This window comes from Rhineura floridana, chromosome 10 (genome assembly GCF_030035675.1).
Source record: "Rhineura floridana isolate rRhiFlo1 chromosome 10, rRhiFlo1.hap2, whole genome shotgun sequence".
NCBI lineage: Eukaryota > Metazoa > Chordata > Lepidosauria > Squamata > Rhineuridae > Rhineura > Rhineura floridana.
The window spans coordinates 90,032,825-90,306,439 of record NC_084489.1 but is presented as its reverse complement, the minus strand read 5'-3'; the positions used below and the strand labels follow the sequence as shown (position 1 = coordinate 90,306,439).

General features: G+C 50.2%; 9 protein-coding genes across 32 annotated transcripts in view; 2 read left to right on the top strand and 7 right to left on the bottom strand.

Annotated features, from left to right (window-relative positions):
- Positions 1-10,368: 10,368 nt before the first annotated feature.
- On the bottom strand, positions 10,369-29,910 carry LOC133364970 (zinc finger protein 135-like). 8 transcript variants are annotated; one of them, XM_061586107.1, is made up of 6 exons: positions 29,873-29,910; positions 24,308-24,468; positions 23,069-23,181; positions 22,327-22,437; positions 19,701-19,814; positions 10,369-19,260 (listed from the first exon to the last, which is right to left on the bottom strand). In XM_061586107.1, the coding sequence occupies exons 3-6, from the start codon at positions 23,097-23,099 to the stop codon at positions 17,714-17,716; spliced, it is 1,803 nt and encodes a 600-aa protein (XP_061442091.1). In that variant the 5' UTR covers positions 23,100-23,181; positions 24,308-24,468; positions 29,873-29,910; the 3' UTR covers positions 10,369-17,713. The 8 variants fall into 8 exon arrangements, with proteins under 8 accessions (XP_061442091.1, XP_061442087.1, XP_061442094.1 ...); XM_061586103.1 differs by lacking the exon at positions 29,873-29,910 and adding an exon at positions 29,560-29,832; XM_061586110.1 differs by lacking the exon at positions 29,873-29,910 and adding an exon at positions 29,560-29,832 and having other exon boundaries at positions 23,069-23,178.
- A 3,590-nt stretch (positions 29,911-33,500) lies between these two features.
- Positions 33,501-41,987, top strand: RARRES2 (retinoic acid receptor responder 2). 2 transcript variants are annotated; one of them, XM_061587290.1, is made up of 6 exons: positions 33,501-33,710; positions 36,073-36,177; positions 38,361-38,465; positions 39,497-39,627; positions 40,640-40,758; positions 41,822-41,987. In XM_061587290.1, the coding sequence occupies exons 1-6, from the start codon at positions 33,546-33,548 to the stop codon at positions 41,854-41,856; spliced, it is 660 nt and encodes a 219-aa protein (XP_061443274.1). In that variant the 5' UTR covers positions 33,501-33,545; the 3' UTR covers positions 41,857-41,987. The 2 variants fall into 2 exon arrangements, with proteins under 2 accessions (XP_061443274.1, XP_061443275.1); XM_061587291.1 differs by lacking the exon at positions 39,497-39,627 and having other exon boundaries at positions 33,508-33,710.
- Positions 41,988-43,986: 1,999 nt separating this feature from the next.
- Positions 43,987-49,921, bottom strand: LRRC61 (leucine rich repeat containing 61). Of its 2 annotated transcripts, none has more exons than XM_061587538.1 (2): positions 49,613-49,921; positions 43,987-46,398 (listed from the first exon to the last, which is right to left on the bottom strand). In XM_061587538.1, exon 2 carries the CDS (start codon positions 46,154-46,156, stop codon positions 45,371-45,373), a length of 786 nt encoding a protein of 261 aa, XP_061443522.1. In that variant the 5' UTR covers positions 46,157-46,398; positions 49,613-49,921; the 3' UTR covers positions 43,987-45,370. The 2 variants fall into 2 exon arrangements, with proteins under 2 accessions (XP_061443522.1, XP_061443523.1); XM_061587539.1 differs by lacking the exon at positions 49,613-49,921 and adding an exon at positions 49,334-49,354.
- Positions 49,922-54,592: 4,671 nt separating this feature from the next.
- LOC133365523 (zinc finger protein 467-like) lies at positions 54,593-71,228 on the bottom strand. Of its 6 annotated transcripts, none has more exons than XM_061587521.1 (5): positions 70,795-71,228; positions 63,112-63,223; positions 60,573-60,674; positions 59,073-59,174; positions 54,593-57,311 (listed from the first exon to the last, which is right to left on the bottom strand). In XM_061587521.1, exons 2-5 carry the CDS (start codon positions 63,143-63,145, stop codon positions 55,396-55,398), a joined length of 2,154 nt encoding a protein of 717 aa, XP_061443505.1. In that variant the 5' UTR covers positions 63,146-63,223; positions 70,795-71,228; the 3' UTR covers positions 54,593-55,395. The 6 variants fall into 6 exon arrangements, with proteins under 6 accessions (XP_061443505.1, XP_061443501.1, XP_061443503.1 ...); XM_061587517.1 differs by having other exon boundaries at positions 70,820-71,228; XM_061587519.1 differs by having other exon boundaries at positions 59,085-59,174; positions 70,820-71,228.
- On the top strand, positions 70,940-229,981 carry LOC133364840 (SCO-spondin-like). The gene is made up of 113 exons (XM_061585702.1): positions 70,940-71,165; positions 80,329-80,450; positions 82,972-83,120; positions 83,502-83,714; positions 85,081-85,163; positions 85,618-85,788; positions 87,530-87,783; positions 88,925-89,027; positions 90,185-90,343; positions 91,171-91,253; positions 94,460-94,643; positions 94,790-95,008; positions 96,537-96,780; positions 98,063-98,201; positions 99,185-99,311; positions 102,009-102,181; positions 104,705-104,926; positions 106,336-106,501; positions 107,266-107,518; positions 108,182-108,362; positions 110,807-110,901; positions 111,013-111,269; positions 111,377-111,511; positions 114,202-114,404; positions 114,602-114,729; positions 115,875-115,984; positions 116,560-116,712; positions 118,502-118,595; positions 119,692-120,092; positions 122,301-122,531; positions 124,270-124,434; positions 125,420-125,674; positions 127,009-127,131; positions 127,711-127,805; positions 129,375-129,612; positions 131,826-131,978; positions 132,233-132,373; positions 133,627-133,809; positions 133,987-134,137; positions 136,165-136,324; positions 136,416-136,470; positions 137,478-137,594; positions 139,142-139,360; positions 141,405-141,502; positions 142,314-142,455; positions 143,505-143,669; positions 144,106-144,289; positions 145,682-145,787; positions 146,562-146,613; positions 147,078-147,198; positions 148,007-148,229; positions 149,082-149,223; positions 151,501-151,824; positions 155,298-155,450; positions 156,067-156,225; positions 156,869-157,033; positions 158,202-158,381; positions 158,964-159,086; positions 160,172-160,301; positions 160,958-161,083; positions 162,417-162,508; positions 162,795-162,974; positions 164,411-164,575; positions 165,571-165,823; positions 168,448-168,494; positions 169,989-170,159; positions 171,004-171,138; positions 171,525-171,670; positions 172,658-172,752; positions 172,865-172,917; positions 174,312-174,482; positions 177,777-177,856; positions 178,830-178,999; positions 179,116-179,162; positions 180,644-180,844; positions 183,204-183,374; positions 184,233-184,430; positions 185,514-185,610; positions 186,459-186,682; positions 188,498-188,647; positions 189,853-190,019; positions 190,704-190,864; positions 192,522-192,742; positions 194,452-194,493; positions 194,625-194,795; positions 199,547-199,756; positions 200,291-200,458; positions 200,596-200,727; positions 200,835-201,075; positions 201,874-202,026; positions 202,800-202,846; positions 208,753-208,923; positions 210,274-210,450; positions 210,952-211,107; positions 212,058-212,188; positions 213,075-213,199; positions 213,460-213,506; positions 215,073-215,330; positions 215,524-215,685; positions 216,656-216,772; positions 217,663-217,801; positions 218,390-218,592; positions 219,510-219,674; positions 219,793-219,920; positions 220,699-220,850; positions 221,425-221,471; positions 222,277-222,441; positions 223,469-223,677; positions 223,999-224,094; positions 225,384-225,444; positions 226,465-226,595; positions 227,576-227,726; positions 229,948-229,981. The coding sequence occupies exons 1-113, from the start codon at positions 70,940-70,942 to the stop codon at positions 229,968-229,970; spliced, it is 17,499 nt and encodes a 5,832-aa protein (XP_061441686.1). The 3' UTR covers positions 229,971-229,981.
- Positions 229,982-231,337: 1,356 nt separating this feature from the next.
- On the bottom strand, positions 231,338-243,062 carry LOC133364839 (zinc finger protein 154-like). The gene is made up of 5 exons (XM_061585701.1): positions 243,054-243,062; positions 242,036-242,054; positions 239,547-239,989; positions 236,242-236,371; positions 231,338-234,619 (listed from the first exon to the last, which is right to left on the bottom strand). Exons 1-5 carry the CDS (start codon positions 243,060-243,062, stop codon positions 233,322-233,324), a joined length of 1,899 nt encoding a protein of 632 aa, XP_061441685.1. The 3' UTR covers positions 231,338-233,321.
- On the bottom strand, positions 241,825-249,642 carry LOC133365525 (gastrula zinc finger protein XlCGF57.1-like). 3 transcript variants are annotated; one of them, XM_061587526.1, is made up of 4 exons: positions 249,264-249,642; positions 247,474-247,594; positions 246,278-246,394; positions 241,825-245,015 (listed from the first exon to the last, which is right to left on the bottom strand). In XM_061587526.1, exons 1-4 carry the CDS (start codon positions 249,282-249,284, stop codon positions 243,709-243,711), a joined length of 1,566 nt encoding a protein of 521 aa, XP_061443510.1. In that variant the 5' UTR covers positions 249,285-249,642; the 3' UTR covers positions 241,825-243,708. The 3 variants fall into 3 exon arrangements, with proteins under 3 accessions (XP_061443510.1, XP_061443511.1, XP_061443512.1); XM_061587527.1 differs by having other exon boundaries at positions 241,825-245,012; XM_061587528.1 differs by lacking the exons at positions 246,278-246,394; positions 247,474-247,594; positions 249,264-249,642 and adding an exon at positions 246,182-246,268 and having other exon boundaries at positions 241,825-245,012.
- A 2,205-nt stretch (positions 249,643-251,847) lies between these two features.
- On the bottom strand, positions 251,848-267,465 carry LOC133365527 (gastrula zinc finger protein XlCGF26.1-like). Of its 6 annotated transcripts, none has more exons than XM_061587535.1 (6): positions 267,356-267,465; positions 266,757-266,854; positions 263,810-263,912; positions 259,370-259,531; positions 255,474-255,600; positions 251,848-253,636 (listed from the first exon to the last, which is right to left on the bottom strand). In XM_061587535.1, exons 4-6 carry the CDS (start codon positions 259,391-259,393, stop codon positions 252,327-252,329), a joined length of 1,461 nt encoding a protein of 486 aa, XP_061443519.1. In that variant the 5' UTR covers positions 259,394-259,531; positions 263,810-263,912; positions 266,757-266,854; positions 267,356-267,465; the 3' UTR covers positions 251,848-252,326. The 6 variants fall into 6 exon arrangements, with proteins under 6 accessions (XP_061443519.1, XP_061443518.1, XP_061443516.1 ...); XM_061587534.1 differs by lacking the exon at positions 266,757-266,854 and adding an exon at positions 263,277-263,534; XM_061587532.1 differs by lacking the exon at positions 266,757-266,854 and having other exon boundaries at positions 263,277-263,912.
- A 1,880-nt stretch (positions 267,466-269,345) lies between these two features.
- The window catches only part of LOC133365530 (uncharacterized), a 6,280-nt gene continuing 2,010 nt past the window's right edge, over positions 269,346-273,615 (bottom strand). Inside the window, exons 2-5 of one of the 3 annotated variants that reach the window (XM_061587543.1) lie at positions 272,822-272,950; positions 271,103-271,219; positions 270,497-270,649; positions 269,346-270,243 (exon numbers count right to left, since the gene is read on the bottom strand). In XM_061587543.1, coding sequence (XP_061443527.1) covers positions 270,100-270,243; positions 270,497-270,649; positions 271,103-271,219; positions 272,822-272,950 — 543 coding nt within the window. In that variant the 3' untranslated portion in view covers positions 269,346-270,099. The remainder of the gene's footprint in view (positions 270,244-270,496; positions 270,650-271,102; positions 271,220-272,821; positions 272,951-273,615) is intronic. The other 2 variants (XM_061587545.1, XM_061587544.1) reach the window with 2 other exon arrangements.

Sequence of the window (273,615 nt, the reverse complement as noted above, 5' to 3'; positions counted from 1 at the left end):
CCCTATGCTGTCATCAATGTACACACAGTTAAGTCGTACCTCTTCAGTAGTGAACAGAAACCTACATCTCTGCTCATCCAGTAATGGTCTCCCAATCCTGTTTAAACACAAACACACACGTACACGGTGAGGGAGTTGCTGGAAACTCACAGGTAGGCACTACAAAAGGCTTTAGGCCTGTGCCTGCTGTCATGGGTAAGCCTCACAGAACACAGTGGGATTTACTTACTTCTAAATAAGACGAAGAGGATTGTGTTAGTAACCAGCAGTGCTTGGAAAGTTCATTTTAAAAAGGAACAGAATAGTTCAGTTCAAGTTCATCCAAACGCACTTTTAGTTCATCATAATTTCTGCCTGCCACACAGATGTTAAAAGGCACAAGAGTGTCACTTTCCCCCAGTGCCAACCCTAAACCGTGCCAAGAACTCAAGTGAAGAGTAAAAACAGAAAACACACATTTGGGCAACTTGATAACTTTTTAAAAAATTAAAACATATTTAAAATGAGCATCTCTAATTGTATAAATGTGAGCTGGTCAATGACCAAAATAAATAAATCTGTCTATGTATTGTATAAATGTGATGGTTAGAGTGTTGGACTAGGACCAGGAAGACCAGGGTTCAAATCTCCATAAATGAATACAGTGGGGCTTACTCCTAAGTAAAATGAACAAGATCATGTTAATTGCTACCGCTGAATCATACCTCCTCCTTGGTACAGTTAATCATTACATATGTGTGGCTATATCACTTCTATGGAGAACACAGCAAACTTTATATTCAGGAATGTTATACTTTTTTTTTAAGCTATGCCTGGCTGATTCCTTGGTACGCAGAAAGAACCTCCCTGACCTGGAGCAGTGTATCTAAGTATCATGGATTATAGTCATTGGCTAAAGTCTCCAGAGTTTCTTTTTTTAAAAACAAAACTCATCCTGTAAACTGTAAGCTCCTATTGCTCAGGGAAAAAGATATGGCAGGTGGGGAAAACAAGAAGCGAGAACATTAGAAAAAGGAGTCTTTCATACCATATGATCGGTTCTAAACACTGTAGCAGGAAGTTCCACAAGATCCTCCAGTATTCCACTGGTGCAGGGATTCAGACATTTACGTTTCTTTGTTTTTATAAAAGCAGGGATTTGCTTAATTCAAAATTCCTTCTCCTTTCGATCAACCACATCTGCAGAGATTCATTCCTTCATTCACCTCCCCACTGAGTGAACTTGAGGTTGAAAGTGTGCAACAATCCCACGCATGCCCTGCTGATTGGATGACCAATGCCAGGATGCCTGTGTTATCAACTACTGTTCTGCTTTCTTCTCCCCCGGTCATGAAAAACAGAGCTCTGGACTCAGAAATAAAATAAATATCTGATCCTTTTTAAAATGGAAATGAGCTATAAAGTGTACTGGGTGACCATGAGCTACTCACCATCTCTCAGCCTGTCTGCCCTTCAGGATGAAAACAACGGAGAACCATGACCACCCCCAGGAAGAAGGGCGCACTTAAAATGTAGAGGGAAAAATCATCTACAGCCATAGTGTGAAATCAAATACTTATTGGGACACAGTATGAAGAAATATTTATATAAACATGATTCTCAAATATGTTTGTGAATTACACAATCTGTAAAGATATTTATAGTGCAATCCGATGTTTGTTTACTCAGAAGCAAGTCCCAATGTATTCAAGGGGGTTTACTCAAACTGGGAAGTGTGCAGAGAACTACAGCCTCAAATGATAAGGAACTTGTTCTTTCAACTTCTTCTTTAAGTTGAGACCTTATCCAAGTCTGAGTCTGTGTTGGAATTGCTTTTTAATGTTTTTAAACCTTTTCTTTTTTTAAAAAAGATGTTTTTAAAGCTCTTTAAAAATGTTTTTAAAGATGTTTTAATATATTTTAAAGTCTGTTTTATGATGTTTTAAAGTGTTTTTAGTGCTTTTATTTGCCACCCTGGGCTCCTACTGGGAGGAAGGGCAGGATATAAATCAAATAATAAATAAATAAACTTCATTCACCCAACCCAAAATTCAAAATCATGCCACTTTTTTGCAACTGTTTTGCAGCTGTTTTGCAACTGTTTATTCTTGCTTTATGGTTATTGGATTTTAAAGGGATTTAATTCTTATTGTGAGCTGCCTTGGCTTCCAATCACCAGCCCTACCTCACAGGGTTGTTGGAAAGACTCCATACACACACTGCAGATGTAAAAATACATACACCCCATAAAATAGTTTATTGTCAAACCAGTTGGACATTGCCTGAGGATGTGGACAGGATCCTTGGAGAGGTGAGAGCCACCACATGTCTGCTGGACCCTTGCCCTTCCTGGCTTATAAAAAAGGCCAGAGAGGGACTGGCTGAGTGCGTGAAAGGAGTGGTCAATGCCTCCTTACAACAAGGCAGAATTCCAATGCGCCTAAAGGAGGCAGTTGTGAGACCTTTGTTGAAAAAGCCCTCCCTGGACCCCTTAAACATGGATAACTACCGGCCAGTGTCCAATATCCCATTCTTGGGTAAGGTAATAGAGCGTGTGGTGGCCTCCCAGCTCCAGGGATTCCTGGATGAAATGGAGTATCTAGATCCATTTCAATCTGGTTTCAGGCCTGGGTATGGGACGGAGACGGCTTTGGTTGCCTTGGTGGACGACCTATGCAGAGAACTGGACAGGGGGAGTGCGTCCCTGTTGGTTCTGCTGGACCTCTCAGCGGCTTTCGATACCATTGACCATGGTATCCTCCTGGACCGCCTAGCTGGGATGGGACTTGGGGGCATTGTTTTGCAGTGGCTCTGATCCTTCCTGGAGGGGCAAACCCAGAAGGTGGTATTGGGGGACTCCTGTTCGACTCCTTGGCCGCTGGCCTGTGGAGTCCCTCAGGGCTCAGTTTTGTCCCCTATGTTATTTAACATCTACATGAAACCACTGGGAGAGGTTGTTTGGGTGTTTGGAGTTCGGTGCCACCAGTATGCTGATGACACCCAACTCTATTTCTCCTTTCCACCTTCTTCCAAGGAAGCTGTCTTGGTTTTAAACCGGTGTCTGGCATCAGTGGTGGACTGGATGAGGGTGAACAAATTGAGGCTTAATCCAGACAAGACAGAGGTGCTCCTGGTCAGTCGCAAGGCAAATCAGGGAATAGGGATACAGCCTGTGCTGGATGGGGTTATACTCCCCCTGAAGACACAGGTTCGCAGTTTGGGTGTCCTCCTGGACTCAGCTTTAAATTTGGATTCTCAGGTTTCTGCAGTGGCCAGGAGGGCTTTTGCACATTTGAGATTAGTGCGCCAACTGCGCCCATTCCTTGACCCGTCCGATCTGGCCATGGTGACACATGCCTTAGTCACATCCCGTTTAGATTACTGTAACGTGCTCTACGTGGGACTGCCTCTGAAGACTGCTCGGAAACTTCAGTGGTATAACATGCTGCAGCCAGAATGTTAACTGGGGCTGATTACAGGGACCATACAACTCCCCTGTTAAAAAAGCTCCACTGGCTGCCACTCTGTTTCCAGACACAATTCAAAGTGCTGGTGCTGACCTATAAAGCCCTATACAGCTTGGGTCCAGGCTATTTGTCAGATCGCATTGCCCTCTATGTGCCTGCCCGGTCCCCGAGATCTTCAGGAGAGGCCCTTCTTTCAATACCTACATCCGCACAAGTACAACTATTGGGAATACGAGATAGGGCCTTCTCGGTGGTGGCCCCTAGGCTTTGGAATTCCCTCCTGAGGGAGATAAGAATGACCCCTTCCCTGCAGTCTTTTCACCGACAGTTAAAAACATTCTTATTTCAGCAAGCCTTTGATTCCGAAGGAGGCCAAGGATAGGCCCAAAAGCATGTTATATTGTTTTTGCCAGTTTGTTTTTTAATTATTCTGGTTTTATGATTATGTTTTTTAATTATTAGAAACAGTTTAACGCTATTTTAAACTAGAGTTCATTTTTTAATTATATCTGTTTATACTTATTCATTTATGTATTATATGCTTTTATTTTTGATATTTATTTTTAGATATTTTTGATTATATGCTTTTATTTTTGAAGATGCCAGCATGGTTAACGAGCAAAGTCAAGGAAGCTCTTAGAGGCAAAAAGTCTTCCTTCAGAAAATGGAAGTCTTGTCCGAATGAAGAAAATAAAAAAGAACATAAACTCTGGCAAAAGAAATGCAAGAAGACAATAAGGGATGCTAAAAAAGATTTTGAGGAGCACATTGCTAAGAACATAAAAACCAACAACAAAAAATTCTATAAATACTTTCAAAGCAGGAGACCATCTAGGGAGACAATTGGACCCTTGGATGATAAGGGAGTCAAAGGTGTACTAAAGAACGATAAGGAGATTGCAGAGAAGCTAAATGAATTATTTGCATCTGTCTTCACAGTGGAAGATATAGGGCAGATCCCTGAACCTGAACTAACATTTGCAGGAAGGGATTCTGAGGAACTGAGACAAATAGTGGTAACGAGAGAGGAAGTTCTAAGCTTAATGGACAATATAAAAAATGACAAATCACCGGGCCCGGATGGCATCCACCCGAGAGTTCTCAAAGAACTCAAAGGTGAAATTGCTGATCTGCTAACTAAAATATGTAACTTGTCCCTTGGGTCCTCCTCCGTGCTTGAGGACTGGAAAGTGGCAAATGTAACGCCAATCTTCAAAAAGGGATCCAGAGGGGATCCCGGAAATTACAGGCCAGTTAGCTTAACTTCTGTCCCTGGAAAACTGGTAGAAAGTATAATTAAAGCTAGATTAACTAAGCACATAGAAGAACAAGCCTTGCTGAAGCAGAGCCAGCATGGCTTCTGCAAGGGAAAGTCCTGTCTCAGTAACCTATTAGAATTCTTTGAGAGTGTCAACAAGCATATAGATAGAGGTGATCCAGTGGACATAGTGTACTTAGACTTTCAAAAAGCGTTTGACAAGGTACCTCACCAAAGCCTTCTGAGGAAGCTTAGCAGTCATGGAATAAGAGGAGAGGTCCTCTTGTGGATAAGGAATTGGTTAAGAAGCAGAAAGCAGAGAGTAGGAATAAACGGACAGTTCTCCCAATGGAGGGCTGTAGAAAGTGGAGTCCCTCAAGGATCGGTATTGGGACCTGTACTTTTCAACTTGTTCATTAATGACCTAGAGTTAGGAGTGAGCAGTGAAGTGGCCAAGTTTGCTGACGACACTAAATTGTTCAGGGTTGTTAAAACAAAAAGGGATTGTGAAGAGCTCCAAAAAGACCTCTCCAAACTGAGTGAATGGGCGGAAAAATGGCAAATGCAATTCAATATAAACAAGTGTAAAATTATGCATATTGGAGCAAGAAATCTGAATTTCACATATACGCTCATGGGGTCTGAACTGGCGGTGACCGACCAGGAGAGAGACCTCGGTGTTGTAGTGGACAGCACGATGAAAATGTCGACCCAGTGTGCGGCAGCTGTGAAAAAGGCAAATTCCATGCTAGCGATAATTAGGAAAGGTATTGAAAATAAAACAGCCGATATCATAATGCCGTTGTATAAATCTATGGTGTGGCCGCATTTGGAATACTGTGTACAGTTCTGGTCGCCTCATCTCAAAAAGGATATTCTAGAGTTGGAAAAGGTTCAGAAGAGGGCAACCAGAATGATCAAGGGGATGGAGCGACTCCCTTACGAGGAAAGGTTGCAGCATTTGGGGCTTTTTAGTTTAGAGAAAAGGCGGGTCAGAGGAGACATGATAGAAGTGTATAAAATTATGCATGGCATTGAGAAAGTGGATAGAGAAAAGTTCTTCTCCCTCTCTCATAATACTAGAACTCGTGGACATTCAAAGAAGCTGAATGTTGGAAGATTCAGGACAGACAAAAGGAAGTACTTCTTTACTCAGCGCATAGTTAAACTATGGAATTTGCTCCCACAAGATGCAGTAATGGCCACCAGCTTGGATGGCTTTAAAAGAAGATTAGACAAATTCATGGAGGACAGGGCTATCAATGGCTACTAGCCATGATGGCTGTGCTCTGCCACCCTAGTCAGAGGCAGCATGCTTCTGAAAACCAGTTGCCGGAAGCCTCAGGAGGGGACAGTGTTCTTGCACTCGGGTCCTGCTTGTGGGCTTCCCCCAGGCACCTGGTTGGCCACTGTGAGAACAGGATGCTGGACTAGATGGGCCACTGGCCTGATCCAGCAGGCTCTTCTTATGTTCTTATGTATGTGTCTTTTATCTGGAAGCCGGCGTGAGTTCCAATTTGGAAAAACGGCGGGGTATAAATAAAGTTAATAATAACAAGTTAATAATTGCAGAACATTTTTTTAAAAATCATTATTAGTTTCCTACATAATAAAAATGGTGATACCTAATTTAAGCCCTGCCTAAATACTTTTAAAAATAGGATTAGAGAGGGACAGAAAGATTTACAACACAAACACAATTCTTTGTTATGTTCACTCAAAAGTCCCATTAATTTACAGCACATTCATAACCGTGTCTACTCAAAAGTAAGTCCTGTTGAATTCAGTGGGGTTTACTCTGGGTATATGGGATTAGCATTGCTTTTACTCCCAGAAAAGCAAGTATTGGGAAGGTTTTCAAAATGCTGCCCTCTTCAACAGCCCAGTATTTGACTCATGCACACAAGAGAAAAAAATCCCTGAAATCTATATACTTACCCAATTTATGAGATTTTCAGATAAAGAGGAGAAAAAGATGCCATTTTCTGGCATTGCAATGAGGTCTTCTAAGCACTGCCTGAAGGTCAACTAATCGCAACCCTGTCTTCACTTACTGGCTGCAATCCTGGAAAGGCGGGGTTAGAGCTATGAGCTGCTATAACAGAAGTGTTAAAAAGATTTAACAGTCTTGGGGTGGTGGTTGATGTTTTGATGTATATCTCAAGAACCAGACCATCTAGAAACTTAATGTTTGTTTTAAATTAAAGCTGCAAATGTGGGCCACCTAGTGGGCTAAGCGGGCACCCGGTTGCATGGATAGAATCTGGGTAAAACCCACCTAACCAGGCAATGTGGCAACCCTAGCTAAGATACCAAGGTCAAAAATTCTAAGAGACAAAAGAGTTCAAGATGGAAGAAGTGGTTTTGAAAACTGAAATACTGAAGCCACAACAACAAACAATTCCAATGAGAACGAAAAATGGGAGAGACCTAAAGAAGCCAGTGTAGTTGCACGCAGGCTTCTCTCATGGGCAAAACCTTCCAACAGGAGGATATTCGCTTATATAGTTCGGTCGGTTATAGTGGCAACAAGTTCATGACTTTATTGTGTGACCTGAAAACATTGAACAGGGCACCAGACGAGGGTCTCCATTCAAATCATTAATCATGGCTACACAATATGGAGCAAGGAGCAAGTTGTGAACTTTATGTCATGTGCAGCAAAGCTAGCAAGTCCAAAGAAGTATTCTTGCCTCTCCTTTAATGTACTAACATTTTACATACGATTCCTGCATTGAGCAGCGGGCTGGACTTGATGGCCTTATAGGCCCAACTCTACTATTCTATGATTCTATGACACTCTTCAAAGTACCGCTAAGCTTTTTGTTTTAATTAAAATAATGATAATATGTTTCTGTTCTTATTCCTAGTGGGAGTTTATCTTGCATAAGCTCATAGAAAATTTGCATATACTTCAAATAAAAATAAAGGTCCAGCCCAGGCCCTGAAGAAATGAGATTCTCCCCAAACAACACATCTTGTGATGCCAGCCAAACATTATTTGGAGGCAATTTGCAACCAAGAATCTCCTCGTCCCCCCACCCTAACAGGAAACAGGCCCAGACCAGACCATGAAGAAACCAAATTCTCCACTGCATTCCCTATGATGCCAGTGAAACATTTTTAGGAGCTGCTTGCCACAAAGGCTTTTTTTCCTCTTCCCTCCCCTGCACAATAACTAGGGCCCAGTGCAGCCTATGAAGAAATCAGGGTCCGCCCTCACCCCCACAGCAGCCAAACATGATTTTGGGGTAGCAGCACTGGTGACACTGAAAAGCCTAAATATGAATAGCTGTAACGAATTCAGAAGTTTAACAAGAAACTCACAGAGACGTGTTGCTGATTTCAAAGACTAGTAGGCTGGCTAGCTACAGGAAAAAAATGTGCTTGCTGCTGCTTTAACCTGCTGCTTGCAAAACAAAAGTAACTCAGCCGCAGAGCAACAAGCAGTTGCAAATACATGTATATGATTTGAATTGAAATGCATGCCACCGAGGGGTTGGGGAGGCTCTTCATTGTCCTGCCCTAAAGCTACGGAACTTCCAATGAGTTTCTGAGGGACTCCTGATTGGCTAGAGCTTATGGGGAAGTCAAAATGGAGTGTCAGAGAGATCCCCTGCCCCCCCTAAACCACTTCAACTAGAATCTATCAGTTCTTTTTTTAAAAAAGTAACCCTGGAGACAGGGGCGGGACCATGGGAATGATTGTGATTGGCTGTGCTGTCAAGACATGATTGGCCAGCACAGGAAACGTGCAGAAACAAGTCCAGAACATCTCCAAATGTGAGGTAATGCATTGACTATGACATGCAAGGACCAGAGAAGGGACTGGGTTCCAGCTTTGGGGGGACTGGAGGTTTAGTGTGGACAATGCCCCACCTGGCCTCAGTGAGGGGCCTCCACTGTACATGTCCATCATCTCTAGTAGCCATCAATAGCTTTATCGTCCTCCATAAATTGGGCGAATTCTCTTTTAAAGCCATCACTACGTCTTGTAGCAGCATTTTCCATAATCTAATAACTATGCCTATCCTTTAATCGCCCAATATTCAGCTTCATTGGATGACCCCCATGGGGGACTAACATTGTGAAAGGGAGAACAATTACCCGCTTTCTCAACGCCATGCAGAACCTGTATACACCTCCAGCTTGATTCATCCCACACTCACTCACTTTTTTCCCCAAGCCCTGTATGTCTAGGGAAGTTGCTCCAGCCCTCTGATCATTTCGGCTGCCCTTTTTCAGCACCAAGTTGACCATGTGCTCAGAAGAGGGTGAGACTCCCAGCAACAAGCACAGGACATCTACCCAATCACCTGTCCAGGGGGACTGAAGGATGGCTTTGGATACAGAAGCATCTTAGTCCACCATGAAGGAAGACCCCAGAAAAATAAGCAAGAGCAAGATCTCTTGCCCTGGTAAATGTTCACTACTCATCTGTGCCTGGTCCATCCAACTCAGTATGGCCTACAGTGACTGCCAGCAGCTCTGCAGGGTTTCAGGCAAGGGACAGTCCTAGTCCTATCTGGAGATACCATCTGGGACTGAACCTGGGACCTTTTGGACGCAAGGAAAATGTGCTCTGCCACTGAGCCACGGTCTTGCTGTAGCCGCTCCATTTTGTTTCTTTCCATTAGTGGATGAGCATGTGCCAAACTGCATGTCTCTGATAAGAGATGATCTCGAGATCAGGAGCTGGCATTTTTATGCTGTCTTATAATACCACTCTCACAGCATCTCACAACATGAAACTTGATAAAACTCACTGGTTTTGCTGCCCGGGACTGTTAAAAAAAAGGGGGGGGAGAGATAAGTTGCTGAGAAGTACACATAACTGATGGTTTAGACTGAACTTGGAATTAGACCAAGACTCAAATCACGTACATCAGAGAGGGGGAACCTGCAGCCCTCCAGATGTGTTTGGACTCCATCTCCTATCAGCTCCAGCCAACATGACAACAGGCACAATGGGCTGCCCTACATGATCAGCTTCCAGTTCCTGTTCAAGCTCTTGTGTGGCAGTGGAAGATCCTAACCCATCTCCTACCACAATTGGCTCACCCTTTAGGAACATAGCAAGCTGCCTTATACCAAGTCAGACCATTGGTCCACCTAGCTCAGAGCTGTCCCACACTGACTGGCAGCAGTTGTCCAGGATTTCAGATGCTAGTTCTCTCCCTGGAGATGCCAGGGACTGAGCCTGGGAGCTTCTTGAATATCATAGAATCATAGAAGAGTTTGAAGGGGTCTTTAAGGCCATTGAGTCCAACCCCCTGCGCAATGCAGGAATCCAAATCAAAGCATTCCCGACAGATGGCTGTCCAGCTGCCTCTTGAAGGCCTCCTGGGTTGGAGAGACCACCACCTCCCTTGGTCATGGGTTCCATTGTCATGCGGCTCTAACAGTTAGGACGCTTTTCCTGATGTCCAGTCGAAATCTGGCTTCCTGCAACTTGAGCCCACTATTCCATGTCCTGCACTCTGGGACAATCGAGACGAGATCCCGGCCCTCCTCTAAGTGACAACCTTTCATGTACTTGAAGAGTGCCGTCATATCTCCCCTCAGTCTTCTTTAAGGATGCCTTCTTTTCCAGACCACCACCAGCTCCCCACCCGCCCTGAGCCCATGCAAGCATCTCCCACACAAGCAGAATGCTCGCTCCACCAACTGTAAGAAAGCCTTTATTGCAAACAAACATAGCTCAGAAAATAACAATAAAACATAATAATTATTATAATAATACATCTGGAATAGCCCTAAGGGGCCAGTCTGGGTTAATGGGGATGAAATTACCAACATGTCTTAAAGGAGGCAGCTCATGAAAGAGGCAGAGGAAAGAGGGGTGCAGGCACAGGGCAGTGCTTGGAGGTCTCCTGGCAACACCACAGAAGAGCTTTCCACTCGCTGACACTGGTGGGTCCAATAATCTCTCCAATCTGGCTGCCCAGCCTGCAACCTCGTTCCATCAGCAGCTGCCTGCCTGGGACTGTCCTTGAAGACACCAAACCTTGACAGATACAAACCTTCTCTCTCTCCAGGCTACAAAGCATCATGATGGGGGGCAGGGATCTCCCAACCCCCCAGTTGTCCAGCTCATATCCTGATGGATCAAAGCAACTCCAATGGAACTAGCTGGCAGTAGGTCCAGGATGAACAAAAATATCTCAGCACACAATGGATTATTCACTCATGTGTTTCATTGCAATAGCATAGGATGCTGCGATGGCCACTAACATAGATGTCTTTTTATCAAAAGGCTTAGACAAATTAATGGAGGACAGATTCGACTAAATGGACAGTCCAAGTGCAGAGGCGGGAACAGATGCTGGCGGAGGTGGGTGGGTTGCAGTGCACAACAGAGGCGGGTGGGTTGCAGTGCACAACAGAGGCTGGCCATTCACCATCATGCCCAGATGGCCAGCGAAAACCACTGATTAGCCTCTACCCAAGACAGAGTGTTGGGACTCGGTCTGATCCAGCAAAGCAATTATATTCTTCAGTCCTACTCAACTTTGTGGCTTCACCTGCTGCGGACCCCTGCACTCAACTGTAAACTTTCAGGGCAAGAGGACGTGAGGCATGAGGCTCTAACTCCAAGCTCCAGAGTGGAAAGAAGAGACTGAGACCTTTCCCCCGTGCTTAGACCATAGCTCAGGGAGACACACCTTCTTCCTCTCAGCATCTCAGCCCTTTTGTTTCTGCCTAGCCCCCATCCAGTTCACAGAAAATGAAGGGCAAGCTCACCACCTACAGGGAGCTACAAATGAGCTATGCATTTTAAGCCTGTTTGAAACTGGTTTAACCACTGTTGAGTTCTTGCACACGGGAATCCTCAAGAACTGAATTTTTTGTGGAGGTGCTGAGAGCTCAGTTTCAGAAGCCTCGTCCCTTCACAGAACCAACAATCTGGATCCAGCTAAAGTTAGCCATGATTAAGTCCCAATGAGCTGGGGAAAAAACTGAGTTACAATAAAGTATAAAGAAATAGATTTTTTCATTTTAATTAAATGTGTATCACATATAAGCACACTGCTGTTAATCCTTAAAAGGCCAAATACATTTCAACAAAGTCTTCCTCAATGGTTTTGTTAAAAATCTAACATCTTAGTTCAATAGGCTTTGATTTCTGGTTTGCAATTACATAAAGGGAACAGAACGATCTTCAAAGAGTCCTGAATAAACACTTGACAGTACCACAAATTAGACTTCCCTTAGTCAAATATTTCCAGAATCCTTCATCTGAGAAGTTTTGAAATGTCAAAGGCCTCCACTGAGCCACACTGGGGTACTATCAAGTGTTTATTTGGGACCCCTTTGCATATGAAAGTGTTTTGTTCACCTTCTTGAAGTACCTGCAAATCAGACATCAAAGTATATGGAATTGCAATGTTATGTTTTTTAATAAGGCCACCACTTAGGAAGCTTTTGTCAAAACATGTTTGACCTGATAAGGATTTATATTCCTGTGATTGTGTACCTATATATGAGACATTAATTTCATAGTAATACAAGCTTTGTATTTTTTTTATACATTTTTACCTTAACTCAACTTTCCCGTTACCTAGCTTTTGTTACGGGCAATTTCAGCCTTAGTTGTTAAGTCCCAATAAAAACAATGGAGCAGATTGGTCACAGCTAAACTTCCTTCAATGGGTCTTTGTTATACGTAATCAGATGGGGGCCACGGTGTATCATTCCCAGGGGTTCATACTTGGGTGCAATGGCAGTTAAACAGGTTCCAAGCTGGTTTAAATGTGTGACGGAGGCATGTGCCAAATGGGAGCTTCTAATCTAAACCTTTAGAGGCTGGATTTAGAACTGGGTGGCTCATACCATCCAATGGCCTTACGCTCTTCCTCCCAGGGATTCCACCTGACCAACCGTCACCTCAAGTCCATCTTGTCAGTCAAACTACAGGACAGATTGAAGGGAGCACCAGTTTGACCTAACAAAGACCGTCCTTATCTTCCAATAACACTATTGAAGAATGGGTGCATTTTCTGTATACCGAATCCTCAGATCTTCCGGCTCAGTGAGGGACGTAGGTGGATGCTGAGCGCTGAGTAACCAAGGAATGGCACACTTGCCCATGCCAGATGCCACCTTTACTCCTGACAAAAGCTCAGTTAACAGGCCCACGACAGGCAGTTTAGCAGGTGTAGCTTTTTCCAGCATGTGATGATAAAAGTTTCGTCTATTACCTTTCTGCCTATAACACAGCTATCGGGGGGGGGGAGTGGCACCTTCACAGCCAACCCTTCAACAGACAACAGCCAAGAAGTTGCCACAGAAGGACCAAGGTGTACAGCGCCACGGTCACTCCTAGGCTGATTCCTGGTGCTCCAAGTTCAACTCCCATTTCTTGTAAGAGGGCAAAGAGGCCACTGGCAGTTGCTTGGACCAGCAGACTTCACTGAGAGAAGGGAAGAGACATAAAGGGACATCACTCCAGTAACTAACCATTTTGCCCCCTCCCTCCCTCCCTCCCTCCCTCTCTCACTCACACACACACACACTCTTTCACCATCAACTAGCTATTGCTGAGGGGGAGAACAGAAAAGCTAGGAAGGGCCAGAAACTCAGCAAAGTCCAAACAACCAGCCATCAAGGCAAGATTGTTCCACCCGTCAGGGCCCTAAGTATCACCTACCTAATCTGGACTACAAGCAGAGAACAAGTGCATTTCAGAAAGCTTTATCTGTAGGACAGAGCACTCCTCCAGAGGTGACTCAAGCAAGGGGGGGGGAGTAAGCAAAAATGCATGGCAAGAAGGGTGGGGAGAAGACTCCTTCCTGCAAAGCAAGACACATGCAGGTCCCCCGACAACAGCATTTCACTGGGGCACAAGAGTCTGGCCCATCCCACCTCCCATCTGGGGTTCCGATAGCCACAGCTGTCTCCAAAGGAAGATGAATGGGACGCCAAGTTCTTAAGTGGTCCACTCCAAGGTCCAAGGAGGGGAGGGGGTCACTATCACAATCAAGCACCCTCTCCTCTGCTTCTAAACAGGCCTCAAGTCTGACACCGGGGGAGGCACCAAACAGCGACGCAGAGGACTCGGCAGGGCCTTCCCGAATGTCTGCAGGCTCCCCAAGCTGAACAGCTTTGCTCTGTGCACACACAGACACAGAGTATAAATCAAAGGCCTGTTCCGAGCACTCATCGAAGCAGCTTGAGCGAGCAGAAGCTGGGGAAGACTCAAGGGAGGCTGCCAGCGGTTAGGCAGGGAGAGCCGGCCTCAGCCTGTTCCTCCTGTCTCTGCCGAGTCCTGGCTCCCTGGCAGCGCACGTCCCGCCCTTCTCCAAACAACCCCTTGGTGGTGTTTTAGCATGCAACCAGGACAATGCAAAGTAAGCACGTCTGTGCAAATCTGCTTTATATGCTCCGTTCCCACCCACCCACCCCCACCCTAAATTTGGGTTTCCATGCTGTGGAGCACACTAAGCTGAAGTCATGACAACAACTGGACAATACAGGACCAAAAACAGTCTCGGCCACCACTCCTCCCCCTCCCTCACACAATCCCAATTGCTCTTTCCTTCCCTCCCCAAGCGGGGAGCCGCAGCCCCAGGACCCAAAGCTGCCTGGCTTCCTGGAGAGGCCCCACAGAGCAGCAGCAGTTCCAGCATAGCTGGCAAACTCACTTGGCATTTAAAGGCAATGGTTCCAGAGGCTCATCAGGCGCAAGCAGAGCCTCTCTCTCTCTCTCTCTCTCTACCTGCAACCTGCCACGGGGTTGCCCTACACCTAGGCCTGCCACAAACAGCTGCTCTAAAAACCTCAAGAGTTTGACAGTGCATTGCCAATGTGTTTACTCAGGAGAAAGAACCACTTTCTCCCAATGGAGCTTATTCCATGCTTGCTCTGGGGGGTTCAGTTCACAAGTGTCATCTGGTGCAAAAGCCTAGAGAAGTGACCCTCAGGAGGAGGAGCTGACCTTTCCATTGCCGGAGTTGACCCAAGGTCCTCGCCAGCCTCTGGGGCAGGCTGGGGGGTGGACAGGTATCCCTTACTCAGGCCAGGACGCAGACCGATACAGAGGCCAGTTTTCCTCTTGTCGATTGGGGAAGGGTTGCATCCCCAGACTGCCAAAAAAACCCTCCCAGACACATCTTGGCATCCAGGGTACATTTCCCCCCAAACACACTTAAGCATCTAAGCTGAAGACAGGACACTGACCACACAGCAGAGTCTTGAGATGGAAGCAAACCACCCCCAAATGTTGAATGAACTTACAGAGGCCCACCCCGCTGCTCTGTGCCAGGCTCGGCCTAACACTGGATGAGGGACATCCACCAATCAGGTCCCCTGGGGTTCCCTTTTTCACTCAAACGCAGCCGCAGAAGTGTTTGCGTATGATCACTCTTTCCCTTCACACTGCTCCCCTACCTAACCCCTGGCCAAAGAAAAGGCACCGACAGCAGACACAGACACACAAGGTGCCCCAATCGCATCTTTGGGCTCCCAGGTGGCCTCGTGGCCCCATCTCTCCCTCCATCCGTCACTGGGCACAGAGCCCCCCCTTGCCTTGCCCCCTCCAGACACACAGAGCTTCTCTTCCTTTTGGCACATCAGAATCAAGTCCAGCCTTCACCAACCTGGTGCCCTCCACGTGTTGCTGGGACCAGTGGCCGGGACTGATGGGAGTTGTAGGCCAACATCTGAAGGGCAGCAGGTTGGCACCAGCTGGTCTAGTTGATCTCAGGCTTGGCCAGACCCACAGTGGCTGAAGGCAAAGAGCCAGTCTCAGCAGAGGAGCCCTTGCAGGGCAGGCTGGCGGCTTTCATGCCTTTCCTCCGCAATGGCAGTCTGGAACAGACAGGTGCCCTTGGAGCCCCCACTGCTTCTGGGCTCACCAGCGTCCTCCACTCCCTTCTTCAACCCGACTGTGCCATACCCTAACCCTGAAGCCCCTGGCCAGTTTATGTGCAGTCAACCATGCCCCCCACCAACACCACTTCCAACCAGGGCCGGTTAACAAAGCAGCGATCTGAGGGCGTAAGGCACAGACTCCTCCCTCACCAGTGGGGCTCCTTCTCCAAGCAGAGTAAGTTGCAGAGTCCTGAGTGGCTCCTCCACTGAGCAGGTGCCGCCCAGAGGTGCTCCTGAAGGCCTACGCCCAGGGGCTGGAGACCCCAAGCCGGCCCCGGCGCACGCAGGCTAATTCGACAGACAGGGAGCACAACAGCCATACGACATCCAAGGTAGAACAGGGGACGGGAAAGCAGACCTCCCATTGCTTTGGGGGAGGGGTGTCGTTTGTAAAGTGCTTCTGCTGCTTCTCCTGTCCCCCAACCCAGCCCCCCTTCCCGAGGGACCGCCGGAGAGCAATCCCCCCCACCGCTCAGCAGTCCCAGCGACAACCCCGCCTCTTTGGTCGATGCGCTTCCATACCTCATCAGCTCACGTCCTACAGAACGGCCTTCCCCCAGCTGGTGCCCTGCAGCGTGACGCTTGGGCTGACGGGAGTTGTAGCCCTCCGGAGAGCACAAGGCTGGGAGGAGGCTCTTTCAGCCACTTCTAGGCCACCCGCTGCAGTGATGCTTTGGCAATGAAGGGGAAACCCTGCACTGCAGTACGGAGCAGGCACACCCGTGTCCCTCCCTTCCTGGGCGGTCCCCCACTTCACATCTGCACAGAGCTAGCTAGATGGCCATGTGGAGGGGGTTACCTCTCCCCCCCCCAGCTAAAATGAAGGAACAGAGCTCTCCACATCTCGCAGAGCCAGCTTCGCTTCTTACGTCCACATCAACTCTTGGGAAGTTCTTGGTCCAACCCAGCCCACGGCAGGATCCGGACCGTTCCACAGCAACACACTGCTTCTGAACCATCTGTTCAAGTCCTCCCTTCCACCACTCTTTGGAGAAGCAGTGGCTCTTGCCACCAACCCCGTCCACACAGAGGCAAAGCATGCCAACTCTGATAGGCAGGAGGACCTTCCCAACTCCTCCCCCCCAGGCCACACACACACAGAGTCTGCTCTGCCCTTTAGAGGACTCAAGGAGTGCACAGCAGGGTGGTCTTAAAGAGTTTGGTTGCCATTTGTAGCTTGGCACAAATTCACACATTTCCCTCCCCTGCCCCTCCAGGCAACGTCAGCCGTCCATTTGCTTCTGCAAAAGCCCGGACTCAGTCCCAGCCTCCCTTGCCTCCTCTCTTGCATGGAGGCACAGGGGGAAAAGGCCGAGGATGTGGGGGAAAGCGCTATCTTGAGTCAACCAAGCGCCTGCAGAGCACACAGGCTGACGCCAACGTCGTCGTTCCTGCGTGCTAGAAAACTCCCACCAGCCCTGTGGGGCACTGCAACTAAGGCATCTCCCACTTATTTGTACAGGATGTTTTTCTCTCCTGCACCCGCTGCCTCTACACCCCCAAAGAGAAGCTCCTGGCTGTCGTTTGCTAGGTTCACAACAGGGCCATGCTGAAGGAAGGCAGTCCCACAGAGTCATCTTCTCCAGGAAACCTGGAACAGGCACACCGGCAACACTGCTGACCACCAGCCCAGGAACTGGAGACAGTGCCTCCTTCTGGGTCCCTCTTTCTCTCACTGGGGAGACAGATTTCCACTGCAAAGATGCTGAGATTCTGGGTGGAAGGGTTCCATCTAGTTCTTCCCTCTGCTGGTTCCGGGGGGGGGGGGGAACGATGATGCGGTACATGAAGGGGGTTGTTGGGATGCAGGAATACACTTGGCACAATACACCCCACGAGCTGCAGGCTCCCCCGCATGTGAAAGCTTCGCGAGGAGAGTGTCCACTCTATGCTGGGTGTCCCTGCAAAACATTGATCTTTTCTGGTGGGTCGTATGCCAGGAGGCGCAGGAACAAAGAGAGGATTCTCGCAGGTGTCTCGAGAGTTGGGGGTCAGTGCAGGCCAAGGGCTCTCCTGTCCACGATACATGCATGAGCCCCACTGCCTGCCCCAAAGGGCTACAAGTGGGGAGTCAAGAAATCATGCCCAGGCCCCACACAGTCTGTGCTCGCACAGCGCCCATCCTCGGGGAGGAAAGCTATCGCAGGGAGTCCGGGATCGAACAGAGTCTCGGGTTGGGAGCTCCTGGATGGCTCTGCGCCCCCTGCTGGAGTTGAAGGGTACGCGTCGGGCAAGGGATTCCCAGCCAGGCTCGGCCAGGGGCATCTCTGCTCCCTGGCTGGAGCTGCCCCAGGTGCGGTGGGTGGGGAATGACCAAGGAGGCCCTGCTGGCGTGGCACAGGCAGTGAAGCATCTCGCTCGGGCCAGCAACGCTCTTCGGCTTGGAGGTGATTGGCTGGGGCTGCCCCATGGGAACCACGGAATGCGCACTGGAGACGGGAAGCGCGGGCAGGCTGAGACGGCGCTGGCAATGAAGCATCTCGGCATGGGGATCCATCACTGCTGGGGGGGCGCTGAGTTTCGGCCCTTGGTCCGAGCCGGGGGCCACTCCCTGGAGGTGCCCAGTTGGAACAGCGGCTGTGTGTGGACCAGGTGGAGGGTCTGCAGGAAGACTCTGCCCATGAGGAGCCCCGTGCGGCGGCGGCTGCTGCTGCTGCCCGGCTCGGTGTACACCCGGAGCAGGATCCCCTGGCAGATCCTGGCGGGTGGCTGGCGTTGCCCTCTGTGCAGCTGAGGCTGGATCACCAGGGAGAGCCTGCTGGAGGCTGGGAGCTGCCAAGAGGGTGCTGGTCAACGCATCCGCACCCAGGACTTGCCGGTGGGTCCTCTGGTGGGCGCGGAGGGCTGACTCGCCCTTGAAGCGTTTGGGGCAGCAGCTGCAGGCATGGGGGCGCTGCTGTGAGTGGGTGCGCTGGTGTGCCGCTAGGTTGCCCTTCTGGCTGAAGCGCCTGCCGCAGGTGGCGCAGGGGAACGGCCGCTCGCCAGAATGAATGCGCCGGTGGGTGATGAGGTTGGCCCGCTGGTTGAAGCGCTTGCCGCACTCGGTGCAGGGGAAGGGCTTCTCGCCCGTGTGGATCCGCTGGTGGGTGATGAGGTTGGGTCGCTGGCTGAAGCTTTTCCCGCAGACGTTGCAAGGGAAGGGCTTCTCCGTCTGGCGGCTCCCCCGCGGCACCGGCGTCTTGGGCTCCGGGGTGATGAGCCCCTCCTGGACGGCGTGGGTGCGCTGGTGAGCCGCCAGGTTGGCCTTCTGGCTGAAGCGCTTTCCACAGCGCAGGCAGGGGAAGGGGCGCTCACCTGTGTGCACCCGCTGGTGCGTCAGGAGGTTGGGGCGCTGGCGAAAGCGCTTGCCGCACTCCAGGCAAGGGTAGGGCTTTTCGCCGGTGTGGATGCGCCCATGCGTGATGAGGCCCTGCTTCTGCCGGAAGCACTTCCCACACACAACACAGGCAAACGGCCCTGAGCCCAGGCCCGGGGAGGGGCGCCCGGGACCACAGAGGCCCGGCTCGCACGAGGCCGCTTCTTCCTTCTTGACGCGGGGCTGGGCTCTCAGCTGTGCAGCGTTGGGGGCCAGGAAGAGCCCTGCTCTAGAGCTGTCGGGGAAGAGCTGGTAGCGCTCCAAGCTGGCCACAAAGCCCTTCTGACCACCTTCCTCCTCTTTGATGGCCTTGCCACGTCCAGCCACTCCTGCACAGGAAGGAGAGAGAGACAGGAGAATGAGAAAGAGGCCGACCGGCCATGTATGGCAGCAGCCGGTTCCCTACTGCGGCCAGCCAGAAGCCTCTGGGGGAAGCCCACGGCCGGGCTGAAAGACAACACCCTCCCCCGTAGCAAACATTCAGGAAGGGTCCAATGCGGAGGCCAAGTTGGTGGCCATTACTGCCTCTTGTGGGAGTGGACGCCACAGTTTAACGATGTGCTGTGTGAAGAAGTCCTTCCTTCGCACTGTCACCTCTGACCCCCAGCCAGCATAGTCACTGGGCAGGGATGCTGGGTACTGTAGTCCAGCAATACCTGGAGGGCCACAGGCTCCCCAGCCCTCTTACAGACATTACTGTTAGAATAAAACCAATGCTAAGGAACACTCTCGGCCTCACTCGATGGCTCCACAGCCGTGCCTTCCTCACCTTGGCAGGAGCCTGTGCACAGCTTGCCTTCCTCCAGCTTCTGACGGTCCGTTACACCAAGCTCCTCCCACCGTTCAATCCACGATAAACTCTCGGGTTTGAAAAACCGGTAGCCTGGCACAGGGGACACAGAACAAGGGGTGAGTTTGCTGCACTTTCCATGAGCATCAGCAGTTGGCTAACAGAGACTCTTGGGAAAATATGAAGCAGCCATCTCTGTGGAAGGGAAAGAGCAATTAAACCCCACAGCGGCATCATGCTCCAAGACTCTCTGAAGCTCTCAACGCGGCCTGCGTGACTTTTATCTCTAGTTGGGGGAGAGAGAGAGGAAGGTAGGCAGGCAGGCAGGCATACTGAAGTTGATGGCATGGTGACAGCGAGGCAGAATTGCAGTAAGACAAGGGAACTTGGGGAGAGAGCAACAATAAGAATAGAACTTGCGAGCGGTCCCTTCTTTTCAGAGCTAAGCATATAATATCATAATATTTCATAACAAAGGCCAGCCATCTCCAAACTGGTGCCTTTTAGATAGTTTGGAGTACAATCCCTATCATCAACCCTGACCATTGGCTGATGGGAGTTGGGATCCAAAGCAATAACTGGAAAGCAAAGTTAGGGAAGACTGATATTGGCCTTTATACCTGACTTAACAGATCTGTTGTTCTCAAAGCTTAAGCACATAACTGGTACTTAACAGCCCACCCTCCTCAACACAGAATCAGGAAACTGATTGTGACCATGTTGGCTCATGATAGCCTAACCAAAGTCAGGCATCACCAGCCTTTAGCGGAAGCAGACTCCCAGCTTTTCAAAATATAAGAGACAACTGTGCTGTCTCTGTGGCTGGAGAAAGATAAGCAGAACACAAACCCAGGCAGTTCCAGCAGAAGGCTAAGACACAAGCATGGAAGTCATAAGGTGGTGGGACTTCTGAACCCTGCACAGCTCCTGCCAATTAAAGCCCCCAGGCCAAACTCCTCCCCATTTCAGTGCAAACATGATTGCGTTTTCTACAGCCTGCTGTTTTGATGCTACCGAAAACATAAATGTGTAATATAAGTTTGCAATTAAATGTCACTGTTAATTTGATTTGCATCTAAAGTAAAAAAAAATCTGCACGCTTTCTATATGAAATATGCCATTTCCCCCTAAGTACACAATGGGGATTCTCTGAATGCCTATACTTACACTGCCAACAGAGAGAACAAGTCAAGGATGCATGGGGGGGGGGCAAGTGCAGCAGCAGCACAAGTATGGGAGAGGCAGAAACTGCAGTAGAACCACCACCAGGGAGCGGGAGGGGGGGCTTACAAATCCCTATCCTTACTAAAATTAAGCTCAACTGCAATCAGTGAGAGGTACAGTACTGCTTAGAGGTCTCAACATCAGTTCCCAGCAGAGATACAGTATTTATTTCAGCTCCCAGTAAGCTGGGACAGTGGAGGGGGGGGCACACCATGCATGCACTGTCCAAAACTGACACAACAGTCTCCGGACGGAGGTTCTGGGAAAATGCAGCCTGCTCCTTCAAGCAGCCTCCCACCCGGCTGTGCCAAAGGACAAGCCAGGCTCACTGGAGGAGCTGCTAAACCCCACAAAATCAGAGAATGCATGAGGGGGAACCGTCTCTTTCAGCCTCCCAGCTGAGCTCTCTAAATGTTGCCCAAGCCCCTCGGCTCGAGGAGGAGAAGGGGTCTGGCAAAGACACCAGAAAGAGCCGCAAAAATATTTCAGTTATTTATTTATTTATTGTTTGATTTATATCTCTCCCTTCCTCCCAGCAGGAGCCCAGGGCAGCAAACAAAAGCACTAAAAACACTTTAAAACATCATAAACACATACTTTAAAATATATTAAAACAAAACATATTTTAAAAAAGCTTTAAAAACATCTTAAAAAACCATTCCAGCACAGACGCAGACTGGGATAAGGTCTCTACTTAAAAGGCTTGTTGAAAGAGGAAAGTCTTCAGTAGGTGCTGAAACAATAACAGAGATGGCGCCTGTCTAATATTTAAAGGGAGGAAATTCCATAGAATGGGTGCCACGACACTGCTGTTGTGCAGAACAGACCTCCTGATACGATGGTATCTGCAGAAGGCCCTCACTTGCAGAGCGCAGTAATCGACTGGGTATATAAGGGGTAAGATGGTCTTTCAGGTATCCTGGTCCCAAGCTGTATAGGGCTTTGTACACCAAGACTAGAACCTTGAACTTGGCCCGGTAGCAAATGGGCAGCCAGTGCAATTCTTTCAGCAGTGGGGGTGACATGTTGGCGATATCCTGCCCCAGTGAGAGTCTCACCGCCTCATTTTGCACCAGCTGCAGCTTCCGGACCAACCCCAAGGGTAGCCCCAAATAGAACGCATTACAGTAATCCAGCCTGGAGGTTACCAGTGCATGGACAACAGTGAGTTTTTCCCCCTCCCAATGGAGTGAAAAGCAATATAAACAAGTATGGAATCTAGCCCTCTGTTCTCCAACTTTGGGTCCCCAGATGTGGTTGAACTAAAACTCCCATCATCCTTGACCACTGGCTAAGCTGGCTGGGGTTGATGGGAGTTGTAGTCCAGAAACATCTGGGGGCCCAAGGTTGAAGAACAGTGATTTCTAACCCAACTGCTTACCTGGGCAGGGATCTGTTGGAATCCCCCTGCTAGAGTCCAGCTGATCACCAAGACACTGCTCTCCAGCACGCTCAATCCGAGACAGGAGGTCAGGTTTGAGAACCGGGTAGCCTGGAGGGAAGTAAGAAAAACAAAAAGGCACCACCAAGGTTCATGGAGATGGCTTTTCAAGCGCCAACCCAGAAAGAGGCACACTCCAGCTGCTGCCTCAGGAGGCCAACATCCGGCACAGGAAGGAAACACTCCTGGGGTACAGACACATTGGAAAGGCCCCTTCGCATCGCCCGCTCCCCAGGTTGGACTCTTAAAAGGCAGGGGGCTCCTTCTTGGTAGATAACCTACCCCAGAATCACATCTTCGCACTGAAGCCCCCCCCCAAGCAGATCCAGCCAGCCATGACTAATCATGCCTTTGAAACCTCACAGCTATGCTGCAACAGCAGACACTAAGTGGGCGCTTCACCCCTTGCAGAACAGGTGGGCCTCAGCTATCCAGAGCGGAGACAAGATGCAGCACACAGTATTTGGCAGGGAAGAGGCTTCTTGACACTTTGGCCCCGAATGCCAATATAACTACATGCAGCCTGCCAGGGACAGCCTCCATGCCTCATTCCGCATTCCCACCCTGAGCGCAGCCGGAGTGAACAACGAACCAGGCTTTTCTCAGATTCACAACAAGCAGCCTCTCCCTCTGGTTTCTGGCCAGCAATTGCCTTCCCCACACAAACCCAGGGGCGGCTTACCCAGTGACGTGACCAGCTCGTAGTTCTCCATCACCACATCCACCGGCTCCTTGCGGATTCTCCGTGAGCTCCTCCAGGGAGACGCAGACCAGGGGAGGCTCAAACGTCACCTGCTATGACAGAGAAGCCAGACTGCTCAGCATTGCCCTGCTCAAGAGTAAGCCACCTCAGAAACCAGGAAGCCCAACACAGGCACAGTGGAAGATGCAGAGTGACAGCCTTGGCCCATCGGGGACAGCCAGCGAGGCAGCCCAACAGCCAATGGTCAGGAATGATGGGCGCTGTAGCCCGCAACATCTGGAGGGCGTATATCACTGGCTATCCCTGACCTTGTCCCCCAACTAGCAGAGGCTCTTCAGTCCCAGGCAGGGGCCTTTCCCAGCCCTACTTGAAGATGCCACTGGGGAACGAACCAGGGACCTTCTGCATGCAAAGCAGGGGTCGGACACTGAGCCTCAGCTATGACTATTACATGTTAAGACGTGGACAGCCCAGCCCAAATCCAGAACTCCACAGATTTGTAATGGGAACAAAGATCAGATGCAGCATCTCTCGCAAAGCAAAATAAGGTAAGAGTGGCGCTCACTTCGCCTACGGGGGCCCAGAAGTGGCTACAGACAGATGGAGACTCGTTACCTGCCTCCCCCCACCCTACACCCTATCTCTATGGGGCAAACCCTACTTGCCTAGCACCAGTCACCCACCATCAAACGGCTGCATCCAACTGGACACAAGCACTGTCAATCAAAGTGCATGGGACAGGGGCAGCCATCGTGGTGCCCCCCAGATATTGTTGGACTCCATCAGGCACAGCCAATGTTCAGGGACGATGGGAGTTTATTTATTTATTTATTGTACTTATATACCGCCCCATAGCCAAAGCTCTCTGGGCAGTTTACCGTAACTAAAAACATTAAAAACAAATATACAAATTTAAAACACATATTTTAAAAACAATTTAAAACACAATTTAAAAATTTAAAACAATTTAACAACACATGCTAAAATGCCTGGGAGAAGAGGAAAGTCTTGACCTGGCGCCGAAAAGATAACAGTGCTGGCGCCAGGCCCCCCTTGTCAAGAAGCCCAACAACATCTGGGTGGGGAACCATGCTGGGTACCCCTAGCAGTAGACCTCGGGGCGGGGCCCTCCCCACGCAGGAAGCAAGCAAGGTGTTGAAATTCAGGAAGCAGAAGAAACCAGAGGATGCTCCAACACATGGCTCAGCCTTCCCCTACCTGGGCAGCCTCCCTTGCAGGCATTTCCTAGGACAATTCTCCAGGGAGGGGAGACCATGTTTCTCCTCAGCAACTGAAAGGCAAATGGGATTCGTCTTCTGAGTCTGACCGTTTGGACCATTCTTCCACTAGTTTATTTTTGCTGCACCTTCCAAAAGCCCCTGCATCAATGGGGGGGGGGGCGACACAGAAAAAACGTTAAGCAAATAGGGTACTGGGAACCAGTGTAACCTGACCCCTCATCTAGGTTTGCTCAGTCCCTGCATAAACTTAACTGCCTTTTTTGTTCTAAAAGCACTAGATTCAGCCACGCTGAGAACTGCCTGGGTAAGCTATTCATCTTTCATTTCTGTATACTGAACCGTGAAACTCAAGAAATATACACGTCATAACCTCATCTCCAGTCTTCAGGAGACAAACTGGTCCAATTAAAGGTATCCTTTCACTCACAAATGTGTGTGTGGGGGGAATACAACCACCAGGCAGGCAGGCCTTTTTGCACACACACACACACCACTTGGAATGCGGAGGGTGGGGGGAGAGGGACACGCGAATTGCAAGATCTGTAGAGAACAAGAGAGGAAAGAGCAGCAGGTCCCAAGAACCAGGGTGAACATTGTGGTCATCTCCACAGAAAGATATTGGGCTGCAGCTGCTGCATTTGGAATACTAGGTAGCTTTGATTAACCCAACTCAAAAATAAGTAATGTTGTACAGCTAGAAAAGATGCAGAAAGACAGCAACAGAGGCTAAAACTCCTTCCCTAAGAGTTATTTAAAAAAAAATTTAGTGGTTAAGGAGTTGGATTACGACCTGGGAGAGCAGGGTTCGAATCCCCACACAGCCATGAAGCTCCCTGGGTGACCTTGGGCCAGTCGCTGCCTCTCAGCCTCATGAAAACCCTCTTCAGAGGGTCACCATACGTTGGAATTGACTTGAAGGCAGTACATTTACATTTTAGTAAAGGGGACACAAATTATTTATATAATTAGGCATGGAAAGAAAAAAGTAGAGGGAAAGAAGATTTTCTCCCTCCCTCCTCATACTGTGAGCTCATGCAACAAGAGGGAGTGGGGAAAGGCAGGCCAAGGTCGCCCCAGAGATCTTCTCCTGTTCTAGCCAGACCCCTCCCCTGCTCCAGAGGGACATCAGCCTCCAACTGCTCTGCAACAAGGAACTTAACGAGTTTTTAATGTTTTGACATTACCTTATTGGGACTGTGCTGTTGTATCTATATTTCACTTGTATGCTTTGAAAGGATCTGTAACCCTAACAGCAGGATATAAATGGGAGTATAATAAATAACAGAACTCGGGATCATTCAGTGAAATTCATGGGCAGCAGGTTTAGGACAGGAAACTGAAAGTATTTCCTACTACAGCGCACAACTCACTTATGGAATCTGCTGCCACAAGACACGGCAATGGCCACTAACTTAAAACAGCCTTCAAAAAGGATTAGAAGAAACCAAATGGCTACTAGTCAGGATGGCTTTTTGCAGCCTCATGTATGCCATGGAAAACCATTTGCTAGGGGAGCGCTAGCACGTGAGAGCCATTTCATTCATACCCTGTATGAGAATTTCCTGTAAATGTCTGGCTGGTCACAGCGGGAAAACAGAATGATAGAATAATTGACTCGTCATCTAATACTGCAAGACTTTTCTTATGTTCCTATGAGGTGGGTCATTCTCAGCCTCTGCAGACCCTTCTTTCCCGTGACTGACTATGCCCTGAAATGAAGGCTCCTTCAGGTATTCCATCCACTGCCTTTCTATCCTTTTTTAGCCTGCCGGATCCCAAGATCTCAGGGAAAGTTACAAGTTATCCAGGGCAGTGATGGGTCTGATTCTGCAAACACAGACTTGAGATCCTGGACACAGAATCCAGCATCCTGAACGTTGAGATTCGTGATTTCTTTTATAATACTAAAGTTCCTACTCCTTCCCATCCAAGAGGTGGGTTAGGCTGAGAGGTGTGCAAAGCCCAAGGTGATCCAACAAACTCTACAGCTGAACCGGGAACTGAACCTAGATTTCCAAACAGAAAGTCAACTGTCTACCCACTGAACTGCAGGCATACAGTATCACACTGAAGAGAAGAGCACTTACAAAGTTCTCTGGGCCCTGATCTGCCTTATCCAACCAGAGCAATCAAAACACATCCCCATAGCAATTATAGCTCTCTTGAAGCTTTGAGAGAAGTTGATTTGGGACTATCCCAAGAGCAAGCTCCACCTGATGAACACAGGGGCACAACCTGCTCCAACAATGGGCAAACCCAAACACTCTAGGAGAACAAGGCACTCGAGGGAATATGACTCCACTCCCAGCCTCCAGCAGTTTATAGCCAAACAGTCAAACCCATGAAAACTCAAGGCCTCCAAAAAAAGCCTTCAACTGTTCATGTGTCACAGGGTGAATTCTGGCAGGTTTGGCAAGCCACTTGTGAGGAGACAATTAATATTTGCCCAGGAAAGTAGCCACCTGCAAGACTCCTTTAGTATTATATATTTATTTACTGAATTTGTAAACAAATGTGCAGCTCACAGAACAAATGTCTTAGAAGGAACACCCTGACCAGATATCTAGGATCACTGCTATCAATACTCATTTCCTCTTATTTATATTATTTCAGTATTTTCTTTTTTTAAAGTCATCTATCAACTGGTACTTCCAGCAATCCTGGCAGACGAACAGCTCTGACTTTTCTCCCCTCACAGCCACTAGAATGTCAGAGCTGGCAGGCCCCCTTTCGTCCTTCACAGCAGCCTGGAAGCTTCAGCATTACTCCTACTTAAGGGGTATTTAGTTCAAAATCACAGATATGCTCCCACTTTGAAGGCTCACCGTCTGTATCAGGCAGTCAAAGAATGTTTATGCTGGGGCAAGATGCCAGGAACTGAGACCTCAACAGGATGAAGTCATAGCAGAGGTGCAGAGAAAGTGAACAAGTGTTGACTGAGAGAGCTTTTGCAAAAGAAGTTGGTCTTGAGGAAAAACTTGAAGGATGGTGAAGCAGTTTCACCATTAGTGAGGGAACAGTTGTTCCAAGGACTGGAATCAGCATAAAAGAAAAAGACAGGCCTGGGGCCTCCAGCAATACCCCCCCCCAAGTCCCTGCTGTCTCTCTCTCTCTCTCTCTCTCTGGCTACAGCCAAGCCCGGCCGAGAGCCCAACCTGTCCCATCCAAGGCTGTTTTCTCTGGAAAACAGGTGGGAGAGGGTGTTGCTGCCATTCCAGAGTCCTCCTCCCATGTTCAGTGCAAAGCCACAGACCCATTCCGCAGCCAGAGAAAGAGGTAACCCTTAAGCACTCCTGGGCCAAGATAGTTTTGGACAGTTGTTGGCCATAATCAAGTTACAAGAATTTTCACATAAGCTATGTACTCCACTTGGGAAAAGCACTTCTCTTTTTCAGACAAAAGCTTTGAAATCTGAACTGATTTTTTCTTCTTCTTTTTATTTAAACCTTCTTAGTATAAAGTGTTTATGGAATTGAAAGTTGTGATGCAAGTTAACCTTAACAGGCTTAGGTTAATCACTTCCTGCCGTCAAGATGGGAAGTCCAAACCACTGCCAGAAGCACTCAAGGAAAATCTAGAAGCCAGTTACAGATCCAGGAAAGAAACGGGAGAACTGGCCAGATAGCAAATAAAGGTTCCACTTCTGAGAGCACAAGCCCCTTCGATGCAGGACCAAAGCCACACCCGCCAGGCAGCCACAGAACCTTCCCAGCACAAGCCACAAAGGAGGAAACAAGCCATTTTTAGTAGCAACCCCAGAAATATAACAGCAGTTCCCTCAATTTTCCTCAGAGGCTACAAATCTCTTTTTGATCTTCGCCATCCAGCTGGATCCAAGTCCACACTCTTTCCAGCTCAATCGCAAGGGCAACATTTTGCCATGGCTCAAGGACTTGTGATATCTTTGTTCCTTGCCACTCTGGCCAACTATCTACTACTTTTTTCACAGCCACTAATTCAGCCTTGCCATGTTGGAAGAAACCCAGATGTTTTGGTCACCAACATCACATTTTAAAAGGCATCTATGCGACTCAATTTTGAAATAATTTTCAACCCCCCTCCCCCCAATATGACTCTGGTTTTGGTTTGAAGAGTCATTTAAATGGCCACTGAAGGCTGCAATCCTGTACACACTTTAGCTAGGAAGTTTGAAACAATAGCTTTGCACTCAACAGCTACAATTCCATATTCACTTACCCAGGAGAAAGCCCCATTAAATTCAATGAACCTTCCTCCTCATTAGAAATTCAAAGGATTGTCCTGTAATCATATCACTACTGCCCAGATCTCAGGAAGAATTGCCAGATGATACATCCATCTATGGAAAATATATGAACCGGCACCTAATAATCCCCATTTTATGGGTACTGAACAGCCACAGTTCAGAGGAATATGAAAAAAGACTGAGATCCGCTCCTTCCGATTGCAGGCCACATGTCCAGGGTTTCCCACTAGAATCAAAAGACATGACTGCCTCCCACTTACCGATTACATCAAGCACATTTACAACTTCAGAAGCCAAAAAAGCTCTCCTACACAATTCAGAATATAAATGGAGCCAATCTTGCTTTACAACTGCTCGGGACAATCAGTCCTGGACTCCGATGGCCCCAGAGGAGAACTTGGAAGTCCAAGCGTGTGGGGTGCCTCGCAGCCAGAGGAGACATTTGCGCACAAGCAGACGGGTGACACCAGCCCAAGGGTGACCCATTCCGCTGGAGGAACATGCTCCGCAAGTGACCCGCTCCGGAGCGACGCTTTGTGTGCAGGCGACTTCTGGCATTTGGGAGGGAGCCCGCAGAGCTGGGATGCAGCTGAGGCGAAAGCACCCCCCACCCACCGAGCAGGCCACGCGATCCCTGCAGGGGCGCCCGGGGGGAAGCCACTCCTTGGGCAGCCAGGCTGCCACGGCCCTGACAGGAGGGAGGGAGGGGCCCCTGTGAGCCCAGCAGGCAGGATGGGCCCCAACGGGCTCGTACTAAAGGGTCGAGGCTCTTTGGGGGGGGTGTTAGTGGCATCTGACTCAATGGGGAGGGGGCTCAGTCCCAGATTTCAGCCCCCTCCCTCCGCAGCCCTGGCTTCCCCACCCCCCGCTGCCGCCTCGGGCGCCACCGCCCCACCTGAGGACCCCCCAATTCCTCCCTCAGGAGCCCCCCGCCAACCCCAGCGCCCCGCGGTGGCCTCCCCGGGCCCCAGAGCGGCCCTCAGCTCTGCCCCCGCCCCGCTCACCAGGCCGCGCGGTGACCCCCTGACCCGGGAGGCGGTGTTGCCATAGCAACACCGTGACGGTCCCGGCCGTGGCGGACGCGAGGCCCGCGTCACCGTCGCATCATCGCCGAGCTCGGTGACCTCACGCGGTGACGTCACGCGGCCGCCGCACGGCGGAGGGGCGAGGCCACTGGAGTTTTTTTCCCTTCTCCCCTCTCCTTACACGCTTTTTTTTTTTTTAATGAACAGAAGGACCCGGATGAAGGAACCGGAAAGTACTGCTCTCTCAATCCCCGCCCCCTGCCTGGTGAGCGGGGCGGGGGCAAATACGTACTTCCACCTCCCCTCCTTGCTTTTCTTCATGGTCTTCTCTGCTGTCCCAGCCTAACAGGGATTGGTTAGCACCGACGTGCCGCACGGCATTATGGGAAACTGAGTTTCCGTTGAGCTCAGAGCCGGGAGCCCTAGCACCCTTCCTTTTGCCCGAGAGAGAAGAAATTTCGCGATGCTTTGCTAAGTCTCGCGGCCTCCCTCTCGCGGAAGGCTCTCCCTCGCAATGCTCCACGGGAGACGTAGTTCTGCGCGGAGCGCCCGAGGCCTATAACGACTTTATGTGGAAAGCACAAGAAGGATGGAGAGGAGACAATCTTGTGTGCGTAGCCGTAGAGCGTCTTCCGGGCCTCCCGCTGTGGAGGGGCCCAGCATAGTCGTCCTGGAGGGCAGTTTTGCTAGCCGGGGGGCTGCAGGTGACAGCTGCCCCCCCCCCGGGCCGGTGCTGGGCTGTCCTGGAGAACAACGCCCGCTGTGCCCATCCTTATGGCCTTCCGGCGCATACCTTCCCAGCACAGCTGCCCCACTCCCTTTCTCCCTCCCATGGGCCAGGTGGTGGCTCTTTGTAGGCCTGTCAGGGGGAAGCTCCAGCTTGGAGAACTTCCTTTTATTTGCATCCTTTATAAGCCGCCTTTCAGGGCAAGCCCTCCCGAGACAGACAGTGCAAAATCTAAAAGAACCCAGTGAAGCCAAATGACAACAATGGCTAGATTCCAGCTACTGTGTATGCAGAAGGTGCCAGCTGCCATCCCTGAGATATCCAGCTGAAAGGATCTGGGTAGCAAGGCTAGGAACCAGCTTAGCCTGAGGCCCTGGAGAGCTCCTGCCAGTCAGTTGCTCAGACAGTAGTTTACATAACCTTTCTCTTCTTGGCCCTTTGGGTATTTTAGGGCAGTGGCCTGTGCAGTGATATGGGTACAAATGCATTAGGGCTTTACTGTATTCCTCTGAATTCTTTTTTTAATTTTATATGGTCTGGTTTATGTATTTTTTAATGCCTGTCCTGATACTTAAGGGTAGGGCATACATTTTATATATTTAGAGAGAGGGTGCATTAGGATTGAGGAGTGATGGACTAGGTTTGGGGAAATCTAGGTTCCAATTCCCACTTGGCCCATGAAGCTCACATGTGTTCTTGGACCATTTGGCAGCTCTCAACCTAACCTACTTTGCAAGGCAGTCATGATGATAAAATGGGCGAAAGGGTCATAAACGTCACCTTGAGATAGAGAAGAATGCTCTCTCTCTCTCTCATACGCACACACACAAGAAGTAAAAAAGCTTCCTGGACTGACTTACAGAACAGTTAACACAATAAAGCACTAACAATTTGCCTCAGCAACTTTCCAGGTTCATATTAATTTATTTAGTAAATAAATGAATGCAATCAAGGTGATATACAATTAACATTTTTTTAAACACACCTGGAAGAGTATGTTTCAATACCTCCAGGTCCCCTTTCACATGGTAGAGGAACTCATATGCATATAAGTCGATACGTACATAGGACTTTGTCTCACTTTCACCAAACCAATGTTGCCATCAGCCAGTAGTAGTCTACACACCTCTGGGATCCCCTTACACATTTGATTTAACACAAAAGAATGGTTCATCTGAACACCCCCTCCAATGTCACACTGGTCCGTTTACCTCACTAGTGTCTCACTGGTAGCAGCTCTCCAGGATATCAGAGGGAGGAGACCAGTTTTCCAGCCGCACTACCTGATCCATGAGTTTAACTGGAGATGCTTCAGACTAAACCTGCTACCTGAGACAGACTGTTGGTCCATCTAGCCCTGTACTGTCTACCCCAGCCTTTCCCAACCAGTGTGCCTCCAGATGTTGTTGGACCACAACCCCCATAAGCCTCAGCCAGCATTGCAAATGGTCAGGAAAGATGGGAGCTGTGGTCCAACAACATCTGAAGGCACACTGGTTGGGAAAGGCTAACAGCTGCTCTTCAGGGTCTCAGGCAGAGAATGATCTTTCTGATCGCCTGCTACCTGATTGCCTGCTACCTGGCCCTTTTGACTGGTAGTGCAATCAATATGGACATCTTTAAAGAGGGTTTGGCAAATTGAGGATAACACATCAAATGGCATCTAGCTATGATGGCTATGTTCTCCCTACCGCAGAAGGGGAGATGCACTTGTGCTCAGGTCCTGATTGTGGGCTTCACTTTGGGACATCTGGTTGGCCACTGTGAGAACAGGATGCTGGACTAGACGGGCCACTGGCCTGACCCAGCCGGGTTTTCCTTTCTCATTGAACCAGGGACATTTTGCCTGCCATTCACATGTTCTGCCACTGAGATATGGCTCCTCCTCAAAACTTTATTTGCTTGTAGTACTTAAATGAAATGTACTGATCTTTAATGTTTTTCACACAAAAAATAATTTAACATAAGAAACCAAACATGCAGATTCCAACTAACAGCATGCACGGGTATATAAAAAACAAGTCTGAATCGTTTGTGGAAATTCTCTGCTTTATTTTTAATGAAAGATAATGTTGGCCTAGTCATCCTTCTTTACTTCTCTATATATAAAGGGGCTGAACTGCCCATCAGCAACTTGACCTCCAAATAGCCATCACATTCATGAAAGCAGCAGCAGTATTCGGACACATGAAGCTCTGGCCATTTAGGTTTGCTTGTGTAGTTTTGGAATGAATGCTGCTTACTTTGTAGATCAAACACAGCATGGTGGGGGGGGAAGTGGCAGGTGGAATGGGGAAGGTGGAACCTCTAATGTCAATACCGCCAAACAGGCCCTGCACTCCGCTCGGAAGCGCTGCAGAAAAAACAAGCTGGATGTCTTCCTTGAGCAATGAGCTTGTGGAAGGCTTTCATGAGCTTTCATTTAGCAGGGTTATCTCTGGTCACCCTGGAGCCAATTAATCAGTTTCTGTTCCTTCCCCTTGTAGGGTGGGCTGTAAAATTCCTCTTCATTTTTTTCTTTTTAATTGCAAAATGTTATTTCGCTATAAAATAAAGACAGAGAAAATATGCAAGGAAACCAGTCCTTAAAGCCACTATGGGGAACAGAAGCTGTCTAATGAAGTGGGAAGGCATCACTAATCTTCCCCAGCGACGCTAAACAGGAAGAAATAAAAGCAGAAGCTGCAAGTAAGAAGCTGTTAATTAAAGGCACAATAACTCAGTCTCCCCTCTTCAAGAAAAACACTCTATCTACAAGTACAGACTCTCAGAAGCTGCCCAATCAGCTCTGAGCTTAAGGGACAGGCAGTCTTTCCTCCTCGGGAAAAGGTGAGGCTGACATCTGCCTCCCTTCCCCCCCACCTAGAAATGCACAAACATACAGATTTTCATTCAGACATCCTAAATCTCCTGTCTCAGCCCCAAAGGAAACCAGACCTGAAATGCTGCCTTGAACTTCCTGTGTCTTTAGCAGGAGTTTTGGAGGATGGAAGTAAAAAATCCCCCCCCCCTTCTCCTTCTCAGCAAGCAGCACTGGGTGCCCTTTGCTCGTCCCTCTCTTTCATCTCCTGGTCCTAAATCAATAAACAGCCACCGGAGAGGGCAGAGGGCAGGGGAGGGAGCTGTGTCTGGGACAACTCTTGTGGGAACAAGTTAATGACCGACCAAAATCAACAGACTCAGAGGGGAGTTCACAAGTGCAGAGTCTGGGAAGCAGATCCACTGGGGACCCAAGAGGATGAAGGGGCTGATTGCGCTATGCTTGGGCCTCCTGGCCCTGGCTGATGCTAGCCGGTCACCCATCCAGCAAAAGGCTCTGGACCTAGTGCTGGAGTTCTTCCACAGCAGAGACCTTGTACAGTCAACTTTCAAGGAACAAGCTGTGACCCAAGTTGCAGAAATGGTGAGTGTGCCACATGAGAGGGGAAATGTGTGTAGAGGGGAAGGCAGGGTATCATCCCAAATAACTAAACATAATGAAATCCCACCCACCTATCCCCAACGAAACCAGCCACGGGTGAGCAATCGTGCGTCAGTGTATCTGCCAATTTGTTTAGGATAAGCTTATGATGACATAGCCTATCTGTTAGTCTTAGAGGTGTCCCAAGACTCTTTGGGTCTGCCTTAACAGAAGAACGTGGCTCGTTTGAATCCCAGATTAGCTATTTTACTGACCAGAATCCCCTCCTTGCTGAGCATGAACACCAGGAATGAAACCCAAGTTCAAATCTCTCATCCATGCCGCACATTTATTATCTTGCATGCTGTTCCAGAAGCTGCTTCCACCCCAGCCATTTTCTTTGGAACTGGTATCCTTCATTCTCTTGGTTTTTACAGAGAATCTTGGCAATGGCTTTGCATTCCAGTCTGTTTCCATTTTGTCCCTAGTTTACTTTTAAAAAACGGTTTGTGGTCGTTTTTCTGACTTTGAACGGAATGGCGGCGCCAGCCTGATTAGTGAGGGCTAGCAGAGTAGCACTGATGCACCTGATGGCAGTCAGTTCATCATCATCATTGCTGTTTTGAATATTGCTTTTCCATGGTGAACCAAGCTCAAAGTAGCTCACAACATCAGAAAAGCTTACATAAAATAATTTACTAACAACTGCCGTCCTGGGCTCCTGCTGGGAGGAAGGATGGGATATAAATCAAATAATAAATAAATAACAATCACAAAGTGTAACAACATGTAAATAGTTGTATAAACATTAATGAAAACCTCATATTAATAAATATAGATAAAATTTAAACAATCCACTGATAATTCATAATAAGGCTTAACAAAAGAAGTTATAAACAATGGAATTCGTGGCAATGGGATGCAGCACTGGCCAGCAAATTGGATGGCTTTAAAAGAGGGTTAGATAAATTTGTGGAAGAGGACAAGGCTATCAATGGCTACTAGCCACAATGGCTATCTTCTGCATCCACTGTTGGAGGTAGTAGGTCTCTGAATGACAGGCCCTACTTGCAGATTTCCCCTATAACAGGCATCGGGTTGGCCACTGTGAGCACTGGATGCTAGAGCAGGTGGGCCCTTGGCTTGATCCAACAGCCAGGCTCTTCTTACGTTCTCATGCTATTTATCCTGCACGACCAAGGATGGGGAACATCTGTGGCCCTCCAGATGTTGCTGGACTACAATTTCAGTGTAATCTATTGGGGAAGAACCATTGCTCACTGGCACAGCAGGTTCGGTCCTTGGTGGCATCTCCAGATAGGCCTGTGAGATTCCTGCTTGAAACCCTTGAGAGCTACTGCCAGTCAGTGTAGACAATACTAAGCTAGATGGACCAATGCTCTGGCTCAGTATAAGGCGGCTTCTTGTGTTCCTTCTGCCTGCAGCGCTGATGCTCTGCTACTGAGGTATGGCCCTTCCCCCAAAGACTACAGGATCTGAGTCGAGTGACAAAGAGGATATAAAGGTCCGTACCTACAGTGAGAGAGCCAGTGTGGCGTAGTGGTTAAGGTGTTGGACTGCAACCTGGGAGACCAGGGTTCGAGTCCCCCCACAGCCACAAAGCTCACTGGGTGACCTCAGGCCAGTCACTGCCTCTCAGCCTCAGAGGAAGGCAATGGTAAACCACCTCTGAATACCGCTTGCCATGAAAACCCTGTTCATAGGGTCGCCATAAGTCGGGATCGAATTGAAGGCAGTCCAATTCATTTTCAAGCATGATTGCACGGAAGTAAATCCCACTAAACTCAATAAACATGCAAACGATCAAACTTGCCCTCCCCTCCTCCTCCCTCCTTTCCCCTCCCTCTTGGCCCTTCCCTTCCCCTTCCTTCACTTCTCCCTTCCCCTCCGTCATCCCCTTCCAATCCCCTCCTTTCTTCCCCTCCCCTCAGTCAGTTTTACCTATCCTAGGACTACAACCTGAGAGACCCCGGTTCGAATCCCCAGCCATGAAGCTCACTGGGTGACCTTGGGCCAGTCACTGCCTCTCAGCCTCAAAGGAAGGCAATGGTAAACCACCTCTGAATACCACTTACCATGAAAACCCTATTCATAAGTTGGGATCAACTTGAAGGCAGTCCATCCATCACCTGCAGTGATTGCTTTCTTCATTGAAAAGATTTGGGTCCATAGGACACCAGTTGAGCCCAAGTGAAGGGCATCATCAACTGAATGCTTTTATAGGAAAAGACTTTTGTGGATTCATTGCTTGGAAATCCTCAGTGACTCTCCAGTGGGACACTCTTCTTGTTGAGTTTGGCAGGGAGTTATTTTCCACAATGACCTTGGCTTTGCTTGCTTGCAGGGACTCCCAATGGGAACCTATGTCCAACTGGAGGTTGACCTTGTGCAGACTCTCTGCAGGAAACAGCAATGGAGGACGCAAAGTTGCCGGATCAAACTAGGCGGGGTGAGCCAGCAGGACCCATCCTATCAAAATCTGCCCATTAGAATGTTATCTTCATCCCCAACAGGGCCAGAATATTTTTTTTAAGTATTTGACTTTTCATTTTTTGGAAGTGCAAACTATCATAAACTAAAAAGCAGTAAGCCTACAGAAAAGGAATCCACAAGCACTATGAGGCTTATCCCGCACAGCAGTTGTGCTCACTAAAATCGTGGGGTCGCATGAGCAGCATCACTGTTGGAGACTGCCAGCGCAGCCCAGAGCTGGCCACCAGGTTTCCTGATGGCATCACTCATCCAATAGCCACAACCACGACATTCAAGATACTTCAGCCCAGGCTGGTCCTCTCCTTTGCCAGCCCACACAGCTGCCATGCACAAGGGCAGGCAGGCTGGCCTTTCCACCTAGCTGGCTTTCGCACTGAGTGAGTCTCGGGTGCCCTGGGGGAATAGGTACTCTACTACTGCCTCTAGCCCAACATCTGCCAACCTGGTGCCTTCCAGGGATTTTGGACTACAACTCCCATCAGCCCCAGCCAGCATGGAGAGTACCAGGTTCACAAAGGCTGCTTTAGTCCTTGTAGAACAAGGGTTACAAAGCAATATGTGCAGGGGTTTAGGGAGAAATGAGCCCCCTCTCACCTTCCAACGTTTTTAGTATGGGTGTGCACTGACCACAAGATTCGTTTTGGATCCTGACTTGGCACTTCAGAAAACATCCCAATTCAGCTTAGACAGATTCAGATGCTGCCCAATTCGCCTTTGGTCTGAATCTGAATCCTGATTCGGGGGGAAACAAAATGTTGTGCCTCCCAATTTACTATTGTGGGGAATTGTTTTTACAAGCTATAACGCTTTGTCTTTTTGACAGAAGTGGATGGAATTTGCTGGCATGCTAGCCCCTTCTGAGGAGAAGAGTACTCCCAAATTTCAGGAGGGCAGTTGCAGTGGTTTTCCTGCAAAAGTAATTTTTAAAGTTGTGGGTGTGGTTTAAAAAGGATTGACTTAGGGTTGTATCCACCCACAGAAGACCCATACAGAGAGGTGCCCCTAGGTAAGAAACCTGCCAAATTTCAGGATAGGTACAGGAGGGGTTGTGCTAGGCTTCTTTACAGTTGATTGGGCGGGGGGAGAGAAAACTAAAAGCAATTTGTTTCCTGCTGTATGGTTTTGTGGGCAACAATTTACTTTAGCATGAAAATGGCATTCATCCTAGAGGTGCCACTAGGAAATTAACCTGCAATGTTTGTGAAGTATAGGTGCAGGGGCTAGGGAGTTACACAGCTTCGGGCTTGGATTCACTTCAATTAGCACCCAAAGTCACAGAAACTATGTGCAAAGCTAATTTGACCAGAGTGAATGGGTGGGCATGTGGTTCAGAAGTGGAAAAACCTGAATGTCCAATATTTTCCTAGCAAGCCGTGCTAGGACTGATTAGAAGCTAGACCTGTCAGTCACAAAAGAGTTCCCCCTCTCCCTACCCTGATGTTTTTCCATAAAAGGTTTGGGAGAAAGGTTTCAATCTTTGGAGACATCCTCTCTGTGAATTTTTTTTAAATTCCCTATTTCTGAATAGCTTTGGGAGGTCCCTGTTTCAGTTTGGGGTGTTTCAGAAGGATACTGCTACAGCTCAAACAAGCTCCCAAATCTTTCTGAATTGTCCTGATTGGGCTTGGCATTTGGGATTTGTCCAACTCCAACACACACGTCTAGTTTTTAGCCAGTGTGTAGAGACACAGCTGTGATTGACAGTGCTATAGAGAAAACATTATCAGGAACATTTCTATAGACAATTACTTCCCGGACCTTTTTGAAGCCCCTTTTTGGTCTTTCCTTAATCTCTTGCAGGAGAATATGCTTAGCTAGCTTAATGGTTGGTAACAGATGCCAGCAAGGAAGACTGAGGACAGTGAGATGCCAAACTCCTTCTCTCCAAACTGTGGTCCCCAGAGGGAAGTCATGACAGCTGTGACTGTCAAGGCGTGCTAAGCCATTTTCAAAAGTGCTTCGTCAGTCTTCTTAACGTGGTGTAGCAGATGGAAGAGAAGAGCCATTTTCAAACTGAATTTAGTTTAACCAACTTTGTTTTGTTCATGTTAGAAATTTGGGGAAACCCAAAATCTTATTTTGGCCTTTCTTGTGAAATCTGCCACATTTTCTCTCTCTCCCTCTCTCTTCTCCATCCAGAGGAAACAGAAGTGCCTCGCTTGCTTCAAGTTTGGCTCCAGTAACTCTGAGAACATTTTGGACCAATCACTGCGGTGCCTGTCAGAGCAGAACCCAATCTTCCAGGTGGGATGGTTGCTTCTACCACCTGCACCTCAGTCCTTCCTTGGCAGAGACCCACCTCCGTCCTGCCTCCTCTCCCCTCCCACTCCCAAGGTCTGGGCTAGTGAGAGGAGGCTAGGCAGCTGGAATATTTTGGGACGATTGTCCTAGCATCTTTGAGATCTTATAAAGTACATGGCCATGGCTTATTGGACACTTTAGTTCATCCAGAGCAGATCCACATTCATGCTTTGAAAAAGATATACCATCAGAGATATGAATCTGAGGCTCAGATGCTCTTCCACAAAGTCAGTTTTTCATGATGGCCCTGCAGGCCCTCATCTAGAAATTCAGAACAACACTCCTGCAGGCACTCCTTGGCCCCATGGGCCAAGCTTGCTAGAGAAAGCCATGCCCTCAGATGAGCAGCCAACCTAATCCTCTCAACTTACTGCTTTTGTGCTGGGGAGCTGGCTGTGCTTACTCAGTGGTGACAGAACTGCACACTGTTCGCACTCAGAGGAAGGATGGATGAATCCATCACAGCTGGCTTCTCTCAGTTCGTCATTTTTCCAATCTTAGGTTCAGCTTGCCACATTTCTGCCTCTATTTGCAAAAAAAAAAAAAATTCATAGAAAGGTAGAGTTGGAAGGGGCCTATAAGGCCATCCAGCCCAACCTCCTGCACAATGCAGGAATCCAAATCAAAGCATTTCCGACAGATGGCTGTCCAGCTGCCTCTTGAATGCCTCCAGTGTTGGAGAGCCCACTACCTCTCTAGGTCATTGGTTCCATTGTCATATGGCTCTAACAGTTAGGAAGTTTTTTCTGATGTCCAGTCGAAATCTGGCTTCCTGCAACTTGAGCCCATTATTCTGTGTCCTGCATGGAATTAACAGCCTTCACAAACATTTGTCAGCGTTTTAGTGTGCAGTTGACCTAACAGATACATTTTTGCAAGCAATTTTCACTAATATAACACATTTATGTGTTATTTGCACCAATATATGTATTTATATGCTCATTTTCACCTAATATGTGCATTTTTGTACACAGGAAGCAGATTTTTTTAAAGTAATATTTTTCATATTTGTAATCATAAAAACTCCAGAGGACAAGGACCAGCTTCAAAGAGGGATTCACCTATTCTTTCACATATATATAGAAGAGTGGCTGCCTCAGCTAAGGTAATACCTGAAATATACAAGGGCATCGTCTTAAGAACAAAGGTCACTTCCAGATGACCTTTTTATTGAGCATTCATCCTGATTTTTTTGCAGGGAGGTTAGACAATGTTGGGCATCAAGCAAATCTTATTCATACTTTCCAGTGCATTTTCCCATCACTTCCGTTATCATAAACGTTCAATTTTTAAGGGAAGTGGGTTTGGTACACATGAACTCAAAATCAACTTTAATGTCACAGCCTGAATTTGCCAGATTCAATAACTGAATCTCACCTGAAAATAGCAACATGAAATTGCTCAAATAATTTTGATACCCCCCCCCGAATTCTTGTTTTACTCAGATGCAAAATTATGCAGTGGTAATAGATTGAGAAAAACAGAAGGGAGTAGAAAAAGAAGAAGGCCAAACAAGAGATGGATTGATTCCATAAAGGAAGCCACAGACCTGAACTTACAAGATCTGAACAGGGTGGTTCATGACAGATGCTCTTGGAGGTCGCTGATTCATAGGGTCGCCATAAGTCGTAGTCGACTTGAAGGCACATACCAACAACAATAATAGATTGATTAATTAATTGATTAATCGATTGATTGAAACTTATACAATGAATATACCAAGATTTTTGAATTGGGCTGCAGCCTTAATAGCAAGGTAGTTGAGGCAGCTACCACCATTAGATTCATATCAAAAGTATGTTTTCCATCATTCCTCTGGTTTCTTTGATTTATTTCTTCAAGCTTGTATTTTCAATGACCGCAAGTCCTTCAACAAAACATGGAAGCATTTTTATTTCCAAGTGCACTTGCGAAGCTTAAGAAGGGGAGTTCTGTCTTGAAAGAAATAAATGAAGTCTCTGCTGTGTGACAGTCGTAGACACTCTGTGGAGAAAATGGGGTGATACTGCACAAGTTACCTTTCCTAGGGGGCTTCAGATGACACAGTGGTTGCATGTCTCTCCTCCTTTAGATTTGGAGCTCATAGCACCCCTTTGCCCTTCTGATTGCCCCCATAGGAGGCAAAGAGGAAGCAAAATCAGGACTGTGAGGCTGTCAAAGAGGCAAATGAGGAGCACTACCAGCCTGGCCAGTTCGCCTTTTCCAAGGCACTCCCGCTTTCTTGAGGATCTCCATGGTAAGTGTTCTGCTACTCAGCTATGCCCATATTTATTTCCTGTTAGCTGCATTTATTAGTTGCCTAATCACCAATATATTCTTGAGGCAGAACACAATGATAGTATAAAACATAACTGAAAAACACAACCAGCGCAACAACTGAACAATAAAGCAAATAAAACCAACCTGGCATTGGAAACAAACACCTCAACCACCAGGAAACAGTTAATCTAAGATACCAACCAGCCCCCCCCCCAAAAGCTAAAAACAGACTGACTGCCATCAGTCTGTTGAGACTAAAATAAATGAGGTTAAATAATGATAAAATAGTATCAAAGGATGATCAAAGCTGTTCAAAGGCCTGGGAGATTTAAAAAAAACCTCATTGGCTGGTGCCAAAATTATTATTATTATTATTATTATTATTATTATTATTATTATTATTATTATTATTATTATTATTATTATTATTAACTAGTCGCTTTCCTTGCAAAGCAACCCAAAGTGACTTACAAACATTATAAACATTAAAACCAACAATAACAAGCAAACCCATTAAAAGCAACAATATAAAAACACATCAGTACAGATAAAGACAGGTCTTGCATATTAGAAGCCACTGGTAACCTGAAGCCTTCAAGTGAAGAGTCAAAAGCCTGGGTAAAAAGGACATTTTTTACATGGCGCCTAAAAACAGATAACGATGGCACCAGGCGTACCTCCCTGGGGAGAGCATTCCAAAGGGGGAGCAGCACTGAAAAGGCCCATGCTTGTGTTGCCACCCTCCACACCTCCCTCGAAGGGGGCACGCAGAAAAGGGCAGAATAGGCATTATATGTTCTGATCATCCTGTCCCTTTCAACAGTCTGGCTCCTGGCAATCACTTTTCCTGCTGTGGCACCTGGTGCTTTCATCTGACTCCACTCTGGGTGGACCTATGTTGCAAGGTCCACAGAGAGGCTCCAAAAACACGACCCACCAGGTCAAAATCCCTCCAGAGTCCTCCTCCTCCTCTTCCGTCCCAATAACCATCTTTCCTCTCCTTCTCCCCACATTGAACGGGCTATTCTCTGACAATCAAGAAAAATGCCATCTTCCTCCTTCTGGAGACACATAGAACACCCACCAGTTTGGGTCTCGGTGCCAAGGGAGTGGAACCGGTGGTGGTGGTCCAAGGGCAGCCTTCTCTCTGCTAAGCTTGACTTTTGTTCCTTCTCTTTTTATTCCCATAATAAAAGTGGAAATGGAGTCTCTGCAGTGTATGCTTATTTCAGAGAGGAGTTGTTGGGGTGAGGGGGCTCATCCACCCACACTTGAGCACAGGTCCCCATTGCCATGGCATTCTGGCCCCTGAGCTGTGGGCAGCCATGCCCTGGTGTGTTCCAGATCTGGTCGAGCCCTTGAGATCAAATCCCAGGGGCACTTGCCTCAACTATGGCAATGTGGAGGAGGCACCCAGAGGCAGCCTAGCAGCTCAAGGGCTGAGTGGATGTCTTCTGTAGTCCCTCTAGGGTGAGGGAGCCAATCACAAGCCTTTTGTTCTTCACCAGGCTATGGAGACAGTTGCAAAAGGGAATTAAAAAGTGACAGGCGTTAAAAAAATGAAAATGGGACAACAGGATCCTGGTCATATAACGTGTTGATGCTATGCTGCTGAGCATACAATAACAGGCAGCAAAATATGAATTTGCTGAGGATAGCAAACTACTGGGCTGACCATAGGCTGTCCTGTTGAGCATCCTAAGAACTTCTGCTTTCAGTTTTAAAGCTCTGTATATGTGTAGATTTATTTCATGTTAGACAAATTTGCAGAGCTTGGAAAAGTTACTTTTTTGAACTATAACTACCATCAGCCCAATCCAGTGGCCATGCTGGCTGGGGCTGATGGGAGTTGTAGTTCAAAAAAAGTAACTTTTCCAAGCTCTGCAATTTAATGCAAAGCTAAATAAATATATGCAATTATATTGGTTTGTGTAATCTATTCTGGTTGCAGAACTTCTAGATCAGTTTAAAGGTGTGCGTGTAATGCCTGGTGGAAGCTCAAAACCTGGGGGTGCAAGGTGGGGAAAGGCAAAGGGTTGAACAGACTTTCTTTTTTCGGAGGGGGGGCTTATGGCTTCATGGCTATTCATAGCTCCTTCTCCCTCTTCATAATTGACAGAAGTAGATATGCCAAAGAAAGACAGATGGAAATTTGCTTAAATTGCAGGCTACCATTGCTTATTAGAATATGGGGATTGCCTTGGTGAAGAAATGATCAGGAAGAAAGGCCTTTGCAGATTGGGCTTGGCAGGCATCAACCTCCCAAAGGGGCTCAGCTGGCAAGGAAGGGCATCCCTCTGTGGGGCATCCCTGAATCTGGAGTGGCAGCGCATGAGCTGTGGGAGAATGCAGGCGGTACACAACAAAGGCAGCCCTACACCCAACGAAGAGGCAGGAAGGCAAGGGAGGCAATCAAGGTTTATTTCATAGGCAACACTTGCACAGAGTTCCCGTGCCACTTGACAGAACATGCAATCCCAGGAATAACATATGGAGCACCAAACCCCAAGCACTGGCTCAACTCCTGCCTCCAGATACCGCCAGTCTTTCTGTGCCCCCTCTTCAAAGTCGTGGGCTGCAACCCTCTTCCCCTTGGATAGCCTGTGGTTAAGGCATTACCTTTCTTCTTCTAGGACCTTTTCAGCCCATCTCCTCTGGCCGTATCTAGTACCCCACACATGCACAGACATTAACACTCAGGGCCTTCTCAAATCAACTCCCCTCTTTACGATCAAACCACTTTCCCTGAAGCCACAGAACCACGTGATATGTCCATTCTTACAATTACAAAGCTACCATATTGATGGGAAGGAGGGCAGTGTGACCCAGGCATCATAGCCGAGGTCTGGAGGGGCTTTGGTGAAGTGCATGAGCTGGAGAAGTTGGCTGAAGCCAAAGCCTGTGGACACAGTGAGGAGATGGTGATGCTCCTTCACAGGACATTGATTAATGCAAAATAGGGTTGCCAGGTTCATGGCCTGAGACTGATCCTATATCTTTAGGAGAAGAGAAAGTCAGCCAAGTGCAGGTGTTCTTGCAATGCTGTAATGGGAAAAACCACAAGGTGGAATTCTCCCTTCCCCCTACACAACTTTTAAAGATAAAGAAGACCTCTTGGTTGCCAGGCCCAGTCTCCCAGAGGTCTTCTGTATCTTTAAAAGTTGTACAGGGGGAAGGGAGAATTCCACCTTGTGGTTTTTCCCATTACAATGTTGCAAGAACACCTGCCCTTGGCCAACTTTCTCGTCTCCTAAAGATACAGGATCAGTCTCAGGCCCTGAACCTGGCACCCCTAATGCAAAATGAAGAGGATTATCTGTCTGAGCAGTGTCATTGTAATACAATGAGAAACAACAGAGTGAACAGGAATACATCTGGCTCAGTCCTATTGCTATCTGACAGGCAGCCACAGGGGAAATTCCTTGAGTGATCTCTGGTCAGTTCAGCCCCTTGGGTGGACCAGTCAGACAGTATGGAAGCTGCCAATCAGAATAAAGTCTGCAGAGCAAACTGGCGTCACTGCACAGACGAACATGGGTGCTGCTTCACTTGTGGTTCATCCTCCCGGCCAATCCAAATGGTTCTCAACCAGCCCCGTAGTTTTCACATTTTGGTGTGGTTTACACAAACGTCACTGTGTTGACAACTACAGTACGGTGAAGGAAGCACTCTTGTGAGTATTCTGACATATCAACACCAAAATATCCACACATGCTGGAAAATTGTCAGCAATGAGGTTTAGTCAGGAGGATGGAGGGACTTGGTGGTCTAAAAAACATGGCAGAGAATCAAGGAAGTTGCTTCCCTGTGCTGAAACCGCTTCAATTTGCCTGGATAAGTCAAGTCACAATGGTTTCACCATGTGAAAAAAAATGACCGTGAGAATCTCCTCAGGATAAGGTCTGAGAGGTACTGTACTGTGGCCCAAAAAGCCAGAGAGAATCAAAGCATCCTTGAGGGGAAATGAAAAGTGATCCAAGATCTCACCCACCACAGCCATTAGCTGGCCCAATAGTTGATTCCCAGCAGCCTTGGCCAACCTGATGGCCTTCAGATATTTTGGACCACAGCTCCCATCAGCCCTAGCCAGCCAGCCAAAAACATCAAGGCTGCTACCCAGGGACCTAAATAAATAGGTGGGCAGCACCACAACTGTTAGTCCCATTTTAAAACCTAGCATACACGTCGTACAGAAGTAGCCCGAAAGCTCCAGATGCTAGTTCAGCTATCATTTGATGCTCTGAATTTGCTAATCCTGCCTAGGAACCCCTTTGCCTGAAAGCTACCTTCTGATTCTCTTTGACTTTAAGCTCAGGTCTCTGAGCTCCTACAAGCTTTCACAGGGGGTGGAGCATAGTAAGACTGTCTGGGTACTCTGGACTCCCAGAGGGGAAGTGCTGTGTTGGAAAAAAGGGGGAAAGGGGGTCAGCAAAGGCTGTGGACCCACCTTGTACTAACACACATTGCTTTTGGAGAGCTGAGGCCAGGGTGAAACAAAGGAATGACAGGCCCAGGAGGAAGACAATGATATCAAAGGACAGGACCCAATTGGACAACATTAAGGGAAGGGCATCTATGTGTAGGGCTGCTCAAAACACGTAAGAGCTTGAGTCCGGACGGATGTTTAGGGCCCGCTCCACCTGGGAAATGGTGTCATCAGCTCGCTTGCTCAGATCCCGGCACTCCTGGAGAACCTCATTGAACTGCTTGTAGGCTTCTTCCACGATGGAGCTCCTCCTGACTGGCCGGACATCCCAGTATCCCTCCTCTACCCAGGGTTTGCTCAAGCCACTGAGCTCACTGACCCCAGTGATGTGGAAGCGTTTGAGGGAGTTGTCAAGGTCCTTGCAGAGCTGGTAGAGCTCGCTGCCGCACCCGGAGACCCTCTCACCATCAATCACTTTCACTCCAGGGAACATCTCTGCCATGGCGACGCGGTACCCTGGGGTGGCACAGAAGGGGTTGCTGAGGCGCCCCATGGGGTTGCTGAAGCGCAGGTTCTCCAGGTGCCGCAGGCCCATCAAGCACTGCAACTGCTGCAGGCTGCTCAGCAAGTTGCCAGCAGCATTGAGGCTTTGCAGGTTTTCACAGCCGCTGAGAGGCTCCAGGCTGACAATACGGTTGGAGGAGATATTGAGGACGGCCAAAGCCTTGAGGGAGGAGAGGGGGCCTAGGTGGGTGATGGTGTTGCCTGACAGGTCCAGCCACTCTAGGCTAGTGCACTCCCCGAGGCAGCCAAGGTCCACAATGCCCAGACCTCTAAGCTTCAGCAGTAAGATGGACTCCAGGTCAAACTCGCCTGTCTTGGCTTTCAGAAGCTGGGAAGTAATCTTCACACTCTCAGCCTCCTCACCCTTCTCCATCCTGGGTTCCATTTTCGGCGAGGCAAACTGCACCACCAAGAAGGTAGCACCCCCCCTCCCCCCAGTAAAAAGGTCTTCACTCACTTAGCCCCCTAGCACCCTTGCTCATCTCACAACCGATGTAACTGTTGCCGCTGGGAGTGAAAGCAAGGCAGGTAAGATCCTCTGTAGAGTGAATCTGAGGGGTGCCCACAGCTTCTTCCACTCCAGATGGGTACCGTTATGGGGAATGTGGGCACTGGTCATCAGAGCTCCTGGAAGGGGAGGAAAAGGATGCAGAATCAAGATGGGATCAAAGCTTAGTAACCACCCAGCCCTCAGCTCAGCCCTGCCCAAGATGAGCAGCTGATCACCCCATGCATGGAATGAGGAACACATTATTTGCCGGGTCGAGAAAGTGCTGACATGCTTGTGGCTTGGGATAGGGGGTGTATGATGGAAAGAATGACAAGAAGAGAAGGCTGGGATGCATTTAAAACACAGCATTCGGCACTTTAAAGGAGACCTAAAATTCCAGCGTCTTTTGACAAGGGAAACCAACAGTAATAATAAATAAATAGTCTTTTCTCTCTCAAGGCATGGACCTAGATATCTGGGATAGGGGCCGATGCTCGCACCCTTAATCCAGGGCAAGTCTCCAGCTCTACATTGGATCATGCATAGTGTCTAGATTGGGAGCTCCTGCACAACAAACCCACTTCCCCAAAATATCTGACTTTTTTGTGATAAGGAAAGTGGTGTGAAAATGCACTGGAACGCCTGTGATAGCATTTGCTTTGATAAAATGTTGGGCCTTTCCTGATGGCCTGTTTATTGAGCATTCATCCTGATTTGTTTGAGGGGAGGCTAGACAATGCTGCATTAAAGCAAGTGCTATCCCACACTTTCCTGTATGTTTCCTTATCGCAAAATGTCAGATCTCTGCCCAGCTCCACAGCCGAGCCAGCACAGATGAAAATATGTTTTTATTGGCAAATAATTCTTTCTTTCTTTCTTTCTTTCTTTCTTTCTTTTTGGTAGCAGGTTTATAATCAAAACCTTTGCAGTCGTCACTAGGTTTGCCCTCACAAGCAAGGTCAGCTCAGTGCCTGTTTTGAATCCACTGTGCTTCCATTAAGTGCTACAGGGGCAAATCCCTACCATCAAACTGACACGTTAAGAATGTGGATTCAGTTGGATCAGTGCAGTACACAGGAGAAAGATGGTGCAATTTTTCAGCTGAGAATTCAATCCACCTCTACTGTGTCAACACAAACTTGATATAAGTGGTGGTAAATATGGGTTCTGGTTGCTGCTGCATATACCGTGTGCAATACAGATTGTGTGGTTACTTCAACCTGTGCTCGGTTTGGCTGGTAATCCAAGCACAAGCTGAAGTACCCACACCAGTGAGTCTACCAGGTGACTAGTCTACCAGGTGAACAGGGTACTGGGGTGCAACCATGGATCACACACAACTTCATCCATGCCCCAAAACACATTTCTGTTCCAAACAATTCCTTATTATATGCAATTCTGCAAACTACATGCAGCGCTGCACTGAATGCATCTTCTCAGCATGTCATCTGATGTGTGGAAATTGACCTCAAAAGAAACACCACCATGTGGAACACACATGCACACTCACTGCCAAAAGCACTCGCTTCATCTGGATCCAAAATTCCTGGCAGGTTTACCATTAGCCACTACCAAATAAGATTTCCCTCCAAACCAGACCACCTAAGCAAGCATATGTGGGAAAATGGAGCACACAATAGCTCAGTAACACAGAGAGACTTCCTCGCACTCAGTCTGTGCGATTGTCTCACATGAAAACAGACCGGGTTAGTTATGTGCTTCTTCCACAGAATGAGAAAGAGAGAAGGCGATATTTTCTTGTGGGCCAACTACAGCTGTTCTCAACAATTTTCACAAATAAAAGCAGCTATAGTAACAACAGCAATAACACTTGCACAACACTCTCCCTCTCCTACACAATCTGTTGCCACTCACTGCTGAATGGGTGCAATCCTATCCACGTCTACCTGGGGGAAAGCCCCACTGAACATAGCAAGACTTACTTGCGGTGCTTGCGGGCTTCCCCCAGGCACCTGGTTGGCCACTGTGAGAACAGGATGCTGGACTAGATGGGCCACTGGCCTGATCCAGCAGGCTCTTCTTATGTTCTTATGTTCTTACTTCTGAGTAAATGTAATGCTGGGAAAAACAGAAAGGAGTAGAAAAAGAGGAAGGCCAAGCAAGAGATGGATCGATTCCATAAAGGAAGCCACAGACCTGAACTTACAAGATCTGAACAGGGTGGTCCGGGACAGATGCTGTTGGAGGTCACTGATTCATAGGGTCACCATAAGTCATAATTGACTTGAAGGCACATAACAACAAAAAGTTGACAATGAGGACATTGAACTTGTCAAGGATTATCAATACCTCGGCATAGTAATAAACCAAAATGGAGACAATTGTCATGAAATCAGAAGAAGGCTAGGACTGGGGAGGGCTGCTATGAGAGAACTAGAAAAGGTCCTCAAATGCAAAGATGTGTCACTGAACACTAAAGTCAGGATCATTCAGACCATGGTATTCTCGATCTCTATGTATGGATGTGGAAGTTGGACAGTGAAAAAGGCGGATAAGAGAAAAATCAACTCATTTGAAATGTGGTTTTGGAAGAGAGCTTTGCGCATACCATGGACTACGAAAAAGACCAATAATTGGGTGTCTGAACAAATTAAACTAGAACTATCACTAGAAGCTAAAATGATGAAACTGAAGTTATCATACTTTGGACACATCATGAGAAGACACGATTCACTAGAAAAGACAACAATGCTGGGGAAAACAGAAGGGAGTAGAAAAAGAGGAAGGCCAAACAAGAGATGGATTGATTCCATAAAGGAAGCCGCAGACCTGAACTTACAAGGTTTGAACAGGGTGGTTCAGGACAGATGCTATTGGAGGTCGCTGATCCATAGGGTCACCATAAGTCGTAGTCGATTTGCAGGCACATAACAACAACAACAAATGTATCTGGGATTGGGCTGCAACTGTCGCCCTTTCCTTCAACGTCCACAACCACACATATTATTTTGCAAAGATCCTTGGATGCTGTTAGGGTCCTCATGCACACACCCCACATCACATTTATGTCCATATACACTCTCAAATGCACACCTATTCACTCACACACACCAGGGTCTTCTCCCACTAGGATGGCCAATGCAAAAGGGAAGGGCCCAGCAACCGCAAGTGCAGGAGGAGACGCGTCTCCTTTTGCATCTGACCCACCCCATCTCCCAATTTCAGTCGCCGGCCTGCCCAGGGCCCTGCACGTATCCATGGCAACATGGACCAGAGCTGCATCCTGAGGATTCCCCCACCATGCAGGGCCTGGCTTTGGTATCTGGGGGGGCGATGAGTCCCCCCATTCCTTCCTTCCCCCCTCCCCTTTCTCCAGCATGGTCCCCTCACCCCTGCAAGGCCAGGGCTGCCTCCTCCTCCTCCTCCTCCTCGCCTTCTGCTCTTCCCGCGCCCTCCCTGCTTCGGAACCAAGCAGGCCGCGTTGCCATGGCGACAGGCCCGGGTAGCGGCTGCCGAGGCCCGGCCTGGACGCCCTTCAAGGAGCGGCGCGAGTTGGCAACGGGGGGGGGGAGGGAGGAGGAGGAGGAGGAGGGAGGAGGTGGAGGTCCTTCCCAGGAGAAGCCGCCTCGAGTCGGAACTGTGACGCACGTGCTCTGCTGCACGCGGGCGGCTGATTTGCAGCACCCCCCCCAAAAAAAAACTGTGGCCTTTTTGTGGATCTCTCTGTATTAAACTGGTTTTTTTTTAGGGGGGGTTGCTTCTTTTCTCTCTGATCTTGCATTTTATTGTATCACAGCAGCTGGAATTCTAGGGAGCGCACATTGCAATACAGCAAAACAGGAGAGAAGAAATAAAAGAGCCATGGAAATTCATGCAGCACAATGCAATGGCTACAAGGGGCGGAAAAGCCTTCAAGTGGGCCTGCGAGGGCGCCTCCGCAATTCCCAAGAGGGGGGGGGAAGAGATTGGGAGCCCCTGGTTCAGAGGCTTGGGTCTTTGCAATGTAGGCAGGTGGGAGCTCAAGACTTCTGCAAGCAGAGAGAAGCTGTTCAAAGTTCAGGGGTGCACTTATTTATTTATTGCACTTGCGTATTAGGCAGGCACCTAATATATTTATTTAATTATTGTACTTAAATATTAGGCAGGCACCATCTCTGTTATCTTTTCGGGGCCTATTGAAGACTTTCCTCTTTCAACAAGCCTCTTAAGTTGAGACCTTATCCCAGTCTCCTTCTGTGTTGGAATTGCTTTTTAATATGCTTTTAAACATTTTTTTAAACTATGTTTTTTAGCCTTTTTTAAGACGTCTTCAAAGCTTTTTTTAAAAAAATGTTTTTAAAGTTGCTTTTTAAGATGTTTTTATGATGTTTTAAAGTGTTTTTAGTGCTTTTGTTTGCCTCCCTGGGCTCTTGCTGGGAGGGAGGGATATAAATCAAATAATAAATAAATAAATAATATCCCACTTTTCCTCCAAAGAGCTCAAAGTGGCGTACAACGTCGTCGTCCTCCTCCTAATGTAATCCCCACAACAACCCTGTGAGGTAGGTTAGGCTGAGAGGCAGTGACTGGCCCAAGGTCACCCAAGTGTGCATCATGGATGAATGGGGATTTGAACCCTGGTCTCCCAGGTCGTAGTCCAACATTCTAACCACTACAGCATATCGGCTTAATTTGCACTGAAGCATCATAACCTGACTTCAAAAGATAAATCTCATGGCTCCTCTACAGTGAGTCAGACCATGTTGATCCATCGAAGCTTGGTATTGTCTACACTGACTGGCAGTGGTTGCCCAAGATTTCAGGCAGGAACCTCAGTCCTACCCGAAGATGCCAAGGAGTGACCTTGAGACCTCTGCATGCAGAACAGATTATTTATCCGTGAGCCAAAGCCCTTCGCTTTTCCCACCCCTATTCATTGTCACACCCTCCAAACATATCAGATGAAATTAGGTGTAGTGACTGCACATTATTAAACAATGGCATAGTTTCTCATAGTACAATAACAAAGAGTGAAAAGAAGTCATAAAGTTGGAGTCTAACATACCTCACTAGTTTTTACAAATAGTGGGCATCTCTCTCTGTCATCACCACCAACACCACTTGCCTATGCATCTAGAATATACATGCCATGAATCTGTGAGCCCCAGTACCACGGTAGAGCTATCAACTGACAAAGACTTCGGTTTGAGACCCCTGCCCCTATACATATGGCATAACCACTGGGAAAATGTCCTGCACAGTTGCCTTGGTAGATATGCAAGAGAGAAAAGGCAGTTATGTGTTAGTTGAGCTCCAGATGTGCTTGGGATGTTGCTTTTTGGAATTGATGTTGCTGTGACTCTGGCACTGCCTGCTGTGCGCTTGTTTCTGTAGCCTGATAAAATCTGCTAAGCTGTGCATATGCAAATGGGTACAGCATTACAAGAGAGACAAGAGAAAGTCTCCAGTATTCTCTCCTCCAAAAAGAAAGCTGACCTGGAAATTCTTGGGGAAGTGAAATCTTATCATTTGCACAAACATGCTAAAACAAAACCACAAATATTGTGTAGGCAGATAAATGGGACATAAAATTCCCTGGGGTCTTGCGTATGTCCTTAGGACAAGACTTCACTCCTATGCTGAGAGGTTTGATTGCAAGGAAGGGAAAGTTTTGTTTGCCCAGTTCTGCCCTATTGCTAAAGGGCTCAAAAATTATCTTCACCTACACTGCTGTGTGTGTGTAAGAGAGAGAGAAGGGGGGTATCCATGCTGTCTTCCTTAGCTTACCATAGCATTAAAACCTTGCAAGCTAATTTATTATTATTATTATAGAACACCCAAGAAAAAAGTGTGTCCCAATTTGTTTATTTTTCTGCCAGTTTTGAAGAGAAATTCTTATCTCTGTTCTCCTTCTGGAAACATCCAGGGGGTAAATGAACAGCTGGGGAACTTACGATAAGAGTAACTTTGATGTCTGAAGGGAGAGGACACTTCTATCCCCAAAACCTTTAATGTAACATACAATTATATATTTTCTAGTGTTTACAGACAGCAAACATACTATTTTGCTGAACGGAAGCCAATCAGATGCTTTCCATTCAGTAGCAGTAGTAGCAGTACTTACAGGGCCAGCGCCAGATGATGGCCAAGTTGGGCCCTGGGCAAGGGCACCTGCAGCCCAGAAGGGCCGTTCCTTAGTGTGGGAGGGTGGTGCTCCCATTCCATGAACTGCAACAGCGTCGGGTCCTGCAACCCAACCCTGCCATACATCACAGAGAGGGAGCTTCCGCCCCCCCCAATACAGACAGTGTGGGCTTCAATGAGTCCACATGAACGCCCCACCCACCTCTCCTGTCAGTGTGAATGCCATGTGTGCTGTGCCCAAGATGGCGGTGGGGGCTTCCCTAATGGGCTGATGTCCTTGTTGCCATCTTAGTTGATGGCAGGCATGTGCACTAAGCACTCATGTAATTCACACAACACAAGAGGTAGGTGGGGCACATGGGCGGGCTTATTAGCCCCATGCTGCCTGTATGGGGGGGCTGGGCTGCGGCCCGCGGCAGGCTGATGCCCAAGGGCCCAGTCATACCTGGCACCAGCCCTGAGTACTTCAATACATTTGTAACCTGACCTTCATCAAAAGATCTCAGGGCAGGTTACCATGCAAATTACAAGTCTCAAAATATATAAAGCACTAAAACAATCACACCATAAATCAGTTTTCAAAAAAGACCAGGAAAAAAATATTTTGTAAGCTTTAATTCATTACCACCACCACTATGACCCCAGACTGAATTTTGGCTTGTGTCAAAAACCTTTGTGGGGAAAAGTAACAGTATGGTTCGAAGAAAAGTGAAAAAATATGGCTGCCTAAGTTGGCCCAGAAGGTGTATTTATTAAATTTATATCCTGCCCTTCCTCCCAGAAGGAGCCCAGAGTGGCAAACAAAAACACTAAAAGTACTCTAAAACATCTTAAAAATAAAAGACTTTAAAACATATTATAACAAAACATCTTTTGGCTGGCCAAGCTTGTGTCAGGGTCGGACCTTTCTCTCTTCTTAATGGTTTCTAAGAGTGTTTGAAAGCATTTCTTTTTCATTTTACAGCAGGGAATAGTGACACAGTATCATTGAGATATGAGAGCCAGTGTGGTGTAGTGGTTATGGTGTTGGACTACAACCTGGGAGGCCAGGGTTCGAATCCCCACACAGCCATGAAGCTCACTGGGTGACCTTGGGCCAGTTACTGCCTCTCAGCTTCAGAGGGAGGCAATGGTAAACCCCCTCTGAATACCGCTTGCCATGAAATGCCTATTTATAGGGTCGCCATAAGTCAAAAACGACTTGAAGGCAGTCCATTTCCATTTTCAAGCATGATTGCACAGTGCGTAGTCTGGGGGTGCTCCTGGATCTATCTTTGTCACTGGAGGCCCAGATGACCTCAGTGACTAGGAGTGCCTTTTACCAGCTTCGCCTGATAAGACAATTGTGGCTGTTACTGGACCAGGAGGACCTGACCACTGTTGTCCATGCACTGGTAACCTCCAGGCTGGATTACTGTAATGCGCTCTATGTGGGGCTACCCTTGAAGTTGGTCTGGAAGCTGCAGCTGGTGAAAAATGCAGTGGCAAAACTGCTCACTGGGGCAGGGTATCATTAACATGTCACCCTGCTGCTGAAAGAATTGCACTGGCTACTTATTAGCTACCAGGCTAGTTCAAGGCAGAGCTTGCAAAAGTTACTTTTTTGAACTATAACTCCCATCAGCCCAATCCATGCTGGCTGGGGCTGATCAGAGTTGCAGTTCAAAAAAGTAACTTTTCCAAGCTCTGGTTCAAGGTTATGGTTTTGGTGTACAAAGCCCTATATAGCTTGGGACCAGGATACCTGAAAGACTGTTTTATCCCTTATATTCCCAGTTGATCACTGTGCCCTGCAGGTGAGGGCCTCCTGCAGATACCATCTTATCAGGAGGTCCGTTCTGCACAAAATAGGAAGCGGACCTTCAGTGTTGTGGCACCTACCCTTGGGAGGGAATTCCCTCTCCTTAAATATTAGACAGGCTCCATCTCTGTTATCTTTTCGGCACCTATTGAAGACCTTCCTTTTTCAACAAGCCTTTTAAGTTGAGACCTTATCCTAGTCTGCGTCTGTGTTGGAATTACTTTTTAATATGTTTTTAAACCTTTTTTTTAAAAAAGATGTTTTTAAATCATCATCATCATCATCATATGAAAGGTTATGTGCTTTATCATTTGTTTGCTGCCCTGAGCTCCCTTTAGGAGGGAGGGTTATAAATTAAAATAACAACAACAACATTAATCTTTATTCTAAGCCTAGCTTCAAACCTGAAATAATCAGGACCAGAGACAGAATTTAATTACTTTATTTTTGTTTACATCAAAGAAGGTATTACAAAACACAATTTACATTTGCTTTATGATGCTATTAAAATGATTTGTTCACTTTCAAAAAAATCCATTACTTTTTAAAACTGAAAATATTGGGATATTGAGATGTTTTGTCTAATCTAAGCCAGTTGCCTTGATTTCATAAAGGAAGCCACAGACCTGAACTTACAAGATCTGAACAGGGTGGTTCATGACAGATGCAGTTGGAGGTCGCTGATTCATAGGGTCGCCATAAGTCGTGGTTGACTTGGAGGCACATAACAACAACAAGCCAGTTGCCAGCTAAGTATACTCAGGCCTGTGTGTATTCAATGATCCCCTGCAAAGCACGTGATTTACTTTGGTCGGCATTCTTCTGGACCTCAACTCTCATTCACAACACACACACACACCAAGCCTAGCCAAGCCAAACCGCTAGCCCTTATGGAGGTGAAGATAGACTTGGATGTTGTAGACAGTCTGGAGAAACCTCAGAAGCCACGCAAGCGGCTGAGAACAAGATTCCAGCCACCATGAGGGAAAGTTTCAGTGCCACAGAGAGTTTCTTGCCTGTATAGATGATCAGCGAGAATAAAATAAATTATGCAAAGTTTGGTTCATTTTATTCTTAGCCAAAGGCTGTAACTTTCAGAATTATGAAAAATAAGCAAGTGCTTAATTTGCAGTTTTTTCAGACTGCTAAAATTGGGTTCCTTGGTGTAGAATCTATTTTCTGTAGGGCAGAAGAACAGAGTACACACAGAGCTGACTCTAGCTGAAAGCCAAGTGAGATGGCCACTTTGTCACTGCCACGTGGATCCAAAAGCCATGGGGAAGATAAGGGGTTGCTCTTGCTGCTGGGGAAGGGAGCCCTGTGGCATGGCAGCTGGCCAACTGGTGGCACTGGGCAGGGGGGTGCTGGTGTGGGTACGCTCATGGCGCAAGAGGTGAGTCTTGCGGCTGAAGCTCCGGGCACAGTGAGTACAGATGTAAGGGCGTAGGCCGGTGTGCACCGCTTGGTGCCGCACCAAATTGGTCTTTGAGCTGAAGCGCCGTGGGCACTGGGTGCAGGCATGAGGGCGCAGGCCCGTGTGCACCGCTTCATGCCGTGCCAGGTGCGACTTCCGGCTGAACGCCCGGCCACAAAGCGGACAGGCAAAGGGGCGCTGGCCGGTGTGAGATTTGACATGTGCCAACAAGCTGGCTCGGGTGCTGAACATGCGGCCACACTGGGCACATGAAAAAGGCCGCTCTGCTGAATGCTGGTTGCGCCGGTGTCTCTGCAGGTGCCTCTTATGAGCAAAGCAGCGGCCACATTCACCACAAGCAAAGGGGCGCTGCCCGGCGTGACCGCCACACTGGTGGGCAGCAAGGCCGGCCCGGTGTGCAAAGCTCCTTTCACAGTGGGGGCAAGCGTACGGCAGTAACCCCATGTGCCCGCGCAGGTGAGCCGTCAGGTGGCGCTTATCGCTGAAGCCCCTCCCGCACTCAGCACAGGAAAATGGGCGGCCGCCCTCGGCATGCAGCCGCTGGTGTGAGGCCAAGTTCTTTCTCCAGGCAAACGCCTTCCCGCAGTCGGAGCAGAGAAACGGCTTCTCTTCAGGCCGCTGGCACCCACTGGTGTCCTCCCCCTCTTCCTCCAGTTCAATCTTGCTGACTTGGTCCAGGCAGGGAGTACTGCCCTCCGCTCCACCCTGCGCCCCGCAGAGGGATCCACAGTGCCCTTGTTCAGCATAGACAACACCAGGTGTCACAACGTCTCTCTGCCTGGTATGGTCCAAGCAAGGGACCCCTCCTAGTTCTTGTTCGGCCCGAGTCTTAAAAAGGACAGAGCTCTGATATGGCTCCGGGTGTCCCATGCAGGAGGTGGGAAATTGCCCCAGTTCAGCCTCATCCCTGTATGAAACAGTCGCTGGCCCCAGCTCACTCTGTTCTCTACAGGGGGTTGTGGTCTGCCCTATTTCAACAGAGATGGCCGGGACTTGCCCTGGCTCACTATGGTCCGGGCAGAGACCTGTGTCCAGTCTGGGTTCGGGGCCACCTCCATAGGACCCTGTCAATTGCCCTGGTTCCAAAAGGTCCCCGTGCGGCACACTTCCTTCCTCGTGGAGACGTTGGTGCCGGAGGAGGTGCCGTCGATGTACGAAGCTCCGGGTACAGAGTGGGCAGGCGTGGGGGCGCTCCCCAGTGTGGGTGAGTTGGTGGCGCACCAGGTGTGTCTTCTTGCGGAAGCTCTTGGGGCAGCGGTCACAAGGAAAGGGCCGCTCCCCTGTGTGCACCCGCTCGTGTGAGCCCAGGTGGATCTTCTGTGAGAAGCGGCGGCCACAGTGGTTGCAGGCAAATGGGCGCTCTCCGGTGTGCACGCGGGCGTGCCGGGTCAGGTGGGCTTTCTTGCCAAAGGCCTTGCCACACTGGGAGCAAGCAAAGGGCCGTGGCCGGGGGTCCCCGTGGCTGCTCGATAGTGGGGGTCCAGGATGCTCACACTTGGGGCAGCCCAGCGGCTTCTCCTCGCTCAGCATTTGCCACTGTTGCAGTGCCACGCCCGACAGCTCGCTGAGGGCTCCATTGGCATTGTACTCTTCCCCAGGATTCTGGCCTTCAGACTTGCATACTCCGCTGACAGGCAGTCCTGAGAGCAGCACCTCTGCACTCAATCCGGCTGGCCACTCAGAGTAGTCCTCCGCTTCCACTTTTACTGTCCGGATCAGCCACTCGCCTGCTGGGATCATGATCATAAAGAGAGAAGTTAGCGGAGGCGAATAGGATTGGATGGGGCTGTGACAATAGCTCAAAGTTCCCCAAGCCAGTGCCCTCCAGATGTTTTGGATTAGAACTCCCATCAGTTTTGGACTACAGAAGTGGCCTGGGCTTCTTTGGACCTCTAAGAGGGCCTGGTTGTGGTACAAAACATCTCGAGGGTACCAGGTTGGCAAAAGCTGCAATAACTGAATAACATGAATGGCATCTTATGAGCCCACCACCTGCAAAAATATCTATTTGCTTTGAAATCATTTGCTCTGCCTATTTTCTGGAAAATTCAAGGTAGCTAAAAAGGCAAAATACCAAAATAATGCGTCAGTCATAAAACAATCCCCGAGTTAAATCTGAAGCTAAAAGTAAAACAACTCGCAGTGATAAGTCTGAAGAAAAAACAAACACCAGGCAGAATAAAATTAGTCAGTGGCATTTTCAGACGGCCACATTTTTACCAGTCGCCTAAAATCTTACAGTGGTGAGGAGTCATAGCCAGTCCTCAAGATGGGCGCCACAACAAAGGCCGTCCTAGCCATGATTGCCATCACCTATGACTCAGGAGTAGGGTTGCCAGGCTCAGGGCCCGATCCTGAGCCTGTATATTTAGGAGAAGATAAAGTCAGCTAAGTGCAAGTGTTCTTGCAACACTGTAATGGGAAAAACCACAAGGTGGAATTCTCCCTTCCCCCTGCGCAACTTTTAAAGATATGGAAGACCTCTTGGGGGCTGGGGCTGGCAACTGAGAGGTCTTCTTTATCTTTAAAAGTTGTGTAGGGGGAACGGAGAATTCCACCTTGTGGTTTTTCCCATTACAATGTTGCAAGAACACCTGCACTTGGCTGACTTTCTCTTCTCCTAAAGATACAGGATCAGTCTCGGGCCATGAACCTGGCAACCCTACACAGGAGGCCAAAGGATCTGGAGAGGGGCTCAGATGATTATTGGGACCTCTGGTGGGGGAAGGACTCCTCTGGACCCTGCCGGAATAGAGTGGGTGCCATCTCTCTCCAACAGTTGTGGCTTGGTTAGGAAGCAATCTTGACAAACACAGGAAGCCGCCTAATACTGAGACAGACCATTGGTCCATCTAGCTCAATACTGTCTACACGGAATGGCAGCAGCTCTCCAGGGTTTCAGGCAGGAGTACATCTGAGCCCTACCTGGGGATTGAACCCAGGACCTTCCGCATGCAAAGCAGGTACTCCACCACTGAGCTATGCCTTCCCCCAAAGACAAACATCCGGGTTCAAGAACCATATGTGGGCAAACCTTGAATCGAGCATGGTAGCAAACTGGCAGTCAGTGCAACACTTCCAACAAGGTATCACATGTTGTCCATCAGTCACCCTGAAGAGCAACTGTGTAGCAACTTTTTGCAGGAACTGCCGCTTTCAGACCAGTTCAAAGGCAGCCCCACATAAAGCGCACTTTTATTTATTTATTTATTGCATTTGTATACTGCCCCATAGCCAAAGCTCTCTGGGCAGTTTACAACAATTAAAGACATTAAAAACAAATATACAAATTTAAAAACACATTTTAAATTTCAGTTCTGCCCCAACTGCAGGGTTGGCCTTCACTGAAAGGTGCCTCTACAGCTAAAGGGGCCCAGTCCGCTCCAGCTGCCTTTTACTCCAACATAGTTACTTAATACCCCATCCTTCCTCCCAGAAGGAACCTAGGGCTGCATACATGCAACAAAACACAAAAAGATTATAAAGGCAACCTCTCTCAGGACCTTTCGGATCTTCTCTCCCTCTCCGCTCCTCCCTAGCCTGCTGCTGATCGCTCTTCCCAGCACTCTCACTTTCTGGAGGCACAGATCCTACTAAGGGAAGCAAAAAGAGAGAGGAAAAGGATAAGAGCCACATTTCTGTCTGGCAATGTCAGGTCATGGTGCTACATACTAAGCCAAGTTCTTAGGGGCCTTGAAAATCCTGCTCATAAAAAAAATCAGAACTCTAATTTAGCAACGAGGAAATCAGCTGAGCTTTATCAAGCCAGTTACGGCTTCTCCTGCCACCTGAGAAACTGGACCAATGGGTCCCCCAAGATACTAGTCCCTATTGCAAAGCCTCTTGGTCATTATTTACCTGTGTCGTGTCATTTCAGTGGTAGGCCCCATGATTTCTCGCCCTGCCATGGAGGATCCTGGGGCACAACTCGCAGATCATACAATTATGGCAAGAGATACAACTCTCGGACTCTGCCCTCTACAGATATTGATGCTCCAAGCTGGTTTCTCACCTACCATTATAACCTTTTCTCCCATCAGTAACCTCTCTGGATTCTGGCCCCAGGGTCCAGTGCATTAGCCTTTTACTAATATCATAATGCAGTTATACAAATCTATAATAAGTATTAAAGATGTTTTGTTTTAATATATTTTAATGTCTGTTTTTATGATGTTTTATAGTGTTTTTAGTGTTTTTCTGTGCCACCCTGGGCTCCTAGTGGGAGGAAGGGTGAGATATTATTATTATTAATAATAATAATAATTATTATTATTATTATTATTAGTAGTAGTAGTAGTAGTAGTAGTAGTAATAGTAATAGTAATAGTAGCAGTAGTAAGACCACATTTGGAATACTATGTATGTTCTGGTCACCTCACCTGAAAAAGGATATTGTAGAGCTAGAAAAGGTTCAGAAAAGGGCAACCAAAATGATCAAGGGGATGGAGCGACTCCCTTACGAGGAATGGTTGCAGCCTTTGGGGCTTTTTAGTTTAGACAAAAGGCGAGTAAGAGGTGACATGATAGAAGTGCATAAAATTTTACGGCATGGAGAAAGGAGATAGAGAAAAGTTTTTCTCCCTCTCTCATAACACTAGAGCTCGTGGACATCCAACAGAGCTGAATGTTGGTTGGAAGTACTTCTTCACACACTGCATAGTGAAACTGTGGAACTCGCTTCCACAAGAGGCAGTGATGGCCACCAACTTGGATGCCTTTAAAAGAGAATTAGACATTCATAGAGGAAAAGAAGGCTATCCATGGCTACTAGCCATGATGGCTGTGCTCTGCCTTCTGAATCGGACGGAGCATGATTCTGAATACCCAGTTGCTGGAAACAGCCAGAGGGGAGAGTGCTCTTGCACTCTGGTCGTGCTCACGGGCTTCCCATGTGCATCTGGTTGGCCACAGTAAGAGCAGGATGCTGGCCTGATCCTGAATGACTCTGCTTATGTTTTTATGCCATTATAAATGTGACAGTCCTCTCTGACCTGCATTGGCACCGCTGGGCTCGGCTTCCCCCTGACCCTTGGCTGGCACTGGCCCACCTTCCTCAATCTGGGCAACAATCTCAGGTTTGGCGACTGGGGATCCTGCAAAAACAGAAAGGATGCCATTTGCAGAATGCAATTCCATTCTAGTTGTGACATGCTGGATAAAGGTGGGGTGTTGTTAGTGGAAACAGGGAAACCTGAGCCTCCCCAGAGCCAACTCACACATGCATATACAAATCACTCAGAACTGTCTCCGCTGAAAGGCACTGAGACCACAAAGTGTTTCTGACAACACAAAAGCACCGTCTGCTCCATGCCGGCATTGAGAGAGCATGGTTGTGCGGACAGCTGCTCAGCTGCGTTCCCTGAAAAAAATAAAAACTACAAGGATACAGTTTACTGTATTAACAGACTCTTCCATCTTTCCCTTTTAAAATGGACATTTTAATGAAGTTTTTAATGGGCATTTTATTTCTGGAACCTGATATTTGTGGGTTCGCTTTGCCGCTTTAATCGTAAGCCACTGAGGATCACTTTATGAAAGCAAAGGTGGTGAATTTGGAAAGCGCAGTCAGTTTAACTGTGGCTTTTTTGGTAATTTTACAATTATATAATTCAGCCTTGCCCAGCCTGGTTACCTGCAGCTGTTTTAGACTATGACTCCCAGGTTGGGGAAAGCTGAAAGAACTTTATAGTATTTGCTTACAGTGTACCTCCCTGGGATAGATTGGCACAAAGGGTAGCATACAAATAACACAGACAGACAGACAGACAGACAGATAGATAGATAGATAGATAGATAGATAGATAGATAGATAGATAGATAGATAGATAGATAGATAGATAGATAGATAGATAGATAGATAGATAGATAGATAGATAGATAGATAGATAGATAGATAGATAGATAGATAGGGCTGTGGAGTCGGGGTCGTGGAGTCGGAGTTGTGAGCAATTTTGGGTGGAGTCGGGAGTCGGTAGAAATGTACCGACTCCGGCTCCAATTCCGACTCCTTCATAAATGGCAAATGTATATTAACTAGTAATAACAAATTTACTGTAGTAAAATGGTAGCACAAGGCATTTCATCACCACCACGCGAATCCAGAGCTTGGAAAAGTTACTTTTTTGAACTACAACTCCCACGAGCCCAATCCCTGAAGATCTTGTTGTGAATAGGCCATTAGAATCAAACAGGACCTTCAGGGAACAGCAGCAGCCAAGATGAAGATTTTTGTTTTATTTTATTTGCAGGAAATAATCCAGACTGCGTGTGTGATTCTGACTGGGGATCTGCACAGCAACCTTCCCTTCAGAACTGAAGTGAAAATCTGAAGCACATGTTTACAGAAATGTATTTAATGTGATTAGGGGTGTAGTCGTGGGGAATTGTAGACCCCTTGCTTTTTTGGGAGCAAAGTCCAGCCAGGTCCCTACGTATGAGCCAATCAGCACAAGTGTGTCAGCCACTAAGAAGAGTCCTTGTCCCTTCATGCTGATTGGAGCCAACTGTAGTGAAAGGAGATGAGTCAGCTGCTGAGAAGACTCTTCTCAGTAGCTAACACACAGCCTCCCCTTTCATGCTGATTGGCTGGAGTGTGGACTTGGGAGACAACACAAGAGAGCAAGGGTGCCGAGGGAAAGTGGAAAGGTGTGGCTGTGAAGGAGTGTGGCATGACTATCATGAAAGGACCCTGCACTTCTGAATTTGCCACTACACTACTGAATGTAATGTGCAGTTGGGTCCTCCCAACGTGTTACTGAAGGCAACTCAAGAGGATCTGTGGGCTATCTAACAGGAAGGTTGCCATTTTAGACACCCTGGTAGGAGGTTTAGGGCTTTTGTGGCACACTTGCACCTTGGCCACACAGCACCAAATATTTTTCAAACTTTTGTCTACAAGTTTCCTTCCAGTTCATGCACAAGACTTGCTTCTGCCAGCTACTGAGTCTCAAGTTAATTCTCTCTAGATTCTAGACTCTCGAACAGGGATGAGGAACTATCTGCTCAAGGGCCGCATTCCCTTCTGGGCAGCTTTCTGGGGGCCATGACATGTCAGTGGTGGGAGGGGCCAGAGGCAAAAGTGGGTGGAGAAATGAATGTAAATTCTACTTTTGCACAGCAGGGAAGTTTCTACACACACTCACACACACACCTCTCTCTCCCCTCCATCCAGGAAAGCATTAACAGAGTTCAATGGCACATCCCAGACACACAAAAGCACTCTACCGGGGTGCAAAGCCAGGCCAGTGAGGGGTGTGGCCTGGGAAAATGGGCATGGCTGTGAAGGTGTCGTGGCCAGTGCAGAGTCCCATGAGCTGGATAGAAGGGCCTGGTGGGCAGCATTTGGCCCCCAGGCCTTAGGTACCCCATCTCTCCTCTAGAAAGAAGCTTCATATATCCACTCCATGGGGATCAGATTGTTGGCAATGGGAATGCCCAGGGATTGCCCAGAGGTCCTTCCCAGCCCAGCCCAGCCCAGCCCAGCCCTCGTCTTTGAGACCTAGTCGGTCAGAAAAAGTGGTCTTGTTTTACCCAGAGCAATTGTGGCGCCATAATTCTCCCGCATGGTGATCTCGTGCGCTGCCCACTCTTTCCAGTGCTCGGGCGCGAGATAAAGAGCTGAGTCCTCACACCGCACTGGCACCTGCAAGAACCAAGGACCACAGGCAAGTTAGGACCACGTGGCACATTCTGCGCTGGTGCGGGTCTCTTCCTTAACTTGAGTTGGGGTACCGAGCCTGACTCTGCTGAGGGAGCCCCTCCAGTCTTGGCAGGGGTCCTGAATACCATACATACAACCATCCTTTAGGGCTGGCATGGGGAACCTTTGTCCCTCCAGATGTTGCTGAACTACAACTCCCATCGTCCCAGGCCATTGGCCATGTATGCTGCAGGGGCTGATGGGAGATGTCGTTTATCTGCATCCAGAGGGCTAAAGGGTCCCCACCCCTGCTCAGCTCAGTGGAACAACATCTGCTTTGCACACCCACTGGTTCAATCCCTGGCCTTTCCCAAGAGGCCCCTGACTGAAATCCTTGAGAGATGCTGCCAATCAGAGTAAACAGTACTGGGCCAGATAGACCAATGGTCTTGCTTGGTATGACACAGCTTCCTATGTGCACCCCCTGCCTCCAAAGGACATGAGCTCTGGAGAAAGGCAGACGGTGAAATCCTTCACTGTTGTCAGAGTCTGTGAACCCAGGAAGAAGACCACCCCTTTAAACTGTTCTTGAGGAGTGGGGCTCTTGCCATCATCCCATTGCATAAGGCCTCCGCTGAGGATTGGGTTTTTCAATACAGCAGCATCTGCTTTTGTTAGGATTTACGAGCAGATGAAGCCACTTTCCACCGAATCAGACTATTGGTGCACTTACGGGTGGGGAACCTTTTAGGCCAGCCTGGTTGGTGGGGCCACTCACCTGTCAATCATCTGACATCATAACAAAATGCTGCGCAGCGCAGGCACTGCCCCACTGGGCAACTTGTGTCATATGACATCAGGTGTAGGGCAGGTCAGCGTGGCTTGACTGAAACAGCCTCACAGGCCACATGGGGAGACCTGGTGGGTCAAATGTGCCTTCAAGGACAGAGGTCCCCCACCGCTGATCTCATCCATCTAGCACTGCCTGGTCCAACTGGCAGCAGCTCTCTACATGCTCTCTCCAGCCTGCAGCCTGTCCTCTTTTAAACTGGGCAGGCCAGGGGTTGCGGCTGGGGCCTTCTGGATGCGTATCGCATGCTCTGCACCGGAGCGATGGGACCACATGCAGCCCTGAGCTCACAGACGTGCAGCGTTTATACGCGAGGATTCTGGTGGCTGGCGGCAGCTCTGCCACTTCGCAAAGCTGTCAGGAGCACCGTTAGGGAGAGGCCCAGGCCAGCGGGGGGGAGGGGCAGAGCCCCTGGTGTTATGGGGCCAGCCCCAGATCTCCTACCTATTTCTCTCCCCTCTTTTTTTTTGTTTAGGTTTGTTCATAGCCGCACCCACCCACCCTCCCCCTGTCTGAAGTTTCCAGATGCACCTATACATATACTGTAAATTTGCACATTTGTGTCATGGGCTTCTGCCCCAAGTCTTTTATTATTGTTGTTGTTGTTAGCATTTCTTCATTGCTTACTGCAAAAATGTCTCAAAATTATAAAAACATATATGATACATACTTGAAAATACACTGAAAAAATAAAGGAACTTTAACGCCTGGGTGAACAGGAACATCTTTGCCTGGTGCCTAAACGGTGATCAAGATAGTGCCAGGAGCATCTTTCTTGGCAGAGCATTCCACAACCAGGGGGCCACCACTGAAAAGTCTTAAGCATCTCTACCTTGGAGTCTTTGTTTTCACAGATTTTAATGTTGTCTTTTTAGATTGTTGTAACCTGTCCTGGGACCTCATAGTGAACGGGAAGCAAGAAAACTAATAAAACAAATTAATATGATCATGATTATGATAAAAACTAAAATAAACATGTCACCTACAGCAATCAGGCCCACACAGTGCATGTGGTGCAGCCTTGCCCACAAATTGTAAGTTCTAAGAAATAAGGAATATGTCTTATACTGAGTGTCAGGCCCTCGGTCCATCTAGCTCAGTATTGTCAACACTGACTGGCAGCGGCTCTTGAGGGTTTCAGGCCAGGGGGCTTTCGCAGCCCCAGCTGGAGACGTCATTGGCACCTCTTGTTTGCAGAGCAGATCCTCTACCACTGAGCTACATGCGCCCTTCTCTATTCAAAGATGGGATGTAAAGGAAGCTCTTTGGAAGCAAGTTGTTCAAAAGACTAAAGGGGAGACATTTTCAGAGGGATTTCTGGGGCCGGATTTCCACAGGTTGCACCTTCTGCAGTGAAAGTGGGCAGACATGGTCAGACAAGGGAAGATCACCGAGAACGTATTATGGAGTTCCAGCCAAACGCCTCTGGCACAACAGCGGCGGCACCTTTACGCATCTCCTCTTTATTTCAAAGGGGCTTGCACGGGATCCATTGCATTTATTCCACTACTATTCCACTGTAATCGGTCATGTCTTCTCCCAAAGGATCCTGGGAACTGTGGTTTTTGAAGGGTGCTGAGAGTTGTGAGGAGTCCCCTGTTCCCCGCACGGAGCTACAATTCCCAGAGTTCCCTGAGAAGATGTTAAACCTCTCTGGCAACTGTGGCTCTGTGAGGGTCTCCTAACAACTCTCAGCACCCTTCACCAGCTACCCTTCCCAGCATTCTTTAGGGGGAAGAAGCCATGACCGTTTCAAGTGGAACAATAGTGGAATAAATGTACAGTGTGAATGTGGCTTGAGAGTCCATCAATCCGCCTTCGCTGGTGCAAAGTGCCTTGTTCTCTGAGCCACCCAGCCCTTTGCTGGCTTTCGGTTTCTTTCTAAAAGCTTCCGGCTCCTCCTCTGGTTTAGTAGATTTTTTTTAAAGGCATTTCCTTCCCTTACTCTCTTCTCTTCCTTCCTTCCTAACAATACTCTGCTTTGTTTCCGAGTAACGTTTCCAGGCTGGGTGAAAGAAAAAGACAGACAGAAAGAAAATAAATCGGTTTGGGAATGTTCAGCCAGGGGCCTTCTCTCTGAATCCGACTGGCGTGCCCTGGTTCTTGGTCTGACCGTTTGCAGGAGGAGGGGGCTCAGAGGGAGAAAGACAGAGCCAGCCTGCCTGCCTGCCTCCCTCTCCCTCCAGCACTACCCCAAAGGTCCTCTTCTGCTCCCACCTCCCTGCCCAGAGACCACCCATTGCTTCCTGGCCAGCCTCCAGCCTCCCCCCCACCGCTCTCCTCCAGAGTTGTTGCTTTATCTATCCCCACCCCTTCCTGCAAGGCCTTGTCTCCCCCATTTCCCGGAAGCTCCTTGCCCCCCCTTTCCCTCCCCCCACATACAAGTCACCTCCCTTTCCGTTCTGCAAGCTGGCCTGACTTTCTCTGCTCCCCCCCCACATCTGTCTTGCAGCTTCACAGCTGGGAATGGCCCTCAGAAGCGATCCACAGCACACGGGCAAGCCTTGTCCCTCTCTCGAAACCCCATGTGGCCTTACGAACAGAGGGGAGCTGCCTTAGGTCTATCTAGCCAGTATTGTCCACTGACTGGCAGCTCTCCAGGGCTTCAAGCAGAGGTTTCTCCCAGCCCTGCCCGGGGATGTCACCATGGATCGAGCCTGGGACCTTCTGCATTCAAAGCAGGTGCTCTGCCGCTCAGCTTCAGGCACCTCTGAAGCAGTGCAGTGGGCTTCAGCCACAGGTCCCGATTTCAAAGCCAGGGCTCTTAAATAAGATAATGTCTCTGAGGATTTGTCTCTGAGCGCATGTAAAGTGCATTTTCCTTGCAATGATGGCTGTAGATGCATCATACTTTTAAAGTACTTTTAAAGCACCTTCTCTTCCCCCCCAAAAAATAATCTGTAGTTTAAGGGAATTATAGATCTGAGGGGTAAACTACAGTTCCCAAGATTATTTGGGACGGGGGAAGTGTTTAAATGTATGGTGTGTACGCAGCCTAAATTGACCTCCACTTAAGCCCCACTCCACAAAATGTGAGATTAAGGGTGAGGGCTTCTAGGCCAGAGCATGCTATGAACACACTTTTGGAATAAATAATCATTCTACCTCCTGGCTTTCAACTCACAACCACTAATGTGGTGTTTAATCCCTCCTTAAGCATGCACTGAAGGGGGGGGAATTCTCCCTTTGTGATCATCCTAACCAGAGTTACTGAAGCGTGTGAAGGAAACAATTGGCACAGTCTCTCTTAGAAGTGAAGGGGCAGTGTGAGGGGGCCTAAAAGCCAAGTGACCCCCACTTCTAGCCCTGGGAAGGGGTCTCCACAATCTCTCCGGCTGCTGAAGTGGCCCTTGATGCCTGTTCATGAGGAATTGGTCAGACCTTTCACAGACGTAAAGGCCACATGCACACCAGACATTTAAAGCACTGTTATTCCACTTTATACAGTCATGGCTGCTTCCCCACAAAGACTCCTGGGAAATGTAGTTTGGGAAGGGTGCCGAGAGTCATTTGGAGACGCCCTACTCTCCTCACAGAGCTACAATGTCCAGAAAGGTTTAACAATCAGGCCCTTTTCCCAGAGAACTCTGGGAACTATAGCTTTGTGAGAGGAGTTACAACTCTGTGCATCTTTAACAAGCTCACTGCCACTGGCGAAATAAGTGCCTTGAAAAAAAAATTAGGAATGTTTGTGGAGGTTAGGTACATAGTGAGCCTCCATGTTCAAGGGCAGTCTTCCTCTAATAGCCAGATAATGAAGAGGGCAACCAGAATGATCAAGGGGATGGAGCGACTCCCTTACGAGGAAAGGTTGCAGCATTTGGGGCTTTTTAGTTTAGAGAAAAGGCGGGTCAGAGGAGACATGATAGAAGTGTATAAAATTATGCATGGCATTGAGAAAGTGGAGAGAGAAAAGTTCTTCTCCCTCTCTCATAATGCTAGAACTCGTGGACATTCAAAGAAGCTGAATGTTGGAAGATTCAGGACAGACAAAAGGAAGTACTTCTTTACTCAGCGCATAGTTAAACTATGGAATTTGCTCCCACAAGATGCAGTAATGGCCACCAGCTTGGACGGCTTTAAAAGAAGATTAGACAAATTCATGGAGGACAGGGCTATCAATGGCTACTAGCCGAGATGGCTGTGCTGTGCCACCCTAGTCAGAGGCAGCATGCTTCTGAAAACCAGTTGCCGGAAGCCTCAGGAGGGGAGAGTGTTCTTGCACTCGGGTCCTGCTTGTGGGCTTCCCCCAGGCACCTGGTTGGCCACTGTGAGAACAGGATGCTGGACTAGATGGGCCACTGGCCTGATCCAGCAGGCTCTTCTTATGTTCTTAAGGGGTGGTTTGCTCCACCCTGTCTTGCTTGTGAGCTTGCCCACAGCACTGGACTAGATGGCCTAATCCAGTGCAGCATTTCTCCAGTAGCACAGTGGCAAATTCTGAAATGCAGGGTCCTTCATAATAGTCACAACCGCACACAATCCTTTTTTGCTGCTGGAATGATAATGAGGTCCTTGTTAATGCTTTGTCCCACAACAACAGACATCCCTAGGAGTCAATAAGCATGAGAGAGGAGAGTGTTAGCTACTTAGAAGAGTCTTCTCAGTTGCTGACTCACCTCCTTTCACTCTGATTAGCTCCAATCAGGACGAAAGGCCAAGGAAGCATGTTAGAAGACTCTTTCTTTCATGCTGATTGGCACACAGGATGCTGGAGACATAGGGACCATGCTCCCCCCCCAAAAAAAAGGTGTAATACCTCCCAAGGCCCTGGGCAACTACACCCCTGCATTTCTTGTATTCCTGGTCTTACACAGAGGCTGGGAGGGGAAATGTACCTGGAACACTGAGATTTGTTTGTACACAGGAAAGCAGCCAGCAAAATTTCGCTGGTGCAGACACACATTCTGATCATCTGTTAGGGGAGGGCGAAATCCTTCTGCCCCGGGGCCACCAATAGCCACTCAACAGCCAATGTTGCCATATGCCTGTCACCAGCACAGCACTCTGTCTCAGAGATGGAGAATCTGTGGGCCTCCAGAGGTCATTGGACACCCAGCTCCCATCAGCTGTAGCCAGCATGGCCAATGGTCAGGGATGATGGGAATTGTACAAGGCAGGGTGTAACCTGTGGCCTTCCAGACGTTTGTTTATTCATTTGTTACACTGACATCCCACCTTTCCTACAAACAGCTTAAGATGCTCTGCACAGTTCTCTCCCTCTTCCCCCATTTTATCTCACAACAACCCTGTGAGGTAGGTTAGGCTGAAAGACTGACTGGCCAAAGGCCACCCATGGCTCAGCCGGCATTTTAACCCAGGTCCTAGTCCAGGACTGTTAACCATGACATCACACGGTCATTGAACTCCAGCTGCCAGCTGTCGGGTGGCAGAGTCCAGCAACATCTGGAGGGCCAGAGATGCTCCCCACACCTGTGCTAAGCTCTGCCTGAGGGCACAGCGCCTTCCTGATTGCCCCGCTTGTGCCCATCAGCGAACCAAGTCCAGCGGTGCAGCGTCAGGTGCAGTCCCTGACATCGCCACGCAGGACTGCAGATGTCTGCTGTTTGAAATCCTGGAGAGGGGCTGCCAGTCAGTGTGGACAGCACTGAACCAGAAGAACCAGCTCTGTATATGGCTGTTTCCTACGTTTGTATTCCTATCCCCAAAGCCTCATTCCCCTTATCCATCACTAGCAATGGCTGGATTCATAGAATCATAAAATCGTAGAGTTGGAAGGGGCCTATAAGGCCATCAAGTCCAACCCCCTGCTCACTGCAGGAATCCAAATCAAAGCATTCCCGACAGATGGCTGTCCAGCTGCCTCTTGAAGGCCTCCAGGGTGAGAGAGCCATAAGACCTCCCTAGGTCATTCGTTCCATTGTCGTATGGCTCTAACTGTTAGGAAGTTCGCACAAACATGCACTAATGGTGTCTACTTAAAGCTCACTAGTCTTTTGAGCAGTTGCAGAAATGTTGCAACCAACACACGCACGCACACACAGAGCTCAGGTACAACTTTTTCATAGGAGCAGCAACAGCCCCGGTGAATTAGCAGGCAGGGTCAACAGTCACATGTGACCCATGCACTTTGCCACACTTTGGGGCCTACCAGGGAACAGCCCGGGAGCCTGTTACCGCCATCTCTAAAGCATGTAAAATACCAAAAGCTTCTCCGAGCATGAAAGAGCCTTTCCCTTAATGTGCCTGGAATGAAAGGTTTTGGAGGGCAGAGGGCAAGAAATTTAGAGCTTCCAGCTTTGACTGGCCTGTTTTGATTTTTTTTTTTAATTTCAAACAAGTTTGATTTTTAATACTAAAAAAGAAAACCCGTCAGGTCCCAGACCAGTGGGCCACTCTCCTGGGCCAGCCTCATTGAAACCCCATTTCTTTCACCATGGCTGGGCGAGGAGAACGTCCCAGTGGATCGTGGCCGTCGTTGCGCCCTTGTAGCAAAAAGAGTTGCGATGTACCTCGGACCCTCCCGCTGGCAACCCACGAGGCTGGGCGCTGCCTCGGAGTTCCCCTCTGCTCTTCGCTGCCTGTGCCCATCCCCGCCGCCTCAGGCCTGCAGTCTCGAGACTGCCCCAGAGCCGATCCCCCTCCTCCTCTCCTCCTCCCCCCCTCGCTCGCCTTTTGGGCCCAGCAGACATGCAAATGAAGACTAATGGTCTCTCCGCCGCATCAAGGCGGTGGCCGCCCGGGGGCCAAGCGCTCAGCTTACGTTGCCTCCGCCGCCGCCTCCTTACCTGCGAGGCGGCCCCCACGGCCATTCGTGGGCTCGGCTCCTCGCGGGAGTGGCAGGATCCGCGCCGCCGCCGCCCCCAGTCCGATATTGGGGTGCGCAAGAAGACAAAGAGAGACCCCCAATGCGGGTCGGTGGGGGAAACGTGGGGAAGCAAGGGGCGCGTACGGAGACAGGAAGGGGGATCCGGCCCACAAGCCAAGGGGGTCCTGCGCAGCCGGATCGGGCCCGGGCCCTTGGGTTAAAGCTGCTGCTGCGCCGCCGGCCCCCCGTTTCCTCCCTGATCTTGCCAGCCCAGCCCCGGGAGAGAGGCGGGCGGGTTTGGCACGGCGGGGCTGGCTCCGGCTGCCGTACGCGCCGCCAGATAGCCCTGCTCGGGAGAGGAAGGCAGGAACTACATCTCCCAGCAGGCACCGGGGCCGCTCTGGGCGGAGCCGAGGTTTGGGCGCGGGGGTAGTCTTGCAATTAGCATTAAACGTTTCCGGCGATTTGCAGGGGCGAAGGTAGAGGGTGAGGCAGACGGCTCAGTAAATGAATCAATAATATCTGGTGGGCTCTTAAGGACTAGGAGATTGATGATTATAATGATGAAAGCCAAAGTGGGCTAGAGAACTCTAGCAAGAAGGCGCGGTAGATACGAGGGGTGCAGTTAGTTGATTTTGGACGGCGGGCTTCAGTTGTCTTGGGAGGGGGCGCTTTCGGTGGCGACGTGTGCATTGCATCACTGAATGCAAAACCGGGCGAGCCAGCCGTCCTGTTTGCCTCCCCCGGGACATAAGAATGCCGCCCTGGGCTCCTGCGGGGAGGAAGGGCGGGATATAAATCAAATAATAAATAAATAAAATAAGAAGGGCTGCTCCGCTGCATCAGGCCAATGGCCCGTCCAGACCAGCATCCTGTTCTCACAGTGGGCAGCCGATGCCCCAAAGGGAAGCCTGCACGCTTTCCCCATGTGCAGTTCCCAGGAGCTGGTATCCAGAGGCGCGCTGCCCCCGACAGGGGAGGCGGAACACAGCCAGCACGGCCAGTAGCCTCCGAGAGCCTTATCTCCGCCATGGATTTGTCTAGTCCTCTTTTAAAGCCATCCCAGTTGGTGGCCATCACTGCCTCCTATGGCAGCGAGTTCCATAGCTTAACTATGTGCTGTGTGAAGAGTCCTTTCTTTGAAGAACATCAAAAGAGCCTTGTAACTGGATCAGGCCAGTGACCCACCTAGTCCAGCATATCCTGTTCTCACAGTGGCCAACCAGATGCCCGTTATGGGAAGCCCACAAGCAGGACCTGAGCGCAACAGCAACTCCTCTCCCATGGTTTCCAGCAACTGGTGTTTAGAAGCATTTATTGCCTCTGACCGAGGAGGCAGAACGGAGCCATCCTGGCTAGTATATGTCCTGAATCTTCCCTCCTGTGCATTCTGCTGAGTGGAGGCCTGGAACGCTGCCCCAAATCCCTGCCCTGGGGGCACCACTGCGCCCAGTGGACCCACAAGAGAGAGGAGAAAGGCCATAAAATGTTGCAAAAGATTCCATGCAAAGCTCGGACATATAAAGGACAAGCAGTCAGTTATTAACTACACTTATACTCCACCTTTCCTCAAAGTTTCCCCAAGTTTTATTCTCACAACAACCCTGTGAGGTAGATAAGGTTGATAGAGAGAAGTAGCGACTGGCCCAAGGGTACTCAGTGAACTTTGTGGCTACATGGAGACTTGGTTTTCCCATGCATAACCATTCCTGTAGTGGTGGGGTATAGTAGTTAGTGCTGACTTTAACCACTATAGCACACCACCACTGGCAATGACTCTGTCTATCTATCTTTGCCTTGCTGGGACTGGACAGGCAGATCAACCAGAGAGAGGCGCTGATGCCGTTTTACAGATCTAGTTTTTAACCATTGTTTTTCCACTGGCCTTGCATCGTGTGCCTTTTTAAAAAAAATGTTTTTTCTTATGTTTTCCCCACAAAACAGTAGGAAAAAACCAAAATGTTTAGTGCTCAGGAAAGAAAGACCGTCAAGGCAGGTCTTTATTCTTTACTATCACTCTGTTCAGTACTAGCTCTATGCCTTTCACACAACAGCTTGATAGGCAGGCAGATTTAATAGGTGAAGCTTTTTGTGGCATGGAGACAGAAACAGTGGGGACAGCTTTACCAGTTGAATTACTGCATGTCAGGATGCTCTGCTGTTAAAGGCACGAGAGGGGGGAAGGGAAAAGGAGGCAATCCAACCGGTGCCCTTCTCCCTCCGCAGATTCTCTCGCCCACCTGGCTGTAGCTGGCATAGTTTACAACCTTTTTGCTTATTTATTTATTATTACATATATATCCCTCCTTTTCCCTCAAGGTGGCTTCTGAAGTTCTGCCCTCCACATTTTATCCTCACAACAACCCTGTGAGGTAGGTTAAGCTGAGAGACTGAGTGGCCCAAACTCATCTTCTTGGCTGAGTTGGGATTTGAACCCTGGTCTCCCAAGTCCTAGTCCAACACTCTTAGCCACTATACCACATGGGCTCTTTGGCAGTAGATGCAGCCTGACAAGTCAGAAATTCAATGGGGAAGCCTTCCTGACCACCGCTTGGATTCCCATGTCAGGAAAAGCTTCATAGGTGTGCCATCTAGTGTCTGGTAGCCTTCGATGGCCCAGCCCAGATGTGGGGCATCGGAAGGTGCCTTCAACTAAGTCAGACCATTGGGGCCCATCTAGCTCTCAGTACTGGCTCCACTGACTGGCAGCAGTGGCTCTCCAGGGTTTCAGGCATCAGGAGATGCTGCCAGGGGTTGAACCTGGGACCTGCACATCACACACGTGCTCTACCACCGAGCAACGGCTGTGCCAGATTGCCTTGCTCTGCCAGCTGTGGACATTTAATTAAACAGAAAACGAAGAAGCAACATCAAGAGAGGTGGGGAGATGTCAGGGATATCTAACTCCCCCCATCCCACTGCCCCACATTGCTGCCATCGTCGTGTACAGTTATATATCCCACCTTTCATACCAAGAGCTCAAGGTGGCATACATGGTTCCCCCTGCCTTTTCTGTCCTCACAACAACCCTGTAAGGTAGGTTCGGCTGTGACACCATGATTGGCCCAAGGTCACCCAGTGAGCTTCATGGCTGAGTGGGGATCTGAACCTTGGCCTCCCAAGTCCCTGCCTTGCGCATCTTTGAAATGGAAATGGACTGCCTTCGATCCCGACTTGTGGCGACCCTATGAATAGGGTCTTCATGGTAAGTGGTATTCAGAGGGGGTTTACTATTGCCTCCCTCTGAGGCTGAGAGGCAGGGACTGGCCCAAGGTCACCCAGTGAGCTTCATGGCTGTGTGGGGATTCGAACCCTGGCCTTCCAGGACGTAGTCCAGCACCTTAACACTACACCACACTGGCTCTCTGTGCATCTTTAGTGAGGCACTAAAAACCACCTTTGCAACTCTCCTGCTATCAGCACATTTTGTCAGCATAGAATGGAAAGCTGAATCAAATGGATATTCTAGCTGATACAGGCAAACATCATTTTCGTTAATAAACCTATTAATAAATGTATTCATGAATATACTTACTGACATGTTACATAGCTGTCTTTCTAAAAAGCACCACAAGTCACAGCATAATCCATTGCACACTTCCTTGGGAGTAAATTCCGCTGAAATTAGTGGAAGTTCCTCCTGAGTAAACATGCATAGGATGGGGCTGTTGGATTTTAAGTCAAATGGTCAAAACACTGTGCACTCTGCGTTTACACAGAAGTCGGACCCGCTGATTCCAGTGGGACTTCTTTCCCAGTAAATGCACATAAGATGGTGGCCTGCCATGTGTCTAAATGCCCTTGCACAAAGAATCCCAGCCTGGTGCTGGTGACAAGGTGGGGATGTTGGGAATGTCCCAGCCTTTCCCAACCAGTGCGCCTCCAGATGTTGTTGGACCACAACTCCCATCAGCCTCCCATTGACAATGCTGGCTGAGGCTGATGGGAGTTGTGGTCCAACAACATCTGGAGGCGCACTGGTTGGGAAAGGCTGGCTCTAACCTCTCTGTCCGTCCCCCCCCCATACTTCCCAAAATGCACAGCACAGCAGCAGCACATCCTCAGAGAGGGAAGGATGGTGCTCTGGTTGAATGGCTGGGTAGGAGAGTGTGGGTGCAAGGGGGAAGAGGGGGAGGCGTGACCCCCTTGGGGTTGGGTTGCCATCTCTGGCCAGGCTCAGGAGGGGACCCCGCTCACCGCTTTCTCCTTGGCGGCAGCTTCCCCTCGGATGCTCCCTCCCCCTGCAGGTCCCTTTGTCTGTCTGTTGGCAGGATGGTCCCTGCAGGTGGGACAGGAGGCCCTCACACCTAGGGCACAGAGACTCTGCAGGCACACCCTGCGGCCCAGGTGCTGGGACGACTTTCCAAGGACCTGTTTCCCTTCTCACATGGCCCCAAAAAATGCAGAGAGAGGAAACCCAAAGCAGGGAGATCCTCCAGGTTTTCTAGGACAGTCTTCGCCAATCTGGTGCCCTCCAGATGTTTCGGGCTGCAACTCCCACCAGCCCCAGCCAGCATGGGAGTGGCAGTCAAAAGGCGGAAGTAAAAGGGTGAAGCAAACTCCAGTAGGAAAGACCAGGAAGTCTTGGGCATGGCTAAGTGGAGTGCAGAATCCACAACTTTGTCTACCCCTCTTGCCGTATTCCCCAAAAGAAGCTGCCGTTCCTGTTGGTTCCCAGCAAATCACTGAAATGGGATTCTGGAGACATTTGTCTGCTTACAAGCCCTTCTAATGAGGGGCACCTTGATGGCCTTCCCTCGTAACAGCAAATAAGAACAAAGAAACATTAGAAGAGCCTGGCTGATGGGTCAGGCCAAAGGGGGCTCCTCTAGTCCAGCGTCCTGTCCTCACAGTGGCCAACCAGATGCCTCCTCTGGGAAGCCCGCAAGCAAGCAGGACCTGAGCGCAACAGCAGCTCTCCCCTCCTGGGGTTTCCAGCAACTGGTATTTGGGCCCATGCTCCCTCCAACTGTCGGGGCAGAGCCTTTATGACTAGTAGCCACTGATAGCTTCATCCTCCGTTAATTTGTCTAATCCTCTTTTAAAGCCATCCAAGCTGGTGGCCATCGCTGCCTCTTGTGGGAGGGAATCCCATAGTTTAACTATGCACTGCGAGAAGTCCTTTCTTTTGTCTGTCCCGAATCGTCCAACAGCCAGCTTCATTGGATGTCCTAGTGTTATAAGAGAGGGAGAAAAACTTTTATCTGTCCACTTTCTCTATGCCATGCATAATTTTATACACTTCTATCATGTCACCTCCAACTCACCTTTTCTTTAAACTGACGAGCCCAAATGCTCCATCCCCTTCATCATTCTGGTTGCCCTTTTCTGAACTTTTCCCAGTTACATGGAGATTAAGAACTGGAGAGCTTGCTGGGATAGTTATACGGATGTCACTTGCCTGTTTAGAGTGAGTCCTTTAGGGTAAGTCTTGGAGGAGTCTTCCCACCTCTGTGATGGATTATGCCTGCAGTGCTCTTAATCCTCTTTTCTGAACCTGTTCCCTGCATCCTTCTTGAAGTGCGGAGACCAGAACTGGATGCAGTACTCAAGATGAGGGGAACCAATACTTCACGCAATTTGGAAACTATACTTCTGTTAATGCAGCATAAAATAGCATTTGCCTTTTTTTGCAGCCACATTGCACTATTGGCTCATGTTCAACTTGTGATCAACAACAATCCCAAGATCCTTCTCACACATAGTATTGCTGAGCCACATGCAGCCCAGTTGTTCATCACATAGAATCAGGATGGTGGAGCAACCATTGTTGGACCATGACCTTGACCTTTGCTTGACCTTTGACCACCACCATTTGGGCCAACTGTCAGCTCCATACAGGTTACGCAAACTTAGTGCTAACGAGGCATGATGTTTTTGGAACTGGCAGGGAATACTTAATACAGTGCTAATCCAACAGTGCTCTTCCCCATGGCCAAAATCCTTTAAGGTTTACTCAGAAAGTAATTTCGGCAATGGTCCCCTGCAATGTTAATAAGGAGCTTCTTCCTTGCAGTGTCTGTCTCTTTTCTTGCTCCCTGTTCAGCACTGCCACAGTATTAATGAGGAAATTGCACTTTGCTTACGTGCACAAGTTTCTGATATGCCCAAAGTTATGATATGGCACCACAAGTGCAATTCAGTGGTCCAGAGGCTAAAAAATTCTACCTGAATCTTTGTTATTTGAGTTCACATTCCGCTGCTGACCTGGATTTGACCTAAATCAAATTACTCTCTCCCACTGTCCCTTCTTCCCACAGAAAACAAAGGTGCTTCTAGACGGTTGCTATTTGGGGGCGCAGTCAACCATGAAGCTCAGTGGGCGACCTTGGGCCAGTTACATCTCTCAGCCTAACCTACCTCACAGGGTTGTTGTGAGGATAAAATGGGGAAGGGAGAACCATGTATACACAGCCTTGAGCGCCTTGGAGGAAAAGATGGGATGAAAATGTAAGGAATAAAAAGTCAGGAAAGTGAGGGGGGAATGCAATGGATAGTGTGAAATAACGCTCATTTGATTCAGTGCCGTCCAACCTTCCTGCAGACAAATCAGAGTGATTGCTCACATGTCATCAGATCTCCCCAGAAACAAATCAGGAGGAATGCTCAATAAACAAGTTGCCTGGAAGCACCTTTAGAAAAAGACGGCACTTTTTCTTTGTGTAGATAAGCAGCACAATGAAACACTTTGCAATCTTGTTATGGAACTGAAACCAGTGTGTTCTAGATCTCGACTGAGGAGCGCCCATAGTTGGAGAACTGTGAGCTTTGGGGCTGAGCCAACGTGGGGCAGACTTGTTTGGGGTCTCCATAGCCCCCAAACTAATGAAACCTCATGGCAGTAGAGTTGTGGGGGAGATAACAGCATTTGATCCCTTCTGAGCCAGATGAGCCCAGCATTACGCAAATCAGGCTTTTTGGGGGGGGGGATGTGAATAGGTGTGTTTGTGTGTGAATGGCAATCTGGAGCAGAGCAGCAGGGACCCCGCTGGGGGCTTTGAATTCTTTGCAGAAATGAGCCGGAGGCCAGGAACTGGGGATTAACACAGATCCGCATGTGGGGCAGGAGCGTGTGATGAGAAAATCAACGGGGCCCACCGAGCACAAAGGAGAAGGCTGGGCTCAGCGGCTCAGGGACCCTCAGAGACACATCCTAGTTATGCAGAAACAGCTCCAGGCCACTGAGCAAGCAGAGCGGGCCCCTCTAGCCCTTCCCTCCCTGCTTTAAGGACCAGAGATGCCCATGGGAATGGGTGTGTGTCCATCCATTGCAAGGCACTTGAGCAGCCCCTCTTCCAACAGACAGGCTTGTGGATAGAGAAGAAAACAAGGAATCCCAACTGCCTCTTTTAATAAATGGAAAAGAGTGAGGATTATTGACAAAGGGCAGGAGCCACAGTGAAAGAACATCTGCCTTGCATGCAGAAGGTCCCAGGCTCAATCCCCAGCATCTCCAGATAGGGCTGAGAGAGAGCCTTCTTCGTCTGAAACCCTGGAAAGCTGCTGCCAGTCAGTGTAGACAATATTGAGCTACATGGACCAATGGTATCAGGCAATTTCCTGTGTTCCTATGACTGGGTCAGGAATCAGCCTATTGCAGCAAGCTGCCAGTTCAATCCTTGGCACCTCCAGTTATAGCTGGGAGAGAACCATGTCTGAAACCCTGGAAAACAACTGCCAGTCAGTGTAGACAATACTGAGCTAGATGGACCAATGGTCTGACTCAGTATAAAGCAGCTTTCTATTTTCTTAAGGGAAAAATAGCTCAGTTGCCCCGAGATTGCCTGTTCGTGGCAAGGGAACCAGGTGGCCGCTGTCTTTGTTCTGCCCGCAGTATGTCTAGATGGTCAAGAACACAAAGCAAGACCCTCTTCTTCCCACCCAGTGCAATAAATATGCTCCCCTCTCTGCTGCACCCATTATTATTATTATTATTACTATTATTATTATTTATAAACCCACCGTTTTTCCAAATTGGAACTCACGGCGGCTTCCAGATAAAAGACACATACAATTAAAAACCTATCAAAAATAAAAGCATATAATGAATAAGTATAAACAGATATAATTTAAAAATGGACTCTAGTTTAAAATAGCATTAAACTGTTTCTAATAATTAAAAAACATAATCATAAAATCAGAATAATTAAAAAATAAACTGGCAAGAACAATATCCCTTGCAACGTCACAGAGATTAGTGGGGCGTAACTCTTGGGTCAAGCTCAGCTCAGTTGGTGTTCCTTGTGCAAGCAGATGAGCACTGGGTGCTAATCACTAGTGCAACTCTCTCACTCATGCCTGCCTCCAGCCTCAGAGGCAAAGAAGCTTTGAGAGGGTGCAGCACGCAGGGTTCAGTCCATCTCCCTGCTGTAGTTTCAAACCCATTTCTCTGGGGGCGCTGTCAGTGTGTGAATGGGCTAGGGCACGTGTGGGGAACCTGCCGCCCTCCAGGTGTTGCTGGATGATGACTCCCACCCTCATCCCTGACCACTGGCCATGTTGGCCACTGGGACTGCTGGGAGTTTGGAGTGCAACAACATCTGGAAGACCACAAATGTTCCCCATCCTTGGGCTAGCCTAGGGCTTCCTAACAACCAGTGGTGCAGTGGCAAATTCAGAAGTGCAAGGGTCCCTTCATGATAGTCAAAGCCACCCATACCTTTTTTTTTTTTGCTCCTGGGTTGAGAATGAGATCCTTGTTAATGGCTTCTCCCACAACAACAGAAGTCCCTAGCACCCAATAAGCATAAAAGGGGAGAGTGTTAGCTACTGAGAAGAGTCTTCTCAGCGGATGACTCACCTCCTTTCACTGTGATTGGCTCCAATCAGCAGGAAGGGACAAGACTGAGAAGACTGTTCTCCGTGGCTAACATTCTCCTTTTTCATGCTGATAGGCTCGTAGGATGCTGAAGACATAGGGACCCTGTTGGGACCCTGTTCCCAAACAAGTAAAGGGTCGAACCCCCCCCCCCAAGTCCCTGGATGACAAATTATCAGCACCCCTAGGATGAAAAAAAAAGGGCTTTGAGGGAGAAGACAGAATAATCATGGTGATTTCAAACCTGGCACAAAGCACTGCAGTTGGGAGACATTGGGTGGGCAAGAGATCAGTTTGTACAGAACCAAAAGGTTTTGTGGGGAGGAGAAAACAAGCCCCCCCTGCCGCCGCCCAATATGAAAACTCTGAACAAGCCTGCTCTCTCCATGCCTCCACAGGCTGCGGTCAAAGCCATGGTCCACACTGAACCCTGCCCATTTTGTGGCTGGCTGCAAGACTGCCCCCCCCCCGTCTCCTCCACCTGGCTGAGTGTGTGGCCAGGCTCTTTCCTGGATGCAGCCTCTGGATCCTGTGGGGTGAGGAGGAGGAGGAGGAGGGAGGGGGCCAGTGTGGGTTTCCACCTGAGTGGGCAGAGCGAATTGACACTTCTGCGTCTTACGTGGGCAGGAGTGCTCCAATCCCAGCGGCCCCAGGTGCTCCCCACTGGGCAGATCCTGGAGACCATAAATGCCCCCATCCCAAGGAGTCCGGCTGCTTCTCCCCTCAGGCTTTGGCCCTGGTGCAGAGCTCATCCTCGCCCCTGGCCTGGCTGGAGCACCCCCGACCCTGTCAGGTAAGCAGGGGGCCGAGAGAGTGGGCTGGAAAGGCTGAGACCCCCAGTCTGGATGTTGCCGTGGGAGAAGAGTGGGGTCCCACTTCTGTCCCCTTCCAAAATAATGGGATTTGGAGCTGTTGCCTCCCTTTGGGCTATCCGGCAAGTCGCTATAAGACCAGTTTGGAGCCAGGCTCATTTAACCCACCAGGAGCCAAGGCAGGGTTAGACTTGGGCAGAGTCCAACCCGCTGCAGAAGAGTGTGTGCAGTTTTGCAACAACTGATAACCATATTTGGGTCTAGCAGGATTGGTCGCTCAGGACAGTTGAGGTGATTGTTCTAGGGAGCTTTTCCACCATCCCCTGTTGCACGTAAGAAGATGTTTAAGATAGGGCCTCATAAGGTCTGTTGCATTGTTCTATGGTCCTATTCTTAATGTTTTAAATTGCTTTAGTATCTTAAGTGTCTGTTTCATGATTTTAATGTTATGAATAGTTTAATTCTATTTTAATTGTATATTTTTGTATGTTTTTTACCTATGAGTAGTTTTTATTTGTAAGCCTCCCTGAGTTCCAGTTTTGGAAAAAGGGCGGGGTAAAAATAAAGATTCATTCATTAATTCATTCAAGGAACTGGCCTTGTCTTGGCAGACTCACTGTACAATTCTTGGTCTGTTGACTTCAGTGGGGCTTTTTACCCAGGTAAGGGTGTAGGATGACAACCTTAAGGTGGTTGCTTACAGAACCCTCTAGAAGAGGACTTTTTTGCAATCATTCGGTGGTGAGGAAAAAGCACTCTGTCCATGCTCAGTGAAGCTTTTTCCCTATATAGTTCTTCAACTGTTCCAGGCTGGCTGGGATGAAACTCTGCCTCTTTAGCTCCTTCAACCTCCACCCTGTCTTTCTGTGGGTGGATGACTATGTGGGGAGTGGCCGTGACTCAGTGGCAGAGCATCTGCCTTGCATGCAGAAGGTCCCAGGTTCAATCCCTGGCATCGCCAGGTAGAGCTGCGAGAGGGATTCCTGTCTGAAGGTCAGGAAAGCTTCTAGTGAGTGTCAACGATGTTAAGCTAAATGGACTGATACGGTGTGACTCAGTGTAAAGCAACTTCCATCTATGCAGCAGGCCACAAGTCAAGATTGCATTGGCATGTGGACATGTTTGAGCAGACCTTGCCTTGGGATAGAGGTTGAACTAGATGACCTTTAGAACTCCCCCAAGCCACTAATTTCTCTGACTGCACCCAACTGAAAGATTATATCATTGTGCTTCTAGTGGGCCACAGTCTACTTTCTTACATTTTCCAGCCACATACAGCAAATGCACCAGAGCATTGCAAAATCTCTTCATTACAAAGAGGGCTAAATCTGCATAATCATTCTGCCATTCTACAGGTTGTGCGGAATTATAAGAAGGGAATAATTATGTATTAAGTGGGCACCTGAAATAAGTCACCTGCATTTGATTGCATTGTGTTAAGAGCGGGTGGTCTTCTTCAGTCAGGTTTCTGGAAATGGATGCTTCCTGACTCACTCTGTGATGCTGGCACTAGGAGTCAACAAGGCTCTGGATTTTCCCTGAGGTTGCTTGAACTCCAGATGTGTGCCGTTCTGCTAGAGCTGAAATGAATTTCCACAAGAATTTGGGATTTGTGCAGATTGCATTCAGATTTTGAATGTTGAATTTGACCTCAACATTTAAAAAAAATGCTGCCCTGGGCTCCTTCTGGAAGGAAGGGCAGGATATAAATGTAATATAAATACATAAATAAATAAATCAAGAAACTTAAAGAAATGGGTTTGGATCCTTCTTTGATTTTAGGACATACCAAATGTGAAATGGCCAGCTGTCAAATACGAAATTTCGCACGGCTACCCCTCTGCAAAATTCACTGTCTATCCTCCTATATCAAAAGCAGTCAGTGACAACTGCATGCCAGCTGTCAAATACTGAAATCAAATCTAACTGGATCCCAGACAAACAGCATTATAAACAATTCAGAGACAATCCAGTGACAACTTTCACACTGAAATTTGCAGAGGAAAATTTCTGGGAGTAAACTCATTTCAACTTCATTTGTACAATGTAGACAGGTGCACTGAACATTGTGATCAGAGCCGGTCCTACCATTAGGCAAAATAAGGCAATTGCCTCAGGCAGCAGATACTGCTGGTGGTCGCGTTCCCCTAGACTAGCCTGCTGCCCTCAGGTGCCATGGGAGATGCTATCCCATTGCTAGTGTTGAAGTAACATTGGACAGCAGTTGTCAGCTACTATATGTGAAATTGAGGGGGAGGGAGGGAGGGAGAGAGAGATGCCATCTTGCACTTTTCCTCAGGCAGCAAAATGTCTTGGACGAGCCCTGATTGTGATAGTTATGCCACCTTGGTGTCAGCAGTGGGTTTTGACGCCCAGTTAATTTTTGCCATATCACTTTTTATCAAAACGTGGGAAACAACCCCTTGGCCGTTGCTCTCGCTTCTTGTCATATCCGAGTCGCTCCTGATTTCTCAGTCCTTCTGAACTCTCTGCTTCTTTCAGGGACAGGGTGGCCTGCCCTTGCTCAGCAGGTTGCGCCATCCCTCGAAGGAGATGCGGAAGGCAGGGCATCGCCGAGGGCCTTGCCCCAGGGAGCTGCTGGGCATCCTGGCATGGCTCTGCCTCTGGGAGACTCTGGCACTGGATGATGGGTAAGGAATGGATCCCATGCCCCTCCTTCATGCTGGGGTACTCCATGTCAACTTAAGCAATATTATTATTTATTACATTGATTCGTTGCTTTCTACAAAGAATATGTCTCAAAGTGACTGGCAAATCCACAAAATGCAAATAGCATTAAAATCAGTTAAAGCCCAGTAATGATGCAGTAAAGAGAATTGCTTGAGCTTATCCAATACTCTGCGGGTGATCTCAGAGTAAACCCATTGAAATCAATGGACTTAAGTTACCACCAGCGAAGGCAGGAAAGGGCCGGCTGGATACCCTCATTGCCAGTTCCCAGAAGGCAGGAAACGTGGCGTGAGTGCCTGACTCCCGGTGTTCCTCAGGGGCTGCCTTTTTGCCTCCTGCAGGCGTTGGTGCGAGAGGATGGTCCAGGTGATGGAAGAGGAAGTTGTGAGCCCACGGCAGGAAGAGGTGGTGCCCTGTTCTGATGTCTACCAGTACAACATGGCAGGCTGGCGCCTTGACCAGGAGCGGATGCGCCAGACCTATGGCAGAACAGGAGGCCTCCTCCACCACCACAAAGGCCAGGCTGGTGCCATTGGCATGTGCTACATCTACAAGTGAGCAGGGCAAGGGGGGCGTTGGGGGGGAGAGAAGGTACCCCGGGGCTACCTGAGGGTAGGAGAATCAGGGAGAGGCGCCATGTCTGATGCCAGAGGGCTGCTGTTGCTGGACCCACGGAGGCAGGAGGATCCCATTCAAAGTGGCAGAGAGAAAAAAGGGAAGCCGACCCCTTCTGAAGCAGCAAGGATAGGCAAGGGCACACGGATAGCCTTTTGCCCAGGCACCAACAAAAATCTGGACCCAGCTCCCAGAGAGGTGGGATCGCAGCAATCAGTTTATTTTATTTTATTTATAAAAGTAGTTGTACACTGCCCTCTTGCAAAACATCAGGTGTGTGTGTACAGCAACATAAAAACATTTAAAAACAATACCAAGGTATGCAAAAGCATTTTAAATAGCTGCATAGGCCTGCCAGCAGCACCCAAAACTTTGTGACTTTTGCAGACACTGCTTGATCTGGGGGGTGGGGAGACTGAAAGAGAGACAAGAAACTAGCAAATGGAACTGGGTGTGTACATGGATAGGTGGGGAAGAGGAGTTGCTCTTGCTTGATACCTCTGGAATTTTTGAAAGCAAAAATATAAACAAGTTTTGTGTCATGGTACAGATCTGTATTTGAATTAAATTTTATTAGATTCTAAGCTAGGTTTCTCCTTGCTGGGAAAGGACCCAAGCCCTGGCAAAGTCAGGTTGTGAGATCTGAAACTGCCCTACATGGTCTAGCAAAGGAGTTCAGTTTTGCAAAAGCTGCTTGCAAGATCTTAGATCTGAACAGTTGTAAGTCAAGTCCAAGCTTTGTAAAGCATCATTTAGTCTTGCAAAGTCTACATGCCAGATTGTGGCAGGTGGGTGTATGATTCACATCCCAGGTGCTTGGAATGGGGGTGGGTCCTTGTTAGTTATCCATTGTCCCCCATTAATGACTTGGCCATACCTAAACTGAAAGACCTTTCTGCATAACAAGAGAGCCCGACTCTGCTGCTGAACAAACAGCTCTGAGCTGAGGTGACTGACCATTCCTGGGGTTCTTCCAATGGAGAACTGTGAGTTACAGTCTCTTCAATGGTGAAAGTAGCTTGGGGGGTATAAAAGATACGAAGCGGTCCTTGTGGGTGTGCCAACACGCCCTTTTTGAACAAGGCTGGCTGCATTTTTCCTATTGCACACACAGACACCACAACTGTTTTGGAAGTTCAGCTTCACTTGTAGGCTGCAACTCTTTTACTTGTATTTGGATAAATTATCACACAATATGAGCAGTGCTGTGGTTTTTCTCCCCCACGTGAGAGATCAAAATCTCCTCTCTCTCTTTCTTTGGCTTTTATGTGGCTTCCCCTCCTCTCATTGCCTTCCCTCCTGCAGGCCTGAGGACACGAGGCCCACAATCTGGAACCGCACGGTGCGCGCTTGCTGCGAGGGATGGAGCGGGCCCCACTGCTCTGAGGGTAAGTCCGCAGGGACGGGCCAAGGGTGGCATGCACTGATGTCCCTTCCTTTATTGCAAAAAGTCCATTCATTTAGGGAAGCAGGTTTTGTTGCACCAGACCGTCCCAACCAACTGCAGTGGTGCAGCCTAAATGTTCCAGTATGTGATTGAATCCCACTTTTTAAAAAAGTGATAGTCTGGAAGCACCCTAAATGGCCACCTCTGGTCAGCTCTTATATGTGGGGAGGTAAGCGTGCCATGTTGTGCTTTCCCAGGGAGCCACATAGCTTGTGCCAGCCCTGGACCACTTTATTCATGGGAGGTGACGTGGATACTTGGGGTGATGATGAGGGGCAAGACTTCGAGGGCATTGTGATTTGATAGCAACAACCACAGTAGGAGTGATGACTGGGTACTTTCCAACCTGGCGATTCTCTCTCTCTCTCTCTCTCCTCTTTCCCTGCCGCGTCCAGGAAAGGGGTCGGTGGGTCACTGCTTCTCCACCTGGCAGTGCCAGGAGGTGCCCGGACTGCAGAACCTCTCGCTGCTCAGCATGGATGAGTGTTGTAGCCGCCCGTGGGGTCATAGCTGGCACAACACCTCCTCACAGCTCTGCTTCAGCTGCTCACACCTGCCTCTGAAAGGTGAGCGGCCTCAGGTCTTCTGCTCCATGGTCACCCACATCTACACCATACATTTAAAGCACATGACTTCCCGCCACGAATCCTGGGAACTGTAGTTTGGGAAGGGTGCTGGGAACTGTAGTTCTGTGAGGGGTAAACCAGTCCCCAGGATTCTTTGGGGGAAATCATGTGCTTGAAATGTATGGCGTGGATGTGATAAATCTCCTTCCTTCCTTCTTTGGCACCATCCAGTTCCCTCCAAGGGCCGAGTTGGGTGGAGAAAAATAGCAGCCATGGTGGTCAAAGGGGTGTAATGAGACAGATATAGGAGTTTGTAGTACAAATCCTGGGGCCAGAGAGCGAAAGCAATAAAGGTCTTTTGGGGGGAAATACCTGGCCCAACGCCCTCTTGTGCTTTTAACAGCAGCTCGATCTGCAAGAAACCAGCAGGTGAAGTTTTGCAGAGCATGGAAATCAATCAACATGGCTGTCCACACACGTCCAGCTACTGTTAAAAGCACAGCTACAGTGGCTGGTTGAAAAGTTGGCAACCCTACTTGTTTTTAATCCTGCATGTTCACTGGCAACAATTGGTTGTTGCCAGTTCGTTTCCAGGCCCAGTTCAAGGTGCTCACATTAGTGTTTGAAGCCCTAAACGACTTAGGTCCCAAATATCTGAAAGGCCACCCCCGTCCCCACAGACCCTCTCGGGTGCTGAGATCAGCAGAGGGGGCCCTCTGGGTATTCCGCTACCCTCGGAAGCTCAGGGGAGGGGTGGCCCGGAAGAGGGCCTTCTCTGTGGTGGCCCCTAAGTTGTGGAAGTCCCTGCCCACCAAGGTGCGTCTGGCACAGTCATTGTAAAACTTTTGGCAAATGCTGAAGACGCACCTCTTTACCTCGGCTTTTGACACCTGAGAGAGATATATTTTAGGACCTTCTCTAGTTGTGAATGTAATTTGTTTTAAACTGTTTTTTATAATAATAATAAAAAAATTAGTCCAGCTTTAGCCAGCAGACTAATGAAAGCTGCTATGGAGGGAGGCCATGCAAACCCTGATCCCACCAGGCAGGCTTTTTCATTGGGGTGCAAGAGGAGGGCATGGGGTGCACAGGGTCAATGGCCCTGTGGCCCTGCAGGCATCCTTTCTGTTGTGCATGTTGAGGTTTGTGTTCATGATGGCATTGGGGTGGTTATACACAATCCCACTTTCAATACTGTTTGTGCCTGCAAATGTTTAGTGGCAGACAGACTGCTTTGCTTTCAGTTGGTGGATGTTTCATCGCTTACTGCTGAAATCCTGCAACTTTTCATACCACAAATGTTGTATGTGTGTGTGTGGGGGGGGGTTGTTCCACTTTTGTTGCACCACTTGCGTCTGCTGCTGAGAGAGACGAGGAAGGTAGAACCCCTTTGGGCGGACCCAGGACATCCATCGCAGCTTCAAGGCCACAGCTTACAGACGGGCTATGCACGGGCAGCCTTGGTCCAATCTTCGTCCATAGGCAGGCTGTGTTGGCCGCAGTGACTTCTCTGCGCCCTGAAGATCAGATCAGCCTTTGGACTCTCCCCTTTTTCCCTGCTCCATGTTTGTGTCCAGAGCCCTGCCCGAGAGCAGGACTGACAACCCATGCTTCATACACCGCTAGAGTTACCACTGTCCCTTAGACAACAGCTGCCCCCAGGGGTCAATTCTCAGCTCTTGCACATCCCGTCCAGGCCTGGCTTCTGGCCCTAATAGCCAGTGTCCCTCTTTCTCCACAGATGATTTGCCGTCCCCTTTGTTGCTCCACCCACCAGCCCCTACGGCGCTCCTGGTCCTCTCGGGGAGGCACCACCCCGGGCACCCCTTTGCCACCTGCGTGACCTGGGCCGGCTTCCACTACCGCAGCTTTGACGGCAAACATTTCCGCTTCCACGGGACCTGCGCGTACACCTTGGCCGCTGCCTCCGACGGCACCTGGGCCATCTACCTCTCCTCAAGCAGAGGGGCCTGTGTGCCTGGCCTCTGCCACAGGGTAAGAGACACTGGCCCCACAGATGGGGAGGGACTGGAGGCAGGCGGGTCCTAGATCTCAGCCCTGCCCCCCCCAAACATCCATTCGGCCAAGTGCCTTGAGGAGCACAGCCGGGGTTCACTCCCAGCACCAGTGGTGGCTGGTGCCCATTGGGACTGGAGGGGTGGGAGCCCAAGAGTGGGTGGAGCCAAAGGAAATAGCTGGCGGAGCTAGAGCCATTGAGAGGCGGAGCCAACTAATTCTAGTTTTGCCCCCATCCTCCTCTTACTGAGTTCTACAAGGAGCAACACAGACTGAGGAGGAGCTCATTCTACATTCATAGAATAATAGAATAGTAAAGTTGGAAGGCGTCTGTGAGGCCATCTAGTCCAACCCCCTGCTCAATGCAGGAATCCCAATCAAAGCATTCCCGACAGAGGGCTGTCCAGCTGCCTCTTGAAGGCCTCCAGGGTGAGAGAGCCATAAGACCTCCCTAGGTTATCTGTCCCATTGTCGTATGGCTCTAACAGTTAGGACGTTTTTCCTGGTGTCCAGTCGAAATCTGGCTCCCTGCAACTTGAGCCCGTTATTCCGTGTCCTGCATGATTGAGAAGAGATCCCGGCCCTCCATAGAAAGTAAATTGTTGTGCAACAAAATACAGTCTAAGAAAGGAAAGAAGCAACAAAAGTACAATTAAAACCATACAGCAGATTGCACTGCCCCTCTCGCCCTAGTGGACGAGCCTCCGCTGCCAGAACCAGCTTCAGAAGGCCACAGTACAGATGGCGTGTGTGCTCCAGAGCATGTGCAGAGTTCCTTATTTCACTCCTGAGTACACGTAGCCTGAGCTGGGGGAAATGAGCAGCAGTGCACCCTTAAAGTCAAATCGCCTTGCGATGGGCAGAGCAGGCCCACCCGTTCAGCAGAGCACGGGGGCCACCTCAGGCTGCTCATTATGTAGGGTATTATTGTTGTCATTATTGTCTTTTTACTCCCAGGAAGAGGCCCTGGTGGGATTCTTTTTCTCCTGGGGAGAGGCCCTCCTCACAATAACATTGCCTAACCTTGGCTGCTACTAACGGTGCACCTGGACTTGTGTGGAGGGGGGGGCAGGACACTTTCCCTCCCCCCACCCCTCACGGGCTCCTCTTTCCCTGGCAGGCCCTTCGCATGCTCTTTGGCCTTCACCTGGTCGTGGCTCAAGGCCGGAACGTCTCGGTGAACGATGCGCTGGTGCCCGAGGGTGAGCCGCGCTTGCAAAAAGGTGAGGTTGGGGTGGGAGGCCTTTTCTCCTGGGATGGCTTCTGGCTGGGGAGTGAGCCTGTGGGTTCCCAGGAGACCCCTGGGAAGGGGGGGCACCTGGCCGCCCCGCACGAGGAATCCCAGCCCCACAGAGCTTGCTCAAGATGTTGCGCAGCCCCAAGGGGGGGAGGTGCAGTGGCTCCGCTGAAGCGGCTCGAGGCAGAGGTTGCCACAATGCGGTCGCGGACGGCCAGTGGTCTGCGGCGTCACTCAGGTGCTCTGTGGCATGCATTGATTTTTAATTGTATTGAATTGTTTCTATTTCTAGCATTGTATTTCATTGTATTACAGTTTGATTTCTAGGGGATGTAAGTTGCAATGCAGCAAAATACAGTCTGCAAAAGAAAAGAAGCAACAGAAATACAATTTAAAAGCGTACAGCACCTAGCACAGCGCATTGCAATGGCTGCAACAGGCAGGAAAAAAACATGAAGGATCCCTCAGCAATTTTCAAGTGGTTGGGGGGGGGGAATTTGGGAACCACTGGATTAAAGTTTCTCCCTTTGGAGTCAAATTTGAAGGGGAAAAAAGCAGGATTGGAACAAAAATCTAAAAGCTGCATTTGAACGCTGAACTTTATTGCTTAATCTTAGAGGGGCAGTACAGTATAGTGGTTGGAATGGTGGACCAGGACTGAGGCGAGAGAGCCAGGTCCCAAACCCTATTCAGCCATGAAGCTCACTGGGCCATCTTGGGTTAGTCACTGTCTTGTCTCAACCTAACCTACCTCACAGGGTTGCTGTTAGTTAGGGAAAATGGAGAAAGGAGAGAGCCATGTATGTCACCTTCATCTCATTGGAGGAGAGACGTGATATACATGCAAGAAATACATTTGGGCAGAATTTTGAACCACCTCTCATCCAAGAGGAGTGTGTGTGCATGTGTACGCACAATGCGTCTAAGAAGCCCTCTCTCCGCCCTTGGGAACAATGACTCCCTACTTTGCCCCATGGGAGGCATGGGAAATGGAAACCCCCACTGGGACTGGGAAATGCGGGAGGTTGGATTTCCCATTCCCTAGTCCCTTCTTCCCAGACTCTGTGGAAGGGGGTAGGTGGCAGAGTTGTCTGCGCGCCTCCACTGGTGAGTCTCCTGCTGAGTTCTGCTCTTGTCCTCCAGGGATCAGCGTCTGGTGGCTGGGAGACTTCCTCTTTGTGGAGAGCGGCCTGGGCGTGCGGGTCAAATTTGATGGGCACGACACAGTCTACGTTACTGTTGGGGCCGACCTGAGAGGAGCCACCCGAGGGCTGTGCGGAGTCTACAACAACGACCCTGCAGGTAATTGCCCCAAGGAGCCACCCACCCCTTTTCCTCATCCCCGTGGGGAGGCAGGGGGCCTCCCTCTGAGACCTCCAGGCTGCTCTGCCAGGGGACATCTATATTGGCCATTATTGGACCACGGGAGACAGCCAATTGGTTTTGCGTTGCTGGGGGGTTCATTGCAAGGCAGTTAGCAAACGGGTCCCTCAAAATACAGGACTCCAAAATGCCATCCCACAGTCTGCAGGATTTTTGGGGGGTGGAGGTAGGGGAAGAGTAAGACACTGAAAGGGGGAGCCAGCTCATTTCCCACAAAACAAATTCCTGCATTGAGCAGGAGGTTGGACTTGATGGCCTTACAGGCCCCTTCCAACTCTACTATTCTATGATTCTATGAAATGAGGGGAACAGTGCCTGTACAATTTGCCTTATTATATCTCAGGTTCTACAAATGCTAGACACTTGCTCTTTTTTCAAAATGAAAGCTGGGCATCTGGAGATTGGGGTTCCCTTAGAGTGCCTCCCTACCCCCCCACCACTGTGGATGCCCATGCCCACAGCAGCCGGGCAGTGGGTCAGACCCTGTTGCTGGGGGCTCTTGCCTTCCAGGAGCAGCTCTTGGCCTTTCTCTCCCTCTTCTCCGACAACTTCCTTGGTCGATCTGAGCTTCTCCTCCTGGGGTTTCTCTTGGGACGCCTTCTCCTCCTCCTCCCGCTTCTCCCCCTGGGGCTTTCCTGCCCCCAACTGGCTGAGAGGAGGAGGCTATTCCAGCCTTTGTTCTTGGTCCTTCTCTGCTGGCACCCTCCCCATCCTCACCCAGGTCCCTTGTCTCTTTATGCCCACAGATGACTTCCTACGTGTGGGAGGGGACGTGGCAGCCTTGGCAGCTAGCTTTGGCAATTCGTGGCGCATCCCAGACGTCAGATCGGTAGGTAGCAGGAGGCAAGGGTGGGGTGGGGAATCGGTTTCCTGCAATGCAACGCACATGCCGTCTCTGGTCCTTTCCAGCCGACCACTGTTGAGCATCCGTCTCGATGTATTTGTGGGGAAGTTTTATGATGTCTGCTGATAAACAACATTCGCTTTGGTTTGTTTGTGGGGAGGATCCCTGGGGAGACGGATTGACTGTGAAACCACTCCGGTAACTGTAGCTTGTCAGGGGAACAGGGGTCTCCTGACAACTCTCAGGACCCTTGACAAGCTACAATTCCCAGGATTTTGGGGGGAGAAGCCATGACGGTTTAAAGTGGTATCATACTACTTTTAAACGTGACTCTGGTCCAGCCAAAGAGAACAGGCATGTTTACTCTTCCTCTGCATAGCAGGACTAGAACAAATGGGTGGGGACAGTGTCTTTTTTAAGCAGATTTGTTGTGCCAGGGTGATGGAGTGCTTTAATCTACTCAGAGCTTGGAAGATTACTTTTAAAAAGTAATAAATTACAGTTACAGTTACATGGCCCCAAAAAGTAGTAATTACCGTTACAATTACAATTGCTCTGAAAGTAACTGATTACTTTACTTTTTCTCAAAAGTAATGACTGCAATTACATTTCAGTTACTTTTTAAAAAAAATGCCTACAAGGGGCTGGCCTTGGCTGCTGCACATCTAACTAGCCTAAAACAACATTAAAAATAAACAGGTAGTAGAATAATTATTTTTATCCATAAGATAGCAATGGTGGTCTCTCTGCTGGTAAGGGAGGTGGGGAGGGAGGCAGAGGACACTACTCATATATTTGCACGCCAAACCCAGTGCAACCCCCCCACTCAGCCAGCCAGCATAATCTCTCTCACTTAACCACCTCCCAGACCCTGCCCTGCCACCAACTAAGGGACACTCACCCAAGCAAACATTTTCCCCTGAGATGCAAAAAAGTTAAAATACTACAAATGCAGCCCAGTAGCCAGAGAGGGGGTGGAAGCCACTTTGTGTGCCAAGTGCAAACACAGCTCTCTCTCTCTCTCTCTCTCTCTCTCTCTCTCTCTCTCTCTCTCTTTCTCACACACACACACACACACACACACTCTTTCACCTCCACAGTTCTTTATCTCCATTCTGCTGCTGCCTCCTTCTCCTCCTTTATCTATGTTCTTGACCTCTGAATCCTTTTCCCCTCCACTCCATTCTTCACCACCACTATCTGTTTTTTAAAATAATTGTTTTCTCCACTCCACCCTGTCTCACTCTTCGCCTCCTCCCTTGTCGCCTCTTACCCATCCACAGAACATGAGGAAAGAGCGACAGAAGCCCAGTTTGAGACACATTATTTTCATCCACAAATCAGAGGAGCAGAAGACTTCCCCTGCTCCTCCCCCCCAGTAATGCCCAAAACCAATTCTGGAAACGTTACAATTACTCCACAAAAGTAGTAAAATTACTCCTAGTTCTATTACAATCAAAATGTAAAGGAATTAGAATTATAGAGTTGGAAGGGGCCTTGTAGGCTATCGAGTCCAACCCCCTGCTCACAGCAGGAAATCCACAGCTAGAGCATCTCCCGCAGATAGCTGTCCAGCCTCTGCTTGAAGACATCCCGCGAAGGGGATCCCACCACCTCCCTAGGCAGTCGGTTCCATTGCCAAACCGCCCTTACCGTCAAGAAGTTCCTTCTAATGTCCAATCTGAATCTACGCTCCTGCAACTTAAAACCATTAGACCTAGTCCTACCCTCTGGGGCAGCAGAGAACAAATCTGTACCCTCCTCTATGTGACAGCCCTTCAGGTACTTAAAGAGTGCAATCATGTCACCCCTCAGCCTTCTCTTCACCAGACTGAACATGCCAAGTTCCTTCAACCTTTCCTCATAAGACTTGTTCTCCATACCGGCTATCATCCTCGTCACCCTCTTCTGAACCCGCTCTAACTTGTCTATATCTTTCTTAAAATGAGGTGCCCAGAACTGAACGCAGTATTCCAGATGAGGCCTGACCAATGCAGAATATAGTGGGACTATTACTTCCCTCAACCTGGAAACTATAGCTCTGTTTATGCAGCCCAAAACCGTGTTTGCCTTTTTTGCTGCAGCATCACACTGCTGGGTCATGTTCAACTTGTGATCCACTACAATTCCAAGGTCCTTCTCACACGCACTACTGCTAAGCTGGGTATTTCCCATCCTGTACCCGTGCATTTTGTTTTTGTGTCCTAAATGCAGAATCTTGCATTTGTCTTTATTGAATGTCATTTTATTAATTTCAGCCCAGTTTTCTAGTCTATCCAGGTCCCTTTGGATTTTATTCCTGTCTTCCATTGTGTTAGCTATCCCTCCCAGTTTCGTATCATCCGCAAACTTCATAAGGCTTCCCTCCACCCCATCATCTAAGTCATTGATAAAAATGTTGAAGAGTATCGGCCCCAGGACAGAACCCTGTGGCACTCCACTCGAGACCTCCTTCCAGTCCGAAGCAGAGCCACCGACGACCACTCTTTGAGTACGGTTTTCCAACCAGTTGTGAATCCACCTGACAGTATTTCCATGTAGTCCGCATTTGACCAGTTTGCTAGTCAAAAGGTTGTGGGGGACTTTGTCAAACGCTTTGCTGAAATCTAAATAGATGACATCTACAGCCTTTCCACCATCTACTAGGCTAGTGACCCAATCAAAAAAAGAGATGAGATTCGTTTGACAGGATTTTTTCTTGACAAACCCATGCTGGCTCCTACTAATCACAGCATTGTCATCTAGATAGTTGCCAATGGACTCTTTTATTATCTGTTCCCCACTCGTTACTCAAAAAAGTAATGAATTACAAGTAATTTGTTACTTGTAACTAGTTACTTCCAAGCTCTGAATCTACTTTAATGGGGCAAATCTAAATTTCCAAGATGTGCTTGAATCCCTCCCACAAAATGTGGACAGTCTGGTGACCTTGGTTTAATAGCAAGCCGTTATTAATATGAACAATGCATGTAGTACCAGAGTAATGCACTGGAGGGTGCTGTGCTTTGTGTGTTTTTGCAGGAAGCCACCCAGGGCTGTCTCTTTAACGGGGTAGTCTATCCATGCTGGGACCAGTTGTGGTCTTGCTGGCTTTGCTGCCTGTCAGATTGGCAGGGATGAGGGTGGGGAGTCTGGCACTTGGAGAAATGCTGCAGTTCCTCTGAGTTTTCCCTCCTTTCCCTGCCCTATAGAGTCCATGCGAAGATGCCACTGAGGAAGTGCATAGCTGTGATGCGCTGGAAGGCCGAGTGGCTCAGCAGGAGGGCGAGTCCCTGTGTCAGAAGCTGCTCTCCAGCCCTTTCAGCCAATGCCACTCAGAGGTTTGCAATCCCAATCCCTCTGCTGTGCTCCCCTACCCACTGGTGGCTGGTGGCTGTGGGTCAGTGGGGCAGCGGAATCCTCTCTGGGCTTTAGTCCAAACTTTCAAGGAGCTGAAAGCACCTTGGGCAGCTCTTTGAAAGTTTGGACTAAAGCCCAGAGCACCTTCTATTGCCCCGTCCCCCAACCTCTTGCCCCTTCAGGGTGTGCCTCAACAGGGCCCACACACGCTGCATCCCCACTGAGGTTTGGTGTCCTGTGCCGTTCCCGGCAGGTGGACCCCAGTGGCTTCTATGACACTTGCATGTACATGCACTGCAGTGGAGCCGGGACCAATGCCATCTGCGAGACCTTTGCCAGCTACGCCCGCGAGTGTGCCCAGCAGAGCATTTTTGTCACCTGGAGAAGGCCTGGATTCTGCGGTAAGAGGGAGGGGAGTGGGGCACCCAGGAAGTGTGTACCTTCGTGCACATCGTGCCCTCACAGCAGCATAATAATAATAATAATAATAATAATAATAATAATAATAATAATAAGTTTATTTGTATGCCGCCTTTTCATAACAATTCATGCCAAGGCAGCTCACAGCATGAACAGAAAAAAAATTACACAGCTCATATCAGAAATTAAACTTTTACCCAAACAGAAGCCCCTAAACAACACCCCACAGCCAAGATGGTCTCTGGTAATGATACCTTTTATAGTTGCAGTCAATCAAGGCCCCACCCTGCCAGGCCAGGTGGAAAGAGGCCAGTGAGCAGGGAGAGGGTCTTGCAGCCAAAATGGTCTCTGTTGTGGATTGTGGAAAAGATTGGGGGGAAAGAAGGGATGTTTCTCCAGGCTGTGACCCCAGCACAAGGGGGATCAACAATCAAAATGCCAGGAAACAGGCCAGCTTGCAGCAGGTCTGTCAAGGAACCTGAACTTTAATCCTGCCCCTGAAGATCATGAGAAGATCATAAGGAAATCCTGGTGGCAGAATCAGACGAAAGGGGGCCCATCTAGTCCGGCACTTTGTTCCTGCAGTGGTCAGTCGGATGCCTCAAAGGGAAGCCCACTAGGAGGAGCTGGCCTCCCGGGACCTGTTGCAACACTCCTCGTGTGCCTGGCACAACACATTTGCTAGGGGTGTGTAGCACAGAGTCCAGCCGTGTAAGGGTTTACATTTCTCCCCTGATGACTAGTTGAGAGCATATGAAATGGCTTGCTGGATCAGACCAGCATCCTGTTCTCACAGCGGCCAACCAAATGCCTGTGGGAAGTTCACAAGCAGGACCTGAGTGCGAGAACAGCACTCTCCCCACTTGTTACTCTCAGCAGCTGGATGCAAACTGCTTCTGGCAGCGGAGAGAGAACGTAGCCATGAATTTGTCCCCCTGCTCTTCTTTCAAAGCCACCCAAGCTGGTGGCCACCGCTATGTCCTATGGAAGCCAATTCCAGAGCTTAACTATGTGCTGCTTCAATAAGCACCTTCTTCTGTCTTGTCCTGAATCTTCCAACATCCCATTTCATTGGAAGACCTCATTAGGGTCTAGTGTTGTGAGAGAGGGGGGAAAACCTTTTCTTTATCCGTCGCATAATTTTAGGCACTTCTATCGTGTCGCCTCCGACTCGTCTTCTTTCTAAACTAAAAAGCCCCAAAGGCTGCAACTTTCCTCAGAAAAGAAGTCCCTCTGTCCCCTTGATCATTCAGGTCGCCCTTTTCCAGCACTACCATGTTCCTTTTTAAGGCGCATGACCAGAACTGGACGTAGTGTTCCAAGTGTGGTCGCACACCGTAAATCTGCAGAATGGCACAATGATATTGGCAGTTCTGATCGAAGAGGCCGGCTTGCTCAGGGGGGGGGGGAGTGAGGGCGCTTGGTGCAGGCTGCTGCACCCTCCGGACGCCTCCCCTGACAGGACGGGATCTCCTGCTGCAGGCGGCTTCTCTTCCTCTCTCCCCACAGAGAAGACGTGCGGTCAAGGGAAACACTACTCCGACTGTGTCTCCTCCTGCCCAGCCAGCTGTGCAGCGGTGGCAGGCATTGCAGAGGAAGGACACTGCCGGGACGAGTGTGTGAGTGGCTGTGAATGTCCGCCGGGCCTCTACTTGGAGAAGGGTGCCTGCGTCCGAGAGAGCCAGTGCCCCTGCTTCCACCGACGGCAGAAGTATGCCCCAGGGGAGAGCATTCAGCAACGCTGCAACCAGTGGTGAGGCTCCCCCCTTCCAAACTCACCCAGACACAGAGCCACGGTGGGACGCTCTTCGGGCTGGCTGGAGGGACGTACTCAGATTAGTCTTGCGAAGCACAGCGGTATCTTTAGCCTGAAGGTTGCTGACGTGGTCACCTCCAGATGCTGTTGGACTCCCATCAGACCCAGAGAGCATGGCCAATTGCCAGGGGTTATGGGAGTTTATTTATTTATTTATTGTATTTATATACTGCCCCATAGCCGAAGCTCTGGGCAGTTTACAGTACCTAAACACATTAAAACAAATATACAAATTTAAAAACACATCTTTTAAAAACAATTTAAAAATTTTAAACAATTTAAGACACATGCTAAAATGCCTGTGGGAAGAGGCACAACAGTGTGGCATAGTGGTTAGAGTGTTGGACTATGACCTGGGAGACCAGGGTTCGAATCCCCACACAGCCATGGAGCTCACTGGGTGATCTTGGGCCAGTCACTGCCTCTCAGCCTCAGAGGAAGGCAATGGGAAACCCCCTCTGAATACTGCTTACCATGAAAACCCTTGACTTGAAGGCAGTCCATTTCCATTTTTTCCAGCACAACACTAAATGGTGGGAGCACTACATTGGCTACCTCTGATCAACCCTGTTGGGGATGGCAGGGGGGAGGGAAGCATGATACTTAGAAGAGCAAGGAACGTTCCAGCCGCCCCTCTAGGCTTAAGCAGAATCCCTGTCGCTTGCAAGGCTCCTTCCCAGTCCCTTGACTGAGCTGCTGTGACGTCATGGAATGTTCATGAACACTCAGCAATAGAATGCTGACAAACACCGCAAATTCTGTGACAGAAGGAAAAGGTTGATGCACGGGGAGGAGGCAGTGTCACACAGAGGTCCTAGGGCAGGTATGGCTCTGTTCTGTTGGCAGGATGGACAAGAACAGAGGCAGGAATGTCAAGTAGGCCAGGAGGCTGAGTTGAAAGAGAGCCAAGAGACAGGGTGGTTGAAGGAACAGAAGTTGCCATACACTGAGAAGCAGGGAAGGAAGGAGAGGAGGAAGTGTTAAAGATCTGAGAAGAGGAGGAGGGGAGGTGGGAAGGGCCGTAGCATCTGCCTTGCGTACAGAAGGTTCCGGGTTCAATTCTCTAGGCAGGCTGGGAATGAGCTGCTGCCAGTCTGTGTAGATGCTACTGACTTAGATAGACCAATGGCCTTACTTGTTATAAGGTAGGTCCCAGGTTCCTACCTTTTGGGTTTGCTGTAATGTCCTAATGCGGATGTCCATTGCCTTCTCCCCACAGCACGTGCCAAGGGGGCCGCTGGCTTTGCTCCCAAGACCAGTGCGCCGGGGAGTGTGCTGTGCTCGGCAACCCGCACTACCTGACCTTTGACCACAAGCGCTACTCCTTCCATGGCACTTGCCAGTATGTCCTGGTGCAGGTGAGCAGCCGGGCAGAGATGGCACGAGGAGATGGTGGTGCTCAAGCTGGCTTTTAACCTCAGCGTCAGCCCAAGGGCCGCATTCCTTGCCGAGCAACCTTGTGAGGGCCACTTGGCAGTGGCGGGCAGAGGCAAAAGTGGGTGGGGCAACTAAAGTTTTTTTTTAATCTTTGCACAATAGGAAAGTTTTCACACATACAGTTTTCCAGCCTCTCTCTGTCCTCCACCCAGGCAAGCGAGAAGCATCATCACAGCTCAGGGGCTCCTTCCAGCCTGTCAACAACATTCAAAGAGGGTGTGAAGCAGCGCCAGTGAGGGATGTGGTCTGGGGAGAGGGGGGTGGCTGAAGAGAGCCCCAAGGGCCAGACAGAGAGTCCCAGAGGGCCACATTTTGCCCCAGCCTGAGAGTCCCCAACCCTGTCATAAAGCTTTGAAACTTGCCGTATTTACTAAAGGGATAACTCAAGAAGGTCAGCATGATTGTGGCGTGTGGAGGGGAAGGTCTCCCAGAAGCATCCACTCAGGAGCACACCTTTTGGACCCTATCCCTTGCTCTAGGTCCTCCTTGTTCATCGGTCCAAAAACACACCGGGGCAGCTAGCTAGTCCTCCACTTTGCCTTTTAAAAAACCACCCTTCCCCAACCTGGTGCCCTGTACCAGATGTTCTGTACCACATCTCCCATCAGCCCCAGCCAGCATGATACAGATAGGAGTTGCAGTCCAAAACATCTGGAGGGCACCAAGTTGGGGAAGGCTGGTATAAACCTTCATGCAAAATGCTGAATGCATTTCGTACTGTCCTAGAGGTTGGCACCTGGCAGTCTGTGGGCCAAAGACGGCCTTCTGGGGATGCTGACTGACCACCTCCGCCCATCCCTGATGGTGAAATAAGAAGTTGAATAAGTAGGGAAGGAAGTCATGCTGAGGGCCTGTCTCAAATCTCTCTGATTCCGGGGCTGTTTTTCCCTTCCCCTGCCCCCAGGATTTTGTGAATGGGAAGCTTCAGATTTCTGCAGAGAACGAGGTGTGTGGGAATCAAGGAGCTGTTGGCTGCCTCCGAGCTGTGACCATCACTGTGCAGAAGGTCTCTGCCCGGCTGTCCTTTACAGGTGAGAGAGGGAAGGAACAGGGACTGTTGTTGTTGTTGTTGCTGCTGCTGCTACTGTTGTTATTATTATTATTTATTAGCTTTGCACATACCATAGACCGCGAAAAAGACAAATAATTGGGTGTTAGAACAAATTAAACCAGAACTGTCACTAGAAGCTAAAATTATGAAACTGAGGTTATCATACTTTGGATACATAATGAGAACGCATGATTCAATAGAAAAGACAATAATGCTGGGAAAAACAGAAGGGAGTAGAAAAAGAGGAAGACCAAACAAGAGATGGATTGATTTCATAAAGGAAGCCGCAGACCTGAACTTACAAGATCTGAACAGGTGGTTTATGCTATTGGAGGTTGCTGATTCATAGGGTCACCATAAGTCATAATCGATTTGAAGGCATATAACAACAAAAATTATATTATTATTATAATAAAAAAACAAATTTATCAAAGAAAGAAAAAAATGTAAGAAAGAAAAAAACCCATCAGCTTACATTGAGAATACAATACATCTTAAATTTAAACATATAAGTCACGGAAATGTCCAGACAGATATCCACATGATAATGACATTTATAAGAATTGTGTTCCAAATGTAGTGAGGGCAGTGAGGTCCTCAGACCATTGAGTAATAGGCGGTGGGTGTTTCTTTTGCCAGGCTCGAAGTATAAGTCTCCTAGTGACTAAAAGGGGTCGCAAATTCCAAATTGTTTTCCTGCCGTATCACCGTACTACAGGAATATAATTTAAAAGTACATCAACATCTACAAATATCAAGGACAACAACTGTCGACCAAACAGAAGATATTACTGAACATGTGACTATTGAGGGAAACCTTTAATGGATGGGCATTAAAGCTGTACCTAAAATGTGCAAGTCTGTGTGCACGTTCGCTTCATGTGCACGTTTGTGCAAAGCAATGCTCCATAATGTGATGCATTTTTGTATGTTTTCTTCATGCCCATAAATGCATTTTAAAGCATGTTTTACCCTAGTGATCTGCATTTTTGTACACATTATTTGGCTGGAGAACTGCACGGCAAAGTCTGGATAATTTCGAAGGATGCTTGTGTCCAGATTAGGTCAGTTCACCTTTAAATGCAAACTGAATTGAATTTCTCCCTCCTACTTCCCACACAAGTATTTATTTATTTATGATTTATATCCCACTGTTCCTCCAGTAGGAGCCCAGGGCAGCAGTGGGAAACAGTCCCCAAACCTTGCAAAACCAGCTCCCCAGAAGCTGGCCAGGTGGACAGCTCAGTGGGAGAAAGGGCATGCTTTGGGCACAGAAGGTCAATCCACTTGCAAGGAGGATCTCAAGTTGGAAGGCTGGACCCTAAAGAGCTGCTGCCAGTCAGAGTAGACAGTAGTGGACTGGACAGACCAATGGTTTGACTCAGAAGGAAGCTGCTTCCTAGGCACATACAATGACTGTACACACTATGGGCAATGATGCCTCTTTCAAACCACCTTCCGTTTGCTGAAGAAGCTGTTGTGCATCTCGAGTTCCTTTCTCAAAGGTTTGAAGCATCACACGTGCAAGCATCCTACTTACGCAGTACCTGATTTCTGCCATGGAACCCGCCTGGCTTCCCACAGGCAGCACCTGCAGCATTCCACGTTCACATGGTCCAAATGTTGTGGCGCAAAGTTCCAACCCTGCTCCCAGTGAATGCATTTAACCGAGGGTGGGGAGCCTCCAGGTGTTGAGGGGCTCCAACTCCCATCAGCCCCAGCCAGCATGGGCAGTGGTCAGGGATGATGGGAGTTGTTATAGGGCAACAACACCAGGAGAGCCTCAGTTTAGCAAAATCCCATGCATAAATTTCCTCTTCCAACAAGCCTTTTAGGTTGAGACCTATCCCAGTCTGTGTCTGTGTTAGAATTGCTTAATACGTTTTTAACCCTTTTTTAAAGTGGTTTGTTAAAAAAAAAAATAACGCTGTTTTGTTTTAATGTATTTTAAGATATGTTTTTATTATGTTTTAATGAGTTTTTAGCACTTTGTTTGCTGCCCTGGGCTCCTGCTGGGAGGAAGGGCAGGATACAAATGAAATAATAACAACAACAACAACAACAACAACAACAACAATAATAATAATAATAATAATAATAAAATCCACACTAAAATGCTGATGTGGAGAACTGAATGTAAGACTGGAGAAATGAGAAACTGAGAGCCACCAAAATTGATAGAATCGCCCACCGCTGGTGGGAAGATCCTCCCAAGGCCTTTTAAACGTGCCAGGGGCCTGATCAGGGATGTAGTGGTCCAGGGTCTTGGGGGGGTCTTAGACCCCTTACATTTTGGAGACCAGGGTCCCTGTGTCTCCAGCATCCCATGAGCCAATCAGCATGAATGGGGAGTGTGTTAGCCACTGAGAAGAGTCTTCTAACATGCTTCCTTGTCCTTTCCTGCTGATTGGAACCAATCAGAGTGAAAGGAAGTAAGTCAGCCACAGAGAAGACTTTTCAGTAGCTAACACTCTCCCCTTTCAAGCTGATTGGCTCCTAGGGATGTCTGTTGTGGTGGTATTAGCAAGGATCTCCTTTTCAACCCCACAGCAAAAAAAGGGTGTGTGTGGCTGTGGCTACCATGAAGGGACCCTACACTTCTGAATTGGCCACTACGCTGCCGGTCCTAATTCTCTCTTCCTTTCCTGCCCTCTCACCATTCTCCTTTTCTTTCCAGGGGAGGTGTCCGTGAATGGCCAGGTAGTTGCCCTCCCTTTTGCCAGTGCTGATCTGACTGTGCGCCGCGCCTCCTCCTCCTTCCTGCTTCTCCAGGCCTTCGGAGCCCACGTGCTGTGGGGCCTGGAGTTCCCGGCAGTCTATATCACTCTCCAGCCCAGCTTTGCCAACAAGGTGAGCCTAAGAGGTCCCTGGTCCTCATCTTCCCAGGTGTATGGCCTCCAGCTCTGTGATGTGTAGTGGGCCACCATGTAGAACCAGGCATTGAGGGTGTGTGTGTGTGTGTGATGCAGCAACCGTTGCCTCCATTGGCAAGAGGTTTGCCACCTTCCCGCTGGGATGTGACATCTGTGTCTTTAGGAGGTGTGGGGTACTGAGGCAGAGAAATGGACTGGAAAACGTGTTGGGTGGCTTTTCCCTGGCTTTTGGGGCATTGCGAAAATCCTTCACCTCAGTGCCTGTGATATCATCATCATCACTGTTATGTGATAACACCCACCTTTGCCAACCTGGTACCCTGCAGATGTTGTTGGACTACATGTCCCATCAGCCCCAGCTGGCATGGTCACTTGATGCCAGGGCTGATGGGAGTTGTACTCCAACAACTTCTGGAGGGCACCAGGTTAGCCACCCCTGGGTTAATGTGACAGAGTTGAATCCTTGAGAGGAAAGGCAGACCATAGAGAGGGAGATGCCTAGAACAACCTAGGAACTGATAGAGCAGCGTTGGCCAACCTGGTGCTCTCCAGATGTTTTAGATTACTAGTCTCATCAGGCACAGCTGATTGGGGCTGGGGCTGATGGAAGTTATAACCCAAAACATCTGGAGGGCACCACACTGATGAAGGCTGACACAAATATTCATAGCGCTTGACATGTTGTTTGTTTACAGTACTGATATGCCTCTTTCCTGCAAATCTTGTCTCCATCACAGCTTACAATCAGAAATCAATGAAATTACACAATAAAAATTAAACAGATTGGGCACTTCCAGACGGTCACTATTTTTCAAGTGGAATTTAGTCTGATACCAGCAAGTTCAAATTGCACAATTAAAGTGGATTTTGTGTTCTTGCGCAACAGATCTCCCCCCCCCCAAAAAAACCCTAACTAAAAAAAATCAGATCTTTTTGCAGTAAGAAAAGTGATGGGAAAATGCATTGGAAAGTGTGAGATAACAACAGGCAGCTGGACAGCCATCTGTCGGGAATGCTTTGATTTGGATTCCTGCATTGCGCATGGGGTTGGACTGGATGGCCTTATAGGCCCCTCCCAACTCTACTATTCTATGATTCTATGAATTGCGTGACCAAGGTCTTATACCCTCCCTGGAAAGAAATCAGAATAGCCATGGTTGTATAACAAGCTTTGTATAAACAAATCAGAGGGATGTTCTATGAACAGGATGTCTGGAAGTGACCCTAGAGTCTGGTAAGGAAGAGCAGTGAGTCAGAGAGTAAGGCATCAAAATAGACATTTTCCCAGTGTTTATAATGTACTGGTGCTTAACATCCGTTTTTACTCTTTAACTCTTCAGTAATTATTTGTGATTTCCCCAATGGAAAGACTGCCTGTGCCTCTCCCATGAGCACAAAGCACGCAGGCTGCCTGAACTCTCCTCCTGGCCACCCTTGACAATCACATTGGTGAAAGAGTCCGGTCCCTGCTCTGATGAGCTTACAGTCTACATTTCAGCAAAGAATCCTGGGAATTGTAGTCCCCCCTTCCACAGACCTATAGCTTTCCAGCATCCTTAATGAACTACAGTTCCCATGATCCTTTGGGGGAAGTCAGGTGCTTGAAATGTGTCTGTGGTGTGGACCTGCCCAGAGAGGACAGGGATGATGGGAGAAGGCAGGTATGAGTATGAGCCAACGCAGGGAAGTCCTGCCACGCCTTCACCAGTTAAGCCACTTCTCCGTCTGCCTGTTGCAGCCTCCTCCCTCCTCTTCTCCCTCCCTTCTCCTCTGCCTCGCAAGATCCCCTTCTTCAGCCTCCGTCTCCCCTGCCATCCTCACCAGACTTCCCTCTCCACTGCCTTGGGACTCCCCACCTGCCCCAGAGACCCAGACCCACGGTGCCTCTCCACACGTGCCCTGGTCCTTGCACTCTCCCTTGACCCCCCCAGTCCTCCTTTACTGTCCATCCGATGTGGGGACTGGGCCCTCTCCATGTTCTGCGCACGCAGTGCTGCTGGATGCATTGTTAGTCTGAATTAACGATGAAGTGGGTGCAGACGGAAGGTCCTCAGGCGCTGTTCCCATTGCCCCGGCCTCCACCGGACCACGATTGCTGTGAGAAACTGGGAGCCTGCTACTCGGGGGCCATCTCGTCTGGCCGGCTCAGGCCCTGGGCATTGAATCATAGAACAGTAGAGTTGGAAGGGGTCCAACACCCTGAATACAGTAGGGCTCCACTCATACGGCAGGTTACGTTCCAGACCCCCACCTAAAAGCGAAACCTGCCGAAAAGCGGAACTCCGTCAATAAAATGGCACCCAATACCCAAAAAACGCCGTCAAAGTGGAACAAGCACCTTCCTCTAAATGAAAGCCGCCGTATTAGCAGGACGCTGAAAAGCAGGCCACCAAAAAGCGAGGGCCTACTGTAATTGACTATTTCCCTCCGCCACCACTCGGAGACAGGCTGGGGCTTGCCTTCGTCTCCTTCTCCACTCCCTGACCCTTTCTCCTTCCAGGTCCGAGGCCTGTGCGGCACCTACAACTGGAACCAGCATGACGAGTTCACCACGCCGGAAGGAGACGTAGAGTCCAGCGTTGCAGCTTTTGCCAACAAGTTCCAAGTCTCCCACGACTGCCCCTCCTTTGGCACGTTCACCTTTGACCCCTGCAGCACTTACACCCAGCGAAGACAGTTTGCTGAGGCGGCCTGCGCGGTCCTCCACGGCCCATCCTTCCAGGTGAGAGAGGAGGGCAGGTGGCCAAGGGCAGGGATGGAGAGATAGCCCAGGAACCGTAGTGAGGGGCAGGGTATAGCGAGACTTGGGCCCTACGTACCTCATGGGTATCCCCCGCACCCAAATCCATGAGAACATAAGTAGAGCCTGGCTGCTGGATCAGGCCAGTGGCCCATCTAGTCCAGCATCCTGTCCTCACAGTGGCCAACCAGATGCCCCAAAGGGAAGCCCACAAGCAAACAGGACCTGAGCGCAACAGCAACTCTCCCCCTCTGTGGTTTCCAGCAACTGGTGTTCAGAAGCACGCTGCCTCTGACACAGGAGGTGCAACATAGCCAGCAGGATTAGACCCATTCTCTTATTTATACCAACCTTGCTCCAAAGTTCCAACTGCAAGGACATGGGAAAAGATATTTGTGGTGGCTGCTCCCCAGTTTTGGAATTCCTATCCTCTTCAGGTTCATCGAAGCCTGAGCATGTTACAGTCATACTTTGGACACATCATGAGAAGACATGATTCACTAGAAAAGGCAATAATGCTGGGGGGGAAACAGACGGGAGTAGAAAAAGAGGAAGGCCAAACAAGAGATGGATTGATTCCATAAAGGAAGCCACAGACCTGAACTTGCAAGATCTGAACAGGGTGGTTCAGGACAGATACTATCGGAGGTCGCTGATTCATAGGGTTGCCATAAGTCGCAGTCAACTTGAAGGCATATAACAGCAACATTTTTTTTTATCATTTGTGGCTTGCTACCCTGGGCTCCTTTGGGAAGGAGGGCAGGATATAAATGTAATAAATAATTGTTTAACCCGCCCTGTGACCTGAAGGTTCCCAGTGCCAAATTCAATTTCAAAAATAGCAAATGCATTCAGATATTACATACACCATTACATAAAACCATGAAGCTAATCACTATCATAAAAGAGCAATCCAGCAGCAGCTGAACTTCCCCAAATGCAAAGGAAAAGGTACATATTAAGTTGGCATGGGTCCTCAAACTCCCTAACTGAATTCCACACCTGGGGTGCCATAGCAGAGAAGGCCCTGCTCCAAGACGTCATGCTGCAAACAATAGTTGCCGATGCAGCGGTTGACTCCATGGGTGAGCCTAATACGAGGAAGCACTGGAATTCTCACTTCTGCCATTTTCTGCTCCCTTGGAAAGGGGTGTTGAGATGCTCCTTTTATTTGCTGATGTCCTGCTTATGATCTCCAAGTCCAGATTTTCAGAAGGAGCAGTGAATCTTATTTTCTCCACCAATTACATCTGTTTCTGTCAGGCAAAAGACACACCCACCCACCCCTTGGATGGGATGGCATACTGAGTCCTCCGTAAAGTGAAGCCGTCTCCGATTCCTGGGAAGCATGCACCGTGTTCATGCTAGCGGATTTCTCTTGCACCCCACAGCCCTGCCACGATCTGGTGGAGCGGGATCCTTTCTACCAGCTCTGCCTTTATGATGTGTGTGGCTGTTCCACCGAGAAGGACTGCCTGTGCAGTGCCGTGGCTGCCTATGCCAAACAGTGTGCCCAGGAGGGAGCCCCCGTGGCCTGGAGGAATCAGAGCTTCTGCCGTGAGTTTCCTATGGAAGGGTCTAGTTGTCAGAGTGGAGTGGGAATGCCTGTGCATGTGTCCGTGCACATGTGCCTAGGTAGGTGCCAAGGTGCCAAACCAATGCAGTCTTGTTTTGGTAAGTGGGATGGAGAATTGGGGTAGGGAATAGAGGCAAATGGAGTGAATGGAGAGGGAGGGAGGATGGGAGTGGGGGAGTGGGGGAGTGAGGACCGTAGCTCTGTGGCAGAACATCTGCTTTGCATGCAGAACGGCCAAGGTTCAGTCCCTGATGGCATCTGGGTTGGGAATACAGACACTACCCCTCTCCCAATATAAGGAGAGCTACTGATGCCGGCCTGGCACAGGGTTAAGTGCATGTGGCACAGGAGGCTTTGGAAGCTGGCACCAGCCCTTCCCGTGAGTGCCCTGCAGGGGCCACAAATGGACCCCACCAATTCCCCACATTGTGTGGATAGACAGAGTTCACTCCCAGAGACGGTTCCTGCACCTCCTTGTAAGAGTTTTATTGGTGCCAGGGGAGCAGGTATGGCTAAATCAGGGGTGGGGGGCTTGTGGCCCTCCAGACATTGTCAGACTCAGCTCCCTTCAACCCCCAGCAGCCAGCATGCCCAATGGTCAGGGATGATGGGAGTCGGGGTCCGCAACGTCTGGATGGGCTCAGGTTCCCTGGGCTCAATCGTGTAGCCAACCTGTGCGGAAGATGGAGGGAGATCCAGAGGGGTTCATGTCCACTGCACTGTGACCTTTCATCTTTCCCAACAGCGGTGCAGTGCTCGGGGGGGCAAGTCTATCGGGAATGCTCCGCCCCCTGCAGAATGAGCTGTGCTGACCTGCGCATGGAAGGGCTTGGCACGTGCCAGGATCTGCAGAGCGTCTGTGTGCCCGGGTGCAACTGCCCAGAGGGGCTGGTGCTGGACGATGATGGGCAGTGTGTCCAGCCGGCCATGTGCCCCTGCATGGACAGAGAAGAGGTGCACCCCCCTGGCAGGCAGATTCGGAGGAGCTGCAACACCTGGTAGGTGTCACTCCTGCCTAACACGTATCCAGTGCCTGTGGGGCTTCTTTGAGGACTGGGTCCCAAATATCAGCATGCGCGCGCACACATGCACACACACACAAACCCCTCTGGTTCTCCACGCCTCTTGGTGGAGTGGTAGGAGATGTTTGATGAAATCACCCTGTGACCTGTCTGTGGCTGTCCTACAGGATAGGTTGATTTCATTGAATGTCTCTGCCACGTGATCCCGGCTGCCAGGCGATCATCCACGGAGCATTCCGGACATGTGTCTAAGGAGAAGCCGCCTGCTGTGGGTTGTGGCCTCCGGAGGCTGGCAGAGGAAGTGTGCAATTGGGAGGGGAGGAATATGCGGCCTCCAAAGTGAGAGTGAGCCACGCTTGCTGCAGCTGCAGGACTTGCACAGAGGATTTTTGAGGTCCGGCACTGGAGCATCAGGTTGATCTTTTTGCACTCAGAAGGGCCAAGTGTTGATTTTACCTTCACTGGTGTTCCCAATTGGTGAAGCTGACTCTGCTGTTGAGGTTGAGTACGGGAGTCGTCTGGGGCCAGGGGGACACCCGCCTTTTCCAAGAGCTCACTAGGAGAGGAGCTGGCGTAGTTTGCTTCAGAGGCTCCTTCCACCGCCATCGCCCACATATCCACCCCCAACCTGTGTTTTAGTGTCTGTGTGGACGGGGCCTGGAACTGCACGGACGAGAGCTGCCCCAAAGCCGTCCTCTGTCCCGGGGAGCTGGTCTATGCCTTTGGTGCCTGCCTGCGAACCTGTGAGAGTCCCGAGGGCAACCTCAGCTGTGCCGGGGTCTCTGATGGCTGCGTTTGCCCCCCTGGCACTGTCTTCTTGGTGAGTCCTTCCCTGGCGCTGCCCAGCTCAGGAGCCCCACTCCCTTCCTCAGCATCACTGCCCCAGGGGAAGGGGAGGAACCTTGCCCCCTGAGATTATCTCCCTTCGCCCTCCCCCAGTGCTTTCCCTCTGTGACCGGCCTCGCTCACAAGGCAGGTTTCAGGGCCAGTGCCAGACTTCAGGGGCCTTTGGCATGGTGCCGACAATGGGAGCAAGGCTGCTGCCACTTTTTGGGCAGCAGTGGCAGTCACCACCTTCCACTGGGCCCCTGGATGTGCTTCAGCAGTGGACAGGCGGTGACACTTTTGTATGTGACTCTGACTGCCATCTTAAATGTAAATGTACTGCCTTCAAGTCGATGCCGACTTGTGGTCCCCTTATGAATAGGGTTTTCATGAGGTTGAGAGGCAGTGACTGGCCCAAGGTCACCCAATGAGCTTCATAGCTATGTGGGGATTCAAACCCTGGTCTCTTAATGATGTTAAGTTGCAGGAGCGTAGATTCAGATTGGACATTAGAAGGAACTTCTTGACGGTAAGGGCAGTTCGGCAATGGAACCGACTGCCTAGGGAGGTGGTGGGATCCCCTTCACTGGATGTCTTCAAGCAGAGGCTGGACAGCTATCTGCGGGAGATGCTCTAGCTGTGGATTTCCTGCTGTGAGCAGGGGGTTGGACTCGATGGCCTACAAGGCCCCTTCCAACTCTATGATTCTATGATTCTATGTCTCCCAGGTCATAGTCCAACTCCTTAATGCAATGCCCTGGATTATAGATCTCTTGACATGAAATGTCATACATCTAAATCTTATAGTGCTATTCAGAGTTTGTTGTTGTTATGTGCCTTCAAGTCAACTACGACTTATGGCGACCCTATGAATCAGGGACCTCCAAGAGCACCTGTCATGAACTACCCTGTTCAGATCTTGTAAGTTCAGGTCTGCAGCTTCCTTTATGGAATCAATCCATCTCTTGTTTGGCCTTCCTCTTTTTCTACCCCCTTCTGTTTTCCCCAGCATTATTGTCTTTTCTAGTGAATCATGTCTTCCCATGATGTGTCCAAAGTAGGATAACCTCAGTTTCATCATTTTAGCTTCTAGTGACACCTATTCAGCGTAGACCCACTGAAATTAATGAACCTCAGTTCATCCTGTCTATTAACATTAGTGGGTCTACTCTGAGTAGGACTCGTATTGAATACACCGCTATGGACCAGGGCATTGCAATTTGGGTAACTTAAGATGGCTGCCATGGTTGGAAACTGAGCTTGTCTCTCATGGTACCACCACCCTGTGCTGAAAACCATCTGGGGGCCTGGCCTGGAGGGCCGTGAATGGCAGTGATGCTTCCAGGTTGGCCACCCTGGGATCTCTCGGGCCCTCGGTCAGAGCCCACTATGGCCAACTGCTGGTGCTGAGATTGCCAGATTCATCCATATCCCTGACAGCCCACTCTCTAAGCTGGCTGCACCTGTTCATCCGTCGTTTGCCTGCCGGCATTTATTGACCAATTTTTGTGTCATCACTCTGCCAACAGTTAAGGTAGCTTGCAAACAAGTTAGTAAAAGGGCAATGAACATCATTCACTGCAAAAATATGAACAAGAAGCCCTAATAAAATATTCTGGGTGTATAACAATCCAGCTTTGACGAAGGGCCGTAGCTTAGGGGCAGAGGATCTGCCTTGCATGCAGAAGGTCCTAGGTTCACCCCCAGTGGCTTCTCCAGGCAGGACTGGGAGAGATCCCTTTCTGAAAACCCTGGAGAGTTGCTGCCAGTCAGTGCAGACTGTACTGAGCTAGATGGACCACTGGCCTTGACTCAGTATAGAGCAGCGTCCTGTGTTCAGGCTTTGGTGGGCCTCTTTGAAGGAGGAGTTCCAGGATATCAGGGCCACCACAGGGAAGGCCTTGCTTTGCTCTACATTCAGTTTTAAAAATTGAGTGGATGCATGTAGAGAGGGCAGGAGAGGTGCTTCCAAAGATGTGAGGTCCCAGCCTGTGGAGCTGCCAGAGGGAGGCACCTGGGTTTTGAAGAATATGAGAGCCTCCAGCCTTCAAAGAGTCAGCAGTGACGCCCCCTTCAATGTGGCTTCTTTCCTTTCTCTGACTTCTCCATCTTTGTTGCTGTGCAAGCCGGGGGGGGGGGGAAAGGAGGGTGACGAATTGATTTTTTAGATGTTCAGTTAATTACAGACCTCAGTTGTTTCTCTGTGAGACAGAGCTTGGTGCAATAAGCGCCGTCTGTGCTTGCACAGACTTTTCGTCGCACATCCGTGGGTTCACACAGACAATTCTGGTGAGGAGATGAGCCTGGCTCGGCCACCGGTTGGAGGAGCCCCTTTTTCCATCTCTCCCCATTTGTCTCCTCGTTCCTAGAGCCACGTGGGTCCTCCCCAGGGTGAGGGGGACTGCCTCACTTTCTCCTGGTGCTGCTTCCCTCTTTCAGAACGAGAGCTGCATCTCCCCAGAGGAGTGCCCTTGCCACCACAACGGCCGGCTGTACCAGCCCAATGACACCATCGCCAAGGACTGCAACACCTGGTAAGGGCGCTCTCATTCAGGCCTCCTGTGGCATAATGGCTGCAGATGCGCACCAGGGGAGGTGCCAGTCCAGTGCCCACCACTGTGGCACCTCTGTCTCCTTGCTTGCAGCATTTGCCGAAACCAGCACTGGGAGTGCAGCCACCACCACTGTGCCAGGACGTGTGTAGCCACTGGGGACCCCCACTACATCACTTTTGATGGCCGGGCTTACACCTTCCTGGGGGACTGTGAGTACATCCTGGCCCGCGAGAGTGGCGGGGCCTTCACCGTCACGGCCGAGAATGTGCCCTGCGGCACAAGCGGCACCACCTGCACCAAATCCATTCTGGTGCTCATCGGCAACACGGTTATCCATCTGCTCCAAGGTAAGCAAAGTCTGTTGCGGGAGGAGACAGTTGTTGTTGCGCAGACGTGCACACTCCCTGCAGTTTTGTGCCATCCTGCTGATACCAGCTCTCTCTGTCCACACCAGGAAAAGACGTGACTGTGAACGGGGTCTCGGTGCGCCCCCCAAAGACATATAGTGGAAACGGCCTGACCCTGGAGAGAGCCGGCCTCTTCCTTGCTCTCATCTCCCAGCTGGGGCTGACGGTGCTCTGGGACGGAGGTGAGAACTGGCAGGCCATTCTCCTTCTCTCTTTTTCAGCCTGACAAACAGCCAGTCACTTGGCTCTCCATGATGAGAGAGCCAGTCAGTTCATGGGTGCCCCACCCAACAGGCCACGAGCACCAATCTCAGCTTTGGAGTGTGGGGAGTCAAACTTCAGCGGATGAGTCCAGTTGGGGCTTATTACCCCCCTCCTTTATTCTTCAGGGATATTGGCCTGTGTGTTCTCTGCAATGGTGCCCTTCTCCTCTGGGGAGGAGGACGGGCCTTTTTCTGATTCAACGTCCAGAACTGGTGGGTCCCGGCTGCAGGGGGCCCTGAAATCTCCCTGAAGTCCTCTGGAACCCAAACTGACCCCAGCAGCTTCCACTGTCCCCCCTGCAACATTGTTAGAAGCTTCCTGTCTTGCACTGGTGGCTACTAGCAGTTTGTGTTCTAAATGTTCTTTCTTTCTTTCTTTATTACATTTGTATACCGCCCCATAGCCGAAGCTCTCTGGGCGGTTTACAACAATGTGCTGTGTGCCTGTAGACTGTCCCAGGAGAGGGAAGGGGGCCAAGCAAACCAGCGCAAGCAACTTCTCCAACTTAGTCTCACCGCTGCCACCAAGCAGATATGACTCTTTTCTGGGCTGCTTCTCCTAAGCATCCTCTGAGAACTTCCACCCTCCCACTGCAGATCTCAGGGGTCTTCAGATCCCTTCAGATCTCTTGCCTTCAAAAACCACCCAATGCACTTTTCACGTGGATGAGTTTAGAGCCTCCTCATCCTCAGAGCCATCCCGAGACCTGTCGATTCAAGCAGCCTTGCTTCCCCCTTAATCCCTCTGTCATCAGGTCTGTAAGCAGCTTCTCCCTGCCTTCAGTTCACCAGTTCTCTCCTGGACTCACTCTGGCTTGGCTAGGCCCAGAATGGCTGCCTTTCCTTCCTCCTCAGTCTCTGCGGCAGCGCTTGCCCATAGCCCAGCTCTCGCCTCGTCTTTTCCCTGCCACCCCTCCTCTGCCCACGCTCCCTCCCTGTTTGGAATCACCTCTAAATGTGTCGCCTGCCACGGCTTTACCCTTTGGCTAGGCAAGCGTCTCTCCTTCTCGAGTGGGGCTGCCCTGCCCAGCCTCTTCTGGTCCACTTGGCTCACCTCCACAGCTGACCATCGGGCTGACAGCATGATCGGGGAGCTGCTGTGCCCGCCGCTCCTGACGTAGCCATTTAATCTTTGGGGCTTTAATTGGCCCCATCTACTCCCTATGTTGGGTAGAGTATAGAATCATAGAATCGTAGAATTTATGTGCCTTTGATGACTATGTTACATTCTAATATTTTTTCCAAACATTAGCTGCTTTTATAAGCTGCCATGGGGCACAACTAAAATGAGAAGATGGAATGAAGATGAAATAAAGTTAGCTAGGATATGCCAAACTGGGACCGTCCAGATATTTTGGATTCTGACTCATATCAGCCACAGCCAAAATGGCCATATGATGCTGGGGTTGATGAGAATTGTACTGCAAAACATCTGGAAGGCACCAGGTTAGAGCAGGCTGAACTATACCATCTGCTGTGACAGACAGCAAGTGGTTAAACCAAAAGGAGGCAAATTTAAATTAAACTTCAGGAAAACTGTTTTCCCAATTCCAAGAGCGTCTAGGACCAGGGCTATTCCCCTTGGGTCGAAGCTCAGTGGAAGAACATACACATTGCATGCAGAAAGTCCCAGGGTCATAGAATTATAGAATAGTAGAGTTGGAAGGGGCGTACAAGGCCATCAAGTCCCACCCCCTGCGCAATGCAGGAATCCAAATCAAAGCATTCCCGACAGGTGACTGTCCAGCTGCCTCTTGAACGCCTCCAGTGTCGGAGAGCCCGCTACCTCTCTAGGTCATTGGTTCCATTGTAATATGTAATATGACGCTTGTGTATGGGGTGAATAACAAAGCCTCAAACCAATTTTTCCCCCCAAACCGAACTATGCTTTTACTTAGAGTTTCAGTGCGGTGTGGTGGTGTTTACAAATAAACATATCCAACTAGACTTGTTACTGACTATTTTCCTAACCTTGGAAATATTGATCAGTGCAAAGGCATCCAGCCTTTTCAGTTCAGTTTCTATAACCGAGATCTATTTCAAGGCTTCATCCTAGGTTTTCGCTTCAGGCTTCTGCTCTTTGTTTTGCAATAGGCCTCTAACGTCAATTCTTCCTTAGTTCCCTCCCTCTCCCTCTCCCCATCCTCCAGCTTTACTATTGTACAATTTTTCTATTCCCCCTTCAGCCTTTTAGCCACAAGGAGAGTAGTTCTCATTAATTGCTATGTTCCTAGGCTGAACCGTTGACCCTGCTGTGCAAATGTTTCGCCTTTGTACTCTTGACCTTCCTGTGCAAAGCATCCCCTTGTGAACTTTTAACTTTCCTGTGATCTTTTGATCTCCCTGGGTAGAAGAGCTTCTAAAACAAAGAAGAATAATTTTGCACCCTAAGTCTTACAACCTCAAACCAAACACAAAATGGCTGAAAGTCCTGTTCCTTCACACATTGTAATATACGCTGTTTTTAAAATGAAATTCTTGTAAGATACTTTGGTGTTGGTGGGGATGATTTAGATGTCAAAAGGCAGAATGAAAATTACAAAATAAGCAGAGGCTTCCTTTCCTTTGAGAGGCTGTGACTGAACTCATACTGCCTGCACCTCTTCCAGGCACACGAATCTATATCAAACTGGACCCTATGTACCGAGGTCGTGTGTCAGGACTGTGCGGAAACTTTGATGGGAACACTGAGAATGATTTCACCACCCAGCAAGGCATTGTGGAGCCCACAGCTGATCTTTTTGGCAACTCCTGGCGCGTCAGCCTGCTCTGCCCTGAAGTCAACAGTGAGGACTTTGAGCACCCATGCACGGTACGCCCACTTCAGCTGCCCAGTCGAAGCCCATCTCAGTTACCATGCATGCAACAGCATCCCTATATGCATAAAGAGAAATGTCACTATATGAACAGACGGGAGAGACTGGGCATGTTCCAGGTAGTTGCAGTTCCAGGGTGGTGATGATAGTAGTTACTCTCACTGCTGTCTCTCTCCTTGCCCCCCTCCCCCAGGTGAACTCTCACCGTGTGACGTGGGCTCGGAAGCGCTGTGGGGTTCTCTTGCAGGACCTCTTTGCCCCCTGCCACGCAGAGCTGCCGTGCCAGCAGTTCTACGAGTGGTGCATCTTCGACGCCTGTGGGTAGGTGGCTGGCGAGTGGGTAGGGCCTGGTAGGAAAGTGGGGGAGGGTGTACAGGGGGGCAGGTGCGAAGGGGCAGAGGGCTTCTGAGTAGAAAGGAGGTTAGGGGATGGCATATCATGCAGGAATGTGAAAAAAAGGCATCTGCTGAAACGTCTTCTCTAGAAGCTACCCAAGACCCTTGAGCTCATAGGGGCCTTTCTATGCATGGGGTCACCTGGATATTCACATCCAGACATGCAACCACAGGAACGGGTGCACCTCCCCATATATGAATCAGTGGGGGCTGGTGGCTCTGTGTCAGTGGGGCAGCGGCATCCGCTCTGGGTTTCAGTCTGAAGTTTCAAGGAGCTGCCTGAGGTGCTTTCTCCTTGGAAGTTCGGAGTAAAACCCTGAGTGGATGCCTGTGTCCCACTGACACGGAGCCACTGATATGGATGTGTCTCCCCATGTACGGTTAGGGGGACCACTGCGTGGGGTTCTTGTCCACAGATCTCTCACTGTGTGCAACCTCGTCTTGTGTTCCCCTGTGCCTGGACTGAGGCCAAGATCTCAAGGTCTCTGAGCATCGACTGTGTTACCCCAAAAGGGGAAATTATATTGGGCTTATACAACTGGTCTAGCCCAGTGGGGAGGAGAGCCTGCCTGGGAGTCCAGAGTCTGTGAGTTCAAATCCCCGCTCGTGTCTCCTGGGTGTCAAGGGCCAGCTAACGATCACCCCACAGTGAATGGCTCAGGGGTTACGTGCCCTGCCCCCTGTGCAGCCGTGGGCAAGCTGCATAGTCCCAAGGAACCCAGTTGCCCCCCAGCTGGCAGTTGCAGACAAGGCAGGGGCTGGCTTGTGCAGCTGTGGCAAGCTTAGCAGGCCCCGGCCAGCTGGGGAGGACTAGCCTCAGAGGGAGGCAAGGGTAAACCCCCTCTGAATACCGCTTCCCATGAAATCCCTCTTCAGTCCCCTGAAGCTTTAGAGAAGAGCAACTTGGGGAATTTCCACCAGTCCATCCAGAACTTTGTGACTTGCAGGGTGTGTGGGTGTGCGTTGTTATTCCTCGGAGACTATCCCGGAGTCTGGCGCCTTCCTCTCTTGTGTCTCTCTGCTGCCCCCCCCTCCAATGATGTTGTCTCCCCCTTCTCTTCCCACAAACAGCTGTGACTCTGGAGGGGACTGTGAGTGTCTTTGCACAGCCATCGCCACCTACGCCGAGGAGTGCAGCCAACGGGGGGTGTCCGTGCGCTGGAGGAGCCAGGAGCTCTGCCGTAAGCTGTGTTGCTCGTGCGGGAGTCTGAAGGGAGAGGGCGCTCCTCTGTGGCCTCCAAGGGAGGCCTTCCTTTCTCAGGGCTGCCCTGGATAGCCTCTTGGCCGGGGGTGAGGAGCATCTGTGACCCACCGGATGTTGTTGGACCCCAACTCTCATCAACCCCTGCCAATAGGACCTTCTGCAGGCAAGTCAGGTGCTCTGCCCCTGAGCTACACCCAGGGGTGACAGGAATTGGAGTCCAGCAACATCTGGAGGGCCACAGTTTGCCCACGCCATACTGCTGGCTGCGTGCCGAGTCCCATCTGAGGGACAGCAGCGAAACATCAACCACAAAGAAAGGAAGGAGGAGGGCAGAGCTTGTGTGGGTTACGGAGCCCCTTCCTGCCTTACTGGACCCACAAGAGCCAAGAAATATCTTTTTGGCAAGTGGGAGTCGAGGTTGCCCCAGCCTGCAGCCCTACTAGGGGGCACCGGCTTCCCTCTTAGGGCAACCCTGACGCAACGGGGCCGCAGCCCTGTCTGCAAGACAAGGCCCCAGCGCCTCGCCCTAACCCTCCCTCTCCGCCTGCTCAGCCATGCAGTGCGACTATGGCCTGGAGTACGACGCCTGCGGCCCGGCCTGCCCTCAGACCTGCAAGAACTTCGGCCTGGAGGCCACTGAGCACTGTGACGATGCCGTTTCCTGCGTGGAGGGCTGCTTCTGCCCGGAGGGAAAAGTCTTGCACGGTGAGATGCAAGGCTTCTGGGAGGGAAGGTGGCTGGTGCATTGAGTGGGAAATGAGAGAGGGAAGAGGCTCCTGGTCTCTGGTCTCCCAAAGTGGCCAACGGCTGCGAAGGGGATGATGGCATGTGGAGGCGGCGCTCAGATGCGGCGGAGCTGTTGGAGGGAAGGCAAAAGCCAGGGGTAGCTGCCTCCAGATGACCATTGGCCATGCGGGCTGAAGGGTTGATTGGAGCTGGAGGCCAGCAACATCTGGAGAGGCCACAGTTTCCCCACCCCTGTGCTAAGCAATAGAATCTGACTGTGGGGGAGGCACGAGGGGAGCATCAGATCATTTTGATCAGCTCCTCAGTGCGGAAAGAACAAGCAGCGATGCCTCGTGGTCCCAGTTCGGTAGTTGGGGAGACAGTGTCGGTTTCCTGGCTAGGGATGGGTGAGGATTTCTATTCAGTTTGAATTGCAAGCCAAATCTGTCAAATTCACACTTCCCGAAACAATCTGAGAACCAAAACGCAGCCGTCCTTCGAAATTCACACTTCCTTAAATTTTGCAATGCACTTCCCCAACAAAACAATGTTTACAAAAACACACATGTTAGACAAAAATGGATATTTGAGTGAAAAAAACATACAAAAATGCATTATATGACAGCAAATGGCTTGCAAAAATGTGTACATTGGTCCAAACTGTGTTTTTAAATTTGTCTAGTTGTTTTTAATGTTTTTAATTGTTGTAAACCACCCAGAGAGCTTCGGCTGTGGGGCGGTATACAAATGTAATAAATAATAATAATAATATTAGGAGACATTCACACTAAAATGCTGGAGAAGTTTTATGAGGGTATTTTGACCAAAAAAATCACAAATGGCTGCGGAAATGTGGAGAACTGAATTTAAGACTGGAAAAATGGGAAATGGAGAGAACCGAAATGGACGGATCCTCCCATCTCTGTTCCTGGCCCAGGATGACGTCTCTGCTGGGTTGCAGTGATGTCAGCCAGTGGTCCAAGCCTGGCCGCCTTGGTGGGGAGGGACGGGAGGTGTGCGGGGGGCTGCCTGCTTTGACTTCCAGTCCTTCCGGCTGAAGCCTGAAACCGCAAGTGTGGACGGCAGCCTGGTAGGGATGGCAGCTTACTCCCTTGCGTGAGCATCGCCCCTCCTTGGTAGAGCTGGTGCATCTTCTCTGGTGCAGATGGCGCTTTGCGATGTGGGTCAGGGAGTGCTCTGCATGCAGGTGCCAATCTGCCCTCAGCTCAGGGCCTTTTAATTTATTTATTTATTTCATTTGTTAGTCGCCTAATGCCAAACGGCCTCTAGGCGACTTACAACAGATTTTGACACCAAGGCAAGCAGATCAATGTTACACTCAAGATGAAACAGCAGAAAAAGTTTGTCAATAAATCCAACCTAGAAAAAAGGACTGATCTCTTTTTGACAATTATATTTCTATACCGGAAAATATATTGCAGCATAATCTTCCATACAACACACTAGGCTTTTCAGCCCCTGCCTTTCCTACAACCGTTCTTTCTGTCCTTCTCCAGACTGCTTCCGAAGCTTCTCTCAGAACAGCAGTCAGTATGGGAGGAGGGCCTGCATACACAAGGTGGGGAGTCAACAAACCACCACTCCTACTTGTGCAAGCATTGAAGTATCTTGCACCTTAAACGGATGTCTTTGAATCCCATCTTTTAAAAGGAACTTGCACAATAGTCACATTCAGGTTACCACTAACAAGGAGGTGCTTAATGTATTAAAACGAATCCAGTGTTGTTTTTCTTCCTTCCCCTGCCAGGTGGGCACTGCATCGACCCCTCCGAGTGCCCTTGCTACTGGGACGGCACTTTGTTCCCACTGGGGGCTGTGGTGATGCAGGACTGCAGGAACTGGTAAGTCCATAAAGACTGGGGAGAGGCAGAAGGAATAATCTCCTCCTACTTCCCCCCTCCACACACATGCACATACATATGCACATGCTGTCCATGCGCACGCGCACGCACCCACGCAGATAAGCGAGGTTCTCTGGGTGCCATATTCTGTGCCAGGTGCTGGACCCCAAGCTTGCCATCTAACCCTGCCACACATGTACTGTAGAAAGGACGGTTTCTACACAAGGGCTTCCCTTGATATTCCCCTGACACGAGATATCTTGGCGAAGGCCGAGGGAGGATGAGAATGATGGAACCACAGCTTGGAAAAGTTACTTTTTTGAACTACAACTCCCATCAGCCCCAGACAGCATGGCCACTGGATTGGGCTGATGGGAGTTGTAATTCAAAAAAGTAACTTTTCCAAGCTCTGGATGGAACTGCAGGTGAGGGCCCCTGCAGATACCATCTTGTCAGGAGGTCCGTTCTGCACAACATAGGAAACAGTCCTTTAGTGTGGTGGCACCTGCCCTGTGGAACTCCCTCCCCTTGAATATTAGACAGGCGCCATTGCTGCTATCTTTTCGGCACCTATTGAAGACCTTCCTCTTCCAAGAAGCCTTTTAAGTTGAGACCTTATCCCAGTCTGTGTCTGTGTTGGAATTGCTTTTTACTATTTTTTTTAACAATATGTTTTTAACCCTTTTTTAAAGATGTTTTTAAAGCTTTTTTTAAAAAAATGTTTTAATGTTATTTTCTTTTAATGTATTTTAAGGTTTGTTTTTATGATGTTTGTAAAGTGTTTTTAGCGTTTCTGTTTGCCACCCTGGGCTCCTGCTGGGAGGAAGGGCGGGATATCAATCCAATAATAAATAAATAAATAAATAAATAAATAAATAAATAAATAAATAACTTGGGGGCAAAAGTCCCTGCGGGAATGGACTGGGGGATTCACAGGTGGGTGGGGAGAGGAGTTTGATGCCTTCCTGCCCCTGCACCCGAATTCAGCCACTATCATGCCAGCGAACTCTCCTCATGGGGCTCTGCAGCCGTGGCCCAGTATGCCTAGGTGCCCCCCTCACCTCCACACTCTCTCTGGCTCTCCTTTCTCCCACAGCTCTTGCGAGGCAGGCCTGTGGCAGTGCACCACCCCCTTGGAGCCTTGCACCACCCTGTCCCGCTGCACTGAGGCAGAGTTTGCCTGCCGCACAGGCAGGCGCTGTGTGCCCAGCGCCTGGGTGTGCGATAATGAGGACGACTGCGGGGACGGCTCAGATGAGTTTTGCGCCTTGAGCTGCGCCCCGCACCAGTATCAGTGCGCCAGTGGGCAGTGTGTGCCGTGGGGATACCGCTGCGATGGCAACGCGGACTGTTTGGACCACTCAGACGAGAGGGACTGCCTCCTGCCCGCCTGTGCCCTGAAGGAGTTCCGCTGCGCCAATGGACGCTGCATCCCCCAGGAGCACGTCTGTGATGGAGAGCTGGACTGTGGCTTTGCAGATCACTCCGATGAGGCAGGTGAGCATGTGACAAGACTCTAGCACCTGCAGCAGTTGCCATATGGGCAGCGAGGAGGGGGCACCTACCAGCTTTTTGTTGTTGTTATGTGCCTTCAAGTCGATTACGACTTATGGCGTCCCTATGAATCAGCGACCTCCAATAGCATCTGTCCTGAACCACCCTGTTCAGATCTTGTAAGTTCAGGTCTGTGGCTTCCTTGATGGAATCAATCCATCTCTTGTTTGGCCTTCCTCTTTTTCTACTCCCTTCTGTTTTTCCCAGCATGATTGTCTTTTCTAGTGAATCATGTCTTCTCTTGATGTGTCCAAAGTATGATAACCTCAGTTTCATCATTTTAGCTTCTAGTGATAGTTCTGGTTTAATTTGTTCTGATACCCAATTATTTGTCTTTTTCGCAGTCCATGGTATCTGCAAAGCTCTCCAAAGGTGTTGATTTTTCCCTTATCCGCTTTTTTCACTGTCCAACTTTCACATCCATACATAGAGATCCAGAATACCATGGTTTGGAATGTATGATGTGAATGGTCCCAGTTGCCCTGTATGAAGGAATGACTGCGATGGTGGGGGCATCTCAGTCCCTGAATGCCCCCCAGCTACTTCCCTTCCTCAAGCACCCAGGGTGCAGCAGCTGTGAAAATAGGCAGATTCCATTTTGGGGGGAATCATCCAGAAAGGAATCAAAAATAAAACTGCCAACATCCTAATGCCGTTATGCAAATCTGTGGTGCACCCGCACAGCATCCAATGTGACGTCCGCCTCATCAAAAAATTATCTTCCTGTTTTAGAATACTGTGTGCAGTTCTGATCACCTTGCCTCAGAAAGGGTATTGTAGAGCCGGGAAAGGTTCAGAAAAGGGCAATGAAAACAATCAAGGGGATGGAGCAAGTCCTCTGTGAGGAAAGGTGTCAGCATTTGAGGCTTTTTAGGTTGGGAAAAGGCGAGTTGGAGGTGACATGATAGAAGTGTATAAAATTATGCATGGAGAGAGTGGACAGAGAAATGTTTTTCTCCCTCTTGCATAAAACTAGCACTCGTGGACATCCAGTGAAGCTGAATGTTGAGAGATTCAGGACAGACAAAAGAAAGGACTTTGTCACTCAGCGCAGAGTTAAAACTGTGGAATCCGCTCCCACAAGAGGCAGTGATGGCCACTAACCTGGACGGCTTTAAATTCCTGGAGGATAATCAGGCTGCCAGTGCCTACTATTAGTCATGAAGGCCATGTACGACCTCCTGTATCGGGGCGCCATGGCTCTGAGCACTGGGGGAGCACATGCGGAGAGAGTGCTGCTGTTGTGCACATAACTGCTTGTGGGTTTCTCAGAGGTTTCTGGTGGAGCACTGTGGGTGCTGGATTAGGTGGGCTTTGGGGCTGACCCAGCAGCCAGGCGCTTTGTAGGTTCTTAAACACAGTCTGACAAACGGTTGTTATGGGTATGACCAGATTAGCTTTTATCCACATCATGGGAGAAGATGATGTTGGGTTCCATTTGCAGTGGGAACTTGACCAGGGAGGTTCTTTGCAGAGAAAGGCCCATCACCTACATCTCCTTTGCTCAAGGCCAGCCCTTAGAGCTGGGTAGGAGAACCAAACCTCTGGGCCCCTCCAGGTGCTGTTGGACTCCAGTCCCCGTCGGCCCTAATCAGTATGGCCTACAGCCTAGGATGTTGGGAGTTGGGGTCCACCAACATCTGGAGGGCCAAAGGTTTTCAACCCTCCCTGAAAGAAATGCGAACAAACCAGAGCTTGGAAAAGTTACTTTTTTGAACTACAACCCCCGTCAGCCCAATCCAGTGGCCATGCTGGCTGGGGCTGATGGGAGTTGTAGTTCAAAAAAGTAACTTCCAAGCTCTGGAACAAACCACCCCTCCCTCCCCCACTCTTTCTGCCAGCCTGGATGCAGAAAATGGAACTTACTGGTAGTTTTCTCTAGGAAGTTGGAGAGAGTGAGGCATTGGCCCACCGCTCCTCTCTCCCTCAAAGTGCCCCTCAGAAAAATTAATAGCCAGTCACTAAAATAGTGCAGCAACCATAAAAGGGCGTGCCTATGAATTTTTCTAGTTGAGTCCAAACAGGTATCAAGCAATAGAATGATTCCTGGGATCTTCTGACTCGCAAGGAGGTTTCTCTGCCCACAGCAAATGCCCCAGCTGTCCCCGCCATAAGTAGCACAAGATGGCCTCTCTTTCACCCCCCTTTCAGGCTGTGGGCCGCCCTGTGGGCCCAGTGAGTTCCGCTGTGCCGCCGGGCACTGTTTGCCGTACCTGCACCGCTGTGATGGGCATGACGACTGCGGAGACTTCAGCGATGAGCGCGGCTGTGTGTGCCCCGCTGGGCATTTCCAGTGCCCCGATGGCCGGTGCCTTTCCCAAGCTCTGGTTTGTGATGGGAAGCAGGACTGCCCCACTGGAGCGGACGAGGCTTTCTGCCCAGGTGAGACCATCAGCCACTTCCACTGCGGCGTCTCCAGGCCAGACAGGGAATGTCCCCTGCCTGAAACCGTGGAAAGCTGCTGCCAGTCAGTGTGGGGAATACTGGGCTAGGTCTCAGTCACTGTAAGGCAGCTTTCTATTGCAGAGAACTGTAGCTCAGGGGTACAGCCTCTGCTTTGCATGTCAAAGGTCCCAGGTTCAATCTTCAGCATCTCCAGGTGGAGCTGGAAGCGTCTCTTGCCTGAAATTCTGGAGAGGCACTGCCAGTCGGTGTCAACACCTCTAGGCTAGATAGACCAATGGTAGATGGAATTGGTATTAATGCAGCTTCCCAAGTTCTTATAATGACCTTTGGGGGATAATCCTTGGGGGGGGGGCTTTCCTGTCACATCAAGCCACAGTTCAGGTTTATCAAGAGAGCTTCGGCTGTGGGGTGGTATATAAATGCAATCAATCAATCAATCAATTAAAAAAAAAGATGCCCGATGTGTTTCAGATATTCCTTGTAGACCTCATCGCTTGCCCTTTCCTTACTCACTTCTGCTCCCTCATGTCTGGTCTAATTCTTTTTGATGATCCAATCTGAAGTGCCACCCAAACTGGCGGTATGGGTCCATCTCTAAGTTTGAGAGCAAAAGTAGAAGGGCCATTGATCTAATTAGATAGAATAATGTTTCTGTTAGCAGAACAACAAACGGCAGTGTGAAATGAGCTATGTGTGCATCTTGGTTGGAGGAGCACATCTTTCCCTAGATATAATTACACAGAGATTCTGGCTTTAGGAAAACAATAAAGCGTACATTTATTGTAGGAAACACATACTGGATCAGAAAGGTCCTAGTTCTAGCTACTTGAAGTTGGAGATACAAAGAGCCATGCTTGCTTTTTCATATCTACAAGAGAGAGAGAAACAAAGGAAAGATAACTCCTCTCCCAAGTAGGGATGGGATCCACTTGTTGGTGCTGGTTCTATCACATTTAGTCGAACTGGCAGGTCGTTTTGTTCTGTGTTGCTTTGCTTTCAAATATCTTCTGCTTTTACCTTTTTGGTAAAGTCAGTTTCTCCTTAGCAAAGCAAAGATGCATACTGGTCAGTTTCACATTAGCAAAGCAAACTGTCAGGCTGGTCAGTTTCACATTAGCAAAGCAAAGATTCAGGCTTGTCCTACCCCCAAGGTGGGATGAAGAAGAAGGGAGGAAATCAGTCTAGCACCTGAAGAAAAGATCTGTCCAGGTTAGGTTAGAAGTCTAGGAAACGTGGAAGTTCCCCTCTCTATCTCCTCTTCCTTAATGCAGATCCCATAAAGGTGAGCTGCATCCCAACACTCCCAACAGTTTCTTCCTTAATATATCAAAAGAAACCCATCTGGTTGCCCCCATGTTCAAGCTGTGTGAAAGAGTTGGCTGTGAGCTGACCACAGGCTGAGTTTTCTCCAGCCTCCAGTGCTTTGAGTCACAACTCCCATCAGCCCCAGGATAATGTGGCCATGCTGTCTGGGACTGATGAGAACTGAAGTCCAAAACATCTGGGTTGGGGGAGGGCTGTCACAGACTCTGGGTTGCTTGGCTGAGTTGAGCTGAGCCCTCCTAGGTGTGGTATGTTTTGGCCATGAGGATGTTGGATCCGTCCAGCTTCCTTGTCTTGGGGTTATGAGAACTGAAGGAGGGTTTTCCCTCAAAGGGCAGCACAGTGAGCGGGTGGCTGCCTGGCCCTCACTGTATCCTCCACCTCATTGTAGGCCAAGTGACGTGTGCCCCAGGGCAACTGCCTTGTCCAGACGGTACCTGTGTGAGCCGCACACGAGCATGTGATGGCGTGCGGGACTGTGCGGACGGCACCGATGAGAACCCACCTCATTGCCTGGTGTCCCAGACCACACCTCCGGCTGCCACCGTCTCCCCCAGACCTCTGGTGACTCACCAGCCTCATGCATCCAGGACTTTGGGTAAGCAGACTAAATGTGCCCAGAAATGCAGAGATCTCTTGCTCTGTATTGGAAAAGGCCAAGAATAGCCTAATGCAGCCCACCTGGTGCCCTCCAGAAGCTTTGGACTACAGTTCCCATCAGGTTTGGTAGTAGCTGTAGTCCAAAGCACTTGGAGGGCACCACATGGGCGCAGGCTGGCCTAGCACGTCATACACAGTCTCCCAGCCCAGTGGTGTACTTATACTGGCTCAGCTTGTTAATGGAAGTAACTCAGGTTAGAGAAGCCAGAAGTTAGCCTCAGCACCTGAACAGTCTAGGGAAGACCAGAAGTGGGTCTGGAGAGGGAAAGAGGGTTTTTTTGGTGGGGGGTAAGCATAGGAATTTAACAGGATGAGTTGAAATGATAGTATTATTTGGAGGGTTCTGCATTTCTTGAATGGCATGGTTGCTTCAATTAGGTAGCTATTTTCTGCTCCTATTGTTTTTATGGATATGCTTGCAGTGTTTTATGTTTTTAGGATTTCATGTGCCCACTCTGGGATTGTGAACTAAAGAAGGGTAGGCTAGAAATATTGTTGTTCTTGCTAACAACAACAAATAAGGAGCAGAATGGCAGAAAGGCAGGAGAGTAAGAAAGAGACAAAACAGGCAGGAGTAGCATAAAAGGGTGACATGACCCTTCCCTTTGACACATGAGAGATGTACATTTTAGGGCCCACCCTATTCTGATTGTGCATTGTTTTTACTGATTTTAACATTGCATTTTTACATTGCTATGACATCTCTGGAACTTTATGGTGAGCAGATGCGTTCTTCCAGGACAGAAGGATTTAGACAGGGAACATTAAGGGAAGACGTATGTGGAGTCATCCACAAAATACAGGATGGGGATCACTGCAGAGCAATTATCTCTAGAAGGCTTGATCTCTCTCTCTCTCTCTCTCTCTCTCTCTCTCTCTCTCTCTTCCATGTCATGCAGCGCCCCCCTGTGGTCGTTATGAGTTCCACTGTCACAGCGGGGAGTGCCAGCCGCGGGGCTGGGTATGTGACAATGAAGCAGACTGCCTGGACGGCAGCGACGAATTGCACTGCAACCGCACGTGTGGCCTGGACCAGTTCCCCTGCACCCTTGGGGGCGAGTGCATCCACTACAGCCGGCTGTGCGATGGCGTCCCCCACTGCCAGGACCAGTCAGATGAGAGCATTGACACCTGCGGTGAGTGGCACCTGCTCCACACCTGGGGCCCTCTGAGGAGGAGAAGGGATGCATGGACTAGTCCCGTCTACGTTACACATGTAAGCTAGTTTGAAGTGGGTTTAGCTGCCGTGTCTCCATTCCTCACCCACCCCCATCTGGTGCAGCGGCCCAAGGAGTTCCAAGAACAGGAGATTGTTTCAGAGTCCTCAGGATCCTTGCATGACTCCCGGAGGCTGGAGCTACGGCAGCTAAACTGAAAGTCCAGGCTTTGAGAAATCAGCTAGGGATGGAAGAGAAATTCCACTGAGCTCACATTTAAAGGCAAATGTACCTCATTTGCACTTAGCAAAACAATACGTGGGCCGAAACACAGCCATCCTTTGAAACCCACAAAGTTTGGAATGCAAAAAGCCGAGTCGTGCATCCCAAAAATATTTATTTATTTATTTATTTATTTATTTATTACATTTGTATACCGCCCCATAGCCGAAGCTCTCTGGGCGGTTTACAACAATTAAAACATTAAAAATATACAAATTTAAAAACACATTTTTTAAAAACAATTTAACAACACATGCTAAAATGCCTGGGAGATTTATATCCCACCCTTCCTCCCAGCAGGAGCCCAGGGCAGTAAACAAAAGCACTAAAAACACTTTAAAACATCATAAAAACAGACTTTAAAATACTTTAAAACAAAACAACTTTAAAAACTTTTTTTTAAAAGCTTTGAAAATATCTTTTTAAAAAAAGGTTTAAAAACATATTTAAAAGCTAACACAGAAGCAGGCTGGGATAAGGTATCAATTTAAGAGGGTTGTTGAAAGAGGAAACAATGTTTTGTTGAAAAAATGCATATATTAATCACAATTATATATTAATCACAATTACGTGCATATATTTTTAGGTGATTAACGGAATCCTTACAGGGATCCAGAGCAAGCTTGAGTGAAGTTCTGTTTGTTGCTTTCAAAACTGTCTGTCTGTCTGTTTCTCTCTCTCTCTCTCTCTACATACATATATATATATATATATATATACACACACACACGGGTAAAGTGAGAAAATTACATACAAAATGCATTGTATTAGGGAATGTTGCTTTGCAAAATTGTGTGTGTTAGGAGAAATTCACACTAAAATGCTGACGAATTTTCAAGAGGGTTTTTTTTCCAATTGCAAACTGATGTGGAAATGTGGCCTTAAGATTGGAAATTGAAAGAAACTGAGAGGGAGGGCTTTTCCTGTCCCTGCCCTCAGCCTCTGCACCCAAAGGGACTGTGCAGAAGCCTTCTGGGCCGTTGGGCAGGATCCGCCCCGCTCCTGACTTCTCTTTCTTCCTTCCGGGCCAGGCTCCACACAGATCCCTCCCTGTCCAGGATTCTTCATCTGCAACAACCGCATGTGCATCAATGTCTCCCGGGTGTGCGATGGCTCCCCAGACTGCCCCCAGGGGGAAGACGAGCTGGCCTGCGGTGAGGAATCTCTGAGGCTGCTCACCTGGCTGGTCGGAGCAGAAGCTGGAGGGCTGGGGAAGGACCTGCAAGGAGGCCCTTTCTTGATCCCACCTCGTGTGGGGCTGGCCTTGCCCAGATCTGAAACCATGAAAACAGCCACTCACCCAGCCTTTGCCTGGAGGGCTTCGCCGGGTGCCCAACACCCATGAGCTGCGGTAGATGCTGTCCCGCCCCTGTTGGAGGCAGTATGCCTCTAAATAACACTGTTTGCTGGGAATCACAGGGTGGGGAGGGCTGCTGTTGCACTCAGACCCTGCTTGCAGACTTCCCACAATGGGTGCCTGCATCACAGTTTAGCCACGGCAAGGACAGGATGCTGGACTTGGTGGGTCTTTGCTTTGATCCAGCTACCAGGCTGTTCTCATAAGGTGCCTGGCTGGGTCACTTGGCTGAGGGACTCCTGCTGTGTGGGGGCTGATAAGAGCAAGGGGAGGGGTTTCTGGGCTTCATGTGCCCCACAAACTGGTTGGTTGGGAGATTGTCCTCCTCTGCTGGCTCTCATGCGCTTATCATGGCTTGTCCTTCTGACCCACACAGAAAGCCAGGTGGTTCCTCCAGGTGAAAGGAACAAGACAGCGGGACCTTGTACGGAATACTCCTGTGGGGACGGCACTTGCATTGCCTTTAAACAGGTGTGGTTTGAGGGTGGGACTCGTGAGGGCCTTCTGCTGTCTCCTCTGCCCAGATACCCCATCCTCTACTACCTAAAATGCCTCAACGACTTTCTTCACTTCCCAGCAGCCCTCATTCCCATCCATCCATCCATCCATCCATCCATCCATCCATCCATCCATCCATCCATCTTTCTCTCTCTTTCCCATCTGCTCACTGTTGGTCCTGCAAGTTGAAAAGGCACAACAAAAGGAACCTCAAATATTTTGTGAAACAGAGGCATGTTCATGGGGGGGGGGGGAACCCACAGGGCTTGTTTGGGTTGCTTTCCTTGCGGAAAAAAAAGACTAGTGGGCAGGGTCTCTCTCATTACCAAATTCTGGGATGAGCAAATAGAGTCTTCTAATTGCTCGTTCCAAAATCTGGTAACGAGAGAGATCCTGTTGCCTCTTGGAACACACAGTTCATTTATTGCCAGGAAGTTTATGGGCAGAGGGGATCTTCCCCATGCTCTGCCTGTGAATTGACATCTGGCAATTGGCTGATTCATCCTGACTCAGTATGACAACTCTGCTCAACTCTTAGGTCGCCTCCAAACTGTCAGTATTTTGCAGGAGGGATTTAAGCCTGTTCCGGGAAGTTTGAGAGCCAGTGTGGTGTAGTGGTTAGAGTGCTGGACTAGGACCTGGGAGACCAGGGTTCGCATCCCCACACAGCCATGAAGCTCACTGGGTGACCTTGGGCCAGTCCCTGCCTCTCAGCCTCAGAGGAAGGCAATGGTAAACCCCCTCTGAACGCCGCTTGCCATGAAAGCCCTCTTCACAGGGTCGCCACAAGTCGGAATTGAATTGAAGGCCATCCATTTCCTTTTCCGGGAAATTTACGTTTGTGCAGTCAAAGGGGATTAAACTGTTCTGTTGTTCTAATGCTACAGATCCGCTTTATTATTATTTTTAAATGACTTTTTGTAATTAGCAAAGTGACAGGGAAATGAATTGAAAAGTGTGGAATGAACAAATGATTAAAGGGAAAATACCCCACATAAATTAGGATGAATACTCGTCATATAACCTTACCTGCAAAAAAAAATCAGAACAAATGTTTGATAATGACTGGATATCATCTATCCACCACAGTCGCTTCCAGATGACCTGTTTAAAATTATTTTAAAATTGTAACCTGCCCTGGGACCTCTGGGTGAAGGGCGGGTAATAAGTGTTAATCAGCAGCAGCAGCAGCAGCATTCATTCTGATTTCTTTGTGGAGAGGTTAGATGTCGTCGTGTCAAAGCAAGTGTTATCTCACACTTTCCTGTGCATTTTCCTTATTGCAAAAAGTCTGATCTTTTGGGGAAGAGCTCTACATCAACTTTAATTCCACAACCTGAATTTGCTGGGATGTGGTTGAATCCTATCCGGAAATAGTGACAGTCTGGCAGTGCCCCTTGTAAGCTTTGTGCAAGCAGGTCAAGATGGATGCTGGATAAAGAGGTCATCTAGAGGAGCCCTTAGTTTCCCAGCCTGTTCCTTGCCATCTCTTCCCAGGGTGGCTGCGCCTGGCCCCACTCTCAGCCCTCTCTTTCCTCGCAGGTGTGCAACGGTCTGGCTGACTGTGCAGATGGCACTGAGGCCTCAGGCTGGCTCCCATCGGATGAGCAGGATTGTGGGCTGTGGAGCCCCTGGGCCCCCTGGAGTGCCTGCAGCCGGTCCTGCGGGACAGGCCTGCAGGTCCGCCGGAGGTCCTGCACCCGACGGGCCAACGACGTCCTGCGGCACTGCCTTGGAGAGGAGACTCAGGCCCAGCAGTGCTTTGCAGTGGCCTGCCCAGGTGAGAGGGAGGGGGCCTGGGCAGGTGCAAGTTGGTGAGTAGTGGGGGCGGAGGGGGGCTGCAAGGGCCCTGGTGTTACAGGAGGCGGCTCTTTGAGAGGCAAAGGGGAGCTCTCCAAGACAGCTACTTTCTCCAGCAACCTGACCGTGTTTTCTTGGGAAAAGTAGCCACCTTCAAATAGGGGGTGGGGGAGGAATTCGATTCAGTTTGCATTTTGTTTTGGTGTATTTTAAAGTCTGTTTTTATGATGTCTTGATGTGTTTTTAGCGCTTTTGTTTGCTGCCCTGGGCTCCTGCTGGGAGAAAGGGCAGGATATAAATGAATGAATGAATGAATAAATAGATAGATAAATAAATAAAGTGAACCTACCTAATCTGCGTTCCCTGAAACAATCTGCAAACCAAAGCCCAGCCATCCTTCACTTATGCGAATTTTGCAATGTGGTTCTCCAGCCACGTCATGTGTAGAAATACGCGTATGTGAGGGTAATCTGTGCATAAAAAGACACGTATGAGTGGAAGCAGCATACAAAATGCATTATGTAAGGGGAAACTGCTTTACAAAAATGTGTATATTAGGAAAAATTGCATAGAAAGGCATGTTTATTAGGATAAATCCACACTAAAACATTTTTGAATTTTCATGAGGGCTTGCTTTTTAAAAAAATCGCAAACCAGTCTGGAAATGCAGAGGACTGAACTTAAAACTGGGAAAGTGAGAAACGCAGAGAATCCAAAACGGAAAAGTTTGCCTTTTCCTAAATGGAAGACAGAAGCAGATTCACATTTGCTGACCATGCAGATGGGCCAGACCAGGGCTAGCTCATTTTATTTATTTATTTATTTTCTTACATTTGTACCCCACTTTCCTTTCATCAAATAACCCAAGGCAGCATACCTGTGGTTCTCAGGTGGACTCCCATCCAGGCACTGGCCAGACCAGACCTGCTTAGCTTCAGCAGGGAGCTGGCCTCAGGTGCCTTCAGACCATACCTGAGGCCAGACCACACCCTGTGGCACCCTCCAGATGTCGTTGGACTACAGCGCTAATCGTCCTTGGCCATTGGCCATGCTGTCTGGAGAAGATGGGAGAGTACCACGTTGCTTACCCTTGGGCGGGACCAATCAGCACAAGGGGCTCCACAACAGTGACCCCAAAGCACCCATTTGCACAACAATCTCCCCCCCCCATACACACACTAGGAAGTGCCGCCTATTTGTGACGTCCTTTCCCATGCTGGAGGCAGGATCTCCAGTTACTGGGGAAGCAACCTCCCATGGGCAGACGTGTTCCCACCAGCGCTACAAACCCAGTGGCTGAATTCCATCTCAAAGATGGTGGCTGGTTAGGAGCTGCGTTACAGATGTCCTGAACAGCAACTATTAAACCGGAGGTGGCTTACCTGTGGCCATCCAGATGCTTTGGACTCCAGCTCCCATCATCCCTGGCCATTGGCCACGGTGGCTGGGAATGATGAGAGCTAGAGTCCAACAACATTTAAAGGGTGGCGCGTTAACCACTCCTGCATTAAAGGAATGTCACCTCCATCCATTTTCCTGTGTTAGGACTGGCAGATGCAGGACCAACAGAACACCTGAGTGGTATTAGGTTCTGATGTCAACATATTGATGTAAGAACTAGTAGACGTTGTCTAATTGTTAGGAATTTATTAGGAAAGTGTTAGGAAAGTGTGATTTGTTATTGTATTTTAATTGGAAGTTGTAATTGTTGCTTTTTAATAATGTTATTACCTTGTTATTTAATTTTTGTAAATTGCATTGTTTTTATTGATATGTATTTCCATATTTGTGTTTATTTTTTGTAAGCCGCCTTGAGGGCCTTTTGGCCAAAAGGCGGGGTAGAAATAAACTATAATAATAATAATAATAATAATAATAATAATAATAATAATAATAATAATAATAATTTGGACTCCCTTGCACAACAGCGAACTGTGTAGCAACTCTCGATGCCTTCCCTTTGGGAGGGTTGGTGGCTGCAGGAGGGAGGGAAGAAGTCTGTGGGTCCTTCCTCCCTCCCTCCCTCCCTCCCTTCCTCCCTCCCTCCCTCCCTCCCTTCCTTCCTTCCTTCCTTCCTTCCTTCCTTCCTTCCTTCCTTCCTTCCTTCCTTCCTTCCTTCCTTCCTTCCTTCCTTCCAACATAAGGTCGGCTTCACTGCTTTGCCCTGACACTTTCCTTCTCTCCTCTGCTCAGTGGACGGTGTGTGGAGCGAGTGGGCTACATGGTCCAACTGCACCCAGGACTGCCGTGGGGTAGTGGTACGGCGCCGGGAATGCCTGCCGTCCCAGAATGGGGGCCGCCCCTGCACGGAGATGCCGGATGCCTCGGCAAGCTCAATAGAGATCCGTGAGTCAGTTGTGGGAGAAGGGCAGAGAGGAGATCACCCCAGCTCTCCCCGCTTTCCCAACAAGGAAGGGGATAGCGAATGGTGTCATAGGAGAACAGAGGGGAGGTGCTTTCTGTGCCCTTTGGTGGGTGATGGATTCTCCCTTAGCATGTACAGAGTGCTCCTGTTCTTTGGGCAATGGCTGGGTGGGTGTTGCAAGCCAGAAGCATCACCCACCAAAACACTGTCCTCCACTCCCCTTTGCAACGTGCAGAACTGTGCCAGCAGGAAGAATGTGCTAACGCCTCCACCTGCCCTGGGGAATTGGTGAGCCGGAAGTGTGCGCCCTGCCCCATGTCATGCGCCGAGCTCACCAGCCGCACACGGTGCAGGAAGGACAGGCCCTGCAGGCCAGGTAAGTGGGGTGAGTGGGGAATGGGGGACAGAAGAAGACTTTGGCAGTCAGCGCTAGGTGCGGTGGGGGGAGGAGGAATTTGATTCACTTCACATTTAAAGGCAAACCTACCCTTAAATATTAGACAGGCGCCATCTCTGTTATCTTTTCAGCGCCTATTGAAGACCTTCCTCTTTCAACAAGCCTTTTAAGTAGAGACCTTATCCCAGTCTGTGTCTGTGATGGAATTGCTTTTTAATATACTTTTAAACCTTTTTTTAAAACAATATTTTTTAACCTTTTTTTAAAAAAAAGTCTTCAGAGCTTTTAAAAAATGTTTTTAACGTTGGTTTGTTTTAATGTATTTTCAAGTCTGTTTTTATGATATTTTAAAATGATTTTAGTGCTTTTGTTTGCTGCCCTGGGCTCCTGCTGGGAGGAAGGGAGGGATATCAATCAAATAATAAATAAATAAATAAACCTAACTTGCGCTTCACAAAGCAGTACACAAATCAAAGCACAGCCGTCCTTTGAAATGGGCACTTCTCTGAATTTTATGGTGCAGTTCTGCAGCCCAGTAATGTGAACAAAAATCCATTATGGGTTGTATTCAACTAAGTTCTACTCAGAGCAGACCCACTGAAATGAATGACCTTAACTTCATCGCTTCCATTCGCTTCAATGGGTTTACCCTGAGTAGGGCTAGGATTGGGTGCAATGCTATATTAGGGTAAATTGCTTTGCAAAAATGTGTACATTGCGATAAGCTGCATATACAAATGTGGTATCTTAGGATAAATTCGCACCAAAATGCTGATAAATTTTCGTGAGGACATTTTTATGTAAAAAAAAAAAGCAAACTAATGTGGGAATGTGTAGAATTGAGCTTCAGATTGGAAAAATTAGAAACAGAGAGAAAATAAATGGCCAAATGTGCCTATCCCTAACGAGGGGGGCTTCAGAGAACTAGGGACAGAGACACACTCCTTGCTCTGCTGGTTCCAGTGCGTCTCCACCTCTCTCTTCTGAAAATGGGGGCGCATGACACTAATCAACCGCCCTTTTTTACTGCAAAACCACTTCAGAGAGATTCCGCAACTGATTGGCAGATCAGCCCATTCCCCCTCCAGGTGTGGCCAATGGAAACGCTTTGCTGTAGGTGACTAGTGCATTCACAGCCCTAGATGCAGCATGATTTGCTGACTGGCAGCAAAACCAATAGCCCAGGATAAACCGCCGAAGCGTTTCTTTTCCTCCCTCCCTCTTCTGCACAGGCTGCTGGTGCCCTGAAGGACTGGTCTTGGACAGTGAGCAGCAGTGTGTGCGCCCGCGGGAGTGCCCGTGCCAGGTGGAGGGCACCCGCTACTGGCCTGGCCAGCTGGTGAAGGTCAACTGCCGGATCTGCACCTGCCAGGACGGGCAGATGAAACGCTGCCGGCAGAACCCGGAGTGCACAGGTGGGCCGGGCTTGACCCCTTGCGCTCTCCCCCTCTGCCTGGATGCAGATTTCTCTCCAGCTTCGTTTTGGGGTGTGGGACCCACGTGCTTCAGCAGCTGCCCCCCTCATTACTGGGAAGTAGAGGCGCTCCAGTAATGCTGCCTCCCCCAATGCCTCCCTTTCTCTGTCTGCGCAGTGAATTGCGGCTGGTCGTCCTGGTCCCCCTGGGGCGAGTGCCTGGGCCCCTGTGGGGTGCAAAGCATCCAGTGGTCCTTCCGCAGCCCCAACAACCCCAGCAAGCATGGGAATGGCCGGCAGTGCCGAGGCATCTACCGCAAAGCCCGCAGGTGAGTCCACAAAGCGGGTCCCCCCAGAGCCAGGAAGGAAAGGGCCGGCCCATGTCACACTTCCAGAACTTCAGGCGCTCCCACAAGGCAGAGCACTGTGGACACAGCGCTGCTCTCGCAGGCCAGTTTTGCACAGCATCCAAAGTGACTATGTCTTCATCAAAATATTATTTTCTGAGTTTGGAATAGTACATACAGTTCTGGTCACCTCACCTCGAAAAAGATACTGTGGACCAGGAAAAGGTTCAGAAAAGGGCAACCAGAATGATCAAGGGGATGGAACGACTCCCCTGTGGGGAAAGGTTGCAGCATTTGGGGCTTATTAGTTTAGAAGAGACTATGGTCTGAAGGCACGTGAGGCCAGCTCCCTGCTGAAGCTAAGCAGGGTCAGGTCTGGTCAGTGCCTGGATGGGAGACCGCCTGGGAACCATATGGAAGCCGCCTCGGGTTTCTATCATGAAAAGAAAGGCGGGGTATACATGTAATAAACAAAGAAATAAGTAAAATAGAGAAAAGGCGAGTCAGAGGTGACCTGATAGACGTGTATAAAATTATGTATGGCATCGAGAATGGACTCATGTCCACGTGGGTTCGTACCCCACTCCTGGCAGTTGGTTTCCTGCATTGCGCAGGGGGTTGGACTTGATGGCCTTATAGGCCCCTTCCAACTCTACTAGTCTGTGATTCTATGAGAAAGTGGAGAGAGAAAAGTTTTTCTCCCTCTCTTGTAATACTAGAACTCGGGGATATCCAATGGAGCTGAATGCTATAGGACACACAAACGAAAGTTCTTTCTCACTCAAGGCATAGGCAAACTCGCTCCCAGAGGAGTCAGTGACGGCCCCCAACTTGGATGCCTTTGAAAGAGGATTAGACAACTTCATGGAGGATAAAGCTATCAGCAGCTAGCCATGATGGCTGTGCTCTGCCTCCGCGTTCAGAGACTGTGTGATTCCCAATACCAGTTGCTGGAACCCACAGGAGGGGAGAGCGCTCTTGCACTCAGGTCCTGCTTGTGAGCTTCCCAAAAGAGGCATCTGGTCGTTGGCCACTGTGAGAACAGAATGCTGGGCTTGGTGGGACCCCCCTGGCTTGATCCAGCAGGCTCCTCTTGGGGTTTTATGATTTAATCTGGATTTACCATTTCCACAGCAAATCTGTTAAGTAAAGAACCCTGTAAAAATTAGCAAGGATGGGGTGAGGGGAACAGGAATATGGGATGGCATTTTGATGGGAATCTTGTTGTGTGGATGCAGGAAGCACCTTCGGAATGAGCCTCCTGGGGACTGGAGTGTGTGTGTGTGAGAGGGAGGGAGGAAGGGAGGGATAAAATGCCTTCGGGCACTTCTTTATTTGATGAAAGAAAAGAAAAAACTGTTTGAAGGCCTGGAATCTAATCAGGTCTTGGCTCAAATTGTGCCCCATGACTGCTCTGGATTTGGGAGGCGGGCGTCCTTTATACCTCAGAATTTGGTCACACCAGGAAGCTCCATGAGCCCAGATTGTCCCTGCTCAATGACAGAAGTGGAATAACTTTCGTAAGCATTGTATTTAAATGGCCTGATGCCTCTTCCTCCATGCAGACTATGAGGTTTACGGTTGCAGAGGCTGTGTGGTGTGGTGGGGGACACGGAAGGTCAACACAGCCAATATGGTGGGCCGGGGTGAGGAACTGCCAACCCAGGAGCCTAATTAGGCCAGCTAATCCTCCCTATTTGGCCTGTGGTGCCATTTTGGCCAAACTGGCCACCTGCCTTACAAGGGGGTTTCAGGTGATGCCAATCAACTGATTGCAGTGAAAAATGGGTCACCTGACATCACTGTGATGGATGCCATGTGATTCACAGGTGGGTGGCCCCACCAACCTATCAAACCTGGCTCACTGGGGGCTGGATCCAGTCTCCCCTCCCCCCGCCATGGTAGGCCCTAGAAGGAAGTCAGAAGGGTGCTCTAAGTCAAGGCTGGCTGGCTGACGGCCCTCTCGTGTGAGCTTCTGTGGACCGACCCTCCTTCCCTCCGCTTCGCAGGTGCCAGACGGAGCCATGTGAGGAGTGTGAGCACCACGGGCGAGCCCATGCCATCGGCGACCGCTGGCGCTCAGGGCAATGCCAGGTGTGCCAGTGCCTGCCCAACCTGACGGTGCAGTGTTCCCAGTACTGCCCCTACAGCATGGTGGCCTGCCCTGAGGTGAGCGCACCTCTCCTTGTGAAGCAGTGCAGAAGGGTGTCTCTGAGCATGCACCGACTCCCTTACTGGCACATGTCCCTTCTTCCTGCAGGGCCGAGTCCTGGTGGAGGGCAGAGGAGAATCCTGCTGCTACTGCATGGAGGCCGGTGAGTCCCTAAACTGGGGGAGGATGTTCAGCCGAAACCTGCCGTCCTGCAACTTGAGCCCATTATTCCATGTCCTGCACTCTGGGATGACTGAGGATCGAGAAGAGATCCTGGCCCTCCTCTGTGTGGCAACCTTTCAAATACTTGAACAGTGTGATCACCTCCTCGGAGGTGGAGCCAGAGGAGGGCACGGCAACCTTATTGGGCCATGGCGGGACTGGCAAAGTGGGCTCCTGCTTCCAAGAGATGTAGGGACATTTGGGGCTGGCTCTGAGGGTGATTCCCTCTCTGGATGCCACACCTCGTCCGCCAACAATGGCGACGCGTATTATGCTTCGACTGCTCATTTATTTATTTATTTAAAATATTTCTATCCCTCCCTTCTGCCCTATAATAGGGCACTCAGGGCGGCTTACAATAAAACCAAGCCCATACATAATAAAATTGTACACAGTAAAAATCACAGAAACATTGAAATAAATTAAAATACATAAAATGCAATTAAAATACATAAAATTATATATATATATATGTATATTACATGTATATATATATATATAGTTTTGAAAGCGACAAACAGAACTTCACTCAAGCTTGCTCTGGATCCCTATAAGGATTCCGTTAATCACCTAAAAATATATATGAACGTAATATAACTGCTCTATAACTGCCTCCTTGGTAACAGCATTTGTATGTTAGCAGCTGATGAAGGCGGAAGCTGAAACGTTTTGTTAATACAATAACCTGTTTTGTTAATCACAATTACGTTCATATATATATATATATACACACACACACATATTTAACCAACAGAAAAATCATTCTCTTGTCTCATCCGCACGGAGCAGGGCAAATGCAGAATAAACGATGCAACATACAGGCAGGCGGTGCAGATCCCGAGATAACTAACGGATGAGAAAATTTCCCAGCTCAAAACCTGTCTTCTCTGGCGGCCCAGGCAAAGGCTCCAGGATCTGACCCAGCCTCCTCTTTCCCTTCCTATGCAGGAGAGAACCAAACGGCCATGCCCACTGGGCCAACAGCTGGACCACCCAGCGTGGCCAGTCCAGCTGCCTTCACCACAGCCTCAGCGCTCAGCACCTTCCCGTTGCCCCCTCTTGGAGGTGAGTCTCTGCACATCATTCCTCACCTGGGAGGCTGCCTATAGCGAGTCAGGCCATTGGTCCGTCTCGCTCAGTATTCCCCACTCTGGCTGGCAGAAGCACTCCAGGGTTTCAGACAAGGGACATTTCCTACCTGTACCTTGAGATGCTGTTGGAGATTGAACTTGGGACCTTCTGCATGCAAAGAAGATGCTCCACAGCTGAGCGATGTCCCTTGCCCTAAATGCAGACAAGTGGCTTGCTCTCTTTGTCTTCAGGGACAGGAGATTCTCCTTCAGCAGAAGAATGAGTTAGTCCTCCTGCTTGCTTTGTAGCCTGAGCTATATATGCAAATGATGGTGTTTATCCCTTTCAGTGGGAGGGGCTGCCCCCAGTTCCAATCCTGCCTCCACTCAAGCTTTGCTTTGCAGAAGAACTCCGAATTCCACCCACCTTGGCAGGCTGGGGTTTTTATTTATTTTATTGAACAAAATCTATATACTGCTTGCGGGAACAAGAGACCTGTAAGCAGTTTGCAGTACTCATTAAAAATAACAATAAAAACAAACATTCAAAGCAAGTTACAGGAGAAAATTAATGGATTTTGTTGTTATATGCCTTCAAGTCGATTACGACTTATGGTGACCCTATGAATCAGCGACCTCCAAGAGCAAATTTAAATTAAACTTCAGGAAGACTGTTTTCCCAATTCCAAGAGTGTCTAAGACCAGGGCTGTTCCCCTTGGGTCAAAGCTCAGTACTAGAACATACGTGTGGCATGCAGAAAGTCCCAGGTTCATAGAATCATAGAATAGTAGAGTTGGAAGGGGCCTATAAGGCCATCAAGTCCAACCCCCTGCGCAATGCAGGAATCCAAATCAAAGCATTCCCGACATATGGCTGTCCAGCTGCCTCTTGAAGGCCTCCAGTTCAAGTCCTCAGCACCTCTAGGCAGGACTGGGGAAAGCTCCTGCCTGAAACCCTGAAGAGCTGCTGCCAGTCAATGTAGTGTAGACAGTTCTGAGCTAGATGGACTTCTGGCCTGACTCAATATAAGGCAGCTTCCTGTTTTCTCATTTAAATCCGCCCTTTATTCAGAACTATGAGGACTAGAATCTTTATTTAGGGGGGACAAAGGGCCTTAGGTCAGCATCGACTCCACATGCATAAGGTCCCAGATTCATGCCCTGACATCTCCAGGTAAGACTCGAGAGCCACTGCCAGTCAGTGAAGACAATACTGAGCTAGATGCAGTTCTGGTCTGCCTCAATATAAGGCAGTTTCCTGTTTTCCTGTTGTGTACGGGTCGGCCACCTCGTCTCAATCCCAAGATGGTGAAGCAGCCATAAGGAAGAAAAAAGGGCCCGGGTGGGTGGGAATCACATTAATTTTAATTAATCAGAACTGGCACTCAGAAGCTGGGGGAGGATCCCAGCAAGAGCCGGAGCCGCCGAAGGGATCCTCGGTGGACCCAGGAAGCCTTTCCTAATTAAATGGGTGCCCCTAAGAGGCGTGATGCGTATGCACAATCCTGACCGCCACCCTCTGCTTTCTGTGCCCGCTACCAGACCTTTGCTACGGCCCCCTGGGCATCGCCTCCTTGCCGGACGCCAGCTTCACTGCTTCTTCCCAGCAACCGGAGAACCCGGCTCATGGCGCCCGCCTCAACCGCATCCTGCCCAAGACTGATTTGCAAGGCTGGGCTCCCCCGGCTGACGTGTACCCTGAGCTGCTTTCCAAGCCTCCCTTCTTGCACGTGGACCTGGGGGAGCCCAGGAACCTCACAGGTATGTGCCCGCTCTGGAGCCCCTTGGAGAGCTGGCAGGAGGGGGGCTAGGGGTGGGGTCCGATGGCTGGTGCCGGCTCAAAAGCATTCTGTCGCCCTAACAGCGACCCGAGTTTTTTTCCTTCGCAAAATTACTGATATTAATATCAACTTAAAGAAAATATCAATAAACAATAAATTGTTGATAAACGAAAGGAAGCATTGATAAAATCATTGTTCTTAATATCGATATTTTAGAGGAGATTTAAAAATTTTAAAAAACACTTTTGAAAATTGCCGATCTACAGCTATAGAGAATAAGCAAATTAATGGAAAATTTGGTACCAAATTCAGACTGGGCAGAATTCTAGCACGTCCCTATTTGGGGCCAAGGTGGGCCATGGATGTTGGAGGCAGTGAGGTCATTTGTCTGAGACCTACTTGTAGCCATATCTCTCTGCAATTTGCAATAGATCAACAATGGTTTCTGAGACACCATCTGCACCACGTACATTTAAAGCAGGGTCACAGTACTTTAAACAGTCATAGCTCCCCCTAAAGAATCCTGGGATCTGTAGTCTGTTAAGGGTGCTGAGAGCTGCTAGGAGACCCCTGTTCCCCTCTCAGAGCTGCAGCTCTCAACGTTTCCGGGGAAGAGGGATTGATTGTCAAACCACTCTGGGAATTGCAGCTCTGTGAGGGGAACAGGGGTCTTCCAACAGCTTACAGCAGTACCTTTAACAAACTATAGCTCCCAGGATTAATTGGGGGAAGCCATGACGGTTTGAGGAGAGCCAGTGTGGTGTAGTGGTTAGAGTGTTGGACTACGACCTGGGAGACCAGGGTTCGAATCCCCACACAGCCATGAAGCTGACTGGGTGACCTTGGGCCAGTCACTGCCTCTCAGCCTCAGAGGAAGGCAATGGGAAACCCCCTCTGAATACTGCTTACCATGAAAACCCTATTCATGGGGTCACCCATAAGTCAGAATCGACTTGAAAGCAGTCCATTTCCATTTTTTTCATGACGGTTTGAAGTGGTATAAGTGTGCTTTAAATGGCAGCACATAGAAAACCAAAACCCTTTCCCCTGACTAACCTTGCACTACTAACAGCTTCGTTCTCAGCCTCGCTTACACAATATGGCCAGCTCCACCCGCCAGTTTTGGTGACTTGGGTTACAATCCCCAGTCTGTAGTAAGTCAGTGGGAGATTTGTACCTGTACTCAGGTTATCCCTGCGTCTGACTCAGCGTGCATGAGGCAATTGGCTCCACCCCCCGACCACCATTTTTGCTTCTGGCTCCACCCACCCTCAGCCACGAGGCTTTGGCTGGGGGACCTCAGGGTTCTAGTGAAAAAATACAGCAGATCCCACAAGCCTGAAGTCTGCCCACCTCTGATGTCTCAAATGGTATCCACATCCCTCTAGCTGCCTTCAGTAATCTGTCTGTTACAACGTACAGAGGCCTGCCCCCCTCATTGCAGCTGGATCCGGCCAAAGGGGGCCATCTAGTCCAGCATCCGGTTCTCACAGTGGCTAACCAGGTGGCCCATGGGAAGCCCGCAAGCAGGATCTGGTTACAACAGCAGCACTCTCCCCACTTGCGATTCCCAGCTACTGGTGTTCAGAAGCCTCCGACAAGGAAGAGTGACTATACCCGTCCATAGTCAGGGTGCTACCCCTGAGAAGTCCTTCTCCATAGTGGACACCCTCCTCACTTCTCCTGACAGGGGCATAAAGAGCAGAGATTCTGGAAAGGATCTTTAGGGCTGAGTAGGGAGGCATGTACAGGAGCAGCAAGATGTTCAACGCAGCCTTTAAGGGGTCATTTGCAATGTGGCCAACTCTGTGTGTCTGTGGCTGCATCCCACCCACCCCATTGTACCTGCTCAGCTGACATCTGACGGCTGAACAATAAAAGGGCAAATTCATGGGGACCCTGAACTTAAGACCCAGCGCGCCCTGAGTTTATGGGACGACACGCCACTTCTGTGTTCTTGCAAGCATCGCAGGTTGGGAGTTGGTCCCTGGATGGTGATTGAGATCTGTTCTGCCATTCCTCAGGGGTGGTGATTCAAGGGGCAGGATCCTCAGATGCCTACGTGACCAGCTTCTTCCTGCAGTTCAGCCTGGATGGCATGAGATGGCACGACTACCACGAAGTCTCCTCCATGGGCACCATGCCTGAGCCGAAGGTGCAAGACCCACATAGTCCTGAGGGGGGCCTGGGGGAAATGGAAGTCCCCATAGCCAGGGCCGCATTATGACTTTCGTGGGCCCTAGGCACTTTTGCCTTCGTGGGCCCCTCCCACCATAATAATATCAATATTAAAAATTATTTTTGATATAACTTTAAACACTTCAACATTTTATTTTATTTTCTGTTTTAGGCAACATTTAATAGATTTTCGTGGGCCCTAAAAACTTCATTTTTTTCTGATGTGACAAAAAAAAATAAAACATTTTCTTCGACCCCAAAAGTTCATTTTTTTCCTTCTGATTTTAAAAGAAATTAAAACTTTTTCGTGGGCCCCTAAAAGTATTGTGGGCCCTAGGCACTGTGCCTACTGTGCCTAATGGATAAGTCCGCCCTGCCCATAGCAGTGCAAGGCTGGGATGACATGCCTGGAGGGCAGCCTTTGTTTTGAACTGCAACTCCCAGCAGCCCGCTCTGATGGGAGTTGTAGTCCAAAATGTCTGGAGGGCAGCAGGTTGGCGAAGGCCGCTGTAGGGGCTCTGTACTTGCATGTCTGCAATTGTAGATTTTGTGGGTTCCCCTGAGGAGGGGGTTGTCATTCTGGGGTAGGGCACCTGCTTGGCGACCAGAGGGCCCCCGTCATGAGGTAGCAGGCTATGAGAAAGGCCTCTCTCTGCCTGGGAGCCTAGAGAGCTGCAGCTGGCTTGTGTTCTGCAACGTCGCCTGAGTTCCTCCTTCCCAGATGACAGGCCCTCTTCCACCTCTCCTCTCTCTAGCTCTTCCACGGGAACTCGGATGACTCAACCCCCGTTGTCCGGACCTTCCAGCGCATGGTGCATGCCCGGCACGTCCGGATCCTTCCTCGTGACTTCCACCACGGGATCTTCTTGCGGGTGGAACTCCTGGGCTGTGGGAAAGGTAGGACGGAGGGACTCGAGACGTATCTGTTTAGTGGGGGTGATGGCGAGGCGCGTCCCCTGCAGGTGGGAGAGGGCGACAGAGGAGCTGGCATGAGGGAGCCAAGGGCGTGACACGGATATGGTATGGTTGCCAGGCTGTAGCAGGCTGCATCAGCAGTGCTGGCTCCACGGTTTGGAGCAGAATGGTGTAAATTCATAAAAAGAGGCGAGTCCCACAAAGCAAAACACCTGAACTGTCCAAAGGCCAGGATACAGGGCTGCATCTTCGGCATACGGCGGGAACTGTGCAACGGGGAAGCTGGACACACCTCAGTGGGGGGAGAGTTCCATGGTTTAGCATGTCTGTAGCTGCCATTGAGAGTCAAGGAGACCAGCTCCAGAGAGTTACAGCAAGGGCTGAGGGCCACATTCCCTTCTGGGCAACATCCCGAGGGCCACGTAGCCTCGGTGGACGGGACCAGAGACAAAAGTGGGCAGAGCCACAGCAAGCCAAGTAATTGGAGTTTAAGGACTCCTTCAAGCCAAGCAAAAATAGTCAAGGGGGCAAAGCAGGGTTGGTGAGGGGTGTGCCTCCGGAGAGGATTTGGCCTGAGGAGAGCCCCCCGGGCCTGACAGAGAGGGTTGGAGGGCTCCTGCTTGCCGCCCCGGGCTCCTCCTGGGAGGAAGGGCGGGATATAAATAAATAACTGTATGTACGTTTGGCTCATGGCCTGAGGTTCCCCATCCTTGAGAAACAATGTAAGGCTCATGGACTCACCAAGGGAAGGAGTGACTGGCTAAAGCAAGGGTAGCCAATCTGGTGCACTCCAGATGTTACTAGACCACAGCACCCATTACCCCTCACCATTGGCCACGCTGGCTGGGGCTGATGGGAGCTGGAGTCCAAAAACATCTGGAGGGTACCCCATTGGCTATCCCTGGACTGCACCCTGGCCAAGTTAGTAGGAGGGGAGAAATTAAAAGAGTTGCAGCGACTCGCTAGAATTTCCTGCTCCGGCTTCTTCCTCGCAGTCTTCTTTATTAACCCTCATGCTGCCCCCCTTTCAGTGTCCCCAGAGCTCCCTGGAACGCCCACCATGCCACCGAGCAGGAGGCCTTGCTGGACTGGTGAGTTCCAGTGCCAGAACAGGCGCTGTGTCCCAGCCGGGCCCAATGGCGCCATTTGCGACGGCTTCGATGACTGCGGGGACTTCTCTGACGAGCTGCGCTGCGGTGAGTAGGCAGCTGTGGCCCCACGTGGGCAAGGGCGGGCGGGTGCCTTCCAACAAGCAAGGCTTTGAAGGGAGCACGTAAAGCCAACCAACCAATCAAATATTTATTATGGTCTACTGACCCTTAAAGGAAATACAAAATACCCAGCCTCAGAGGAACACGGGTGGCAAGTTAGGAGCTAACAGTCGCAGCCGGTCAAAGGGATGTGGCAGCATTCAGATATATATTGAATGTGGAATTGGGGTCGTTGGCAGACTAACAAACTCCGGGATGTGTCCACTTATGGGGCAGCCCCATCCCCATCACACTGCCTCCAGCGTGAGCCGCGCTCGTTTCCACTCCCGCCCCCAGGCAGTGGTTTAGCTGCAACATCCCCTACTGGGCCTTGCCCACCCACGGTTCCTTGCCAGATCTCTGCTCTGTGTCTCCTTGGCAGGAGTTGGCCCATCCCCAGAGCCCTCTATTCCAGGGGGCTGCCCGCTCTCCCAGTTCCGCTGTGCCTTGTCCGGTGTCTGCATTGAAGCATCCCAGAGATGCGATGGGGTCACCAGCTGCCCAGATGGCACCGACGAGATTGGCTGTGCACCCGCAAGCAAAGTGCCCCCAGCTGGTACCGTCAGGTAATGCATAGAGGGGAAGGGAGACTGTGCCAGGCTCTTCCAACCTGGTGCCCTCCAGATGTTTCCAGTAGAACTCCCATCAGTCGCAGTCAGCATAGCTGTGATGATGGGAGTTACGCTGCGAAGCATCTGGGGGGCATCAGGTTGGAGGAAGGCTGCTTTACGCTGACATTGGGAGTGGGGTCCAATTGCATGCAAGCATTCTCCGGGGACTTGAATTGCTGGATGCGCCTTTTGCCTTCCTTATCCATGAGGACTAGAGCCTTGCTGTTGAAGACTATGGTTCTTAGGAATACTTTATGGGAGTCCAGTCTTCACTGGCATGTCAATGAGCAGAACTCAGAGCCTTGTCTATTAATTTTCTGCTACTTTTGATTACTTGGCAGCTTTTCTCTGCTGTTTGGTCATTAATTTTATCCCACAAAGCCGGGTAGTCTCCACCCCCGGGCCCTGGCTACTTTGTGATATGAGCCTGCCTCAGTGGCTCTAGAGAGACCTTTCCCTGCCTCCCGCCACAACTCCAACAAATCCCCTTGCAATATTTTTTTCAGCCCATGGACCTCAGGAAAAGAGCCATTGAGGCCTTCTGTGCCCCACCCAACTCAGGTAAGATTGCCCAGGAGAGTCACTGGAGGAATAGTGTGTGTGTGGGTCTGTGTGTGTGTTAAGAACTTGACTTTCCAGGTGTTGGGAGAGAGGAAGCCAAATAGTCAAGTGTCAGACAAGGGCTGGGGAGACCCAGGTTCAAATCCCCACACATCCAGGAAGCTCATGGGGTGATCTTGAGCTAGTTACTCTTTTTTTAGCCTAACCTACCTCACAGGGTTGTTGTGTGGATAAAACCGGGGATTCATGTATGCCACCGTCAGCTCCCTGGAAGAGATAGAAACATAATAAGCAAACACATAAATAAGCAAACCGACCCTGCAGGAGGTCCGGTATGGAGTGGGGGAGGTGCTGCAGCTGCCAAGAGCCCATAAAAGGAGCCGAGTTCGTTTGTTTGTAAACTTCCATGTGATGTTGATGATGACACACTGTTGCTGCTGCTGCATTGTGCGCGCACAACAATTATCCCACACACTTTGCGCCCGGGAGCTTAGTTGCAGGAGGGAAACGCAGACATCAAGGGAGGAACAGGCAGGAGCACCCTTTCCCAACCTGGTGCCCTCCAGATGTTTTCGACTACAGCCCCCAGCTGACAAGAGTTGTCATCCAAAACATCTGGAGGGCACCAAGCTGAGGAAGCAGGTGCTGGAGAGAGGCTGCAAACCCTCCCTCTGGCTGGCCATGGCTTGTGGAAAGAGGGGTCAAGCATCCAGAGTCACAGCTGCCGTGACCACCCTCAGACCTCCTGCGTGCAGCTTTGACCAGCCCTGTTCACCTCACGTGCAGCTGCCTGGTGGCTGCTAGCCCTCCAGCCCTGGTTGCCATTCCCCCTTGTGGGGCTGTGATGTGCAGGTACAGCGCAAAGGAGCTCTTGGACACAGGAGGGCATGCGGTGCATAATGATGATGATGATGATGATGATGATGATTTATTGTATTGATATACCGCCCCATAGCCGAAGCTCTCTGGGCGGTTTACAACAATTAAAACATTATAAACAAATATACAAATTTAAAAAAACACATTTTTTAAAAAGCAATTTAAAAAAAAAGAGCCGGGGACCATAGGGAGACACCTTATGCAGAGTCAGGCCATTTGTCCATTTAAGCTCATCAGTGCTGACACTGACTGGCAGCAGCACTCTATCGGCAGGCCAGCTGGGGCAGCTCAGGGAGACCTGGGGGCCACTCCCAGAGAGACGGAAATGGTTGCTGATTGGGGGGGCGGCAGCAGCACCCTGCTGGATACCAAGCACCGCCCCCCACTGGGTGATGTGGAATACCCTTCCCTGCTTGGAGAGCTGCTGCCTGTCAGAGCAGACACTACTGGGCTTGATGGACAGATAGTTGGGACCTGGGATAAGGCAGCTTCTGGTGCATGAGAGAGGATGTAGGCAACGTGGGCGGAGGTGCAATGGGGCTTAGAAACAGAGGGAGGTGCCTTGCACTGCGTCAGACAGCTGATCCATCTAGCTCAGTACTGTCCACCCTGACTGGCAGCCGCTCTCCAAGGAGTCAAACGAGGCTTTCCCAGCCCTGCCCAGGGATGCCATCGGGGATTGAACCTGCAAAGCACGCAAACGGGGTGCTCCCCCAGTGAGCTACGGCCCTTCCCTTTCATCCAGGGCAGGCAGCAGGAGGTGACCCTCTTTCTCCCATCCTTACAGGTGTCTCCAACTGGACGGCCATTTCCTGAGGGCTTCACCCCCACCCCACCAGGTACCGAGCACCTTTTCCCACAACTCTCAGCCTCCCACCCTCTGCCCCCTCCCTCCCAGGTCTGCACCAAACAGCTTCCATTCCTCCAGGGGGCTTCTCTCTAGTCCCCTGAACTCACAGGGCGAGCTGCTGCGCTCCGGTGGCTGAGTCCGGGCGGCCAGGAAGTCCGTGGGCCAAATCTCACGTCAGCCACGGAAGAGGGCTTTGGTTGCACCTCTTTCTCCTGCCACCACTTGCAGTACAACAGAACTATAACAGGCCTGCCTCATGGGGCTGTTGTACTGATTACTAACGTAATATGTGTGAAATGTTTTGCTCTAGAAAGGCTAAATGTTGTTATGATCCTGTAATAAAAGTTTGCTCCAAGGGGCCTAGGTGGGTGACAACAGTGTAATCCCTCAGGATATGGGTGTGGAGCTGGGGGCACCCCTAATTTTTTGGATTTGTGCACCCTCTTGACCCAGGTCCCTGCAGCGAACCTCTTGGCCTGGAAGACGGGCGCGTCCAGTACCAGCAGCTGAGTGCCTCCTCTTACCAGGAAGGAACCCCCCCAGACTCTGGGCGCCTCAACATCGTCCCCAATATGTAAGGGTACATGTCTGTGTGTGTCACAGTTGGCCTTGTGGAGTCAGGTCAGCCTTGCATGTATGAGTGGAGAGACAGATGGGGGGTCAGAGAGGAATGGGGGGCAGGGTGCCTCCCAGAGAGGGACAGTGACAGGGATAAAGGGCTACAGTGCAGAAAGAGTGAAGAGGCTGAGTTGTTCACAGGTGACCAGGTTGCTCCTGTTCCGCCCTGTTCAGATCTTGTAAGTTCAGGTCTGAGGCTTCCTTTATGGAATCAATCCATCTCTTCTTTGGCCTTCCTCTTTTTCTACTCCCTGCTGTTTTTTCCAGCATGATTGTCTTTTCTACACATACATGGTGCAAAATTAAGATGGCCATCAACTTGGATGGGTTTAAAAGAGGATTAGACAAATTCAGGGAGGAAAAGAATGTCAACGGCTACTAGCCACAATGCCTCCATAGTCTGATGCAGGATGCTTCTGAAAACCCAGTTGCTCAAAACTGCAGGAGGGGAGAGTTGCTGTTGCACTCAGGTCCTGCTTGCGGGCTTCCCATAATGGCCATTTTGTTGGCCACGGTGAGAAGAGGATATGCTGGGCTAAGTGCACCACTGTGCCTGATCCAGAGCACTCTTTTTATGGTTTTATGACCTGAAATACGTGTTTGTGCTGAAGATGGTCCCGGATTGGACAAGGCTGAAGACTGCTAGCATTGACAATGCAGAGTGTGATGGGCCAATGGCCTGATTCTGTGTAAGGCAGTTCCCTGCGGGTGCCAGGGTGTGAATGGCACAAACCTTGCTGCTTCTCCCTCACCTTCCCCTGCAGACAGAACATGGAGCCCGGGTGGAGCCCGCTTGCATCTGACCCCAATCCCTACTTCCAAGTGGACTTTCTCAAGCCCACCTTCATCACTGCAGTGGTCACGCAAGGCGGGAGCCAGGCCCGGGGCTACATCTCCCATTACCGCCTGGTCTACAGTAACGACGGGGTCAACTTTCGGAATTACACCAGAGGTGGATACGGCCCCGCAACTTCCCTGCAGGCTCAGGTACGGCTAGTGCCCACGACCCCCTCTTCCTGTCCTGCAGGGGGTTCAGTGTCTTGAGCCAGTGCCACAGCCTGGCTGCCCCATATCCCACCCCCTGGGGCCTTTCTGGGCCCTCCACCCCAAAGAAGGCAGAGCTGCTCAGTGTCGTCAGACATGTTGCCCCCAATGACGCCTTTGGGCTCTCATCCAGTCAACCTATTTATTGAGCGTTTGTCCTGATTTGCCGGCACAAAGCAATGGCAATTATTAGATGATGTCCAGTCTGCATTGAGCATTTGTTCCACTTTTTTTACGGTGCAGTTAGATGACAAAGAGCGTTCATCCTGATCTGCTTGCAGGCTATTTGTACGTCTTCCCATTTGTCATACATTCACCCCACACTTTTGCGTGTCGCTTTCCTAACTGCAAAGAGTTGGATTCTTTTTTAAGAAGGGATTTGTCAGGCTAGGGCGACAGAGAGCCTTAACCCACTTTAACCATGCAAATCTAAATTTCCGGTGTGTGCTTGGATCCCTCCTGCAAAGTACTAACAGTCTGGAGGCAACCTTTACTTCTTTTCCGGATGTCCAAATAAATGTGGCGAGTGTAAGTTCCGACAAAAGATGGGGGCGGCTGGGAATATTCCCAATGGTGCCTTCTTCCTACGTGTAAAAGTTGTGGGAGTTGCATCCTACCTGTATTAACGCACAGGCTTTTATATCCATGCTTAAGAACCTTGTTGTGAGAGGTTCTCTCTCTCTCTCCCTTTTTTTCTCCGGGTGGGGCACAGCCACGCCACACCCTTTCTGAGCTGCCATCTTGTCCTCCACCATCTCGGCTTGTCTTTCTCAACCCCCCTCTTCCCACTTCCAGGTCCTGCAGGGGAATTCCGACAGCACCACACCGGTGCGACGGGAGCTGAGCCCGCCCATCTTGGCACGCATCCTGCGTCTGGTGCCCACAGAGTTTCGCGGAAGCCCCGCCTTGCGCATGGAGGCGCTTGGCTGCCCCTGGAGTGAGTTGGGGGCTGGGCTGTGGTACGGGAGAACTGGGAGTCTGCAAGATGCCAGGGTTCTCCTGGGGAAACAGAGCCCATCAGCTGCACCTCTCTTCTGGGGCCTGTGCCAGCCTTCATCAACCTGGTGTCCTCCAGATGTTTTGGACTAAATAAATAATATAAATAAATAAATTTTATTTTTCAGTCGCCTATCTGTCCAGGTTAGGGACACTCTAGGCGACTTACAGCAAGATTAAAAAACAATACATATATATATATCACACAAGCAAATTTAAACTAAAAATCATCCTTCAGTTCATTATAACATAAAGTTAATCTGTTCCAATCTTGTAGGCCTGCCTGAAGAGCTAGGTCTTTAAGGCTCGGCGAAAGCTTGACAGGGAGGGAGCATGTCTGAGATCAAGAGGGAGGGAGTTCCAGAGGGTGGGGGCCACAACAGAAAAAGCCCTCTCTCTGGTCCATACCAGCCTGGCTGTTCTCACCGGTGGGACCGAGAGAAGGTCTTGCGAGGCTGATCTCATCAGGCGGCACAATCGGTGATTCTGGAGGCATTCCTTCAGATATACTGGGCCGAAACCGTATAGGGTTTTAAAGGTCAATACCAACACCTTGAATTGGGCCTGGTAGACAACTGGTAGCCAGTGAAGATCTAATAACACTGGGGTGATATGATCCCAGCGACGGCTATGTGTAATCAAGCGAGCCGCCGCATTCTGCACCAGTTGTAATTTCCGGACCATTTTCAAGGGTAACCCCACGTAGAGCGCATTGCAGTAGTCTAAGCGAGAGACCAGGGCATGTATCACTTGGGGGAGCAGATGAACAGGAAGGTAGGGTCGCAGTCTCCGTATCAGATGTAATTGATACCAAGCTGCCCGGCTCACTGCTGTAATCTGAGCCTCCAAGGACAGCTGGGAGTCAAGAATGACCCTAAGACTGCGGACCTGGTCCTTCAGGGGTAAACTCACCCCGTTAAGCATCAGGTCAGTAATTCCTAACCTGCTTTTATCTCCCACAAGTAATACCTCAGTCTTATCGGGGTTCAGCTTCAGCCTATTCTCTCCCATCCATCCACTTACGGATTCCAGGCACTTGGACATGGTGTTCACAGCCAACTCCAGTGAGGACTTGAATGAGAGATAGAGCTGAGTGTCATCTGCATACTGATGACACTGCAGCCCAAAACTCCTGATGATAGCCCCCAGCGGTTTCACATAGATGTTGAATAGCATGGGAGAGAGGATAGAACCCTGTGGCACTCCACAATGAAGAGGCCAAGGGTCTGAAACCTCATCTCCCAATGCCACCCGTTGCTTTCTATCTGAGAGATAGGAACGGAACCACTGCAAAACAGTGCCTCCTATTCCTAATCCCTCTAGGCGATTTAAAAGGATACCGTGGTCAACGGTATCGAAAGCCGCTGAGAGGTCCAGGAGGACAAGGAAGGTGTATTCACCCCTATCCAATGCCCTCCTCATATCATCTACCAGAGCGACCAAGGCTGTTTCCGTTCCATGACCAGTCCTAAAACCCAATTGGAATGGATCTAGATAATCCGTTTCCTCCAAGTGTGTCTGTAACTGCGCAGCCACCACCCTCTCAATCACCTTGCCCAAGAATGGTAAATTAGAGACTGGGCGAAAGTTGTTTTACTCTTGGGGATCCAAGGACGGTGTTTTTAGGATGGGCTTTATCACCGCTTCCTTGAGGGCTGATGGCATTGCACCCTCTTGCAAGGATGCATTTACCACCGCCTTGATCCCTTCGCTCAGTCTCTCTTTACAGCTCATAATGAGCCATGAAGGGCAAGGATCAACCAGACAAGTGGCTGGCTTCACAGTACCGAGCACCTTGTCCACTTCCTCAGAGAGAAGAGGCTGAAACCGATCCCAACAGACCGGATTGCAACTGGCCGACTCTGGCCCACTTCCTGTCTCCACGGCGAGCGGAAGCATGCTCTTCAGGCGCTCGATTTTATCAACAAAGTGTTTAGCAAAATTATCACAGGAGATTTTAGAATGTTCCATGGGTTCCTGAGCAACTGGACTGACCAGGCTTCGGACCACTTGGAACAATCTCCTGGGACAGCACTCTGCCAACGCCTGCCAAGGATGTGCAAGGAAAACACGGTGTGGGGAACGGGAAGGTTGACGATGGGGCAAGAGCAGTTTTCTCAAGGAGCAAACCAAGTGCCCCTCAACTGCGTTTGTGAGGGAGGCTGGACTCTACATGCAGCCCCCTCCCTGCTTCTCATTTATGATCGCTTATTTCCAGCCCACGGCGAGATGGAGTCTGCAGTGGGTGTGACAACCATCGCCACCACCGGCACTGAACCCCACACGGGGACAACAACTCTTCCATGGTGGCTCACCAGGACGCCGGGCATATCGCAGGACTTCCAGGGCCCTGGAGGGGCAACCACGGAGCCCGGGTCCCGACCCTCCAAGCCGCCCACTGCCTCGCCCTTCTGGCCCACCTCCCAGCCTCTGTCCCCCACTGTGCCGAGTCTTACGACGACCAGCCCGTCTGGCATGACAGGACTGCCTGCTTTCCATACCTTTCAGCCCAGCAGACCAGCCTTGAGACCCACGCTTTCTGGTAAGTGTTGGCGTGTGCGTGTATAGATCATACAAGGATGGAATCCAAGAGTCGCATAGAACAGGAATAAGCCAGGCCAGGCAAGTTTCTTGTAAGAGTCTTTACTATGCAAAGACATTAGACACAGTTCTCTTCACAGACAGCTTTTCCCCCACACTGAGTTTTTCCAAGCCTCCCACCTTATCAGGCTTCCCAGCCAGCTGCTGACCTTGGCAAACTGGCGCTTTGTTCTCACAGCTTAACCCTTCTGCTTCAGGTTTCACTCTCTTTGCTAAAAACCCTGTCTGTGAGTCTCACAGCATGCTTCACTGACCAACAGCCCCCACCTGAGACTCACAGATTACAAAACTTCATTGTTCATTATTACATTTCTACAAAATTAACTTTTCATTACAATACATATCAGTACATGGTTTGTTTTCTTACAGTTTCTATTTACATTTTTCAATTCAGTTCAGGTTTCTTTATTTCTTTATTCACACAAGTTTTACAGAGTCATTTTTGTTCACTTTTATTTGATAATACATTTATATTTCATTCCTCAACACAAAACTTCCACATGAGATCCATTGTTTCTTTATCTATTGGTCCTTCTTTTTCCGATTCTACTGGATATTTATCTGTTTCATTATTCTGTTGTGTAACATTAAATGTGAATCTCTGAGGTGGTTGACCTTTCGTTTTTCTTTCTGATCTCCTAACATTATCTATTTCCATTTCTTCCTCACTCTCTATTTTACTTGGACCTGCACCTGTTCCTGCACTTGTACTTGGCACTTCTGTATCTTGCATTGCCATGTCTTCACCTCTCAGCCTTTTTACAGTACGTTTGCCACTGTGTATTAGATCAGTCAATGCAGTTCTTAATGGAATTTGCTGCCCAAAAGGAACATCTGCTGCTTCCTGCTTGCTTGCACTATCTAGGATAACTGTTTGACTGTCTCTCCAAGGTTTATCTATCACCTTTATGCTTCTGCTTAACACTACTTGTTGTTTCTCAGGCAACCAAACTCTATAATATGAATTCTGAAATCCCAAAATGCGTCCTGCCTGAGCTCTTGAGCCTAATTTACCATGCCTTTTCTGTTTTGCAACATGTACCCAGCATTTTGCCCCAAAACGTTCTATGTGTTTCACCCTGGGTTTTCTTCCAGTCAGTTTCTCATAGGGAGACATGCCTATTGTTCTGTGCATAAGGCGGTTCTGAATATAAACAGTGTACAGAATACATTTACCCCAATAAGTGTTATTCATATCTGCATCTGCTAGCATGGCTCTCATTGAATCCTGCAATGACCGGTTCCTCCTCTCTGCAGTTCCGTTGGAGGATGGGCTGAAGGGAGCAGTGAGACTCTGTATTATTCCCTTCTTTTCCAAATATGTTTTAAATGAATTACTGGTAAATTTTCCACCTCTATCTGATCTGATATTCTTGATAACAACCCCATATTGTGTCTCTGTCCTCTGTATAAATGCCTTTAATTTCTCTTCTGCTTCACTTTTCTTTTTCAATAAGAACACATGTGTAAATCTGGAGAAGTCATCCACAATCACTAAATAAAACCTTGCTCCACCTTTTGAGCACTGGAAAGGTCCAGCCAAATCCACATGTATGAGCTGATAGGGTTCAGTGGTCGTGCTTTCACAGCTTTTATTTACCGGAGTCACAGTCATTTTTGTTTTATAGCATACTTCACACTCATCCACATGCTCACAATGTGTTAATTTCAAATCTTGACTATGCTTTGGGGTGTTTTGTACCTTTTCGAAATGTGCGTGTGCTAATTTTCTGTGCCATTCATGTAAACAATTATCATGTTTATCTTTATTAACTCCTATCCAAGCACACGTGGGTTTATCAAGATTGCACTCAACCATAAACATTTGGTTCTGTAATTTCCCTTGCATGCATATTTCACCATCCTTTCTCACAAAACATCTATCCCCTTCAAATGTAACTTTACAACCTATTTGAGCCAATTTTCTTACTGATAGAATGTTATATTTTAAACCAGAAACCAATAACACATCTGTTAATATAGTTCCCAAATTACTCAACCTGAGCGTGCCTTTTGCAATCGTGTCCTGAGTCGATCCGTCAGCCAGATAAATCTTCTCCTGCGCCGGCTTTGAAGTGTAAAATAAACTAGAGTCTGTGATTAGGCAATTAGACGCTCCACTGTCGAGAAGCCACTTAGAGTTAATGAGTTTATTGTCCTCCTTAGTAACAAAGTTCACGCTTGTTCTCTGACTTTCAAAGTCCCTGTTATTTCTCTTCTTTAAACAATGTCTCTGTATATGTCCACGGGACCCACAAAAGTAACATATTTTATTCTCTTGCCTGCTTCTTTGATTTTGTTGTTGTTGTACAGTTTTCTTATTCTCTTGTCTTCTATTCCACTCTTGTTGAAGTTTCTGTTCTACAAAGTCCAAATTCAGATGTCCGTCGGGTAAAGTTTCCAGACTAGAGACCGTGATGTCCCATTTTTGATCAAATGAAGATAACAGTATATAGACCATCTGAATGTCACTATGATGCACTCCTCTATCTTGCAGCTCAGCATTTAATCTACGAAATTCAGCCAGATGCTCTGTCATAGTCACTTCATCTGTAAAACGCATCTGATAAAGTTTTCGTGCTAAACACAGCCTGCTCCCTGCAGTTTGCTGCACATGAGCGGCTCTTAGCTTCTCCCACATCTGATTAGCTGTCGGCTCATTACTCACCAGCAACAGTTGAGAATCAGACAGCCCCAGAGTAATAAAAGCCTTCGCTTTCTCGTCTTTCTTCAACCACGCTGCTGAAGGAGCTGCCGGAGGGGGGTTTTCTACAACATCATTCAAATCTTCTTTAATCAGAACTGCTCTCATTCTCCATTTCCAGCTGGAGTAGTTTACAGCATTCAGCCTCTCCATCGGCATCCCGGATAACAGGTTTACAGCCATGTTGCCCACTCTTACTTGCCTCTCACTTACACTTTGTTTCTCTCTGCAACAACGTCACGTCAACGGCTCTCGAACCCGCTACCTTGTATGATAAGCTGGGCCCATAACCCCTGTTGGCATGTGCGTATATAGATCATACAAGGATGGAATCCAAGAGTCGCATAGAACAGGAATAAGCCAGGCCAGGCAAGTTTCTTGTAAGAGTCTTTACTAGGCAAAGACATTAGACACAGTTCTCTTCACAGACAGCTTTTCCCCCACACTGAGTTTTTCCAAGCCTCCCACCTTATCAGGCTTCCCAGCCAGCTGCTGACCTTGGCAAACTGGCGCTCTGTTCTCACAGCTTAACCCTTCTGCTTCAGGTTTCACTCTCTTTGCTAAAAACCCTGTCTGTGAGTCTCACAGCATGCTTCACTGACCAACAGTAAGTGGGCGTGTCGCCTCTGCATCAGAGCCACTGCCAGCCAGAGTGGATAGTTATTCATTCCACCTAGCGGTTACCCACGTGTGTCATTTTCCTCTGACAGGGCCCACCCGCACCCCCAGCCCTGGTATGCCCAGAATCCTTTGCACGCAGGGGCAGTTTGCCTGTGAGGTGTTTGGCTGTGTCGAGGCTGCCTTTGTGTGTGATGGCCAAGAGGACTGTTTGGATGGGTCCGATGAAGCGCATTGCGGTGAGTGCGTCCTTGGCCAGGGGTTGCCATCCTTTCTGGTCCCAAGGGCACATTTGGAGTTTTGAGTGAGTGCCATGGGCAGCACCCCCTCTTCTCTTCCCTCTCAATCAGAGCAGTCCCTACCCCCCCCCCGTGCAGATACTTCCAGAGGATCCGGGCACCCAGTAAAAATAAACTGAGCCTTGAAAAGCACAGAGAGCTGAAAGAGGAAGTGGGAAAGAGTGTCACTCTTCCAACTTCCTCCTTCACCTCTATGGACTTTTCAAGGGAGAAAAGGGTGAACAGCCACATAGCCTCAAGATGAACGGGGCAGTGAATGGGGCAGGGGCTCTGTGGGTGCCAGGGGAAGCTCTCAAGGGCACCACTGCACCGATGAGTGCCACATTGGCAACCCCTGTGCTTGGCAATGGCCCAGCAGTCTTTGCCCTTGTATCCGTTTTCTGCTGCTCCGACTGCTGATGCTTAGGACAAAGAGGGATTCTAATGAATCTCCTTTAGAGAGTAGTATCGCTCAGATCCCAAATCAGCTGTCGGTTCTGCCACTCTCAACACCTCTCTTCAACTGGAGCATATCCTTCTGTTCTGTACATGTCGTATGTCTTCCCCGCAGGTGGTCCAACAGCTCCCACCAGGACCACTGTGACCCCCCTGTCCCCAGTGGGTCCTCCCGCTGCCTGTTCCACCAAGCAGTTCTCCTGCGGTAGCGGGGAGTGCCTGGCACTTGAGCGGCGTTGCGACCTCCGACACGATTGCCAGGATGGATCTGATGAGGCCAACTGCGGTATGTCGTATGGTGGGAGCCGGGAGGGAAGTGGTGATTGCAACCCTCTGTGCCTACTCAGCAAAAGCAGCGTGGCTGTGATTTGGCCCTAGCTAGTACAGACTGGTGGATCCGATGCCAGCAGGGCAATGAATCCACTCCAGCTTTTCGTCCGAACATTCAAGCTGTCCAAGGTGCTGAAAGCTCCTTGGAAGTTTGGACTAAAACCCAGAGCGGATTCCACTGCCCCACTGACATGGAGCCACCACTGGCCCTAGAGCAAGTGTAAGAAAACTCAGGTTCTGAGACCGAATGTGGCCCTGCAGTCCTCTCTTACCTGGCACCTCCTCAGGTGTTATATGCCTGGTTGGAGTGAGTCCTTGAACTCTGTGAGAGTGTAGGTAGAAACTAGCCTACCATGCAAAGGTGAAATGGACACTTGTTGCTCCGCTCACGTTTGCCTCTGGCTCTGCCCACCGCTGGGAAGTGGCTCCCAGAAGGGATTTGGGCTGCCACGCTGAAATCGGTCCCCCACCTTACCAGATGCCCTAAAGAAAGGGAAACACTTCCAGCAGAGGGTGGTTGTACCATGAATTTCTATTCTGGTTGGTGGGTCAGAGTTGTGTCCCTCTCTAATTCTGCTGGCCTCTTCCTCCCCTGGCAGTGGACTGCATTGTGTCTCCGTGGACCACTTGGAGCAAGTGCAGCCGGTCGTGTGGGTTGGGGGTGACCTTCCGCCGCCGGGACTTGCTCCGCAACGCCCTTCCTGGGGGGCAATGTGACCGTGACGAATTCGACAGCCGCTCTTGCTTCCTCCGGGCCTGCCCAGGTAGCCCCTCCTCCTTCCTATTTACCTGGGCTTGGGGGGCCTTGGGGGGCTGTGGGCCCACAAGCAAGTCCCCCCCCCTTTTCTTTGTCTTTCCACCCATCTGGGCATAAGGTGGACTGTTTTTTGCAGGGTGGAAATTAGACTCTAGATTTTGCAGTTTTGAAAGCTGGCTCGATGGTTGAGCATCCCAACTTGATCCTCTTTCTTAAATATGAAATGTGTATTTTGCTTTAAGACTTGATGTTGGCAGACTCGTAAAAACACACCTTTAGGCTTGTGGGTCAATGGAGGAAAGAGTTGTAGCTCAGTAGCAGAGCGTGTGCTTTGCATGCAGAAGGTGCCAGTTTTCATCCCTGATGGCATCTTCAGGCTGGACTGAGCAACAAGGATGATCAGGGGACTGGAAACAAAGCCCTATGAGGAGAGACTGAAAGAACTGGGCATGTTTAGCCTGGAGAAGACTGAGGGGAGATAGGATAGCACTCTTCAAGTACATGAAAGGTTGTCACATAGAGGAGGGCCGGGATCTCTTCTCGATCGTCCCAGAGTGCAGGACACGGAATAATGAGCTCAAGTTGCAGGAAGCCAGATTTCAACTGGACATCAGGAAAAACGTCCTAACTGTTAGAGCCATACGACAATGGAACCAATGACCTAGAGAGGTAGTGGGCTGTCCGACACTGGAGGCATTCAAGAGGCAGCTGGACAGCCATCTGTCGGGAATGCTTTGATTTGGATTCCTGCATTGAGCAGGGGGTTAGACTTGATGGCCTTATAGGCCCCTTCCAACTCTACTATTCTATCATTCTATGACTGGGAGAGACCCCTGCCTGAAACGGCACCTTCCTCTGTTCCTATGACAGGACTGATCTCGTCAACATAACATACTTGAGCCTCCACAAAGGCTGTGGCAAGACCCCTTCCTGAAGCCTGGGGCGTGGGAGGGAGGACATCCTGGGTAAATAAAAGGTGGGCTCTTTTGTGTTGTGCCACTTCATGAAGAGATAGGAAGCCAACGAGCTCAGAGCCAAACCGTATGCTTCAGCCCCTTGTCTTCCTCTCCCAACACTCTACGGATGGGGAGTGTGGGGCTTGGCCTTGCATTTGCAATGGGGTGGCGGCTTGAGCTCAGATACGTTGCTGATTCCCTGTGCCTCTTTCTGTCCAGTTAATGGCGCCTGGGCCTCCTGGGGGGAATGGTCTGACTGCGATGCTGAGTGCCGGGGTGGGGTCCGGAGCCGCACCAGGGCCTGTGCCGACCCCCCACCCAAGAATGGGGGGCAGGCTTGCCCTGGGGACGCCGTGCAGATGGAGACTTGCAACCAACAGCCCTGTGGAGATGCCCGGGGTGAGTGAGTGGTGGGCTTGGATGGGATTTGGGGCCAATGGTGGAGCTGGGGCCAGGGGGGAGATGTACTTGGGGAACAGCAGGAAGCGGGGGTGGCGAAACAGGGATAGGGAGAGCCTGTGTGTGAATTGCAGAGGCTCGGCACTCTGGACATGCCCAGAGGCACTCTGCCCTTTCTGCTGCTGAGCTGGTTCCTTTTGCTGCAAAACGGTGTCTGCTGTTGCCGTGGCTCTGTCACTTGCATTTGGAAGGCAGAGGCCCTTCTAAGCACAAAGGAACAGGAATCCAAGCGCAAATAGGTGCTCTGCCCTTTGGCCCCACCCTCCCACCTCTCACCAGAGAGGGTGGGGTGAGAGTGGTGCAGCGATCGATTTTGCGTCTTTTGACACAGGGAGGAAGGGCAGCTTCTAAGACGGTTCCTCTTTGGCAGTGCAAATCCACTGGTGGCCTCTCTTCACACTCTCTGGAGACTGAAAGTGGGGGTGGGGGGAAGGCTGAGTGACTGCAAGCCATCCCCCTCCTGCTAGGCTTCGGTTAGCTCTCCCATGCACTGACCGCCCCCCCCCCACATTTCCTCTGCAGACTGCGGCCCGGACATGGTCTACGTGCAAGCTGGGCACTGTGAGCGTGGCCTGGTGGCTCTGTGTCCCCAGACGTGCCGGCAACTGAGTGCAAAGCCGAGCTGTCACAGCAGCTGCGTTGAGGGTGACTGCAAGGTCCTTGGGGGCAGGAGGGGGGGCATCCACACAGTGGGGCTCTCTTCATAGCCGGATACCAGCCCCTGTTGCTCTCTGTGCCTGTGGCCAAGCCACAGACCCCTCCACTGCCAGGACGAGGCCCCTGTTCTCCATTCCACCCTGCCTCCTTCCGCAGGGCCTCCCCAGTCAGCACCCATCTTGCGTGGGATACAGCACAGAGTTAAACTATGGTGCTCGCTCGCAGAGGAGGCCATGATGGCCACCAGCCTAGATGGCTTTGAACGCGGATTAGATAAATTCTTGGAGGAAATCAGTGGCTACTAGCTGTGGCTCTATTCTGCCTCCACTGTTGGAGGCTGTATGCTGGGAATCCCAAGTAGGGAGAGTGCTGCCGTTATGCTCAGGTTCAGCTGGTGGGTTTCCCTGTGGGGCATCTGGCTGGCCACTGTGAGAAGAAGATGATGGGCTAGATGGTGGGCAGCTGGCAAGGTCCTCCAGGGCGCGCCTTACGTTCTTGGCCTTGGACTCCCCAGATACGAAAGATTCCGCAAGCAAATCAGAATGAACGCTCAGTGCCGTATAACTGCCCCGTAAACGAATCATCATCATCATCATCATCATCGTTTCTACCGTTCTGCCCCGCCTTTTGGCCAAAAGGCCCTCCAGGCGGCTTACAAAAATTAAACACAAATATAAAAATACATCAATAAAAACAATACCATTTACAAAAAGCAGCAGTTGCAACATCCAATGATAATACATTATCAAATCACCAAGCGAAAATCCGAAGGGTAGCAGTGGGCTTTGCCCAATTAAGCTCAGTGGAGGTGCCCAGACGTAGTCTAACCCCCACATGAGCTTTATGCCAGCAAACCCAGAGGAATGCTGAACGCACGGGTCCTCTGGAGGAGCCCTGGGCGTGCGGGAGACTTCCTCACAGCATGGCTGAGCAAAGGGCTGTCCATCCGTTGCCCTTTCGGGCTCCCCTCTTCCCAGCTCCGGGTCCCTCACTGCCCGGAAAAGGGTTCCAGATAGCCCAGGCCCACACTCTCTTCCTGCCTACCCCTAACCCTCCCCCACCAACCTTTTCAGGCTGCCGCTGCCCCCCGGGACTTTTCTTGCAAGATGGGGGCTGTGTGAACATCAGCCAGTGCCACTGCTTCTTTGACCACAAGCGGCACCTCCCAGGGGAGATGTTCCTAAGAGACAACTGCAGCCAGTGGTGAGTGGGGGACCGGGCCTCTCAGGGCACGGTGGCGATGGCACATTTTGGCACATCCAGACGCCTTGCTGTAGTCCAAATGCAGGCACTGGCTCGGGGGGGTGAGGAGGACCTTCTGGCCCTCCAGATGTGGTTGGACTGTAGCTCCCATCACTCTTGAGTACGAGTGGGGAACCTCAGGCCCTCCCGGCTTCTCCATCTGGCCCTCAGAACTCTCCCCAGGCCCTGGTGGTGCTTTGCACCCTGAGGGTTTCCCCCTGGCTGGAATATCTCTTTGAACTTGCATGTCTGAATGAAGGATGGAGGGGGAAGGGTGTGGAAACAAGCAGACTCTTCAAAGGTAAGGTTTTCATTCATTGCTCCGCCTACTTTTGCCTCTGGCACCACCCACCAAGGGCATGAGGCCCTTGCAAGATTGCCCAGAAGGGAATGTGGCCCTCGGGCTGAAAAATATTTCCCCCCTTTCTCTTTGGCTATTGGCCCTGCTGGCTTGCGGCCGATGGGAGTTGGAGGCCAAAGAAATCTGGAGGGCTGCAGGTTCGCCGTCCCTGTGCGAGTTGGAAAGGGGGTGTTTTGCATGGGTGTGGGCGCGAGGGGGTCCCCACCTTCAGTCCTGATGAGTGCTGTTTCTCCCTCCTTCCCTCTCCTCTCGCCAGCGTCTGTCTGGATGGCACCGTGACCTGTGACTCAGTGGCCTGCCCTGTGAAGTGTGGCTGGTCGGCCTGGTCCCCGTGGACACCCTGTGGAAGAAGCTGTGGCGTTGGGATGCAGCAGAGATTCAGGTGAAGAACTGCAGTGTCAAAAGGGACCCATTCTAGATGGTCTGGCTGAGGGATCTGGCCACCCAGGGGCCAGATGTGGCCTGTGGAAACACATCTTATCTGGCCCTCTGGAGATCCAAGGGAGGTTGTGGTCAAAACGTGGTTCACGGTATTGTGGAGTGGATGGAACCTCCCACTGGGCTGGGCTATGCAAATCAGAGGTATCTGCATCCTCCAATGGGAGCAGCAGAAGCCCTCCCTGTCCCAGTCTTGCCAGATTAATGCAGGCTTCTCCAACCTGGTGCCCTCCAAATATTTTGGACTCAGCCCCAGCCAGCGCACCACAAACAAATCAGAGTGTATGCTCTTTAAGTAGCCAACTTCGTCTAATCTCCCAGCAAACAAATCAGTCTGACTGCTTCATAAACAGGTCACCTGGAAGCACCCTAACTTGGGGATAAAGGACAATAGCTGTTCCCGATGACAGGTACTCCATAACCATGCAACCGTTCTTGCTAGATGATGCCACCATTAATGTTCTTTTTTGTCAGCCTCAGTTCCTTACCTGAAAAATGGGAATACTACTGACCTATGGAGAGGACAGAGGTGATCAGGACTGCAGTGTTTTGCACATGATAAATGCTATAGATACAAATGCTATAGATATAGTAATTACTAGGGGCTGCACCCCTTCTTGCTTCGCTCAGCAACCCTGCCTACTACCCCAACCACCACCACCACCCATCCTTCCCTTTGCCCCTCGCCAAAGCAACCCACCCCCTCGCCTCCACCTCCATCTCCTTCTTCCGTGGGCCCAGCAGCGCTCAGAAGTCTGTTGTAGTTCATGGCACCACTTGTTGACAGCCAAGCAAACTGCCACTTAAGAGATTTTTGTTTGATTAAGCAGTCTATAAATTGTGTTAAGTAAATAAAATATTTTATTATTTATTTATTTAAAATATTTCTATCCTGCCCTGCTACCCTACAATAGGGCACTCAGGGCAGCTTACAAAAATAAAATCAAACACGTACATAATAAAATTGTAAACAATAAAATCACAAAAACATTAAAAAAATTAAAATACATAAAATACAATTAAATATATATATATACACACACACAAACATACTCATATATACATATATATAGGGAGTGGTACTAAAGGGAACTACAAGGGTAATTTAACGTAGAAGGCATAAAATCCCTATCCTGCAGTGTGTAGTCTATTTGAGTGGGTGGGCAGAGAGGTACATTTAAAACTTAGAGCTGCTTTTAAAGCTCCCCTTTGGCTGGCCACCCTCCATCCCGCTCCTCATTCTCCCTTCCTTAAGGACCACGCTGCTTCTCTTGCAGATCCCCCTCCAACCCAGCAGCTGCCAACGGTGGTGCCCCATGCCAAGGGGATGCCCAGGAGGTGCGCGAGTGCCACACAGCCTGCATCTCAGGTAAAGGGCAGTCCCTGCCAGTGGGGCCATGATAGCAGGCTCATCTGGGTGGATTTCGTGATGAAAACGTCTAGGGAAGCAAAGGAAGGAAGCCCCATTCCTCTGGGGCCGGGGGTGTTGGCACTGCCACTCGGTAGTTGATGTACCCTAGGGCCTTTCTTTTTATACAAGGTGCATTTTTGCACCCTGCCTGCTAGGATGCTAGCTGAGCCCCTTGCCCTCCCCTGGGGCAACATCAGCCCCAAGGCTTTCCCTGCTCCAACCCCTTTCTCCTGGCTGTCCCCAGAGATTACTTTCATGTGGAGCGACTGGACGCCCTGGTCACCCTGCTCAAAGACCTGCTTCTACGCCACGGATATGGTTGGAGTGAGGAAGCGATTCCGGGGCTGCAACGGCACCACGGAGGCCACAGGGTGCAGTGGGGAGACGGTGCAGGCGCAGCCCTGCGACACGCCCCCCTGCCCAGGTGAGACAAGGTGCAGAGGGGGAGGGGAGGCAGGCCACAGGTGGCTCCCTTGGCAACAGCAGGCTCATTGATTTATTTAATTTATTTAAAATACTTCTATCCCACCCTTCTACCCTATAATAGGGCGCTCAGGGCAGCTTACAATAAAATTCTACAAAATAAAGATCACAAAAACATTAAATATATATATTTATATATATATTTAATATATTTAATATAATATATATTTAATATAATAAATATAATGGACAATAAAATCAACTGCCAGGGGACTGGATGTTTATGCCAAACATTTCATCTCTGTAATACTTGTAATTTTTGTATGCGGATGTATTATAAGCTGCTCTGGGAGCCCATCTAGGCTGAAAAGCAGGATATAAATATAATAATATATATAGGGGTGTGGTACTGAAGGAACTAAAGAGGTAACATTAAAATAGAAGGCTGAAAGGCTTGATTTCCTGTTGCAGCTTTTGCCAACCTGGTGCCCTCCAGATGTTTTGGAGTGCAACACCCATCAGCCCCAGCTAGTACAGCTGTGCTTCCGTTGGCGCAGACATCAGGCGGCCCTGCTGGCCGGGGCGGCATCACAGCGTTAGCTATTCTCACCTAAGATATGACCGCCATGCATTCAGCAGCCCCCATCCCTCCCCTGTGGAGAGGCTGTGGAAAGGGGGCTCCGCAACTGCAGGGCAAAACAGCAGCAAAGGGGAGTATTATTGGGCTCAGGGGAAACATGTGAAGATGTACAAAAACACTTTTTGGGATGGGGGTACTAAAAGGGGCCCTCTTTCAGCAAGCCGTTTAAGTTGAGACCTATCCCAGTCTGCATCTGTGTCAGAATTGTTTAATATGTTTTTTAATAATGTTTTTAATGCTGTTTTGTTTTAATGTATTTTAAGATCTGTTTTTATGATGTTTTAAAGTGTTTTAGTGCTTTGTTTGCCGCCCTGGGCTGCTGTTGGGAGGAAGGGCGGGATACAAATTAAATAAATAAATAAAATAAAGGGGCAAAATTCAGACAGCCCAATGGGGACTAAACATGCTCAGTGGGCGTGGAATGCTGACTGTATCTTGCAAAGGGGGCAGAAAATGGGGCTTAGAGGGAGGTGGAATGGAATGGAGCATCCTGCAAAAGGGCTGGATGGCAACCTGAAGAGGAAGAGTGCACACTGCAACATTTTGTTGCGCTTCTTTCTTTAACTAGCTTACATCAAATAAGTATATATATATATTTCTCACAAGACATTCTGTGTATACCTTATCCCACCTACAAAATGTGGGGGAACTGAACTGAATTCGGATGTGCATTGTTGAGGAGAGACCTAGAAACACACGCCCAGGACCGAGCGGTCCACATGCCCAGCGGCTGCCCCTTGTGCCTGCCATGCCTTGTTACAGACCTCCTCCCTCCCTTCCTCTTCCCTCACTCCCAGTGGAAGGCGTCTGGACCCCGTGGACTGCCTGGTCCAAATGCTCAGTGCTTTGCGACTCCGGAATTCAGACCCGCAACCGCACCTGCTCCAACCCTGCCTATGGGGGCCCAGAGTGCTCTGGGCCCCTCATCCAGACCCGCGACTGCAACACTCAGCCCTGCAAAGGTATGGATTTGGGAGAGGAGATGGGAATGCAACACTTTGCAAGCAGAGGGCCAAAACAGGGTGACACAGGAATTTCACCACATCCGTCACCTCCCCAGGCTTCTCTTCTAGCGCCTTCATCCTCTTTACTTTAAAGCAGGCAGAGGGGAGCCCACATTTGGTCAGTGCAGTGGCATGTAGAGAGGGAGGGAGGTGCTTAACCCTTTCCCTTGTACCCCCCCAAGTCCCTATCTATCATGTTGGGAGAAAAATGCAGACCAGATACTGTTATGATTTAAAAAACCATTGTATGCATGTGCAATGAGTTCCACAGGCTGACTCTGAGAGCAAATATGGTGTAGCAATTAGAGACTAAGACTGGAGAGACCCTGGTTCAAATCCTCACTCAGCCATGAACCATACTGTGTGACTGTGGGCCAATCTCTCTCTCTCTCTCGGCCTAACCTACCTCACAGTGATATTGTGAGGAGGTGTTGGACTGCTACCTGGGAAATCAGGGTTCGAATCCCCACATAGCCATGAAGCTCCCTGGGTGACCTTGGGCCAGTCACTGCCTCTCAGCCTCATGAAAACCCTATTCAGAGGGTCGCCATAAGTCGAAATCGACTTGAAGGCAGTATATTTACATTTAGGAGAACCACGGGTGCCATCTTGAGCTCATTCTAGGAAAGGTAAATAGAATAAAGAAACGAATGGCGTGAAGGAATTCCTTCCATTTGGCCTAATCCTGCCTTTCCAATCCAGTAGATTGCTCTGAGGGTTTTTTTCCCAAGCAGATGAGCAGCTCTCGCCAAGCTGGTGCACTCCAGTTGTTTTGGACTACAATTCCCAGCAGCTGCTGGAGATCATTCCTCCCTGCTAAACCACTTCCCCCCCAGCACACACACGTTTCCCATTCCCCCTCCGCCACCTGCCCCAAGCATCTACCCCAGATATCCTGCTGCCCCTCAGAACCCCTGACTCTCTCACTGGAAGCTGCCTCTCTTTCCCCACAGCGCTGTGCCCGGGTAACATGGTGTACCAGACAGCTGAGGAGTGCCGGCGGAAGGGAGGTGCCTGCCCACGCCTCTGCCTGGACCAGGGCACGCGTGTGGAGTGCGCCTCACACTGCTATGAGGGCTGCTACTGCCCCGACGGCCTCTTCCTCCAGAACGATAGTTGCATCCCGCTCAGCGAGTGCCCTTGCTACCACCAGGGGGAGCTCTTCCAGCCGGGGCACAACATCCCACTGGACGCCTGCAACAACTGGTATGGGGCCCTCTCAGCATTCCCAGTTCAGGGCAGGGGGCAGCAAGGGCGAAGTGACCCTTCTCCCGCAATGGTGGCATTTCTCCTGGGAGGGCTCACTTCTCCCCCACACTCCACAGCCAGGGCCGCGTCGATCCATGCAGATGGTTACGCTTCTGTTAAGAACATAAGAAGAGCCTGGTAGCTGGATCAGGCCAAAGAAAGGCAAGAGAGGTTTTGTGGGGCTCTTTAAAAAGCTTGATTAGCCAACGCATCATCAGTCAGTCAAACTGACCCAGCCTCTGAGCCTAAGAAGAGCCTGCTGATCACACCAAAGGGAGCCCCTCTAGTCCAGCATCCTGTTTTCTCAGTGGCAGCCAGATCCCTGTTATCCAAGCAGGGCCTGAGTTCAAGAGCTGTCTGCCCCTTCTACAATGCCCAGCAACTGATATTCAGAAGCATACTGCCTCTGATTATGGAGACAGAGCTCAGCCATCATGGCTAGGTGCTGCTGATAGCTTTATCCTCCATGAATCTGTCTAATCCTCTTTTAAAGCCAACTGCGTTGACGGCCATCACTGCCTCCTCTGGGAGCGAGTTCCATAGCTTAACTATGTGCTGTGTGAATCATAGACTCATAGAATAGTAGAGTTGGAAGGGGCCTCTAAGGCCATCTAGTCCAACCCCCTGCTCAATGCAGGAATCCAAATCAAAGCATTCCCGACAGATGGCTGTCCAGCTGCCTCTTGAATGCCTCCAAGGTGAGAGAGCCCACTACCTCTCTAGGTAATTGGTTCCATTGTCGTATGGCTCTAACAGGAAGTTTTTTCTGATGTTCAGCCGAAATCTGGCTTCCTGAAACTTGAACATGAAAGAGAAGTACTTTTTCTTGTGTCTTTTCTGTACACGTTCCAGCAGGGAACCTCTCCCAGTCCTGGTCCTGCCTTCTCCAGAGTAACAAGGTTTTTCTGGAGCTATTAACAAGATCAGCCCACAACCCTTTGCTGCTTCAGGTGAAGGGCAAGATGGTGCACATGTGCATGCACACACACGCGCGCGAACAAGCCGATTGGACTGCAGAGTGGAATCTAACTCCAACTCTTGTGATAGCCCAGAGCAGCCACAGACTAGCTTAAAGGGGGTTGGGGTTGGGCAGGCACTCGTAACTCCACCGCCTGAGGCAGCTGTCTCACTGTGTCTAACGGTGGGGCCCGGCTCTGGCTACTGCAGGTTGACAAGGTGGGGGCTGCTGCCCTCTCCCTCAGCTGAAGTTTCCAAACCGTCATCAAGAGGCACCTGTGGGTGCTTTTTCCCTCCGGCAGTGCCTGGTTAGTGCCAGGACAAGCCCATCTTCCCTTAAGCAGCCTTTGAAACTTGCAGCTGGCTTGTTTGAATCTTTCCTCATAGAATCATAGGATAGTGGAGTTGGAAGGGGCCTTTAAGGCCATCAAGTCCAGCCCCCTCGTGTGCCCCAGAGACAAATCCCAAGCCGGCACCACTCCAAAGAGGATCAGCTCGGAAATGATTTTTAAAACAGCCACACTGGTGGTTGCCAGTTTGTTCCAAGCCCAACTGAAGGTGCTCCCGTTGGTGTTTAAAGCCTTAAAGGACCACTTCTCTCCCTACAGGCTCTCGGCATAAAGATCAGCACAGGGGGCTCTCTTGGTAGTTGCCTCAAAGGTTCAGGGTGGGGGGTGGTCCGGGAGAGAACTTTCTCTGGGGCAGCCCCTTGACTGAAGGAAAAGCGTCTGCTGTTGGCATTAAGACCGAACATTTCCCTCCCCTCAGAGGCACGCCGGGCATCTTCGTGATGTAGTTTCTGTCGTTTCCTCAGGATACACTTGTTTATCCTGCCTTTGACACCTGGTGTCCTCCCTGTTCTTCTGATTGCAAATTATTTTAACTGATTTAAACAATTTCAGTATTGGTTCCCCTCTAGTCGTTACTGGTTAGGCCTCATCTTGAGTACTGCATCCAGTTCTGGGCACCGCATTTTCAGAAGGATGCAGACAAACTGGAACAGGTTCCGAGGAGGGCAACAAGGTTGATCCAGGGGACTGGAAACAAAGCCCTGTGAGGAGAGACTGAAAGAACTGGGCATGTTAACCTTGAGAAGAGAAAACTTGAGGGGAGATAGGATAGCACTATTCAAGTCCTTGAAAGGTTGCCACAAAGAGGAGGGCCAGGATCTCTTCTTAATCGTCCCAGAGTGCAGGACACGGAATAATGGGCTCAAGTTGCAGGAGGCCAGATTTTGACTGGATATCAAAAAACTTCCTTTTAGAGCAGAACAACAATGCAGCCAGTGACCAAGGGAGGAGGTGGGCTCTCCAACACTGGAGGCCTTCAAGAGGCAACTGGACAGCCACCTGTTGGGGATGCTTTAATTTGGATTCCTGCATTGAGCAGGGGGTTGACTAGATGGCCACATAGGCCCCTCCCGATTGTATGGTTCTGGGAGGAAGTGCAGGATATAAATTGAGCAGGGGGTTGGACTGGATGGCTTTATGGGCTCTTCCTACGATTCTATGATTCTATTATTTTAATCTTGCAATTACATATTAATGTAATCTGCCCAGGGACCTTGTAGTGAAAGGCAGGTAAAAAAATTAGATAACGATGGTGATGTCCCTTTTCCTTTCCAGCACTTGCAAGGATGGGGAGATGGAGTGCACCACGGAGCCTTGCCCAGGTAACACATGAAGCCGCCTTCTACCAGGTCTGGCCAGATTGCTGACCATGCCCAGGGGCAGCCCTCCAGGGCCCCAACCAGAGAAAGTCTTTCCCAACACCTGCTACCTCCAATGACAACTGGACTTCTGCATGCAAGGCAGGGTGCTCTGCCACTCAGCCATGGCCCCTCCACATAACAGCAGCCGGGGGGCCCACAGGCCGAGCGGAAAACTGGAAGAGGGGAGATTGATGGGGAAATGGCCTACCTGGTGGGAATGGACTCTGAAACGGACACGGGTGGAGGCTCCTCCCTGCAGGCATGTTGGCTGGCTGCAGCCCAGCCCCAAATGATCCTTTTGAGAATGGGTGGGTGGGGCAGAGCCCCCTGTGCCTTGCTTTTAACCACCCAATGACAGGCACAAAAGGGGCACATTTACTGAACAAAAAGCCTCTCCTGCCAGCCTCTGCCCACGGTGCCCACTAAGGCCAAGCTAGCCGTGGCTCTCTTGCCACTCTGCGTCATTTGCCTGGGGCAGTTCCGGGGCCAGAGCTGAGCGGGTGGTGGAAAGGGGGGTGTCAGCTCCCTCACTTGTCTGCACCCTTGCTGAGACGCAGGAACTAGAGTGCCCTCCTCGTTCTGCTTTAGACATGCACGGGGCAGGTGTTTGAAGTGACCGCTGTGGCTGGAGTGCAGGGGCAGGGAACCTGTGGCCCTCTGGCTACTGTCATGCAGGTGGGGGAGAGGGAGCCTGAGGGAGAGAAGATGGGGAGGAGAGGAAGAAGCCCCCTGTGCAAGCGATCCGTTCAGACCTCTGGCAAAGGAACCTGTCCCTCCCCTTGCATCTCACTGGGGGGAGAGGAAAGAGGGGAAAGGAGGGAGAGATAGAGAAAAGGAGGGAGAGAGAAAGGGTAGCATAAAGAGAGAGAGAGAGAGTGCCAGGAAGAACAAGGAAGAAGTGGGATGACCCCACCCACTTTTGGCTCTGGCCCCTCCTACCACTAGCATGCAGCCCCTGACAGATTAGCCCCAAGGGAAGGTGCCTGCCCCAACAGAAGAAAAGGTCCCCCAGCCAGTGGTGTAGTTGTCTGGGGTCTCAGGGGGTCTAAGACCCCTTACTTTTTGGGGAGCAGGGTCCCTATGTCTCCAGCATCCTACAAACCAATCAGCATGAAAGGGGTGTGTTAGCCACTGAGAAGAGTCTTCTAACATGCTTCCTTGCCCTTTCCTGCTGATTGAAGCCAGAGTGAAAGGAGGTATCAGCCCCTAAGAAGACTCTTTTCAGTAGCTAACACTCTCCCATTTTGTGCCTGTTGGCTCCTAGGGACCTCTGTTGTGGGAGAACGCGTTAACAAGGACCTCATTCTCAACCCAGCAGCAAAACAGAGGGGGAGGGTGTGTGGCTGTGACTATCCTCTGAGGACGCATCTTCCAGGGATTGCAAGGGACTGGGTGGTTGGCTCTGGGGAAGGCTCCTAGAGCTACAACCCCCCAATGCGGTCTCCTTCTGTTCAGTTGACTGTACCTGGAGTGTCTGGGCACCCTGGAGCTCCTGCAGCCGCACCTGCAATGTGGGCACACGACGTCGCTACCGGTCTAGCTCTGAGCCACCTGCTGCTGATGGAGGACAGCTGTGCCAGGGATCCAATGTGGAGATTGAATTTTGCAGCCTGCAGCCTTGCCAGGGTGAGAGAGCAAGGGGGGGGGAGGTAGGGCATCTGCCTGCCCAGTGTTCAGGCTGCAGGTCAGAGGGATGGGGAACACAGGGCAGAGATGCACCCCCCACTGCCCAGTGCTGGAACTGACCCAAGGTTCAGGCCAGCTTTGAATTCCAGCAGAATTAAGCAACAAAGGGTGCCTTTGAGTATGCGTAGAGTGCTTTCCCCTCATCAGTGTCAGCCCCGGAGCAGTTCTGAGTGTAGCTTGCCACCACTTTGGTGGTGAACTGAATCTGGCCCTGCCTGGGGGGTAGGAATGTCTGAAGACATTGTTTTCTGTTCTGCCCTGGATCACCCCTTGCAGCGCTGTTTCCAGTCTGCTGCACTTCATCTTCCGTTATTCATCTTGCTGCCTGCTGTGACCATATTATATAATTTACATTTTCACTGCTTTGTTCCAGCCCATTTGTTGCAGTGCAAAGGAAATGCAATGCATGTGGGGGGTGGGACACCATAACCAATTGCCTGTCATTTGCAGACTGAAAGCAACAACCTCAGCAAACACCAGTCATATTCACTGGATTGATTTCCGTTCCGGACACAGGGTTGATAATGGATATCGGCCATTTCTGCTCCTGTCTGACATCGCTACTGGAGGGTGGCCTCCCAAAGCTGGTGGGGTTAAGGAGGCTGGGGTTTGTGGGGGACAGAGCTGGGCACGGAGCAGTGAGAAGGCCCCATCCCAGGAGAAGGAAGGTGCCCTGCCGCACCCTGACTTGGGGGGCGCTGATTTCCCCCTGGGGCTTCTGATTCAGCACTGCTGGAGTCCCCTAACCATTCTCAGTCCTCCTCTTTCTCCCTCCTTCCTCCAGCTGCCGGCATGGAATGGGGACCCTGGTCAGAGTGCTCTGTGCCGTGTGGGGGTGGCTACCGGAACCGCACCAGGGTCAGCACAACTGTCTTGCGCCGGATCGAATTTGCCACCTGCCACCTTCCCCCCTGCACAGGTGAGCACTTGCCTTGCCCTCTGTATCTGTCACAGCACAGGCCGCAGTGCAGACTCAGTGTGGGATAGAAAGGCTACAACCTGTTTGCTAATTTAAAGCAGCGTTCGGAAATATTCCGCCTCCGTGGGGCAGGGAGGGAGGGCAGAGGACACAACCGCCCTTGCTGCTGCTGTGCCTTGACACACACACACACACACGAAGATTGACATCTGGCTGGGGCTGAGGACTGAGAAGTAGAACCCTACCCGCCTCCACCCACCTGGGTGCACGGAACGCACGGCACAGTTCTTTGCATCCTTTACTGCCGAATGACCTCAGTAGCACCAGGCTGCCTGCCGTGCCCGTGCCACCTTGAGATGCACCTCTGTCTTGCCCTTTTCAACCAGGTGAGGTGCCAGGCCTCTGCCCAGAGGGGAAAGTGTGGCAGGATTGTGCTGATGGGCCAGCTTCCTGCGCAGAGCTCAGCACAGAACCTGGAGTGAACAGAACTTGCCACGCCGGCTGTTACTGCCCCAGTGGCAGCATCCTGCTGGTGAGTCTTGCAAAAGTCTCTGCTTCCACCCTGTTCTGTCTGTGTGGAGTTGTCTCAGGATTAGTCATAAAATCTGGGGGCTGAATGTGGTCCTTTATTTATTTATTTATTTATTTATTTATTACATTTATACCCCACCTTTCTTTTCATGATTGAAACCCAAGGCGGCTTCCATACGGTTTCCAGGAGGTCTCCCATCCAGGCACTGACCAGACCTGACCCTGCTTAGCTTCAGCAGGGATCTGGCCTCATGTGCCTCGTGGGATTCTCCCCAGCCACACCCCACTGGCCTTGCTTTGCACCCCTCTTTGAGTGTTTTTGAACATCTGGAAAGAATCATAGAATCGTAGAGTTGGAAGGGGCCTATAAGGCCATCTAGTCCCCCCCTGCTCAGAGCAGGAATCCAAGTTAAAGCATCACCAACAGATGGCTGTCCAGCTGCCTCTGGCCCTCAGTGTTGGGGAGCCCATCCCCTTCCTAGGTCATTGGTTCCATTGTCGTACCGCTCTAACAGGACGTTTTTCCTGCTGTCCAGTCAAAATCTGGCTTCCCGCAACTTGAGCTCATTATTCCGTGTCCTGCACTCTGGGACGATCGAGAAGAGATCCCGGCCCTCCTCTGTGTGGCAACCTTTCAAATATTTGAACAGTGCTATCCTATCTCCCCTCAGTCTTCTCTTCTGAAGGCTAAACATGCCCATTTTTAAAGTCTCTCCTCATAGGGCTTTGTTTCCAGTCCCCTGATCATCCTTGCTGCCCTCTTCTGAACCTCTCTCTCTCTCTCTCTCTCTCAATGTGGGGGGGGCATGCTTTGCTTCGGTCATGGACGTTGTTTGTTTTTCTGTTCTCAGAGGTCAGAATCTGGGGTGCGGGTGGGGGGCAATTGCATGCTTGAATACATTTTAATGTGCTGTCTAAGCATTTAGAGGGAGGGGAGGGCGGTGTGCTTCTGCCTCTAAGGTTGGTGCCCTCCTTCTCCCACTTACAGAACAATCTCTGTGTGCCGGAAGCAGAATGCCCGTGCACCGTAGACGGGATGCTCTACGCCCCGGGAGATGTAGTACTCAAAGGCTGTGAAAACTGGTCAGTGCCCCTTCCTCTGATGATTGTCCCCCCTGCCCAGCCACTTCCACTCCCCCTCTCCCTGCAGAATCCCCCTCCCCAGCTCCAGCCACCCTCTTCTCCTCTCTTGCAGCACCTGCATCTCTGGCCAGGTGGGCAACTGCTCCCGAGCAGTCTGTGGAGACGGTAAGGCCCATCTTGCGGTGGACTCTTTACACTCCAAGAGCTTGTTGAAACATTCGTGGTTCGGAAGCTGTGGGTCTGACACAGCCATCCTCTACTGGAAATAGCAGTGGGCTCCTCCAGACAACCTCTTTGTTCAGCATTTGTCCTGATTGGCTTGCACAAAGCTTAGGAAACTAGGACGTCGTCTTATAACTGAATCAGAGCACTGGTAGTGATACTCTAAAGAATGTGACACCACCAGTGGCCTTCCACACACACACTGAATTTACACACGTCTAGATGCATCTCGGTGGTGTTGTCCCAGTTCACAATATGGAAAGTTCACTGGGGTGGGAGGGACTTGGTGAAAACAGCTACCATTAGGGTTGCCACGTTCAGGGCTGGAGACTGATGCTGTATATCTAGGAGAAGAGAAAATTCAGCCAAGGGCAGGTGTTCTGGCAACATGTAATGGGAGAAACCACAAGGTGGAATTCTCCCTTCCCCCTGCACAACTTTTAAAGATACGGAAGACCTCTTGGAGGCCCGACCTGGCAACTGAGAGGTCTTCTGTATCTTTAAAAGTTGTGCAGGGGGAAGGGAGAATTCCACCTTGTGGTTTTTCCCATTACAGTGTTGCAAGAACACCGGCACTTGGCTGACTTTCTCTTCTCCTAAAGATACAGGATCAGTCTCAGGCCAGGAACCTGGCAACCCTAGTTCATTATCATCTTGATTTCTTTGTGAGTGATTGACATGTTAACTTTTTCATGGGCTCCACAATCAGGTTGGCTCAGAGGAATGCATAAACTTATTTATTTATCTATTTGTTGATTATATTTATATGCTGCTCCTCCTCCTCCCAGTAGGAGCCCAGGGCAGCATAAATGAACAAACAAAACAATGCCCTTTGAGTTTCACTCTCTCTTGTGGGGGCTTTACAGTCCATTCCATCTCCAGACTGCAGAAACATCACAGACATTTAGGTCACATCCACATCATACAATTAAAGAACACGGCTTCCCCGCAAAGAATCTTGGGAACTGTAGTTTGTTAAGGGTGCTGAGAATTGTAGCTCTGTGAGGGGTAAACTCTTGTTCTTGTATTAAATTTATGTCCTGCCCTTCCTCCCAAAAGGTGGCAAACGACAAGTGATAAAACGATGAAAAAATCTTTAAAACATCTGAACATTTTAAAAACGATTCCAGTACAGATGCAGACTGGGATAAAGGTCTCTACTTGTTGAAAGAGGAAGGTCTTCTCTAGGCGCCAAAAAGACAACAGAGACAGCTCCTGACTCATATTTAGTATTAAAACTGCAGTTCCCAGGATACTTTGGGGAAAGCCATGAGTGTTAAACGTGGTATAAATTTGCTTTCAATGTATGGATGTGACCCTCTGTTTTCCCTTCTCAGTGAATGGCCGCTGGTCAGAATGGACTCCCTGGAGCGAGTGCGCAGCTTCTTGCGGGCTGGGTCTCCAGAACCGGTACCACTTCTGCACGGACCCCGCTCCGTCTGGGATGGGAATGCCCTGCTTGGGCCCAGAGCGTGAGGACAAGCCTTGCTACATCCAGCCGTGCACCAGTAAGTGCCCCCCTGCCTCGCTCCACTCTGGTCTCTTCTGGAAAGGCCTGGCTAGCCTGGGTGCCAACCCCTCCCTTTGCATGCAGGAAAGACCCAGGACCAGCTAGCAGCCGCTGGGAAAGAAGTTTCTGGAGTTCTACTGCCCAGTAAAGTGGACCAGTGGTCTGGCCTAGTATAAGGCAATCTGCTGTGCTAATCCCGCTGCTGCCGTCAAACTCCGGCTTCCTTCCTTCACTCCAGACCTGATTCCCACTCTCCACTGCCAGTCTGGTCCTGGCAGGGCTGGCCCAAGCGTGAAGCAGCATGAGTTGCTGAGCGGCAGGCCACAGGCGCCAGAACTATATGCAGTGGCATTGACACGGGGCTGATGGGAGTTGTAGTCCAACCCACCTGCAGAGGGCACCAGGTTGGGGGAGGCTAATGCAGCCTGGGGCCCAAACTGTGCGGGAGAGGATGGGGAGGGAGTCAGCAAGTGACCTTCGCTACAGGGGCCCATTGATCATAGAATCATAGAATAGTAGAGTTGGAAGGGGCCTCTAAGGCCATCCAGTCCAACCCCCTGCTCAATGCAGGAATCCAAATCAAAGCATTCCTGACAGAGGGCTGTCCAGCTGAATGCCTCCAGTGTCGGAGAGCCCACTACCTCTCTAGGTCATGGGTTCCATTGTCATATGGCTACGGGATCCCCCTCCCCCGCCTCCTTTTATCGTTACTAGCCTACCCAGGCTAGCCAGTCCTGTCTCAGTAACCTATTAGAATTCTTTGAGAGTGTCAACAAGCATATAGATAGAGGTGATCCAGTGGACATAGTGTACTTAGACTTTCAAAAAGCGTTTGACAAGGTACCTCACCAAAGACTTCTGAGGAAGCTTAGCAGTCATGGAATAAGAGGAGAGGTCCTCTTGTGGATAAGGAATTGGTTAAGAAGCAGAAAGCAGAGAGTAGGAATAAACGGACAGTTCTCCCAACGGAGGGCTGTAGAAAGTGGAGTCCCTCAAGGATCGGTATTGGGACCTGTACTTTTCAACTTGTTCATTAATGACCTACAATTAGGAGTGAGCAGTGAAGTGGCCAAGTTTGCTGACGACACTAAATTGTTCAGGGTTGTTAAAACAAAAAGGGATTGCGAAGAGCTCCAAAAAGACCTCTCCAAACTGAGTGAATGGGCGGAAAAATGGCAAATGCAATTCAATATAAACAAGTGTAAAATTATGCATATTGGAACAAAAAATCTGAATTTCACATATACGCTCATGGGGTCTGAACTGGCGGTGACCGACCAGGAGAGAGACCTCGGGGTTGTAGTGGACAGCACGATGAAAATGTCGACCCAGTGTGCGGCAGCTGTGAAAAAGGCAAATTCCATGCTAGCGATCATTAGGAAAGGTATTGAAAATAAAACAGCCGATATCATAATGCCGTTGTATAAATCTATGGTGCGGCCGCATTTGGAATACTGTGTACAGTTCTGGTCGCCTCATCTCAAAAAGGATATTCTAGAGTTGGAAAAGGTTCAGAAGAGGGCAACCAGAATGATGAAGGGGATGGAGCGACTCCCTTACGAGGAAAGGTTGCAGCATTTGGGGCTTTTTAGTTTAGAGAAAAGGCGGGTCAGAGGAGACATGATAGAAGTGTATAAAATTATGCATGGCATTGAGAAAGTGGATAGAGAAAAGTTCTTCTCCCTCTCTCATAATACTAGAACTCGTGGACATTCAAAGAAGCTGAATGTTGGAGGATTCAGGACAGACAAAAGGAAGTACTTTTTTACTCAGCGCATAGTTAAACTATGGAATTTGCTCCCACAAGATGCAGTAATGGCCACCAGCTTGGATGGCTTTAAAAGAAGATTAGACAAATTCATGGAGGACAGGGCTATCAATGGCTACTAGCCATGATGGCTGTGCTCTGCCACCCTAGTCAGAGGCAGCATGCTTCTGAAAACCAGTTGCTGGAAGCCTCAGGAGGGGAGAGTGTTCTTGCACTCGGGTCCTGCTTGCGGGCTTCCCCCAGGCACCTGGTTGGCCACTGTGAGAACAGGATGCTGGACTAGATGGGCCACTGGCCTGATCCAGCAGGCTCTTCTTATGTTCTTATGTTCTTATGTACTGTTGTTGCAGGAAGTGGGGGCTGGGGGCCGTGGAGCCCGTGGGCCGGCTGCACCGTCAGCTGCGGGGGAGGCCTGAGGAGTCGGATGAGAGCCTGCGACAGCCCTGCCCCGCAGGGTGGGGGGGACTACTGTGAGGGGGTCCCCACCCAGGTGGAGGCCTGCAGCTTGAACCCGTGCCCAGGTGAGCCAGTGGGGGAAGCCGGCAGGTCCAAACTGCTGGCGATGTGAAATCACTCTCCTCCCCCATCACTGGGAGCTAGATTCCTCTTCCCCAGCCATATAGGGCTGGGGGGGCACCTCCTGGAGAACGAGCAGCCCCCACTGCCTTTACTTGGGGAAGCATGTTTGGGGGTGGGGATGTGGGGTGACTCCAGGGAGACCGGCAGTTTGATTTGCCTCTTATGTTCTTCCCCTTTTCAGCCCAAGAGCCGCATTCCTGGGCAGGATATTAATCAATCAATCAATCAATCAATCAATAAAATTCCTTTCTGAGCCACCTTCTGAAGGCCACATGGCAGTGGTGGGCAAGGCCAGAGGCTGATTTTTTTTTTGAGAAAATAGTAGGAATATTTCTCCCTGCAGTCACACCCTCTTCTGTCGGTTCCTCACCCATCTAGGCCGCAAAAGGTATTGTTAGTGCTCCAGGACACATCCCCGCCAGGCAAACTCCCTCACGGAGGGTGCAGAGCAGGGCTGGGCGAGGCATGTGTTTGGGGACAGTTCTGAGGGCCAGATAGAGAGGCCTGGAGGGCCGCATTCGTCCCTCACCCTGCGGTAAACATACATGGTTCCCCCACGCATGTTTTGTCCTCCCAACAACCAACCCTGTGAGGTGGGTCACACTGAGAGAGAGGCTGACTGGTCCAAGTGAGCTTCACGGCTGTGGGAATTTGGGCCCAGATCTCCCTAGTCAAGGCCTCCAGCCGCCACGCCACACTGGCTCCAGAGGTTAACGTCCGTCTGCAGTTGCCTCTCAGGATGCACCTGCCTGCCCCCTTCCAGCCATTTTAAGGCCCAAGGAGGTGATGCTTTTCGGAGAGTCTCAGATTTCGGAGCATCTCCTGGTCAGGGTCCTCTGGCGCGTGAGGTGAAGCTGGAGTCCATCCATTTGGGGGGAAGGGGGGAGGGATGCCCCAGGTTGGTTTCCCGGTGCCTTCACCTTGTACCTGTCCCGCCTCTCACAGCTGTGGACTGCTCTGCCGTGGAGGGCTCTGTGTACAGCCGCTGTGGGCCCTCCTGCCCCCGCTCCTGTGACGACGTCTCGGTGAGGCCTGGCGCACGCGTCTGCCCCCCCCCGCCCCAGGCTTTTATCTCTGGGGTTACAGCCCTTCATGCCTTCACCTCCGAGTCCCTTCACTCCCCCACCCCAGCCAAAAAAGCAGGGCAGGGCTGGTCCCTCAAGGCGAACGGGGCACTGGCCCACCAACCTTAGTCTGCCTTAGCCAGCTCCCACCTGCCTGCCTTCTGACTTACAACCAGTCCAGCTCATGCATGAGTACATGGGAGGGCCTGCTACCCATCCCCACAAAGTGGGCATTACCTCTGGGGCAAAGTGCTCAAGAACTGGAGTGGTGAATTGGAAGATACAAAGCAGAGCTGCTTGTGTTATTTTGCACCCGACTCCTAATTCTGTGAGTCTGTGAGTCTCTGGTTTTCAAATAGGGACAGGAAGTGCATGGGGATGCTTCCAAGGTGTGCTTCACAACCATAAGGACTAGCAACTTGCTTGTTTTTTTAAAAAAAAGAAAGCTAATATCTGTCCTCGAGACACTGTGCTAGGAAGCAGGCCTTTTGCTTGCTGTGTGCAGTTTCTGGATATCTGCAGCACACACAGGGCACCCAGCTGTTAGATCTCACTCCTGGCATTAATCCCTGTGACCTTCTTCTTCCTAAACCTATTCCCATCCCCATCAGGCTCTTCGTTCCCTCACAATCCCTGCCCTCCACCACACGCTTGTGGGGTAATATCGGTTCCTTTATAACTCATCCGGTTTCTCCCCACTGTGGAAGCTGGCGAGCCCTTCCACACAGATCAGTCTTCACCAACCTGGTGCCCTCCAGATGTTGTGGACTAGAACTCCCACCAGCCCCAAGCCAAAATATCAGGAGGACACCAGGTTGGCAAAAGCTGTCATAGATCACGGCTCCCCTTCATGAACCCCGTAAGGCTGCCTCCTGCGTGTCCACGTCTCCGTGGCCCCTCCCGTGGATTGCTTGTCTCCATCTCCCACCCACAGCACTGCATGTGGGCCTGTGAGCCTGGCTGTTACTGCACCGGGGGGAAGGTCCTGGATGGAAACGGCACGGCCTGCGTGGAGAAGCACAACTGCACCTGCCTGGACCTGCTCACCGGCCACCGGCACCTGCCAGGAGAGACCGTCCCTCGCTCCGATGGCTGCAACACCTGGTGAGGCCAAGAGGAGAGGTGGGGCGGGAGGGTTAGCCCAGCCTGAGCGCCGGGGTGCCCCTTCTGACTCTGGCGCTTGGGCGTCTGAGAGAGCCTCCCTCATTCTCTCCTTCCAGCACCTGCTCCGAAGGGAAGCTGATCTGCACCAGCCACGCCTGTGCCGGTAAGCCCTGCAGGGAGGGTTTGCTGTGCGGAGGGGGAGCGTGGCCAAGGGGAAGGAGCGTGGCCAAGGGGAAGGAGCGTGGCCAAGGGATGGGGAGCTGCTTCAGTTGTGACTGTACCAGCAAACCTCCCCATTGAAACTGATCCGTGGTGTCTGGTTCCTTGCTCTTCACAAGGGCACACACACACCCCTTCGGCCATCCTCTTTATTGCACATTCATTATCCTTTGTGCTCATGATGCGAACGGGGCAGCCACATATGATCCCACTTTTATCACTGTTTTGGGGAGGTCACACGGCTTCATTTCCAGTCACTGCATATCCTGTAACTTCTTGCACCTTTTCATACCATAAATAAATGTAAATAAATAAATACCAGAAATGTCCTAGTTTATTTTTGTCCTGCTTTTAAGAACATGGGCAGCTGCCTTATGTTGAGTCAGAAACATTGCTCCGTCTAGCTCAGTGTCGTCGACACAGGCTGGCAGACGCTCTTCAGGGTTTTCGGTCTGGAGTCTCCCCCCAGTCCTGCCTAGAGATGCCGCTGGGGACTGAACCCGGGGGCTTCTCCATGCAAAGCAGATGCTCTAACCACTGGACTACAGCCCTTTCCCTTTTGTTGTGTTACAGCCCCTCCAGACAGGAATGATTTGCTAGCATTGGGGAAGCATCGCAGGACAAATGGGCGCCTGCTGGGAGGAAGGGCGGGATATAAATTAAATAATAAATAAATTAAATAAATGAAAATAAATGAATAAAATTAAAGCGGAAGAAATCCCCTGCTAATGCACTGATGCTGTCTCAAGAGCAGGTTGCAGAATGCAGCCACAATAATGCACCTGTCTGGAGGGGGCCCCTGGGAGGAACATCCCCTGAGAGGAAGACACTTTTGCACCCGCATCAAAATATTGTGACGCTCGCTCAGGAGATCTTCCGGATGAGGGACGGGGAACCTGTGGCTCTCCAGATCCTGCTGGGCTCCAGCTCCGATCAGCCCCAGCAGCCCCCATGGCCAGTGGATGGGAGTGGAGAGTCCAGCAACGTTTGGAGGGCCACAGGTGTCCCCCGACCTTGCCTTAGATCAACATCTCGCCTCCTTGCTTGACAGCCGTGCAGAGCCACAAGCCTCTTTGTGGACACTTCTTTGGGCCAGGGAGAAAAATCCCCAAATCTTAATTGCTGGGCTGAAAGGAAGGCCCTGTTTGGATAGGAGACTAGGACGCTGTCTTATACCAACTCAGGCCGTTGGTCCATCTAGCTCAGAATTACCTACCTGACTGGCAGCAATGGCTCTCCAGGCAGGGGCTGTCTCTTGGGGGGTGAACTTGGGACCTTCTACATGCAAAGCAGATGCGCTACCCACGGAGCCACGGCCCGTTTTCCAGCTCTGCCCCCACCTCGGGTGAATGCTGAAGCCCCTCGCCCTCGTGGGAGAGGCTGCAGTGGGGCCACTCCTGTGACCTCTTTTGCTCTGCGTTCCAGTTCCGGGGGGCTGGTGTGACTGGGCCCCATGGAGCCCCTGCTCCAGGACATGCGGCAACGAAATGGTGACCCGCTACCGGACGTGCAGTTGCCCCAAGCCCCAGCACGGGGGCCCCGAGTGCGAGGGGCTGCAAGAGCACCATGGGGACAGCGGCGTGCAGCTCCAGAGGAAAGAGTGCCGTCTGGCCTCATTCTGCCCAGGTACCGCACCTCGGGGCAAAGGGGAAGGGTGGGTACCAACATGCCGTCAAGACTCCCAGTGACACTCGCCCTACGCTCAGAAACCAGGATGTGTTATTATGCAAATCCCCATCACCTTTGCAAGGCTGCAAACTAGCTACTTAAAAGAGTGGGAGTAGGGGGGCGCACAGGCCCATTGGTCTCCTTTTGCTGTAAGTCACCTGAGACTCCTTTGCATCAGGTGATCTGCAAATGAACAAAGAGTAATCGGGAATATTGGCATACAGTTTGCATGTGCTCATTTATATGTATAGAAGCAAATTTGGGGTGACTCTTAGAGGGGGAGAAACAGGCTCTGGGTGAGCCCACTGGTTTTTTGGGCCCAGTACAGTGTACGTGGATTGGGCCCTCTGTTCCACCCAGGGGTGTAGTCGTCCAGGTTTTCTGGGGGTCTTAGACCCTTTACTTTTTGTGGAGCAGGGTCCCTATGTCTCCAGCATCCTGTGAGCCAATCGGCATGAAAGGGGAGTGTGTTAGCCATTGAGAAGAGTCTTCTAACATGCTACCTTGTCCTTTCCTGCTGATTGGAGCCAATCAGATTGGAAGGAGGTGAGTCAGCCACTGAGAACACTCTTTTCAGTAGCTAACACTCTCCCCCTTTCATGCTTATTGGCTCCTAGGGATGTTTATTGTGGGAGAAGGCATTAATGAAAAAGAGGGAGGGGCATGGCTCTGACTTACATGGAGGGACCCTGCACCTCTGAATTTGCCACTATGCTAATGGCCCCACCTGTAAACTGTCGGCAAGGACTGCAAAATATTTGCCTTTGGGCAAATTAAGATGGCGCGTGGCCGGTGGAACATGGAGTCTTACCAGCACCTGACTTTGTAAAAAAACAATTTTAAGATTCATAAAAGGGGCACAGGAAGAGGCAGAACTGCTGGGCCCCGACAAGATGCCGCAAGGGGCGGAGAACAGTATTTCAAGATGAGACAGCAGAGGGCCCTCTCAGATCCCCTGACAGATCCAGCCTGGCCACGCAGCAGAAATCTCCTTCTTCTCCTTCTCCTTCTCCTTCTTCTTTATACCCCACCTTTTGGCCAAAGGCCCTCAAGGCGGCTTACAAAGAAAAATGAACACAAGTATAAAATATATTAATGAAAACAATACAATTTACAAAAATTAACTAAATAACAAATAACATTATTAAGGGAAAAAAATGTCCAGGAAATAAACTCAAAGTTGAAGACCTTGTCTTAACCTGACTTATATGATTAAAAGAGCAAACCTTCAGAAACTCAGAACCTTGTTTTGTTCCAGCATGCTCTGTGAAGGGCCGTGCTTGCATGAGTAGGGCCTTGATCGCTTTGGGGAAGCCTGAGGCACCCTTGCCTTATTGGGGGATCCTGCCCCTTTCCAGCTTAAGGGGTTTTCACCCACGTAGGAGGTCTAACCGCCAAATGGCCCCTGATTTGGGGTGACATGAATGGGCAGCATATTATTACTGTTATTATATTTTTACCTCCAGAGAGGGTTGCTTGTGGGATTTTCTGTCGGATGGGCCAAAGTCACTTGACTGGCCTTGGGAACTCCCGTGCACCTTATTTTGAGGAGGGGAGGAGTAGTGTTTAGCCCTGACAGAGCTACGATTCCCAGCACCCTTAACAAACTACAGCTCCCAGGATTCTTGGGAATGGGGAAATGTGCTTTAAGGTATGGTGTGTCCACCGCTTTAGTGTGCCTCAGAGCCAGCCTAGCTGTGACAACAGGAGAGCTCTGACCTGGCTCCTCCTTTTCTGCAATTGGGTTCCGTGACCAGACATAAACTCTGCAGGGACATTTTTAAAAAGTGGCTTTGGAGGGAAAGGCTCAGATGTGGAGAGGGAAGGGATTCCAGTTCTCCTCCCGTCTCCCTGTACTGCAACTTAAATCTCCTCCCCCAAAACCATTTGAAGGGATTCGGCACAGCCCAGGTTGACCCATTCCGCATCACTTTTGGATCCCCTGGAGTGGGTGTGAGGAGCAAGCCATGCGCAGCTTGCAGTGTGGATCTGCCTTCAGGAGTCTCTCTCTCAGCTTTCCTCCCAACATCTGTCAAAGCTGGGATTTTATTGCTTCATTATTACTACCTTTATTTCCCACCTTTCCCTCCAAGGACCTCAAAGGTTTTCCTCCCTCCCCATTTTATCCACTCAACAACCCTGTGAGGGAGGTTAGGCTGAGCGACAGTGACTGATCCAAGGCTGAACGGGGATTTGAACCCAGATCTCTCCCAGGTCTTCGCCTTATCTGGCACTCTGATCACGAAACTAGCTTAGCCCCACATGTGTGCAATGGGCTCACTCACCAGGCACTCACCCTGTCTTTTGCCCCTCACAGTGAACGGGGATTGGAGCACGTGGAGCCCTTGGTCTCCTTGCGATGCCTGCAGCGGTGAGTCAGCACGCAGCAGGGAGTGCAGCAATCCCCCTGCACGCTTTGGGGGCCTGCCCTGCCCTGGGGAAGCCCGGCAGAGCCACAAGTGCCACGACGGAGTCACTGTGTGCAAAGGTGAGAATGAATTCCCATTGGGAATGCTTTGATTTGGATTCCTGCATTGAGCAGGGGGTTGGACTTGATGGCCCTACAGGCCCCTTCCAACTCTGCTATTCTATGATTCTATTAAAGTCATACGACAATGAACATCAGGCAGGGAGGATATTCATAGAGTCATAGAATAGTAGAGTTGGAAGGGGCCTATAAGGCCATCAGCTCCAACCCCCTGCTCAGTGCAGGAATCCAAGTTAAAGCAACCCCGACAGAATTCCAAGGGGGTCATCACTGTCATTCACACACACACAGGAGGGGATGGAGGGGAGGGCACCTTCCCCTTGTCCTGGCTGCAGAATAAAGGGGAGCCGTGGTAGGAAATTTGGAGTTGAAATGACATTTTTGCAAAAATTAAACTGGCCAGTTTGAGATTTTGCAGCCCTACCTTTTGACCATATTTGGAACTTTATCATTTGCATCAAGACAATAATGCAAGCATCTGGGACATTTCTGAGCCTATGTCACAAACTTAGGTGGAAATATCTTCTGTACCAATCCTGCATATATAGAACTTGCCTGACGCCCTACATGTGTGAAAAGCAACTGCTGGCGCATGTAAAGTCATGCTCACAATCTCCACGTGGCCTTCACACCAATTCCTGCCTAGAAGTGGCCTCCCCCTAGAAACACTACAATTTATGCAATGGTCCCTGTGATGCCTTGGAGGGAGTGTGTGTATGGGGGGAGGACATGCCTACAGGCAGTCTGGCCTTAGACCCAAACTGGGCAGCTCTGGGGTGGAACACGTGACTCCATGGGGTGGAACCTCATCCAAAGATGTGCAAAGAAATCTGAAGCGGCCTCTCTGGTTCTCCCCAGACTGCGGGGGAGGCCAGGTGTCATTCCCTTGCGGCAAGGCCTGCCCACGCACCTGTGAGGACCTGCACCCAGATACCGCCTGCTTGGAGAGCCCCGAGTGCCAGCTCTCATGTGCCTGTCCGGATGGACAGCTGATCCAGGATGCGGTGTGTGTCAGTCCGGCCCAATGCCACTGCAAGTATCAGAACACCTGGTCAGGTGAGTGTCCCTGCAGCCCTGGAAAAGGAACATCAGCAGCTGCCTTATACTCAGCAAGACCCTTAGTCCATCCAGCTTAATACTGTCCACACTGGCTGGCAGCTGCCCTCTCGGGTTTCAGGCAGGGGACATCACAAGCCCTACCTGGAGATGCAGTTGGGGATTGAACTTGGGACCTTCTGCATGCAAAGCAATTCCTCAGCCACTGAGCTGCAGAGAGGAACGGCTTGCTTTCGCAAGTGAGACCCTCCGTTGCGCCCGGTGGCCGCCCTGAGCTGGCAGTGCCCTGCCCCCCATGTCTTTAGCTGAGACCTTTCCCCAGTCTGCTTCTGTGTTGGAATTGCTTTTTAATATGCTTTAAAACCTTTTTTTTAAAAAACAGTATGTTTTTTAACATTTTTAAAAATGTCTTCAAAGCTTTTAAAAATATGTTTTTAAAGTTGTTTTAATGTATTTTTAAGTCTGTTTTTATGATGTGTTGTTTGCCACCCTGGGCTCCTGCTGGGAGGAAGGGCGGGATATAAATCAAATAATAAATAAATAATGTCTTGATGGGTTGCACCTCTCCTTGAAGGGGGAAAGCGTCCGTGCTGGGTGCGAGGAGGAGTTGGATAAAGGGCTGTGGTGGAGGGGAGGCTGAGTCAGGGGGCTCCGCGATGGGGCCCCCTCCATGACTGGGGCTTGGGGGCTGAATCCTGTGGGACCAGAGGACACCAGTCCAGAAATGCAAACCGGGCTTGATTGAGCGCTAGCCTGACTGTGCAGGAGTGGTTTTTTCCCCTCCGTAGGCTTGGCGTGGTCCTCTTTTGTTTCCTCCATTCATTGTGCGCTCAGGAGCCTTGCCATATTATTATTATTATTATTATTATTATTATTATTATTATTATTATTATTATTATTATTATTATGTGATTTATATCCCGCCCTTCCTCCCAGCAGGAGCCCAGGGCGGCAAACAGAAACACTAAAAACACTTTAAAACAAATGGCCGTATGTACCTCAGTGAGGCCAGGGAAGAGCGGGGCCACTCCGAAACGGGCCATTCAGCAGTACTCTCTTTGTTCCCCCCTCCCATCCCCACAGGTGCTTCTGAAGGACAGAATCTCTCTTCCTGGTCAGGGCTGCCCCCATGGGAGTATGCCCAGCCGGGGGAGACTGTGTACAGGCCCTGCCAGAACTGGTGAGTGGGGCTGATGCAAGCAGCAAAGGGATTCTGAAACGGAGGTGGGTTGGTCCCTCTGGGCTGTGAAGGCTGGTGGCTCCAGTGTCAGTGGGGCAGTGAATCCGCTCTGGGTTTTAGTCCAAACTTTCAAGGAGCTGGCCTAAAACCCGGAGCGGATTCACTGCCCTACTGACACTGGAGCTCCATGGCAGAGGCTGCCAACTGGGCATCACGGAAGCAAGGCTTCACCTTACCCCATGCAGGTGATGCATTTCCTGTTGAGGTCTTTCAGAGCCAACTTCAACTGGCAGTACGCATGTGGAACAGTGGCCGCAGCAGCAGCAGAACTACCCTTTGCCAGCCTGAGGTCCTCTGGATTGTTCCCTCGTCCGCATGTCCCTCCCTTGGAACTATACTGATGTTAATGTGGGGCAGGGCAAGGCATGGGGGCAGTGTGGGTTCAGTTTCTCCCTCAGCCATTTTGGATATTTGTTCATGATGCTTTTACATGGGATTTTTGTTGCATTTTCCCATCTGCTTTTCTTTCGTAAGGTTTCATTTCCATATTTCTCAGTGTTATATTTGATCATAGAATCATAGAGTAGTAGAGTTGGAAGGGCCCTATAAGGCCATCGAGTCCAACCCCCTGCTCAATGCAGGAATCCAAATCAAATCAATTGATGTTGAAAGACAAAATTGCAAACTGCATAGAGATTATTTTTTAAAAAAATAAATAAAGCAGTGTAGAAATGATTTAAATCAATATAGATCAATCAGTCTGAATTTCTCTCTATACTGTATGCCATTTTAAAAGTGCCGTCATTAACAAACCTCACCCTGCTGCCACCCCCAATATTCTTCCCCAGCACCTGCGTGGCCGGACAACTGCAATGCCACGTGGACCCGTCGTGCCACCTGGACGGCAGCTGGAGCACATGGGGGCCGTGGTCACCCTGCAGCCAGAGCTGCGGGGAGGGAGCCCAGTTCCGCTCCCGGGAGTGCGACAACCCAGCCCCCCAGAATGGAGGCAGGGGGTGCACCGGTGGCCGGGAGCAGCAGAGGTCTTGCCAAAGCCAGCAGGATTGCCCAGGTAAGGAGGAAGAGGAGGGGGCTGCAGAGGGGAGAGTTGCTAGGGAAGGATTTTATTTATTTCATCCATTTATGAAGCTGGTATAGCCCAGTGGGGAGGAGAGCCTGGCTGGGAGTCCAGAGACTGAGTTCAAATCCCCGCTCGTGTCTCCTGGGCATCAAGGGCCAGCTAAAGATCACCCCCACAGTGATTGGCTCAGGGGTCACGTGCCCTGCCATCTGTGCAGCCGTGGGCAAGCGGCATAGTCCCAAGGAGCCCAGTTGCCCCCCAGCTGGCAGTTGCGGACAAGGAAGGGGCTGTCTTGTGCAGCTGTGGCAAGCTGAGCAGGCCCTGGCCAGCTGGGGAGGACTAGCCTCAGAGGGAGGCAATGGGAAACCCCCTCTGAATACCGCTTACCAGGAAATCGCTATTCATAGGGTAGCCATAAATCGGGATCGACTTGAAGGCAGTCCATTTCCATTTAGCTCCACTCTGAGTTGTGTTCAGTCAAGTTTAAAAAGATATAATAAAGCTATCAGCAGTTACTACCAAAAGATCAGAAAATGTGCTTATAATGTCTGCTGAAATAAAAAAAGGTCTTCACCATGCACTGGAAGTTCAACAGGGAGGGGGCCTGTTTGATCTCAGCTGGGCAGCAGGCTGCATATACACCATACATTTAAAGCACATTCCCCACCACCACCAAAATCCTGGGAACTCTAGTTTATAAAGGGTAGGCGTAAACTACAGTTCCCAGGATTCTTTTGGGGGTGAAGATATGGTTAAAATGTATGGTGAGTGTTATGCACAAACTGAGATTATCCTACTTTGGACACATCATGTGAAGACAGGATTCACTAGAAAAGACAACAGTGCTGGGGAAAACAGAAGGGAGTAGAAAAAGAGGAAGGCCAAAGAAGAGATGGATTGATTCCATAAAGGAAGCCACAGACCTGAACTTACAAGATCTGAACAGGGTGGTTCACGACAGATGCTGTTGGAGGTCTCTGATTCATAGGGTCGGCATAAGTTGTAGTCGACTTGGCGGCACATAACAACTAGTGTTATGCAGCCAGAGTTTCACAGAATTGGGGGCACTAACAGAGGCTGCCCTGAAAATCTCAGTGATTGGGCAGAGATATAAGAAATCAGGTATCTTAGACGCAAGTGGTTAAGGGCCTTGCAAATTAATACGAGAACCTTGAAGATGTGGATGGAGTAGTTCTGTGGGAACAATGCTCTCCCTCTCCGGCTAAGCTGTCTTCAGTGTCAGAAATTTTAACCTAGGATAAGTAGAGTTTATCGTTTGTCAGAGGAAAGGCCCAGTTCTCACAAGGTGAATGAATGCTCCTCCATGCGAAGATGTTCCTTTCGCATAGACTTCTGGCATCTCAGGGAGGAAGCTGAGTTTGAACCCTTTGCTCCCCTGACAGGCTCCTTTTCTACATGCAGGGAATCTTTGGGGTTACTCCTCTCACTTGCTCCAGAGGTGGGCCTATGCAAATGCATAGATAAACAACCCTGAGAAGAGGAGTTTCTGCTGCAAGTCTGAAGAGGTGCAGCCCAGATGTGTGCGCAAGGCCTTCCCCACCCTTCCAGCAAATAAAGATGTGCACATTAACAGTGGAAGGCAGAGAGAAACAACGGAACAGCCTTTGCCAACCTAGTACCCTGCAGATGCTTTGGACTACAACTCTCATCAGCCCCGCTGGTGCTGATGGGAGTTGTAGTCCAAAGCATCTGCAGGGGACCAAGTTGGCAAAGGCTGTAAGAGAGAGTGATTTCCTCCCTCCTCCATGGATCACACTTGACTTGTGCCTCCCCCGTGTCCCACAGAGGAGGAAGCGTGGGGCCCGTGGTCCCTGTGGGCGCCCTGCACCGTGTCCTGTGGCGGCGGAGAGCAGATGCGTGGCCGCCAGTGTCAAGAGCCGCACTGCCAGGGCTTGGCCGACCAGAGCAAGACATGCAACACACAAGTGTGTCTTGGTGAGTCCCACCCAAACGAAGCTCCCCCCCCCGCTTCTCCGATGAGTGGGAACCAGCCCGCTCTCTTCCTCAGCGCCCCACTGCCTCTAGGATCGCCACCTTGAGATTTGCAGAGCTGCAGAGAATACAGTTGGATCCAGAGGGATCCAGGTCCAGAACCCTGTGTGGATCACCCTCTCTCAGCCTAACTCACATCGTGGGGATAAATGAACTATGGCTTGTAAATGATGGTTTAAAGCAGGGGCCGACAGAGTGGCCTCTGTGGGTACCAGTGTGCCCACCAGTACCTCCTATGGCATCTGCAAAAGATCTGAGTAAATATCCCCTTGAAAACCCACAATGCACAAGTGCTCTTCCTGCTCAGTTCCTGTTTGCCCTACCTTGGCCAACCCTACCCTGAACATGCCACCTTCGCTATGCCCATATTTCGCTGGATGCCAAGATTGGACGCCCTCCCTCCCTTCCATTCAGAATAGAGCAGGAAAGTAAATTGGTGCCTTTTCCCATGGGAGTGGGTGGGTGCGTGTGAAGTGGTGCTGAAGCTGGGGCAGCCCACACAATTTTTGTGGCCCTGTCTCTTTTCCTTCTGTCATAGATGTGGCAGCCATTTTGTATTATGCCACGCCCCCACAGCAGCCATTTTGTGGCTGGACCCACGGCACTTTCTCAAAATTCCAAATGTGCCTGCCCCAAAAAGGTTGGCTGCCCCTGGTTTAAAGCTGCCCTCCCCAAATCTGGTGCCTTCCAGATGTTGCTGGACTACACCTCCCATCATCACTCCTGACTCTTGGCTGTGCTGGCCAACCGGGCAGGTGGGAGTTGTAGTCTAACACCACCACGATGGGGAAGCCTAGCTTAAGAGCTTGTGATGGTGGTGCACTGAGGGCTGAGGCGTGTCCCAAGGCAGCACTCGCTCTGCCTTCTGGTGCAGACAAGAGCCGGGATATCTGCCCAGGAACAACCGTGTCCAGCCTAGCAGGGGTGGTTGGGAAGTTGCCCTTGTGAATGTTGAGGGGGGCACAGAAGAAGGCATCAACACTCAGGGGAGATCCATCCCTGGTGGTTCTACCTGATTTTTGGTGGCTGTGGGAGATGTCATGTTCTGGGGATCTCCCATTCAGCAATGCTGCCCCAGAACTATTAAGCGGAGCCCAAGCGAGCCTGATCTGGATCTGAATTGAGTCTTACGTCCTCCCTCCTTTCAGAGGTGGGCTGCCCGGTGGGGCGTCTGTACCGGGAGTGCCTGCAGGAAGAGGGGTGTCCCTACAGCTGCGCCCACCTCACGCACCAGATGGACTGCTTCTCAGACGGCTGTGAGGAAGGCTGCCACTGCCCGGTGGGCGCTTACCAACACGAGGGGGCCTGTGTCCAGGTTGGGGCCTCTGGCATCTTTTTCTCTCTGCCTCTCTTTCTGAGCTGCTCTGGGGTGGCGTTTCCTAGACTCAGGAGAGGGTCTTAAGCTGGGTCCCATTTCATTTCATCTTTCGGACCTGCTGCACCTCTGGGTCTTCTCTGGTTGGGGAGTTGCGGGCCAGAGCAGGGGCTAGCAAGAAGGCATGAAAGGTCCCCCTTTCACCCATTTAGAACACACACAACCTGCAGCTTTCACTAAAGACTTCTAGAATCATAGGGACTTGAAACTTGCTCTGATAACGAGAAAGCAGAGAGACAGTGTGGCATCCAAGTCCAGATGTGATGCGTTTATGGACTGCCTGGAGAACATGCCCACAGTTAGGGAGCGATGCTGCCGCCCTGCACCTGCCAGTCCTCCTCCAGGTGAGGCGTTAAGAATAATTCCCAAGCCAGAACAGCAAATTCCTCCCCAAACTGGTTGCAGGGGTTTTCTGGGATCTCCACACTGTGAAGAGTCCAAGGAGAGGATGGCCTAGTGGGAAGGATGCCTCTAGGGATGAGGTATCGTGAGTCAGGATGGAGAGTGACTACATGCACCCTAAAAACTGTCTGGGGGGCGGTTGTGTTTAGGGGTGAGCACAGAGGTGGCTCCCCACCCCAGACCCACACATCCACCTTCCTTTCCTGTCTTCCTCTGGCTTAGGAGTGCCCCTGTATCCTGACCGAGGAGGCCCTGAAGGTGTTCCGGAACCACTCCTCGGATCCCAGCCACTCTCTGGCCATCCTCACAGCTCAGGGTCAACAACTGTCCCCAGGGGAGGAGGTGGCACCAAACACCACCGTCTATTCTGCCTGCAGCAATTGGTGAGTCTGGCCTGATTTAAGTGGCTTCGTCCGTGCACAGCCTGCAGGAAAGCCCTTACCTGTGCCAGTGCCGCCTGAAAGGAGAGCAGTGCTTACAACATGGCTGCTCATCAGCTTTTTTTTTAACACATTTTGTTTATTCTTTGCCATACAAGTATCAGGAAAGTATAAAACTGAAGACACAACCAAAGGAAGAAAAGAGGAGCATTATTTACATTGTTGCATATAAGGATTCAATTTTGTGTTCATTGCCCTTGTTTAATAATTGTTCAATGGAGAGCCAGTGTGGCCTAGTGGTTAAGGTGTTGGACTAGGACCTGGGAGAGCAGGGTTCGAATCCCCACACAGCCATGAAGCTCCCTGGGTGACCTTGGGCCGGTCACTGCCTCTCAGCCTCATGGAAACCCTCTTCAGAGGGTCACCATAAGTCGGAATCGACTTGAAGGCAGCACATTTACATTTATTTAATAATTGTTCTCTTTTCCACTTTGAGTTTCCCTGTCGTCTTTTGAGAGCGGTCCATGTACACACTCACCCACTCACTCACGTTAACGCCATATACAATAAGCCTTGACCAAGATGCTCAGCCTTTTCGTACTGCATTTCTTAAATTCTTTCTTTTTTATTTTCTTTTTTTAAAATCAGCTTTTTAAGTGTATAAATCAAAAACTACATAACAATTTCAATGCCTGTTAAAAGGTAGTGCACATCAGCTTTACGATATCCGTTGGGTTTGGCATTTGCATCCGGATGGGAGCGCAGAAGCTGCCTTACATACCGAGTCAGACGAATGGGTCCGTTTGGCTCAGTACTGCCTGCTCATTGACTGGCAATGACCCACCAGGGTTTAGGGACCTGAGTTTCAGGTTCAGTCCCCAGCCTCTCCAGGTAATGCTCAGAGCATCTCCCTGGGGAGCAACCCTGAGAGCTGCTGCCAGTCAGGGCGTGGCAGCTTCAGATGTGGACCATGCTAGACTGCTGGCTGGCAAAGAGTGACCCTGGGACCCACTCTGGGACCCCTGCTCTTCCCATCCAGCAGTTGGGAAACCCTGCACTGAGGCTCCCTTAAGAACCCCTCCCCCTTCCAGGATCCACATCCCAAATCAGATTGTGCAAGAGATCTGAATTCTCTTCGGGACTTCAGACCTTGTGTTACTTCTCTTCTGCTTTTGCCATATTGACTAGCTTGTTTGGACTTGATTGCATATCGCCATCGACCTTTGCAAAATACGGAGAGAGAGAAATTAAAATAAATAAAACATCCAAGTACAAATAAAGCAACAGCAGGACTAGCGATGCCCAATTTAAAACTGATTATACTCCATAGCTCTTTATGTGTAGTAGGATCGTTACAACGTGTGATGTTATATTTATAGTGTTGGGATGGCTTTTGTGTCGCTGCGATGTCTGCCATTTGTCCTTCCTCCATTAGTATTGTGTTATTTCGCTTGCAATTGTTTTTGACATTGACTTGCTGTAAGTTATTTCATATGCAATGTGTTTTTGTTTTCCTTTTTGTACGTCGCTTTAAGCCCTATTTTGGGGAAAAAGCAACTAATAAATGCTAATAATAATGCTAATGCTAATAATAATAATAATAATAATAATAATAAACCTTGAGGCGCGTCGTCCTGACTGTTGCATCTCCTCCATCCAGCTCCTGCCGCAATGGGCAGCTGACCTGCATTTTCTCCCTCTGCCCCGTGGACGGAGGCTTCGCACCCTGGAGCCCGTGGGCCCCCTGCTCTTTGAGCTGCGGGGGGCTGGGGAACATGACCAGGACCCGAGACTGCACCAGCCCTGAGCCTGCTAATGGTGGGAAGGACTGCGTTGGCTCTCGGGTTGATATCAAGTTCTGCCAGACGCTGGATTGCAAAGGTAAGAGGCAGCCGTGGGCACAGGTGGCCTTGCACTCTCTGCCAAAGAGCATGTGACTGGTCAGGATGCCATCAGCAGCTATGCGGCACTAGTTTTGCCACTGCTTGGTGACTATCGGCTTGCGGTGATGCAAAGGCAGGCTTTTTCACTGGCATCACCAGTGTTATGGAATATGCTCCCTGTTGAAATCCGAGAGGCCCCATCTGCATTGGCATCCCGCTGGCTCTTGATGGCGCCCCTCTTCACACAAGCATTCCCTTGAACTCTTCTGTTTTAATTGCTGTGCTATTTTAATCGGATTGTTTCATGGAATACTTTATATTATATTTTAATCTTTCTGTAACTGGTCTTTGCGCTTTATTATTAGAAGCCTAATTTGGCAATAAACAGCATATAAATGACTAACTAACTAAACAAATAAAATTCTCTTAAATGTTTATTTAATGCCCAAAGTGCTAAAGATGTACAGACTATGGAAAAAAGGCTTTGCCAAGGTGTTGCCCTCTTGGGTGTTTTGGACTACAACTCACGTTAGGCTGACGTGAGAGACGCAGTCTTTGGCAAACCAGCTTACAGCATCCACAATCTGCCAGTATGTATGTGCAGTGTGGGATTGGGGCCATGCTCTGCTCCCCCCCACCTCCAGCCCAACCAGAGCTCCTGCACACAGATGACAGAAAGTAACCACGGGATGCACTGAGCGCCATCCTCGTTGAGTCCTTGTCCCCTCCACAAGGGAAAGTTGAGTCTTAACAAAGCCATCAGGCCATGAGATGGCATCCTGGCCACAAACGGGTTTAAATCCTTGGCCACGGACTGCAGATTTTTGCAGAGGGGTTGTTTCCTATTCCCAGGAAATGCTGCTCTGCAATTGCCCTGTGGCTTCCTCCGATGCACTCAGCCCTGCTGCTGCCACGGGCATGAGTATGCCACAGGGCCTCCGTGGTCTAGCAGTGAGCACAGGCTTCTCAGCCCACCACAAGGCCCCAACAAGGGTCCTGTGAATCCTGGCAGCATATAGTCCTGCCTCTCCTTACCTCCTCACCCCTCCCTCTCTGCTTTCCTCGCTCTTGTTCCCTCCCTCCCTGTGCCTGGGACCAGAGCAAGGGGTTTTTTAAGTGTCATTCGGACACAAAATGTGGAGTTTGCAGGTGAGAGGCGGGAATTGTGCAGTTTGAGAAATGTGGGGAGGGAATTAGAAATATTAGACGTGTGTGTTTATGAAGCACTTCAAAGACATGCAATGTCAGGGACACCATCTAGACAAATTATATAAGGGTCAAATGTGCTCAGTTTCCACACTTACGACAAACTGCCCAAAGCATATTAAAACACCTTAAAGAACCTACTCTTCTTTACCTTCATCTCCAGGCACGTAACGCTTCATCACATACCTGGAAATCCTTGGGGTTTTTTGCAGCCGTTAGTTACTGAATTAAGGCAGTTTCATAAATGAATCGTCACTGAATACTAGATAATAACTACTGACTGCTTACAATGCCACTGATACAAGGTGTTTGCAAAGAGCAAAGCACATTTCATGTGCACTTGGCTTTTGAGGGGTGTCTGATGGGGGATTTGTGCAGTTGGGAAATCTGCTTTTGAATGACCCTTCCCCAGAGAGGCTGGCCTCAGTGGCAGCGAGGGGGGGCCTCAGAGCTTGCCGCAATCTGCTCCCCCCAACCTGTCCTTTCCTTCCTCCTTCACAGCAGTGGCTGGACCCACGAAGGAGCCTGTCTCCATCATCCCAGGTAAGGGGGAGAGCAATAAGGAAGACCATTCTGGTTTGGGACCTTCCCCTCAGACTGATCCATGCGCCTAGAGGGAGGGGGAGGCCCCAAGCCACCCAGAAAGTGAACCCTACTCTCCCCCTACTCTCCAGGCTCTGAGGAGGACAGCTTCACCCTCTGGTCACCCTGGACACCTTGCTCTAAAACCTGCAGCGATCCCGACCTCCCGGCCATCAAGACCCGCATGAGGTTTTGCCCAGGAGGGGCCAACTGTACAGGGGACTCGTTCCAGGAGAGAGAATGCAACTTGCCCCAGTGCACAGGTGAGAAACGCTGCTCATGGCTTGTTCAGACCTGAGGATTCCGCAATGACCAGAGGAGCGTGCTACAGAGGCCTCACTGGCCTCAAACAGAAGTCGGGCATTTCCTGCCACTGATCCTATGCTGTAGAACACTGTTCCGGCAGAGATTCGACAGGCATCTGCACGCTTGACTTTCAGGCATTTGTTTTGTGCCAACAGGCCTGTGCAACTGTACAGAGTGTCTTTTGAGTAGCCATTCATTTTTAATTACTGTTTTGCATTGCTTTTAAACCTTTTTATGTTGCTTTACGCCACCCTGATGTTTTGCAGGAGAGCGGTATATAAATCCTTCAGTAAGTAAATAACAGCTGGTATAACACAGTGGGGAGAAGAGCCTGGCTGGGAGTCCAGAGTCTGTACATAAATGCGCTCTGCTCTTGCCTACGTCCAGGTAGTTGGTGGGCTGAAATCACGTGTGCAGCGGCACTTCCCTTGCTTGGCAGGCACAGAGGGGAAGTGGGTGCTGGTGGTGGGTTAGCTCTTGTCTGCTCAGAGGACGGAGGAGGGTGCAGGAGGAAAGCTGGCTGAAGAGCCATGTCCCTGCAGCCTCAGGGGCTGGAAGTTCAGCCTGGCCAAGAGAAAAAAGTGCCACGCTGCCCGAGACTGGCCGTCTGATATTTAGTGTGTGCTGCTTTGGAGTTTCCTCAAGAGGAGGCTGCCGGTGCTTAAGAGCTCAGCTGTGCGGCTTTGACTTTCTGATGTGACCCCATGAATGAAAGGCTGAGTGGGCCCCTCTCCTTTTCCACTCAGTGCACAAACAGCAGTGCGCCCCTCCAGACACCCTTTTGGTTTGGCCTTCATGATGGTTTGTGCCATGTTGGTGCTGGTGCGCTTACAGGCTGTCTGGCTTTCAATACCGTTTGCACCTGCAAAAGGTTCAGGGCGGACATACTGCGTTGTTTGCAGCCGGTGCAAGTCCCCGGAGCCTTCCTGCTGAAATTCCATAACTTTCCATACCAAAAATGTTCTGGTTTATTCCCCCCCCCACTTCTGTTGCGCTGCAGCACCGAGTGCCCCTCCAGGCAGCAATAGGGCAGTAACACCACGGAAGCACCGCAGGACAACTAATACAGCAGAATGATGTGCGGAGGGTCCCGTGCAAATCCAGCACTAGTGCACCGTTATTACATGCATGTCACAATAATGCGCACACACACTCACACACAAACATGCTCACACCCCAGTCTGGAGGGGCCTGGTGTGGCCAATGTGGGACTGGGATGAAAGTGGCAACACAAACCATCTATGGATGGTTTCAGCCCTGGGAATACGTGAACTGATACTCACAGAGAGAGTGCCTCTGGGCATGTGCAGGGTGTTGGAATATGTGATTCAACTCCAACTTGTGGGTTGAGGCTGCATGGGGTTAAAAGGGTAGCTAGAGAGGAGAACTCCTGACTGCTAGGCTAATACCTGTCCTTTGACCTCCTGCTGACTCTCCCTTCCTGCTAGACTGATATGCAGAGGATGTTGACCACATCTCCTTCCTCCTCCTCCTTCTTCTTTCTCTTGAGAGGGAGACCAGACAACTTCTCTTTGTCTCTCCCTCTCCTCCAAGCATGAGGGCAAACACTAGGCCTAGTGTTTGCATCTCCAACTTAGCTAGTTAGCTAGATGTAGAACTCTTTCCTATCAAGCATGTACTTCCAGAATAAAGTAGTTATTTCTTATTTTAAAGCTGAAAGTCTCTGTCTGACTAATTTGCAGGGAAGGTGTAATCTTTAGCAAAGATTCGAACACATAAAGGCTCACTCAGTCTCTCCATTCCCAATTTCGCCACTCAGCGAGACAGGGTGCTTTCCTGAGCGACAGCCACCTGCCACATGCCTGTGATTCAGGGCTCTAGCACCATGTCCATACAACTACTGGTCTGGAGTGTTTGCACCTTGTGTTGGGCCAGAGGGACAGACTGGGAATCCTTTTGGTTTACCGCCCACCTTGCTGCCCAATGGCTTCCCTAACTGAGTTGACGGAAGTGGTCTCGGAGGTATTGTTGAGATCCCCCAGACTATTAGTACTGGGAGATGTCAACATTCATGCCGAGGCTACTTTGTCTGGGGCGACTCAGGACTTCATGGACTCCATGACAACCATGGGGCTGTCCCAATATGTTAGCGGCCCAACACATATATCGGGGCATACTCTCGACCTTATTTTTGTTACTGGACATGGGGATAGTGATCTGGACGTGGGGAGTTTTACATCTCTCCCTTTGTCATGAACAGATCACTGCTTGCTGAAGTTTAGACTTTCAGTGACCTTTTCCCTCCACAAGGGTGGGGGACCTATTAAATTGGTCTGCCCCTGGAGACTAATGAATCCTGAAGGTTTTCAAAGGGCTCTGGGGTTTTTTCCGGCTGATAGGACCGGCGCTCCTGTCGAAGCCCTGGCTAATCTGTGGAATGTGGAGATGGCCCGGGCTGTTGACACGATCGCTCCTGCGCGCCCTCTCCTTTGCAGAGCTCATTCAGCTCCTTGGTATACTCCAGAGTTGAGAGCAATGAAGCAAGATAGGAGGCGGCTTGAGCGGAGATGGAGACGAACTTCCGACGAATGCAATTATACGCTGGTTTGTGCTTCCACCAAGCGGTATGTAGGAGCGGTGAGGGCGGCGAAAAAACAACACTTCGCCACCACTATTAAGGCGTCTCTCTCCCGCCCAGCGGAGCTTTTTAGAGTTGTCCGAGGGCTACTCCATCTAGGCCTTCAGGACACTGTAGATACTTCGGTGGCCCGCTGCAATGAGTTCGCTGAGCACTTCCAGCATAAGATCTTACGCATTCGTCGGGACCTAGACTCTCATTTTATAGCAGTTAACCCTAGTGAGGTGTCTGGTGCACAGTCTTATCATGTGTTGTTGGATGAGTTTCAGCCGGTTCAGTTCGAGGACGTGGACAAGGTGCTTGGACAGGTACGTGCAACCACTTCGGTACTAGATCCTTGCCCCTCTTGGCTAATAAAAACTGGCAAGGAGGGAACAGTTGGCTGGGCCAGGGAAGTGATAAATGCCTCCTTGCGAGAGGGAGTGGTCCCTGGCTGTCTGAAGGAGGCAGCAGTGAGACCCCTCCTGAAAAAGCCTTCCCTGGACCCAGAGGATTTCAGCAGCTACAGACCAGTGGCAAATGTTCCATATCTTGGCAAGATCTTGGAACGAGTGGTTGCTGACCAGCTCCAGGCGCTATTGGATGAAACCGATTATCTAGATCCATTTCAATCGGGTTTCAGGCCCGGTTTCGGCACTGAGACGGCCTTGCTTGCCCTGTTTGATGATCTATGTCGGGAGAGAGACAGAGGGAGTGTAACTCTGTTGATTCTCCTTGATCTCTCAGCGGCTTTTGATACCATCGACCATGGTATCCTTCTGGAGAGGCTTGCGGAGTTGGGAGTTGGAGGCACTGCTTGGCAGTGGTTCCGCTCCTACTTGGTGGGCCGTCTCCAGAAGATAGTGCTTGGGGAACATTGCTCGACACCGTGGGTTCTCCAATGTGGGGTCCCGCAGGGTTCGGTTTTGTCTCCCATGCTTTTTAACATCTATATGAAGCCGCTGGGTGCGGTCATCAGGAGTTTTGGAGTGCGTTGTCACCAGTACGCTGATGACACGCAGCTCTACTTCTCCTTTTCATCTTCTTCAGGTGAGGCTGTCAATGTGCTGAACCGGTGCCTGGCTGCGACAATGGACTGGATGAGGGCTAATAAACTGAGGCTCAATCCAGACAAGACTGAGATGCTGTTGGTGGATGGTTTCTCCAATCAGATGGTGGATACATATCCTGTCCTGGACGGGGTTACACTCCCCCTAAAGGAACAGGTTCGTAGTCTGGGAGTCGTTCTAGACTCTTCCCTGTCACTTGAGGCTCAAGTAGCCTCGGTGGCAAGGAATGCGTTCTACCAACTTCGATTGGTAGCCCAGCTACGTCCCTACCTGAGTAAGGAGGATCTTACATCAGTAGTACATGCTCTGGTAACCTCACGTTTGGATTACTGTACGTAGGGCTACCTCTGAAGATGGTTCGGAAGCTACAGCTGGTGCAAAATGTGGCGGCCAGACTGCTAACAAGAACGAAGCGATTGGACCATATAACACCTGTTTTGGCCCGCTTGCACTGGCTGCCAATATGCTTCCGGGCCAGATTCAAAGTGTTGGTATTAACCTACAAAGCCTTATACGGCGCGGGACCATGATATCTGTCGGAACGCCTCTCCCGTTATGAACCGGCTCATACACTACGGTCTGCTACGAAGGCCCTCCTCCGGGTCCCGACCTATGGGGAGGCCAGGAGGGTGGTGACAAGATCAAGGGCCTTCTCAGTGGTGGCCCCCGAACTATGGAATAGTCTCCCTGAGGAAGTGCGCTTGGCACCGACCCTATCATCCTTTCGGCGCCAAGTTAAAACCTTTCTCTTCTCCGAGGCATTTTAATTTTCTGTTATGATGGTAATGTTTGTAATTTGATCTTAGTTATGCAGTTTTTAGATTGTGAAATTTGATTTTAGATTGTGATGCTTTTGTATTTTACTGTATTTTATTGTATTTATGTTCACCGCCCAGAGAGCTATTGCTAGTCGGGCGGTATATAAGTTTTAAAAATAAATAAATAAATAAATAGCCAGGGTGAACCCTTACCCCCTCCCAGCAGCAAGGCTTCCTTGTTCCCTCAAGAAATGCAGAGAGCTACTCTCCTTATCTCTGTCTTTCCCTGGTGCTCCCCACAGACACCCCCTTGTGCCAGGGCGAGGAGTGCCTGGGCCTGAACTGCACCTGGAATCCCTGGTCTCTGTGGAGCGAATGTTCCCGCAGCTGTGGGGCTGGGCAGCAACAGCGCATCCGCACCTACAACCCGCCTGGGGAAGGAGGGCATTGGTGCCAGGACATCCTCACGGCTAACACTGAGCGGCGCTTCTGCAACCTGCAGGCCTGCAAAGGTAGGATTCACACCTACACCTCCCCCCTGGACTGACTGGCTTATATCTCCCGCTTGAGTGACTAAAACTAGCTCAGGTGGGTTTAGGCTTTGGGGGAAAGGCTTCCAGGCGGAAGGTTGCCCTTGCCTGTCCTTTGGTTCGGCCAGCTTCCCTAGGGAGCAGAGCAGAATAGCAAAATCCCTTTCTGGCCCTTGTACTCCATTTTCCATTCAAGGGCACGCTTTTCTGGAAGCGAGAGGAGCCCCCAGTCACTCTGTCCCATGCAGTTACTTAATCCCCTCGTTCCTGTGGGCCTCAAAATATCCTGTGGCACGGAGTTCCAAAGGCGAGCTGTGTTTTGCATAGGAAGAAGGCATCTCCTGGGCACTCTCTTGGTAAAGGCACGACCTTTGGTGTTCGCTGGGATGCGCTGGACAGGGGAGGCAGAGAAATGGCTCAGAGCCTGCCCCACAAATGAATGGCGCACTTCTGAGTTGCCTGGCGCCAGGCCCAGGCCCACTCTCATCGCTCCCCCTCCCCATGTCGCTGCTGCAGTGGATGGTGCCTGGTCCAAGTGGAGCCCCTGGTCATGGTGTGACCGCCTCTGCGGTGGGGGCCGCTCGTCACGCACGAGGACGTGTACCAGTCCGCCACCCAAGAACGGAGGGCGCCACTGCCCTGGCGAGAAGTACCGCGTGCGCGTCTGCAACCCCCAGCCCTGTGGTAAGTGGGGAGGAGGACGGGTCTTTCCTCTGGGCCTGCCGCTCCGCCCCTCCGCTGCACCCTGCCTGGGTGCCCCCCCCAGCCTCACCTCCCATCCCAAGACTCCTGTGAGGTAACTGGCTTCTCTCTTCCGGCAGAGGAGGGCTGTTCCCCAGGGATGCAGGAGGTGGCCTGCGCCAACGAATGCCCGCGCCACTGCTGGGACCTCCAGGAAGGCATCGTGTGCCAAGATGGGGGGGCCTGCGAGCCTGGCTGTCGATGCCCAGATGGTAAGCAATGCGCTTGTGTGTCTGTCTGGGTGGAGCTGAGGCCAAGCCACACGGGTCAGGCCTTCTCCTTATGCACGCCTTCACGGTTCTCCCTGCCTCTCACCCAGGGACCCTGGAGCAAGACGGCGCTTGCGTGTCCCCCGCCCACTGCGAGTGCACAGATGCCCAGGGGCACAGCTGGGTGCCAGGCAGCCTCCGTGATGATGGCTGCAACAACTGCACGTGCACCGAGGGGAGGCTCCTGTGCACCAACCACACCTGCCTGCTCAGCGAGTGCGCCTGGAGCCTCTGGTCCAGCTGGTCACCGTGCAGTGTCACCTGCGGGAATGGCCTGCACACCCGTTTCAGGTAAGGCAGGTGCCAGGCCTCAGACAGAAGGTGCCTTTGGCCGCAAGGGCAATGGGAACGCCTGGAGACTGGGCCCAGCGTGGCTCGGTGGGCAAGTGGTGTTTTTACAGACAGAGAGGCCAGTTATGGCTTATGGGGGAGGTGCTTTGAGAGCAGGGCGGTCAAGTGGTGAGGAGGTGGGCTAGATGGCAAGGGAAGCTGGTAGGTGGGAGGCAAGGCCACTCTTTGAGGAGACGCCAGCGCCAGTCCAGGGGTTGGGCCTGGGCCCCAGGGGACGTGTGATGGGTACAACTGGCTGCGCCTGGGAGTCTAAATGGTCAGTTCAGGAGCTTTAAGGTAGACATTATTGCAGTTTGCTAACCTAAGACGAGGTGGTGGCCATTAGCTTAATCATTAGGCTTTGAAATCACAGAGTAGAAGCCTGTGAATGGCTAGTAGCCACAGTGGCTATGATCTCCCTCCGCCGTCAGTGGAGACACAATGCCTCTGGGTGACAGTTGCTGGGAGTCACGAGTGGGGAGAGGCCTGTTGCATCTACGTCCTGCTTGGGAGCTTCCCAGAGGTGTCTGGCTGGCCACTGTGAAGACGGGCGCTGGATCTGGGCCTTTGGTCTGACCAGCAGCCAGGCGCTTCTTAGAGGGTTTTTTGCTAACACTCAGCAGTACCTCTTGCTTTGGGGCCTCTCCCTGCCCCACCCAGCCTGTTGTGCAGATGCTCCTCCCGCTTCCGCATTTGACCTTTAAGCTGTGGCCTAGCCGGAGATGAAGGGGGGGTGTTCCTTCTCTCCTTCCTTTGCAGGACACCCACATCTGGCTCGTGGGCCCCCGAGTGCCTGAAGGAGCAGCTGCAGACGCGTCCCTGTGCCCCAGGCACCTGCCCCCCTCTGTGTTGGCATGAGGGCCGGGAGATGGGCCTGGGCAGCACCTGGCTCCTGGGGGAATGCCAGCAGTGGTAAGCACCCTTCCCAAACGGGGCCGAACCGACTCCTTTACACCGTCGAGGTTCAGGCTCCAGGGGGACCTCCTCGCCAGTCTGTTTCAGCCAACAAGGTCCACGGAAGCTCAGTCAAGACGCCTGCCATGTTTCTGCCTCCTCCAGCGATGGCTAGTGGCTCCGTGTCAGTGGGGCTGATTCAGGCAGCAAGGAGATTCGGAAATGGGGGGGCACTCTGGTTAGTGGAGACTTGTAGCTCTGAAGTCAGTGGGTGGTGAATCCGGGTTTTAGTCCAAACTGCTCAAGGCGCTGAAAGTTTGGACTAAAACCGGAACGGATCCACTGCCCCACTGACATGGAGCCACTCAGCTGCCACTGGTCTCCTTGGTATTTGGAGAAGCTGCCTAAAGCTTTTCATTGGAAACCCCCAAAGGATGTTGGAGAGCCTGTAGCTCAGTGGAGGAACAGCTGCCTTGCGTGCAGAAGGCCCCAGGTTCAATGTCCAACATCATCTCCAGTTAAAAGGATCTTGGGTAGCAGGTGGCAGGAAAGACCTGTCTCTGCCAGGAGAGCCACCTCCAGTCAGAGTAGATGCTGCTGTGCTGGATAGAGCAATGGTCTGGACTGATATAAGGCGCTCCCTGTGCCTTGGACAAGCCATCCTGCCCTCCCTTTCTGATCTCTGGAGAAGGAGAAGGAGCAACAGAGCTCTGAGACCGGTTAAAGATTTGTAGCTGGGTTGAGAGACCATTGGCAATCACTGACCCCCCGTTCTCTGCCCCTTTCTCCAGCATCTGCACTCCGGAGGGCATCTATTGCATGGACATCGTGTGCGCAGGTGAGCCGGTTCAGTCTTTCCTAACATTCCTCTTGCTGGGAGGAAGGGCAGGATAATAAATCAAATAATAAATGAAAAATAAAATGGACTGCCTTCAAGTCAATCCCAATTTATGGCGACCCCATTTTTTGTGGTAAGTGGTATTCAGAGGGGGTTTACTCTGAGGCTGAGAGGCAGGGACTGGCCCAAGGTCACCCAGGGAGCTTCGTGGCTGTGTGGGGATTCGAACCCTGGTCTCCCAGGTCGTAGTCCAACACTCCAACCACTATGCCACACTGGCTCTCAAATAATAAATAAATAAGTAAAATAAAATTTACACCGTTTAATCAGTTTAAGAACATAAGAACATAAGAAGAGCCTGCTGGATCAGGCCAGTGGCCCATCTAGTCCAGCATCCTGTTCTCACAGTGGCCAACCAGGTGCCTGGGGGAAGCCCGCAAGCAGGACCTGAGTGCAAGAACACTCTCCCCTCCTGAGGCTTCCAGCAACTGGTTTTCAGAAGCATGCTGCCTCTGACTAGGGTGGCAGAGCACAGCCATCACGGCTAGTAGCCATTGATAGCCCTGTCCTCCATGAATTTGTCTAATCTTCTTTTAAAGCCGTCCAAGCTGGTGGCCATTACTGCATCTTGTGGGAGCAAATTCCATAGTTTAACTATGCGCTGAGTAAAAAAGTACTTCCTTTTGTCTGTCCTGAATCCTCCAACATTCAGCTTCTTTGAATGTCCACGAGTTCTAGTATTATGAGAGAGGGAGAAGAACTTTTCTCTATCCACTTTCTCAATGCCATGCATAATTTTATACACTTCTATCATGTCTCCTCTGACCTGCCTTTTCTCTAAACTAAAAAGCCCCAAATGCTGCAACCTTTCCTCGTAAGGGAGTCGCTCCATCCCCTTGATCATTCTGGTTGCCCTCTTCTGAACCTTTTCCAACTCTAGAATATCCTTTTTGAGATGAGGCGACCAGAACTGTACACAGTATTCCAAATGCGGCCGCACCATAGATTTATACAATGGCATTATGATATCGGCTGTTTTATTTTCAATACCTTTCCTAATTATCGCTAGCATGGAATTTGCCTTTTTCACAGCTGCCGCACACTGGGTCGACATTTTCATCGTGCTGTCCACTACAACCCCGAGGTCTCTCTCCTGGTCGGAGGACCCAAGGGACAAGTTACATATTTTAGTTAGCAGATCAGCAATTTCACCTTTGAGTTCTTTGAGAACTCTCAGGTGGATGCCATCCGGGCCCGGTGATTTGTCAGTTTTTATATTGTCCATTAAGCTTAGAACTTCCTCTCTCGTTACCACTATTTGTCTCAGTTCCTCAGAATCCCTTCCTGCAAATGTTAGTTCAGGTTCAGGGATCTGCCCTATATCTTCCACTGTGAAGACAGATGCAAAGAATTCATTTAGCTTCTCTGCAATCTCCTTATCGTTCTTTAGTACACCTTTGACTCCCTTATCATCCAAGGGTCCAATTGTCTCCCTAGATGGTCTCCTGCTTTGAAAGTATTTATAGAATTTTTTGTTGTTGGTTTTTATGTTCTTAGCAATGTGCTCCTCAAATTCTTTTTTAGCATCCCTTATTGTCTTCTTGCATTTCTTTTGCCAGAGTTTGTGTTCTTTTTTATTTTCTTCATTCGGACAAGACTTCCATTTTTTGAAGGAAGACTTTTTGCCTCTAAGAGCTTCCTTGACTTTGCTCGTTAACCATGCTGGCATCTTCTTGGCCCTGGCGGTACCTTTTCTGATCTGCGGTATGCACTCCAGTTGAGCTTCTAATATAGTGTTTTTAAACAACTTCCAAGCATTTTCGAGTGATGTGACTCTCTGGACTTTGTTTTTCAGCTTTCTTTTTACCAATCCCCTCATTTTTGTGAAGTTTCCTCTTTTGAAGTCAAATGTGACCGTGTTGGATTTTCTTGGCAATTGGCCAGTTACATGTATGTTTAATTTAATAGCACTGTGGTCACTGCTCCCAATCGGTTCAACAACACTTACATCTTGCACCAGGTCCCGGTCCCCACTGAGGATTAAGTCCAGGGTTGCCGTCCCTCTGGTCAGTTCCATGACCAACTGGTCTAGGGAATAGTCATTTAGAATATCTAGAAACTTTGCTTCTTTGTCATGACTGGAACACATATGCAGCCAGTCTATGTCCGGGTAGTTGAAGTCACCCATTACTACCACATTTCCTAATTTGGATGCTTCCTCAATTTCATATCTCATCTCAAGGTCTCCCTGAGCATTTTGATCAGGGGGACGATAGATCGTTCCCAGTATTAAGTCCCTCCTGGGGCATGGTATCACCACCCACAACGATTCTGTGGAAGAGTCCGCCTCTTTTGGGGTTTCGAGCTTGCTGGATTCAATGCCTTCTTTCACGTATAGAGCGACTCCGCCACCAATACGTCCTTCCCTGTCCTTCCGATATAGTTTATATCCAGGGATAACCGTATCCCACTGGTTTTCTCCATTCCACCAGGTCTCCGTTATGCTCACTATATCAATGCTCTTCTCTAAGACCAAGCACTCCAGTTCTCCCATCTTGGTTCGGAGGCTCCTAGCATTAGCGTACAGGCACTTGTAAGCAGTGTCTCTCTTCAAGTGTCTTTGGCACTTGTGGTTAGGCCTGTGGTAATTTTGCTCTTCTGAATTTATATCCTGTGCCCCTGCTCTCACAATGCCTACTTGTAGGCCTACCCCTTTTAAAATTCCATCATTTCTTTGGTTTTTATCCCAGGGGGGAGGTTTATTCCGAACCGGACCTTTCTCAGCTCCTGTCGGGTTTCCCCCCTCAGTCAGTTTAAAAGCTGCTCTGCCACCTTTTTAATTTTAAGTGCCAGCAGTCTGGTTCCATTCTGGTTCAAGTGGAGCCCGTCCCTTTTGTACAGGCCCGGCTTGTCCCAAAATGTTCCCCAGTGCCTAACAAATCCAAACCCTTCCACCCGACACCATCGTCTCATCCACGCATTGAGACTGCGAAGCTGGGCCTGTCTGGCTGGTCCTGCACGTGGAACCGGTAGCATTTCAGAGAAAGCCACCTTGGAGGTCCTGGCTTTCAGCATCCTACCTAGCAACCTAAATTTTGCTTCCAGGACCTCACGGCTGCATTTCCCCATGTCGGTGCCAACATGCACCACGACCACTGACTCCTTCCCAGCACTGTCTACCAAACTATCTAAACGACGGGCGATATCCGCAACCTTCGCACCAGGCAGGCAAATCACCTTGCGGTCTACACGCCCATCACACACCCCACTGTCTATGTTCCTAATGATCGAATCACCCACTACAAGGATCCCTCCACCCCCTGGAGATATATCCTCGGCACGAGAGGATAGCTGCTCATCCCCCAAGGAATGGGTCCCTTCTAAGGGATCGTTTCCCTCTTCCTCAGCTGGATGCTCTCCTTCCCCGAGACCATCGTTCTCCATGATAGCAGGAGAGCTATCATCGTTGGAGTGGGACACAGCTATAACGTCCCTGAAGGCCTCCTCCACACACCTCTCTGCCTCTCTCAGCTTTTCCAGGTCCGCCACCTTGGCCTCAAGGAAATGAAGTCGTTCCCGGAGAGCCAGGAGCTCATTGCACCGAGAGCACACCCACGACTTCTGTCCAACAGGCAGATAGTCGTACATGCTGCAGGTGGTGCAAAACACTGGAAAGCCCCCACACGCCTGCTGGCTTCTTACCTGCATAGTTTTGTTTAAGGTTTATTACGTCAATGGGTTGGAGACTGCGGTTTAGTTGAGGTCAGGGAACAGATGGGCAGAATGGGGGGCCCTGGCCTCCTCGCCCTGCTGCCTAACTCGCCCTGCTGCCTAACTCGCCCTGCTGCCTAACTCGCCCTGCTGCCTAACTCGCCCTGCTGCCTAACTCGCCCTGCTGCCTAACTCGCCCTGCTGCCTAACTCGCCCTGCTGCCTAACTCGCCCTGCTGCCTAACTCGCCCTGCTGCCTAACTCGCCTTGACGCTTCGTCAGCTGGGGCTCCCTCTAGCTCATGGAGCAGGCTCCCTCGCTAGGGTGCTCTGACTTTATATGTGTGGCTGGTTCCTCCCAGCTACTGCTGCCAGCCAATGATGTGTTACTTGAGGCTGATGGCTATCAGCTGGGGCTTAACTCTTTAGTATTCTCTCAGGCTTCCTTCCTGAGCGAGGGGAGCTTTTGGCTGCTTTTAATCTCAGCAAGGGGCTGCGCCTTCCAGGCAAGTCTTTTGTGTTTGTTGTTTTCCCACCTAGAACAGCCTGACCTTTCTTTAACCTAGGGAAACAGAGCTTGTGGTTGTGTTTCAGGAAGGCTGAAGCTGCCCTTTTTAGCAAGGACTGAGCTGACTCTCTCCCTGTATGTATCGGTGGAGTTTCCTTTTCCCCCTTCTCTTTGGCTGGAATTTAGCCTTGTTTACAGTGTCCCCTGCAGCTTTCCTGCTAGGGTGGTGTTGAAAACTAGCTTTCTATACGCTTCCTTCTCCTAGGATCTGTCTCCTAAGATATAGGTTCTTTCAGGATTTGGCTCCTAGCTCAGGGTGACCTTGGGCTGCCCTTATTAGTTATTGCTCTGAGCTGTTTTACTTCAATTAAATAATGGAATAAATAGGAGCTACTTACCCTCTTTTCGCTCTGCTGCTTAACTTGCCTTGATGCTTTGTCAGCTGGGGCCTTGACGCTTTGTCAGCTGGGGCTCCATCTAGCTCGTGGAGCAGGCTCCCTCGCTAGGGTGCTCTGACTTTATATGTGTGGCTGGTTCCTCCCAGCTACTGCTGCCAGCCAATGATGTGTTAAATCGGTTTAATCAGTTTAATCGGTACGTCCATCAACTAAAGCTTTAATTGATTGAAGGCAAATTTTAATTGGCGGGTCTAAGTTTGAAGGGCAAAATTATTTGTCTTCTGGTGCCATTTTGGCTCTCGTGTCTAAGAGGATGAAAAACAGTATATTAAATATGGCCTTATGTTTTTGGATGAGTGTTAGCTAACAATAAATTGGCTGTAAAAGACAGGTATTTATTTGCTTATTTTGCTAAAAGGTTCTGTTCTGTAAGGCAGCCTTCCCCAGGCTAGTGCCCTCCAGATGTTTTTTAGATTTGCTTTGATTTGGATTCCTGCATTGAGGAGGGGGTTGGACTTGATGGCCTTATAGGCCCCTTCCAACTCTACTATTCAATGATTCTATGATTCTAGACTACAACTCCCACCCACCCTAGCCAGCATGGCAAATAGTCATGGAGATGGGATCTGTAGTCCTACCACATCTGGAGGTCACCAGCTTGGGGAAGGCTGCTGTGAGGAGAAGGCAGCTCTCTTTGTGCTTGGCTTGTGGGCTTCCCAGAGCTATCTGAATGGCCACTTCTGGAAACGGGATGCTCAGCTGGATGGGCCATTGGTCTGATCCAGCAGGGCCCTTCTTATACAATAAGAACTGTGATTTCGCCTCCCACAAGCCATTGGCTGAGCTTCTGTGAAGCTACGGAATGTTCATAAACATTCTAACTGAGGAAGAATAAGAGTCAGTCACAGAACATTGACAGTACAGTTTCAGAGCAGGACATGATGAGCTGGTTTGCAAAGGGAGGTGAAACTCACAGGGGATCTAGGAATAAGAGGGGCATTGATATTGGCAGGGAATTGAAAGAAAAAGAGGCAAGGGGGTTGTGATGAGAGGGAAGCTGAAGGCCAGGAAGACCGCAGAGCAGGGAGGTGAGCGATGGAAGGAGAGCATATCCTAAATTTTATTTTAGAATGAACAGTGGACTTTTGGCTGCACGTCTTTCCAGTTCAGGTATAATGTTTGACAACAGGACAACAGTATACCAGGATGAGGGTGGGACTGGTGCAGAGTCCCTGGGGTCTGTTGTTCGAATCCCCTGAGTTTTTTCTTCTTCCGTTGTCCTCACTGACAGTGCATGGTGCCTGGACCCCCTGGTCACCCTGGTCCGACTGCCCTGTCACCTGTGGCCACAGCACTCAGATCCGCACCCGGGCCTGCGTCAACCCACCGCCACGCAACAAAGGCTTGCCCTGTGCCGGCCCTGAGATGCAGGCCCAGAACTGCTCCATCCTGCCCTGCCCAGGTAAGGGTGTCATGGGGCTCCAAAGCAATTGCCATTATTATTATTATTATTATTATTATTATTATTATTATTATTATTATTATTATTATTATTATTATTATTACATTTGTATACCACCCCATAGCCGAAGCTCTCTGGGCGGTTTACAACAATTAAAAACATTTAAAACAAATATACAAATTTAAAAACACATTTTTAAAAAAACAATTTAAAAACACATGCTAAAATGCCTGGGAGAAGAGGAAAGTCTTGACCTGGCACCGAAAATATAATAGGGTTGGCACCATAATTTGGGGGCCACCACTGAGAAGGCCCTCTCCTTTGTTGCCAGACTCCCAGCTTCCTTCGGAGTAGGCACCTGGAGAGGACTTTTGATGTTGAGCATAGTGTACTGGTGGGTTCGTGTCGGGAGAGGCGGTCCATCAGGTATTGTGGTCCCAAGCCGTGTAAGGCTTTATAGGTTAAAACCAGCACTTTCACTTGAGCTCGGAAACATACAGGCAGCAAATGCAAGCGGGCCAGAATCGGTTTTATATGTTCGAACCGTCTGGTCCCTGTTACCAATGTGGCCATTGTTACATTTATTGTTACTTCTTTGTCACATAGTGAAGCCCAGGAACCTTACGATTTCCAGTTGACAGAGATGGGGAGGAGAAATCAGGGGTTCAATATGAAAGATGCAATTATTTCTTTACGCAGCTCATAGTTAGACTATGGAATTTGCTCCCCCAGGAGCCAGTGATGGCCACCAACTTGGATGGCTTTAGAAGAGGATTAGACAAATTCATGGAGAATAAAATTATTAATGGCTACTAGCCATGAAGCTTCTGCTGCTGTTATTGAAAGATGCTTTGTGTCTTTTTCATGAATTGCATGTGCCTGTGCATAACTGTGTTTTGTGTAAATGCATTTATATTATTTATGTATTTTTTCTTATGTTTATGCTTTTAAATATGATGTATGCTGCTTGGAGACTTTTTTGGGTGACAAGTAACTAAGAAGTTCAAAAAATAACAACAATAGCAAAAAGGATTTTGCACAACATTGGGGTAGTGGCCACTAGCTTAAGAGGCTTTGAAAAAGGAGTTGTAGCTCTCTTCATGCGAGTACAGGTCTGCCAATGGCAATACTGTCCACATTTTCTAAAAATGGAGCCTCCAGATCTAGGAGCAGTATAGCAGGCACTGGAGATAATGATGAAAAAGAATGAGACACAAGCAAAGGTTCCTGGGAGTCGTGTCGCACTGACTTAGCCTATTCTCCATGAACAACAGAAGATCAAGACCTTTCACACAACATACACGTCAACATCTCTTGGCACTTTGTTCCTCCCCATCCCCTTCCACACAGGGAGCGAGCTCTGCCGCTGGTCCCCTTGGAGTCCGTGTTCAAGATCCTGTGGAACGGGCTGGGCCACACGTACAGCGATGTGCACTTGCCCGACACCCGAGGGCGCTGCCGGAGCGCCTCCTTGTGAACGCAGCCATCGCCAGGAAGTGGAGGCTTGCTACCTCCAGGCTTGTGAAGGTGGGGGATGTTGTACTGCCCAGAGGGGAAGATTTGATACCGCTTGTATTTGTGTAGATTTTATTGTTTTTAATTGCTTTTTGATCTATACCGGGGGTGGGAAACCTCCAGCCCATGGGCCCAGTGCGGCCTGCCCATCTGGCCTCCCCATTTGTAGCGTCTATACAGTTTGCAATCAGCCTTACATCTGGTTGATTATTCAATTTTTATCCTATCTTCCCACCCAAGGAGCCCAGGGCAACCGAACAATGCAAGCCATCCGCATGCTGGACTAGATGGGCCGTTGGCCTGATCTAGCCGAGATCTCCTGATGTTCTTACATCCTTACCAAGCGCAACAAAATGTTTTGGTGCAGACTTACCTTCTGGCAGAAGTCCTGCTCTGCAGGACCCTCCCAGCATGCTGATCCCTCCGCCACCTGAGCTTGCCATTAGAGAAAGTGACGCTTCCAGGCTGGTGCATTGATGCGCCGCTCTAACCCCTCCTCCTCCTCTCCTCCAGAGTGTCCCTGGAGTCCCTGGACCCAGTGGACCAAGTGTTCTTGCAGTTTCCTGGTGCAGCAGCGATACCGGAACCAGCAGGGCTCAGGGGTCGACGGGGAGCCCTGCGTGGGGCTCGATGGGCAGTTCCGCATGTGCAACTATTCCCAGTGCTCAGGTGAGACAACCTCTGACATACGTGACCCTAGGAGCAGGTGTGGGATGGTGTGCCTGTCGGACAGCCCGAGGCGAGGAGCGGGATGATGAAGGCAGGTCTGTGGACAGAGGAGGCCAGCCCAGGCACTGCAGGGGATAGGGCAGCCCTCCCCAACCTGGGGCCACCCAGAAGTATTGGCCTACAACTCCCATCAGCCCCAGGCCAGCACAGCAGCTCTTCCACTTTTCACTCTCTGAAAAGTGAACCGTTTCAGGCCGTGGCTCACTGGTGTAGCACTGGCTTTGCATGCAAACGGTCCCTGTTTCAGTCCTCGGCACCTGAGAAGGGCTCCAGCCCTGCCAGTCCGTGGGCCTGTGGCCTGACTCTGCAAAAGGCCACTTGCTATGTTGTTATGCTTTCGTCGCTCAGTGGCACCTGCTTTGCAGGCCCAAGTTCCCAGGCTCAATATCCGGCAGCATCTCCATGTAGGGCTGGGAAGGACTCCAGTCCTGGAGAGCGGCTGCCGGTCAGTGTTGACAGTACTGACCTATATGGGCCAGTGGTTTGATTTGGTATAAGGCGGCTTCCTGGGTGTAAGAGTGAATTGCCCGTCTAATTTCCATTCAGGGAAGAAAAAAGTATGTTTGGATAAAGGCTCCTTCTCCAGTTAATATTTGTAGAAGGAGAAGAGTTCATATTGGCCCAATGATGAGCCTCTTCCACTCAGAGGAGAGGAGCTCATTTGAATGGCCCCGCCTACTGGAATGAGGAGGAGGGGCTACAGACACAGGGATACCCTCCTCCCCTTTCCACTCCAAGGAGGGTCTGTCTGTGTGTGTCTCTTTCCCACCTCACTGTGAATATGTCGGAGGGGGCCTGCTTTTCTCCCCACCCCACTCCACGCTAGCATTCTGCGAAGGGCCAATCTCCCTGCAAGCCTAACCTGCCTCCGCAACACCGCCTTTTCCCAGAGTCCAGCTGCGAGGCACCCTTTGCGTTCCAGGAGTGCGGCTCCCCCTGCGACACCCTCTGTTCCACGCTGCGACACCCAGAGCTCTGTAAGGACATTCCCCGGTGCTTACCTGGCTGCTATTGCCCACAGGTGAGGGCTGCTCTGGAGGAGACCTATCCGTGGAACTCTGCGCTGCAAGATTTGGGGGAAGCCAGGTTCAGGGCTGACAGCCATCAGTGCCCGCTAACTCCAGACCCAGGTCTGCCTGCAAACCTGCATGCCAGTCAATGAGTTGTGGTGAGGGAGAGGCGCACTCTGCTCATGCTCAGGGGTTTGCTGAGTAGAATCATAGAATAGTTGAGTTGGAGGGGCCTATAAGGGCATCAAGTCCAATCCTCTGCTCAATGCAGGGATCCAAATCAAAGCATTCCCGACAGATGGCTGTCCAGCTGCCTCTTGAAGGCCTCCCGTGCCGGAGAGCCCACTACCTCTCTAGGTCATTGGTTCCATTGCCGTATGGCTCTAACAGTTAGGAAGTTTTTCCTGATGTTCAGTCGAAATCTGACTTCCTGCAACTTGAGTAGTTCGATTGGGATGGCACAAACAGAATATGCTGCAAACTGCCAGCCATTGTCAGCCAGGAAGAGAAGATCCTGGCGTCCGGCATGACTGGTTGCGTCCCAGAGCCCTAAACGCAACCTGTTTGGCAAAGGCCTCCTTCCTGTGGAAGCCAAATTCCCAGTCCTCCCACAGGGTCACTGGGCCACTGCTCTGCAGACCTGGCCAGGGAAAGCCCATCTAGCATTGGGGGGCCATATACCTCTGAACACCAGTTTCTGGGGAGCACGAGTGGAGAGGGTGCTGGTCTTGCACCCAGGTCCACCCTGCAGGATTTGCATCAGGGCACCTGGCTGGGCACTGAAGACAGGGCGCTCGACTAGACGGGCCCCTTTGGGCCTGATCCAGCTGTTGCTGTAAGGCTGTTCTTTGGCTCTTGTTCTGGATCCTGTCCCTCTCTCTCGGTCTCTCCCTCAAGGGCCTGGTGGAGCAGAACGGGGCCTGCGTCCCGCCATCACAGTGTGGCTGCCTGCACCGTAGCCAGCCAGAAGGCCCCGTGTACCTGGCCGCAGGAGGCACCGTTTCGATTGGCTGCAAGGAGTGGTGAGTGGCTTGCCAGCAGCGCCTCTAGGGGAGACCGGGGGTTGGCCTTGGCTGGGGAGATTGCCTTACTCCCAGGGCGGGCCCTGGTGTACAGCGACGGAGAAGGAGCCAAACGCTGGATATTTTGCCCCAGGCCATCCTTCCCCAACCTGGCACCCTCCAGGTGCTTTGGACGACAGCTCCCATCGGTCTCAGCCAGAAGGCAATGCAAAATGATGCGCTCAGGTCTATGGGATTAACGTGCTGCTTTCTCTCCTCAGCACCTGCCAGCAGGGGGAGCTACAATGCAGCAGTGAAGGCTGCCAAGGTGAGCACGTGGCCAGTGTTTTCGCCAGGGAGGGTCTTCCCCTCACTGCGCCGGGGGGACCTCCGTGGGCAATGGGGTAGGCTGATGGTGGCCAAGGAGCGGCTACAGCCATGCCATGTCGGGACCCAACGTTTGTGGTGTTTGCACAGGTCCCATGGCTACTGAGCCTGTGCAGCACATCACTTTACAAAAGCGCCACAGAACAGTCGCCCTGCCTTACACCGTTCCTCTTTAAATGGGAGCGTTGAGCTTCGCCCTCCAGGAGCATCTGGGGTTTAAACTTGGGGCTTAATCCCTAAGATGGGAGGGACTCAGGCCCTGCCCCACAACCACCTGTGAGGAGTGGGTAGGGTGGCCACGTGTCCAACTTCATAGAGGATAGTCCTCTATTTTGGAGGGATGTCAGGGGGCGGTCCTCTGTTTGGAGGAAGTTTCCAATCAAAAGATAGAGAACCTAGGAAGGGACAGTGCAGGGGGTTCCTTGAAGTTGCCCATTAGCAGTCAACACCCAAACAGGCTTCCCCGCTAGGGTCAGGTGCATTGTTTTCCTATTTAAATTAGGGTTTTTATTTTTAAATGTGCATCTGTACATATAAATTACCACGCATGCACATTTTGTGCAACATGGTGGCCCCTTTTTTTGTGATTCACACAATGCATTAAGTGGCCACCCTAGGGGTGGGTTCTGGTTTCTTGGGATGAAGAAAAGGCACTCTGTGTATGCTCAAAAGAACTCTGCTTCTTTCTTTCTTTTTTAAATAGTCCATTTGTTCCAGAGCAGAAAACAGATACAGAAGCATAAGGCCTGGCTCAGTGCAACATTTATCACATCATATTTATTTTATTTTTAAAATAAACAGCAGGTATGGGTGAGAGCGGAGGCCTGGATCAGCAGCTTGCCATGGTCCAGCTCCAAATTGGGGTGGGGTAAGGTTGGGGGTTCCTCTGTTTACAATGGGAGGGGAATTCCTGTTCGTCCATCAAGTTCTTCAGGACTTTTGTGGCATCACAAATGGCCTGGATTATGGCGCGTTACATAGCCAGAAAACCAGAGGTGTGGAGTCGGAGTTGTGGAGTTGGAGTCGGAAGCAATTTTGGGTGGAGTCGGAGTCAGTAGAAATGTTCCGACTTCGGCTTCAAAGTAAAATTTAATATTTTAATATTAATATTATTTTATTAATATTAATACATTAATATACATTTGCCATTTATGAAGGAGTCGGACAATAGAAAAATAGAGGAGTCGGAGTCAAAGGTTTGATGTACCGACTCCACAGCCCTGCAGAGAACGATTGCACTTTCCGAATTTCCCACCCAATAGGGGAACAGGCAAGCCCTAAGACATCCTTTGCCAACCTGGTGCGCTCCAGATGCTTTGGACTACAACTCCCATCAGCCCCAGCCTGGCTGGGGCTGATGGGAGTTGTAGTCCAAAACATCTGGAGCGCACCAGGTTGGCAAGGGCTGCCTTAAGAGTAAGACATCTTCTTGTGAGCCCTTAAGACTCCGTCTTGAATTCAGTTTGCCGTCAGGCTCCTCTTTAGACCTTTGCTCTCTCCCCATCAGGTCTTCTTCCGCTGAGTGCCTGGTCTGAGTGGGCGCCTTGCTCTCCTTGCCTGCCCTTGATGGCCGTGAGCCCCAATGCAGCGCACGACAGCCGGGCCCTCGGAGAAGCCCCTTCCCAGCCTGCCCTGGTGTCTCTGCAGCACCGCTTCCGGGTGTGCCTGGACCCACAGACAGGCAGAAACTGGGCGGGAGAGCCCGCCCTGTGTTCGGCTGACCTGGAACAGGAGCGGCTGTGCCCGGATCCTCACGCTTGCGAAGGTGACCTTGAGCATCTTGGAAAGGGCTGGGTGGAATCCACTCATGCTGGCTGATGGGAGCTGTAGTCCAAAATGTCTGGAGGGCACCGGGTTGGGGGAGGCTGCTCTGCAGGGCCCTTGCATTGGGAGAGGGGACTTTGGGACAGCCCAGTCCCCCAAAGCAACCAACTGTAGCCCTTTCTCTCCCTTGCCAGACTTCTGCCTGTGGAGCGACTGGGGTCCCTGGAGCCCCTGCCGTGAACCCTGCAGCGGGGGGTTCCGAGGACGGTGGCGCCATTCCCGCCACCCGGCAGGAGAGCTTCGATGCCGGGGGCCACGGTCTCAGTCCGAGAGCTGCAACACAGCCACCTGCCCAGGTACGTTTGCTGGGGCTGATTGCAACCGATTGGCGGGTTGAGAGCTGCAGCCTCACAATCCCTCCTAGCTGCCTTAAATCATCTCAGAGCAATGAGCCATCTAGCTCAGTACTGCCTTCACTGACTGGCAGCAGCTCCTTAGGCAGTGGTTTCTCCCAGCCCTACTGGAGATGGGCCATATGAAGAGGGCGGGTCATCTATGTCCCTCACCTGGTAACTTAAGCACTGCTTTACTTACCCCTCCAGTGGCTATGGGGCTGCCCTATGCATGCTTGGGGGGTGGGGTTTGAGTGTTAAATCATGCCAAAATCATGTGCATCCCTTTTAGTCTCCAATAACTTCACCATAGTCTGTTCTGTGTAGTCATCTCCTCCCCCCACCCACTCCAAAACAGAAATTCTGTAGCCTGGAAGCCCAAATTCTGTGATATGAGTACCTTAGCTACATTAGGTTTAGCTCAGTATAACTTTTTCTTCTGGAGTTGAAGGTTCCAGATGATTTCGGCTGGCCTTCCACAACCTGGTGCCCTCCAGAGATTTTGGTCTACAGCTGCCATCAGCCCTACCGGGCGCAGCTGTGCTGGTGTAAGCACTACGGATGTGCAGGCTGGGGCTGGTGGGAGTTGTAGTCCGAAACATCTGGAGGGTACCGGGTTGAGGAAGGCTGCTTTAGATTTTGGGGGCACAAAATGAGCGACAGAAGGGAGAGCAGAGAGGCCCAGGGTCCAGCGGGTGAGTGAAGTGGTGCTCAGAAACCAGATCCCGTGCTTGTGTGGCCAGTCCTGCAGGTCCCTGAGACAATCAGTGCTGTAGGGTGTGTCTGTCTGTCTCTCTGTCGTGGTGGTGGTGGTGATGATGATATGAAACATGCCTCTTCATCACCACCCCAACCTTCTCCCCGATGTGAGCACTAGAAATGTCACTTCCTCATGGCACTGGGGGCGGGGGGACCTCTTTCTTTCTCCCCCTAGGAGAGGAGTGTGAAGATCGGGGCAAGGTGTATACCCCATCCTGTGCCAATGGCTGCCCCCGCATGTGCACGGACCTCTGGGAACATGTGGAGTGCCTGCAAGGAGAATGCAGACAAGGTAACTCTCTTCCCCTTTGCCCACCTCACCAGCCCTTGTCCCACCCAGTCACGGCTCGATTCTTGAGGGCTGCCTTTGCTGCTGATCCCTTGGAAGGCCCTGTTTACCTGTCCTCTGCTCCACCTGGAACCTTTGACAGAGGGAGAATGCTTAACCCTCCTCCTGCGAGATCCATTCCCAGTGACTGATCCCTGTTCCTCTTTCTGGTGCCCAGGGAGGCCATTCTATGCTGTAAGTTGGATTCCTGCACTGAGCAGGGGGTTGGACTCGATGACCTTAGAGGCCCCTTCCAGCTCTGCTCTTCTGTGATTCTGTTATTGGCCTTGCTCAGTTCTTCCTTCTGCAGCCACCCCTGCTGTTGCTGCTGCTGCTGCTTGGATTTAAGTCATGCTTTGCTGGGCAGCCCAGACATCTCTTGTGAGAGCCATACCCTTTGGCTAGCATTTGCCCTTATCATCTGTTAGCCAGAGGCTGCCACTCTTAGAAAGGAGTGCTTCTGGCCACCTTGGCTAGGAGCCAGTCCTCCTTGTATCCATCCCAAAGTCCATTTTGCTAGAGCTGTCGTAGAATCTTGTGGCAATGAGTTCCATGGGGTAATTGCGAGGTACATGAAGATATAGGTCAGGTTTATTGCCCATCAGTGTCAGAGGGGGTCAGAAGAGAATTTTTTTAATTTTTATTTATTTATATATTATCTGATTTATATCCCGCCCTTCCTCCCAGCAGGAGCCCAGTTGGGAGCCACCAATTTTCCTCTGTGTTCACATTCTCCTCTCCTTTCGTGACCCCATCCATGCCCTTTAAGTCAGACCCCAAGTCAGCCTTCTCCTGAAGTGCAGAAATGCTCCTCTCTTGCTCAGCGAGCCCCTCCTCCTCCTCCTCCTCCACAGGGTGCCGCTGTCCTGACGGGCAGCTCCTCCAGGATGGGGTGTGCGTGCCGATCTCAGCTTGCCGCTGCGGACTCCCCGTAGCCAACAGCACCCTGGAGTTTATGCCAGGGCAGTCTGCAGAACTGGATTGCCACAACTGGTAAGGGGGTCAGTTCAGGAAAAAGGGGGAGTCAAGGAACTATTGAACAATTTAAGATCTTAAAAATTTAAATTAAAATAACACATGAACATTAGGCTAAGTACGTGTTCAGCTCTTACTCAGTTTTTGTGGCACCTTCAGTTCCTTTTTAGAAGCAAATTGGGAGTGTGTGAATATGGGGGGGTGTTAGCCTCCCTCCCCATTTGGGGGAGCAAGGGTGGTAGGAGGATGGGGAGAGCAGCCCCCCCCCAGATCAGCAGTACAGAAAATCACCTCCGCGTTGCCATGTGCAACAACTGCATGTCCAAATGCTCTGAGATGCCAAGGTGGCTGTGCTGCCAGGGGTGGGGGGTTTGGGGTGCCCTCAAGGGTGGCATCCTCTTGCGCCATTTTCAACAAGAAAGAGGAGATGTTGCTCAGAGTTTCCGTCGCAAGCTGGAAAATGCCTTCCGCTGGCCCTATACACAGGGCTGGGGGTGCTTTGTTTATAACCAGGAGCAACAGCTTTACTCCCAAGTGCTCCTGCCCGACGGGTCAGGCACGCTGGTTGCACACGCCACTCGGGGCCCTGTCTCCTCCTCTCTGCAGCTCCTGTGCAAAGGGCATCTTTGCATGCCCAGAGGAGGAGTGCCCATCCTATGGAGAATGGTCAGCCTGGAGCCCCTGTCCAGCCAGCTGCGGTGGGGGGAGCGCCCTGCGGCAGCGGCCGTGCCACGAGAGCCCCGGTGGAGCCCCCTGTGCCGCTGACGCCATGGAGGAAGTTGCTCAGTGCAGCCCACAGCCCTGCCCCGGTGAGTGTGTCTGCCTTCAGGGCGAGTGAGTGAGTGCCCACCCCACAGCCCTGCCAACGGAGCCAGCTCTCCGGTCCACTGCTGCCGCGTCCAGTCTGCAACACTTTAATGCAGCGAATGACAGCTTTTAGTTTGTTTTATTACTTTGTTGTTTGCTGCCCTTGGCGGCTCTTTTGTGAAGAAGAACAGAACAGAAATTTAATAATCACAAGTATTTTTACTGAGTTGTCTCCAGTGCTATTCCTACTCAGAGTAGACCCACTAAAATTAATGGACATGGTCAACTTGTGTTCATTAATATCTTCCTTTTACGTTTAGTTTTTTTACTAGTAACAAAACAATCCAAGACAAACAAACAGACACAAGTGACAGGTGACCGAATTATATTAGCTGCAATTACAGGATCTGTTACGGAACAAGCAGCAGATCTTAGAGAGACAGAAATAACTTTAGGAGTTCAACTCCGTCATAAACAAGCATTCCACAGCTTTATTAATTTCAGTGGGTCTGCTCTGGGTAGGATTTAGTTGGATGTAAATGTAAATGTGCTGCCTTCAAGTCGATCCCAACTTATGGTGACCCTATGAATAAGGTTTCCATGAGTCTGAGAGGCAGTGACTGGCCCAAGGTCACCCAGTGAGCTTCCTGGCTATGTGGGGATTCGAACCCTGGTCTCCCGGGTCCTAGTCCAACACCTTAACCACTACACCAACAACCCATTATTATTTCCACTGCAAGGTGTCCTGACACAGCCTCAGCTTTGCACCCTTTTAACAACCAGGGTAACCCTTGGCTCTTGAATTCCCTGTTCTACCAGGGGCATCTTTCCTCCTTCCTGAGCACAGGCAGGCATTGCAGGGAAATTCAGGGGTTGCCATCCTAGTGCTGCCACCAAACCTCTTCCCTGCCTCCTGCAGCTGCCTGCCTGCTGAGCGAGTGGTCCGCCTGGAGCCCCTGCAGTGCCGCCTGTGGGGGAGGCGTGTCTGAGAGGAGCCGCAGCCTCCTCTCCCCCCCACTTGGGGGGCTGTGCCCCATCCCACTGCTGCAGCACCGCACCTGCAACCCTCAGAACTGCACTCCAGGTGAGCCGCAATGCCCTCCCACCACCAGCAGCGGGCACTGCCCAGTTGCCCACGGGGCCGGGTCAGTCGGGGCCGGACAGTCCTCTTCCTCCATCACCTTTTCCTCCCTCCATGCCAGAATGCCCAGGTGCCCAAGTCTATAGCGACTGTGCCAACGCCTGTCCGCAGTCGTGCTCTGACCTGCGCCCACAGACCCAGTGCCTGCCCGAGGAATGCCAGCCTGGCTGCAGCTGCCCTTCTGGCCAGGTGAGTGAGTTCAGGACATCTGAAGCTGCCTCATCAGACTGCATTGGTCCATTTAGCTTAATATTATCGACTCTGGCTGGCAGCGGCTCTCCAGCGATTCAGGCAGGGGTCTTTCTATCCCAGCCCTTTCTGGAGATGCCGTCAGGGGCTGAACGTGGGGCTCTCTGCATGCAAAGCAGATGCCACTGAGCCACAACCCTTCCCCTAGCAATGAAGTAAAGGTTCCAGCCCTCATGGTTTCGCATAAAGGACTGGTGTTCAGTAAGAACATCAGAAGCTGCTTCATAGACCCTTAAGAACATAATAAGAGCCTGCTGGATGAGGCCAGTGGCCCATCTAGTCTAGCATCCTGTTCTCACAGCGGCCAAGCGCATCCCTCCGTGGGAAGCCCATCAGCAAGCAGGACCTGTGCACAAGAGCGCTCTCCCCTCCTGCGGTTTCCAGCAAGTGGCATTCAGAAGCAGGCTGCCTGCGACTGGGGAGTTGGAGCGTAGCCATCGTGGCCCATTTGGCTCAGTATTCTCTACACCATCACTGATTGACAGGGACTCTCAGCATTCCAGGCGGGGGACTTTCCCGGCACCGCTTGGAGGTGCCACTGGGGACCGAACCTGGAATGATCTGCGCAGAAAGCCTGAGCTAAGGCCCCTCCCTGCAGAGCGCATCTCTGTCAGCTGCAGGCGCTTCTCCCAGTAGAGGCCGGCTGATCCCAAAGCCGCCTGGACCTCCCTTGCCCCACCATGCCTCCATGGAGACTTAGCCTTCTCTGGGCCTGCAGGTGATGCAGGATGCAGGATGCGTCCCCCTGGAAAAATGCCGCTGCTCACTTGGTTCCGTGCCCATTGTGCCCTGGGCTGCCAACATGTCCCAAGAAGAGCGGGCGCAGGAATATCCGCCTGGCAGCATCATTCGGCATGAGTGCAACAGCTGGTGAGCTAGAGGGGTGTGTGGCTGTGTCCCTTTGGGAGGCCAGGAGGAGGCAAGGGGGATTGGTTGCACGCTAAGCAAAGGAATGGAGCACTGCCTGTTACAGCATGGAGGCCTTGAGCCAGGACTCCTGGGTCCTATCCCAGTTGTGGAAAGGGAGGGGCATCCTGGCTTAGAGCATGTGATCCCATCCGTGCCAGGTCCTTCCTCTTCAGGGCGCTTCTGTTCCACCCGTCCGTCTGTCCATCCAACCATCCATCCATCCATCCGACCATCCATCCATCCATCCTGGACTGCAGGATGAGCATCTCTTTCTGTGGCCAGATTGCCTTTTTATTTACTGGCCACATTTGGGCCCCACCTTTCCTCACAGAAGCTCCCCACACAGACACACACACACACTGCATTTTCTCTTCACAACAACAACCCTGCAAGGCAGGTTAAGCTGAGACAGAGCGGCTGGCCCAAGGTCACCCAGTGGGGATGTGAACCTGGGTCTCCCCGGTCCTAGCCCAGCATGCCAACCACCTCCCCACCCCAGCTCTCTTTTGCTGACCCTTTGCCTTTGGCTCTGCAGTGTCTGCCAGCAGGGAGTCTTCAGATGCACCCAGGAGGACTGCGATGGTAAGAGGCCGCCGAAGGGCCCCTCCCTCCCGGCAGATGGTGGGCCAGCCCACGCCCCAAACCCTCCGCCTGCCTAAGAGTGCTTTGAAGGGCTCTTTCTTTGGCCCCCTCCCTCTGTGCCCCAGCGTCTCCCTTTCCGTCCCCTGCAGCCCCATTGCAGGTGGTGAGGGAGACGCTCCAAGGAGGCAGCTCTCCCCCTTGCAGAACCGGGGGCGGGGGGTGCTGGCACCCTGAAGGAGCAAACGGCTCCTGCTTGCCTGCTGCCTTCCTGCCCCTGCGTGGCCTTCCACGTGGGCCCTACAGGCAAACCCAGCCACAGCAGGGCCTCTTCTCAGTCCTGAGACCTATAGCCATCGCTGCCTCTGAGCCTGTGCAGAGTTCATTTCCCATATCCCTGAACCCCAGTCAACTCCCTTCTCAAAAATTCAAGATCTGCCTTAAACTCTGGCACCTCTCATGTCAGGATTTAATTGCAAGGGCAGGATTTAACCCGCAGTGGCGGGTGGTGACTCCATGCCAGTGGGACAGTGGAATCTGCGCCAGGTTTTAGTCTGAACTTTCAAGGCGCTGTCCAAGGTTCTTCAGCTGCCCTACTGACATGGGGCCACCAGCTGTGCCACACACAAGCTGCCCCTGCCTGGGGCAATTATCTGGGCACTTTCCTCCGCCTGTGGCTCTTTTTTTCACCACCACCCCACTTGCCTCTTTCACTCTGTGCTCACTCCACACAACTATGGGCTCAACCCCCTACCCCATGCGCCCTGCCAGCGACACTTCCTCAGCCACACGCTCTTCTGTCTCACAGTGCCATGCATTTGGTCGGAGTGGTCGCCCTGGTCAGCCTGCTCTGTGACGTGTGGCACCGGAAAACAGGCTTCCCGGCGCTACCAGACTCAGCTGCGCCTGTACGGTGGTGTGGAATGCGAGGGGCCTTCGGTGCGCTGGATGCCATGTTCCCTCCCGGACTGCAGTGAGAGGAGTGACTTTCCTTTGCCCTGTAGCTCATTCTCCCTCCACTAGGCGTGTAGGAGAAACTCATTCCTTGCGCATTTTAATCTGAACCTACCCAATTAGTGCTTCTCAAACCAAAACACTCATACTTGGCTCCTGCTGGGAGGAACGGCAGGATATAAATAAATTAATTAATAAATTACTACAGGCTTACAGCTGAACGTCAAAAAGACTAAAGTAATGTCAACTGAAGATTTATGTAACTTTACAGTTGACAATGAGGACATTGAACTTGTCAAGGATTATCAATACCTTGGCAAAGTCACTGACCAAAATGGAGACAATAGTCAAGAAATCAGAAGAAGGCTAGGACTGGCGAGGGCAGCTATGAGAGAACTAGAAAAGGTCCTCAAATGCAAAGATGTATCACTGAACACCAAAGTCAGGATCATTCAGACCATGGTATTCCTGATCTCTATGTATGGATGTGAAAGTTGGACAGTGAAAAAAGTGGATAAGAGAAAAATCTACTCATTTGAAATGTGGTGTTGGAGGAGAGTTTTGCACATACCATGGACTGCAAAAAAGACAAATAATTGGGTATTAGAGCAAATTAAACGAGAACTGTCACTAGAAGCTAAAATGATGAAACTGAGGCTATCATACTTTGGACACATCATGAGAAGACATGATTCACCAGAAAAGACAATAATGCTGGGGAAAACAGAAGGGAGTAGAAAAAGTGGAAGGCCAAGCAAGAGATGGATTGATTCCATAAAGGAAGCCACAGACTTACAAGATCTGAACAGGGTGGTTCATGACAGATGCTCTTGGAGGTCACCGATTCATAGGGTCGCCAAAAGTCGTAGTCGACTTGGAGGCACATAACAGCAACAAAATTAATAAATACTTCCCTGAATGTTTGCCATGCAGTTCTCCAATCAAGACAGGCATACCCCCACCACACAAGAAAGAGAGCATAGATTAGGGAACAGGTTGGCAAAGGCTGATCTGATTGATTCTGGGTTGTCACCTCCTGTCTGCAGCCTGCCCTTCCGGTGAAGTCTGGCTCGCAACCAGTTCCCCTTTCCCCTGCGAGCGAAGCTGCCGCCAAATCTACGAGGATCCACCACAGAATTGCAGCACGAGGGCAGGGCAGGGGTGCGTGTGCCAGCCAGGGCACTACCGGAACAGCAGCGGGCACTGCATCGTGGCTGCTCACTGTGAGTGTGAGCGTGGAGGCCAGGTTTACTCGGTGAGTGTGAGCACTGACAGCCTCTGCGGGGATTTTGGATGGGGGGGGAACACAGCTTGCCACATGCCCTAGCCACTGATTGCAAGCCAGTAAAAGTTCATTGCTCCTGTGCATGCCTGAGGGGGCTGCTCATGCACCTATCGATTTCAAGTCGGCTGGTGCAAAGGACTTCCTGCTGCCCTGTGCCCTCCGATTGTCACCCCCCCTTCCCAAAGGCTCAAGGAGGGTTGCGACGCACTCTACGTCTTGGGACAGTCAGACAGCCCTTCCACCCTTCATGGCCCTCTGCAGCCCCTCTCATGCCTTTTCTCCCCTCCCCAGGCTGGCGCTGAATGGTACGATGGCTGTGACGCTTGCCGCTGCCTGAACGGGAGGGCTGTGTGCAAGGCTGCCTGCCCCCCACTCGCCTGCCTTGAGGTACCACTCCTAAAGGACCCTGCACAGCGAAGGCAGGGGACCCCTGGCAGCCCAAGGGGTCTTCCCATCTGTCCCACACCATCCTTCAAAGGCTTTTAAGGAGAATTAGCCACATTCCTGGAGGATAAAGCTATCCAAGGCTACTAACCACAATGGCTATGTTCTGCCTCCTTCGTCAGAGGCGATAAATGCTTCCAAATACCAGTCGCTGGGAACTGCAGGAGGGGAGAGTGTTGCTCTTGCACTCAGGCGCTGCTTGTGGGCTTCCCATAATGTGCATCTGGGTGGCCTCTGTGAGGACAGGATGCTGGATTAGATTGGCCCCCTTTGGCCTGACCCAGCAGGCTCTTCTTATTTTCCTCCTCTCAGTTTAAGGCAAATAAATAAGAGCATAAGAATCTGCTGGATCAGGCCAGTGGCCCAGCTAGTCCAGCATCCTGATCTCACAGTGGCCAACCAGATGCCCCCAATGGGAAGCCTTCAAGCAGGACCTGAGCGCAAGAGCGCTCTCTCCCGCACGGCCGTTCCCAGCAACTGGTATGAGAAGTATACTGCCTTCGGCAGTGGAGGCGAGTTATGGAAATACGTATGTTTATGCAGAGATATTCAGCGGTCTGAGCGGCATGTGTGTATTTCCCTAAGTAGCAGGCGTTTACCCTGCATTTACCCTTGCCACCCTGGGCTCCTGCTGCGAGGAAGGGTGGGATATAAATTAAATAATAAATAAATAAATAAATTTAGATCACTGATACTTAAGACTTAGTAAAATAAGAAAAGCTACTTTATTTATAGAAATACATAGAAGATAGGAAAGGCATACCTAGTTCTAACTAAGTTGGAGGCGCAATGCCCAGACGTGGGTCTTGCCCTCATGGCTCAGGAGAGAGAACAAAGACAAAGGTGTCGAAGGAGGGCAGGTCAGCCGCCCTGAGCATATCAGTTTAAAACGGAAGGAAGTTAGGTAGAGAACAGCACAAGTGAAGGTAGGCAAGCCTAGCCGGCTGGAGGACCCTCACTCGATCTTCCTTTTGGAATACAAATGAACCCAAATGGGAGTTGCTCTTGCCCCACTTCCAACAAGATGGAACAGAGCCATCGGGGCCAGAACTTAAATAGGACGATAAAAGAAGTTGTGGGATTTCAGGTGGGTGGAGGCAACCCCTTCTCCGACACAGAGCATCCGGAGTAATGTAGGGGAGCAGGGAGAATTGCTGTAAGGCACCAGTTGTCTGCAGGGGTTTTAGAACATGGCCTTGCCAAATCAAGCCCCCTCTCTGTTCTCTCCTCAGGGCGAAGTGAAGGTGCAGGAGCCTGGGAGCTGTTGCCCCGTGTGCAGGAAGGATCTGTCTGGTATGTGGGTCTGCAGGGTTGTTGTGCCGTTGTGGCTCAGGGAGGCAAAGCCACTGTCCATCAGGGGCACTTTCCTCTCCAGGCTGCTACCAGCACTGTGCTAGGAGCTGTACCTAGCCAGGTCCCCCATAGGAGAGCTTCAAATCTCTGATAATGGGTGGGGGCCGATAATGGGCAGTGGAGGGACAGCATCAGCAGTGGTTAGAGTGTCAGACCAGGGTTCAAATTCCCACTGGGCCATGAAGCTCACTTGGGCCAGTCACTGTCTCTCTCAGCCCTAACCTGCCTTGCAGGGCTGTTGTGAGGATAATATGGAGAGCGGTGGTGGTGGAGATGTAAAGATACAAAATGGTGCAATAGAAATGCTGTTAAATAAGTAAGTGTAAATGAATGGAGGAAAAGGCATGGGATGGGGAGAACACGAAAGGGGTCTGGAGGGGAAAGCGGCCACGGAAGAGAGGTGAGTAGAATGCTCCGGGAACAAGGGGAGGCCCTGCCAAGCCCTGCATTGAGCAGGCAAAGGAGGCCACCGGGACTCTCTTTTCCCACCTGCCTTCCCAGCCAAGAGGGCATTGAGGTTGATCACAACAAGTCAAGCGACAGAAGCAGCGGGCATAAAAATGCAGCAAGGGGATGAATGGCAGAGGGTTTGAAAACAAGAACAGAGTCCAAAAGCGAGACAAACCAAAGAGGTTTTAACCACAAGGCTGAGCTGCCTTCATTGGTTCTCTGGAGGCTGAGAATTCCCGTGTCCAGCCTTTGTCAACCCAGCGCCCTCCAGCTGTTTTGAACTGCAGCTCCCAACAGCCCCAGCATCACGTGGCCTTGCTGGCTGGGGCTGATGGGAGTTGTCGTGCAAAACACCTGGGGGGCGCCAGGTTGGGGACAGCTGCTCTAAGGCCTCAGGTCTGACTCTCATGCTGCCACCTGAGGCTGTGGGTGGCTGTTGGGTAGGTCCCTGCCCACCCACCCCTGCGTGGCCTGAACCGGTTGGCCATTGGCCCTGCTGTTCCCCTGCAGAAGAGCCCCGCCCCCAGTGCCAGCACTACACCGAGCGGCGCAACATCACCAAGGGGCCCTGCCTCCTGGCGGACGTGGAGGTGAGCTACTGCAGCGGGCGCTGCGCCTCCTACACGAACGTCATCCCTGAGGTAAGCAAGCGCAACAGCGAGACCCACGACGGGGCTGCCTTCTCCAGGAGTCCCCTTCGGAGGGGGCCCTAGAAACTCAAGGGCATCCCCGGGAGAGGGCCTGCTCTGTGGCGGCCCCAAAGCGTGAAGCACCCTCCCCACCAAGGTGCGTCTGGCAACTTCACTGTACAGTTTCCGGTGAATGCTGGATGCACCACTTTATCCTAGCCTTTGGCACCCAGGTTACATTTTTGACTCCTGAGAGATTGTTAGGATCCACCCTGTTCTTCTGTCTGTAAAATATTCAAACTGATTTTAATCTTGTACTTTTATACTGGACGTCAACTACCCTGGGCGATTAAGAAATCCAATAGATATTCTTAGTAATTCATTAGTAGTTGCTTCCAGAGCCTCTTCCCATCCAGCTAATGCCCTCTGTTCTTCACCCTCTTCCAATATTCAACGGACAGAACTTTCCAGCTGCAGCAGCCGTGGCACCCCAGATGCCATTCTGTCCTTCCCTTCAGCTGGCTCAGATCCCACTTACTCTAAAATTTCCAGGCTCCAGGACGGGGCTGGGCAGTCTGCATCCCTCTGCCCAATTTCAAGATCCTTGTGCAAGTGATCAGCTCAGATCTTGGGCGGGAGCAATCTGCCTCTCTCTCCCAGCAGACCACAGCGGAGGGAGGGAGGGAAAGGGGTGTGGCGGAATGAGAGAGAGAGGAGCAAAAAATTGGCCCTGCCCACTACTGGCATCCGGCCCCCAATTATGCCCAAGGGAATACGGCCCTCAACAGAAAAAGCATCCCTCACCTGTCCTGTGCTCCCCTCTCCTCCAAACACAACTCCTCCAATGTGGTTCGTTACATCTGTAAACACCTTTGAAATAAACAACCTCCTTCCATTCTGAAACATCCCCTTGCCGGTCCTTCCGGCCTCCCCCTGCTGTCTCTCTCCCTTCCCCTCTCCCGAAGGTGACCGTTCCATGTGTCCTCTTGCAGGAGCCGTACCTGCAGACCTTCTGTGAGTGCTGCAGTTACCGCCTTGACCCGGTCAGCCCCGTGCGCATCCTGAACCTGCACTGCGAAGATGGTGAGACGGAGCCGGTGGTGCTGCCCATGATCCACGGCTGCGAGTGCAGCAGCTGCCAGAGTAAGCCTGGGCGGTCATCCCTGGATGTGGGGCTGGAGGCCTGGCTTACTGGCCGATGGCAGGAGTGGAGACCAAATCCTCTAGGTCTCTTCATCCGGTCCTGGGAACTCTCCCCGGACCGTACCCCACACTGATCTTGCCTGCGAAGAAATTCATTGCTCCTCCCATTTTTGCCTCTGGCTCCGCCCATTACTGACATGTGGCCCTCAGAAGGGAATGTGGCCCTAAAGCCAAAAATGGTTCCCTCTCCAGCCTAACAGAAGCCCAGCTGAATCAGGCCAAAGGTCCACCTGGTCTAGATACCATTTCCCATACAGAGCAACCAAATATTTCTGGGAAAGCCACGAGGATAGAAGGGCAACAGCAACCCCCCCCACACACACACACACTTGCCCCCAGGAACTGGCATTTCATGTACCTCTGTGCATGGAGGCGAATGCGTCCGATCCCCTTTGAAAGCCTCTGATCTTCAGCAATGGCCATCCCCACATGTCACGGCCAGGCATTCTGGTAATTAATTACACATTCCCTGTCAGTGGAGGGTGGGATCATGGAGTGGGGTGTTCCAGTTTCCAACCTGCCTGTTCTGCAGTGGTTTCTGATAGCTCTGGCTCCGTCTTCAACAACACTTGAGGTTCTTTTCTTCTCTTTGTGAAGAAGGCTGAATACCCCCTGCCCCAACTACATCCATTTTGAGATGGGCTGGCCAGAACGGCACAATATTCCATGTCCAGCTGTGCAATAGTATTTATATAAAGGCATTATGACTCTGTTGTCAATCTCTTCCCAATAATCCCTCACACTGAATTCCTTTTTCATGTTGACGTATTCATTGAGCTAGTCACTTTGACACCCCCCCCCAAGGTCTTTCTCCTGGTCAATCACCACCAGTTCAGGCCCCATGAGCATGTATGTGAAGTTAGGAATTATTTTTTTGCCCCAATGTGTGTCATTTTACACTTGCTTGTACTGAATCGTTTTAATGCCAATTTATCCCATTGGAAGAGATCCCTTCGCAGCTCCTCATAATCCCTTTTTGTTCTGCCCATCCTGAACAATTTGGGGTCATCCACAAAATGGCCACCACACTGCTCACCCCTCATTGCAGCTCATTAATTTTGTTGTTGTTATGTGCCTTCAAGTCGATTACGACTTATGGCGGCCCTCTGAATCAGTGACCTCCAAGAGCATCTGTCATGAACCACCCTGTTCAGATCTTGTAAGTTCAGGTCTGTGGCTTCCTAATCAACAAGTTTAAAAAGCACTGGTCCTGATGCAGACCACTTCTGACAGCTTTCCATGGCAAGGGCCATCTGGTTACTCTTACTCTCTGCTTCCTGTTCTTTAACTGGCTGTTGATCCACAAGACAACCCTGACCTACAAATTAGGCAGAACTTGCCCCAAGCAACAACCCAAAGGGCATACAAACCCTTTGGAGTCACCTTTCGGCAGCAATTGCCTCGCTGTGAGGCATGTCCCTGTGTCTGCCTCTGCCCACAGCCACTTCCCATCAGGCCTCTGATGGAATCGGCTCACAGAGCTCCCTTACATAAGCACACTCTTTGGCCATTCCTCATAACCCGAAGCCACTGACGAAGCGATTTCACTCCTTGTTCAGAAGAGTTTGCAATGCCAAGCTCCCTTTCTTCCTGGCTCCCTAATCTAGAGAAATTTGAGTGGGGGGGGGAATGGTGTTTGCTCAAAATATTACAAGTGAAACTGAAGATACAGCCGGAGCTCCTGAGAAACTCTGTCTCTGCAGAGCAGGCAGGTAAGAAATTGGGAGAGGACAGGTACTCCTCAAATGATCAAAAGCAGCATTCCCCAACCTGGTGCCCTCCAGATGTTTTGGAGTAAGTGCTAGCTGGAGTCCAAAACATTTGGAGGGCACCGGGTTGGCAAAGGCTGCTCTACACCTCGCCTATCCCATTGGAGGACGTGGGAGGAGTGGCCCGCTCCGTCCCAGGACACTCCTCCACCAACCTAAAGGGCAGGCCGTGGCTCAGTGGTGCAGCATCCGCTCTGCATGCAGGTCCCAGCAGCATCTCCAGGCAGGGCTGGGGGAAACCCTGGAATGGCCGCTGCCTGCCAGTGTAGACATTACTGAGCTGGATAGACCAATTGGTCTAATGCGGTGCAAAGCTGCCTCCTGATCTTCCCAGTGAAGCCCAGTGTTCCAGTCTCGCCACCCTGTTGGGGTTCCCTCCTTCTCTGCTGCAGGTGGCGACTTCTCCAAGCGCTGACGATGCCCCCTCAGGCCGTTCCAGGCTGGGACGGAACAGCTCCTCTCCCAGCGCAAGACATTCCCTCTCCGGAACCGGCCTCAGTGCTTCCGTCCCGTCCGACTCCCTCCACGAGACACGGCAGTTGTTGTTGTCTTTCTTTGCAATTCAATAAACTCCCCTAGCAAGCAGCAGCAAGAGCTTCACACGGAGATTGGTTTTATTCTTCACCACGGAAGCTCAAGCGAGGCTTCCACAGAGGGGGAAGAGGGCACCACAGGCGCTTGTGCCCAGCTGGCAGAACTGGCGCAGGAGGGCCCTCGCTCCCTGGCAGAACACCTGCAGAAGGCCCCAGCTCAATCCCCAATGGCATCTCCACATATCCGTGCCCAAACCCTGGAGAGCCGCTGCCGGTCAGTGTAGACAGTCCTGAGCTAGATGGACCATCGATCTGACTCCATGTAAGGAAACTTCCTACAGGCAAAGGGGGGGGGCAGAGAGCCCACCTGAACATAATCTTGGTCAAGTGCACAGCCGACAGCCCACCGTTCTCCCACAGGTTACAGGGAAGAGCTGAGGGCAGAACACCATAATGAACTGGCCGGTCAAGATAGAGGACCAGTGCTGGCTGGGCCTGATGGGAGTTGCAGCCCAGAACAGCTGGTGGGTGCCACGTTGGCAAAGGCCACCCTCAAACGGAAGGCTGGGATAGATGTATGATAAATGGAACCTGCCGGCCCCGAGGCTGATGGGAGATGGGGTTCAAAATATCTGGACAGGGCCAGGTTAGGGCAGGGTGATTTTGTAGTATCTCTCGCTCCTTTCCTCGCATAGTCATTTTGATTTTTACTTTAGTCATTTGATTAGAAGTGCATTATCAACGCTGCAAGGCTGGGGAGAGAAGAGTGTGGCTGGGAACATGTGGAGGTCTGTCGGCCCCAGGGGAGGTACCACAGCTCCCTCCTCCCTCATTTTGGAGTCAGGGTTCCTGAGCAACTGTGGGTGGGGCCTCTGCTCCACCATCCCACTCATTTTGTCACCCCCTTAACTCGAGTGGGGGATCTCCAGCCCACCAGCCAAATTTGGCCTGCAAGGTTGTTTTGACCAAACCACACTCACCCGCCCTTCACCTGACACAAGGTCTGAGGCAGGCACGGGTGGGGCTTGGCTGAAAGGGGCTTTGCAGGCCCTGCTGATTGGCAGTGCCCGCAAAGCTCCTTGTGCAGCACTTCCCAAGCTCCTGACAATCAGCTGATAGCTGGGCACTTCAGAAGTGCAGTGAAAAGCGCTTTGCAAGCCCTGTGCTCCAAGGGCCAAGCGTAAGGCTTGCAAAGCACCTTAGACAGTGCTGCCCAAGCAACTGGCAACCAGCTAATTGTTGGGTGTTTGGGAAATGCTGTGCAAAGTGCTGCACTTTGACAGATGTCAGTCACCTGACACCATCAGGTGATAGACCGGTAAGTGGTCCTCCCACCAGTCAAAGGGGTAGGGGGGAGATACAGATCTGACCAGCCAGGTAAAAAAAGCTTTTCAACTTCTGCCTTAATTTAAAACCCCAATCATAGATTCTATCATTAGCAAGACAGTACACCATTGTAGAAAACGAAGGGACCTCAGAGATCATCCAGTACAACCCCTTGCTCAATGCCAGATCTACAATTCAGGAACTTGCAAGTACTGGATTATTGACATGTGGAAGTCCAGCTTCTGTTTAAATACCTCCAGCAAAGGAGAGACCCACTGCCTTCCAAAGCAGCCTCTCAAACAGCTCTTGTCACTAAATTTTTCCTAACGATGAACTGAAATCTGCTTCTCTGCAGGGGTCCTGGTCCTGCAAGAGAGATCAAGCCTGCTCTACCTCCTCCATGAGAATCTGTCCATTTTGGATTCTCTCAGTCTAGAGGATGGTTCTCCATATTGCCACATCAGTTTTTGATTTTTTTAAAAAATGTCCTCATGAAAATTCATCAACATTTTAGTGTGAATTTCTCCTAATACACAATTTTGCGTGCAATCTTGCCAAATATACACATTTTCGCAATGCAGTGTTTCCTCGTGCCAGGTGTGGAGAACCTTTGGCCCTCCAGATGTTGCTGAATGACAACTCCCATCAGCCCTAGCAAGCGTGCCCAATGGCCACGGATGACAGTTCTCATTCAGCAACATCTGGAAGGCCAAAGGTTCTCCAGCCTGCCTAAGTTAATGCATTGTGTATGCTTCTTCTCACTGACCTATGCATTTATACACATGCTTTACCTCAGTATATGCATTTTTGTACACATTACGTGGCTGGAGACCTGGACGGCAAAATTCAGAGAAGCACAAATTTCAAAGGATGGCTGGGGTGTGGTTGGTGTACTGTTTTGGAAAGTGCTAATTTGGTAGGTTCACCTTTAAATGCAAACAGAATCAAATTTCTCTCCCATCTTAGTTGTGAGTCTTGTACTCCCCACCCCCAGTCCTAAATTCCTAGCAACATCCCCACTTCGGACATTGATAAATAAATGAAACCTGGCGGTACCACTTTCTTCTTGCTCAATGCATCGAGCACGGAGCCTTCGTTGGAGTCTTGCTGCATTTAAAATCCTGAGCACTGATTCTCTCCCTGAAGTCTCAACTCATCCAAACTGCAACCAGTGCAGTTCAGGGGTTAGACTGAGTGTTGGTCCAGGGCCTGGGAGACCTGGGGTTCAAATCTTCACTCGGCCATGAAGCTCACTGGGTGATCTTGTGCTAGTCACCATCTCTCTACCTAACCTACTTCACAGGGTTGTTGGGAAGATAAAATAGGGAGGGGGAGAACTATGAACACCACCACAAACTCCTTTCTGGAAAGGTGGGGTATAAATGCAATCATAAATAGAGAACACATCAGCCCCAAACAAAGCACGAAAGAAAGCTCTCGAACTCCCACAACTGCAGTCTCGGGACAGCCCCTTTGCCACCAGACGACACACTCTGACCTTGCTTCTTCTTAGCCAAGGAAAGGGGGCAGGCCTCCCACCCAACTGCAGGACCTCCCACCCAGGCTGCGGGATCTGTGTCCACTCAGTGTCCAATAACGCTGGAGCCCGAGCAGGGTGGGATCCATCTCCCGGCTTGGTCCCTGTGGTTAGTCCTGCAGTGACCAAATCCGGTTAGTGCTGCAACAAAGTAGGAATGAGAGGTCAGGAAAACGGAGATCTTCAGGTGTGATGGGAAAAAACCAAAAGTGAAGCACAAGGCATGCCTTAAGATGCCAAAACCGGAAGGCCAAGCCAAGAACCATTTTCCCTTTAAACCCAGTCGAGCAGTTTGGGTCTGGCCTGGTGATTCACAGTGCTGGCACCTTTGCAGCTGGCAGACCTGCAGAAAGTCCCAGGCAAGCTTGCTTCAGCTGGGATGTTTCCCCATGGTCCAGGTGGGGCAGCTGTTACCCAGCTGTTGATGCTGTGCGGATTGGGCCTGCTCCCCATCAGCCTGCAACTCAAGCAGGCGGGGCGAGTTACTGGCCAATCCAGGCTGGCTGGATGTCTCCTTTTGTGCAGATGGGTGCACCCGCCGCCCATGGGCTGCCAGGCTGCGCATGTGTGGGAAGCTTTCCCCACACTCTGTGCAGATGAGCTGGGTGGGGCCGTCGTGGGCTCGCTGGTGGGAGAGGAGCGCCTTCCGCAGCCGGAAACGCTCCCCGCACTGGGTGCAGGAGAAAGGCTTCTCCCCTGTGTGGAGGCGGATGTGGAGCTTGAGGGTGATCCTGTCCTTGAAGCTGCGAGGGCACTCCTCGCAGTGGTAGGGGCGTTCGCCTGTGTGGATGCGCTCGTGGCTCAGGAGGTGGTGTTTCTGGGTAAAGCGCTTGCAGCAGACCTCGCATGAGAAGGGCTTCTCGCCCGTGTGGACCCGCTGGTGGATGAGCAGGTGGTGCTTGTGGCTGAAGATCTTTGTGCAACTCTGGCAGGCAAAGGGCTTGGCCCCAGTGTGCACAATCTGGTGCATCAGCACGCCCGCGCGGTCCTTGAAGGTCTTCCCGCACTCAGTGCAGGGGAAGGGGCGGTCCCCGGAGTGGCCACGCTGGTGGGTCTGGAGATGGTGCTTCTGGGTGAAGCGCTTGCCGCAGACGGGGCACGGAAAGGGGCGCTCGCCCGTGTGCACCCGCTGGTGGGTCATCAGGTGGTGTTTGTGGTTAAAGAGCTTGCCACAGTCAGCACAGACCAAGGGCAGCTCACCGGAGTGGGCCTTCCGCTGGTGTGTCAGGAGAAGCTTCTGCAGCCGGAAGGTGCTGCCGCATTCACCGCAGGCAAATGGGCGCTGCCCGCCGTGCACTCGGAGGTGGGTGCCAAGGTGCTGCCTTTGGGTGAAGCTCCTCCCACACTCGCCACAGGAAAAGGGCCGCTCCCCCGTATGAATCCGCTGGTGGGTCAGGAGGGCCGTTTTGCTCTTGAAGCATTTTCCACAGTCCGGGCAAGCGAGGGGGCACTCCTCCACCCCAGCAGCTCTGCCAGCCCGTCTCTGGTGCAACAGTCCTGCCCCATCCACGTACTCTTCTGCCACAGTTCCTCTTTGCCGTTGTGGATCCATGCTCTCACTGCCTGCCTTCGTGTCCTGGAGGGCCGTCTCCAAGAATACCCCTCGGATGCCTTCCTCGACATGACACGACTCTTCTTCCCCTTCCTCTTTAACTCGGAGGTCACAGCCTGCAAAAGAAAAAGAAATAGAAGGGAGAACCAAGTCATATGCTAGTCCTACTCAGCAGAGGCTTCTCCATCATTGAGCAAGCCCCCCCAAAAATTAGCAAGTCTTTCTGCTGACTTCCACAGGGGACAGGAAGGCCTCGCCAGCCCAGAGCACAACCACTCTCTCGTGACATAAGAACTGCCAGAGGGAACCAGAGCAAAGGTCCATCTGCATGGGGAGGGGAGACTACAGGAATGACTCTCCCTACAAGCACCTTCCTTCCCATCACAATCCCACTCCTCATCCCCACTCCCACCCTTCCAACCCCACAAAGATTTGGTAGGCAAGCTGGGAGAGGCACAATCTGCACAGGTGACTCTCCATCTCAATCACACACCAGATCCAGCAGGATGGCTTGGGCAGCCACGCAGGTCTGAGACAGCCACACACAGCCCACAAGCCGTGGGTTGTCCACATGTGCTCTGTCTAGCCAGTGGTGGCCATTCAAATGGTTCCAGGAAAGGCCGTAACTGAGGGGCAGAGCATCTTCTTTGCAAGCAGGAACTCCCCGATTCAATCCCCAATGGCATCCCCAGGTAGGGCTGGGAGAGACCCCTGCTCAAAACCGTGGAAAGATGCTGCCAGTCAGTGTAGACAATACGCGGACCAATGGTCTGGCTCACTCTAAGGCAACATTTTATGTTCTAGGAAGCCCATAGCGGGTGGGGGGCAGATATGAAGGTTCCCCACATCATTTGTTCCCAGCACCCAATACTCAAGTGGTATAGTGCTGCCGTCCATGGAGGTTCCAACCTAGCTAGCAGACCCCATCATCCTCAATTAATTCGTCCAACCTTTTTTTCCAAAACTACCGAAGCTAGCACCCACTGCCCATATTATGCAATTGACTAATTTTGTGTCCATCGAAAAGAACTTCAATGTATTATGTCTGTAACCAAAATCCAGTAAATTTTCCTGCTCTGATAAGAGAACCCCAACATTTCAGAGAGAAAGTAATTTCTCTTCATTTTATTTTCCCAAGTGAGCATCCCAGGAGCCCCGGCAAGTTGGCCCTGGAGAGAGAAGGCAGGATTAGGCGGGCCCTCCGGCGAGGCCATCGCTATGTTCTTAAAATTAAAATCAGGGACTGGGTGCCCAGAGGAGCCACTGGAACTCCTGAAAGTGGGACTGGCCAGATGCTGCCCAGCCTGAGTTCACTGGGAACAGGTCTTGCCTAGGGATAATAATAATAATTTTAAATCCTCATGAAAATCCATCAGCACTTCAGTGTGAATTTCTCATAATAGACACATTTTGCATGGAGTTATGACGGATCTACACATTTCCGCAATAAATCTCTGTATGTTACTTTCACCAACAGATGTGTTTTTATGCATTTGCCCTAATATATGCATTTTGTTCTGTATTGTTTGATGGGAGAACTGCATCACAGTATTCAGACAAGTGCGAATTTTGAAGGATGGCTGTGTTTTGGTTTGCATATTGGTCTGTGAAGTACAAATTACGTCGCTTCTCATTAAAATGCAAGCAAAGTTGAATCACTCCCCTATTCCTAACTGGGACATAGACCCTCAAGTTTGCTTCAGCACTTCCTGTGAGTGATAAGCGTCGCCCACTTTACCCAGGGAGGTGACCAGCTCGTAGTTCTCCCTCATGACCTCCTGGTGGAGCTGCTGCTGCCATTCCTCTAGCTCCGCCCACTCTTCCGGGGAGAAATAGACCGTGACGTCCTCCAGAGTCACCACCGAATCCTGTGACGACAAAACAGGCACAGCTCAGCAAGGGCTCTCTCTCCAAGACCCAGGAAACTCCCCAGTGCACTTATCTTATTCAACAAATAGCCCCCCTCCCACCATCAGGGGGGCATCAGGGTGGGCTACAATAACCATGGACTTGTTTGGGAGGAGGGTGGGATGTTGATGAAGCTCCAGACACATAAATATTTGCATATTAAAAAAAAAGCCAAAGGCAAAAACAAACGCTTTCCCCTCGTACGGAAACTTGGCTATCAGAAGCTGGACTAAGCAGCGATATATCAGCCATCTGCCTGAAGCCTGACAGTCAAAAGCGGCCTTGCCATGAGGCAGAGCGAGGTGGTAGCCTCAGACAGCAGGTGCAAGTGTGTGAGGAGGGAGCAGCAGTGGAACTCCCCGCAGCTGTTCATCTAAAGCCCCCCCCCACACACACACACACAGCTGTTTTCTTCGCTTGGAAGATAGGGCTCAGGAAGCCTGCACAATTCCCCCTGACTTACTTATTTAGTTAGTTATAAATATATTTGTATACCATTATGTCATTCAAAACATAAAAGCAGTTGACAAACAAGTTTAAAAAAAACCACGACCCTAGAGTAAGAGCATTAAAAATACGATAAAAACAAAGGTCAACTATTGCAAAAAAGACATCTTCTTAACTGCCTGGTGGAACAGGTTTTCAGTAGGCGTTTAAAAGTTAAAACAGAAGGTGCCTGCTGAATCCCTGTTGGCAGAACATTCCAGAGAATTGAGCCAAAGACACTGAAGGCTCGGTTTCCTGTCAGTGTTAAATGAGCCTCACCAACTCAGGGAACAACTGGCGCCACTCCTGCAGATGATTGTGATCGCGCTGGGATATAAGGGTTCAGGTAGTCCATAAGATACCGTGGACCTAGGTTGTTCAGGGCCTTGTAAACTAATACAAGGACCTTGAACCTGGCTTGGTAGCGGATGGGCAGCCAGTGCAGATGTTTTAAGAGCGGTGTCACATGTTGAATCCCCTCATGAAAAACTGACCCAGAAAAGGCCCACATTAGCCAGCTTGTCAAGATTCAGAAGTGGCTGCACTGAGATCCCATATGCATCAATGAGCATGCCCAAGGTATTCTAGCCAGGGCCCCTTCCTGTCCAACACAGCTTAATGCCTGTACATATAGAATTGTGAATGTCAAGGTGTGATTGCCTTCTCCCACCTGGGATTAAATACATGTTGACTGCATTATGTCACATTCCTCTCAAGTGTTAAGATAGGAAGAAGGCACCCTCTTGGTAGTTCCACCACCTTCAGAAGTTGGGAGTACTGGGTGCCAGCCAGGAGAGGGAATTCTCTGTGGCAGCCCCCAAGTTGTAGAACTCCCTCCCCACAGAGGTGTGTCTAGCACCTCCACTGTATACAGTGCCTTGCAAAAGCAATCAGACCCCTGACCAATGCTCTCATTTTACTGAATTACAAATAGTACATTGTAATTTTGTTCTGTACGATATATTATTTTGAAACACTGAAACTCAAAATCAATTATTGTAAAATCAAAATCAATTATTGTAAAATCAAAATCAATTATTGAACTTTAATGGTTCACAGGTAGAGGCCAACGGTAAGGTAACTGTGTCCCCGACAGGGCAATTTCTTTCATCTGTGCACTGGGAGCTTCCACAGCACAGGGGATGAATACTTATGCAAGCAACATATTCCAGTTGTTTATGTTTCTTACAAACATTTCCCAACATAAAGCCAATGTCACCTTACAATAATTGATTTTGAGTTTCAGTGTTTCAAAATAAAGTATCACACAGAACAAAATTACAATGTACTATTTGTAATTCAGTAATATTTATTGTTTTAGTTATTACATTTATATACCGCCCCATAGCCGAAGCTCTCTGGGCGGTTTACAGCAATTAATATGTGAGCGTTGCTCAGGGGTCTGAATCCTCTTGCGAGGCACTGTAGCTTTCAGCGTAAGATGCAGACACACCTCTTTACCTTCGCCTTTGACACCTGAGATAATATATATTTTAGGATCCACCCTATTCTTGTGACTGTAATTTGTTTCAACTGCCTTTAATATTATATTTTTGAAATGTGTCTCGCCCTGGGACTTCATGGTGAAGACTATCTAACACATCATAAAATAATAAGTCATCATCGCTTGCTTCTCCTGTCCCTCCCCACGTTTGCTGTTTCTTGTTATCCCAGCCAATTTCTCCGGGTCATAAATGAGCATTTCGGCAGGCGCATCTTAGCACGAGTTAGTACGGTTCTCGAGGGGGTGCAACAGTTTCTTTCCCACTCTGGAGCTGCAACTGAACATGGCCATTGAGGCAGGTATGGGGCTTCCCACCCCCAGCCCTTGTGTGTGTCCTGCTGTGTTCTGTCAGGTGTGACATGAAGGGGCAGCTCTCCACCCCCCCTTTTCCCCCAGAGGTGCTCTGATACAGGAGCCACACTGGCGCACTCCTCCATGCATTCCTCCCCCCTTTACCTGAGCATTTCACGGCTGTGACTGCTCAGAGCACATTTAAAGAAAACGGAGTTTTCTTCTGGTGGTGCTGGAGTGCGCATGGGGGGGGCTCCCAATGTGTACCAGCAGCTGCTGCTGCTGTGGACAGGGGAGGGGAGCTTCCTTGGCAGCCCCCTTCAAAAGCGAACCCTCTGCCTGGGCAAACCACCCCCCCCTTTAAGCAAGGGCTGCAATTCCAGGATGTTGCCTTTCACACAAACATTTTCTTCCCCTCTGCGCCCCCCCCGGCAGCAGCTGCTGCTGCTGCTGCTGCCCCTCACCCAATTGCAGTGACTGCCACGTACCTCCCTACGCGGACCAGCCTCCCGACTGTAACCTCAGCGGGGCAGGCACCTGCCGTTCTTTCCTTCCTTTGTTTGCTCAACCCGCAGAGCGCATCGAGAATGCGGACGCTCCTATGCTTTCCTAGCTGCCCTCCTTCCCCGTTTCGCTCCATAGACAGCCTTTTGAGCTCGCTCGGGGCTCTTGACTCGCTTCCCTGCCAACTCAGCTGTCCCTCCACAGCCGATGAACTCTGCACAAGAGCAGAGGCCCGCTCCCCTTTGTTCCCGCCTCTCCACGTTCCAAGGCAGAAGGCGGAGGCTCCAGCCTTGATCTGGGATTCAGTCCTGCCGGGTAGGCAAGAGACCGGGGGGGGGGCAGGGTCCTACCAGGGAGAGCATCGCTTCCTCCGACGCGCCTTGGCGGCGGCGGCCGATACCCGTGCGCTTTGGAGTGGAGATGTGGAGCGGGTCGCGCCGCGGGATTCCAAACGGGCCCGGCCTTGGGTGGCCTCCCCTCCGCCCGGCCGGCCGCGATCCAGCCCCTTCGCTCGCCTGCCCAGCAGAGGCCTCCGGAGGCGGATCAGCGCCCCTGCCTGGACGGAGGGCGGCTTGCCTTTGGCCGCGTCCAGCTCCGGAACCGGATCCGCTTGGCCGGCCAGAAGCCGCCGCGCCACTGGAGGGAGGCGCCCTTCGACCACGCGCCCGCCGGGATGGGCCCTCCGGCTCTGCATCAGGGCTCGGGCCGCGGAGGGATGGGGGAGAGCGTTTGGCAGGAATGGGGGTCTCCTGTGGGGGCGCACGAAGAGCGCTCTGCGCGCTCCGCTTTGGTGCTCGGGTGAACGATCCAGCTCACACTGGTGCTTCAATGAGAAAAGCAGGCCGGCCTTTTCGGTTTTCGGCCGTTTGTCTGCGTTTGCGCCGTCCAGGCTGACCGCTCCTTCTGACTTCTGAGAAAAGACGTGCCTGGGATCGCGCCGCGAAAGCTCGCCAGTTCTATTCGCTGCTCCGCAAGCGCGCGTACTGGGTGGCGGGCCAACGCTGGGAGTAACCGCGCCACCCTGTGCACGCACCTACTCCGACGCAAGCCCCACGCGAGTCCAACAGGGCAACCTGGGCTCGGTTGGAGAGCACCGGGCCCAGAGCCAGGCCCTGGCAGCATCTCCGGGGTGGCCTGGGAAAGGGCCCCGCCAACCAGAGCGGCCAGCACGGGAGTAGCGAGACAAACGGCTTGACTCTGGATAAAACAGCCTTCTCCGGTCACTCCAAAACGTTCGTTCCCCGCAGAGCGCTTGAGAATGGGCCGAGGCTCCTGGTGGACCGCTTAAGGATTTTCCTGCCTCTCCTAGCAATTGTGATGGGTTGCTGTATGATTGGCAATTGTATTTCCCCCCATCCTTTTAATTATTAGATGCTGTATGCTATTGCTTTATAGTTTGAATTCCATAGAATTCAAATTGTAGAAGAATACAATACAATGCAAGAAATAAAACAATCAAAAATGATATTTAATGCGATGGATGTGCTTTCTCCCATCGTTAGCCATAAATCTAGCCTCGCTGTTGGCCACCTCCACAGATCAGTTTGGGAGCCTCTGTTTCAAGATGCTGCAAGTCTCTTACCTTGCTTTTGTCACAGCAGACGAACTTTCCCTCTGGAATTTAAATACCAATTCACTTTCACACACATCACCTGCCTAAAAAACAGCAAAATCTAGACACTGAAAAGTGTATGAGAGGTAGGAAGGAAATAAAGTTCTCCATCTTCAGAGGGAGTGGCTGGCTACCTATTAGCTACCAGGCCAAGGTCAAGGTTCTAGTTTTGGTGTACAAAGCCCTATACAACTTGGGACCAGGCCACCTGAAAGACTGTCTTATCCCTTATATACGCAGTCGATCACTGCGCTCTGCAGGTGAGGGCCTCCTGCAGATACCATCTTATCAGGAGGTCCGTTCCGCACAACGTAGGAAACGGACCTTTAGTGTGGCGGCACCTACCCTGTGGAACTTCTTCCCCTTAAATATTAGACAGGCGCCATCTGTGTTATCTTTTCAGCGCCTACTGAAGACCTTCCTCTTTCAACAAGCCTTTTAAGCCTTATCCCAGTCTGCATCTTTGTTGGAACTGCTTTTTAAGGTGTTTTTAAACTTTTTTAAATCAGATGTTTTTAAAGCTTTTTTTAAAAATTATGTTTTGTTTTAATATGTTTTTAAGGATGTTTTGTAGTAATATATTTTAAAGTCTGTTTTTATTATCTTTTAGAGTGTTTTTAGTGCTTTTGTTTGCCGCCCTGGGCTCCTGCTGGGAGGAAGGGCAGGATATACAGTAAATCTAATAAATAAATAAATACTAGACTGTGGATTTTTCTGCTGTTCCTCCTATTTTCACTTTGCTGGTTCCACCATCCTATTTTTCAGAGGCCTCCAGATAACACCACATTTTTCAAATCCGGGAGCAAACAAAAAGGCAGGTCACAACAAGAACCAAAATAATTGCCAGTTTCATCCTGCTGCATTTCCCCCCCCCCAAAAAAAAGTCCTGTTTTGATCCTCCTTTCTCATGCAATCCTTTTTCACATCTGGACTTAAGATATAACACGTTATGCAAATATGAACATTAAAAATGCAACTGTGATCATAGCAGGAGACAGAAACATTTCAAGTCTTGTTTATTATGCATAGAAGCATGGCTGCTTGATCCAGCTCCAAAACCAATTATTCTCACAGTGAAGAAAAGCAACTGCTTTGGTGCCTCTGGCCTTTTCACATTCCTACTCCCTGCAGAACTATTCCTAGGAGTCATCAAAGCACATCAGGGAGGCAATACCACAAACTGGCCCAGTGGCCCTTTAGGGAAAGCAGCCGAGTCTGTTCACTCACCCAAGTGTTCAACTGCCAGCTGCAATCACAAGGTGAAGAATTCGCAGACAAGATCCCATTTCTGGGTCCTTTAGAACAAGGCCAGGTGCTTTATAGCACAGGGATGAGGAACCCATAAAGGATCCCTGTAGAGCTGGAAAAGGTTCAGAAAAGGGCAACCAAGATGACCAAGAGGTTGGAGCAACTCTCCTCATCAGGAAAAGGACATTTTAATTTCTTTTCATCATAGAAACCCAAGGTGGCTTACATACGGTTCCCAGGCGGTCTCCCATCCAGGCACTGACCAGACCTGACAGCAGGGTGCTGGCTTCATGTGCCTTCAGACCATAGCCTGGGACTGAGAATTTAGAGAACAGGTGGGGGGGAGGGGAAGAGAGACATGACAGAGGCATATAAAGTGATGCACTGCACGGAGAAACGGTACATGTTTCTCCCCCTCTCGTAATACTAGAACTTGAGGCCATCCTATCAAACTGAACATTGGAAGACACTGCACAGCACGAGTTAATTTGCTCCTACAAGAGGTAGCAATGGACACCAGGTAATGACATCAAATTATTTGGGGTAGTGAAAACAAAAAGGGACTCTGAAGAGCTCCCAAAGGGTGAAAGGGCAGTAAGATGGCAAATGGGAGGACTTTTTCACGCAGCAGACAGTTAAAACAATGGAATGGCCACCAACTTGGGTAGCTTTAAAACAGGATTAGACATTCATGGAGGAAAAGGCTATCCATGGCTACTAGCCACGACAGCTATGCCCTGCCTCCAGTATGCTTCTGATTGCCAGTTTCTGGACACCGCAGGAGGGGAGAGTTGCTGTTGTGGCCAGGTCCTGCTTGCGGGCTTCCCAGAAAAGGCGTCTGGTTATCACTGGGAGAACAGGATGCTGGACTAGACAGACCGTTGAAATGATCCAGGAGCATCGTACATTCTTAATGGCACAAGGCTTTGAAGACACCAACGATCAGCTGACTGGCGTGCCTGCAAACCCTTCTTTCAGCAGGGAGCCACGTCTTTACCTGCCACATGCCTGACATCAGATGGCTGTGGTTTTACTTAGGCCCATGGGCTGGAACACAACTTCTGAGAACACAATTGGGGGGGAGGGGGGGTTGGCTCATGTAAAGACAACAGGATCCTTGCCCAGTTGGAAGGCTTCAAGCTGGACCCATGTAGTTAAGTAACCAAACATACATTTTTCATCCAAGGTTTTCTTCCAAAAGGACACCAGGGTCTTATCTGCACTGTACGTTTAAAGCACTATATACCACTTTAAACAGTCAAGGCTTCCCTTCTGGGAAGTGGGATTGACTGGGAATTCTCATCTCATCTTTATTGTTTGTGGTCATTGACCAGCCATACAAATATTTAAATGCAGAAAGGCAGAAGAATTACATATAAACAAATAAACAAGTTAAATTATATAACTTACATATAAACACACTTAAGAAAATAAAATCTGGTATACTAAAGTTAAGATGCATTCCTGGGAATTCTAGCTCAGCGAGGGGAACAGAGGGTCTCCCAACAACTCTCAGCACCTTTAACAAACTACAGTTCCCAGGGTTCTTTGGGGGAAGCCATGACTGTTTTTAAAGTGGTATCGTACTGCTTTTAAACGTATGGTGCAGATGGTGCCTAGGACTGGATCCCCAGGGGGCCTAGCTCCTCTTCTCATTTATGGCTCCTCTGATGCAGCAAGAGAGATTTCCTCTGCGTGAACCTCCTCCCGCAATCAGTACAAACAAAGGCCGCCTTTTCAGGTGCGACAGCTTTCCGTAGAGAGTTGGGCTGTTTGCAGCTTGTGCCTCCTCCGCCGATGGATTTTGCATCCACCTGGGTCAGGCTCACTCTGCATTGCAGAGGGCTGCATTTCAACAACGGCTCTTCGTTGTGGGTCTCCAGGTGAGCCATCATGATCTTCTTGTCCCGGAACCGCTTCTCACACTTGGCACAAGCGTAGGGCTTCTCCTTGGCGCGCGCCTTCTGCAGGGTGAGGCCCGTGCTGTCCCCAGGGGGAAGGTTCTCCCCACGGTGGACTTTCAGGTGGCTGTTCAGGTGCTGCTTCTGCCTGCAGGTCTTGCCGCAGAAGGGACAGCGGTAAGGGCGTTCTCCGGTGTGCAGGCGGTTGTGGATGGTCAGCGTCGTCTTATCCCGGAAGGTCTTCCCGCACTCCCTGCAGCTGAAGGGCCGCTCGCCGGTGTGGAGGCGAAGGTGCTTGAGCAGGTGTTGCTTGTAAGCAAAGCGCCTGCCACAAGCAGCGCACGAGAAGGGCTTCTCGCCCGTGTGCACGCGCTGGTGGTTCCTGACGTTGCGCTCCTGGGTGAAGCATTTCCCACACTGCTTGCAGGCAAAGGGCCGCTCCGTAACATGTGAGTTCATGTGGGCCACCAGGATCTGCTTGAGCCGGAAGCAGCGGCCGCACTCCAGGCAGGAGAAGGGCCTCTCCGTTGAGTGGGTCCCCTGGTGCTTCCGCAGGCTCTGCTTCTTGCCGAAGCTCTTCCCGCACTGGGCACAGGTGTGGGGCTTCTTGGGGCCCGGAGAGGGTTGCAGCTGGCCCAGCAGCTGGAGCTTGGCAGCAAGGCTTTTCTTGCGCTTGGAAGCCCCGTTCTTGTCCGCTGAGGGAGGAGGTGGGTTCTTCTTGCGCAGGTGGGTCCTGATGTGCCGCTTCAGGTCCCCCTTGGAGGGGAAGCCCTTGGGGCACAGGTGGCACTTGAAGGGTCGCTCTCCTGTGTGCGTCCGGATGTGGATGATCATCGCCACGTTGCTCAGGAAGCTTTTGCCACACTCGGGGCACTCCCTCTTCAGCGCCACCTTCAGGAGGCCGTCATCCTTGGTGGGCAGGCTTGCCGCCCAAGTCACTTGCTTCTCCATTCCCGAAGACTGGGCCTTTTTCCTTGGCTTGCGCTGGCCGGTGGTCCGCCCTGCAGGGATGGCCCCTTTGTGCTCTGCCTCGTCTTCCATCCTGATCCCATCTCCTGCTGGGAAGAAAAGAAAAAAGAGAGTCCGCCATCACGGCCGAGGCTGGGGAGGTGCAGATGTGGGCAGGGCAGCTCCCAGCACTTTTGCTTTCCCTTCCCAAGATGACAACACCCATAGTTCCCCTTGGAAGCAGGCAACTCTCTCGGCCCCTGCAGGAAAACTAGGAAGCTGCCTTGGACAGAGTCAGAACATCGTTGGTCCATGTAGCTCTCTATTAACTGCACTGACTGGCAGCAGCGCCCCAGGATTTCGGACAGGGGTCTCTCCCGGCCCTACCTAGAGATGCTGTTGGGGACTGAATCTGGCCCTTCTGCAAGCAAAGTGCTCAGCCCCTGTGCTACGGCCCGTCCCCTTGTGTGACATCAGCAGCGGTGCAGGCCTCTCCCCGCCACTTTACATGCTGAGATTCCATTGCCATGCACAGAATGTCAGGATATGTTCACACACGTCTGTTTTGCTGTGTGTGCGCGCACAGAAGGAGCAATCTGTAATACAAAGTGGATCTAATCCTCTTCTTACTTGAGTGACACCAGGTATTTGCAAGGCTGGCAAGAGCTTGAAGGACCTGTTGTGCCCCAGACTGAGAGCCATCTTGAACCTTGCTCCCGTCCTTGCATTAGGGCCCTTGCCCAGTGACCCCGTAAGAAACCCGCAGTCAGCCCCTGCCATGCGCTCTGTGCTGGCTGATGCGAGCTGTAGTCCGAAACATCTGGAGGACACCAGGTTAGGGAAGGCTGCTCTAACGCCACTGATTCACAACCCTCCGGCACTTTGCTTAATTCACAAAAAAAACCCACCTACCCACCCCGGCTGCTTCCATCTACCACCTTTCAGCTTAAACCTACAGATGCTCCAATCAGATGTGGCGGAAGCCCTTCGCTGCACCCCATTTGCCACTTCAGTGCTTTCAGGCAGCGGGTGACCAAAGGGAATGATCCCAAACCAGCCCCCTCCCCTCGGCCCTCTCCATCACTCCCAACCTCATCCCACCTGCCAACTTCAGCAGAGTGGATGCAATGCCAGACTTAGACCAGGGCAGAGGCTAGTTGAAAAAAACCAGCCATGAAGTTCACAGGGTGAATTTAGGCCTAGCCTACCTCAAAGGGCAGTTGTGAAGTTTTTAAAAGAAGGAGACACTCAGTCAGTAAACTTGTGCCTTGCCTACCTCAAAGGGCTGTTGTGAAGCTTTTAAAAGAGAGAGAGAGAAATCACCACTTCCTCGGTGAGAGGGTGGGATAAAAATGTGACAACAGCAACTGACCCAGCCAGTGACTTGGAGGGTCTCTCCACTTGGGTGGCTTCCAAAGCTCCCCGACACACAGATCCTCTTCATCTCGTTCAATTCTGCTGATGATCTCTGGTTTCATGGACAAGTAGCCTGCGGGTGGAACAGACAATTTCATTTTATTTTGGTTTTTTCTTCTTTCTACTTCCTTTAGGTCCCAGGAGGGGAAGGCAGCCTCCTTTAACCACAGATCCATCTGCTCTGCGGTTGAGGCAAGCGGGGGGGAAGTGCAGCTGTTACACTCACATCCTGGCCACTTGGCCACTTCCCAGGGGCATTTCAAATCTTTCTAATGTGGTTTCTTAAATGTTTTTAGATGGTTCTTAATAAACATTTTAGATGGTTTTAATTCTTTGTTTCACATATGCTTTATTTATTATTCTTCTTGCTACATCCAGATCCCACCCTTCCTCCAAAAGAATTTTAAATTGTATTGTTGATGTTTGCTATCCTGGGCCACTTTGGGAGGAAGGGTAGGATACACATTTGATAAAATAAAATAAATAAATATCTGGCCAGCCAGTGTGAGATCAGGACATTGGACTAGATGGGCCTTTGGCCTGATCCAGCAGCCAGGCTCTTCTGATGTTCTCAATGCTGAGGAATTACCCCTCTTCCCTGATCCTGGGGTCAACCAGTGAAGTCAAACGGCAGTAGATTCAGGAGCTGCACACAGAAGCCTCTCTTATGGAAGGCATTTAACTTACAAACTCTGGATGACAAGCTATCAATGGCTATTAGTTTCGATGGCTAGTAATAGAACTTCCACATCCAAGGGTAGTATATCTTTGTGTATCAGATGCTAGGAACAGGGGATGACCATCATGCTCTGTTTGTGGCTGACCATATTCAGAGACAGAGGCCTTGGCTAAGAATGCCCTCAATCTGTCCTAGCAAGGCAATGCTTTTGGAGAAACTGGGCAAATTCATGGATCTATCAAACAGAAGCGATGACAGCTAAAGGGAACTTTCATGATCAGAGGCAGTCTACCTCTGACTAACGAACAGGTGCTGCAAATAAACGGGTGTGTGATGTCTTTCATGCCCTGGTTGCAAGCTTCCTAATAGCACCTAGCTGATCACTGTCAGAGTCAGAAGACTGGGCCAACAGACCTTTATCCCCCCTCATGAAGTGAGCAGAACTCCAAAGGATGAATAACAGTTGTCTTTACCCATAGAAAGGATTGCCTCATAGTTTTCCATCATCACACCTCGGTAAAGTGCCTTTTGCCACTGAATTAGTTCTCCCCACTCCTCTGCAGAGAAATAAACGGCCACATCTTCAAATGTTACCTGCAGCAACAAGGACATAATTCCCCATTTTATTCCAAGATGCCCCAAAATGTTCCATATAACTAATTGAGACACCCCCCGCGCGATATGCGACAGCAGTTACTGCTGTATCAATTAGCCATGCAAAGGAACAAAACAATGCAACTGTTTAGCATAATTAAGCATAACACAAAACAGCCTCTATCAATCTGACGCTGTCCAAATGTTTTGGACTACAACTCTTATCAGCCCCAGCCAGCTGTGAACTGATGGCACTCTGTACATGCTCAAGCAAGTACATGTTTTTATTGTGTATTTCAATTATGTATGCTTTTAATGTTTGGGATGGAATTGTTTTATTGTGGATTTTAATTATGTGTGGACGTCTTATAAAGGATTTTGTACTTGTGAACTGCTTAGAAACCATATTGGTATGTGTGTATTATTATCAATGATGTAGTAAGTAATAACAATAATAAAATCTTCTTCTTGAAATATTGGGACGTTCCAGCAGAGGCAGCCAATGTACCAGGACATGAGGTTGAGCTGGAGTAGGCAACCGTGATGCCTTCCAGATATTGTCTGACTCTAAGTCCCATCACACCAGCCAGCAAGGCCAATGTTGAGGGATGATGGGAGTTGGAGTCCAGCAACATCCGGAAGGCAGCACACTGGCTCCCCCTCAAGTTACAGGCAAGAGTTCATCACCCAATGAAGCTGACACTGCCAGTCTTTAAAAAGTCTCCGGGCTGGAAAGGATGGATGGAAAGGCGCTTTCTCTCCTGGCCCAGGCTCCAGGGCAGAAACGTGGCATTAAGAAGAGGTGCCAGGGCTCTGCAGCTCCGGCTGACCTTAAGCCTTTGTCTCCCGTCTCCCATTCTGGCACGGGATCCTCTGATCTCAGCCCTTTCGTCTCGCATCTCCATCTGTGTCACACCACTCCGACGCCTGGAAAAGCCTCTCCCCTCCCCTCAAAAGCAATCCTCCATTACAGCCCAGCTACCCTAACGCAGCGAAGACTTCTTGCGGGGAGCCCCGGGGCTTTCCCCCTGGATATTCCCAACTCCGGTTTCACACACAGAGGAACAGAACCCCCCCCCTTGGGCAACATCTTGTGATCTCCCAGGTCATCCACCTGAGCGCGCCATCTCCGAGCGTGGACAGCCGCAGACGGCCGGCATGTGCCAGGGCATTGGATCCGCTGTAACTGATGGAGGGGGGGGAGGATTTCACCAAAATCAAGCAATGCCAGAATGACCGCACAATCCCCCTGCGCCACCCTGCTTGGAAGTCTCGGGGGCTTTAGTAGCATGTTTAGTCCCTGCCCCACCGGCTCCCAGACAAGCCCCCCCCCATCCCGAACCCTTTTCTCAGCTGGTCCGAAAGTCCCGACCTAGTTTGCCTGCAGCGCCCGCGGCCGCTGCCGGCACCACAGATCGGGCTGGAGAGGGAGCACCGCACGCGGGTGCGAAGACTGGCGGCGGCGGCAGAAGCGCTCTGCACGTGCTCAGAGGCGCTCTTGTCCGGGGGCTGGATCCTAGCCTCGCAAACCGGTGCCGTTCACCCTAAGCCCTGCCAGGAGGCTCCTCCGGCAAGCCGCTCTCCCTCTCGAGGCCCCGGACGAGCGAGCCCCGGGACAGAGGCGGCCGCCAAGCCAAGCGACGCGGAGCAGGTCAGGACCGAGCCTTACCTGCGCTTCGGGAGCCGCCATCGCGCCTGGATTGGAAAGAGGGAGGGAGGGAGAAGGCGAGGCTCGGCCCGGCCCGCCGCGCGCGGAACAAAGGGGGAGGCGGGCCGCGCCGGCTTGCCGAGGCAGGAAGGGGCGGCCGGGGGGGAATCTGCCCCGCTAAGGCTGGGAAATGTAGTCCGGCTCCAGCCAGAGGCGGAGCGAACTGCAAGCACGAGGCCTGGGCAGGAATCTGGCGCCGTGTGGACGTGCGAGCGGCGGCAGAAGCAACGCAGCGCCGCTCCGGAGCGGCTGAGTCGCGCCTGATATGTAGCTATTTGGTAGCCCCCCCCCATGCCATGAAAGCACCGGAATTCCCCCGAAGAATCCTGGGAGCTGCAGTTTGTGGAGGGTGCTGGCATGGGAGCCCGGCGAGGGGTGAACGGCAGTTCTCAGGATCCTCGGGGGGGGGGGTGAGGCACAGCCCCTGGAGCAGGGCTGCTGCTGGAAAAGGCACCGGAGCAGCCAAGGGCTTGCTTTGGGTCAGCTGGCAATCTCGGTTCAAGCGCGAAGAACGCCTCCCGCGTGAGCAAAGCCAAGATGCCTTGCATGGCATCCTTTCCACAGGGCTGCTCTACACCCCAAGAGCCTCTCTCCTCCTGCGGCAGCCCAAACTCTGCCAAGTTCGTGGCGGCTGCAATGTGCCGGTCTTTTGTAACCCTCGGCATTCCTGTAGCACGTGAGCGCGTGGTTGGGGAACCTCCGGCTGCCGCTGAACTCGAACTCCCAGCAGCCCTGGCAGCTGCAGCCCGGCTATGCCGGGAGGTTCCCAAGCCCTGGTGCGAAAGGCTCGCCGGTGGAAGGGCTGGAAAGGGCCAGGTCGGGCCAATGATGAGCGGAGTTGGGAGCCCAACGACGTCTGAAGGGCGACAAATTCCCCAGCCCTGATCGAAGCAGCACCAGTCCCTACCGCCTGCAAGAGACGGAAGAATGCCTCTATTTAGAAGAGGCATTCCCTCCAGAGAAAGGGGAGTGCCTCTTCTTGGATCAGGAATAGGGAAACCTGGTGCCCTCCCGTCCCTGGACTCCAACTCCCATCAGCCTCAAGCAGAATGGCCAATGATCGGGGATGATGGGAAATGGAGTCCCAACATCTGGAGGGCACAATGCTGGCTATCCCTGCTTTATTATTATTATTAGATTTATATCCCACCCTTCCTCCCAGCAGGAGCCCAGGGCGGCAAACAAAAGCACCAAAAACATTAAATCATCATAAAAATAAATTTTAAAACACATTAAAACATCTTCAAAAACATTACTTTTTTTTAAAAAAAAAGAGCATTCAGAGCACTTTACTCATAATTATCAAGCAATTCTGAAGACAACCGTCTTGTAAAGCAGGCCAGTATTGTCCCCAGGGGCTAAGAGAGACTTTCAAAGCAAAGCAACCCAACAAGGCATGCCAGTCACAACTGGAGTCAGTCTGGACAGTGAGGAAACCCCCCTTTGCAGATGTGACACCCCAGAGCGGGTTGCAAAGAGCTCCAAAAGCATCTCTCCAAGCAGGATGAACGGGCAAATGAGCGGCAGCGATGGGCGCCAAGGCAAAAGCCTGACTCCACAGACACACTGATGAGGTCAGAAGAAACTGTCATGGACCCGGAAAGAAATCTTCTGCAGACATCTTGGTGGCCGGCTGAAGCTGAGTGCCAGTTCAGTGTGAGATGATGGTGGTGAGGAAGGCACCTTCTATGGCAGGCATGGCTGGGAAAGGGGCTGGAAGCAAAACAGCCAGGATTGTGATGTTCTTTATGCAGATCTGTGCTGCAGCCACACCTTGCAATTCTGGTTGCCTCACCCCAGAAATGATACAGTAGAGCTGGAGAAGAAAGTCGCAGAAAAGGGCAGCCAAAATGATTAAGGGGCTGGAGCAACTCCCCTAAGAGGAAAGGTTGCATTGACAGCCTTCCCTTCACCAACCTGGTGCCCTCCAGATGTTTTGGACTACAGGTCCTGCCAGGCCCAGCATCATCTGGCTGTGCTGTCTGGGACTGATGGAAGCTATAGTCCAAAGGATCTGGAGGGCACTAGGATGACAAAGGCCAGGTTACAACATGTGGGGCTATTTAGTTTAGGAAAAAATACACATAAAAATACACACAATTTGTTGTTATGTGCCTTCAAGTCGATCACAACTTATGGGGACCCTGTGAATCAGCGACCTCCAACAGCATGTTATAAACCGCCCTGTTCAGATCTTGTAAATTCAGGTCTGTGGCTTCCATTACGGAATCAATCCATCTCTTGTTTGGCCTTCCTCTTTTTCTACTTCCTTCTGTTTTTCCCGGCATTATATAGATGTGTATAAAATTGCTCATGACGCAGAGAATGTTGACAGAGAAACATTTTCCTCCCTCATTACATTAGAGCTTGAGTCATCCAATAAAATTGATTTGAAACAGTTTCAAGACAAAAGAACAGTGGGGGGGGGTTTCACGCCACCACCTGATGTGCTTATGGAAACTGCAGGCACAAAGCGTGACAGCCACCGGGTGAAGATGGCTGGAAAAGGTGATGAGACAATTTCATATAACAAGAGTGTATCGATTTTATTGAGGCTTCTAGACGCAGCTTTATTTTCATTTTCAAATCTATCACCTTTCAGTCAACAAAAACTCAAAAACTTACAATGAGAAAAACATTCAATTATTAACTATTTACTTGCCAAATCCCATTCACAGCCTCCCACCAAAACACAAACGAAAAAACACAACTATAAATACACATCTTTTAAAAGGCAAAACTGTTGCTCAAATTGAGGAAGTGTCGTCGCTTACGGAGCACAACATTTAGCAACTAAAATTAATCCCCTAAGTGGGAATCATACACACACACACACATACACTCCCCACCACCAGCTCCTGCCCCTATACAGAATCTGTACATTCCAGCATGTAGTCCACAGCACACAAGGGCATTTAAGGAAACCTCTATGCTGTTTGATTAAGTTGAAAACACTCCAGCATCCATCCGCCTACATCCTAGGGTGTGGATTCCCTGAGGCTGTTCTTCATACATTGTCCACAGTCACTGCAGGGAGAGGGCCACGTGGAATTTCTGATGCCTTGTGAGATGATTCTTGTGAACAAAGCTTTTGTCGCAGTCACGGCAAGGGTAGGGCTTCTCTTCCAGGTGTATTTTCTGATGTTCTCTAAGATACATCTTCTCCCTGAAGCTTCTTCCACAGACCCAGCACATAAAGGGCTTTTCTCCAGTGTGGATTCTCTGATGGACTGTCAGGCTGCTCTTGCCTCTGAATGTTTTCCCACACTCCAGGCAGGGAAAGGGTTTTTCTCCCGTGTGGATTCTCTCATGGTATGTAAGAGTTCTCTTGGCTCTGAACGTTTTCCCGCACTCCTGGCAAGAAAAGGGCTTTTCCCCTGTGTGGATTCTCTGGTGGTCTTTCAGATACATTTTTTCCCTGAAACTCCTCCCACACTCCCAGCATATAAAGGGCTTCTCTCCAGTGTGGATGTTCTGATGAACTGTCAAGCTGCTCTTGTCCCTAAATGTTTTCCCACACTCTTGGCATGGGTAGGGCTTCTCACCCATATGAATCCTCCGATGGTACCTGAGTGTTTTCCTGTCACGAAACATTTTCCCACATTCTTCACAAGGGAAAGGCTTCTCTCCTGTATGGATTCTCTGATGACTTACAAGGTTGCTCTTTTGCACAAAGGTTTTCCCACACTCATTGCAAAGATATGGTTTCACTCCTGTGTGAATTCTCTGATGAAGAGTAAAATGACTCCTCGTCCGAAAGCTTCTCCCACACTCCTCGCAATGATAGGGCCTCTCTCCTGCATGGATTCTCTGATGATCCCTCAGATAATGCTTGTCCCTGAAGCTTTTCCCACATTCCTGGCACACACAGCGCTTCTCCCCAGTGTGGATTCTCTGGTGGACAATGAGCTTGCTTTTTTCCCGGAACGATTTCCCACAGACCTCACAGGGAAAGGGCTTCTCTCCTGTATGGATTCTCTGATGGACTCGGAGATCGCTCTTGTCTCGAAATGCTTTCCCACACTCTTCACACGAATGGGGTTTGTCCCCCATGTGGATACTCCTCTGGTGTCGATCAAGTTCTTTCTTGCCCCTGAAGCACTGCTCACACAGGGGACATGGATAAGGGCTCCCCACTTGACTGGCTCCCCCAAGTACAGGGTGCTGTACTGACACAAACCCTTCCTCATTTTCTATTTGCTGCTGGAGGGTCTGAAGTGATGAAATCTCCGTCGACCCTTTGGCCGGACCTCTCTGTGGCTCTTCAAGAGCACTTTCTTCATCTGATGTGTTCCAGAACATTCCATTGGAAGAAAGAAGATAGAGGTCATTTCCTGGGATATGAAAAGGAAGAAGGCGAGAATGAGTGAGTTGCCATTATGCAGCCCCCTACCTCCTTCCCTCCCCTCTGTGGTGGGAGACCTTTCCATCTCAGATACCCCAGCCCTCATCCCTGAAGCAGTTCCCTGGGGCCTGGCCTCACACACCTCAGCTCCAGCAAGCCAGCCCAGGTACAAGCAAGATGATCCCAGAGAAGAGGAAGCAACAGATGTGGGTAGACTGAGACAAGTGGAAATCTGCCAGCCAAGACTTCCTATCACTATATATAGACAGGAGTAGAAACAGCACTCTTGCAGGAGTATCAGCCCATATCTCGGTGAAATGGGGATAACGGTGTCCAACCTCACAGAGTTGTTGTAAGATCAAATGTACAATAAACGAGAGATAGTGGGAGATAGTGTACTTTGCATGTAATCCTGGGTTCAAAGCTGACTGTAAGGTAGCTGGTGCTTGGAAAGGCCTCTGTGTGCCTAAGACTTCGGGGAGCTGCTGCCAACACCAAGCTAGTCAAATCTTACAACGCATCAGAAACTCTGCTGTTAGGAGGTTGTCTGGGAGAGTGGTTGGAAGGGTCCATCTTAAGAGGCACGGAGGGCCTTTTCAGTGGTGGCTCTCTGCTTGTGGAATGCTTTCTCCAGGAGAACATGCCTGGCGCCACTGTTGTCAGCTTTGAGGTGCCAGGCGAAAATATTCTTATATATCCAGGCCTTTGGTTTTTAATTGGGAGGGCAGTTAACTATGTCCGTGGCCTTTTTTGTTTTCATCCTTTAAGTGGGTTTGTTCTTTGTATAAATATTTGTTGGACGAGCACTGTGGGTCTTGCTTCATTGCTCTTTTTATATTTGGTTTTAATGTTTCCTCTATGTTGCTTTGAGAGGCTTCAGTGTAAAAAGTGACAAAATATATAGGTGTTTATATATTAATATTCATCATCATCTTGGGTAAACTGTATTTCTATTCTGACTAACCAAACGACAAAGGCTTGGCTTGACCTTATGCTTGCTAAAAGCTGGAATAACAACTTGTGGAATGCAATAAAGGGATACCCTCTTAGCTAGGATCAAACAAGCAAGGCCTTATTTCCAGAAACAGGCACCAACAAGATACATTAGCAGGAGGGTTGCACCTAAGGAACATACGTGTCAGTTGATGCCATAGTGCTATGCCAAAATATCACTCTGTCCTGAACCACGCCTAAACAACATGATGGACCTGGAGAAAGCATGCTTTAGGAACATCCTGTACAGGTCTACCTGCAAGTGAAGAAGCCACAGTTCTTGATAAGTACTTGCAACTGGGCAAGCTGGAAGGTACACGTTGAGCAACTGGAAGCTAAAGAAGGCATGTTGCTGCATGGATTGCCACAGCACTTGGGATGAACTCCCAAAGACCATCTCTTGTAGTCTTTGCAGTCAGAACTCAGATGTCTGCAACACATTCTTGGTGAAGTGGGGCTGTCCTCACAAGTTTATTTTACCAAGCAGCTGGTGACGCATATAAGATGTTTTATACTTGCTGGTGAGGGCACCTTCTCACCTGTTTATTATACACAAATAAGGTAATTTGACCATCGATCCAAGGCAGCTTTTGCCAGCCTAGGGTCCTCCAGGTGTTTGGCACTACAACTCCCATCAGCCCCTGCCAGCATGGCCATGGTGACCTGGAGGGCACCAGGTTGGCAAAGGCTGACATCCCCAGTATCAATGGAAGTCCCCCCCACCTTCCCTCTGTCAAATGTCCCTGAGCGCTACCCATATGGAATTCCATGTTCTGTCTGATGGATAAGAACATGTGGAAACTCCGGCTGTGAAAGGGAAGCAGGTAATTTACCCAGAGAGATCAGCATCCTGTAGTTCTCCATCATGACCTCCCAGTGCAGCTCCCTCTGCCAGTCCTCCAGCACCTCCCACTCCTCTGGGGAGAAGGAGACAGCCACGTCCTCAAAGGTCACCATCTCCTGCAAAGACACAGATCAACAGGCTCAGAAGAACCGGCGGCTGCAGCCACCTCCACGCAAAGTCAGCCCAAGGACCAGGCTATTCCTTGCCAAAAGACTGGTAGTCCCCCCCCCCCAGCATGGGGGTTGGCACATGAGCACCACATGACTATGGTCGGCCAACAGTGTTTTTGTGTGTTTTGTAAAACAGTTATAGGATACTGTTCGTTACAATGCTCAATCTTCCTTTGATAAAGTTTCTTGTGAAAAATACTTGTCTTGAGTTTTGTCCTGGGAAGAATCACAACAGACAATAATGGCTACCAACTTGGGTGGCATTAAGAGATTGGAAGCATCCGCGGAGGAGGATTGTTGGAAGTGGGGCAAGAGCAACTCCCATTTGGGTTCTTTTGTTTGTATTCCAGAAGGAAGATAGAGTGACGGTCCTCCAGCTGGCTAGGCTGGCCTACCTTTACCTGTGATGCGCTGACTGACTTCCTTCCGTTGTAAACTGAGATGCTCAGGGAAGCTGACCTGGCCCTTCATCTTCTTCTTCGACTGTCCCAGGAGAGAGGAGACATCTTTGTCTCCTCTCTCTCTCCTGAGTCATGAGGGCAAGACCCACGTCTGGGCGTTGTGCCTCCAGCTTAGTTAGTTAGAACTAGGTATGCCTTTCCTATCTACTATGTATTTCTATAAATAAAGTACCTTTTCTTATTTTACTAAGTCTCAGTTTTCTAAATGCAGGGTAAAAGCCTGCTTCTAAGGTAAAAACACACACTGGTACACGCAGCTCAGTCCGCGGAGTTACTCTCCATATGCATAGCAAAGCTAAGGCTACCAGTGGCAACTAACCACGGTGGAGTGTACCTCTGAATGCCAGTTGCTGGGAACTGCAGGTGGAGAGAGTGCCACTGCACTCGGCTCCTGCTGCAGGCTTCTCAGAAGAGGCGTCTGGCTGGCCACTGTGCAAACAGGATGCTGCATCAGACAGGCCTTTTGGCTGCATCCAGCAGAACAGTTCTTCTTTGGGGCTTACCGAGTGAGCTTGTACGACTTTTGCTGTTTGATCATGAAAATGGTGTTACTTTGACGTGTGTCCTTATTTGCGTTGGTGGTCAGGAAATTGAAGACCTAAATTTGTGGCTCAGCTTTGAATGTTCTTTCCATTTTGTTATGGCTTATAGCTAAACAAATTAAGTCTTGTCTACCTCCCTGGGAAATGCAGGGTACAAATGGTCCAAAGCCAAGATGGTGGGGGAAGGAGCCCAGCAACATTTGTAGGGGAACAGGTTCCCCACCTCTGTGTTGAGGCTTTAAAGCAGCCTTTCCCAACCTAGTGCCCTCCAGATGAAGGACTTCCAAAAGTCCTCTAAGTTGGACGTTTTATCCCAGTTAGTATGTGTATATTTATTTATTTATTATTTGATTTATATCCCACCATTCCTCCCGGCAGGAGCCCAGGGTGGCAAACAAAAGCACTAAAAGCTTTTAAACATCATAAAAACAAACTTTAAAACACATTAATACATCTTTGAAAATGTTTCTTAAAAGGGGACTTCCGGGAAGGGTGACTTCGCTTGTGCCTGCTTTTGAGACGGGCTCCCGCCTCAAAAGAAGCTTATTCAGATATAAATCAGTCAGAACATTTTTTTTTGACTGATGAAATTTCTCCCGGGCAGGGAGAAATGTAGAGATCAACCTCAAAAGCCTGTTTTTGTTGGGAGGACTGGATTTCATTAATTTATGAGAAAAGGTCCAGCCAGCAATGCCGGACGGACTTCCGAACAAGCTCTATCTGATTAATGCGATACGTTTATCTTTTCTTCAAAGAGAAAACGGACTAACAGGCAAGCACCCTTCTTTCTATTATTTTTTTTACTTGGTTTAAATTGTTGCAGCAAAAAGAGATTTGTCAAATGAATCAGCTTTAAAGAACTTCTGGGTGAGCTATAACTCTTCTCTGTTATTCACGAAATTAACAGCTTATCTCTGTTTCTATTGCAAAAAGCTGTCCTGGAAGTGCATTCTAAAGATATAAACAGAAGAGGGATTTCTATTCCAAGGAACATTATATTGTCTGGGACTATTCTCTTTTTGGTCTATTTTATTTTGACGAATCTGCTTCTTCACGACGCCACTAACTGTTTTGATGCCGGGAACTAAATTTGTTTTGTGTTCTTGAACATAGAGAGATAAGGCAGGCTACTCTGTTTATACTGTGATGTCATCAAGCCTGGAATATTAACCCAATTGTTGCTGAAATAAGAAGTGGTTCTTCTTTATTTTTGTTTTGTTTTGTTTTCGTGGTTTTAAAAATGGCAATCAAGGAAGTGGCTGAGAATCTGGAAGTAATTATGTTTCAGAAAATAATGGATGAGATTGAGATAACGAAACAAACCCTGCGACAGGGCAGTAAGGAGCTGAAAATTGAACTGAGCAAAATGACGCAGGAGCTTAAAGAAATAGGGGATCCTGTGAGAGAGGAGAATGAGATCAGAGATGAGAAAAGAAAAAATAAAGGGAAGATACAAGCCCTGGAGATTGGAACAAATGTGGAATTGGAAAAAGATCTGGAGTTTATGGATATTAGAAATAAAATCTACTGTTTGGAATTTAACGTTATCTCTGAAGAAATTAATGAAGATATTAGAGATAAAGTTATCAATGGCTTGGATAATCTTCTGGAGTGGAATGACGTGATGGAGCTTAATATAGAGAAAATCTATGGAATTAACTGCAGCCATGTGACAATGGAAAAACTCTCAAGAGATGAGCCAGTGCATTTTGTAAAAAAGAAGAACAGAGATATGACTTTACAACAATATTTCAGCAACTTATTCAGAATGGATGGCAAGAAAATATTTGGGATAGAGGAAATTCCCATCAGACTCTTATTATATGACTATGGCTATGACAGCAAGATTATTATGGAATACTGATAATGGAAGATTGGACACTAAAATTACTGGACTTAACAGGACTATTGAAGATGGAAGATGGAATTAATAGGGATAATGGAATAATGGCTATTGAAATTATTGGACCTAACAGATTTTGATGAGATGGATTAATCGATATGTTTATTTGGACTATGGTTATGACAATAAGATTATTATAATTATTAACGAGATGGATTAATCGACATGTTTATTTGGAGAAAAATTGATAGATATATTTCTTAAAGAATTGAAACCTCTCTTTGAGTTTTTGTGGAAAGAATAAAGTAATGTTTATGAGATTTGATGATTAATTAAGATAACTACTGGAGGAAAGTGATTTTATAATTAATTTAAGAGACAAGATTGTTATATATTGTAGACGTACAACTGATTTGATCTGCGACAAATGGGAAGTCAACATTTTATTGTTTTGTTTAATCATTTTTGTTTTGTTTTGTTTTTTGTCTTTGAATGTTTTATGATTTTGTTTTGTATGTTTTATGAAAATTTGAATAAAAATTATTGTAAAAAAAAGAAAAGAAAAAAGAAAATGTTTCTTAAAAAAGCCTTCAAAACATCTAAGATTAAAAGCATTTTGAAAAAGAAGGTTTAAGAACATATTAAAAAGCAATTCCAACACAGACGCAGACTGTGTATAGGACTGGAATTGATTATATATCTGTTGCTGTTGATTTCAATTGTTTTCATATATGCAATTAACTGTTCTTTATATTTCCAGTTTCTCCCCATATGTTTTTATCACTGTAAATCACTTTGGGATGACTCACAGGAAGAGATTCACAGCAACAACCACACCTCCCATCAGCTCCAGCCAGCCCGTGTCTCACCTGAGTCACACCTTCTTCGGCCATCACCCTTGGCCTCTCTGGCTGGTGGACCTGGACAGATGTGTTACCGCAGCTGCTGTGGGTGAAAGGCACCCCACACTCACGCTCACTCCGCCCAGCAAGCGACACTCAGGGAGTCGACTGCAGTGTGTGCCGACAGATCTGGAGTATCAGCGGGGAAAACAATGGATACCCTTGTTAAAAGCACATCATCCAACCCGCTCAGCCAGCCTCATTCCCCTCCCCGGTGGGACTGGGGGACTGGATTTGCCCGTGGAGTGCAGAGGCGCAGTTGGGACTTTAAGGCAATTAGGCTGAGCAATCCTGCCTTCACTCTGTGGCTCTTTTAACAAGTAGCCAAGGAGAGAGGGCAGGGCAGGTGCAGAGCTTGGAAAAGTTACTTTTTTAAACTACAACTCCCATCAGCCCCAGCCAGCATGGCCACTGGATTGGGCTGATGGGAGTCGTAGTTCAAAAAAGTAACTTTTCCAAGCTCTGCTGAGGTGACACGGGCAGCCACAGACACGCAGTGAACTCACTGCACAAGGCAACGTGGCCCCACCTACTCTTGCATGCGTGGGGCAGGGGGGATGGCGTTGTCAGGGGCAAAAGAGAGGGAGCTTCCCGAAGCAACGGGAAGGGCCATAGTTCAGCACTGAAGCATCCACTCTGCATGCAGAAGGTCCCAATTTCAGTCCTCAACGGCATCTCCGGGTGGGGCTCGGAGAGATTCCTGTCTCAAACTCTGGGCAACCACAGCCAGTCAGTGTATCCAGTCTTCACCAACCTGGCACCCACCAGCAGTGTTGGACCACAACTCCCATCAGCCCCAGCTGGCCATGTTCTGAATGACAACATCAGCCCCAGCCATGGGAGTTGTAGTCCTAAACATCTGGAGGGCACCAGGTTGGTGAAGGCTAGTGTTGGCAATACAAACCTAGGCAGACCAGAGGAAGGGCCGCAGCTCAGTGGCAGAGCATCCGCGTTGCATGCAGAAGGTTGAGGGTTCAGTCCCCAATGGCATCTCCAGCTAGGGCTCGGAGATACCCCTGCCTGATGAAACCCTGGAAGGCCCCTACCAACCCCTGCAACAATACTGGGTCAGCAATTTAGTAATTTACAGAGTCAGAAATTTAAGGTGCAACCACAGTTGAAATGCTGTGTGCAATTCTGACCGATGCTTCCCAAAAAGAATATTGTAGAGCGAGAAAAGGTGCAGAGAAGGGCAACCAAAGTGCCCTTCAGGGGGATGGAACGACTCTCCCATGAGGAGAGTTTGCAGCGCTTGGGGCTTTTTAGAATAAAGAAAATATGAGGAAGAGGCAATATGATCGAGGTGTATTAGTTTATGAAAAGGGGGTAAAGGCAGAGCTTGGAAAAGTTACTTTTTTGAACTACAACTCCCATCAGCCCAATCCAGTGGCCATGCTGGCTGGGGCTGATGGGAGTTGTAGTTTAAAAAAAGTAACTTTTCCAAGCTCAAAGGTTTTCCTCCCTCTCATAATACTAGAAGCGACAGGGCCATCCTATGATGCTGAAGGGTGGCAGATTCGGGACAGACGAAAGAAAACGCTCCTTGACACAGAATGGAAATGGACTGCCTTCAGGTCAATTCCGACTTATGGCGACCCTATGAAGAGGGTTTTCATGGTAAGCGGTATTCAGAGGGGGTTGACCATTGCCTCCCTCTGCGGCTAGTCCTCCGCAGCTGGCCAGGGCCTGCTCAGCTGGCCACAGCTGCACAAGCCAGCCCCTTCCTTGTCCGCAACTGCCAGCTGGGGGGCAACTGGGCTCCTTGGGACTATGCCGCTTGCCCACGGCTGCATAGGTGGCAGGGCATGTCACCCCTGAGCCACTCGCTATAGGGGTGATCTTTAGCTGGCCCTTGACGCCCAGGAGACATGAGCAAGGATTGGAACTCACAGACTCTGGACTCCCAGCCAGGCTCTCCTCCTCTCTGTGCTATACCAGCAGTCCTTCTTAACACAGCGGCGCATACTTAAATGATAGAATTCACGAGGCAGTGTTGGCCACCAAATTGGATGGTTTTAAAGAGGGTTAGACAAATCCACGGGGAGGATAAGGCTATCAATGGCCACTAGACAAGATGGCTATATGCTCCTTCCAGGATCGGAGACTGCAGGCCTTTGAATGATCAGTTCCTGGGAATAATGGTGGACGAGGCCTTTTGCCCTCCTGTCTTGGATTAGAGAGGCCTTTGGACTGAGCTAGCCGGGCTTTTCTTAGGGTTCATCCCCACATTAGGAAATGGGGGGCAAGTGGATAGAGAAAAGTTCTTCTCCCTCTCTCATAATACGAGAACTCGTGGACATTCAAAGAAGCTGAATGTTGGAAGATTCAGGACAGACAAAAGGAAGTACTTCTTTACTCAGCGCATAGTTAAACTATGGAATTTGCTCCCACAAGATGCAGTGATGGCCACCAGCTTGGACGGCTTTAAAAGAAGATTAGACAAATTCATGGAGGACAGGGCTATCAATGGCTACTAGCCATGATGGCTGTGCTCTGCCACCCTAGTCAGAGGCAGCATGCTTCTGAAAACCAGTTGCCGGAAGCCTCAGGAGGGGAGAGTGTTCTTGCACTCGGGTCCTGCTTGCGGGCTTCCCCCAGGCACCTGGTTGGCCACTGGGAGAACAGGATGCTGGACTAGATGGGCCATTGGCCTGATCCAGCAGGCTCTTCTTATGTCTTCACCCACCCACCTGAGCCAGTAAGAATAGCAGAAGCTGCCTCACACTGAGTCAAGGCTAGTGCTCCATCTAGCTCAGTATAGTCTACACTGACTGGCAGCAGCTCTCCAGACTACATTATATGATTTTATTATTTTAAATTGTCCGCTGTTTTTAACCTATATTTTATGGTTTTAATTTTTCTCATAGTTTAATTCTATTTTTAATTGTATACTTCTGTATGTTTTAATGGTGTTGTTTTTAGTTGTAAGCCGCTCTGAGTCCTATTGGGAAAAGGGCAGGGTAGAAATAAAGTTTATTATTATTATTATATATTATATTCCAGGCAGGGGTCTCTTCCAGCCCAGTCTGACTTGGGACCCTCTGCACGCAAGAGAGATGCGCTGCCACTGGGCTATGGTCCTTCCCCCAAAACAGAGGATATTCCACAGCAGAGACATGTAGTCTCCTGTCCAAATTTAAACCGAAGCAGGCCCTGCTTAGCCAATGGACCACTAGATGTTTGAGGAGCCACAAGGGCCGATGGTGTGGCCCCTCCATCGGCCAACCAGCCCTTCTGACCCACTGGCAACCAGTGAGATCCCCCATGCCCACCCTGCCAGGTAGGACACCAGCAGGCCTCACTGCCTCTTCCCCACATCCTCCCTCCCTCTCCACTGACTGCCTCATCCACGATGGTGGCGGCAGGACCTGCCCCCTTGTGCATCCCGAGAGACCTACCCCCACCCCAACCTGAGTGAGCATAGAAAGGAGGGGGCACTGCCCCAAAGCTCCCTGCCCTCCCTGCCCCCAAAGTCCCATCACGTGGCTAGCTGACCCCAGCAGTGGTGGGAGGGGATCCATAATGAGCCACTATCAGCACTACCCCAGTAATAAAGAATCAAGCATGGCCAAGACTGGGATAGAGATGGCTCTGCAAGGGGAAGACAGTGCAGGTGGGGTTGCCAACCAGTCCTTCCAGCAGGGCTCCTGCGCCTGGGGCAGTGGCTCGATAAAGATGGCAGATGTAGCGCCTCTGGATCTGGCACCAGATCCACATTAGGAACACCTTCACCTGTTGCACAACTGCCTATCATGGGGATTGCGAGGCTGCAGAGCCTCCCTTGAGCAAACTGGTTGGCAATCCCACAGAGGAACGGCTGGGACAGGGAGGCCCACCCATTGCTCCAGGGCATACGGCAAGCCTCCCTCCTCACCTGTACAGCACCGGGTGTGGGGTGGATCCTCTGCCTGTGCGGAGCAACTATCAGCCGCAGGGACAGAAAGTGCACAGGCACCGATGGACAACAGGTGGCGGTCAGGAGGCGAGAGCGAAGAGGCAGTGGCGTCCCCTGGATGCTCAGTCAGTGCGCGTGCCTCTCATTCCAGAGCACAGCGAGGCTGCAGTAGCTGTGAATACACTTCCCCCTGGGGAGCAGTGGGTCTTCCCTCTGCTGGGTGCACGGGGCTGCGATCTTGCAAGGCAAAACACTCACTGCTGAGTGCTTGGGCCAGCAGTGTCAGTGGTTGGAGCAGTGGCCTTTGTTGACTAGAGAGCTTGCCTGCACGTGTGGGCAAGTGCCTCCCCAGTGGGTGGATGGCAATGCTCCCCACTGTTGGGGGATGGCAAAGGGCACTCGAGCAATGCAGTTCAGGCAAGATGCGGGATCCCACAATTAGCGCAGGGGCGAGAGAGTTGCAGAAGATCTGCTTAAAGCATGGATGATCCCCGCCCCCTTCCCTCACTTACCTGGGTAGGTGCTCTGTCCTGGCACCCTCAGCTGGTGGGGCAGGGCGGGGTTCCTGTTGGCTGTTTGGGTCTGGAGTCCCACGGCAAGACTCCTGACAGGATCCTAGAAAGGTGAGTGTTAACTGCTCACGTTGCTCGGAATGTTCTGCAGGAAGGCTGTTCTGTGCAAAGTGCAACTTCTGTGCACCCTCAAAGTGCTCTTTCCCCAAAGTTTCCCCTTGGGAGCGCTACGTCGGCCCAACAGGGAGACAGAGAGCCACAGACCCATGCCACATACCCACTCACCTGAGCTACGCTCTCCCTGTAGGGGCTGCTGTACTTGGACTGGGTGCTGAGTTACAACATACCCTGTGCTCTGTCGCTGCAATATATATGCCCACTCGACCACTTTGATCTGTGGAACTGACACTTTCAGAAGTGCCACACATTGTCCGTTCCACACGTGGAAGGAATCGGTCTCTCAGCATGGCAGCACCTGCACTTTGGAACTCCCTGCTCACGGATGTTAGACTGGCACCTTCACTGTACTGTGTTCAGCACCTGCTTAAACATTTTTTGTTTAGGCAAGCATAGCCAGGTATATAAAGTGGACATGCCACTTAATAGGTAATTGTCCTTTTTTTTATAATGTATATTCGTAACTACTGATTTTGGAATTGTTTTTAGGTCAACTTGTTTTTAACTTCTGACTTCTGTTGATAATTTTAAGGTACGTTTCATGTAAACCGCCTGGAGTTTTCGACAATTAAGAGCTATACATTTGTTTGTCAAACAAAGAAATGCCACAGGGCAGGGCAGTCATCAACGCAGGGCTGGCTGTTTTTGATTCCCTGCCCACCCCCGTAGCTGTGATGGCTACATTCTCCCTCCCCTGCCGGAGACAGTATGCTTTTTAATACCAGCAGCTGGGAACTGTAAGCAGGGAGAATCCTGCGCCTGTGCTCAGGGCCAGCTTTTGGGCTTCCTGTAATGGGCATCTGGTTGACCACTGTCCGAACAGGATGCTGGACCAGGTGAGCCCCCTTTGGCCTGATCCACCAGCCACGCTCTTCTGGTGCCCTTAAGGTGTGCCATCTATGAGGGCGTAGCAAGGGATGGAAGGATTCAGGATACAGTTTCAGGGTGATCCTCCTTTGTGCCACCCACACATCCCACCCATCACTCTGTGCATCTGTGCTTTCCTATAGTCTGTCTTTCCTAGCGATGGTGTATCTGATGTTCCACCAGTGTAGCAGAGCTTCCACTGGATCCTAAAGTCCCTTGGCCTGAGGATCTTCAGTAAAGGAGGCCACTCATGTTAGTTAGCTCATCCTATGACTTATAAACAATCGGATTTCCAGAGTCACTTAAACTGGCTAGATTTGCATACAAGCGACACAACTGTCTGAAGGTGTTCATACACTGTTTTTAGATGAAGTGTGTCAAATCTTATTATGCAGTCACAGACCCATAGATTAATTGCCTGCTTGACAGGGACTTCTTAGAAAAGGCCCCCCTTTCTCCCTGCATAGGAGAGAAGTGGGGGAAGGGCAATGTCATTTCAAGGATTATATATATATATTAAAAAATTTGAAACATACTTTTTAAATATTTTAAGGTCTGTAGCAGAGTGGTAGAGCGTTTCCTTTACATGTAGAAGGTCCCAGTTTCAATCCCCCATGGCATCTTCAGGTAGGACTGGGAATGTTCCCTGTTTAAAATCCTGGACAGCCACTGCCAGACAGTGTAGACAATAATGAGGTAGGTGGGCCAAGGGCCTGACTCAGTATAAGGCAGCTTTTAATGTATTTGTAAACATGGGGGGGAAATCTCCTGCCCAAGACATGGAGGGCAAATTTTAATGGATTATTCAGTCTTCCCCAACCTGGTGCCCTCCATATGGACTAACTCCCATCAGTCCCTGTCCAAAATATATGGAGGGCACCAGGTTGGAGAACTCTGGGTTAAATAGTAGCAATGTATGATATGGAAATTGTTTGGCGCCATCTGTTATTGTTACCTGTTGTGCTGTAATAATTGTCAAAGGAAAATAATTTCCTTTAAAAAAAGCCCTCTGGGTTAAATAGTTTGAACAAATTTATCTAACCGTGTATAGCTTACTGAATTTTGCAGATATAGGCACCTGCTGTCCATGTTACAAGTATGTGTATACTGAATATTTTTAAAACTTTTAAAAAATTCTTCTGCCCAAGAACTGGGGGTGGGGAGGGCATTTTCAACTGCTTATTCAGCTCTCCCTGACCCATGGCTGGCTGCAGCTTATGTAGTCAAAAAATGTCTGGCACCTGGTTGGGAAAAGATGGTTTTAATGGTTTGAGCACAGTTTCATCTAACTGTGTATAACTTATTATGATTTGCCAGTCTAGCCACAGCAGAAAAGATGCTTACTGGCTTCATACAGACTACAGACAGGGGTTAAATGAAACCACACACACACACACAGCAGAAATAGAAATATATAATTGCTTGGAGCAAACTTACCTGCTCAACTGGCTACCTTCACACAATACGCCCTTAAGGACCTGGGAAGCTGCATTATATTAAGCCAAGACTATTTGTCTCTTTCGTCCAGTATTGTCTGTTTTGACTGGTGGGGGCTCTCCTGGTGCAGGAGTAGAGAGAGTGCCTTCCCCATTGCCTCCTCCCTGGCCCTTCCTACCTGGAGGAGCCTGTAGGGTCTGGACCAGGCCCCTTCTTCATGCAAAGCACTTCCTGAGCTATGGCCCCTGGTCTTACTGCCTGGCTCTGGCTTCCCACTCAGGATCACCCTGCAGTGCGCCTCCTTTGGCACACAGGAAGCTACCTTATGCCAAGCCAGAGCATCGCCCCACCTTCCTCACTACTGTCGACACTGACTGGCAGGTGCCGGGACAGAATCTGGGGCCTTCTGCATCCAAAGCAGGTGTCCCGCCACTGAGCTATGGCCCTTCCCCCAAACAAATAGCACCTTTGGGGGCGGGGGCCACGTAGCCTCGACGCACGATGCACCCACTCTGGTCCCGGGCACGCCACGGCAGACACTGGGATGCCAGCACACGCAGCGTCCTAGTGGCACAAGGACGCAAAGGACGATAGGGATGGCATGTTCATGCATAGCCCCCCCCCCCAGCATATTACTCTTCCCACATGCACACACACTGTTTCCAGCCTTGCACATCCAACCTCCTGGCCTCATACCTTCTGAGCGGCCCAAGGAGAGGGCATCAGTTCAATAACTAAGGAGAGGAGCCCTTCCTTCCGCAGCTGGACCGGCCAAAGGGGACTCATCGCTTTGCCCGGCATCACCGGGTGCGTCCTCCTGTCCCCAGAGGGGCCAAGCAGGTGTCCCATGGGAGGCCTGCAAGGGGGACCTGGGCGCCCACGGGCACCGCTCTGTGATTTGGGGAGGGGGACGGAAGGCTCAGATGGGAGGCACCCACCCACCCTGGTCCAGTTCTGGGGTGAGGGGAAGGAGCAGGGCAATGGAGGGGGGTCTCCTCTCCTCGCCCTGCCCCACTTTGCATGCTCCTCCCCAGAGCTGCATCCCTCCAGGTGCCCCAAACTCACCAGCCAGGCGGAGAGGCGCTCCCAGCGTGCGCTCCTTTTGTGTCTCCCGGCTCAATGGCTGGCAGCACACACACACACACAAATACATCCACACTTTCTCTATGGTACCCCCCTCCTCCCTATGTCACTTCCTCTGTCGCCTCTCTGGAAAGGAGCGATCCCTCATTTTAACCCTACGAGCACCCCATTCCCAAGGAAGCACCGGATTGGTGCCCGGGTGCCCTCTGCTGGCCTGCCGGCTGCAGTGTAGTGGCCAATTCAGAAGTGCAGGGTCCCTTCATGATAGGCACAGCCACACACAGCCCTATTTTGCCTCTGCGTTGAGAATTAGATCCTTGTTAATGCCTGCTCCCACAACAACAGATGTCCCCAGGAGCCAATAAGCATGAGAGAGAGAGAGAGAGAGAGAGAGAGAGAGGAGAGTGTTAGCTACTGAGAAGAGTCTTCTTGGTGGCTGACTCGCCTCCTTTCGCTCAGATTAGTTCCAATCAGCAGGCAAGGACAAGAAAGCATGTTAGAAGACTCTTCTCAATGGCTAGCACACTCCCATTTCGTGCTGATTGATTTGTAAGATGCTGGAGCCATAGGGACCCTGCTCCCAAAAAAATAAGGGAACTAAGACTCCCGAGACTCCAGATGACTTCACCCCTGCCTGCTAGATTCGCCTGGCAGAGGGGCTTTCATGTGGTTTTGTTGTTTTAACAAAAAAAGAGAATAAATATATTTGCATACACCCATGCATATATGAAAAATGATATGTGGCGTCACATTTTCTTACCTTTAAGTGAAATAAAACAATGAAATGGCCTTATATCACTCCTTCCTTCCTTATTCCAAAACAGAATAAATGTTGCCCCCCCCTTTCCCCCTTCTTTAAATTTGTTTTCACAAAACACATTTCTCTCTCCCTGTAGCATCCTGAGTGACTTTATTCATTCTTGCTAAGGGGCTGGTGGGAGTTGTAGTCTAGAACACTTGGAGGGCACCTGGCTGAGGAAGAGTGCAATGGCCGCCTCTGATGATGCAGCACTTGACATCTCTGATGTCCTTGGGCAAAGCGGGGAGGGGAGATTAGCACGGTGGTAAAGGTATTAAGCATTCGTTGACCTTTGGTGTAGAGAGAGAGCCAGTGTGGTATAGTGGTTAAGGTGTTGGACTACGACCTTCGAATCCCCACACAGCTATGCAGCGCACTGGGTGACCTTGGGCCAGTCACTGCCTCTCAGCCTCACGAACACCCTATTCAGAGGGTCGCCAGAAGTCGGAATCGACTTGAAGGCAGTACATTTACATTTTGACCTTTGGTGTGTTTGATAGTAAAGTGTGGAAAGTTTTTAAAACTTCTGACATGCTTTCAAACTATCAAAGAATTGCCAAGCAGATTTCTTTTGTATTATCATATAAATCTTGTACTGTGGTTATTGTTGTGGGGACACTGCATTCCATTTCTTCGTGTCCTATCACAAGTGAACTAACCCCCACACCGATGTTCTACCTCCAGCGCTGGGAGGCAGCATGCCTCTGAATATCAGTGGCTGCGAATCACAAGTGGGGAAACTGGTGTTGTGCTCCAGCTCTGCGTTTGGGCTTCCCATTGGGGCATCTGGCTGGCCACTGAAAGAACAGGACGCTGGCCTAGAGGGGCTCCTTTGGCTTGATCCAGCACTGCAGGGCTGTACTTACATTCGCACTCTTGGTGTTTGTCACTACTGTGTGAATTCAGAGAGCAAACCGTGTGAGCCCCAAAGCCTGATGCTGTTGGTACTTTTACATCCTCTTGACCGCTCTTCCAAAGATGTCCACGTGTTCCTTCTTAGTATCAGCAGGACTGACCCTCTCCTGTACCCATCTTTCTCCTCTTCCTGGTGAGGGATTTCCTGAGCGGCCCACCAGCAGATTTCTCCAGTTGCATCTTCACATCTTCTCAACATTTTCCCAAATCCAACTTAATGTTTCCCTGTCCTCTCCTCAAACCATCACCAGTTCAAGCTTTTGGCAGTTTTTATTTATTTATTTTTTAACAGAAACAGTATTATTTTTACAAATTGTACAATACAATCTCCCTGATAGCAATTTGCAAACACTAACATAGGTTTTCAAGAGTGAGGGCTACTTGTTGAAGCTTTTATTATTATTTCTATGACTTCTCTTTATTTGTTTATGTACTTATTTAGACAAAGTGCCTAAGATACAGTACGTCAGCCACCCCCAACCTAATGCCTTCCAGATGTTTTGGACCACAACTCCCATCAGCTGCAGCCAGCAGTATTGGCTGGGGCTGATGGGAATTGTGGTCCAAAACATCTGGAGGCCACTAGGCTGATGAAGGCTGCAATAGGTGCTTCTGATGATGAAGCATTTCATTTTATGTTTCTGACGTCCTCCCTCAGTGGGGAGCGATTAGCACAGTGCTCTGTGCTGTAGATTAAAAGTGTCCTGAAACAGACTCCTTGCTGGATGACCTGGGCTAGTTTCATGGGGCAAGTTTCTCCCGGATGAGCTTCAACTCAAGAACATGCAGCTTCCATCCAGTGCAAAGTGTCACTCCAAGTCTATTTCTTATTCGTACTCTGCAGAGAAGAATCCAGAGACTCATAATAAGGGGAGCACATTTACTGCAAATAGAGCATTGCTCAGGTAACGTCCACAGTGTCTTTATCTCAGTTCTCAGCCATGGATCTTCTTCAAGTTGCCTGGCAATGTCGTTTTTTGTTTTTTAATTGCCTCTCCTCTCTGGAAGCCATTCATTTGGCCTTTTGCTGTTCACCCTCTGCTGTGATGTTGCTATACGGCACCTCCGGAGAAAATGGTCCATCCGTTTTCTCCCCTCTGGGAAGACGGTTTATTTGGGACCTTGCTGGCCCCCAGGGCCTCCTGCTGGGGCTGCCCTGTGCCAGGAGGAAACAGGAAGAGTAAGAAGATCTGAGCAGCTCATGTCTAGCCGCTGCCTCCTTCCTGGCTCACCCATCCTGCTAAATCTCCCAAATGCTGAAAGTCAGTGGCCCTCCCCTGATTGCAGTCTCTTCTTCCACTTGAAAATGGACCCTATCCACAATTTCTTCTTAGACCGGGGTGGGGAACTTGTGGCTTAAGGGCCACATGTGGCCCTTGGCCTGTCCCCCAATGCCTGTGTTTCTTTACCTCTGAGCTTTGGGACCCTTTCCCCTCCTCCCTTCTTCCTAGGGGTTTGGTCCGAGCCGTAGTATTTGACGTCCCACAGCAGCCTCGGCAGTGATCAGTGGTGGCGTTGCCTTTCTGGTGGCCGCTCCACTTTGTCCCAGCAAAGGATCCAGCCTGGAAAAGAGCAAAGCGCCCAGCTTCAGGGCAGGGGCAGCCCGTCGGTGGTAAGCGTAAACCTGATTCATACAGCACATCACCCCCAGGGACTTCTCAGTTGTGGCACCTCAGCTTTTAAACGTCTGTCATTTTAACATGTTTGCCATTTTACACAAGAGGGCAGAGCCTGGAAGAGGAAGTCTGGCGGAGAGGGGACATGCTTAAAAAGGCTCTGTCCCCTCTCCGCCTTTCCCAGAGCAAGTTGCTCACTTGTATTATTGTTTCAGCGGATATTGGTTTTCATAGTGCACAGACCGCTTAGGGAGTTTTAAAATATTAAGTGGTTTAGAAATGCTTTAAAATAAAATAGAATAAAATAAAACAAAAGGTAATGGGGGTGGCCTTTTTCCATTTCCCAAATGGCACCTAGAAGGCAATGCATCCTATAGTTTGGCAGGCTCTGTCTTGTACCGCTCTGCTTCTGGTGTGGTTGGGAAACTGAGTCCCACAGCATCCCCAGCAAGGATCCCTGATGAAGTTGGCTCCTCTCTCACGACGGATGTTTTCTTCTGTCTCATGTGCAATGCTCTGTGCAGGGTGAAAGAAGTGTGAGGTGACCATTCACTGCCAAAGGCCTGATATGAACTTGTGATGTCACACACACAAACACACGTCTGTTTTGAGAAACTAGACAACTGTTTGGGCCCTTTGCCATCTTAATTCCCTTTGTGTAAACTCTTCTTTCTGTGTACCTGATTTGCGTTTAGAGCCGGCCACGGCAGGATGGATGTCAATTATAGGTGGTTCAAAGGATGCCTTTGAGATGTTCGCTGCCTTCAGAAATTCCTTCCATGTGTTCAAAGAGCATGAGGCAGGGTGAGGGGGCTGGGTGTTATGGCCCCACCGGCAGCATTGCTGTTATCTGCGCATATTGGGCATAAACTCTAAAGGGGGTAACTGCAATCACATTCAGCTAACTATTATCATTACTTTCTTGTTTATTTATTTTGCCTCTTTCTACAACTAAGGAAGTCTCCAAGAAACTTACAAAAGCAGTAAAAGACATAAGAAACATATTTATTGAAAAACAATATTGCACTCATGTGAACGACATCCATGGGAGTGTCCATAAATGCATATAGACTTCCCCTTCAGATTGAACACGCCAGGGCCAGGGGTCCGGAGCTGGTGGGGACAGGGACATTTGCAATGTGCTCTGTGTGGGGATGCCCTAGAAAACAGTTGGGAACCCCAGCTGGTGCAGAAGCAGCAGCCAGGCGGAAGGCGAGGACAGCGGGGAGAACACTGGCGACAACTGTCCCAAAGTAACTGCACTGGTGTCCTCTTTGTGTCTGAGCCCAATTCAAGATGCTGACATTAGCATTTGAAGCAAGTGTGGGGAACCTTAGACTCCCCCAGATGTTGCTGAACTACAACTCCCATCACCCCTGGCTATTGGCTGTGCTTGCTGGGGCTGGTGGGAGTTGTAGTTCAGCAACATCTGGCGATTCCCCACACCTGGGCTCCAAAGAGCACCTCCTTCACTTGGAGACCCCTGGGCTATGAGCGAATCTGGCCTTAGAGCCATGGCTTTGTGAAACGGAGTGGAGGGGATTGGCTGACTCGGCTGAGGAATTCACGAACAGAGCCAGGAACGCCCTAGGAGGGATCAGCCAGCCAGACGCCCCCCCAGGATTGTCCCTTGAATCCAGCTTTGCACTCACGCTTTGCACGTCCGTCTGTCTGATATGGGAGATTGTCACTGGGCTCCACCAGCATTATGACAGCAATCACTGTGTTTGTCTGGCCACCCATTCACTCTCCACAATGGATGATCAAAGGAGCCTTCAGAATGCAAAGGTGTTTACCCAAACCAAGTGAGATACGCCAGATAAAAAGATTCCCGAGTGCAATGGCGGGGTAGAAGGCTGCTTGTCAGAGCATTGACAAGGGGATGGTCAGTGGGCAGAGCCTCCACTTTGTTTACAGAAGGTCTCAGGTTCAACCCCCAACATCCTCAGGTAGAGCTGAGAGAGGACCTTGCCTGAAACCTGGGGAGCTGCTGCGAGTCAGTGCAGACCATTTTCCTATGTTCCTATGAAGGCAGCCCCTCTCGCTGAAGCCCCAGGAATAAACACCCCTGGATTTTAAGTGTGAGTTTCAGTGTCACCCAACACCTGAGAGACTCACCAGGTTCATCATGAGGGCTCTGCTGAGGGCAGAAAGACTGCCGGTCCTGTAAACGGTGGGCCTGTGTTTCTGATGCCAGGTTGTCCTGGACAGCCGTGGAGTTTCTACACCTTCCTTACTGGGGTTGTCCTGTAAGATCCATAAGAAATGGTGTTAAAGGTCCCTGATTAAGTTTGTAGGTCCCAGGCTATGCGCTGAAGGCAAATGAGGCTAGCACCGTCTGGTCAGTGCCTGGATAGGAGACTGCCTGGGAACCATATGGAAGCTGCCTTGGGTTTCAGTCATGAAAAGAAAGGCGGGGTATAAATGAAATAAATAAATAATAGTAATAAATAAATTAAGATTAAGGGGGAGGGTTGCAGCTCAGTGGAAGAGCCTCTGCCTTGCATGCGGAAGGTCCCAGGTTCAGCCCCCAATGGCATCTCCAGGCAGGGTTGGGACAGTCCTCTGCCTAAACTCCAGGACAGCTGCTGCCAGCTAGTGTGGGTAGTATAGAGCCAGACAGACCAATGTGTCTGACTCAGTACACAGCAGCTTCCTGTGGTCCTAGCATCATGGTGCCTAGCTGTCCTAAGAAGATAAGAAGAGTCTGGTTGCTGGATGAGGACAAAGGGGGCCCCTCTAGTCCAGCATCCCATCTTCACAGAGGCCAACCAGATGCCCCAGTGGGAAGCCCCAGACCAGACCTGAGCACAAGAGCCCTCTCCCCTCCTGCAGTACTCGGCAACTGGCATTCAGAAGCATGCTGCCTTTGACCGTGGGGGGAGAACATAGCCACCCTCACCTTGAAAGCG

Coding starts and splice junctions, on each gene's coding strand:
- LOC133364840 (XM_061585702.1), top strand. CDS start 70,940: ATGCGGGTCGGTGGGGGAAACGTGGGGAAGCAAGGGGCGCGTACGGAG. Junction 137,595..139,141: donor CCCGTTGCCCCCTCTTGGAG/GTGAGTCTCTGC, acceptor GCCCGCTACCAG/ACCTTTGCTACGGCCCCCTG. Junction 227,727..229,947: donor CGAGTGCAGCAGCTGCCAGA/GTAAGCCTGGGC, acceptor TCTCTGCTGCAG/GTGGCGACTTCTCCAAGCGC.
- LOC133364970 (XM_061586107.1), bottom strand. CDS start 23,099: ATGGAGAACTACGAGCTGGTCACGTCACTGG. Junction 22,438..23,068: donor CGAGCTGGTCACGTCACTGG/GTAAGCCGCCCC, acceptor ACTTCCCTCCAG/GCTACCCGGTTCTCAAACCT. Junction 19,815..22,326: donor TCCAACAGATCCCTGCCCAG/GTAAGCAGTTGG, acceptor CCCCTGTGCCAG/GCTACCGGTTTTTCAAACCC.
- LOC133365527 (XM_061587535.1), bottom strand. CDS start 259,393: ATGGCCGAAGAAGGTGTGACTCAG. Junction 255,601..259,369: donor CCGAAGAAGGTGTGACTCAG/GTGAGACACGGG, acceptor GTGTCTTTGCAG/GAGATGGTGACCTTTGAGGA. Junction 253,637..255,473: donor CAGGATGCTGATCTCTCTGG/GTAAATTACCTG, acceptor TTCATATCCCAG/GAAATGACCTCTATCTTCTT.
- LOC133365525 (XM_061587526.1), bottom strand. CDS start 249,284: ATGGCGGCTCCCGAAGCGCAG. Junction 247,595..249,263: donor TGGCGGCTCCCGAAGCGCAG/GTAAGGCTCGGT, acceptor TTGTTGCTGCAG/GTAACATTTGAAGATGTGGC. Junction 246,395..247,473: donor TGAGGCAATCCTTTCTATGG/GTAAAGACAACT, acceptor TTCCACCCGCAG/GCTACTTGTCCATGAAACCA.
- RARRES2 (XM_061587290.1), top strand. CDS start 33,546: ATGAAGGGGCTGATTGCGCTATGCTTGGGCCTCCTGGCCCTGGCTGAT. Junction 36,178..38,360: donor GCCGGATCAAACTAGGCGGG/GTGAGCCAGCAG, acceptor TTCTCCATCCAG/AGGAAACAGAAGTGCCTCGC. Junction 40,759..41,821: donor CTTTCTTGAGGATCTCCATG/GTAAGTGTTCTG, acceptor CTGACAATCAAG/AAAAATGCCATCTTCCTCCT.
- LOC133364839 (XM_061585701.1), bottom strand. Junction 236,372..239,546: donor AGGAAGCGATGCTCTCCCTG/GTAGGACCCTGC, acceptor TTGTCGTCACAG/GATTCGGTGGTGACTCTGGA. Junction 234,620..236,241: donor CGAGCTGGTCACCTCCCTGG/GTAAAGTGGGCG, acceptor TTTCTTTTGCAG/GCTGTGACCTCCGAGTTAAA.
- LOC133365523 (XM_061587517.1), bottom strand. CDS start 70,843: ATGGCCGTGGGGGCCGCCTCGCAG. Junction 63,224..70,819: donor CCGTGGGGGCCGCCTCGCAG/GTAAGGAGGCGG, acceptor TGGTTCTTGCAG/GTGCCAGTGCGGTGTGAGGA. Junction 60,675..63,111: donor TGGCGCCACAATTGCTCTGG/GTAAAACAAGAC, acceptor CTGTTTTTGCAG/GATCCCCAGTCGCCAAACCT.
- LRRC61 (XM_061587538.1), bottom strand. CDS start 46,156: ATGGAACCCAGGATGGAGAAGGGTGAGGAGGCTGAGAGTGTGAAGATT.